Source organism: Pongo pygmaeus, chromosome X (assembly GCF_028885625.2).
Source record: "Pongo pygmaeus isolate AG05252 chromosome X, NHGRI_mPonPyg2-v2.0_pri, whole genome shotgun sequence".
In the NCBI taxonomy this organism is placed as follows: Eukaryota; Metazoa; Chordata; class Mammalia; order Primates; family Hominidae; genus Pongo; species Pongo pygmaeus.
The window spans coordinates 39148787-39437144 of NC_072396.2; the positions used below are offsets into that span (position 1 = coordinate 39148787).

At 39.3% G+C, this 288358-nt stretch overlaps 2 protein-coding genes and 1 non-coding gene across 3 annotated transcripts; all 3 read left to right on the top strand.

Annotated features, from left to right (window-relative positions):
* Positions 1-17910: 17910 nt before the first annotated feature.
* Positions 17911-144336, top strand: TSPAN7 (tetraspanin 7). The gene is made up of 8 exons (XM_054472915.2): positions 17911-18036; positions 121445-121633; positions 126701-126775; positions 129554-129649; positions 131035-131190; positions 136631-136714; positions 143019-143094; positions 143358-144336. The coding sequence occupies exons 1-7, from the start codon at positions 17956-17958 to the stop codon at positions 143085-143087; spliced, it is 750 nt and encodes a 249-aa protein (XP_054328890.1). The 5' UTR covers positions 17911-17955; the 3' UTR covers positions 143088-143094; positions 143358-144336.
* LOC129025527 (U7 small nuclear RNA) lies at positions 62274-62335 on the top strand. Its single transcript, XR_008497277.1, has one exon. It is a non-coding gene; the product is annotated as a U7 small nuclear RNA (small nuclear RNA).
* A 115267-nt stretch (positions 144337-259603) lies between the features above and the next one.
* Positions 259604-262259, top strand: MID1IP1 (MID1 interacting protein 1). Its single transcript, XM_054472523.2, has 2 exons — positions 259604-260224; positions 260496-262259. Exon 2 carries the CDS (start codon positions 260760-260762, stop codon positions 261309-261311), a length of 552 nt encoding a protein of 183 aa, XP_054328498.1. The 5' UTR covers positions 259604-260224; positions 260496-260759; the 3' UTR covers positions 261312-262259.
* Positions 262260-288358: the final 26099 nt, after the last annotated feature.

A 288358-nucleotide genomic window follows, 5' to 3' on the forward strand; every position in this document is an offset into this window, starting at 1 on the left:
AGCATTCATAACTATTGAATCTTTATCTGTTTGTATGGTTTATACTGGGGCTCTCCACCCCTGCCCCCCCGCCACTATTATGTCTCCACTTGGCCATTCCTGTTCAGAGCCTTTTACCTTTTATCTCTGACATAGCTTGGTTCAAGAGCTTAATTTTTTTAAGGTACCATGATCAAGTCAATTTATATCCTGAAGAAGGGATTATATGATGATTCAAATTTGGCATTGCTACACATAGAAGATATCTGTGTGATTTACTTACATTTACATATTGACTTTCATGATATCTAGCTTAAATCTTGACAGATGAAGGAACCCAGCAGCAGGCTTTGGGAAACATTTTTTCAATTAATAGTACTGTTTGTTATACTAAGGGGAAGATTGAACATATACATTTTATTATTTTACCTCAGTTTTGAGATGGTGTACATTGTTTTTTGCTTGTTTTATATTTATACTGCCAGTGTTTGAGAATAAATATTCATAATCCCTCCTTTTTTACACAAAAGTTACATATGCACTATATTATAACGGCATTTTTAGTTAATGATATATTTTAGAGTTTGTAGTATATCAGGACATAAAAAGCATCGTCAATCTTTTTATAGTTGCATAGCATGTTACTGTGTGGATGTATCATAATTTCTTTCTTTCTTTCTTTTTTTTTTTTTTGTTTTGAGACAAAGTCTCACTCTGTCACCCAGGCTGGAGTGCAGTGGCGCGATCTCGGCTCACTGCAACCTCTGCCTCCTGGGATCAAGTGATTCTCCTGCTCCTGCCTCAGCCTCCCGAGTAGCTGGGACTACAGGTGTGTGCCACCAAGCCTGGGTAATTTTTTTTTTTTTTCAGTAGTAGAGATGAGGTTTCACCATATTGGCCAGGCTGGTCTCGAACTCCTGACCTCGTGATCACCCGCCTCGGCCTCCCAAAGTGCTGGGGTTATAGGCGTGAGCCACCGCGCCTGGCCATGTATGGTAATTTCTTAGACAAATCCCCAATTGTTGGACCCTGGGTAGCTTCCAAACTTTCACTATTACTGAGAAAACCCAGCTACAACAAACAACCTTGCCTATACATTTCCTTATATATGTATGTGCATACACGTATGCACATATACCTATCCGGAGGTAGAATTCCTGAGTCCAAACTGTATGAGTAATTTTGATGAACATCGCCAAATTGCCTTTCACAGGAGATGTAGTATTTTCCACTGGAAACATATATGGGTGCTTGTTTCTTTACAGAGAGGGCCATAGTTTTTAATGAACTCAGTTTTTTTTTTTTTTAACTAAAAACAAAACCAAAACCAAAACCAAAAAACAAACAAAAAAACTCTCATTTTAGAGTCCCTTAGCCAGAATCAGGCTTTACTTTCTCTGTGTGGAGCCAAGTTCATTCTTTCAATTCACAGGCAGAGTAACTCATGGGCAAACAGGTTTGTTTCTAAAGATAGGTCTTAAGTTATTACATTTTGAAACATTTTTTTCTTTTGATTTCTGCTAAATTTCTATTTACATGATACATTTTCTTTTAACTAGTACTTCTTAAAAATTTGATATATTTGAACCATCAGGACAGAATGGTGGTAGCTGCACATGGAAAGATAGACTTATGTTCATACATACCATAAAATTTTTCCACTTCTTTACTCAAAAAATAAGGGTCCCTTGAGGCTAAAGATTATCACAGTTGACCTCACTGTCAGAAATATTACCAGTTTGTGAGATACAAAGAATTAATTACCCTTATACATTTATAATTTATCATTTTGTTTTATTACATAACTAAAAACTACTTAAAATATAAAATAACTCATTTAGGAACAAGTTTTTAGATAATTCATCCATAAAGAAAATTCATTTGATTTTTCAAAGAAAAAGAGGAAAACAAGATTGGTGATACCATTAACATATTTTGCTTTTAAATAACGACATGATGTTGGTCAAAAATTTATAATCTTTTAATATATAACCCCATATGACCACCAGAATTTGGGGTCTTCCTTAGGTGTAGTGTCATAACAATAACTACAATAACTCACATTTTTGTGGTACTTATGGTTTACAAAGTACTTCCGTGTACATGATAATAATTTCAGCTGTCATTAATTGTATATGACACACACTAGAAGATATTAATGTCTTTTCACCCAAAATGAGAGAAATAAAAATGCATTATTTACTTAAAGTCAAAAAGCCAGTAAGTGGTAAATCATAGAGACAGAATAGTGGTTGTCAGTGGACGTGGGAAGAGGGGAATGGGGAGTTATTGTTTCATGGGTACAGAGTTTCCGTTTTTGTTTTGTTTCGTTTTGTTTTTGAGATGGAGTCTCACTTTGTCACCCAGACGGGAGCGCAGTGGCACGATCTCAGCTCACTGCAACCTTCGCCTCCCAGGTTCAAGTGATTCTCCTGCCTCAGCCTCCTGAGTAGCTGGGATTACAGGCACGCGCCACCTTGCCCGGCTACTTTTTTTTTTTGTATTTTTAGTAGAGACAGGGTTTCACCATGTTGGTCAGGTTGGTCTTGAACTCCTGACCTCATGATCTGCCCCCCTCGGTCTCCCACAGTGCTGGGATTACAGGCGTGAGCCACCACACTCGGCCAGAGTTTGTTTTACAAGATAAGAGTTCTGGAGACGGATGTTGGTGATAGTTGTACAACAATATAAATGTACTTAACACCACTGAACTGTACAGTTAAAATGGTTAGGATAGTTTTATGTTACGTATATTTTACCACAAGAGAAAAAAAGCCAGTGAATGATGGAGCTTGAGTTTGATATCTGTCCAGCCTTTTCTTTCTACACAAAGCAGTTATTATCCCCATGTTACAGATGAAGGGACTAAGGCCTAGAGGGACTGAATTGACTTACGTCACATAACTATCAAGTGGCAGAGTTGGAGTTTAATATAATGTAAGTGATTTTACATGCAGAGCCTTAGCATAGGAAGTAAAAATAAAACCAAGGGATCAATTAACCACTAAGGACTGGGTAATCCTGGGTTAATCACTTCATCTGTTTGGTCCTCAGTTTACTCAGTTGTAAAATAAAGGGACTGATATAAATCAGAGGTTTTTTAAAGTCAATGTTTTTGACCATGACTAAAAGTAAGATATGTTTTATATTGACCAGTACACACACACACACACACACCACCACCACCACCATCACCACCATCACCACTGCCAGCATACCTTGTCCTAGGTTGGGTTTCCCAGATGTAGATCTTGAAATAGGGATTTGAGTACAATTTATTAAGGATATGCTCCCAGGAGAAACTGGTACTGGAATAGAAGAAATAGAGGAAAGAGGAGGTAAAGGGTAGAAATCAACCAAGTGTGAGATTTCAGGTGAAGTCCTGGCCTCAGCCTTATTCCACAGGGAGCCCTAGAGCATAAAATACTTCATAGAATTTGACCAGCCTTGAGGCAAGAGAGTTAGGCTTTCATACTTCATCACCAGTTAATCACTGGTTACAGGCTACCCCAATACTATGTAACATCCCAGGCACTGCAGCTCATGGTACCTGTGGTAGCCAGTCCCCCAAAGGTGGCCCTCAATGGTCACTAGCTCATGGTATTCACACCTTCGTGTAGTTCCCTCCTACACTACACCATTGTTAGTCTGTGTGACCAATAAAATACAGCAGAAATGGTGGTATGTTGGGAGGAGAAGGAGGAGGGGGGAAAAAAGAAAAATAAATAAACAAATAAATAAAAAGAAATGATGGTATGCCACTTCTGAGATTAAAATGTAAAAAGCTGTGGGATCCATCTTGGAGTCTCTTTTCCTTGGGTCACTGGCTCTGGGTGAAGCAAGGTCTCATTTTCTGAGTAGTCCAATGAAGAGGCCCATGACACGGACTCTCATGACAAGGAACTGAGGCTTCTAGCCAACAGCCAGCAAGGAACCAAGGCCTGCAACAATGACTTGAGTTTGAAGGCAGATTTTCCAACCTAAATCAAGCTTTGAGATGATTGTAGCTCCAGCTGACAGCTTGAGTGAAATCTTTTGAGAGACCCTGAGCCAGAACCACCCAGCTATGTTGCTCTCAGTTTTCTGACCCTCAGAAACCATGTGAGATAATAAATGCTTGGTGTTTTAAGTCACTAGGTTTTTGAAAAAATTGTTGTGCAGCAATAGATAAACAATATCATACACTGGGTTGATGTGGTTCCAATAGCTGAAGGGTAGTTCTCTGAAGAGCTTGAGGGGATATCATGTAGGAGAGTAGCACAAAGACGCTGGGGAATAGGCAGAAACAGTAGAAGAGACCTGAGTGACATAAGCAGAGCATCCATCATATCTGCTATTCCCCCCAAAGCAAACATTTCATGAAACAACACTTATTATATGTGATATACTCTGATATTTTTTATTCTTTTTATTAAATGATGAAAGAGAGCCCTCAAATTGATTTCATAATACACTAACAGATGTGACATCCAGTTGAAAACAGTGAACATAATCATCTTTAAGGCCCCTTATAGATCTAAACTGCTGTAATTAGGAGGTGGCACAGTTGTTATAATGATAACTAACATTTAATAAGCATTCACTATTCCAGAATTGTTCTAAGCACTTCACATAGACTGTCTTACGTGAAGACAATAAGGTAGGTACTATTACTATCCTCATTTTACAGATGTGAAAACTTGTAAATGGCAGAGGCCAGGAGGGAATCCAGGCAATCTGACTCCAGAACCTATTGTCAAGAGTGTAGGCTTCTATATTAGACTGTTTGGGTTCAAATTCTGATTCCAATGGTTGATCAATAAATGTTTTCAGTTATGATGATGATGTACCCAATTATTAGAAATTCACTGATGGGGATAATTCTCCCTATTGTCAAGAGTGCAGGCTCCTGTATCAGACTGTTCGGGTCTAAATCCTGATGCCAATGGTTGATCAATGTCTTTTCAGTTATGACGATGACATATTCAATGATTAGAAATTCACTAATGGGGATAATTCTCACAAAAGGAAGTTTAGGGCCAGGGTTATGTACATCAACATTGACTGAATTCAGCAGTTCAACACATTGATAATAAGTTCAATGTTCTGCTCCGCTTCAGCCACACTGACCCAGTCTTCACTTTAAATGCAGCCACTCATGCATTTCAATAAGAAGGGGCCCTGGCCTAGGTTACATAATTTCTGCATGCTTTAACAGCTAAAGTACACTTCACTGTAACCAAATAGGATAGAAGAAATTTCAACATATTCATTTTTATGTATTGGGTTCATTAAAGTGCACTCAAAGATAATTCTCTAACAAACAAACCTAACTAAAAATACACTAGTCACCATCATGTAGAAAGTATTCCTACTAAATTCAGTGAACATTAGTTAACCTTTGGATTTCAAAAATGGGATCAATAAACATGGTACAATTGACTAAAAGGGGTAAAAACTATTTGCAGAACCTGGACACCTGCAACTATCATCTTTTTGGTTAAATTCCTCTGAGCCAAGTCTCTATCAATTATATCTTTCCTTTCACAGGAATAAAGTATTTATCACAGGTATTAGAGTCAGTGTAAAAGCACAACATCTTTTTAATAAAAGATTCTCAGTAATCAAAAATTCATATACCTCCAGAATGAATTATTTAGAGCTGGACACATATAGGGGAAATGTGTCAGGAGGATGTTTCAGCAGCTGCTGTGTTGTAAGATGACATGGAAGCTTTAGAAAGAGGGCAGAAAGAAAAAAAGGTTTAAGTCCTACTTTAGATGCTATTGGATGATTATGGATTATAAGGAACAAGACTGGTTGCAACCTTGCTTGGAATACCGCTAGCAGGGGTAAGACAGTTTTCTCATGTTACCTATTTTTTGGAAAAAAAAATCATTTCTAATATGTTGCTAAAAAGGGATTTACAGAGGATGTCATATTTCTCAAACCAAATATCAATCTCGATGACCTAAAAATTAACAATTCAAAATAAAACTTTTTCTAATTATAAAAGAAGTCATGCTTTTACAGAACATTTAATAAATGTAGAAAATGTAAAGAAAAAACACAAAGTGATGAGATATTGGCTCACGAAGTAATAATTATTTATATGTATATATAGGTACACATCTCCAAATTGTGTGTGTGTGTGTGTGTGTGTGTGTGTGTGTGTGTGTGTGTGTGTATCTCCAACTTGGCATCACACTGTAAGTTCATTTTGCAATTTTACTTTTTACTTTTTAAATTTGTATTGACCATCCCCACTCCCTCCTCCCAACTACCTTTCCCAGCCTCTGGTAACCATCATTCTATTCTCTATCTCTGTGAGTTCAATTGTTTTAACTTTTAGCTCCCACAAATAAACGCAAAGTTTTTCTTTTTGTGTCTGGCTTATTTCACTTAACATAATGACCTCCAGTTCCATCCATGTTGTGGCAAATGACAGTATCTCATTCTTTTTTATGGCTGAATAGTACTCCATTGTGTATATGTGCCACATTTTCTTCATCCATTCGTCTGTTGATGGACACTTAGGTTGTTTCCAAATTTTGGCTATTGTGAATAGTGCTGCAATAACCATGGGAGTGCAGATATCTCCTTAGTATACTGATTTCCTTTCTTTTGGGTATATACCCAGCAGTGCAATTGCTGGATCATATAGTAGCTCTATTTTTAGTTTCTTGAGGAACCTCCAAACTGTTCTCCACAGTGGCTGTATTAATTTACATTCCCACCAATAGTGTACAAGGGTTCCCTTTCCTCCATATTCTTGCCAGCATTTGTTATTGCCTTCTTTTGGATAAAAGCCATTTAAACTTGGGTGAAATGATACCTTATTGTAGTTTTGATTTGCATTTCTCTGATGATCAATGATGTTGACTACTTTTTCATATACCTGTTTGCCATTTGTGTATCTTCTTTTGAGAAATATCTATTCAGGTCTTTCACCCATTTTTGATCAGATCATTATATTTTTTTCCTATAGTTGTTAGAGCTCCTTGTATATTCTGGCTATTAATTCCTTGGCAGATGGGTAGTTTAGAAATATTTTCTCTCATTCTGTGGGTTGTCTCTTCACTCCATTGATTGTATCCTTTGTTGTGCAGAAACTTTTAAACTCGATGTGATCCCATTTGTCCATTTTTGCTTTGGTGGCTTGTGCTTGTGAGGTATTACTCAAGAAATCTTTGCCCAATCCAGTGTCTTAGAGAGTTTCCCCAATGTCTTCTTTTAGTAGTTTCACAGTTCGAGGTCTCAGATGTGACTCTTTAATCCATTTTGATTTGATTTTTGTATATGGTGTGAGAGAGGGGTCTAGTTTCATTCTTCTGCATATGGATATCCAGTTTTCCCAGCACCAATTATTGAAGAGACTGTCCTTTCCCCAGTGTATGTTCTTGGGAACTTTGTTGAAAATTAGTTCACTGTAGATGTATGGATTTGCCTCTGGGTTCTCTATTTGGTTGCATTGGTCTATGTGTCTGTTTTTATGTCAGTACCATGCTGTTTTGTTTACTATAGTTCTATAGAATAATTTGAAGTCAGGTAATATGATTCCTCCAGTTTTATTCTTTTTGCTCAAGATAGCTTTGGCTATTCTAAGTCTTTTGTGATTCCATATAAATTTTAGGATTGTTTTTCTATCTCTGTGAATAATGTCATTGGTGCTTTCATTGTAATTTTATTTTATTTTTTTACTTTAAAAATATTGTGGGAATTTCCTTGTGTCAAATTATTCTGCTTCAATATTAATTTCATAGCTGTATAGAATTCCATTCTATGAACATAGTACTTGTAAGTCAGTTATCTAGTCAGGCAAGCAGAAACTACTCTAAAATGCAGAAAAGGACTCAATGTCTTCCGTTTTGTTTCTCAATTCATACAAAATCACATCCAGGCCATCACCAATCATTCTATATGACAAATGCTCTTTTTAACAACCTCACAATATCGCCCCTTACCACAAAATCTTCCTTCAGCTTAATGTCTCCCACTCTAGGTTCCCACGCCACCCCTAATCCTGCTCGAAGCAGCCCTGAGAAACATTGCCCATTATCTCTCCATACCACCCCACCAAAATTTTCACTGCCCCAACACTTCAACACTATTTTATGTTGTTTTTCTTATTAATATAAGAAGACAGGAATGTCAGGCATCTGAGCCCAAGCTAAGCGATCATATCTCCTGTGGCCTGCACGTATACATCCAGGTGGCCTGAAGTAACTGAAGAATCACAAAAGAAGTGAAAATGGCCTGTTCCTGCCTTAAGTGATGACATTACCTCGTGAAATTCCTTCTCCTGGCTCAGAAGCTCCCCCACTGAGCACCTTGTGACCCCTGCCCCTGCCTGCAAGAGAAAACCCCCTTTGACTGTAATTTTCCACTACCCACCCAAATCCTATAAAATGGCCCCACCCCTATCTCCTTTCGCTGACTCTTTTCGGACTCAGCCCACCTGCACCCAGGTGAAATAAACAGCCTTGTTGCTCACAAAAAAAAAAAAAAAAAAAGTAATTTGCTATGCGGTACAAAAAGTACTGAAAAAACACAAAGGACAAAGGTGTGTATCAGTTAGCTATTGCTGTGTGACAAACCACCTTAAACTTACTGGTTTTATTTTAAAAACAATTCTATGGTCAGCAATTTAGGCTGGGCTCATCTGGGTAGTTCTCTGGTCTCAGTTGAACTCCTTCCTGCTGGTTTTGGGTTGACTTTGCAGATTGTGGCTGGGCTCCCTTACATATTTGAGTTATCAGTGGAGACAAGAGGGCTGGCTAGACTCTGATACACATGGTTTCTCATTCTCTAGCAGGTTAATCTGGGATTATTCCCATGGCAATCATAGGGTTCCAAAAGAGTGAGGAGAAGATGGTGAGTCCCCTTGAGGCCTAAGCTTAGCACTATCACAACGTCATTTTCACTGTTTTCTATTGTTCAAAGTAAGGAATAAAGCCAGCCCAGATTCGGAGAGAGAAGAAATAAATTTTACTTTTTATGGGAAGAGCTGCAAAGTCACATTGAAAAAGGTCATGGAAAGGGAGAGAAAGAATTTTGGCTGGTTTTACAATTCATTAGTGTGTGTTACCTAGAGACCAGAAAGCTCTACTACTCCTGAGCTGGGACCCACAACCCATCACTTAATGCTGATCTGTGAGTGATGCTAACACTGCTGCTTTTGGAGGTGCTGCTCCCACTGAGTAGGAATACAGGATGCTATAGCTTTACTAATGCTGTTAAAACTGCCACAGATGTTTTGGAAAGACATGGCTGCCTATAGTCACTGTTGTTGCTGCTACTACTGCTGGAGGGACTTCCGGAGACAGAAAAAAAGAGGCTTCTTTTTCCCCTCACCTCATAGTCTCTCCACCAGTGCTTCCCGATGGCAAACCTAACAGGAGGCTAATTAGGAAAGGAATCTGAAAAATGTAGTTTGTGGGTTTCTAGCTCCCTGTGATACAGAGAGAACATTGAAAGTATAACTAGGAGCCAAGTGAAAAATTACTGCATAACAATATAATGTTTTAAACTGATCTCTTGTGTTGAGACACAACATAATCGTGGAAAGCAAAGCCATCAGTGGGATAGTTTCTGAATCCAGTGGACAATGATATTTAATTTCTAGGAGAGTTGTTTAAGAAGGTATATGTTCTCCTTCAGCTCAGCAAGAAAAAGGTAATACATAAAACAGAGCACCTCTAAATAACTCTGTTCTAGACATCCAAGAGCAGATTTGTGTTCATTATAAGGGGAAGAACACTGGAGCTCTGTGCATGTGGAGCAACAATTATATAGTTGACCTCAAAAATTGTTTTCTTTGCATCATATTCCCATTTGGTTGAGATCTGCAGATTATTCTTAAGTTATAATTTTTGTACCTTGAAATACACAAAAATTTTACTTGCATTGCCCTATCTAACAGTAGTCACAGAATAACTATAAGGTCCTGATAATAATTTTTCAAAATGTGTTTTTAGGGTTTAGCCTCTATACACAACATTTTAAAAATGTTTTAATTTTTATTATAAAAATAATTCTTGTAATAATTCTTGTATAAAATCAAGTGAGTGTCTGCAGAGGTAGAATTTCTTCTTAATACCATGCAGAGATGGTCATGTATGTTTATCCTGATTTTTTCCCATAAACACTCTAATGTATTTTGTGATTATAATCACTGAAGTAGGATATTATAATTCTCTTCTCTAAGTTAGAAGTTAAAAATTATGTATAATGTGTTTTGCCTTGTAGATCTTGGGTTTTAATACAGTTAAATGTATCTACTATTTTAAAACTGCATCATAGAATTCTATAGTATGGATATACTGAAATTTATTTTATCGTTTGTCTTCCCATGTAGAGTACAAACTCCCTTAGGACAAGGACCTTGTTTTTTTGGCTCACAGCTATATCCCCAGTGCTAAGAAAAGTGCCTGGCAAATAGTAGGTACTTAAAAAATTTGTAGAATGAACGAATATATGGCAAAACATTATTGATGAATATTTAGATATTTTCCATTTTCACTATTCCAATAATGAATTTTGCAATTAGTATTCTTGCAGATATATTTTATACATGTATTTATCTTTCTAGGGCAATTCATAGGGAAGGAATTACTGGGTCAAGGAACAAAAACAAAATTAAAGAACTCTAACCCCTCTCAAATTCGTCCCATGTTCAGGAAGTACCCAATGTGAAGGGAGGTGGCACTTATATTTACAAACCCAGTCTCCCTAGCCATCACTTGAGTGCTACCATTGTAAATCTCACGAATGTAGTCCTGTTACTAAGTGGCATTGGCTTTTTAATTTGTTCTGTTTTGGGGAAGTTGTCTGAGTCTCTTATGTTTCTACCTCATGTTCTGATCCATTCAACTGTCATTCTGTTGAAATGAGAACAGTACCTTTTGTCCCTACTATTTTTTGTTAAGCAAGCTATATTGGCTACAAAACTTTGTGCTCCCAATATCTTTATGAACTTTTTTTCTAATCTGGCTTTGTTAAAATCATCTCATTAACCCCCAAGGCTCAGGGTAAATCCCTATGGAGGAAAGGTAAGGGCTCGCATCATTCATTTTATGCCAATATTGGGCTATCCCCAGAACAGTTCTAACCCTCTGACACTAACCAAGACTCCCTGAACCAAGTTTTCAAAGCTCAGTTCTTTCCCATCTTCAGTCGAGTGACTTGCAAAAATACCCTTGACAGATCTAGTCTCAGTCCTGTAGATGTTTCTGAATCCCAGGGTAAAATGTCATTTGGGCTGCTCAGGTAGGGATCCTAGAAATACTCAGATATATTCATAAATATAGAAACAGATGAACAGGGGTATGTTCAAATTTCATATCAGCAAGTTTTCAAGATAGTTCAGGGTTTCCCCCCCCTTAAATCCTAAAACTTTAATATTTTAATCTTTGGGGTAGAAGGCTTCCTTTATAGAATATTCTTTTCTGATTACAAATGTAATATATGATCATTTAGAAATGTTCAGAAATAGAGGAAATATAAAATAGAGAAAATAAAATCACCTATAACCTCCTTCCCAGAGGCACCACTGTGAAAATTTTATACACATTTTCATCCAAACTCTTTTCTATATGCTTTTACATAGTTAAAGTCATATTGAATATACTTTTTTGTTGCTGTTTGCCCTTTTCTTAATAACAAAACTTTTCCTTTTTGACTACAAATGCTCTTCATATACCTACTTTCTAATAATTGTATATTAGCCCACTGTTTGGATATACCATATATTATCAGGATTGTGTGTTTTAAAAGCTGTCTTGCAAGTTTACTCAGAATAAAAAGTCAGTCATATTTTCTTTCATCACCCAGATCCACTCAGTCCTAAGTGCTGTCTATTCTATTTCCAAACGGTTTATCTGTCTCAGATGTTTTAATCCAAGCTGGAACATCTGGGAAGCTTTTAAAAAATACTGATTGTTGGGGTCCTGCCACAGACTGATTCAATCAGAATCCCTGAGGGTTAGAGCTCAGGCATTCACTTACCTAAAATCTCCCCAGTGGATTTTCATATAGCCAGAGTTGAGACGAAGTGGTCAGGCCAGCCCCTTCTCTCCAGCCCCACTGCCACATCCCTAGGTGGAGCCCTCCCTCAACTCCCAATTAGGTAAGTGCAATTACCTCCTAACTCTTTTCCTGTTTCTCGTCTCTTTCTTTGGCAACCTCTCATCCTTCATACTCCTTCCCAAGTTACTTTCCTAAAACACAGGTCAGATCACATAGCTCCCCTATTGAGAGACCTTCCACTGCTCCCTACTGCCTACACTAGTGAGTCTAATTTGGCCTGAGCAAGGCCTTCTACCACCACAGCCCAACCTATATTTCCGTATTTTTTCCTCCTCTAGGTCATTGTATTAGTTTGTTTTATTTTGCTGATAATAGAATACCTGACACTGAGTAATTTATAAAGAAAAGGAATTTATTTCTTACAGTTATGGAGGCCGAGAAGTCCAAGGTTGCAGGGCTGTATCTAATAAGGGCCTTCTTGCTGATGGGGACTCTGCAGAGTCCTGAGGCAGTGCAGGACATCACATGGGGAGGGGGCTGAGCATGCTAATGTGCTAGCTTAGGTCTCTCTTCCTTTTCTTATAAAGCCACCAGCTCCCCTCTCATTATAACTCATTAATCCATTAACCCATTAATTCATTAATCTATAAATGGAATTAATCCATTCATGACTGCAGAGCCCTCATGACCCAATCACCTCTTAGAGGCCACATTTCTCAATACTGCTACATTGGGGAATATGTTTCAGCATGATTTTGGTGGGGGCATTGAAACCACGGCAGTGTTCTAGTGTGCCTTGCCACTTTTCTTAGTGAGCTTTCTGCTTTTGTTCAAACTGCCTTTTTTCACACTGTTCCTAACCTGTAATGATCTCCTTCTCCAGTCCTCAAAGAACACCATCATCTTATTCATACTTCAAGGCCCATTTCTAATATCACATTCCTATTCAACCAGTCAACAATCATCTATTGAGGGACTACTGTGCACCATTCATTAGTTCAACAAGTTTTTGAGTTCTATTGTATCTAGGTGCTAAGGAGATAATAGTGAACAAAACAGACAGAAATACCTTTCCCCGTAGAACTTACATTTTAGTAGGAGACACAGGAAAGAAAAAAACACCTAAGCACATTTTCATAAATAAGAAAATGTTAGATAAGTGCTATGCAGAGAATTAGAACGTATAGTGACTGGGTGGCTATTTTTGTTTGAAATGGCCTCTCTGAGGAGGTGACATTTATACTGAGATCTGAATGACAGGAAGGAAGGGATCAATCATTCAAAGTTTAGGGGGCAAAGCATTCCAAAGAGAGGATCAGCCAATGTGAAGGCTCTGAGGTGGAATGAAGCCTACTTGTTTGAAGAACAGAAAGAAGGCCAGAGCAGCTGAAGCACAGATCCAAAGGGGGAGTCGTGGCAGAGAGAGTCAGAGCCAGCTTATATACGCTTTTGTTGTTGTTGTTGTTTTGTTTGTTTTGAGACAGAGTCTCACTCTGTCACCCAAGCTGGAGTGCAATGGTGTGATCTTGGCTCACTGCAACCTCTGCCTCCTGGGTTCAAGCAATTCTCCTGCCTCAGCTTCCTGAGTAGCTAGGATTATAGGCACATGCCCCCACACCCAGCTAATTTTTGTATTTTTAGTAGAGACAGGGTTTTGCCATGTTGGCCAGGTTCATCTTGAACTCCTGAGCTCAAGAAATCCACCCGCCTCAGCCTCCCAAAACGCTGGGATTACAGGCGTGAGCCACCACGCCTGGCCTCATATATGCTTTCTAAGTCAGGGCAAAGAGTTAAAATTTGATTCCAAGTGCAATGATGAGAAGCCACTAGATAATTTTAAGCCAAAGAGTGATATGAAATGGTTTGTGTTTGAACAAGATCACTCTGGTTGTTGTGTGAACAACAGATAGAGGGGGTGACAGTAGGAGCAGGGACCAGGTAGATGCTTTGGTAGCAGTCCAGTTTTCCTTCAACTACTTGCTGAATTTGAAGCAAATAAAAAGCAAACACTTCTCTTACTCTTAGGCAAAAGATTAAAATTCTTAATGTCACCTAAAAAGACCTGGATGGACTGGCCTCTCTCCAGCCTTCTCTATACCTTCTTTGCCTCCTGCTATTGAGCCTTGCTGACCTTCCTTCAGCTCCCCAACCTACATCATTCCTTCAGGCCACAGGACACTTGGACTTGCTGTGGTTACATATTATTTCTGTGTGTTATAAAATACACATAACATACAATTTACCACTTTACCTATTTTAAGATGTACAATTCAACATTAAGTACATTCCCACTGTTGCACAACCATCACCACTATCTAGCTCCAGGACTTCTTCGACACCACAAGAATAAACCCCATATCCATTAAGCAGTGACTCACCATTAGGGTTAGCCCTTGGCAACCACTAATCTGCCTATGGATTTGACTATTATGGACAGTTCATATAAATAAAATTATACATATGCATCCTTTTGCATCTGGCTTTCACTCAGCATAATGTTTCCAAGGTTCATCCAAGTTGTATCATGCATCAGTACTTCATCCCTTTTTATGGCTGAATAATATTCCATAGTGTAGATATGCCACGAAATAGATTTCATTAATCTACTTGTCACTGGACATTTATTTAGGTTGTTTTCATATTTTGGCTATTGTAAATGGTGCTACTGTGAGTTGCTTGGTGATATGGCAGCTGTGATTATATATTGATGCATTATAGATCAGTGAATCTTAGACATGTGATAGTTTCCTACAGCTGCTGTAACAAAGTACCACAAGCTGGGTGGCTTTAAAAAAAACAGAAATGTATTATTTCACAGTTCTAGAGGCTAGGAGTCTGACATCAAAGTGTCAGCAGGGCCATCCTCTCTCTGAGACTCTGGGTAGAATCCTTCCTTGCCTCCTTCTAGCTTCTGGAGGTGACCATCAATCCTTGGCAGTCTTTGGCTTGCAGCTGCATCACTCTGATCTCTACTTCTGTTGTCACAATGGCCTTCTCCCTGTGTGTCTTTTTGTTTTCATATGGCCCTCTCCCTGTGTCTCTTCTTTTAAAGATATGAGCCCTTAAAAGTGCTTGGATTAAGGGCCCCCACTACTCCAGTATGACCTTGTCTTAATTATATTTGCAACAACCCTATTTCCAAATAAGATCACATTCTGAGGTACTGGGGTTAGGACTTCAGCCACACCTAGCCTGGACTTCAATATATCTTTTTGGAGGACACAATTCAATCCATAATAGATGACAGACATTACTGTCCATCTGACTCCCCTGGAGATCTTGTTAACATGGGCTTGGAGCGGGGCTTGAGGTTCTGCATGTTCAAACAGCTCTTCCAGTGGATGTCAATGCTGCCAGCTCAGGGTTAGTGTGACTAATATGTTCTGGTTTGCGCAAGACCTTCCTGGTTTTAGCAATGAAAATCCTGAATGCAGGGAAACCCCCCAGTCCTGGGCAAACTAGGATGGCTTGTCACCCTATATATATGTCATGGGCCACAACTGGAGAGCAAGGATCTAGCTACAAGCTATGTTAATTTATCTACTAATTACATTACTGAATATTCATATTTATCTATATTTAAATGGTTTATTTTTGCTAGAACAGTCCAAGTTTTCAAGAATCTGGACCTAAGAGATATTCCAAAAATGCTCCAAACTGTGAGACGGTGAGTTAGCTTAAACTGATGGGTGTCTTCTGTGAATGTCATATATTAACTCACCAAATTATGATGCTTAGCAGTGTCACTGTTGGGCTGAATATTGAGATTTCTGACCCCTTTACAGAATAATAATACATGGCCAAGATCTTTTGATGCTAAGGATACCCACTGGGTTTGAAGTCTTCAGTATCCTTTCCTGCTGCTGCAGCAGTTGGAATCAGCCTGGAGTCTGTAAGAATGAAAGAGAAAGCTCCTCTCTGAAGTTGGGTTTAAGTTCATTGCAGTATGGGGCAATGCCCCTCAACTCTTGCTTGATATTCAGACCACCTGAAGAGCTTCTAAAAAGCGGAGCTTTCACCCCACACCAAATGACTCCGAATAGCTGGGATTGGGCACAGGCATTCATAATTGTTTTAAAACACCAGGTGACGCAAATGAGCACCCAGACATCGAGAATCAGTGTGCCAAGACCCCTTTATAACAGACACCTTGCTCAACCTGCCCCTTCTTTCACCTGCACCTATATTCCACCCTTGTATGCCCACATACCTTTTTGTTATGGTTGACAATTTCCTTAAACAGGTTCTCCTCTTCCTCATATTTGTGTCCTGTTTATACAGTTACCTTATTGACCTGAGACCACATATAACTGGATAGAGGTAATAATTACTCCTGTAACAACTGACCTTGGCAGGCTTTTCCCAAGCCTTATCGACTCTGTTTTTCACTCTTTCACAAATATGGATCCTTAATATCATTATCCACGATTGAGTTAAACTGTGATAGTGTTGCTGTTTTGACTAGTCTCTCAGCAATCAAGCTAAATCTCCCACTGAATCTGTGTGTTCCTCTACAAACAATATCTGGGTGGAATGTACATTTTTATTGTGATATAATTAATATGTCATAAAAGTCATCCTCTTAAAGTATACAACTCAGTGGTTTTTAGTAATTCACAGTATTGTGCAACCATCGTCACTATGTAATTCTAGAACATTCTCATTACTCTAAAAAGAAGCCGCTTACCCATTAAGAGTCACTTCTCATTCCTGCCTCTCACTCGCTGCAACCACTAATCTCTTTTCTGTCTCTATGGATTTGTCTATTTTGGATATTTCCTATACATGAATCATTCAATATGTGGTCTTTTGTGTCTGGCTTCTTTCACTTAGCATATTTTCAAGGTTCATCCACCTTGCAGCATTTATCAGTAGTACTTCATTCTTTTTTGTGGCCGAATAATTTTCCGTTGTATGGATGCACCGAATTTTGGTCATCCACTCATCAGCTGACGGATATTTGAGTTGTTTCCAATTTTTGGCTATTGTGAATAATGCCGCTATAAACATTCATGTATATGGTTTTGTGTGGGCATATATTTTCATTTCTCTTGGGTAAATACCCAGGAATGGAGTTGCTAGATCATATGCAAACTCTGTTCAACTTTTTGAGGAACTCCAAATTGGTTGTGAACATTATTTTTTGACCTCAGTGTGGCTTTCCTTTACAGGACGGAGGTGGACTGTACTTGTTAGCGTGCTGCAAATGATTCTCAGGCATATTAAACATTTTTCTGTTATCTGTTAAACATTGTATGTGCAGCAAGAATGACGCCTCATACAGACCTTTCTTGTCATTTCGTTTTATTATTTCAAAATGTGAGACAAATCTAAAAAATGGAGGAGCCTGCAGATACCTGCGGTGGCGAGGATTTGGGGTCTGTCTGAGCTCCGGGGTTCCTGCCCATCCCTCCAGCTGTATCTCTGGCCACCTGGCACAAACAAGCCCTGCTGGTTGCCAAGGACATGACTACGGGGTCATTTCCATGTGAGAAGGCCCTGGGGGGTGTCAAAATGCAGAAACGTGACTGATGGACAGGGGGGCACCCATAAACTTCCCATAGCCAGGTGCAGGCATACCTGCAAATGTAACGCCCAACTGTGTACAAAGCAGAAATCTAAATGCCAGGGCGGACTGGGAGAGGTTCCCGTGACCTCTGACCCGGCCACTAAATTCTCCCATTCCCTCCCCCCTGTCCTGCCGCGCCCCGCGTCGCCTCGCCTGGCCTCGCCTTTCTCCTCTGCTGGGGGTCTAAGCCTGCGCGGTATTGCGGACGCGGGCGGCGTTTCCCGCATGCGCAGTCACTGCCCGGCCCGGCTTTTTCAGTAGGAGCCCCGCGCGGTGCGCGCTCACGAGGCCTCTCGCGGCACGCGCCCCCGCCCCGCGCCGCCCCGCCCCGCCCCGCCTCTTCCCCCTCCCGCGCGCCCGCCCGCCGCCTGCCGCCGCCGCCGCCGCCGGAGCTCTGTAGTATGGCATCGAGGAGAATGGAGACCAAACCTGTGATAACCTGTCTCAAAACCCTCCTCATCATCTACTCCTTCGTCTTCTGGGTAAGTGCCCACGCCGGGCCGGTGGCCGAGTCGCTCTCCATCGGTCTGTATGATGATGCTCAGAGAAAAGAAGTGGGGAGGAAAACCCAAACCAAAAATCAAATCTCGGACCCCTCTTTAAGGAGACAGGCGCGGCGTGCTGGGTCGGGGATGCAGGATGGCAGGGTGCGGGTCGGGGCTGCTGGAACCCTAGACCTCGCTCCGCGCAGGCTGCAAGGGGCTGCGGAGTGTCGGTGACTGCAGGTTGTTGACCTTCCAAAAAAAATGTTAATGCATTAGTTTCTTTTATAATCTCCCGGGATAGGGTCAGCTCCTAGGGAAAGTTGCGGGTTTATTCGTCTGTTTTCCTCGCTGTACACCCTTCTCTCCCTTCCCCTACCAGCCTGTTCGCGGCTCCTCTTGGAGCTAACCTGTGGTCGGCTAGGAGAGGACTTGGGAGCGTGGGGTTTAATCTCAGTTTCCCAGTTATTCCCGACCCCACGGGGCTGCGGGAGGGAGGCACCAGAAGCACCATGCCTGCCTGGCTGGGCAAGGGCGACCGAAGTCTCCCAAGCGCACGATGGGGAGCAGGCGTTGTTACCGCGTGGAGGCGCACGAAAGGGAGAGGGTCTTACATAAGCCGGGGGCATCTTTGAGGTTTCTTGGTGACCCAAGAGATGAGTCTTTGGATTCCTTTCCCACCTCCCTGCATCCTTACACTCCCTATCTGGTGGTTCTGTCACTGCATGAGCACAATCCGCAGCGCCCTGGCAGAAGGTCCCCTCCACTTGGTGATAGAGATAGCGCCCCAACTCTACTCCCCATCTATCCAGTGCTGCCGCTGGTCCTTGAAGCTCAATGCAGAAGGGTGACGTCACCCCTCAGCCAGGGCCGCGGGGGGCTGCGTGGTGCACCTCGCGGAGGGATGCGCCTTTCTATGCGGGGGAGGGGGGAGGAGGAGGGGGAGGGGGAGGAGGAGGACGAGGAGGAGGAGGAGGAGGGGGAGGAGGGGGCTCCAGGCTTGTGCCTTACCTCATCCTGTTTGGCAAATCATGGCATCAGTGCAGGGCTGACACTGCAGTGATTCACTGAGAGAGGTGCGTGGTACTTAAAGACCATTCCCCGTTATTTCTCTTTTCGTGTAGATGACTCCGTCTTCCCTAGTTCCTTACTCCCATAATCAAGCTACAGCTACCCCGCAGGGGAATGAATATCGACCCTCTTCCCCCCTTGTCCCCCAAATCTGGGTCATTTTAGCTTCGACGGCAGTCATTTTGAAATCTGAGGCTCTGTAGGAAAAGCCAGTTCAACCTTTGGTTGTTTTCTTCTTGCACCCCCCACCCCCGCCACTCACCCACCACCACATATTAGCCCTAATTTTGCTTTGAAACTGGAGCACAGTGCTGTATGAGGTACCGAGAATCAACTAGATGGCAAACCGGACTGTTTGCAATGGTCAAGGAAGAAGCAGAGATTTATTGAGGATCAAAAATATTCCTAATGCACCCGGACATTTCCTTATCGCTGGCGTTGGTGGTTCTTCAAGTCGGGGAAGGTATGGACTCCCCAGACCACGCATACCAGGAGCTCTGCAATGAGCTAGGATAGATTAACTGGCATATTGCACAAGGCAAACACAGAAACGGACTTTATTTGGACTGACAACGACACAGGTTGAAATGTCTCAGTAGTGGAATTGTGAGCTATGCAGGGATCATATCATCTTATGCTCTGCCTGTAAAAAGCAATAACACATGCTGATTGCTGAAACTTCCCAGTAGCCATTCCTGGGAACTGGTTTAGCTTTTTATGTGTTTCCTTAAATCTCTTTTTGTTTGGCCCTTTATCATTTACTTGACTTCCTATTTGTTACTGGAGTAAATCATATGGGGGGTATTTTTAGCTTCCTTAAAAATAAGGTTTACAGTGCACATGAAGAAATATTGTTCTTTCAGAATCACTGCAAGCTGGTAAAGAAGGGGGTCTTCCAGGCTGAGGCTTTTCATATGAACACTTTAACTCTCCTTGCTTACATTCCACCCCTATGAATCTAATTACTTAATGCCCCCAATACATCTTAAACAATCACTGCATTTTATGTCCTCTGGAAGTTCCTTGATGCCTTCATTTTAATTTTTTCTACTTTCAAGATTTTCATAGTCTTAAATGTTTACCTGGAACATTTTCAGTAGTTTAAATACCAAAGCCAGTTCTGGCTTTGGTTGTTGTAATCATTTCATACTTACAACCAAAAGAATAAGATCTCTTCGAATGTGTGAGGATATTTTAAACAAGACGTTATTTTTAAGTAGCCTTATTGAGGCATGATTCACATGCCATAAAAGCCACCTATTTAAAGTATACGATTCAGTGAGTTTTAGTATAAGTAGCACATTTTTTTTGTATATAAGTGGTATATATTTCTGTATATTCATAGATATGTGCAACCATCACCCCAGTCAATTTTAGAACATTGCATCATTTCACAAGAAACCCATTTCTTTAGCTGTTATTCCGTTTACCCCCCAATTTCAACTTCCCACCCTCATGCCCACCCCCTGCCAGCCCTAAGCAACCACCACTTTCTGTCTCTAGAGATTTCCGTATTGCAGGCATTTCATATAAATGTAATCATACAATAGTTGCCCTTTTGTGACTGTTTTTTTCACTCAGCATAATTACTTCAAGGTTCATCCATGTTGTAGTGTATATCAGTACTTCATTCCTTTTTATGGTTGAATAATATTCCATTGGATGATTATAGCACATTTTGTTTATCCATTTGTCTGTTGGACATTTGAGTTGATTGGGTCATTTAGCTATCATGAATAATGGTGCTATAAACATTCATGTACAAATTTTTGTGTGAACATGTCTTCATTTCTATTGGGTATGTACCTGGGAGTTGAATTGCTAGGTCACATGGTAATTCTAAGTTTAATTGTTTGAAGAACTGCCAGCCTGTTTCACAAAGCAAAGCACTCGTTCCCTTTGACCATGAGGATTCCAATTTCTCCGCATCCTTGCCAACATTTGTTATTGCCTGACTTTTTTATTATAGCCTTAGTAGGTGTGAAGGTGGTATCTCATTGTGGTTCTGGTATGAATTTCCCTGATGTGTAATGATGCTGAGTGTCTTTTTTATGTGCTTGTTGGTCATTTATCTTTCTTGAAGAAATATTTATTCCTATCCTTTGACCATCTTAAGATGTGGGGTTTTTATATATATATATTAAGTAGTAAGAGCCTTTTATATATTCTGGGTACAAGTCCCTTATCAGATACATGATTTACAAGTGTTTTCTCTTATTTTGTGGGTTATCTTTAGATGGTGTCCTTTGAAGTACAAAAGTTTATTTTTATGAAGTCCAGCTTACCTATTTTTTTTCTTTTTTTGTTTATGCTTTTGGTGTCATATTTGAGAATCCTTTGCCAAAACCAAGGTCACAAATATTTACCTGTTAAATGTTTATTTAATTATTTCTCAGTTCAGTAAATGCAGTTGGTAAATCTTTCTTCAGCACTTAGAACTATGTCTGGCACATAGTAAGTACTCAAATATTTGTCAAAACTTCTGGGATTATGCTAGGTAGTTTACAAAAAGATGACCTTGGTGGTCTTGTTTGTTTGTTTGTTTGAGGCAGAGTCTCGCTGTGTTGCCCAGGCTGGAGTGCAGTGGCGCAATCTCGGCTCACTGCAACCTCCGCCTCCTGGGTTCACGCCATTCTCCTGCCTCAGCCTCCTGAGTAGCTGGGACTACAGGTGTGTGCCACCACACCCAGCTAATTTTTGTATTTTTAGTAGAGATGGGGTTTCACCATGTGGGCCAGGATGGTCTCAATCCCTTGACCTCGTGATCTGCCCGCCTCAGCCTCCCAAAGTGCTGGGATTACAGGCGTGAGCCACCACACCCGGCCGACCTTGGTGTTCTTTAAAGTGGAAGGTGGAGGAAAGATTAGACAGAATTATCTCCTTTGTGTTCGTGAGTTGTTTTAATAGGAATTTTTCCCTTTCTTTACCTTAATTTAGATTTAGAACTAGAAGGCATTTGAACTTAAAATGGTGGTAGAGCAGTAGCATCATAAAGGTTGACATACTTGAGCATATGTTAAGCCAGAAGTCTACACTTTTGAAAGAGAGATTATTGTTTTATCTGGCTTTCTCTTCTGTCTATAATCACACTCTCTCTCTGAGGTGTTTCTCTAAAGTGGTGGTTCTCAAAAGGGGGCAGTTTTGCCCTCCTCTCATATTTGGCAATGTCTGGAGACATTTTTGGCCATAGCTGGAGGGGAGGATGATACTGGCCTTTCATGGGTAGAGGCCACAGATGCTGCTAAACATCCTACAGTACACAAGACAACCTCTCACAACAAAGAATTGCCTTGCTCAAAATGTCAACACTGCCACCAACCTCTGCACTACTGGACTTACATAGCAGTAAGTCCTGTGAAGAAAAAATGGAGCGTTATGCAAAACTCTGTATATTTATTGGTGTTTGGAACCACCGTAGCAGAGCATGCGCAACACAATCACGTGAGAAGAAAAACATTCTCTATTGTGTACTATATAATTACTTGAAGGCAAAAGGTAGGTACCTCTTTATATAATTGTGTTCAAATGGATGGGATGATTTGTCTTTTGGTTAAATAATATCACCTGAATGCTGTGTAAACTGATCCTTCATTTCTCTTGATTTGTATGTTTTATTTTCAGGTTTATAGAAGAGGAGGGAAAAACACACTTAGGAGTAAGTTATCCTGTGCTTTAAAGACTAGCAAACAATGTCAGGCTCATAGTAGGTTTACTCACTAAATACTTATTTCCTTAATGAATGAATTAATTAATGAATAAATGAAATTTTATTGACTACTCTTGGGCTCAGTTATTTATTTCAACTCACCTCAATGGGGACTTTTTTTAAAACAATGTTATTTCTAGTCTACCTGTAGTTATTTAAATGTGTTCCTCCAATAAATGTGTGAAAAGATGGAATAGCAGATTTTACAAGAACTTGCTTATCCTAATGATAGTTCAATCATTATATTTTTGTGATCACTTAGTTTGTCAGACATTTTGGTTATTTAAATTTTTAATTAGAATTTGTTAAGCATGAATAAAAAAGATCTTGCCCTATATATATAACAAAATATCCTTTCTTCACAACCAATGTAACTGTTTCAAGATCAAGCAAAGAAATGTAATAAATATTTTGCTTACCAGGTGAATTTTTGTTTTATTTATACATTTTTAATGTATTTTAAATACTCATCTGAGTTCTAAGCTAAGATTTAAATCCACCATGTGTGAAGAGAAATTTCCCTTGCTTAATTCAAGTGTATATTGGGCCTGATTTCTTCCTTGATTATCTAAGGAGGTAATTAGCTTATCAATAGTGCTATCAAATTCTTCTATGGTAAAATATCAGCAATTTGTTTTTCATTTGAGAAACATCACTAATCTTTTTTGGAAAAATAATTTAAAACCATTTTTTTTTTTTTTTTTTTGTCCAGAAAGTTTAGGTACTTGAGATATAAATAGAGGGAAAAATCTTAAAGAGCAACTCCTAACATTTTAAAGAGTGTTTGAATTTGGGCACTGTATTAGTCTGTTCTTAAGCTGCTAATAAAGACATATCTGGGACTGTGTAATTTATAAAGGAAAGGGGTTTAATTGACTCACAGTTCCACATGGCTGGGGAGGCCCCAAAATCATGGCTGAAGGCGAATGAGCAGCAAAGTTACATCTTACACGGTGGTAGGGAGGCGAGCTTGTGCAGGGGAACTCCCATTTATAAAACCATCAGATCTTGTGAGACTTATTCACTATCACGAGAACAGCATGGGAAAAACCTACCTTCATGATTCAATTATCTCCCACTGGGTCCCTCCCACAACAAGTGGAAATTATGGGAGCTACAATTCAAAATGAGATTTGAGTGGGGACACAGCCAAACCGTATCAGGCACATACTTTAGTTTATAGTTATTCTTTTGCACATCAATACGATTCAATCATTCACTGAATGTCTATTACATGTCAGGTATTGAGTAGTCAATAGAATGTGTACCAACGTTTACTAGCTGCTGCTTTTGGCATTTTACCTGCATTTTAAAATAACACATGTATTCTATTTCTCAACTTTTCAGTTTTAGATGTTATGTACTGTCTTCCCACTACAGAAGATGAAGATTTAGCCCTCCTGCCCCTTTCTCCCATACTCTTATCTTCCATATATTGTAGTAGACCCTAATATATCATTTTATCGTTGTCATATTTTGGTTAGAGTGGTCGTCAGTGATTTCATTAACATGACTAGGTAAACCTAGTCACAGCTGAGCCATGTAGTGTGTATATTATGATTACTTGCATAGCTTTTTGTTTTCTCTGCAGTTAGGAATTGCCTTGTTTGGTCCTTTGCTTTTTAGTTGCCATGCTCACTCCTAATTTATCCCTGTACTTTCCCCAAGATCTGTTTCTTCACTCAGTCTGTTCAAACACTTCATGTGTCATATCAGATTCTTGTTCTTGGAGGCATTTCTCCCAAAGCTTTCTGATCTTTAATCTGGACTAGTATTTTCTGGGCCTTTGAAACAGTGGACATCAATATAGTCTCCCTTCACCATCATCCTGGTGAATCCTGTCTCCTTTTACGTTGGATCCTCGGTTTTTGAGATGTCATGTCTTTCTCTTCCTTGGTGTTTTTTGGTTTTTTTTTTTTCATTTTGGTAGAGCAAGTTTAATAATTTTCTGGAAAAAATGATGTATTGGGGTTAATTTTTTGAGCTCTTACAGGTATGAAAATCTTATTTTTCTCTTAATTTGATCGTTTGGCTTAGTGTAGAATTGTAGTTTGGAAATCATTTATCCTCAGAATTTTTCTGTCTCTCCCTATTCCAAGTCTTGTTCTTGTTGTTAGTGTTGAGAAATTAGATGTTATTCTGATTCTTCTTGAATCCTGCTTTTCTTCTCTGAAAGTTGTTATGATCTCTTGCTTGCTCTGAAATTTCACAACAATATGCTCTGGTATATGTCTATTTTTAACTATTTCCTGGGTACTCTTTCAATCTGGAAATTTTCTGTATACCTTTCAATCTGGTCCTTGAGTTTGGGGAAATTTTCTTTTGTTTTTTGTTTTCTTTACCTTCATTTTTTTCTGTCCTATTTGGATGTTGGACCTCCTAGACTAATCTTCTAATTTTCTCCCCTTCTATTTTCTACCTCTTTTTCTTTTTGTTCTATTTCTGGGAGATCACTTCCACTTTATCTTGCTGCTATTGCATTTTTCATTTGTTTCATATGTTAATTTCTAGAAGCTTCTTTTTGAGGTCTGAATGTTCTTTTTTTCTAGCATTCTCTTTTTGTTTCATGAGTGTAATATAGTTTTAATATCTCTCTGAAAATATTAGTAATTTTTTTGAGTTTGCTTCTTCCTGCATAGTTTCCTTCAGACTGTTCTGTTTTCTGGCATATTACAGGCTTACCTCAAATTTGTGGTCATGTTTTGCTCTCTTTTCTGTACATGTTTAAGAGGGGGCACTATGAAGCTGATTGGAAACTCTTAGCCTAAAGTACGTGTTTATCAATTGTAATTTGGGTGATTTGGCTGGGCAGTTGAGTTTTAGGACCAAGGTCAATATCTTTAGGTCTTTTCTTTTGGTCTCATCAGATATCCTACAGAAGAATCTTCTAATTGCTCTCTGAGTAAAGAAGGTGAGAATATAGAAGTCTCTATATACAGTATATAAACCTTTGCTTAAGCTCCTGTTTCCGGTGTAGAATCCATGTCCACTGTGCTTATATTAACCAGTTCAGAGACCATCTCTTTCACCCTCCAAAGAATAAATATCTGAACCTATAGTAGAATGAGTAGAAGCCAGAGACAGGAAGTTGGTGGCGGGGGTGGGGGTGAGGAATCGAATTGTTTTTCGAAAAACTCTTACTGGAACCTACTTATTTTAGCTCTCCTTTCCTCCCTACTTCCACGTGTGCGTGGAGCTGCTAACCCCTGAGTCTTTTGGGGATGTTTGGGTGCAAATATTTTATTTTGTGCTTCTCTCACAGCTGCCATAAGATTTGGCTTTTTCTCAGCTTTGAAGAGATCATTGTGGTTGTCTCCTCTCTTTGTTATTGTAGGTTAAAAACATTCTTTTAGTGTCATTTCAGTGGAGTTTTGGGAGATAGCCAAGGTAAATGGATGTGTTCAATCTGTCATCTTTAACTGGAAGTCCTTTATATCTTTATCTCTACATCAGATGGTACTAATTAAATACCCAGTTGACTGTGAGTGATTGAATAGAGCATCTAAAACAGCAATAGTCGGGCTATTCTAATAAATATTGGTACCCAGTTTTCAATTTTTAAAAAGCTTTTGGATTTCAAGGGAAGTGTTCTAAGTTGGAACAGGCTTACTAAGACACATCCTCTGTAAGGTCATCTGGTCATCAGCGACTGGACAAATGGAAATGAAGCTCTGAAGGTTGCTGCTGCTTTTTCTGCCCTTCTTATTTCTTCCCACCAGATGAAGTCCCATGTGTCTTCTGACCTAATTCAGACCTTGCTGGATTAATTTAGTGTTTATAGTGTGGTGTGTGTGTTGGGGAGAGGACCTTGATGTTAAACTGATTATTGCTTGGCTATTTTTCTTTTACTACAGTGATAACCCTTCATGGTTATTATGGGACTTGTACATTATAATCTGGAGTTTTTTCTTATTTTATCAACTTAATTTACCATATGCAATATACAGTTAGGATGTGTGAACTACCTTTTATAACATTTGGGGAACATTAAGTCTTTTTCACTTAGTCGTTGCTTAGAAATTAGCTGAATTTTGGTCTAAATAGAATGAAATACTCTTCTCCATTCTAATCACAACTAGAGTTCTTGATTTGACCCTATTGTGAGTTGCATTACTTATTCAGTGATTGTTCTTTATATACTGCTTTAAGTAAGCACCTCAGAAGGTGCTGAAAATTGAAAGTCATTGTGACTGTGTTTCTTTGTTTAAACATGTTAAACTCTTGACATAGATGACTAATGCACTGCTAAATCCATTTGAAACACACTTTAAAAATATATTCTTATGTCTTTTTCTCCTTTAGTTCCATTACAGCAGCTTCCAGTCTGAGTTACCTCCTCATTGCAAGCAGATTTTTGGAATGCTGCTCTTAAATTTCTTATTTTGGCTGTTACTCCCCTTGCCATGACAGAATGATTTTCATTCTTGGCTGAACATTTTTTTCATCTTACTGCAGAACCCCACTATTCATCAAGAAAAGGATGTAGAGGAAAAAGGAGAGGGTTTTCTTTGTTTTGTTTTTCCTTTTGGTTATTTGATCAGTTAAACAGTTAAAACAGCATTTTATTTATTTGTTTATTGCCTTTTAAAACATTTATTATTACTTTTATAGATTTAGGGAATACAAGTGCAGTTTTGTTACATATATATTGCATAGTGGTGAAGTCTGGGCTTTTAGTGTAAAGCATTTAAAATAGTTTAAACATCACATTTTGACTCTGGAAGATTTTCTTTGGTGCTTTCTGCAAGATATAGTGGGATTTTCGCATCATCATCTGTTTCTAGGAGAAATTCCAGGTGCCTTATACTAGAGGATGATGAGATGAGTCAGACACAGGTACTGGTGAACAGTCTAGATGAGTGATTCTCACCCTGTTTGCCCATAGAATTGCCTAAGGGGCCCTAAAGAAGATACTTAGACCCCATCCTAAGAGATTCTGATTCAGTTGGTCTGGATGGAGTGCCAGAATTGATATGCTAAAATATGCTCCCAGGTGGTTCAGCTGTGCAATTAGGATTGAGAAACATTGATCCAGGGAGAACTCAGTAGATAATAGCAGGCTTGGTTCACTTGAGCCTCCTGGATCTGCAGGTAGCTGCGGAGTATCTAACCTAGTACTGGCAATATTAATTTGGTCTTCGTTGCCTGAGAGTCTGGAACCAGGCCTGCAGTGTCTTTCAGTAAACCAAAATGGCCTTGCACTCTTACGAGACCATGCTAATCATTCCTGACTAAAGCAATGTGTATCAGAATCACCAAGGACATTTAAAAACACTGATTCTCAGTCCTATCTCATAGAGTTTAAGTTTTAATTGATATGAAGAGAAACCTGGGTGTGTGAGTTTAAAAAAAAAAATCCCAAGGTGATTCTGATTCCTGGGATGTGGCTCTATGGGGCTGTGATGCCATTTGATATAAATGAGTTCTTACCTCATGAATGCTTTCCTATGATATGATCTGTGGTACCATAAAGCTAAATTGAGGAGAGTATTCCACAAAACAAGATGTAGTCAATGTAGCATTTTTCTTACCCACTTAATTGGTCTTTGGCAAGGGTCTTCAAGTGAACTCTTGGAGTTTGGAGTAGTTTCCATTCCTTAGGGGGAATCTATTTTTTTTCACAGTTGTTCTGAGAAGTTAGGGAAAAGTCTTGGTTTGTCAAAGAGAGACCATAATCCAACATGTAAAACAAAACCCAGAATTCATTACTTACCAAAGTAAGAGACAGCTGTGTTAAGCATAGTCTGTGAGTGAAGCAGATTATTGATCTTTTTGGGAAACATAGTGGTGTTTTGGTTACAGAGGCATGAGTGGTTGAACTTGACTTTAGAAGCATGGCTATTTGAGTGAGACTACTGTTGATTGACTCTGAGAAGCATGTTCACTGCAGTGTGTCTGCTGCTGATTGGCTGACCTTGAATTGTGTGAAGCTCATTGTAATTGGCTTCCAGAAGTGTATTCCCTGAAGCAAGTTGAGTTGTCATTGATGATTAGTCTGAGGTGAATTGCCCTCAATCAAATAGGTTTAAAAGTTGGTGCTGGTGGTTACTAGTTACCATGGCTATTGAATAATCAATCTTTTTCTCACCAGTAATACAGAGACTTTTATTCTTACCTCAGACTGCTATTCTTCTTAGTGAAATGAAGTTGCTTCTGCACCTCAATTCCCATTCATTCTTCAAACATCATCATGATGATGTGTAGAACTCCTGGATCAGTTCATTGTTCTAATCACTCCATAAATACTAATTGATTGTTTATGATTTCCAGGGATTAGACTAGGACTTCACAAAGGTATACCCCTTTGGGGTTGAAAAGGAACCCAAAGCTTGATAAGACTGTGGAAAATGTTGCTAAACATCCCTTCTACATCCCCATCTCTATTTGGGTTAAAGTTCTGTTTCTGGTGAAGCTTTTGTGGACTTCTAGCTCCTCCAGATTTCTGTTTCATATTTTGAACTGTATCACTCACTTGATATTCTTTTAACCATTGCATTCTATTGCGGAGGATTTAAAATTAGACTTAATGTGAAGTCTCAGCTAGTACGTTTGCTGTGTGACCTTAGGCAAATCACTTATTCTCTCTGAGCCCCAGTTTCCTCTTTAGAATTGAGGATATCTATGATTACCCACCTCAGTCAAGTGTTGAGGGTCAAATAACATTCAAGTGCTTTATAAACTAAAGTGTGATACATATATATTTTGGCAACATTATTCCTTAGGGCATAAAGTGTTTCTTTCCTAGTTTCTTGTACATGAGAGGTACTGTATCAATACTTGTTAAATGAATAAATTGGTCAGAATATTCCCCATCCTGGAAATTAAGAATGATTCACTTTTAGGGTTTTATAGTTTGCTACCAAAGAGAGCTGAGTTAACAGAGTGGTTTGAACAGGAACCAAAAATAGGACTCACTGAGTTTGGTCCTGTCATTGGGATAAAGGTATTCCTATCTAGGATGAATAAATATAAGTCTGACACTTAGAGTCAAATGAGGAATTGGTGACTTCCATCATTCTTTTTAAAATAAGCTTTTCTTTTTGGAACAGCTTTAAGTTTACAGAAAAATTATAGAGATAGTGCATAGAGTTCCCATATATCATACCACCATTTTTCCCTATTACTAACAGCTTACATTAATGTGATACATTTGTTATAGTTAATCAATATTGATAAATTTTAATTATCAGAAGTCCATACTTCATTCCTATTTCATTCATTTTAACCTAATATCCTTTTTCTGTTACAGGCTACCCCATATTACATTTAGTAGTCATGTCTCCTTAGGCTCCCCTTGGCTGTGACAATTTCTCAGACTTTTCTTGTTTTTGACTGTTAACAGTTTTGAGGAGTACTGCTGATGCATTTTGTAGAATGTCCCTCAATTTGGATTTGCCTGATGTTTTTTTCATGATTAGAATGTAGTTATGTGCTCTGGGGAAGAAGACCACAGAGGTAAAGTGCTATTTCAATCATATCATGTTAAGGATACATACCACCAACATTATTTATCACTGTTGATATTGACTTTGATCACCGGGGTGAGATAATTTGTCAGGTTTCTCCACCGTAAAGTTGCTCTTTCCCCGCTTCTCATATGGTACTCTTTCAAAGAAAATCACAATGCACAGTCCACGCTTATGTGAAGAGTTATGTTCTACCTCCTTAAGGGTGGAGTATCTACCATTATCTTTATTAACAAAGATGATTTTCATTCAACAAATGTTAAAACCAACAGTAAGTATTTGTTTAAACAAGTGGTAAAATACTAAAATTATTTGAGCCAATCAGAAACTGGACAGAGATTCTTGTTTACCATTATTATTTATGACTTGGTTTATCTAGCAAATGCAGTAAGAAAAAATTAACATTGGAGAAAGAGATAAAATTATCTTTTTACAGATGTAGTTGTTGTAAACTAAATAACCCAAGAGATGTTAGGAAAAAACTACTAAGAGAATTTGATAAGATGGATGGATGTAAGAGAAATATACAACAATTAATTTCTTTTTATTATTTTAGCATAAGCCTTAGGAAAGAGAGGAAGGCATTTCATTCACAGCAGCAACAGAAATCATAATTACTTCAGAAAAAAGTTAATAAGAAAGGCAAGGCTCTTATATGAAGAACAATAAAATCCTATCTTGGGTCATAAAATGAGATCTGAACAGATTAAATGATACCAGATGTTCTTGGGTGGGGAAATTTAGTATCATAAAAATATCAGTTTTCTAAAAATGTTTTTAATTTTTATTTCCCAATAGAATACTGACAGGATTTGGGGGAGGGGGGAGGAGATGGTACTTGATAAAACTATATTGTTTACATAGAAGAATAAATACCTGAGAAATCAAGAGATATTTTGGGGAGGAAAAGGAAGTATATGCCTTATTATCAGAATATACTATTGTGGCAGATAGACTATAAAATGTCCCCCGTAATCTCACCTCCTGATATTCATGCCCTTGTTTAATCCACTCTGCTTGGGTGTGGGTAAGACCTGAGACTGTCATCTAATTAATAGAATATAATGAAGTGATCAAATGCATATGACTATGTGTGCATGATTTTATTACATAAGATTTTAAAGTCTATCTTGCTGAAAGACTCTGTTCCTTTCTGGCTTTGAAGAATCAAACTTTTATGTTATGAACTGCCCTGTAGAGAGGGCCACATGACAAGGAACTCAGGGCAATCTCTGGCTGACAGCTAGCAAGAAACTAAGGCCCTCTGTAACCAGCAAGCAACTGAATGCTGCCAATAGTCAAATGATCTGGGAAGCAGATTCTTCCCCATTTGTACCTCAGATGAGACTACAGCCCTGCCTGATGCTTTGATCGAAGCTTTGCAAGGCCCTGAAACAGAAGCCTCAGCTAAGCTATGCCCAGATTTTTGACCCACAGAAACTATGAGATAATAAATGTGTTTTGTTTTGAGCTTCTACATTTGTGGTAATATTGTTATGGAGCAATACAAAATTAATACAACTATATAATCAATTCAATATGATGTTTGCTTAGAAATACATAGGTTGGTGGAACAATGAAGAATCCAGAAATAAATTCTAGTGAATATGATTTAATAAATGAAAAGGAGCATTCATTTCAGTGACAGAAACTAGATTTAAACGATCCTGATACTATGGGATATCTATATGTGGGAAAATAAAATTGGAGCCCTCACTTAGATGATATGAAAACTTCCAATTAGTTTAAATGCTCAAATATAAAAATAAAATCCTGTGAGAAAATGTACATACCATATGTACAAATTAGGAGAGAGACTGCCTTATGTAAGCTGGAAATTTGGAAGCAATTAAATAAAAAATAAATGTGTTTGGTTATAAAATTTTTAAAAATTATGTGACAAAAGGTACAATAAAGTCAAACAGTTGTAGTGGGATAAAAAGCTTGTCAGACTATTAATTAATATACTGCTTCCTTCATTCAGAAAGCTTTGTTTAAAAAAAAGTCTGTTTACTTTCTGGTACAAACTTCTTCTCAATGTGGACTGACAACAGTTTGCTGACCAGACACTGGTTTGTCCACTAACCACACTTTGGGAATTATTGCTCTAGAGAAGTGGTAGGCAAACATTTTCTGTAAAGGGCCAGATAGCAAATATTTTATTTTATTTATATTGTGGGCCATATAGTCTCTGTTGCAACTAGTCACCTTTGCCATTGTAGTGTGAAAGCAGCATAGACAATATGTAAATGAATGAGTAAGGCTATAGTCCAATAAAACTTTATTTGCAGCCAGATTTGACCCATGGGCTACAATTTGCTGATTCCTGTTCTAGGGGATATAACTAGAAGGAAAGTCCGATCCTTACCCTCAAGAATTAAAATCTAAAGTTTAATATGGGCCTATGGGAGTGGGAATGAAGAAAGCCTCATGATTTTTATCTTGAAAGAGCTGGTAACGTACTGTCCAATAAATTAACCACCTGAGCACTTCAAATGTGGATAGTCCAAACTTGGGATGTCTCTACATGTAAAATAAATACCAGACTTTTAAGAGTTAGTATGAACACTGTAAAATATCTCATTTTTTACATTAATTGCATGTTGAAATGGTAATATTTTGGATATAGTGGTTTAAATATACTAGTAAGATTAATTTCACCAGTTTCTTTTTACTTTGAATGTGATTTTTGATTGAAGCTTTGTAATACCCTAATTTAAAGTTAGATATGTGGCGCTTGGATAGCAATGAACTGTAAGAGAGAGAGCTTGTGGGGCTGGGGAATTTGGAAAGGTCATGTGGACAGAGTTCACTTGGAGAATGACAGGATTTTGACAAGTGGTTCTTGGAGAGGATAATGAAGGCTATCAGCAGAATGGTTTCTGTGTCTAGGACAGGAATAAGTTTAGCTGTAATAAAAAGTGAGGCATGCAGCAAGTCTAGGTAAGTAGGCATAAGCCTTATTGTGGGTTGATTGCATGAGTTAGGGTTTTGGGCCTGCTTTGGCCAGTAGGTGAAGACTAGTCCATACTTTTGAGCAGGGAGTGGTAACTTTGGGAGCTACACTTTGCAGGCCTAATCTGGAAGTAGTAAGTTGGTTGGGTTGAAATAAGAAAAGCAAGAAGTGGTGAAACCAGGTTAACTAGGTAAGAATGAAGGTCTAATATAGGGTGACAATGGGAATGAAGAATGGAGGACAGGGGACAGCTACTTCATGATGTGGCAAGAATATTTGTGAGAGAGAACCCCAGTATTCTGTGCTTAAAGAGCATGGATGATGGTGATACTCTCATGAAAATGCAGACCTTAGAAAAAGCGGGTTTGAGACTAATATGATGTGTTCCATTTTGCATGTGTTTAGTTTGAGACAAAGGTAGATTTAAAAGATAGGCTGGTTCTCAGAAGCTTGTTTGACTATATTTTTCATTGATAGAGGTGACCCTAGGAAATTATTTATTTTTGACCATCTCTATACTTCCTGACCCTCCCCACCATCTGCCATGGTCACAGTTGATTGACCTGGAGAGCAGATCTGACCTTTAAATATTTGTTTGTTGGGTGTTCAGTGGAACTTGAGATAATCAGCCTTGTAAGATCTGAATGGAGAAGTTCTTTTTTAGGCATTCAAACTCAAGATATTCATGTCCTTTGTAGGGACATGGATGACGCTGGAAACCATCATTCTCAGCAAACTATTGCAAGGACAAAAAACCAAACACCGCATGTTCTCACTCATAGGTGGGAATTGAACAATGAGAACACATGGACACAGAAAGGGGAACATCACACACCGGGGACTGTTGTGGGGTGGGGGTGGGGGGAGGGATAGCATTAGGTGATATACCTAATGCTAAATGATGAGTTAATGGGTGCAGCACACCAACATGGCACATGTATACATATGTAACAAACCTGCATGTTGTGCACATGTACCCTAAAACTTAAAGTATAATAATTAAAAAAAAAAAAAAAAAGAGACGTGGTTGGTGTAGGGGCAGAAGGAGAAAGTGACCCAGAGAAGTAGCAGAGACATGTGAGTGGTGAACAGCTGGAGTTGGACCAGTGAACTCCTGGTCACTAGACTGTGTAGGCCCCTGGACAGCTCTACTGCAGCCCATGCTTTTCCCTTCTGGCCTGAAGAGTGGCTTTTCATAGTTGGGATGAGGCCTGGCTGAGTGGGTATGATTCCTAGCCGCCTCATTTCCTCCTCTCTTAAACCCCCTTGGCTAACCAAAATGGGTGATCAGGTAGATGTTTGAAGTGGCTAGAAAGGCAGGATTGGAATTAAAGGAGGGGGTTGGGGTGGAGATACAAAGTTGTGAAAGGCCATATGTTCATTTAAGAGGCATAAGATAGTAAATGGTATTCTTTTCAACTGCACAGTAAGCCCGGAGTTCTAAATGCAGTTAATGCTGAGTTGCTTGCTGATAATAGGTGTAATAGGTACAGCAAAGCATTTGGCCGGCAGCATTAATGGATGCCTATGATTCCAGTAAAGACTTGTCTAAGGGATAAAGGTTCTCCTACAGGGTAAGAGCAAGTTACTTATTAATCTCCTTAACAGCTGCTGCTGTATTTGGGAAGGGAGGCTGCAGGGTGTTTTAGTTTATATCCTTCAGAGATGTTTTGAGGACAAACAAGTAACTGCTTGGTATGTTGTGTTTTTCAAAAGATAGCCCTGGTATACAGAGGTGGTAGGTAGCCTGAGGGTTATGTAAATGACTTAGAACAGGCCGCTCTTTGAGTGGTGCCTCAATGAGCACTTTGGGGGGCTTTTTTCTCATTTAGATGACAAATGGAGGAAAGGTACACTTCTCCACATCACTGGAAATTCAGTCTTTTAAATTAAGATGTTAGAAGTGAACTCTGAGATATAGCATGCTAATAATTTTGAGACAAAAAAATACAGGAAAAGAAAGGTACATAGGTGAATATTGTACTAAAAACACTGTTCAAATGAGCTATCTACAAATTACATACATATGCATATGTGTATATATGTACACATGTATACATATACACATATGTATGGGTGTACATATGTGTATATGTATTATGTATACATGTGTATATGTGTATATGTACATGTACACATGTATACATATATACATGTATGGGTGTACATATGTGTATATGTATTATGTACATATATGTGTACATATGTGTATATGTATTATGTACACACATATATACATAAATATATGGCAAGCCATTTTTGTAAAGAAAACAATGCATGTAACAAATCCTGAGGGGGATCCACATCAAATGTTAATAGCTGTGGTTGGGTGATAAGACAATTAATAGACTACTCCTTTCTGTGTGCTTTTCTTCTCCAAGGTTTTTTCCTCCTTTTATATATAACATGAACTACTTTCGTAATGAAGAGAACCGTTAATTCTTTTTTAAAAAATCAGAATAACTCTGGACATTTTCTAGTATATAACTTTATGTCTCAAAGATAGCGTGCCTTTATTTTTTACCACATCATCTCATTTGTAATGTATTTTACGGATTTGATTAAATTAATGCAAGGCCGAGCATGGTGGCTCACACCTGTAATACCAGCACTTTGGGAGGCTGAGGCGGGCAGATCACATGAGGTCAGGAGTTTGAGACCAGCCTGGCCAACATGGTAAAACCCCGTCTCTACTAAAAAAAAATACAAAAATTAGCCAGGTGTGGTGGCATGCACCTGTAATCCCAGCTACTCAGGAGGCTGAGGTAGGAGAATCACTTGAACCTGAGAGGCAGAGGTTGCAGTGAGCCAAGATTGTGCCACTGCACTCCAGCCTGGGTGACAGAGCGAGACTGTGTCTCAAAAAAAAAATAATAATAATAATGCAAAGCAAAAATGCATTAACTTGGTTTTTAAGCCTTGTCTCTTCAAAATAAAGAATTTTATTTTGTTCCTATTAGGCATTTAAATTTTTTGGTGATGTATTTCAAATGTAATCCTAAAACAGAGAACGATATGATAATTTTCTGTGTATCTACTAACTAAATAGTGTATCTACTACTACACCTACTAGATAGTAGATTTTGGCATTATGCCTTATTTGCCTCAGGTATTCAGTTTTTAAAGAAAGATGAAAAATTTACAGTTGATGCCCCTACATCTCCTCCTCTCTGTCATAAATTCAGAGTTTATCAGTTGGGCTTATTTTTATACACATATTAACATTTACATATCTATAATTATTATACAGTATTTTCATATTTTAAAACTATAAATGAATCATGCCATGCATATTGTTTTGAAACTTGCATTTTTGCTCAACATTGTTTAATATGTTTCCATGTCGACAGACCTGGCTTTAGTTTAGAGGCTGGCAAACTTTGGCCTGTGAGCTAAATCTAGCCAGCCACCTCTTTTTGTAAATAAACTTTATGTATTGTCTATGGCTGCTTTTACACCAAAACAGCAGAGTTGAATAGCTACAACAGAGACTGTATGACCCAGAAAGCCTAAAATTTTACTATCTGGCCCTTTACAGAAGAAGTTTGCCAACCCCTAGTCTAGTTCATTCTTTGTGAGAGGGTCTCCAGTGTAGCCTATTGAACATTAAACAATTTGGCTTTTATACATTTTGTCCCCGTTTTCCATACTTAGCAAAAAAATAAAAATAAATTTAAGGCAGCTATGGGCTCTGTTCCTAGATGTTTTATTTAGTGGTTTTGGAGAGAGAAGATACTTTTATTCTTGATTTAGTTTTTCTCAAAGTGGATTATTATTGCTTGAAGAGAGAAAAGGGCTTTGTGGTCCACGTGGAGCAAAATGAGAGTTATGAATTTTTCTGTCAGCAACAAAGGAGTAACCACTGCATGCAGTTAACTGTCTTAGGTTATGGTGATGTTGTTACTACAATTAATAGCTACTACTATTATCATTGAGCATTTAATAAAGGTCAAGGATAGTACTAAGCACTCCACGTGCATTATCTTGTTTATTCCTTGTAACAATCTATTGAGGAAGTAATTACTCCTCATTTTGAGGGGAGGCAGCTGAGGTCCAGAGTGCGCCCCAAGGTCGTGTTTAAAGTGAGGTTTCAACTTGGACCTCTCCAGCCCCACTGAACCCAGTGCATGATTCCAGGAGTACAGTTCTCCGGGGTAAACCTTTGAAGAGATGGGTTAGAGGGTACTCTTTGAGAATCCCTGCTGCCTCAAGGGATAAATTCTCACTGACTCCAGACTTGGCTTCTAAAATCTGGCCAAGGCTTGATGCACAAGGGAGAAGCCTCTGTTTTCCACAAAGGTCAAAGTTTACAACTGTAGTGGGGATAGTTATCCCACATGGCTCCTTTGTAGAAAACTGAGGCCAGGTCCATCTTGTCACATTTTTTGCTATTGTCCCAGCTCAAAACTTCAGTTTCTCAAGGTTTACATATAGTGGATGCTGGAGATGGTCCAAGGGACCTTAATGTCAGGCCCAGTGCTCTTGCGAGCAACTGAGCAACTGCTCATTCACTTTCAAAGGTTTGAATCTTGTGCTAGTCTGTTCTCACACTGCTAATAAAGACATACCCGAGACTGGGTAATTTATGAAGAAAAAGATATTTAATGGACTCACGGTTCCACATGGCTGGGGAAGCCTCACAATCATGGCAGAAGGCAAAAGAGGAGAAAGACACATCTTACATGCGGCAGGCAAGAGACAGAGCATGTGTAGGAGAACTCCCTTTATAAAACCATCAGATCTTGTGAGACTTATTCACTATCACAAGAATAGCACGGGAAAGACCTGCCCCCATGATTCAATTACCTCCCACTGGGTCCCTCCCACGACAAGTGGGAATTATAGGAGCTGCAATTCAAGATTTGGGTGGGGACATGGCCAAACCATATCAAATCTATAAATATTTCTTCTCCCCTTTAGTTTATGGCTGCTGTGGGTAAGACATACGAAATCTTGAAGACTTTCATGGGGGTAGATAGTCTTTTCACTCTGTCATTTAAAACAAAATTACCTTGTGCCTAAAACACTCCAAATTGCTGGCTCAGACACCTGGGTATTATTTCTCCTGCTGCTGTGAAATATGGTAAGAATGTGAACTTGCCTTCTATGGCTATAAGCCCCCAACCACTTTGAACAAGACAGAAGCCAAGGCATTAAAAGCTGCTGGAGATGCAGGGTTTACTTTTGCTTTGCTTTAAAGAAACAAAGCTGAAAGCAATGGGAATCTTCAGGCATTTTCCTATGAGCTGACACTAGCTAGACATAGTAATCTGCACATGGACACACAGGTAAGGCTCATTGGCACATGGCCAAGTAAGTTTGTCAGCTGGGGTGATCTTGCCTCCTCTACCTGTACCTGCTTTCAGAAAATAATTTGACCAGTCATGTATACTGCCTATGAATGGTAACAGGAATTCCTGCCTGTATCAGGATAATTAGCTATATTACCTCTGGTGAGAATTTAAGGTATTAGCATTGGAGAAAGTCTCATTTTAAAAAAGAAATTCCTCCCAGGCTGTTAAAATTATATCCTATAGATAGACCTCTTTTTCTGCTTGTAAGACCAGCTACACGCCAACATCAATGACAATAATTTATCACATATTACAAATACAAAACTCAACACAAAATGTTTCTTAAGTGATATTAGTTAATGCACATGTATTCTACTTCTATTAATACCATCACACCAAACTGAGATACCATTCTCCTGTCCCAGATCTATCAGGTGGCAGAAGGAAGTGTTATAGACCCTGGGGTCTAACTTTAACAGACCTGGCTTAAATCGAGTGTTCATTTGTAACCATGTCAATATTTTTCCAACTCTGCTTTGGGGCCTCTGACCTCCCTTTGCACGAGGTCTCTATGACTGTAAAGGTTTGACTAATAAGGATTTTGGAGGATTTGTATTTTAAAAACAATCTATTTGTAAGATGGGGCATTGATGAGATAGACTGAGAAAACTGCATTCAGATTAAGTCTAAATTTAGCAGAATGTGTAAAGTTGTGTTACCTTTTGTGTGTAAAGTAACCCCCTACACCTGCTCCAGCAATTAAAGAATGGAGTTTGTCTTTCTTCTCTCACTACTGCCTCTCACAAATCTTTTCTTGCATCTATTGTATCCAGTTGCCTCAACTATAAATCCTAGGTTTTTTCTTTCAGCCTCATTCACATCCCATGAATCACCAAGCCGTGGTGAATTTAATTCTTAGATTAAATTAGTAGCTCTTGCATCCCTTTCCTTCTTTTCATCTCACCACTGTTTTTTCATTCACTTGGACCTTTACGGCAGTTTCCTGGTTTTCCTAACTCTAGCCTCATTTTATCCCATCCATTCTGTTGAAATAGTTATTCTAAAACAATCTCGTAAAGCCAGTGTGATAAAATTGGTAGTTTCATGTTATCTACAAGACTAAGTTCAAAATTCCATGCATGTGCTGATAAAAGACCCATTATGGTCCTCACTGTACTTCCTCCCCATTTTTTAGCTTTCATTCTGGTCGCCAGCTCTAGTTCCTCTGCTTAGCGAATCTCACTTGTCTTCAAGATTTCATTCAAATGTCACATTTTCTGGGAAGCCTTGCCTTTTGTGACACGCTCTCCCTGCCACTCTAGAGTCATTTTCTTTCCTTTACACCTTCTTTGAACTTTGCCCATCCATTATAGTACTCATGTTGTATCATAATCATTTGCTTACCTGTCAGCCTTCCTCAATTACTCATCGCACTTATTCAAGAAATATGCTAGGAATATTGAGTGCCTGTTCAAATCCAGGTGCTGAGATTTAATTGTGAACAAAATGAACAAGATGATCTGTCAGGAAGGGAGGAAAATAGGCAATAAACAAGAAAATAAATATGTTAACTTCAAGCATTGATAAGTGTTCCAAAGGAAAGAGTTCATGAGGTGCTGGTGTGGGAGCCTACTTGATAGAGTCATCACAGAAGGCCTCTCTGAGGAGGTGACATTTGAGCTGAGTACTGAAGGATAAGAAGGTCCATAATCTGCAATTCAGATGATGCAGAATTCAGTGTTTTTTGCTATTTGCTGACCATTGTTAACCTGATCGTTCTAGTTATTGATATCTGCTGAAGCACGTAACTTAGAAGTCAGTTTATGGTTTTGGTTTGCTGTCACTCTCCCTGCATTGACAACAATGCCAGATTTACTTTTCTAATCAATTATTTTAGCATGAAGAAACATAAACCTGATTTTTTTTTTTTTTTGAGATGGAGTCTTGCTCTGTCGCCCAGGCTGGAGTGCCGTGGCACAGTCTCAGCTCACTGCAAGCTCCACCTCCCGGGTTCATGCCATTCTCCTGCCTCAGCCTCCTGAGTAGCTGGGACTACAGGCGCCCACCACCATGCCCGGCTAATTTTTTGTATTTTTAGTAGAGATGGGGTTTCACCGTGTTAGCCAGGATGGTCTCGATTTCCTGACCTCATGATCCACCCGCCTCAGCCTCCCAAAGTGCTAGGATTACAGGCATGAGCCACAGTGCCTGGCAAACCTGATTTTTTTAAGGGAGATATATAAATAATGGAGTAGAAATGGAAAAGGACTGTTTTAGATAACATTCACATGGGCATTATTAAAAGATGGCCATGATTTAAAGCATTTCATTGTTGATACAATTGTGATTGGGATGAACTAATGAAATTAGGGTGGGCCATTCTGCCATTTCCTGAAACTTGCATGATCCTTTATTTCTCTCTTCTTTTTCCTTATATCTAAACTTGAAAATTTCTCCATTTATTTCTCTTATCCAAATTGATCTCTCAAATCATCTCAAACATGTGGAGTTCTGCTTTTCCTAGTTAATGTTATTCAGGTGTGGACTTGCATGTGTATAAATGGTTGTGTGTCTTTTTTGTGTTTGAAAGAGTCTTTATGTTGTGAGAGATGTATAAAACGCTGCAAAAATATTTATGTACAGTTTAGAGAATAATTTAATTAAAAATCACATACTCACATAGTTAATCTCCCAGGTTAAGAAAGAGAACATTGTCAGTACTCCCAGAAGCCACCTCAGTTCCCCTCTCCCTCTCTATCATGTTCTCCTCATTCCCCTCTTCCCTTTCCTGAGAAACTCCATACAAACTTATTTATCATCTCCTTGATTTTCTTTATAGTTGTACCACCTATGAATGAACTCTTAAGTAGCCAAATTCTTTTCTCTTTTTTGATGTATTTTTGAACATTATATAAATTGAATAATACTCTTTGTATTTTGTAACTTCTTTCACTTAATGTTGTTTGAGATCCATCCATGTTGCTGCTTGGAGGTATATTTATTCTTTTTCATTGCTGTAGAGTATTTAGTTATATGACTATACCATAAATTATCTTTTCCATTATTGGACATTTGGGTGGTCCTCAATTTGCTTTTATGAATAATGCTGCTATGAACACTCTTTTCTTTCCTGTTGAACGTGTGTGAAGATATAGATGCATCTTTAACTTAATATATAACTGTTAAACTGGTTTTTTAAATGGTTGTATATTGGTGATAATTCTAGTTGTCTGCATCTTCTTCAGCACTTCTTCTTATTAAAATTCTCAATATTTTTCCAATCTGGTAGATGTGCTTTCAATTTGCATTCTCTGGGTAATAATGAGGAAGTATATATTTTTGTTTGTTGCCCATTCTTATATCAGTTTCTGGGCCATATTTCATTTTCCCATAAGAGGCATCTTATTTTTCCCCTAAATTCTATAAGTTGAAAGATTTTTGATTAATAAATTACATTTTTAAGAAAATTTTTTATTTCTATAATTCTTGGAATTTTTATACAATATGTATAAAATATTTATACAGATAATAATTTTAATACAATACAAAATATGTAATTATTCAATAGATGTGATATAGTTTGGAGATTCTTCCCCTCCAAGCTTCGTGTTGAATATGATTCCTTGTGTTGGAGGTGGGACCTAGTGGGAGGTGTTTCGATCATGGAGGCAGATCCCTCATTAATGGCTTGGTGCCATTCTCCTGGTAATGAGTAAGTTCTTGCTCTGTTAGGTTCCTGAGAGTTCCTGCAAGAACTGGTGGAAAAACGCGTGGAATCTTTGTCCCCTCTCTCTTGCTCCCTCTTCTTGCTATGTGACATTGGGGCTCCCCACTGCCTTCCACCATGTGTGGAAGTGGCCTGAGTCCCTCACCAGAAGCAGATGCTGGTACCATGTGGTACCATGTACAGCCTGCTGAACCGTGAGCCAAATAAACCTCTTTATAAATCACAGAGTCTTAGGTATTCCTTTATAGCAATGCAATGCAAATGAATGAATACAGGTCACTCATGGTGTTCTGACTGAGCTTGTTTCTTTGCTTCTCTGAATCTTGCAGCTTATCACCACCAACTGGAATCTTGGCCTAGGCATTTTCTTTTAAGTCCTAAAAATGCCCAGTGAGCCTTCTTTACTACCTTCAAGTCCCCTCGTGGCTCAGAGACCTGGCATTGGACTAGATGGATTGCTCAGATTTCTTTCAACCATCATTTATGTGTCTGATAAAGTATTGTGTCTTTTGCTTCACCTCAGTTTGCAGAATTGGGAGTTTTGCAATATTTGATATCAGGAAGGCTTTGAATATTTTTCATCTAATTTCTTTTGGGGGTTATTTCCTTGGAATATATTCCCAAATATGGAATTATAAAACAATGTATTTCTTTTAACCTGGTATGTCATATGTTAGGAGATGAAAAGATTAAATGACCTATTTGCCCGGAGTCTGTCCCACACAGAGGCTTATTTAAACTGCATTTTGTTAGTTTAATTAGTAGGAATGAGTAGTATAGATTTTTCTTTTAATTTGACTAAATGTTGAACTCAGGGACTTGAATTTTTAAAAAGCCAATTTCTTGAAAAATCATTTATTGAAAGTCTAATGCATATTTTCATTAAGTCCTCAGAGTATATGATCAATTCTTTAATTCTTCTGTGTTCTACTGGAACAAATGACCAATTTATGAAGTTGTTGAGAGACTTGGTCAATGGCAATGATTTATGGCTACAAAACTTGAGACATGAGTATAATGATGACTCCTGGAAAAATGTACTTGAGATGTTTCCAGATTAGCATGTGCTCTTTAGCTATGGAGGAAGGCATTGATCATATTGATTACCTATATGTGAAAGTGTCCTAAATAACCCCTCAGCCATGAATATTCTTCATTTTTTCCCTCTCTGCCAGTTTGTTTCCTTTCACCACCAGCCTTAGCTGACTTTACATAATAGGTTTTGTAATAAGTGTCTAATGCAAAGGTTTTCAACTGGGGGTGGTTTTGCCCTTCCCCACAGGGGATATTTGACAATGTCTGGAAAGATCTTTGGATGTCACAACTGAAGAGGAAAGGTGCAACTGGCATCTAGTGGGTAAAAGCCAGGGATGTTGGTTAAGTATCCTACAATGCTCAGGATGGCCCTGCATGACAAAGAATTATGTGGCCCAAAATGTCAGTAGGGCTGAGACTGAGAAACCCTGTTTTAGTGGAAATAAGTTTTTATCTTTCCTTACATTTTCTCCCCATTCACTGTTATTTTCATGTTTTGTGAGTGAATTATCAGTTCACATTTATGTTCTGTGGAGCTCTAATATGATTGTTTAATCTGCTTTGTTGTGGAGATTCTATATATGTACATACATACACAATAAAATTTGCCAATTTTAAGTGTATAATTTGATGAGTGTTGACAAATGTGTACAGTTGTGTGACCACCATCATAACAGTGTTTGATATGTTTAAATTTCATGTCGTTTCCAATATGCATTCGTTAAATAATATTATATTCTAGGACAGAAGGAAACCTGAAGTAATTCAGGTACTGACAGGTAGCTTGTGACTGATAGGTAGAATATACATGGTAATTAATGAAGGATAACACCCTTGAACTGACTTCTGAATTTTACCATATTTTAATATTAATCTAAAGATTCTTAATTTTACCTGGACATGATTTGACCCCTAGATGATTGGCTGAGAGGAGTTTCTATATTGTGAAACAGGAAATCTATATTAACATCTCTCATAAAATACTGAGTTTTATGTCCACAAATTCCTAGATTCTCTTTGCATCTTCTAGGTCTTTTTTATTCCTACAGGTATAAAACAAGACTGAGTGTTTGAAGGGAAAAACAGAATATATACTTCTTTCCTAAAGGATAATTTCCAGAATGTTGGTTGCTTTGGTAGTTGAATTTAACCTTGGTAAGTAGTAGCAGTTGTCTGCAGTAAAGTGGATGGAAACCCTTGATTCCATTGCTGAACCACCTTCTTAGAGTGAGAGGTTTGTCTTGACCACTAATTGCTATAATTGGAACTTGAGAGATGGTTTGAGATGAGTCTTGAAATGATAAGTGCGTCTATCTGCTTGGCAGGTGTTTTCTCTCTTTCCTTTTAATTCCCTTTCCAAATCAAGGTGGTATTTATAGTCGAGGTTTCATAGGGAGTTTGCTAATGTGTCTCTAGGAGAAACACAGAAAAGCTAGATAGAAGGGTGGTCTAACTTGATTTATGTCCTCATCATTGTGGTGTAATGAGAATATACCAATTTTTGCCTGATGGCAAAAAATGAGGTAAGCATTGGAGCACTGAAACATTTAGAGGTATTTAACTACATCTTAATACTATAGGCTATGGCTCAGAATAACCATAGGAATCTTGCTGTTTTTGTTTGTGGGTTTATTTTAGGCAAACTATCAACAGTGCTGAAATGATACTCTGTGAAAAGGAAGAAAGAATGTACCCTCAAATTTAAAATGCTGTGTTTGCTGGTTTTCTTCTCTTAGCCTTATCCATCAATCAAGAGTTGTTGGAGAAAAGTCACGTTGAATAATTCTGCCAATTCCACTATGTAATCTTGGGATGAATTGTGTCGCTCTGCATGGTAACCTCAGTATTTCATAACTGAGGGTGAAAATGGTTTTTCAACTTGAGAAAAATCAGGACTCTTTTGGAACAATATTTCAAATTCCAATAAAAAACTATTTTTTGTTTGGATGTTCATCTTCTGTCCCTTCTTCCTTAGCCTCTTAGCCCAAGGTGCTATTTTTATGTACTGGCAGTCGAGTCCCAGAAGTGAGTGTCTTATCCTGAAGTGCTATTTTGAAATGGCCTTATTCTATTTTTTGAAAGAAATGACTAATAAAATGATCCTAGTTTATCATTGTAATGGACTAGAATATGAACAAAAACCTCAGGCATTTAAATTCCCGTTTGTCTCTACTCTTCTTCACTGCGTACTCTTCTACTGTTTACTTTCAGCATGCTTCTTGACGTGGAAGCCATTTTGCTAATGGATCTGTGGCTATTTCACCCCAGATCGCAGCCAGGTTAGCATTAGAAGGATGGATTGGATTTTCTGAGTTCAGAATTTCTATTTGGTATTGCTCAAGCCTTTAGTTGCTTAGCCACTTCAGGCCACAGTTTGGTGAAAGAACTTAAAGAGCAGTGCAAAACGTTCAAAACCTAGGGTGTGAGACAGATTTGGAATCTTGCTGTACCAGATTTGTGTCCTGATATTTATTCGATCAGAATTTTCTCGTGTCTTTAAAAATCCTTTAAAAATACCATTAAATGGCCATGTATTTTTTCATCCTGAGGTTCATTTATTTAGCAATTTCCCTACTGTTGCATATGTAGGTGTTTCCACTTTTTTACTAATATAAGATTATGATTAGTAGCACTTAAATCTTTGTCTTCACATTTTATTATGTGTTTAAATTAATCTCCTTGTGGTAGAATTAAGCATGAATATTTTTAAATATTGAAAATTTTTGCTAGAAGAGCTTTCTCAAAGGATGCTTACCAATATCCCCATTAATTGTATAAGAAAATGTCAATCACAACACACTCTTGCCATTGACAAAGATTTTTTAAAATTTGGAATATATAGATTTAAAGATGGTAAATGAGATATACTTTTATATTATAAGGTGAAACTTAAATATTTGTATTTTATGAATTTTCTGTTGTTTTGCTCTGCTTTTATATTATAAGGTGAAACTTAAATAATTTTTTGTATTTTATGAATTTTCTGTTCTTTTGCTCTTTTTCTACCTTCTGTTAGTGGTATTTGATTGTTTTATTAGAATGTTATACATTAAAGCTATCAATCCATTGTTTTTGTCACAGAAAACCAGATTTATCATTCCCCCCTTAATTTATGAGGTAGAAGCTAAATACATTATGCGTTTGATAAAACATTAATTCATATATAGCTATGATGCTATAGAGTAGGTTGACATTAATTTCCATTTACTTCTCTATAAAGACCTAACTGGTGATAATTCTAAGGTATTGTGACTACAAATTTCTGGTCTGATCTGGATTCTACTTTTCTCCAACATTCTTATGATGTAACCCCTTGCATTTCTGCAAAATAATATTTGGTCATAATGTATTATCCTTTTTATGTTGTTGGATTCGATTTGCTAAAAATTTTTTTTTGTGACAGGGTCTCATTCTGTTGCCCAGGCTGGAGTACAGTGGCATGATCATGGCTTACTGCAGCCCTGACCTCCTAGGCTCAGGCGGTCCTTCCACCTCAGCCTCCTGACTAGCTGGGAGTACAGGTGTGCACTACTATGCCTGGCTAATTTTTTATTTTTTGTAGAGATGGAGTCTCATTGTGTTGCCTAAACTGGTAATTTTGCTAAAATTTTAATTAGAATTTATGCATCAATTTTCATAGGAGTTGTTGGTGCATAGTTTTCTTATAATGTTGTTGCTTTTTGTAATAACAGAATGCTGGCCTCATAAACTGAATTGTTAAGTGTTCCTTTTTTTTCTGTTTTCTGGAAGTGATTACATAGAATTGGTACCAGTCTTCCTTAAATGTTTTGGAGATTTCACCAGTGAAGCCATCTGGGCCTGGAGTTTTCTTTGTGGGAAAGTTTTTAACTATGATTTCAACTTCTTTAGTAGATGTAGATCAATTCAGGTTGTCTGGGGTTTTTTGAGGGAGCTGTGGTAGTTTGTGTCTTTCAAGGAATTAGTCCATTTCATCTAGGTTATTAAATTTTTTCAGCTTTTGTATATCTGAAAAAATTTTTACCTTTGTTTTTGAAAGCTATCTTGCTAGTATAGATTCTAGGTTGATAGTTGTTTTCATTTTTGTATTTTGTATTAAATGTATTGGCATAACATTTTTAATAATATTCTTTGATTATGCTTTCAGTATCTGTAGAAGCTGTAGTGTTGTTACCTTTCTCAGTACTTACATTGGTAATTCATGTCTTCCCTCTGTTTTTTCAAATCAGTCCAACTAGAGATTCATCAAGTTTGATTTTCTCAATAAGCAAGTTTTTAATTTCATTAATTTTTCTTTCTTGTTCTTTCATTATCTTATTGTATTGATTTTAGCTCTGATCTCATTTTCTTCCTTCTACTTGCTTTGGAATCAGTTTTCTCTTGTTTTTCTGATTTCTGAAGGTAGAAGCTGAAGTCATTGATTGGAGACCTTTCTTCTTTTCCCATATAGCCATTCAATGCTATAAATTTTTCCCTAAGTACTGTTTTAGCTGCATCCCAAAATTTTTGATATGTTGTCTTTTCATTTTCCTTCAGTTCAAAATTATTTTTAATTTCTCTTTTGATGTTTTTCTTTAATCCATGGATGACTTGGAAGTGTATTATTTCATTTTCAAATGGAGATTTTTCCAGAGATCTTTCTTTTATTAATTTCTAAATTAATTTGTTTGTGGGAAGAGCATACTTTGTATGACTTGAATCCTTTACAGATTTGTTGGGTTTTGTTTATTAGCCAAGAATGTAGCCTATCTTGGCAGATATTCCATTTGTGCTAGAAAAGATTGTGTATTCTACTGTTGTTGGGTGGAATGTCATGTCAACATTGATAATGTTTAAGCCTTTCATATCCTTAACTAATTTTCTCAATACTTGTTCTATCAATAAAGAGAGTCTTTTTGAAATCTCCAATTATAATTGTGGATATGTCTGTTTCTCCTGACAGTTCTATAAGTTTTGCTTTATGTGTTTTGAAGCTGTTCTGAAGCATAATGTTTAAATGTTTAGGATTGTTAAGTCCTTGTGATAAATGGAGCCCTTTATCATTATGAAATAAGCTTCTTTATTCATGTTAATATTCTTTCCTCTGAAATATATTTTGTCTGATATTAACGTAACAACACAATCACTCCAGTTCTTTTTTGAATAGTGTTAGTATGTGTATTAATCTGTTCTCGCACTGCTATAAAGAACTACCTGAGACTGAGTAATTGATAAAGAAAAGAGGTTTAATTAGCTCATGGTTCCACAGGCTGCATAGGAAGCATGGCTGGCGGAGGCCTCAGGAAACTTACAAGCATGGTGGAAGGCAAAGGGGAAGCCAGCATGTTCTACATGGCTGGAGCAGGAGGAAGAGGGTGAAGGGGGAAGTGCTACACACTTTTAAACAACCAGATCTCATGAGAACTCACTATCATGAGAACAGCAAGGGGGAAATCCGCCTTATGATCCAGTCACCTCCTGTCAGGCCCCTCCCACAACACTGGAGATTACAATTCAACATGAGATTTGGGTGGGGACACAGAGCCAAACCATATCTCTTCCCACTCCAAATTTAAACCTATTTGTACCTTTATATGTAAAGTGTCTTTCTTGTAGCCAGCATGTAGTTGACACTTGCTTTTTAATTTAATCTGACAATCTCTGCCTTTTAATTGGGATGTTTAGTTCACTTACACTTAATATAATTGTTTATATTTTTAGGTTCAGATCTATTATCTTGCCATGTTTTCTATTTGTCCCATCTCTTCTTTATTTCCTTTATCTCCTTTATTTTTTATTTTTGTGATTCTATTTTATCTTACTTGTTAGCTTATTAGCTATAATTCTTTATTTTGTGCTTTTATTGGTTGCTTTATGGTTCATAGTATACATATTTAACTTATCAAAGTCTACCTTCAAGTGATAGTATACCACCTTGCTTATAGTCTATGAACCCTGTGATAGTATAAAATCCAGCTATTTCTCCATTCCTAGCCTTTTTTCTATTGTTTAATACATTTTATTTTAATTTATTTTTAATTTTTGTGGGTACATTGTAGGTGTATATACTTATGGGGTACCACCACACTCCATTGTCATTTTTGTGTAGTCAGTTATATTTTAGATATTTAAATAAGAAAAAATAATTTTATATTTTCCCGAGCAGTTATTTCAGTGCCCTTCATTCCTTTACATAGACCCATATTTATATCTAATATCATTTTCTTTCTTCTTGAACAACTTATTTTAACATATTTTATGATTCACTGGTAATTTTTTCAGCTTTTGTATATCTGAAAAAATCTTTACCTTTGTTTTTGAAAGCTATTTTTGCTAGTATAGATTCTAGGTTGATAGTTGTTTTTATTTTTGTATTTTAAAGATGTTTCTCCTAGATTTTTTTGCTTATATTGTTTCTAATGAGAAGTATGTCATCCTTATCTTTGTTCTTCCATATGTAACTTTTTTTCCCCTCTGGTGGTTTTTAATTTTTTTTCTTAATGATTTTTAGCAATTTTTAAATAATATATCTTGGTATAGTTCATGTTTTGCTTGGTTTTTGTTGAGCTTCTTGAATATGTGGGCTTATTGTTTGCATAAAATTTAGAAAATTATGACCATTAATTCTGTAAATATTTTTTCTATCCCACCCTTTTGTGGTTCCTTTTATGGAAGGACGGTATTTAGAAACTAGGGGCTGGGTGCTAGGTATGTTTGTTGCTACTGGAGTGTCATTGCTTCTTGGCCCTAGCAACAGATAGGAAATATACTTGAGTGTAATAACTGTGCAAACACATGTCTATAGTTATCTGCTATGGTTTAAAAGTTTGTCCCCTCCGAAACTCATGTTGAAATTTAATTGTCATTCAGTATTAAGAGGTGAGACCCTTAAGAGGTGATTAGGCTATGAGAGCTCTGCCCCCATGAATGGATTAATGCTGTTATTGCAAGAATGGGTTTGTTATTTCAAAAGTGGGTTTCTTACAAGAGGATGGGTGTTGCTTCCTTTTGGCTCTCTCTTGCCTTCTCTTTGCCCTTTGCCATGGGATGACACAGCAAGAAGGCCCTTGCCAGATTCCAGCACCTTGATCTTGGATTTCCCAGCCTCCAGAAATGTGAGAAAATAAGTTTATGTTTTTTATAAATTATACAGTCTCAGGTTTTCTGCTATAGCAGCACAAAATGAACTAAAACATTTTCTGAGTTTCTCTTTTTCTATCCATCTATTTATCTGTCAATCTATTCATTCATCTATAAAAACTATGAGTTCATACTGAAACCTCTGATTCTAATCTAATACCACATGGTTCATTATAGCCTTCTTTCTCTGATAGTGAGAAACCTGGTTTTCATTATCTACAATATATGTAAACATGTTTCTGTATTTCTTTAATCCTCGTAAACATGGAGTAGTTTCAGATTTGCTAACGTGTACCCTTGTAAGAAACACATTTACTAACTAGAGTAGTTCTGGGTACTGTTTTTTTGTTTGTTTGTTTTTTGTTTTTTTGTTTTTGTTTTTGTCTTAAAATACAGTAGCCAGTAGCCAGTCAAGATGCTGTTTTATACAGTTAATAAGGTTAGTTCTTTTCTTCCCCACTCTCTTCATTATGGTTACATTATTCACTTGTGATATAATTAGGTTCTTTGTTAGTGTTTATATTCCATTTTGTCCCCTTCCCCCAAACACACTGGGTGATTTTATTACTGACTTATATTTTCAGTACATTAAACATGACAATGCTTCTCAGAGTCAGGGCTATACAAAACAGTATACAGAGAAGTGTCATTTCCTTTTTATTCTTAGCACCCCTTCCCATCCCCCTGCTTTTTCATCCCTTTCTCTATTGCCTTAGATAACCAATATCTTTAGTTTCTGGTTTATTCTTAATGTATTTATTTTGCACAAATGAGAAGATACATGAGTGTTTTCATTCTTAAATGAAGGGTAGCATACTACAGATACTTTTTTGCACTTTGCTTTTTAAAAATGTTTACACATTCATAGAAATACAATAAAATTTGTTTTTATGCTAGTAAAAATTGTCTATATTCAAGGCAAACAATGCGATGATTTCATATCTGTGTCATTGTATAATGATTGCCATAGTCAAATTAATTAACATATCCATTATCGCTCAGAGTTACCATTTTGTGCATGCATGGAGGGGGTGGCGGTGAGGACACTTAAAGTCTGTATTTTGCCTTTTTTATTTCTAACAGTTTATCCTGCAAATCATTTCATATCAGTTCATAGAGATCTTCCTCCTCCTTTTTTTTTATAGCAGCTTGGTACTCCATCATGTAACTGTATCATAGTTTAGTTAACCATTCTCCTATTTATGGACATTTAGGTTGCTTCCAATATTTTGTAATTGCAAACTATTTTTAATGAATAATTTGTACATATGTATTTTTTTTATTGGGGGTGCTTTCTTAGTGCAGATTCCTAAAAGTAGGATTCCTGGGACAAATACTTCTTTTTGTCCCTCCATTTGCTTGAAGAATTTCTGATGTGTATCAGAAAATAGTAGCTTTTCTTTGCATTTCTTTTCTCCTATGGTTTTGAGCGAAGCAAAAACAAATTTGTACAGGAATATAGATGAGGACATTTTCCAATGTGTCTGTTGTTTCAAGTACACTCCTCCTAATATCTAACTTTTATCCCTTGAGCATTACATTTTAACTATCATCTCTGCTCTTTCTTTAATCATTTGTTTTCATATAACTCATTACATATGTTCTGAAATTCATAGCTTGAGCTAAGATGTGATATCCTCATTTGAAGTATAATTATCTGCATTTTGCCTTTTTGTTGTCAGATTTAAAAATACAACAAAAACAAGGTTACATTAGTGAGAAGCAGCCAAATGAAGACAGTTATTTTTTCTTCTTAATTGCAACTGGTACCATGTGTACTGAAATAAAATTGGTATAAGGAAAATAAAACAGCTATGAACAGTCCGCAAGTAGCATGGAAAATCAGACTTGCTCAAGTGGTGAAGAACCCTATGTTTGGTCTCAAATGGAACTTTGAATTGTTAAATTTAAATTATTAAACACAAACTATCAAGTTGGAATCAGTGGCCTGAAAGAATCAGTCTTGAGTGTCCCAGAGGCCTTTCTTACTTTCTGCCTTCTACAATTGTCTGTCCCTCTGCAGTAGTAGTGAACACAGTCTTCTTTTTATCTGGTTTGTGGTTATTTTTGTAGCTCTACAAATCTTTGTGGGAGACTAAAGTTCCTCTGAATTATATCTTAGAAATCAAATTTCCACTGGGGCATTTGCATCAAACTGCTCTTCTTGCTGGCTCTTTAGTGCCAGATTTCCTTCCAAAATGACAGGTTGTGTGATCTGTGCTTCTACTGCCCTTTATTTCACAAAGTCGTCTTTGATTTATTCTGTGTATCTGGGGGTAAGAGCATAGAGGCAATGAGAAGCAAATGCCTTTATCTGCAGATAACAGCTTCCCTTATCTGCATGTTAAAGTGGACAAGTGGTACTTTGCCCACTTGTGTGTCAGTTGCCTGCAAATGAAGCATTCTGTATCTTTCAGATGACTGTTTCTTTACTTCCTTAATGCTGCTAATGGTCAGTTGAGAGAAGAGAAAAATACTCCCAAACCTGAGATTCTATTTGGAAAGCAGTATTGAGATCCTAATTACTTTGTTTTATTTTCCATACAACACTAATAGACTTAGGCAGTAAAATCAATGGCATTGTCAATTCTAGACTGCTTCATATGTGGAACTGTTGATATTCTGAAAGTTTACTTACTTTTTAGTATCTAATATATAACCTTAAACTGAAGTGCTTTTTAAAATCTAAGTAATTATCATCTATTGGACGTAGGTCTATATTGAGGCTGATAAATTTCTTGGGGGAGCTTGTGATCTACACCCTTGCTACCCAAAGTCTGTGCAACATCAGCATCATCTGGGTGCTAGTTAGAAATGCAGAATCCTCAGGTCTCACCTCAGACCTTCTGAACCAGAAGTTACATTATTCACAAGTTCCCAGGGGATTCACGGGCACACTAAAGTTTGAGAAGCACTACCACAGAAGATGGAACATTTGTTTAGGAATCAGGTCATCTAGAATTCATTCCTGGTCTTTTTCATTCTTTTTTTCTGAAATAAGAACTTGCTTCTCAAATTTTCAAAGCTTTTGTCTTCTTATATTTAAAACCTGATTTAAAACTGAGCTTTTTCCAGGCTCATGGAAGATGAGCAAAGGGGTCATCTTGATATGAAGTCTGAGAGACACTTTTGAACTCATTCTGGAAAAGAACATAACTAAAAATTTGGCATTGTCACTGACTTTCTCTGTCCACCTACGAAAGTGCTTTTTGAGGCCTCGAGGTAGGACATGATCTCTTGGAAATATAGTCAATTCTCATAATTTGTGGATTCTATATTTGCAAATTTGCCAACTTGCTAGAATCTATTACTATTTGTAACCCCCAAATCGGTACTTCTGGTGCTTTTGCTGTCACTCACAGACATGCACAGAGAAGTGAAAAAATTTGAGTCACCTGACATGCACATTCCCTGTTAAAGTCAAACGAGGCAATACTCTACTTTCTTATTTCGGCTCTCATACTATAAACAAGTATTTTTTTTGTAATCTATTTAGTGCTGTGTTTTTCCTGATTTTTGTGCTTTATGTTGCTGATTTTCGTGTTTAAGGTGGTCTTTAACTATAGTGCTGAAGGGCTGTTCAGTGTTCCTAAGCACAAGAAGCCTGCGATGTGCCTTACAGAGAAAATTTGTGTATTAGATAAGCTTCCTTTGGGTATGCGTTAGAGCAGTGTTGGCTGTGAGTTAATGAACCAAAAATATATGTTAAATACAGTGTCTTTAAACAAACACACATAAAACAAGGTTATGTATTGATTAGGTAACAAAAATGTTGTGACCAGAGGCTTGTAGGAACTTACTCCTGTATTTCCCCTAGGAGCAATGGTTCAGTATTTGTTAATTCAGTCTTTGTGGTGACTTCATAAAACATAAGTGCTGTGAATATTGAGAATGAACTATATGTTTAAAACACAATTAGACTAAGATTTTAAGTGGGTATCACATTTTCTCTTCTGTGGATGATAACAAGATTGGCTTGTTATAAGAAATTTGGGGGTTGTATTCTGTGAGTATAATTTCAAATAATAATAACTGGTAATTTATGAAAACATACTTCAGTATTTGGAAGGTTTCTTGGGATGGAAACGATATTCCAGAGAGGCTTTTCTCTTCCTATGGGTAACTTTTTATTCTTTTAGGCATGGCACTTGAAACAATTGTACTGCAGTTACTTTTAGACCACCAATGTGTATGTTAAGCTCATTTTTTGTTGAGTCTGTGTCTTCTTTTTGGTCAACTTTGCTGCATGAATATCACAGAAATCTGTGTCCTCCTCTCCTGTATCCATGATCCATGCAGCTGCTTCAGTCCAGGTCCACATCATGTATTGCTTGGATCACAGACTAGTATTCTAACTGTTCTGTTTTGTAGTATAGTAAATCTGATCCTATCCCTCCTCTCTGTGAAATCTCTAAGTGGTTCCCTGGGATAAAGTTGCTTTGGGACAAAGTTCAAGATGCTCTAATTTTTAACTCTTGATTTTCTTACCACTATGCTTAGAGACCCCTGATCACTTGATAACTCTCCCACCTCTGTGCCTTTGCATAATGTCCCTCTGTTTAGTATACCCTTTTTTTCTTCTTCTTCTTCTACCAGGAAGTTGATTCCTGGGCTAAGACTCTGCAATTACCTCTTGTATTATTGTAGATTTTTAAAATTATTATTTCCCACCTCCATTAGGCAGTGAGAACTTTGAGGAAAAGGAATGGTTTTGTTCAGCTTGGTGTCACTAGTGCCTTATATCTTGTATAGGAGTTTCTGGTCATGAAATCACTGGAAATGTTGAATAAATTAGAATTTGGGGGTGAATCTAATTTGACTACTGTTATAACGAACTGACTTTGGATTGGCAGCCCTAATCTGCACTAGTTCTAATATCACTAATCTTTAAGAAAACCCAGTATAGAACCCATAATGAGCATTTAATTTTGGAAAATATGTAAAAAGAAAAGTGAGGAAATTAGTTATAAAGTACAATAAACACAGTAGCAACTTGTTATATATGGTCAATTGTTTTAAAACAAATGATGCTTCCTATAACATTTGTTTGATTAAGAAGTAACAAATGTAAAATCAATTAATGCAATGAAGTATTCATACGCTAAATTTTACTTTCTGCTTTCTCTGATTCATACAATGAGTAGTATACAGCAGTAGAAATGAATGAATTATTGCAATACACAGCACTGTGGATGAATCTTATTAAGTTAAAGTAAGTCACCCAGGATTGCATGACAGGAATATATCAAAGATCAACACAACACATGGTTCTTGATAGTGGCTATCCTGGGATGAGGGAGGCAGGGGAAGGAAATGGAGGTCACTACATAGTGAGATGTAAGTTATTATCCATGTTCTAGTCTCTGTTGGGTAGTGGGTTCATGTGTGTATGTGCATATTAATATAATAAGCACAAGAATGCCATGATGAGTCTTCATGAATCAAGGATTTTGATTAATAGGATTTATCTAATTCTCTTCACCCAAGTTCCACACTTATTTTAAAAAAATCTTATTTGGAAATTTTAGGGGAGCCTCCACCCCTTTATCCTCTCTTGAATGTGAATTAAGCACATATGTAAGGATTGTATATATTTTGTATGGGAAAGAAGGGGAACAAAATGACCAAATATAAAATGTAATATTAATGGTGAATTCAAAGATAATAGGCATTATGAAAATGAGAAAATAATGGGAACATCACACAAATAGCCAGCCTTTTTTGAGTCAACCAAGTACTGGGGATGTGGAGATGAATTGCAATCAGGTTTAATGGAGTCCCCCATTTTGCAGTGCTTGTATTAGCTTGCCCTACATTTTCTTGGCAGCAGGAAGCAAGCAAAGGGCATTATTCAAAGAAAAGCGACTGTGTGAGACTTGTGAGAAAAATATGCATCCTGTTTCTTCCATGTTGCATATCATAGAAAGAAAGCTTTGCCTTCCAATTTTGTGAGAAATACCCTTCATTTGAAAATGATTTTGTTTTACATTTCTCCCAATAGCATTCCCATGCTCAATTTCTTGTCAATCCTCTCTTTTCTGCTAGAATCCTTGAAATCTCTTTCTAGTAGCAGTTGGTGCAAGACAATGTGCATTTATTTTGGTGGCAGCATTTTCTAGTTTTCCTGCCAGAATGTCTGCCTTCACAATGAACTAGTTTTAAGGCACTTTAGATTTCAGCTGATTCCCAGTATCAGATGTGAACAGACAAAATTCTATCTGAGAAGAAAATCTCTTTTTAGGCAGAAACTTTAGTTACCCTCTTGGCAGAGTCCAGAGAGAGGAATCAAGGGTTGCTTGGATTCTCAAGTCATTTTAAAAACCATATCATGAGTATCTTCCTGTCTCCTTGGTGATATGTGACCGTTTTCCTCCTAGAAGAGCTGTTCCATATATTTTTAGTAACAGCAGGAGAGGATAGATATTTGGGTGAGCTGTGTACCCAGCTGGAAAGCCTAAACATACAAAGGGTCTTAAGTTTCCCTTGATCTTGTTTTTCTCCCCAACCCCCCACATTCTTTTTTTGTAAAGCACAGAAATGGAAGGCCCACTTGTGAAAAGCGTCTCACTTCGGGCTTACTGACTGCCATTCACTTCTTTGGCCCTTTGTTCTGTTTCTTCTATCAGCAAGGGAAGCACGTAAGCTCTGCCAGCTGTTTGTCACTTCCAGAGATATTATGCTGTTTCTGTCTCGTCTGTCCAGCCCAGCTAAGAGTGGAATCTTACAATTTGACAACCTATAAATAGGAGGGATGAGAGGGTATAATTTAGCAATGTTTTTTGTTTTCCAAGCCTCATTTCTCTTGCCTACATAGCTAGCAAGTGTCATAGACTTATTGCTTGATTGAATTTGGGTAGTTTCTAACAAAAAGTGATGTTCTTTTCTTCCAATAAGCAGGAAGGCTGCTTTATATTCTTTCTAATAGCAATGGGCGTTACATTAGCACCTCCCTTTCAAAATCACATACCTAGGGCTTTGAATGAACTGTGGCTTTAGAACAAGATTTTTTGAGAAGGTGGGAGTGGTGTTTTCATGAAATAGGTTAATTTGTCTGTTTAAGCCAGACTGTGACCTCATGAACACCATCATCCAAGGAATCAGCCAGCATTATATACACATTAGATTGAATTCTATAAATTTCCCTTCATATAGGGAAGTCCCTTGAGTAGACGTTTGGTCTTCCCTTCCCAAGTCTCTTTTGCAGAAGGTGTCCCTTCATGAATACCTCATGAATACCTCAGCACAGGGATCAATACTACAAGGTAGAGTAAAGAAGACCATGATATTCTGAAACAGGCATGGAAACTGGATGTGAAAATATGCAGTTGTTAATTAGTAAGCAGGGATACTTCCCTTTCTGGAAGTACATATCATATAGGGTATATCATACAGATAGGATGATATTATTTTGGGACTTAGATAATCACATAAAACTGCTCAAACAAGAGTCAAGGGAGTCATTTCTAAGAACACAATGGTAGAGACTGTAGTCCCTGCCATGGGGTAAGTATAGTTGTGGGAGAAGCCCCAGAATAGATACTCTACAGATGGATCTTAAAGGCTGTTTTACTAAAAGAATTTCCATTTAAAAACTTGTAAAATTTACATGAAATAAATATAAATGCAATCAGTAATTATGGAAATTGGCATAAACCATCTACCATTTAATTTATCCCCATTGACACAAATATTTATCCTCCATGTTTTTCCTCTAACCCAGCATAAAAATGTTTTATGTTTTTGTATGTGTTTTGAAAGATATACTGGCCACATAGCACTTCATTGAACTGAATTATAAGATACATCTACTGGTAAGGGAATGATTAGCTATTGTTGTATAAAAATCCATCCCCAAACTTAGCAGCTGAAGACAATAATTTATTTGTTCACAATTAGGCAAGTTGGTAGTATGGGCTAGACTCAACTGGGATGGCCCATCTCTGTTCCACATGGTGTCATCTAGGCCGACTCATGCATTTGGACCTTAGCTGGGGTGGCACACTACATTCTCTCCCATCTTCCAGGAGGCCAACCTAAGCTTTTCACATCATAGCAGATGAGTTCTCAGGAATAATGAACAAGCAGTCTTGATGCTTCTGTCTACATAACATTGGCCCATGTCTCACTGGCCAAAGCAAGTCACATCACCAAGCCCAGTGTCGTTGTGGGAGGGAAGACTACACAAGGGCTTAGATATGGGGAAGTGTGACTTACTGGGGTTGTTAATGTAGTCATCTCCCACAGTGGACCTTTTAGTTGCTAAATGCTTTTAATATAATGAAAGCAACACTACTAGTTGCTGTGATGAGGTATGAGAGCTGAGCATGAAGGAAAACCAAGTTTCTGCAGTAGTATGATGTATGTGCTTTCTGAATGAGAAATCACAGGGCAGTCTGACAAAGGGATTGCTATGATAAGTATTTTAAGTATAATACCTAATCACTTTTTGTATTCCTGGAAAAAGAATGCATCAAAGGCAATGAATAAATATAGACTAGTCTCCATAAAAATGAACTCTTATATGGCAAACAGCATGAATACACAAGGAAAACACAAGCTGGGAAAATTATTGATAATAGACAAAGGCATAGTATTCCTAACAATTAACAAGGAAGACAAATATGTCAATAGAAAAATTAACAAAGGTCATGAATGGAATATTTACAAAGAAGAAATATAAATATGCACATGGCTGCCAATAAACATCCAAGAAAACATCCAATTTAACCAGTAGTCAAAGAAAGGCAAACAAAAGTTTCTGACAAATCTCAATTCTTGATGTATTTTCTTTGCACTTACATAATATAAAAGCAGGGTAAGAGAATGGAGAGGTGGGCGGGAGGAGTTGCAATTTTAGAGAAAATGGGAAGGGAAGGTCTCTCAAAGGTGGTAACATTGAAGCGAGGCTTCAATGCAGTGAGAGCACAGGCCATGTGCTCCAGAAGTGTTCCAGGCTGAGGGAAGAGTAATGACAAGGTCCTTAGGTGGGACTAAGCAGTGAGAAAGCCAGCTAGTATGTGACTGCAACCCCTTGAGCTGAGTATTCGGGAATAAGTGGATATTCTGTACTACCAAACTATTCAGACAGACACATTCTGTGTGATAAGCAAAAAAGTGGATGTTACAACCCACAGAATGGGAAAAACTTTTGCAAATCATATATCTGAAAAGGGGCTTGTATCAACAATATATGAAGAATTCTTACAAGTCAATATTAAAAAGGCAAATAATTAAAAATGGGCAAAGAATCTAAATAGACATTTCTCTAAAGCAAGTGTACAAAAGGTCAATAAACAAATGAAAACGCATGATATTAACCATTAGGAAAATGCAAATCAAAACTACAATGAAATACCACTTAATGCTCACTAGAATGTCTATAATAAAAAAGAAGTGTTGGCAAGGATGTAGAAAAGTTGGAACCCTAATACATCGCTGGTGGGAATGTAAAATGCTGCAGACACTTTGGGAAATAGTCTGACATTTCCTTAAGTGGTTAAACATAGAGTTACCATGTGATCCAGTAATTTCACTCCTAAGTATATACCCAATAGAGTTGAAAACATATTTCCTTACAAACACTTGTGTATAAATGGGCATTTGGGCACATTATTCATAATAGCTCAAAAGTGGAAACAACCCAAATGTCCATCAACTGATAAATGGATAAATAAAATGTGATATATCCATACAATGGAATATTATTTGGAAATTAAAAGGGATGAAGTACTGATTCATGCTATATCATGGATGAGCCAGTCACAAAAGATCACATATTATATGATTCCATTTGTATAAAATGATCCAGAATAAGCAAATCTGTAGAGCCAGAAAGTAAATTAGTATTTGCCTAGAACTGGAGGATATGGGGTGATTTGGGAGCAACAGTTAAGGGATGTAGGGTTTCTTTAGTGTTACATAAAAAATAATGTCTTATGAATGTAATATTTTAAAAGGGATTAGAAATTAGACTAATTCCTTTGAAAAATATTACATTCTTAAGACATCGATATATTTTATGTAACATTGAGTGGAGACTAGAATTACAAAGAGGCAGGACCTAGCCCAACTTGGCGGGTGAAAGAGTTGGAAAATGTAAAAGATAATAAAGACAAGACGTCAGTTGACTTTGGTCTTGGTACCCAGACGAGCCACAGCTACAGCCTTCTTTAAGGTATTAGGTCAGAGTTTTCTAGGATAGTAGCTGATGCAGTAAGTGTGATCTTTTCGTCTTGGGATCCTGAATCCTAAGTCCATAATATTGGTGATTTACAACCTGGAAGTGATGAATGCAACACCAGACATCCACCCCCAACATTTCTTCATCACCAGAAACTACTGCTGTGATCCCCATACCTAATGGGGCCCCGTTTGTGAAGTTACACCTAAATTGGAGCTTGAACTTTTTTTCCAGAGGAAGTATTTTTAAATGATTAGATTTTTTATAATGCCAATTTTATTGTAAATCTATTTTGATTGGACATTTAAGACCACTTATAACGTTGTTTAGTGAAGAAATGTGTCCAGCTTTCAAACAAAGGATTTAGAAATGATCTTTTGGAAACGTAAATTATTTTGTGAGCTAGAACTCCCTACATTTCAGAGCTCTTCTCTGAGTCTTGGTGTGGATGTGGAGAAGGACAGCCTGAGAAAATAAGATAAGGGACTCCAGTTCTTCTTTTACATTAATATATAGTCAAGTTCCTATTCTAGCATTTGCTGCTCTGATTTTCTGGGAACTACTTTAGAAGTCTGCGCTTAGCTTGTTAGATATGATTTGCATGCAGTTGACACCCCAGAACTAGCATGTATGATGAATTTCATTAATCTAGTGATTTGTAAAAAGAGTTTGAATTAAACGCTCCTTCACACTTCAGAGACTGCCTTGGGCTGCTCTGTAATGGTTGCCACAGTTTCTCCAAGGGTAGTGATGTAAAAACGAAAAGACAACTAGAAATGAAAGATAATCCAGAGACCTGTGGGTACAGCATTGCAGATCTTGAAACAGAAAAATAGTGTAGCTTTATTTAGATGTCTCACTGCTTTTTTTTCCTCTCTCTCGTTTTGTGAAGACAAATGATACTCTCACTGTGCTTCAGCTTCTTACTCTATAATAGTAGTTTTCACTTAGGTGAGCCTCAAGCACCTGGAGAGCTAGTAAACATTGCAAGTACCCGGACCCCACACCCAGAGCTGCTGATTGAGTGGACTTGTGGTGGGACTGGAGAATCTGCAATTCTAACAAGCACCCAAGCAGTACTGCTGCTGCTAGACTAGTGAGCACACTTTTTGTAGCATTCATCTATAATATTTAGAAAGCCACTTTCAACTCTAATTTTCTATAATTCTGTGATTTCATATTCTGACATCTGAGGCATCTGTGTGAGACCAAAGGTGAGCACTGACGATTGAACTTGCCCAACCATTTTTAGGACTCACCTTCTTCCTGATCCTGCAGAAACCAAAACATGGCTATGTTTAGTGTCTGCAGAAAGACTGGTCTCGGGTCTAGTTTTAGCCTTGAGAAAAAAAAAAAAGGGGGTGGGAAAGAGAAGAACCAATTCTGAGTTAGAATTAAGATTACCAAATGAGTATTGAATGGCTTCAAAGCCATCTTTCTGTTTCCCGGGAACCCCCAAACCCTAGATTCCCTTGAATCTTTCCTGATTTAGCCTGGTCCCTGGTAGGGAAGGACCCCAGCCCTTAGGAAATATGGGAGAACTGGAGAAATAAAGCAAAGGGGAGGGCGGTGGCAGTGTGGTAAGAAATAAGTCGAAGTAAATTGGGGACACTTAAGCTTTCGGTTCCTTTAAACGTCTGTTTCCTTTGGGCAATTCACACTTCCAGAAGAGTTCTTGAGATGCTGTTTAAAGATAAAAAAAAGTAATGTTACAGCTCTTTTAGAATTTGTCTAGCAGGCTTTCTGGTTTTTACCAGAAAGCCCCCCCACCAAAAAATATATATTTTTTTTTTAAAGAAAAAAGGTGAGGTAACTGAACTGTTAGCATGTACCAAAGTTAGGGTCTTGAGAACCTAACGTTTTAAAACACTTGACTGCTGACTCCAGTCCAATATGGGTAGCCCTCACTTCAGAAGACAGTATTTGGTTTTAAAATGTTCAGTTCCACTGCCTTTGTTTTCTGGCCATTTCTTAGTGGATAAGAACTATGTGGTAACTTTCCTTGGTGCCATTACTGAACTTATTTTAGACAACTCTTGAGAAATATGGGAAAGTTGAAAAGTGGTCTGTTCCCCTTCTTTATTTTATATACATAGTATTATTTAATATATCTTTATTACATTTTATTTTTAAAATTGTAGCTATTTTATTCATTTTATTGTGCCAGCCATACATAATTGAATAATTAAAAATTACTGCCTGAAAGAAAATTTCCCGCAATCCCATTAATCAAAGATAACTTCCTTTAACATTTTGCTGTGCATCATTCCATACACTTTTTCAGTGATTAATATCCTTATTTTCCACAAAAATGGAGTACTGCTGTCCAAATAACTTAACCACCTTTTCCTGATAACATTATCGCAGATATTTTCCCATTTCACTCAATATTTTGCTATGCTACAGGACCCCATTGTATGAATATACCACCATCTAGGTAATCAGTGCTCTTTTTTTGCTATTAAGAAATGTTATGATGACCTTTCTTGCACGTGCATTTTTCACATGAGTGTCCATTACTTCCTAAGGATAAATCCCTGTGTTAGAGGATAAACACTGTAAATGCTTTTAATACGCATACCAAATTGCCCTGTAGAAATGAGCCTGTTTACACACTCTCTCAGCAGTGTCTGATGAGTAATCTGCATGTTTCAAAATGAGCTTACATTATTTTTAAGAAGCGATTTTGTGGCATTAGAGAATTTAAGTGTTGGTTTTTGAATGAAAGCATTAGCAAGCTGAATGTCTTTGAAGTGGTGTTGGGGAATATTATTTGGAGCTGTCTCTCTTCACACAACCTTTCTGCACCATTTTTGCACTGCCTTGATAATAAATCAGTTCTATTATTAGTGGAAGACAGAGAGACTCTGAAATGTTTACCATCAGGCTTCCTCTGTGTTTAGGAGCTACGTGTATGAAACTATTTTTCCTCAAATACTATTTTATATTTATCTGTGTAGTTGAAAAGCTTGTGCAGCCAAGTGTCTGTTCTCACATTTCAGGACTGCATTCAGTTTTGATCTCCTGTTTTAAATATTTTTTAAATCAATAAATTTCTGTGCATGGTGCTTGGCATGCAGCATATATACATATACATATGTATATGTGTATATATATGTGTGTGTGTGTATATATATATATGTATATAATTAAAGTAAGAAAAATCCAAGGACCTCTATCTCCTACAAGGCTACAGAGAACTCTTTGAAAAAAATATTCCTTTATCTTCTAGGTGAGACAGTTACATACTCATTTGAAAATAAAAAACTTGGAATTCTAAAGCCGTTCTTGCCAATTCCTGCAAATATAGTGCTCAGATTTCACACCAGGTTATTAGCAATGACATGGATGTCTGAAATGATGGAGAGAGGGTTGGACCCAGCAATAAAGAAATGTCGCTAGGTTATGTTAAATTTCCCTCTTGGACCTCAAAAATGCCCCTTTGGCCAGAGCTGGATAAATTTCCTATAAAAATAAGAGGTAGTACAAAAAATCTGAGAGATTTTTGTACTAAAAATGTTCGATTGGCATTCCAAAGAAAGTCGTATCTGATTCTGTATTATTTGGGGTTCTTGACAGAAACTGGCTTGACAGTTTATCCAACAAACATTACTAAGGCATGTTCTGTGTCATATCCATTGTTTTAAGCATTCTATAAATATCAACTAATTAAATACTCACCATTTTGTGATCTATGGGTACTCATATTAGCCCATTTCACAAATAAGGAAACTGAGGCACAGACCAGTTATATAAGTTGTCCAAGATCACTCAGCCAGTGAGTGGCAAAGCCAGCAGTCAAACCCAGGTAGCCTAACTCAAGATTCTGTGCTCTTAATTACTTAGCTATGCTGCATGGCATATGTAAACATACACACTGTTAAAGCAGTGATGGTTTTTAGGAAATGTTAGCTTATATTTTCGACAGGAGGAAACTAGTCACTATTATTCTCTAATAGACCATAGTTCTTACCTTTGACTGCGCATTAGAATCACCTGGGGAGCTCTCCAAACTCAACCCAGACCACATCCCTGACCTAGTAGATCATTCTTGGAAGGTGAGACCCAAGCACCAGTAGTTTTTAAAGCTCCCCAGGTGATTCCAGCGTGCAGCCACAGTTGAGAAGCTCTAATCTGGGAGAAGAGTCATTATTGATGGCCAATACTTTAGCAGAAACATCTGAGGAAAAAGAGTACTGTGGCCATGTCTTGATACACTTCACTGAGTCTTCTCAGAGGTGAGCCTATTCACAATGGAGCAATCTTCTTCAAGTGGAGGCAGTTTAAGTCTGAGAAAAATTATTCTTTCTGAAGGTGCTGTTTCCAGTGATATTTTAGAAAAGTCAAGGTATAAATCCATTGGTGTTAATGTAATGTAGCCAGCTGTTTCACTTTATTAGTCAGGTTAGTGGAATATAATGCTCTTACTCAAATCAGTGCCCAGTTGCTTTCGATTGTCTGCATCTGAATTGTGAGTTGAATTCCAAGAGAGGTAAGAGAAAATCGGTGGGTAGGGAAGGCAGGCCACATCTCAGCCAGATGGCTAAACAGCATGAGACTTGGGCTGCATCATCTTCAGTCCTCTGTGAATGCTGTAGAATGACTTCTTTCTTTCTTTGACTAGACACGGAAGGAAAATATTCAGCACATGAGAATTTGGAAAGAGTTTTTCTGTTGGAGCAGCTTAGTGAAATCGAATAGCAAGATGCCTTTCAAGAAAAGTGACTTTTAGTCATGGTGGTATGTGCATAGCATACATAGTGTTTAAGGAAATCAACCAAACATGGGTCGGTAGTTAACAATAAACATTTCTGCTGCTTCATCTGAATCATGCTGGGAAAGTGAACCTGTTGTCTGGGGTATTTATTTTGGAATTGCCAGTTTGTTCAAACAAGACTAAGTCACGTTGGGGAAATGGTGAGAACAATCTCTTTTGGCTATACACTTCAGTTTCTCTCAGAAGCCTGTCAGCTTGCAGGAATCCCCACTAGTTGAGGAGCATTAGGGCATTTCTCATGGCTGTATATGAAAGCTAATTACAGAGGGTCTTGTTTCTGTTTGTTCCTGCCATAAAGTGTCTTCTAGAATTGCTTTTCTGTGACTGCTGTCTTGGGCCATATTAAAAGATCGTGATGGTGGGAACAGATTCTGTCCACTGCTGTTATGGGGAACAACAGAGACAAATGGTATAGATTCTTGTACTCTTTGTAACATAATCTGTGACCCAAATCATCTTATAAATTGCAAAATGTATTGAATACAAAAGAATGTTTAGTAGATAGGTACAATATAAAGAATAATTTTAAAATACTAACGGGCCCACACCCCCAGTTTAAGAAATGGGAAAATAGCAGCTCCTTAAAGACCTTTCCTCTGTTCCCTTTCCCAGTTGCATAACCTCCAGAGATAACCACTACCCTGACTTGTCACTCATTTTCTTCCTTATCTTTTTAGCATCCACAGTTATGTATGTATTCCTAAACAATATATTGTATGGTTTTGAAAACCAAGCAGCAAGCACAAACCTAGCTGTGCAAGGAAAGAGAGGCATTGGTTTTGTTTGATGAAAGCCCACCAAGTCTCTGGGAGAAATCTGGCTTCTGCTTTCAGAGCTTATTGTGGGGAAGTTGGTGGGTAAGGCCATGAGTGAATCTGAGGAAAAATGGGGCTCCTGATAGGCAGGACATTTGACAACACTTAGTGTGGAACTGGTACTGAGCGCCCAGCACGAATGTGGTGGGGGCACAGGCTGCTCTGCGTTTCCTACTCTTCAGCTCTTTGATGCCTGCCTCCAGTTCTCAGAAGGCTGCCTTGGAGTGAAATGAGAGTCCTTTGCTGGTTCAGGCGGTGGAGAAGGACAGGAATCTCCTCAGCCCATGCCAGGAAAAGCAAAACAGAAGAAGCCTCATCCAGCTCACCCCATCATTGTTTTCAGGTTTAACGGCAGCAGGCGTCTTGTGATGAAAGTTCTCAGTGTGCCCCTCTCTTGAGTCACATTGCACCAGTCTGGACTGGTTGTCTTCTTTTAGTACACAGCTGTCATCCGGAGCTTCCCTTGGCCTCTCTCCTGAGTCAGAGCTTCTTTTCTTTTTATATCTTCTGTTTTGCTTGCTGGTTTTAGTGGAGCACTTCCAGTAACTTTGTGAGAAAGGGTACAAGGGAGGTAAGTTTTTCGAGGCCTTGCATACCTGAAAATGTCTATTCTACTATCATACTTGATGGGAGTTTGGGAGTAGAATTCAAAGCTCTAAAGGAAAATTAATACATTGATCTGTTGTCTTCTGTTTCTACTATTGCTGTAAAGAAGTATGAAGCCATTCTGATTCCTGACAGGATACTTAGGACCTGATTTCTTTTTCTCTCTGCAAGTTTATAAAGTCTTTTTGTCCCCAAGGATCTGAAATGTCACACTAATGGGCCATGACATGGGTTTGTTTTTATCCACTATGCTGGGCATTCTATGACATACTATGTGCCATTTCATTCTGACACCTCAGTTCTTCAGTTTTGGGAAATTATTTTTGAAACGTTTATTCTCCATTTTTCTTTTCATTCTGCAACTAACACTCAGGAGCTGGAATCTTCATAACAGTTATCTGGTTTTCTGTTTTCTCCTATTTTTCATCTCTTCGTATTTGCTCTAATTTTGGAGTAATATCTCTAACACTTCTCTTAATTTTGATTTCTCATAATAATTTTCAATTCCAAAAGTGTTTGTTTCAGTTCTTTAGTTTCCTGGGTTAAAAAAATTTTCTTATTTTATGGATGTAGTATCTTATGTCTCCAAGGATATCATTGATATATATTTGCTTAATTTTTCTCCTAGGTGTATAGTTTCTGTTCCCAGTGCTCTTTTGTTTGCTTATTTTGATCTGTCTTCCTTGGTAGAGGCTTTTCTCAGATGTCTGGTAATCCTTAGTTTCTTGGGAACTAGAAAGCTGCTGTGAAGCTAAGCAGGTTGGTGGAGCTTGTTGAATTTTTTTTCACTATAGAGTGATCTGGGTTGGGCATTTGTTGGGAAATACCTATGACAATATATCTTTAGGTCTTTCACCTTGGGTTATTAGATGCCCTAGAGAAGGCTTCAAGTCTCCTGCAGGAAGGGTAGGTCTAGTGCTTAGTCTGGGAGCTTCTTGGGGAAAGAGGAATTGAGGGCAGTCTCTCTGCATTCAGGGTTCAGTGTGTATTTGGTCACTTAATGACCCTATTTTCATTAGAATACTCATGACCTGACTATGCCTCCCGGGATAGGTACCCTATGTTTTACCCTCTTTAGGAAATAATCCTTTGGATATTTTCCTGGCTGGGGAAAGCGCAGTCCCTCTGTGGAATGGAAAGGGGAGCTAGACATAACAGCTTCTCAGATGCCTTCCTTTCCAGCCTCTGCATGTTTGAGACCCCCTTGTCCCCCAGTTTCAGAGGAGCCCTGTGCCCATTTTCAGCTTTGCTGACTGCTGGTTTGAGGTTTTGTTTTGTTTTGTTTTGTTTTTCATCTTTTTCCCTTGCCTGCTGAGTTGGTTACCACTCATCTGTCTGCTTTGGAGCTTCCAAAATGTTGTTCCTATTGTCCCATCTCCTGTTCTCCTGAGTTTGTCTTTTAAAAAACAATTCCTTTACGTGGTTTTTATGGGGTTTCAAGAGAGTGAAATTAGATGTATGTATTTCCACCGACTTAACCTGAAGGGTAGAACTGTTGTTTCTTTTTTACATTATTGAATCTAGTACATTTTTGACTATCCAAAGCCCAAGGCTTCTGACCATTTATGGAACACCTTTGTGCCAGGTACTGTTGTTGAGTTCTTTTCATGTGTAGAGATGCAAGTAGGAATGGATATTATCCTTAGTTTACAAAATACAAATTGAAACTCAGATTAAGCAGTGCATCCAAGGTCACTGCTAAAAAGTGGCAGTGCTGGGATCTGAATGCAGTCCAAGATTTGGGTTTTGAAACCCTGTGAAGGTTTTTACCAAGTCCAGTTCTTCCCGTACACCAGGGGCCGAGTTGAAATAATGCCTGTGAATCCTATTAAGATCTCTATGAGTTAACTGGACTTTGAAGGAGAAAACTATTCTGACATGTTTTGAGTTGTGTAACCTTGATTGGGCTTTTACAAAGTGAATGGGACACCCACAAAGTGTGAGAAGCACCTGCTTTCCCCAGCTGCAGGGACTCTCGCCTCCCTGCTAGCTTGGTGTGTGGCTGAAGGTCATTCATGGGCACTGTTGTGCTGTCTATCTGGAGAACAAAGCATGCATGGTTTTCTGGCACACCCAGTAGAATGTGTGTCTTATGGGTGATATTGTGCAGTAATGAAGGACTTATTTTCTATATGGCCACAAGGCTAGGTAACTCATTACCCATTCAGTGTCATGAGCACCAGCATCACATTTCCCTATTGAGAGTTTTGCTTTTTTTGCAACAGTATGAAGTCACTGATTTGCAAAATGAATACAGCCATAAATGGGAGCTGTAGAGTCTTTACAGATTTATTCTTTTTTTTTGTAAACCTTTGTCAAACCAAATTGTTCAGACCAAATTATGTCTCAAAAACTGTTTGTTTTCAGCACTAAGGAGCTGCCTATAGCCTTAAGTATGGACTGGGTGGATTTGAATATTAGAGTATTAGAAATATTGCTAAACAATGAAATCTTTTTTCCCCTCGAGTGTTGAGGGGTGTTATCATTCTTGTAACAAGTTTCAGCTTCAGTGAGCTTTCTAAGCATGGCTGCTTAGTTAAGTACAAGATTCTGTTTATATTCTTTTCCATAACTATAGCTAGCCCTTTTCCTATAAGAATGTAATATAAAATATTGACATATAGCTGAAAATAAGCTTTTTTTTTCCCAATGCAAAGTAATATCAGCCTGCCTCTGCCTATGAAACCTTGAAATGAGCTGGGGTTCCATTTTCATACAGTGTCTCACGCCAAATTATTTTTAGTTTCTTTAGAGAGAACCCTTTTCATTTAAAGGGATTGAAAGAGCACTGGACCAATTTCAGCTGCTTTAAAATGTACATTCGGGGTCTTTTAATGTCCTCTCCAGTTTTTTTTTTTTTAAAGAACATTACAAGGACACTCTGTAAACTGCATTACTGTATTGGTTTTCAAATTTAACTAGACCTTTTACCTAGAGAAGAAAATGTTGGGTAACATATCCCATGAGTATTTTATTTGAGAGGAATAAAATGCTTAAAGTATTAAAATATTTTATTTTTAACACTTTTTCATCATGGGGATATCATCTTTTCCATTCTTGCCTAAAGAGAAATATTTAGGTGTCTCATTGTAGAAAAATCTGCTATTCCAAAGCCAGATTTCGAATCCCATGAGAAATGTAGAAGACCTCGTGAAGGCAGACTTGTGATTTTGGGGTCACCATCACTCTAGACAACCTCACACAAGGGAGAATGACTGGAAAGAAAACTGGACTTCAGAGTCAGATCTAGGTTTCAATCCTGTCTCTACCTTGCATTCTTGGAAAAGTCATTTGACCTCTCTGGGCCTGTTTCTGCATCATTAAATGGGGATAATTTGCAGCTTGAGTAGCAATTGTAAGGTTTAGAGAGAATGTACATCAGAGGCCTACTGTGGCAACTGGTGTGTAATTGCGGGTTCTGATCATAGTCATAGCCCTAATTGACAGCGTTTAGTACTTGTTAGCTTCTGTTCTAAGAGTTTTATGTGTATTAACTCACCAAAGCCTCACAACAACTCTCTAAGACAGGTACTATATTAATATCTCCACTTTACAGATGAGAAAACTGAGGCACAGAGAGTCTGCCCATGGTTATACAGCTAGTAAGTGGTGGAACTGGGCTTTAAACCCACAAAGACTGGCTCCAGAGCCTCTCTCTCAATGGCTATACCTTAACCACTACGCAGGGGTGGCTGATAATTATGTTCTGAATCTGCAGGGCAGAGTTCCTGCCTCATTCATCTATGGCAGGGGTGTCCAAGGGCAAGAATACAGTCATGGATTCTTAGTTTCTGTTTTGGTTGGCCAGCAAAGCCCCTTCCTCATCCCTCTTTTCCGCTTATTACTAAAGACAGAAACTTAAAAACCATGGCTTCAGGCTGCTAAAAGCCTAAAAACAAAACAGAACAACAACAAAATAAGGTGAGTTGGACAAGCTTGATCTATGGAGTACCCATTGCTTGCTATAGGTGGTGGTAGATTCTCCATAAGTGCTTGCTGAATGGATGTATGAAGCACTTTCCATAGCTTGCTGAGGTGGGCTACTCTTGCTACACAAAGTGTATTTTTCCTCAGAGCCACTCTATGCAATTTCCCTGAGCCCCTATGAACCTCCTCTCACTTTTGAGTGCTGGTACCATACTCAGTGTCAGTATTTCCACTGAGCTTTCCATGGCATGGCCAGCCTGTCCACAATCACCTTGCAGTGACTCTAAAAGATTTGCTTGATAAATATCGACTTTGAAAGCTATTCCACTAAAGCAGGGGTTGGCAGAATTTTTCTTTAAAGGACCAGATAGTATTTTAGGTTTTGCAGGGCACAGGGTCTCTGTCACAACTACTCCACTGCGGCTCAAAAGCAGCCACAGTGTCCGTGGCTGTGTTCCAAGAAAACTTTATCTACAAAGAGCCTGGCTGGTTGCATTCAGCCCGAGAGTGCTGGTTTTCCCACTTTCTCGTGCTGAAGAATCATCTTTTTCAAGTAGAGATTCCTGGGCCTACCTCTGTTAAAAGATAATATTCAGAAAAGGCAAAATCATTACTTTCATACAGATAAGGATGAACATGTTTTAAAGATTTCATTTTACCCACATGAGGGAACCTGGCAGAAGTTATAAGCGGTTCAAAGGGAAAAAGTCAAAAAGCACAAATTTATATTGAGTAAAGGAATAGAATTGCAAATGGAAGCAAAACTGATTTTTTCCCCTAAAGGGGGAGGGAAGTCAGGCAAAACCAGACAATGACAGAGTTTTTAATATCTTCCAGTTGCCTGCAACTTATGAAGTTGCAAAATAGCTCAAACGCAGTGAGAGCTTAGAACCTGATAACCTAGAGGGATGTGCTCTATAGACAATACAGAGTTTTGCATTTTATGCATCCTGGAGAGACTAGTTTGGTAGGTGTCATGTTGTACTCAGAAATCTGCATTTTGAACAGACTCCCAAAGCATTGGTCAAGCAGGAAGACTTCATGCCACACTTTGAGCAACACTGGTTCATTATTTGTATGCTATTCTCTTTATTTAGAGTACTCCTTCTGCTCTGTGAGCCTCTCTTCTGATTTAGGGAAATCAGCCCTCATCTTGTGAGGCTTACCCATCCATTTGATCAGATGGGTGATAGTTTTCTTTGTTGTGGGGATTGGAAGGGACAGGGTAAGATTGACTACTGGGAAAAACAGCCTCATCTTACATTTTTACTATGTGTTTGTTCACGTCGGAGAGAAGGACAAACTGATGGAGACTTAAGCGATACGATGATTTAAAAATATTTTGGGTGGATTAAGGAAGGTGTTTGTAATGGAGGAAGAATGAACCTTGGAAGTTGTTGGTGCAGTGAACCTCAGGGAGGTGGAGGAAGGAAGATGGAGAGAATCAGGCCATCACTGGGAAGGACCGTAGGGTGGTACAGACTAGGAGAACAGGAAGCATGAATTCTAAATAATCAGGAGTACAGAGACTTCAATAAGCATGTTAGGGAAGTCAGAACTCATTAAGTTCACAATCCATTATACGTTTACTTTCTTACTGATCTTTAACTGTCATCCGCTGTTCATCTCCATCAAATGCTGTTCCTCTCTGGATAGAACAGCAGACCTGGCTTGTGCATTTCCGGAGGATGGGGAAGTTCAGAAAGCCCTCAGACTGTCAGCCAGCTGACTTCCTTTTTATTGGGCTTTTTCTCTGTGTGAATAAGCAAAGGAATCACAGACGGACAGATGGTTGGGTGGGTGTTCTTGATAGCGTGTATTTGGAAGTTACTGTCAAGTCAGGGTGCATGAGGCATAATTCCCCCTCTGATTTGCTTTCCAGTGGGAACTTTTGTGTCTGAGAGAGAGTGGGAGAGTAAGGAGGGTTCATTTCCCCACAGATCTTTTACTCAAACTGTCTGGCTTCTCAGACTATACCTCTAGTCGCTGAGCTACCTTGAGAGTGGTAGCATTTCATACTAGCTAGGAGAGTCTTCATGTTAATTCCTTTGCTCAGTGAGTTCAGCAGTTTACAGGTCAGACATTTTCCTTCATTTGATTCTCTGTGAGATGCTGTGTTAGGTCTAGGGGCCTCACTGGACAATGGGCACAGATCCTGGCTGTATGGGATTGGGAGTTGGTGGTCTCTCTGTGGGTGGTGGTAGGTGGGGAGGCATCTGGGTGGCACAGACTGTGGAACAAAGTAGTTGTGTTGTAGTGGAAGCTGGGTGGCTTTTCTTCTTGGCGGTGAAACTGTGTCTTTGAAGACATTGCACTTTGGCACCTGTGCCTTGCTAAGGATTTCATCCCTATTTTGTCTTTGTCCTGAGATTATATCTCAGGACCTGCCAATTTTGCTGGAAATGTCAAATTACCACGCACTGAAAAATCTCAGACAGCCAAGAAATGTACTATTTTTGCTAGCATCAAGAGCCTAAGTGATAAGAGTGTCCAGGTGGTGGCCACTGCTGCCCCTGGGATATCACAGGCCTCCTGCTTGACTGGGAGGCAGCAGCCATGCCAGCTGTTTGGGCCCCACTCACACCAGGGCCCCCATAGCATCGGAGTCTGCCCTACTATGGAATTTGGGATGCTGCCCTTGTTGCATTTGCTCTGCTTTGAGTACTTGGTGCTTCCTAAAAGAGCACAGCAAGTGTTCTTTGCGGGTGATATTGTTCATGCCCTCACCTTGTTTAGACTCCAAATGGTGCCTGAAATGGCGTAGGTTATCAGTGTTTATTAGCTAAGGCATGGCTCAGCCTTGAGTCCCTCTCAAGAGCTACAGGAAAGGCCTTTGCATTGTCTCTAAATGATCCTTTTCTGCTTATTTTAATCACAGAAGCCTTAAGGGGGCTGATAGTTGTATGAAGGGCAGGAGCTTGTTTAGCAGGCAGGACATATTGTCATTTTAGATTCATAACCCTTCATTCCTAAATTAGATTGAAAATCTGAGCAGCTCTGTGACATCTACAGTATTGACATTCTCGGTTTTGTGTTCATGGGTTGCCAACACAGAGCATACTCCGACAAAACTGTAAAATTGTATATAACTTAAGAATGAATTTTTATGATTGAAGGCTCTCCTGTATTGTACAAGTCATCTTATTTTGGGGTTGCAGATAGTAATAAATACAGATGTTTTATAAACTTACATTTGGAAGTTAAATAAAGAAAAATCACCAAGGAAGTATATGCTCCAAACCAAAAATGAAGCTACTCAGATTTTCCTAATTTAAACATAATGTATTTTCCCATTCTTTTCCCTGAGACAATGGCATCTATCCCTTGTGCTAGAGAAAGTAGTGTGATGTAGTTATTGTTATTTAGACCCATTTGGAAGTTCCTGAGGGACATGGAGAGGGTGGATGGACTTGTCTGCCTGTGTAGCAATGTGGAAGCCATGTTTTAGGAAAGAAGTGGTGGGACATGGAAGGAAAGCAGGTAGGAGAGTTGTGAATGGGGTAGGGTGACTTCTGCAAGTACACAGTTCTGACGTTCTTCTTGTCTTTCAGTTGCAACTCTAACTCTTCAGTGATGATAGGCCATCAGGAAAATCCTCTTCGTGGATGTTATAAACCCTAACTACCACCCTGTAAAGAATTCGCCTGCTCATGGGAGCAGATGGGATGGCCATACCTAACACTTGTCTCTTATTGTTGAGCAAAGCCCTGTCTTGGTCTTTAAATCATTTCCTGCGAGATAGGCTCTGAACATGTGGCATTTGAAAATCCCTTTCTTAGGGCCCTTGGTTTAGAAATTGCTTGCCTTTTCTGTTTGAGATTGGGAGCCAGGTTTATCTTAATTCATTCTGTGTCACAAATGAAACAGAGGACTTGTTACTGCAGACCTACAATTTTTATCTGGAGAAAAGGTATGAAAGGGATCAGAATCTTCCCTCCTCAACTCCAGCAGTGGCCTGATCTGGCCCCTAGAGACCTGACTACAAGGTGTGGACAGTTCCTCTGTTGTCTACTGTCCACCTTCAAGGGATCGAACCCAGTTCTGAAACCCACAACCTGTCAGAGCAGAGAAGAAACCCACCATCAGGCAAAAGGACTAGACATGGGGCAGGTGGAATCTAAGAATATCTTGGCACTACATTGGGTGAGGAATATAGAGTGTGGGGAGACTTCCGATTGGTCTCTGCCCCTTGGCACACTGAAATTCCTGACTCATGGAGGGCAGGACATGTGTTTTTCCTCACTCTGTTCCCAACATTTAGCACAATGCCTGGCACATAGTAGAAGCCCAGTAAATATGTACTTAAAGCCCGTTAGAATTAGCGATGCTTTCCCTTCTGAATAGATTGGGACAGCCTGTGGATCTTGAAAGGCATAAGCAACCAAGGGTGTTAGACTCTGTAGCTATTAATTACCAGACAAAATTATAGTCTTGTACTCTAAGAAGCAGCCATGTCTTGAGTGAGAAGGCTTAAGATATGAGGACTAGATATCAGCAAGGATACCATAGGTATGGAAAGACATTTTAATTTACCCTTAGAATACACAACTTTACTGATTTTTAAGGATGATCAGCCCATCATATAGCATTTTATTTTTTACTTTTAAAGACAATCCTGTTTCTTTTACCTTCACTTGACACAGGGGTTTGAGAAGTCCTGGGCAGGTATACCTGGTTATTTTGTCATTGGTAGTCTTTTTAACTTTTAGAAAATAATCCTGGTAAACTAAACCTGAGCCTCTGAATAAGATGTTGTCTGCCTTTGTAGCTATACGAGAAGAGTGGTAGACCACAGCTTTTGATGGGGATTTTTGAATAAAATAACTAAAACCAACAACACAGCAATAGCTCATCTGGGAAAAGGACAAAGAGTAAACTAGTAAAATGTAAGGCTGTAAGGAAAGGGGTGGAAGATCAGAGGAATTCTCATCAAAATATTGCAAATTATCCCCTGAACACAAACTGGTAACGGTGGTTTGCTTAAGGGAAGGAAATTCGGAGATTAGAGGTTCTGGGTGAAAGGCAGATTCTTTTTTTACCATATATTCCTTTGTATCTTTTAAATTTTGTATTACCTTCATTTGTGATCTTTCAGAAATAAATAAATAAAAATGCAGTAGCTTCCTGATCAGAAAGAGGGAATAATTGCTGTCACTTGCATTTCAGAAACATAGCATCCAAACTGATGTGATTATGGTGACCTGTCCCACTTAGTTTTGCTGATGTACTATAATTACTTTCTCTAGTGAGGCTGACTTCAGAAACAGATGCAGATGCAGAATTTTAATCCAGGGTATGCTGTATATAAGTAACTTTTGCATTTACAATCTACCATTTGGCTGTTTATGGCTAATAATCCACAAATATCTAAACTAATTTATAAAGGTAAAAACTACTGATTTAATGTAGTACTCTGCTTTTGTATCCCTGAAGTGAGTCAGAAAAATTTCAAGTTGCCACGCCTTGGCCAGACCCCACAGTATATTGGTTATTGGTCCTGAAGTTAGTTCTTTAAAATAACTTGAAATGTTTCATGCTTAGTTCTAGGATCTATGCTTTCTTTGATTTGACTGGGACTGAAAGGCTCAGAATAACTGAATATCCTTGGCTCTAAATAAGAAGCTGTAACTTTGGGCCAGGTGCAGTGGCTCATGCCTTTGGGAGGCCAAGGCAGGAAGGTAGCTTGAAGTCAGGAATTTGAGACAGTCTGGGCAACATAGCGAGACCCCCATCTCTATAAAAGCTTTTTAAAAGTAGCAGGGCATGGTGGCATGTGCCTGCAATCTCAGCTACTTGGATGGGTGAGTTGGGAGCATCGCTTGAGCCCAGGAGTTCTGAGCTGCAGTGAGCTTTGATTGCACCACTGTACTTAAGGCTGGGCCGCAGTGTGAGACCCTGTCTTTAAAGAAAAGAAAAAAGAAAAGAAAAGAAGCTGTAACTTTAGTTAGGATTCTGACTGGTATGTGATATCTTGCATTAGATCAGAATTGAGTCTTACTTGGGAAGGTGGAGAGATTGAGTGCCATGTTGGCAGTTTACCTTCAGTAGAATGTAAAGTAAGCCCATGGTGAGGCAGAGAAAAGCAGTCCTAGTTCCCATGCCTGTCTTTAATCTTGGTTTCTATAACTTGTTTAGTCCAGACTTGGTTCTTTCCCCTCTTTTTCTGATGTTGATCACACGCTAGTGTGATCTGCAAAATGATATACAAATATTAGTTGTGTGTATATTTCTCTTTGTTTGGGATAGCCTTGCCTACTGAGGAGAATAAGAAGCTGGGTTTCTCCTCATTTAAATAACAAGTAATATGGTATGGAAGATGGAACCAAAGATTTGAGGTCAGAAGACCTAACTTCTATGGCTTTTCTACAACCTAGATGGTAGGTCTTAAATCTTGATTGATTTGTAGTTTGTTGTTTTATCTGTACAGTTGAAGCCAACCCTTCTCACCTCACAGGGAAGTTGTGGAGATCCGAGGAGAGCCCATGTGAGGCAGCACTTTGTAAACTCTGAAGTGTGATCATTGTCAGTTTTATTTACTCCTATTTGTAAGCATTACTAGCAGACCCTTCGGTTTCTGAGAAATTTGGCTTTCTTTTTGAATGATGAGGCAAGCACTGAAGATAATGCCATGTGGTAAGATCAAAGACCTTCCTGGAACTCAGCTTCCATTCCTCCCAATAATCACGAAGAGGACTCAACTTCAATCACTGAGAAGTTGAAAGCTCACTGTGCATTCTGGGAGTTTCTCTTCACCTGGCTTCCAAAGCACCATCTTCTCTTGGCTATCCTTCTATCTCACTGGTTGCTCTTTCTCAGCCTCCTTTACAAGTTCTTATTCTCTCGCCAGTCCCTTAATGCAGAGTGGGTTCCAGGTGTCAGTCTGTGGATCTTTCCTCTATACTCGTTTGGTGACCTCATGCCATCTCATGACTTTATACATTATTAGGTTGGTGCAAAAGTGAGTGAGGTTTTTTTTTTCCATTAAAGTAATGGCAAGAACTTCACTCACTTTTGCACCAACCTAATAGCTCAATCCTGAAAACTCTCAGACTTTCTCCTGAAATCTGGACTTATATTTCATGGCATCTCTATATTGATATCCCAAACTCAATGTGTCCCCAAACTGAACAGATTTTTCTTCCCTCAAAACAAAACAAAAACTAGTTCTGCCCACAGCTGCACCCTTCCTTAAACCCCCACTTCTGTATTTCCTAAATTATGCTCTAGATACTTCTCCATGGACCCCACCCCCCACCCCCCAGTGCCTTTGGTAGAGTCACAAGGAGGAGAAATAAGTGTATCTCAGTGTTAGAACTGAAACACAACCCACATTGTCATCCACTGTGCTTATTTTAAGGATGAAGAAACAGACCCAAGGTCACACTTGGGATGCATGGATTCTTATTCTCTTGGCAAACAACTCTGAGAGCTTTTGAGTGTTTGTTTGTTTTGTTTTCATTTGTTTCAGATCCATACACTGTAGTCATTTATAAAGATGGATAGCCTAGGCTGGCTCCAGGCAAGAGGCACAACCAAATAATATATGAGTCATAATTTGCCTTTCAGCATTTCTGTTATATACCTAGTAAGCTATGGCCCCCCAACCAGCCATCAAAATGTTGTTATTTAAAGCTTCACATTGTAAAGCTGTATTATGCCTACCAGCTGGAGGAAATGTTGCTGCCAGATTGGTTCTGACCACACACATCTCTTGAGACCCTGAAAACCAGGTTCATGATGAAAGGTACTATGCAAGGACAATTATTGTATTTATTTTTAGATTGTTAAATTATTTATGTTAACAGTCGAGAGACTTCTCTGTTTTTTGACTAATGAATGTTGACTTCTCTAAGTAAGGTTAGTAGTGCTCAGTAACCTTACAGGTCACTGAAGAAATAGGTTTCAGTTATTAATGTTCTCTAAGCTAAGAAACATTGCCTAGAAATAGTAACTAGAGCCTGAAGATTTAAGTCAAGAAGAAACAATCAAGGCAGAATTGTCTTGCCCAATTATAAGTAGTGTATTTAATCTTTCTGTATCTTGCTCCCTTGAATTAGAAAGCAAAAATACAATATTGAATATTCATTCCTCTAAGGTGGTAGTTCTCAAACTTGGCTGTACGTTGGTATCACCTGGGTTTTAAGGAATATTCATGCCTGGGTTTCACACCCAGATAATCTAATTTAGTTGGTTTGGGGTGTGGCCCAGGAATCGAATTTTTTAAAGCTCCCCAGATGATTTTTAATATACAACTAAGGTTTGAGAGTTTCTACAATGAAGTCTTGAAAGCACTTTGCAGAGGTCTGTCCTAATTTTTTGTTTTCTGGAAGAGACCAGACACCCTTGGAATTTTCCATATCTTTTACTCATTTATGGAAGATATAAAGATGAAAAATAGTTCCCCCTTGCCTGTAAACAGTATACTTTTCCAGACCCCTGAGCACTAGCAACATGTATCTAGCCAGCTACCAAGGCATGGAGCAGATACATTTCCCACCTTGTTGAGCTTAGGAGATTCTTATTATTGTCTCCCTTAATCTGTCTAAATCCTAAGATCAGCTCACCAGCACCCACTGAGTAATTGCAGGCCTGAGATTTGAACCCTGGTCTTTCTGAATTTAAAACTCCTTTTCTTAACTACTGAGGCAAAGCCTAGTAGGATTCACCAAACCCCATTCCATCTTCTTCCTAGGCACACAGCTAGACTACCTTTTTCAGCCTCCGTCAGAGTTAGGTGTGGTCAGGTGGCTGGGTTCTAGTTGATAATGAAAGCAGAAGTAACGTATGCCACCTCCAAGCCTTGCCTCCCCAGGTGATCTTCCATTCTTTCCTCATCTGTCGGCTACAACTGAGGACCATCTTTGGATGGCTCCCTTCCAAGTACTCACAGTGCAATTCTATGTGAACAAGAAAAATATGTTAAGGGAGAGACTTGAGGGTTTATCTGTTTGAGCAGCTAGTCCTACTTGAAGATAACTACTGTGTATTAATGACCCAATGGAGAGGGGAAAATAATAAAGTAGAGATCCCAGGAGATGAGATCCAGAGCACAGGTGAAAGCATTAGTTTTGAACAGGACACATCTTTGATTTTGAGAATTGGGAAGGAGGATGAAGCAAGTGTGGATACATGAAAATTTTAGAGGTATGAGGCAATTTTCTTTCTGATAGCTTCAATTTTCTTTGTGATGTATAAGACATAAGTCATCTGTGGCAACTTCGTGGGACCAAGTAGGTAGTTTGAGGAGACGGTGTTTTGGAAAACATTATCTTATGGAGAGTGGAAAAGAGATCCAAAGGAGAAAATTGCAGACAGTGTCAGGAATCTGTTGAGGATGGGAATCACGTGAATTTGTCACTGCAAAGACTGTTTCTTGTTCACTGCTATTTCTTCAGTGCTTGGCATTGTGCCTGGGACAGGACAGGCTTTGAATAAACGATTGAAAAATAAATATAGTGGTACTAAAGAAGTGAGAGCTGGAAAAATGAGAGGGCTATGGTCAGAGAGTGGGATTTTAAATGTACTATTCTGGAGGTACTTTCAGGTTCTGACAAATTTTATGTTCTGGCTATGGAAGTAGGTAGCAGACATGGAATGAAGGTGAAGATCATTGCCATTGGGAATACTTCAGGACTGAGATGCTAAAGGCAAGAAGTCACCCTGGATGATAGGGCATGGAATAAAGTACAACCATCAACCAGCTGTTAATCTTTAAAAATATAAAAAGATTGGTACTTGACATTAATAGGAAGTGATAGAGTGTGGTATATGGTATAGCCAGATGGTCTGAGCATCAGGAGAGCAGGATGACTATTCGGGAGTGAAAGGGCAGTGATCCGGAAGTTGCACTGGGGCATGAGAAAGATGTTAACTGTGGCTCCTGGCAATGAGTGTGTTGGGTGTAGGAGAAAGGGCCACAGAAGACGCAGTACCCTCAGAGGAGATCTGGGTTCCAGAGAGGGCTGGGAAGTGAAAGGCACATTCAGAAGAGAGGAGTTTATTTCTCAACAAAATAACTGAGTAACAATGGGAAGACTTTGGGTAGGTGCGTAGGGGTGCTGTAGTGAGTACCAGTTATCCCTTGCCACATTAATGCTGCATAGCAACCATAAATCCTTGAGAGCATTCAATAATAACTTTATTTTGCATGTTTCTGGAGTCAGATTGGGTGGGGGGGGGCTACGTGGCTCTAATGGTCTTGGTTGAACTTACATGTCTGGGGGTTACCTAGCTGTCAGCTAATCTATACTGGCTTTGGCTGGGGTAATTTGGCTCTGCTTCGTGTGTATCTCATCTTTCTTCTGGGACCAATGGACTATCCTGGGTATGGCCTTATCATAGTAAAGACAGAGACAAGAATGAAAGCAAGCAGAATTGCTTAAGTGCTCTTCAAGCTTCTGCTCGAGTCGCATTTGCTAACGTCTAATTGGTCCAAGAAAGTCACATAGCTAAGTTTCAAAGTCATAAAATTATATAGCAAAGGGTAGGGACGTAAGAAGAGGTGCGGAATTGGGGCATTTTTTGCAATTTATCACACATTGGGAAAGTGGATAAAGAGAGAAATTGAAGAGACTATGGCTGGAAGAATTTGCGTTGAGGGATGAGCAAGGATGACTTGTAAGTTAAGCTGGTGTGGTGGTTGGCTGGCAGAAGCATTAGGTTCCAGTAGGCATCTCATGGATTGGCAGTGGGCACTCCGAGCCTCCTCAGAGGAAACTGATCCACTTACCCTCTTGGCCTTAGTTTCTGCATATGTAAATGGAGATGCTAACACTTTTCAGATTGTTAGGTCAGTGAGGTAATACTTTCGAAAGCATTTTGTAAAGAACTTAAAATATGGGGGTAGGTGTGAATGTGTGTACTAGTCCAACACCCTTTTCCAGCATAGATAAACTGCCAGGTAGCTAGTCCCCAGGCATGTGAGTAAGCCCAGTCAAGATCATGAGAGCCACAATGAGGAATGTAGGGGCCAGATTACCATGTAAAGTCTGTGTAGTTGTCTCAAACCCCTGCCAAAGCTAAAGTGACTCAAACCCTATGGTTTAAAAAAAAGTCTCTTAAAAATTATTTTATCTCTAGTATACTTTCAAACTGAGTGGTTTTTGCCCCTTGTAGGGGGATGGCACAGATATACATATGTATCTGGCATACAATGGCACAGAGTATGGACACTAAACTGGTAATAATGCATGCTTCCTCTAGAGGGTAGTGCCCTCCACCCAGCCCTTGCTAAGTCCTCTGGTGGCCACAGTAGGGCTCTATAGCTCTTTCTTTCAGATCACCTGCTGAGAGCCCTCTGGACTTGAATATGGAAAGCAAGTCTGCCTAACTTCAAGTGGCTTGCACTGGCTGTCTCTCTGAACTCCCTTGGATGAAGGTGAACTTCCCTACTGTCTAGAACAGGCTTTTCAGATGCAGAGTTCTAGATCCTATTGTCTTCTCCTGAGCAATGTCCAGAAATAGGAGTCCATTGGCATTAATGCCAAGTACTCTTTTTATACCCCCCTCCACAATGCCCGCTGTGGGGCATGGGAGCTGTGTTGGTAAGTGGACTCCCAGGAACATCCTGTAAGTCCCAAGCAAGTTATGCAAATGACTCCAGGAGTGATCCTGGTCACATCTATGAATGAGGACCTATTTATGAATGTGGCTTTGGAAAGGCTTTGGCAAATATTTGGCAATCCTGTTAAAAATAAAGAGAGAAAAAAACAACTCCAGTCCTCTTTTACTGGGCAGGGAAAGAGTCCTTACCTGTGCATAGTGGGCAGAGTATAGTACCCCTCTGTGGAGGCTTTCAAATGAATGTCATGCATTTTGACTTAAGTAGCACAATAAATATCTCTGCATGCAAGATTGTACTGTCTGCCTTATTCTTCTGTTTCATCTCAGGTCAATATTGGAGTTGAATGTCAAAGCTCCTTATTTTATATTCAGCTGTCAACTAGGTATTCTGATGGTTTTTAACACCTCTGACTTCTTGACCATTCCTTGGTGGATTTGGAAAACTGAGTTATTTATCAATTTATTTACTTGATTCTCATTTCACATTTACCAGGTATTTGTTTTTGGGGGATTTGATGACATCATCATTAAAAGGAATGCCATTCACTGGAGTATATTAAGGTTTGTGCAATGCAGGTGGCTTTGCATTTTTATAGCTATTTTTAATGGCCAGTAAGTTTTAGGCCTTGGATGGTCTTTGGGCCTGTCCTAAGTAACATAGATATAGTCAAGAACTATGTTGTGTATTTCAAATGCTTTTCTCCCTTGATATTTTTGTTTTCTTTTTAAAGAAAATCTATGGCAGTTTTGTTCAATAGAAACAATATGTGAGCCTTGTGAGTGATTTTAAATTATCTAGTACCCACATTAAAAAGTAAAAAGAAATAAGTAATATGCATGAAATGTTCTATATTCTTTATTTTTCATATTCTTTGCAATCTGATGTGGATTTCACACTTAGAGCACATCTCAGTTTGCACTAGCCACATTTCAAGTGCTCAGTAGCCACTGGCTAGTGCAATGAATCACACAGACCTGTAGCATTAAGACGGTGATGTGATACAATGTGGAGAATCTTCCACCACGGTTTGTGTGCTTTGTTGTTGTTGTAAGCAGCAGCATCTTGATTAAATTTGGGACAATACACTTGAATTACTTAAATTGCATCCCTAATTATCACACGGTTCACTTGATTACCCTTTAGCACCTTGTTGCTTTTTGAGTAGCACTGGAAGAAAACGTGTTGAGAACCACTATACTGTTTCTGAAAAAGCTTTAGAATAGCAAAGCTAAGCAGAAGTATTGAGCCTAGCTGCTCTGAGAGACAGTATTTATGTGGATGCCTACACACGATAAAAGACTCACCACTTTAGAGCACTCCTCTTAGGAAAAAGGGACAGGAGGTGTGATGCTTAGGGCCAAATATCTAAGAGCACTACAGCTTGTTCCACCTTAATGTTCCTCTGACCTGAGGGCCTCCAGTGCCCCTTAAGTATGGCTAACATTGCATGTATATGTAGGACTTACAGGCATTTGGCCTTCTCCTGGGCTTTTTAGAAAAAAAGTCTGGGGAAACTCAGACTTGTATCAATTTAAGTCTCTGCTCAATTTAGTATTTCCTGTTCTACAACGATAGAGTGCCTTTAGAATCTTGTCTATAGACTCTGGAAACCAGTCCATTCTCATTTAAAAGGTATTGACTTTTATTTTTTTCCTTTGGGCTCTAAAATTGGCCTGATTGTATAGTTACAGCCAGAATGAGCTTGGCTTCCAGTTTACAATCTTGTACTATGGAAGGTTTAGGATTCTTACGGTTATGCTTGAGAAGAATGAGATGTTTTCAAAATTTAGAATGTTGTTAAGGAGAAATGAACAAAAAGGGATAACTTAAATTTCCCCATTTTAATTTAGCTATTTTATGCCAAGTTTCAATCCAAAATGTCCAGATCAGTTTAGAAAATGATCGTGTCCTTCACGTAGTCTAAAAAGTGTTACCATGCCCTGTTAAGTTTATGATTTTGATTTATTGCCAAATGTGTAATTGTTTCTAGAAGAAAATATATAATGGATATATTGCTCTGTTCTGTAGCCATCTTTATATTCATGATTTTTGGAAATCAACAGCCCACATGCTTAAACACAGATATTTCCTAACAAATATTAATCTAAAAGGTTTTTTTAAGTTTGTTTCTACCTCTTATGGTAGGACTAAATTTACCTCCATCTAACCTCAAAGTTAGGCCTGATGGTGAGGACTATGTCACATTGGTATGTCCAGGTAAAGACTGTTTATGAGTATAGCAGTATCCTCAGTATAATGTAATTTTAAATCCACACATACAAATGGGGACCAAATACGTGTAATATGGTAGTTATGTATACATCTCTACTATTCTGATGTAATGATTATGTCATGTTCACGGTATACCTTTAGGCCATTTGGGGAGCCAGCATGTCTTTTTAAATCCCTCTTATTTTTTCTTTTAACCTTTAGAACTCTCTTTTTAATGTGATCTGGGATAGATCCAGATGATCTCTTTGTACTCCCAAGTTGCCTTGAGAAGACCCCAGTGATCAGCACCACAGTTGGTCAGAAATGCCCCATCTGTGATGACAAGTGAGCAGTGCTCATTTCTACCTCTGCGCTATGTGAGAACAGAAATACAGCACCAAGGACTAGATAAATCTTGAATACTAACCTTTTTGTCTGTGCTGTCCATTTATACATTTCTTTGAGTCAAAGAGGGATGGGTATATTTTTCCCCTTTAAATTGGATAGCAAATGATCAGTGGGCTAGAATTCTTTATTATTCATAGATATAATAATTTTAAAAATACAAATGGCTTTTATTTTCTTAATTTTTGAAAACTCCAAACATGAAAGTAAATATTTACCATCTGAGTCTTTAAACATTGTTTATAAATGTTTTAGAGGATGTGGAGAAATAGGAACACTTTTACACTGTTAGTGGGACTGTAAACTAGTTCAACCCTTGTGGAAGTCAGTGTGGCGATTCCTCAGGGATCTAGAAAAATTCCATTCGACCCAGCCATCCCATTACTGGGTATATACCCAAAGGACTATAAATCATGCTGCTATAAAGACACATGCACACGTATGTTTATTGCGGCATTATTCACAATAGCAAAGACTTGGAACCAACCCAAATGTCCAACAATGATAGACTGGATTAAGAAAATGTGGCACATATACACCATGGAATACTATGCAGCCATAAAAAATGATGAGTTCATGTCCTTTGTAGGGACATGGATGAAATTGGAAATCATCATTCTCAGTAAACTATCGCAAGAACAAAAAACCAAACACCGCATATTCTCACTCATAGGTGGGAATTGAACAATGAGAACACATGGACACAGGAAGGGGAACATCACACTTCGGGGACTGTTGTGGGGTGGGGGGAGGGGGGAGGGATAGCATTGGGAGATATACCTAATGCTAGATGACGAGTTAGTGGGTGCAGCGCACCAGCATGGCACATGTATACATATGTAACTTACCTGCACATTGCGCACATGTACCATAAAACCTAAAGTATAATAATAATAAAATAAAATTTAAAAAAATAAATACATAAATAAAAAATAATAAAAAAAAATGTTTTAATTCTGGCATTTTAATAGTGGTGGTCTCAGTGCGTTTTATGGCAGGAAGTTTGAGAAAAATGTAAAGAACTGGTGAGGATTGGGGTGGATATGTTTTTGAATTGCCACAGTTCTTTTGAGAATTTCAGTGCCCCATCAATTTGCATAGACACCATTTGAATAAACATGGCCTCTGCCAACAAATTCACTGAAAATAATTTTCTTTTTTAAAAAAAGGAAAGAGAAAAATCCAGCGAACAGTTTGCAAACTTGAGAAATGCAGCCTTCGGTATAAAACAAAGGTGTGCTCAGAGAGAACAAAAAGAGGAGTTGTCTTTTATATAGAAAGTTCCCACTCTGATCCTCTTATGCAAATTAGGGATGCAAACTTGCTTACTTCTGATTGGTTGATGCAGGCCACAGACTATTGGTTAATTCAGACAATGTAAACAGGAACAGACAGCTATGGAAGTCCCAGAGTTAAGTGAGTTTAGGGGTTTTCTGGGAATGCACGTGTATGATGTGCCTCTATTTTGGATTTAGGTTGTTAGCCACTCAGGATCCATCTTGAAGGATTGGCTCTTTCAGGATTCACATTTCGTTCCTTGTTTTGATGTTTTTCCAGAATCCCAGGTTTAAATGGAGTAATTGCTACACTTTCAAGACATCTGTCTGTTGCTTTCCTAATTTGAGGGATGTGGATTAAAGAAACAGCAGTTGCTTCTTGCTATATGATCCATCGTACCTTATGCAAAGTTAAACATACCTAAACTCTTGGCTTTCATATTGTGACCATACCCCACTAGGACAATGCTTTCAATAGGTGTAAAACTTCCAAAGGCTTTTTCAGCTCTGGCACATCTTTGATATATCTTTTGCAATTTTTTTTTAAGTCTAATGACTGTGTTAAACTATGGAGAAGACACATCATTTAGAGAACATTCTCTAGTGGATTGGTTCTAAAATTAGACTTGTCTTTTTTTTTTTTTTTAAACTTTGGATATGGATATTTATTTTATTTATTTTTCTTTATTATTATTATTATTATACTTTAGGCTCTATGGTACATGTGCGCAACGTGCAGGTAAGTCACATATGTATACATGTGCCATGCTGGTGCGCTGCACCCACCAACTCGTCATCTAGCATTAGGTATATCTCCCAATGCTATCCCTCCCCCCTCCCCTCACCCCACAACAGTCCCCGAAGTGTGATGTTCCCCTTTCTGTGTCCATGTGTTCTCATTGTTCAATTCCCACCTATGAGTGAGAATATGCGGTGTTTGGTTTTTTGTTCTTGCGATAGTTTACTGAGAATGATGATTTCCAATTTCATCCATGTCCCTAAATTGGCGTAAACTCTCGCCTTCTAATTGTGCTAATGCCATTAAGATTTCAACAGCACAGCATCCTGAAGTTGCTGCAGACAATTGATCTGTGTTTTCTACCAGTAGCAGTGATGACGCTAATTGGTAAAATTCTGGACAATATTATAGGATTCTGAACTAGTATATTATTCGTTTAGTTTGCATAAAACTCTCCTTCTACACTCAAATGCTCCAAAATCAGTGGCTTTTTACCCTTTATACAAAATTTTATTTCTAAGCAACACTGTTATAGGATATTCTAAAAAATTGAATCACTAAAATGCTAAGTTTGAGCTGGGGGCATAGAGAATCGTGTTAACAAGAACCACCAGAGTTAATTTCAACTACTAATTCTGTTGAGCTACTTTCACTTTACAAGTTCACTTCTGTTTGCCTGCCAGCAGCCAGAAAGGAAGATTTGAAATGGTTGTCCTTATGACATCGAATTAATCTTGGAAAAAGTTGAAATCTGGTTCAATTTCATAATTTAATGTTTTAACATTCATTGACTTTCATTTGCCACCATTACACTGTCAGGAAGATGTCTCTACCAAGTGTTACACATGTGTATATCTACAAAATGGCTGTTACCAGGAGGGAACACTATAAGGCTTCAGTATTACTTGTTGTCATCACTGTTAGTGAGATTTTTTTGCTTCAGTACTCAAGAATACAAACCAGATCATTAACTGATAGAGAGGAAGAAAGAATCTGTAGGAGGATAAATTGGAGGAGGATATTTAACCATACAATGATAGAAGACCAGAGGTCATCTGGTTCAGTTCATGAACTACAGAAGTCTCTTCTGCCATTTCCTGGATCAAGGAGCATCCAAGCTCCAGAGATGGGGAGCATATGACCTCACCCAGTAGTCTGAGGCAGTGTGTGCCATAGGTTTACTTACTGGGAATTTTTCTTAAGTATGTCTTGTTGAAACTTCTTTTTGGTCTTGGTTTTGTTTTAGGTAACAAAGCAGAATAAATTTATTTGTACTTGCATGTGATAGATTTTTAGGATATTTAAAGATATCCATAATACTTTTGTGATGCTGGAGCCAACTCAATTTATACTATTTGTCAGAGAGAAGATTTATTTTAGTTTTTCTATTAAGGAGCTGATTCTCCTAATTGATTTAGCCGTCAAGTAGTTATTGAGCACATACTTTGATTAAGGCCTTACAAAGTTAAGTAACGCCTAAATTTGGCCTTAAGGGAGCTTGTCCAATAATAGAAGCTATATACACAAATGATGGTTACAAACTGGACCAATACTGTTATACAGATAATGATATAAAGACATCCTTAATTGATTATTTTAGCAAAATAAATATTAGGTTTAAAAATTTTATGTTAACTATTTAGTATATTTATAACACTGAGTGTGATAGTAATATAGCTACTTCTCCAAGTAAATCTAACTAGTTAACTTAACTATGAGCATTTTCTTCAACATACACATGACAAAGCAAGCACTTATTTTGACCTTCCATCTTTTTTTGTAGAATTTGAAATTTTGATACTTTATTCATGTCAACATGGACTTCTTATTGGGTTTCATAGCTAACTGAGCATTTCTTATTTATAGATTAGTGTCATTTGGTTTCTTAAATATTTTTCTGTTTACATTTGCAAGTCCTTTGTCAATTTGAATAAAGTAGACCATAAAAGGAATAATATTTTAATACCTATAGATTATATTGCTGTTTGTCTAAGAAAATGTTTAAGCGACCTCTTATACTGTGTTCTCAGATGATATTCACTAATTTGTTTATTCTTGCTAAAATTTTCTTTAAGATTTTGTTAACTACAGCCCTCAAATTTATACATGAGATGATTGCTAGATGCCTGTCAGAACTATTTCATTCATATTAGTAAAAGATTGATGTAAGATAGCACTGTTATTCTAGTTCATGGTGGCTGGTGCTTGAAAGGATGTAAATAAAAATTTTTAGGACCAGTCATTGTCACTTTTAATTCGAATCGGAATAATTAAATTGGAATTAATTTAAATATGTATACAGATGGTCTTGATGCAAAGAAATAACTGACAAGAAAGTCCTTGAAGTTGGGTGCCTGATAGGAAAGACTACTGAGGTATTCGAAGATTTGGGGGAGAGGAGAAGTCAAAATGGAACACATCCTTAAGAATCTAAAATCTCCAGTAGACCTGCATAAGGCTTTAAAAGGTAAACACCATCAAGTACTTATTCCTGTATCATTCCACAACTCATGCATATATGTGAATAATTGCAGAATTTTGTAAAATGTTTGTCCATATCCTCTTAGAGATCTGTCCTGCAGCTAATTTAAAACTGAACCATGTTCCTCGTTTCTGGGACTTGGCACTTGCCTCATTCCCCTATTAGGACTGTGACCTTCCTGGTCTGTGTTTCACCCCACAGATCTCCATCCAGTTGTTTTGGCTAGGCCCCTGATTCTACCTCATCTGTCTCTGAGATGGGCTGAGTTTTATAAGTGGGCTGGAGAAAACCACCGTGGTAGCAGCAGACCAATTTCTACATCTACTTAGGGCCTTTATTCCCAGCATCCAGATTTTCTTTTCCTTCTCGCTCCTTTTCCTTCATGAGGGACCTCACATTTATTGATACAACTCTCTGCAGCCTCCAGGGGTCCTCATAAAACTTCTTTCCAGCCTCTCAGGGGTATGAGAAAATTGAGACTCAAGAGGTGCAAGGATGAGCACTTGAACCTCAGCCAGATGATGTTTCTGAACTACTGCTGCTCATGTGCATAACCTGATAAGAAGCCATGGTCAGGAGGGATCCAGGAAGTGAGCCCCTCCCCCAAGCACAAGCATGAGGACATTTATCTAGGGCAAAGGCCACAAGGGGAGAAGGATGTGGCCCCTGGGTCGGGGTGGGAGAACAAGCATAGCCCTGGTTCTGACTCCATGGTGAACTTCCAGGCAGTGAACTTGAATACCTGCTGCCTGGACTCTTGCTATCTCTTCAGATTATCCTTCCTCTCTCTTTAATCTGCCTTATACAGATGTGTACTTGGGAATGCTTCTATGACTTATAACTTCCTTCCATGAAAATAAATTATACCTTTACTTGGAACCCTGAAGGTTGGAAGAGAAAGGAGCTAATTAGTTCAGTCAATTAAGTCAATTTTAAGTTAATTTTAAATGAAACACACCCCTAGATCTAGTTTGAATTTTTTACCTTGGTTGCAAGGATTTTCTAGTTGAGGCCAAGATGCCCTCAAAGGTAGAAAAATACTATGAAAAGTTTCACAAACATTTTGTACCAGCATCTTGTGCTCACTACAGATCAGAAAAGATGTTCCTGATGATCTATGCTTTTCTGTTAGAATAATAATGGACTGGTAAGAAATTCACTTCTCTGTAACTGCAAGGACATGGGTACAAAAAAATAGTTTAAAAGAATGAATAAGATCTAATATTTGATAACACAACCGAGTGACTATAGCCAATAATAATTTAATTGTACATTTAAAAATAACTGAAAAAATAACTGGATTGTTTGTAACATGAAGGATAAATGCTTGAGGTGATGGATAACTTCATTTACCCTGACATGATTGTCACACATTGTATACCTGTATCAAAATATCTCATGTACCCCACAAATATATATACCTGCTATGTACCCACAAAAATTAAAATTAAAAAATTTAATAAAATAAAAAAAAAGAAAAATACTATGAAATACCTCTTCTGTTAGGCTTTGGCAAGACTTTTGGGGGCAGAGGTGGTGTCATAAAGGGATCTTCTATACTATTTCCATTTCCTGAGGAAGATGATGTAGGTCTCTGGTTACATTTCTTAAGAAACTCACACCATTTCCCATCTTGGTTGATGAAAATTAATGCTGTTTTGTTCTTAGAAACATCCTTGCCAGAAAGAGAGGAAAAGTAAATTCTGGAATAATCTAAAATGATGGTGATGACACTTAATGTCTATTGAACACTTACTATATGCCCCACGCTATGTGTTAACCTCATTCAGTCCTTAGTATAACCTTGTGAAAAAGGTATGAATATTATCTTCATTTGTAGATAAGGAAATTGAAGCAGAAATAACTTGTCCCAAATTCTACAGCAATAAATTGCAGAGTAGGACTCAAACACAACTCTGTCTCACCCCAAAGCCCATTTTCTAAAACACTGTTACCACTAGCTATGTGGGCCCTTCCAGTTGAGGTAGGCCATGGTTCTGAGTGGCCCTGTGCTGTGCAGGCCTTTATGAGTAGTACCCCATGAAGTTCATCACAGACTTCCCATTTCTGGCAAAGGATTCGATTATTCATTTGCAGGAGAAACTTTTAAAAGTCCTTCTTTGTAGCCCCATTAATTTTATGCATTTGCTAATTAGGGTTTTTTTTTTGTTTTGTTATTTATTTATTTATTTTGCAAAACGTAAGGGGGCTATACCCCAGAATCAGGCCACGTTTGAGTGCAATAAACCTCTCACTGTTGATCAGAACAGCTAAGTATACCTGCCCTGTCCACTGTTTAACAAGTCAACCTACTTAACAGCAGGACAGAAGCCGTTTTCTTTTATTGTTTTCTTTTCCCTTGCTCCTACAAAATTCTTTCATAACTATCACCCTGACTTTGAGTTAATAACCGTTACTCATTCTCTTCTCGTAAAGAAACATTTAAAATTGCAAGTTACTTTCTGTTCAAACAGTTGTCCCTGTTCAAAATCAAATTTCTTGCACTTAGGATCAGTGAGACTGCTAAGCAAATCCCCAAGATAAGTTTTGGATGAGAATGAACTCAAAGATCAGAGCATCATGGAAAATGGTGGAACTCCAGCCCCAAGGCTATCATATTGAGCAGAAGTGAAAGATGACACCAACAGTAGAGGACAGTGCTGAGGCACCTGGTGGGAGGCAGGCCCACAGAGGCCAAGACCGTATACCCTGTGACAGAATCAGCATGAGGGGTAGGGCAGGGATTTCTTTCTTTCTTTTTTCTTTTTTTCTTTTTTTTTTTAGTCAGACAGAGTCTCACTCTGTCACCCAGGCTGGAGTGCAATGGCGTGATCTTGGCTCACTGCAACCTCCACCTCCCGGGTTCAAGCAGTTCTCCTGCCTCAGCCTCCAGAGTAGCTGGGATTACAGGCATCTGCCACCACTCCCAGCTGATTTTTGTATTTTTAATACAAAAAGGAGGTCTCGAACTCCTGACCTCAGGTGATCCGCCAGCCTTGGGCTCCCAAAGTGCTGGGATTATAGGCGTGAGCCACCACACCTGGCCGGATTTCTTTTTGTCCATAATTTCTCTAATAAAACTATAGTCCTGTTGAAGAAACATCACAGGACAAATAGCCAAGATGTTACAAAGCACATGACTATGTAAGAAATAACCCCTTCATAATTGAGGCTCATTGTTACATCCTTTCTGGGAGGTGTTTCCTTAGCTAGCAACCCTGGAAGTTCCTGTGTCCTGGTTAGGATTTCAGCTTACTGCTGCTTTTGGTGTCTTGCAAATTGGCCTTTGGGTATTCTAGTGGGCAGATTTCCTTCCTGTAAAATTCCAAAAATACTGTTTTTAATTCATATGACCTGTATGTTCCCATGAATACAGTTATTCTGATGTTGCTTTAACCTTGTGCACCATGGCAAATATTTGCTTCCTCTAAAACTCCCTCCCAAGTTTGCTTCCGTTTTACATGCTCAAGGCCAGTCTATTCTAAAAGAGATATATAATCTTGTGTCCTTGCTCCTAGACTTAGAAATGTCATGGCTATCATTGCTTCAGTTCAACCCCAGATCCCTTGGGTGGCCCAGCTCAGCAGAGCTTGTTTTCCTTCATGTGCTGCTTAGTTATTGTTGAGGCTGCTGAACTCACTTTTTCCTTCCCAGTGCCTCTTGAAACACAGCCATCTTTCCCCACAGGAGAGTAAGCCCCTGCTGATAGGAATCTTCCCATGTGCCACATGCACACGGCAGTTTGCCAATGTGGATGGCTGCCAACGGTTTTCTCCTAGTTGCAAGTTTATTTTCCCTGGATGGCAGTGCTGTGCCACACGGGTGGTCCGTGACACACTAGGCTCCCCATTGATAGAAGCTTCTCTGTGGAAAAGTGCCTCTGGTGTACTTGGGGTTCCCACAGACATATGTGACAGTTGAATAAGTGAAAAAATGTTTTCATATTTTAGTGATTTTTGGCTTATTCTGCAGCAGAAGGCTGTGTCAATATTAGTGTACACTATAGGCCCCTCAAGAGGTAACAGATTGCTCCAGCCCCAGGGGGGCTTCACTGGCTGTTACATCAGACCTGGAGCCACCAGAGAGCCCTCTATAGGCAGACACCCATGATTGGCCTGTTAATGAAAGTGTTAAGGATTCCACACTATGTACCCCTACTTTGTAGGGCATGGCATGGGTCCCTGGCTAACTCTGCAAAGCAGGGAGAATGAGCACCTTTATACAACTGCACGTTAGGGAGCTATACCTCTCTCCCTGCTAACTTCCCACTTCTGGTAAAATGCTACAATCTTTAATCTTCTGCCCGTTTTTAAAAAATTGAAATTGTATTGACTTACCTCCTTCACCCTATGTGACTTTCTCTCTCCAAAATCACAGGGCAGGCCCCCTATGGTACAATCCGAGTGCTACCTATAAAAAGATTTTTCATACTGTGGGTTACAAAGATCATCTTAGTGAGTCATGATCAACATTTTAAAATATTGAATACAATGGAGTAGAAAATAGAATACATGCTCATAGTGAGGGTAAGTATTGTTTTGAGAAAGCCATGTTTAAGCTGTATATGTGTACGTATATGGATATTCAGCATAAATCTGATTTTTTTATGTAGATCGTAGTCAAGTCTGGAAGCCCCTGATTGTAGAGCCCTATCTTCTACCTTAGTCTCAAAGTACCTGCCATTCCCATCAGCTTGCCTTTAAAGTTGGGCCAGCTCCTGCTCTGCAAAGTCTCAATTGTGTGGAACCTTCCTTAATTATATGGGCCTTGGGCCCTCCAGGTCTTAAATCATTAAAGACAGATTAAATTACGGCCACACTGCATGTTCTAAGGCGAGGGGTGTACTCATGGGCTTCAGATTTTTTTGAATTAAGACAAATTGGTCTTCTATTAATTCTTGGTTAATAAGAAAATTCAATTTAGCCTAGTATGATGCTCTGTAAGCATTTTGGATATTCAAGGCTTTTCTCTGGAATGCAGGGGTTTAAGACATACAGCAAGCAGGGACTTTGCTGGGGAAAGACTTTAAGTGTCTTTTCTTTTCATGCTTTAATAGGTAGAAAGAAGCCTCCTAGTGTACATGGAGACATATATTTAGCTATCTTTACGACACCCTTTGCCTCTGACCGATTATATGGATAAGGAATTGTTTTAGCAAGCTCTCCCCAGCCACATCTAGAAAGTCTCCTCAAAGGCATATTTATTTAGTCTTTAGAAGGGACTTCTCGTGTGATAATGAGATAAGAATAGCAGCAGCTCTGGGTTATTGGGCATTTAGTGTTAGTCACAGACCTAAGTGATTTACTTCACATTATTTCACCTGATCCTTGTAACAGCCCCCCCTGAGGTGTCTGTTGTCATCCCCCTTTTACAGAGAAAAAAAAAAATAAACTGGGTACTAAGGAAGTTATGTAACTTGTCCAAGGTCACATACCTGTGAGTGGTGGAGAAGGGATTCCACTGAGTGTAGCACACAAGTCCAGCACTCACATGCCATGTGAGATGGCCACTTTACATCGTCTGATTTGGTTCTTATATTTTCCCTTCTGCCTGGAATATTCTCTCTTGTTCATCCCCAGCCATCAGAATCCATTCTATCTCATAGGCCCTAGTTTGAATCCCACCTTTTGTGAAATCTTTTTTTGCTTTTCCTGGTGAGAAGTGATTTCCTGCTCTCTGTACTCTTGTGGCACATGGTTGTCTCTCTCTTGGCACATCACATTCTGCCACATACTGGGTTATTGTTAGATGTAAATATGACCTGTTCTTGGGTTGCGGTTCTTATGGGATGGTTCTATTGCTTCATCTTTGGTTTGGGTGAGAATGTATGCACTGTCTTCATCAGTGGGGTCTGCTTTGGCAACTTCAAGTTCAGGCTTAGTCTTTCCCTCATCTCTGAGCAATGATTCATGTCCTAAAGGGATGAGAGTATTTTTTTCTCACTTTCATTGTAATTGCCACATTTCATATGAGGACCACTTATTTTCTAATTGTGAGTCTATTTACCAGAATTCTTCTAGATTTTTCTAGATTCTTCTTTCTGGATTCTTCTAGAAAACTCAGCCATGAATGGGATAGGATTTTAAAAAATATATACCCAAGTAAAAATGGACAGTTTTGTACTACAATGGATCTGTCCCATATTTTACTGTCATGTGCCTTCATGGGTTTTGAAATGGAACAAGGAGGATGCCAGGAGAAGCAGAAGTAGGTTTAAAACATGATGGTGTGAAAACTGAATTTTCATTGCATTTTAGAAGCCTGAAGGTAATTGAAATTTAGTTTTTCAGGATTGAATGTTTAGGGTGCCTTTCTTGTAGGGGAAGGGAAACTACCATTTCTTTAGCCCCTTCTCTGTGCTGGTCTCCACATTTAACATGTTTCTACTTCTCCTGGCTTCTTCCTCACCCCCTTTCAAAACTCATAAATAGCATAATAGCGAAATATGAGAACAAAAGGGCAACTCCCAAGATTGCATCTTATTGTGTTTACAGATATGGAAACTGAGGCTCAGTGAGATTGTACTCAAATCAGCTAGGTACTTATTACCTATCTGATAAAGCCTGAAATGGAACCCAGGCTGACTTTACCCCAAAGCTGTTTGTCCACAGCATTTACTGTTCAAGGAGAAGCCAGGAAATTTTCTGTTTGTGATGAGAGAGAGACTTTCAGTGGACATCTCCTCAACAAGCAAGCCCTTCCTTCCCTTGCCAAAGCTGACTTGATTAAATCACATATTCTTTAAGAAGAGTCACTATTTTATTGCCTTTTAAAGGTATTTTCTCTCTTAAAATGCTAACATTTAACTACAGAATATGCATTTAAAATGAAATTGTAAGAAGTCTGGCATTTACTGTGTGGGAAGGAAAGATTGGAGAAAGATCTATCTCATGCTTCTCAAATCACATTAAGTAGGAGACATCTTCCTATGAGCTGAGGCTGATTCTGCTTTGGAGGTTGAATAACAGTGGTTAGCAGTACATTTCTTGAGCACTTGTATGTTTCAGGCACAATACTAAGCACTTTAGCTATATTTCATTTAATACCCACTATACCTCTGTGAGATTGGTTATCCTCATTTACATGAGGTAAGGGAGACTTTGCCCAAGGTCATCTGTTAGGTACTCATGGGAGCTGGGTTTTGTGCCTGGTCAGATGAAAAGCCAAAGCCTGTGCTCAGTCTTTCTGCTAGAGGATTTGTGTGTAGAATCTTCGCCTCCCAGTGGGAGGTCTCAAGTATGTTTGCAGCATGATTAATGCCCAGAGTGCAGCCCCCTCTCTAAGAATTTCTACTGTCTGCAGTTCTGAAGAGAGGCTTTGAACTTTCACAAGTGAAGGTTTTCTCTTCCAGGTGTGTGTTTGTTGTTGAAGAACAAAGAAAACTGTGTGATACTAGTAATGCAAGTTCCCTTGGGAAGGCATGTATGTTGTTCTTAACTTGCTGAACCTATTATTGCTTATCTTTACCTTCAGGGTGGCGTTGACAGAGTTAACTATGACGAAAGGAGTCCAAACCCCTCTCTGAAGGAAGTAGCTGTCCTCTGACCATCTCTACCCAATAGCGGGGCTCTCTCTGTGATGCCCTTCTCTGGTGTACCCTAAAACTGAAATCTATAGAAAAGAACTATGTGCATCTTTCCTCCTCCTTCCTTTCACTCTCCCCTCTTAATTCACCTTCTAATCCTTTCTTTAAATTTTGTTCATGTACTCCTTCAAACTCTCACAAACAATAAGGTCTGAATTTTGTTTGATGGTATGTAATTTTCACGGTGCTTTCCCATTTTGTCCCCATGGTGCAGACATTATCTTCATTTTGCAGATTGGAGGTTGAGGCTCGGAGGTCTTAGCCAAGATCACAGCAAAGGTAGGATGAAAGAGAGAGTAAATAGGTACCAGAAAAGGAAAGAAGAAATGCTTTTCTCCTGGAATTTCCTCCTTCTAGTCTTTTGAGAAGTCCTCTTACCATTTTTTCTCAGGCCTTATGAAGCCTTTCTCCAATAGCTGATGCCTCATGCTGCTACTGCCTCTTCATTTTCATTACAAAGTATAAAATCATTATTTCACTTAGGTACAAAGAGCTCTCCTCCTTTTACAGTAGATACTTGTCATGTTTCTCCTGAAAGCCATTAACAATTTCTGTTTTTCTGTTTCCGGCATGCTCTGGGGTGTGCGTTTGTGTTGCCAGAGTGAATGTGCAGCTTCTCTTCAACCCTGTCTGCAGTGGTTCCCAGAGATTAAAGGGAGCACACCTTGAGGTTATTTGTATGATTAAATTGAGCAGGTGTGGCTAGGTCATTTAAAAATTGGACTTAGGATTCAGGGTGACTGTGACTAATTGAAAAACTCAACAAAATGATGTTGAATAAGGACAAGTGGACAATACCATCATGAGAGGAAAAAAGCCACCCAATCTCCCAGTGGGTATTTATAGGACAATTATGCTTTGCTCATTATTGTGCTGAGTACTGAGGTTGACTCAGAAAAAGCTGAGAGATTGTCTCTGCTCTCCAAGAGTTTAAAATCTAGTTGGAGAGCAAAGACCTAAACACACGAAACAAATAAGGAAGGAGTAAATGGCTATAAACAGTGGCCTTTGTAATCTATGGTGCTCAGAGAAATAGACTTAAATGCAGCAAAATTCAGAGGATGAAAGATTCAATAAGAAACAACCTCTGACCAAACCAAGGCTCCTGCTACTGAGAAGATGCACATGTAAATGATTATGATAGAGTGTAATCACATAATACAAACGGCTACAAGAGTAAGCAGCTGGAGGGCAGTGGTTAAAAGCATAGACTGCAGTGATGCTGCTTGGGTTCAAATCCTGTCCCTGACATTTCCTGATCATGTAATCTTGGGCAGTTTATTTAACCACTCTTACCTCCATTTCCTCATCTGTAAAATGGGGAGTAATAATCCTACCTCCCATGAGGTAGAGAAAGGGGAGAGAACCTCTGCTGGGGAAGAATGGGATGGAGAGTGGGGAAACTTGCACAATGGGTCCTTAGCAAAGTTTCTTAAATGTCCAGGCAGATGATGAGGAAAGACACAAAATTACATGATAGGTTGGTAAGGGGGCTGCAGCTTGTTGGGTATTGTTGCAGCATCAGATTTGAGTATAAGGGATTTAAATCCTGGGAGAAGATATAACCCGCATTGGGCTATAAAGGATGGGTAAAACATTAGTAGTTGAGGAGGAGGGCTTTTCAGTATGAACAAAGGTATAGAGTTGGGCTGTTTGTTCAAATAAATATAAAAGAGGATGTGTAAATAAAGCAAAAAGAGCCACAAGGGGAGGAATGTGTCTGCAATGTGGTTGATAGCTAAGACTCAGCAGAAAGTACTTAATACTGAAACATCAAATTGAGATTTAGCCTATATTAAACTAAAATCTCCCCAATTTTACTAAGAAAAGCAAAACTGTTAGAATGGAAGCTGGGTGTGACAGGAAAAAGATCAGTTCCAAAGGGACTAAGTATAGGTTAAGGAGTGAAATTTTAAAAAATTTAAACCAGGGCCGGGCACGGTGGCTCATGCCTGTAATCCCAGCACTTTGGGAGGCTAAGGCAGGTGGATCATGAGGTCAGGAGATCAAGACCATCCTGGCTAACACAATGAAACCCCGTCTCTACTAAAAAAAAAAAAAAAAATTAGCCGGGCGTGGTGGCGGGTGCCTGTAGTCCCAGCTACTCAGGAGGCTGAGGCAGGAGAATGGCATGAACCCAGGAGGCGGAACTTGCAGTGAGCCAAGATCGTGCCACTGCACTCCAGCCTGGGAGACAGAGCGCGACTCCATCTCAAAAAATAAAATAAAATAATAAAATAAAATAAAAATAAACCAGTTTTTGCTTTGGTGGTAATGAATGAGAGATAATGGGAAGGAGGGGCAGAAAGGGTGGTATCTTGCCTGTAAAAGACCAACAAGGTAAATCTCTGGGGTTTGTAGAATCCTGACAATGCCCTGTGCTTCTCTCACTCTGACACTATGAATGTTGCTTTCAGTGCAGGACAGATGGCTCCAGTGGGTATAATAAAATTAATGGGGCCCAAACTCCCTCTTCTTCTCAAACTGTGCTGACCTCAGTAAACTATGCACAGGAGAGAGGTTTTGTTTCAGTAGGGTGATGTATAGGCTAAAATTATTCTGAGTCACCTGTTTGGAGGAACATTTTACTGAGAAGTGCTGATGCTTCTGACCTTGAGCTTAAGGAATAGCAGCACTGTTGTTCTGGTGACATTCTATGATGTTAAATCTTTATTTCAACCTTGTGTGACCAGACAGTTTACTGGGAATGAGGAGAAAGCACACTAGTATCAAAATAAATCTTCATATAGTCTATCATAGCTTGTTTTTTCAGATAATGAGTGTCCCTTTCGATTTATATCTTTTGCGTTTCCTTAATGAATTTTGATTTTCCGAATAAATTAAGTATTGTCACTATATACAGTCCTGATAAGGCTGACCTTGTTTCCCAGAGACTCTTTTACACTGCCCTCAACCCCCGTCTGTAATAGAAGTTGTTTAGAGGCCTTTAAAGGTGACGTTTTGAAGCAATCTGTAGGGATGAATAAATGACGTGGATTCTAGTCCTGGCTCTGCCTCCAACTCACTGTGTGATCTTAGGCAAATATTTTGCCTCTCCAAGCCTCAATCTTCTCATTTGTAAAATTGTGAGGGTTGGACTAGAGATGTTATTGATGAAGATGGTAGCTAACATTGATTGAATGCTTCTGATGTACGAGGTGTTATTCCAAGTACTTTATAAATATCAATTTGTTTAATCCTCCCATCAGCCTTGTCAGGCAGGTACTTGATCATCATTGACTCCCTGTTACAGATGAGGGAATGCACACACACAGGTCACTTGCCAAAGGTCTCCCGGCTGGTAAGTGGTATAGAAGAGGATTATTCTAACCCAGGAAGACAACCCCTAAGCCTGCTCTCATGGCCACTGTGGCCTCCTGCCCCTCACTGTCTTGCTGCTGACAGTGATGTCTAATGTGGTATCCAGTGAGGGTTTAGAGAATGTCATGACATCCGTATTTGCAGTGAAGTCACCCCACCCATCTGCACTCATACACCAACACCAGTTTGATCCTACTCAGGCTGCTCATTGCTACTGTGATGTGTGGCATCACTTCAGTTGGCTGGAGTGGGGAGGGGGGCAGCCTTGGAGCCCTTGCTAATTCCCAGGAGCTTCTAATTCTGCTGCTCTGTGAGCCCATTGCTTCCTGGCTGGGTCTGTCCACCTTGACAGGGTCCCCACAGTAATCCTATGACAGACCTGCAAACAAAGGAGTTGACAAATTTTATGCCTCTTCCAAGAGCTCAATTTAAAACAGCTGCTATTGCTGATTTGCAAATGAATGACAAAGCTGTGCACCTGTAGTCTCAGCTACTTGGAAGTCTGAGATGGGAAGATGGCAAGTTCAAGCCCAGCCTGGGCAAAATAGCAAGACCCCCGTCTCCAAATTAATTAAATTTGTATTCAAGGGATGATTTGAAGGTTTGAAGGGAAAAAAAAGAAAACGAATGACAGCGAATGACAGCAAACTTTCTCTTGAACAGCGAGCATGGGAGGGGCTGTGCAGAAAGTAAGGAGATGACTATTTTCTAGCTGCAAAACAACGCTTATTTTTCCCAAGAGCCAGAGCAAACCTCTGGATTTATAACTGTCTAGAAGCTTAACAGAATGAAAGATTCTCTCAGGAGGCAATTCAGAACATAAAAGGATTCTGGACAGTACAGATCATTGGTAGCATGCATGGCTGTGGAAACACTTGGAAGCACTCAATAATAACATAAATAATAATAAAAATAACAATGTGAAAACCACTGCTTTTGTTTGACATTTCCTGTTTACCAGACCTGAATGCCTGGTTAGTATATTAGAGAAATTATGTGTTTAAACCTTTCATCAGCACATCAGTTTACATATGAAGAACCTGAAAGTATAGGGTTGTTTTTTGGATGCCTGCACAATTTATGTTTAAGTTAAGGTACTTCTTGTCAATTACCTGGCAGTGAATTACTGACCTGGTAAATTCCAGACTTATTGGTCAAACAGACTTAAAACTCTGGTTTTTAAACTAGTAATAGTTGGTGTACTTTCTATAAAAAAACAAACAAACCTGTAAATACATTAAAACTTTGGAAAAAGTAATCTGGCAAAAAGTATAGATCCAATACCATAGAGCTTTTCTATAATATCTTTTGTATTACATGTTCATAAAAGAAAGAAAAGGCTGCAGGATTTTGTGGCAGACAGGATGTGGCTATGGCTTCGGTTAGTAAATTTTGTTGCAGGGTTGGCTCCTACAAATATTAATGTGCGTAGCTGTGGGATTTTGTGAAGGTAATGTTTGTTTTTACTCTTTCCCTGAAGTGGCTGTGGAATAGAATAGAAATATTAGGAGCAGTGAATGCACGTAAAACAGGGGTTCTTAGCAGGGGCATGTCAGAAACCAAAGGAGGGAGGTGTATGTAGTTGGAGAAAGTGCATTCGCAATTACCATTGCTTGGAAGAACTTGTGAAATGCCAGATAATCTTAAAGGAGGGCATCAGCTATTCTATGCTTACCAAAAGTTGAGAAGCTCTAATTACTTCCTTGTTCAAGTGAATGATGATGTGTAATTTACATGCTGTAATTATATGCATTCATGTGGAGTGGAATGTCCCCAAATTTCAAAAATTGCATTAAGGTGGTAGAATTTAGGGATAATATTTATTTTAAAATTCTGCCTTTAAGAACGAGAATGTGCAAGCACAGGTGCAATTATGTACTTCATTGCTTTTACCTGTACTTCTGGGACGTTTGTGTCTTCATATTGCCAGAGACTGGTGGCCACGGGAAAACAGGTTGTCTCAGTTCACGGTCCCTCACTGAGGTCAGAGCTTAAATTTCCCAGTGTTCCACTTAGGAAGAACAGTGCTAATGTGTATCTTTTAAGATAACTCAGCCTGAAAGCAATCTGACTTTCAGTGAGAATGAGGGATACACTAGGGGAGAAAATAGGCATCAAAGTTTGGAGAGGGCTGTGCTGCCTATAGATTTTCTTCTAATTACATTCACCCAGAAATGCATACTTTAAAAAAATTATGCTCACTACTCTTTTAACACAGAAGCTTCTACTGGTTGGTTTTGCTAGTTAAAATCCTTTAGTTAAACTCTGTAAATTTGTTCCCCCACTTGGATTAAAGGGATAGAACACATGCAGTTAATACATAAACCCTCATGGTACATTTGTCCTGAGTTTTACTGAAATATCTTTTTACTGAAATATTTTTAGTAGAGATGGGGTTTTACCATGTTGGCCAGGCTGGTCTTGAACTCCTGACCTCAGGTCATCCGCCTGCCTCGGCCTCCCAAAGTCCTGAGATTACAGGCAGAAGCCACCATGCCCAGCCTTGTCTGTGATACAAAATTTTGTGTCACAGAATTCTATTTTTAACACTGTTACTTTCTAGAAGGTACCAAACATACTGATAAAATAAGCATTTATTGAGTGTGTACTATATTTAGAACACCATATTGGGTGCTCCTGGAAATGTAAAACACAATGATTTGGTCCCTAACCTCAATTGTTTGCATGTTATTAAGAGGACAAGATGGACATTTGTGAAGTTTCAAGACAAATTGAAACTGTAATCTGCAAAGCAACATAATTGTGGAAGCATTGATTGAATAGGCTTTCTTTTAGCCCTTTGATGTTTAGTCTTTATTCTCATGGTTTGATTATAGAAGAGTCCAAGATGCTGAATGTTAGTCACAGATTGATTGAGTCCTGTGGTTCCGGCAGATGGTCAACCCTGGTTGCTATACGTTTGGATAATGTTAATAAATTCAGTGTTCAGAGGAGCTTACAGTGTAGAGAACCAGGTTGAGCACAAGTCAGATACACAAAATACAATGAACTATACCAAGTAACCAAGAAAACTAACTTATAAAAGTTCCTGGCATGGTGTAGTCAAAATGACTTGGCCTATGATTAAGGACATTGGGTTTTTCCTTTGTCTTGGTCCCTAACAGACTGTGGGACATGGGGCAATACTTAACTTTCTCTGAGCCTGCATTCTTATCTTGAAATGGGTATGCTGATTATGTGAGCCTCATGGGATTATTATGAATACTAAATGGAATTTTATGAATGAATATACTTTACAAACTGTAAAGCAGCTTACAAATGTTAAAGGATATTTTAATTTCACTTGTTGCATAAAATTCAAGAGCCATTTTTCTTCCTCCTGCTGTCTCTAATGATTATATAATAACATTTTTTCACTTATTCTTTTTATGCTTGTGTTTTGAGGTTCTCCCTCACAATACACTTCAATCAAAATAAAGATTATTTGCATCACTACATGTGTCCCCTCCTATTATTCCTGACCCCTTCATGGACAGTCACTGTTAGGATTTCTATCGCTGTAGCTTAGTTGAGCCATTTACATGTATTTATTACTTAGAGTTGGGGTCTTGCTCTGTTGCCCAGGCTGGAGTGCCATGGCACAATTATGGCTCACTGTAGCCTCAAACTCCTGGCTCAAGTGATTCTCCTGCCTCACCCTTGGAGTAGCTAGGACTACAGGTGTGGGCCACCATGCCTGGCTAACTTTTTAAATTTTTGTCATAGTGACAGGGTCTTGCTATGTTGCCCAGGCTGGTCTCAAACTCCTGGCCTTAAGCAATCGTCCCACCTCAACCTCCCAAAGTGCTGGGATTACAGGCAGGAGTCACCAAGCCCAGCCAGGCATCTGCATTTTAACTTTAGCCAGGCATGGTGGCATAAGCCTGTAATCCCAGCTACTCTGGAGGCTGAGGCAGGAGAATCACTTGAGCCCGGGAGGTGGAGGTTGCAGTAAGCTGAGATCACACCATTGTACTCCAGCCTGGGCAGCAAGAGCAAAACTCTGTCTCAAAAAAAAAAAAAAAAAAAAGAAGTAACAGATGCCAATATTATGTTATTCCTGTTAGGTAAGGAGGGTCCCTGGTGTAATCCCAAATGTGCTTGCTTTTTTATTTACTATATTATTTACTTTTTAAACATTTATTTTTATTATACCCTCTAGCATTTTGGAAGGCACTTATTTTATATATGCTTGGTCCTTAGGCCCTTTCTTCACCCCAAATGAGTATGTTAACAGATTGTGACACAGTGTGACACCTCTTCTTATGCTGTATTGTCCACACTGACACATTTCTCATGACCGCCAAGCCCTCATTCTTGCATGGGAAGAGTCCCTGCTGCAGTAATGTTAGCCACTTGCTGAGCTCACAAGTCAGAAGGGAGGTGGTGGTTCAAGAGGTGTGGTGAGAGGCTCAGTGATGGTGAAAGGTTATCCGAAGGATCCTGCCAATGCCATTGGATCATTTAAGAAAGACCTACTTTGAATGGTTCATAGAGTATGGTGAGTTTGGCAACAAGCCAGTTCCTTCAAGATAGTGTCTTCATTTATTTGAAGTCACTTGGCATGTAGCCTTATGTGGTCAAGGACCTAAGCCACACTTTTGGGAGGAGCTGAGGGAAGGGTCTGGCCTCCTGAGAGTTGCCAGTATTGCACCCTCCTTGTAGGCCCCCTGGTTAGCCAACCAGGGCTTCTGTTCTCTCGCTGGTACAGGCTGCTTGTGGCTACCTTAGTTGGGTTTCCCCAGGGTCTGTTCAGGGCAAAGAGTTGTGCTGTTAATAGGTCTATCACCACAGTTTTCTGATGCTATACAGGATGCAGTGTTTAAAGTCAGGCTGAACACATAGGCTGCTTCACAGTCCCTATCCTTTATTTCAGGAGGAAAGGGATAGCCAAGTCTCGCAGTGACAGGCATGTTAATCAGTGGGTCGCCCGTCTCACAGCCTTTTCTGACCATCTGTTCTCCTAGCACTTGCTGATAAGGTGGGGCATTGGGACATGGCCTTGCCCTCATCACAGCTGATGGCTTCCGAGAGGTCACCTGACCTGAGACAGGCCCCTCAGATTCTCTCTTCCATGAATTTGAAATTTGTGTTCAAGGCTGCTCATCAGTCTCTGTTGGATGTTTGAATTGGGAATGCTCTAATGTGAGGCTTTTGGACAGAGAGAGCCAGTGTGCATAGATAGAGAAGAATGCAGCTGATGTGCAAGAGAAGTACATCCCAGAGCCCTGGCTATAGGGAAGGGTAGCTCCTTTGGCTTCCTGTCCCAGGAAGTGCCAGCGGCTTGTGCTTCCCCACAGGATGCCCATGGACCTCAGGAAGCCCCTTGCTCAAGGTGGCTTATATCATCTCTTGCTAGTAGCCACATGATTTGTGGTTAAGATACTTTACGTGTGAATAATGCGAGGCAAAATGAGTTGAGAGAACGGTTTAGTAAAAATAATATCAATTGATCTAAGAGGTCAGAATATAGCCATGGTGCCTGCTGGTCCGTTCTGCCAGCAAGCCAGTGCAGTCCTTGGTCACGGTCACTCACAGTGTATGCCAGGGCTTCAGACAGCCCTTGGCTGTGAGTGAAGACATATGGTAAGAGCCAGGGGCTTTCCTGTGCCCAGGAAAGCATGTCCTTGGCCATAACTTGTGTGGAGCACAGGTGGGACTCAACCATTCTGGCCCTTCGATGCAGCTTTAAAGAGTGGTCACTGGGCCAGTCACTTTCAGCTGACACTGTCAAAGGGGAAGGATTTCTGCTTCTTGCTGAGAAGCCTTAGCTTTCTAAAATAAGTTGTTTTGGTGACTCTTGGGGAAGGAAGAGGCTTACATCACTGGTCTCTTTGAGTTGAGGGGCCTGATTACCAGGTTATACTTTTCTGGACTTCTCATTTGTCTAAGACCACAACAGTCATATTTGTTTCTAAGCACAACATGGAAGGAATGCAACAGCTTCTGATGCTGTTTCCAAACTTGACTATTGCATCTCTCTAGCATTTTTTACATGTCAGGATCCCTGCCCAACCTCTCCCATCTCATGCCCTCTTAGCAACCTCACAAACCAAAGAAAAGTGCCCTGTTAATGTTTCCTCGATGAGAGCTATTTGCAATCAAAGCACTCTTTCTGATCATATTTCATTATCAGAAATGTGATTATATATATATATATATATATGGTTAATAACAATCCCATGAGGGATTCATCTCTTTTTCAGGGAGCAGATGACTGAGGATGCAGATAAGGTATACCCAGAGTCTTAGAATACAAGGTAAAAATGTCAGTAATGGCCGGACGCGGTGGCTCACGTCTGTAATCCCAGCACTTTGGGAGGCCGAGGTGGGTGGATCAGGAAGTCAGGAGATCGAGACCAGCCTGGCCAACACGGTGAAACTCCGTCTCTACTAAAAATACAAAAAATTAGCTGGGCGTGGTGGCGGACGCCTATAATCCCAGCTACTCAGGAGGCTGAGGCAGGAGAATGGCATGAACCCGGGAGCCGAAGCTTGCAGTGAGCTGAGATCATGCCACTGCACTCCAGCCTGGGCGACAGAGCGAGACTCCATCCCCCGCCCCCCAAAAAAAAGTCAGTCATAAGAGGTATGTGGAAAATCTTAAGCACATTCAGAAGAGGATGAAATGATTATTGTCTTTGAGTGTCAGGAAAGGCCTCTTGGTGGAAAGGACATCTTCGCTGTGCTTTGAAAGGCAGGTAGGACCTGGCTGGGCAGCGATGGGGTAGGAGGGCTGAGCAGGTAGAGCCCTGCATGTATCCTGCAGGAGCAAGCTTGATGGTTGTGTCGCCTCAGGGTCCAAAGTGGAGTTGTATTTGCCCCCATAGCCATGTAATGAGCTATGTAATTTTCTATAGGAAAAGATCTCTGGTGCAATATACCATTACTAATAGCACCTTATTAGACACTTCCTCTTTTTAATTCCAATATACGTCAGGTTTTTGACAGAATCCTTGTCTATATGTGAAAAGTATGAAGGTTGCAACTATAGCTTTTGTAAATTTATCTTTAACCAGCTTCACTGATTCTTAAAGTCATCCAGGATTTCTGACTCTAAGCGATGTAGAGTGTATTTGCTTATGGAAAATAGAAGAATTAAAATAATAAGGCAAATACTCCTTCCAGTGCCATATCCTCTTTTAAAGAACACAGCTCATTTTCATTGCAGCCCCGTTACACTGAACGGGCTTTTCTCTTGCTCTTAATGTGACAAAATTATATGACCTATCGCTTCCTTTGAAGATCAAAGGAAATGAAACTCCAGATCTGGGAAAATGGCTTCCCCAATTCCTGTGCTGTTAAAGCTCCTATTCATCCATCTATGAAAGTCCAGGGAGATAATTGGCTAGCACAAGGCTTCTGGGACAATAGTCAGAATGAGAACAGGTTTTGAGAAACAGTGTAACTTAGGCCTTCCTGCTGGATTCCCAGTCATAGGACTTCTGTCCCATGATTGCATCCAGAGTCTCTATGGGGCTGCCCAGAAAGCTGTTTACCTTCTGTTGTAACACCTCCCAAGGCAACCCACTCCATTTTGGGCAGTGCCTATTATTAGAAAGTTCTTCCTTGTAATGAGCCAAAAATCTGTTTCCCTATAACTTTCCCTAATACTAGCTTAAATATAGATTTTTGAGGACTGGCCTAGAAACAAGCCACCAGATATAACACGGTTTCTGAAAGAAAATACATTTTGAGTTTCAAACAAGTAATGTAAAAATAATCCGGAACACAGCCCAGTTCATAAAATGGAGTATGCCCAATAAGGAGCACAGGAGGCCCGTCCAAGGAAAGGAGAAGGGAAAAGGCCAGCGCCCCCAGGGTCAGTCTGTAGAGTCGGTTTCTTCCCACTCTGCCTTTACCCATGTTTCCTGGCTATTGACAATTAGAAACTACCCAAGAAACCTCGCTGTGGAAATTGGTTCAGGGTACTGGTTTCCTCACAGCTCACTCGTAGGAAGCCCTTAGGCAGTATAAAGAAAACCAGGCTTCTCTTTAGCGTTCACCTACCTAGAGGAGAGGGTCAGTGACTGGGTAATACTGAACAGAGGAACTCAGCCCTCGGCCTTGACTGCTGTTACGTACACTGCTGCAAGAGGCAGAATATCATAATGGCCAGGAAAACTGCCTTCGAGTTGGGCAGAAATTGATTGGACTCTGGGCTATACCACTTATTCACTTTGTGACTTTGAGCACATTGCTGAAAGTCAACAACTGAAAGCCTCAGGTTTTCATCTGCAAAACAGAGATTAAGAATAAATGTGATGGAGCGTATAAGGAGCATGGTACTGCTCAATAAATGTCATTTATCACACACATACATGGTTAACTGTGTTTCCAGACTGTGCCCTTCGTTTGTGAACAGCCAATCAAATCCCCCTCCCAGGCTGTGGGGTGAGCAGATACGATGCGGTTGCATCTGGTGACTCAGCCCATCGCTTTTGGTTAGAGCTGCTTTGAAAGGCAATTCCACAGTTTCAGAGTGGGTTCTCCTCATATATGTTGCACCTGTGGCCTCTTGTTTCTCTTCTCAGGGTCAAAACCAGAGTACTTAAGTTTCTTAAGCTTTCGTTCTAGAATGTGCTTGGTGGAAAACCAATACTCAAGACACTACAGTTTTCCATATGTTTGTCAAGCTTTGTTGATTCTTCAGATCAGTCCTCCCATAGGTTTGTTCCTGGTGCTTATGATATTGAACATTTCTGGTTCACCTCGACATATACATGAAGATATTTATTTCCCATCCTGGCTTTTAAAGTATCAAACTGTAGCTTGGAGTGGAACATGCTTTCATTTCTATAGATTTACCTGCTTGAAGGAGGGGAATAATGCATAGCCTTTTATTATTTTTTTATTATACTTTAAGTTCTAGGGTACATGTGCACAACGTGCAGGTTTGTTACATATGTATACATGTGCTATGTTGGTGTGCTGCACCCATTAACTCGTCATTTACATTAGGTATATCTCCTAATGCTAATGGATAGCCTTTTAAAATAAATGAATTATTGGCCATGCCGATAGATCTTATTTATTTTTAATTATGGCAGCCAAATTCTCAGGGTTGATTCAAGGACAAATCAGTGCCAGGATGGACGATGCTGGCTTATGAACTCTTCTTGTGGAAGAGTTAAGAGTAAAGGGTTGAGGAGAAAGAACCTTCTACAGACAGGCTAAAGAGGACATTAAAGGAAAGCAGTAGTGGAGGGTCAGGGCTTTGAGTAACTGTTCTGCCATTTAGTGGCGATGACCTTGGGCACGTTTCATAGGGTTATTAAGAGGATTGAGCCAGATAAAGCATTAAAGCACTTAGCATAGTGCAGGGCACATAGATAGTAAGCACCTCAGTTGTACATTTTTTAAGAGAGAGGGAAATCTTACGTAAATGCTGTTCATTGTCTTGGCTCCTCACCATCAGCTACAGACCTCATAGAGTTATAGGATATTAGAGCTTCAAATTACTTTTCTATTAGTGGTGATGGATTAGAAGGAACTATTCCCATGCTTTCTCATTTAGTCCCCCTTGTGGCCAAAAGCAGACATTTATGAAGCATTGTGCTGGATTAGAAGCAATTGGCCAAAGAATAGGTTTTTATCTGAGTGCAACTGCCAGGGCCTTACAGTAGTCAGGCTCACCATTTAGCCTCCTTGATGCAGTGCTAGTGACAATAGACTTTATGCCTCCAAAGCTCATACTTACTTACCTGCCTGCTGTCTTGTATTTGGTCAGTTAGCAAATATTTAACTAAGCCCCTCCTATGAGTGGGCATTTGTCTTGGCCCTGGGGATACACCCATGAATAGGACAAAAGTCCTGCCCTCACAGAACTTAACATTCATTTTGGTAGACAGACAAAGTGAGTAAGGTAAATAGTATACAAAGGTGATAGGTGCAGCGGTGAAAGATAAAGCAGGAGCCCTGTAGGGGAGTGGAATTCTGGTTTCAAATAGGGTCATCAGGGAAGGGCTCATGGAGGAACAGAGACTTGAAATGAGAGATCTTGGAATTCCAGGCAGAAGGAAGAGCAAGTGTGAAATCTCTGGGGCAAGAGCATGCCAAGAGTGTTGAGGGTGAGCACAGAGGCCTGTGAGGCTGCAGCAGAGTGAACCAGTGAGGGCTGCAGGTCAAGTAGGACCTTGCAGGCCAGGGTAAGAACATTGACTTTCTCTCTGAGAGATGAAATGTTGTGGGAGGATTTTGAGCAAAGTCATGATATTATTGGACTTAGGTTTCAGCAGGATCATCTCAACTGCTGTGTTGAATAGAGAATGGAGGCAAGGGTGGATGCAAGGGGAGATGGAGGCTTGGCCTAGGGTGGTAGTGGTAGAAGTGGTGAAGTGTCCTCTTTGTGCTTTTCCAAAATGTCTGATTTTTTTGGGGGGGGTGGCAAAAACATATTACTATTACCTTAAAGTTATTTTTTTCATAGTACTCTGTCAGCATTAGACATCTGAATTTTCCCTGTACATTGCATTTAGTAGCAGTACCACATATATATACGCAGTGTGGACATATGAGTGTTGAAAGGAAAGCTAACTAAGTCACTAATACAAGTTTTAAATTTTTTTTTCCTTAAGTCACCTCAGGAGAAAGTTAGGATCATTGAAAGGAGAATCCTACCTTACTATTTACATGATAATCTTGCTCTTGAACACTGCATACATGCTTTCTTTTCCAGGTTTTTCCACATTTAATAGTAGGTCCTCTTCTAACATTATGTCTTATTGGCTCCAGTTTCACCTGAAAGGAGGCATGAATTCTTCAAACCACCCCACCTCATCACACCCCATCGATGCATAGCCACATAAAGCTTGGGAATTCAGTGACTTTTTTGCCATCTGAGTTGTAGCTTCTTCCTGGGTATATTTATTAGGACTATGGTTTTGGTTTCAGTATTTTGAAGATGATAATCCTATATATAAATTATGCAAAGAAGATTCTCCCTTTTGAAAATAATGGAACTCCAGGAAAGCCAAATATGTTCAACATAATTATGAGAAAGAAGTGTGCCACGTCAGATTGGCATTTATGGAAAAATTGTTACGATTCGTTTTTCCAGATTCATTCCCATCCAAAATTCACGAGGACACAGCCACTAAAAGGGAGCTGAATTTGAAGAAGAGCTCGTCACTAAGATTCATTCTGTATTTATTGAGCTGATTCTGTTTGATGGATATTAGGACAGAATATTTGAACAGCATATTGTCTTGGAAAATCAGGTACGAGGTATGGCTGAGGCTTCGGTGGATATAAAGGAGGAAAGGATTTATTCCTTCCCCACATGACTCTTAAAATCTTGATGTATTAATACGATTAATACAGGGCAGAACAAATGTGTAGTCAGTAGAAACATTCTGTCAACACACATTAATATATGGCTCTTGTTTATAAGCTTATTCTGACATGATCTTTTTTAAAAGTATCTTATTAGTATGGAATTTGATCCATCTTTTCACAGCGCTGGTTACCTGAGGAATGGAAGCAAGGGAAGGGGTTTCTTGCCGTAACTCTTCCTTCAGTGGTGATTGGCTATCTGCTAATGGCGCTACGACTGTTAGTGCTCCTGGCACTCACATGGCCTCAGTGTGTATTCAACTGTGCCAAAAGATAAAGGAAGTGGGGCATAGAGGGAATCCCCCAAACAGAAGTAAGCTTCTGTCACTTTAGCCACTACAGCTGGTGCTGATTTCTAAGTACATAAATCTCCTGGTAAGTGGCTTTGCTGGCCCCAATTCCTAATAGGCATTTACCTATATGATGTCTATTTATATATCTGGGTCATCATGAAACCAGAGGTATGAGCTATATTCATATAGTCTTAACTTCTGATTTGCTTGCTTCTTCCTTTCACATGCTCTTGGACTCTCAAAGTTGAAATAAGACCTTCACTATTAGTATAGATCAAAAACTTAAGTCCTGTTTTCAACATTTGCTAGGAGAACTCAACAATGCTTATAAAGAAAAAGTAATGCCAAGAGGCTCAGAATAAGCTACCCTTAACATTCTTCTCTGATGTAATAGAACATTTCTCAATGTACGGATATATGTGCAGTTAAATTCTTTCTTTTCTTTTTGCTTCTGGGCCTTTTTGGGGAATTTAGTTTTTAAGGGAGAAGAAACCTAAAGTCTGTAAGCTTTTAGGGTAATATAAAAGAAATGAGAAACCAATTCAATAGGGCTGCCCATTTTTTCTCTTTTCCCAGTGTGATATACAGAGTACCTAATAACATGTTCAGGAATTTTCTGTGACTCTATTTGTTGAATAATGGAATTAAGTATAAGGTAGAGCTGTGTGGGCCTCATTTGAAGGAGTTTAGTTATTCAAGTAGTAAAAGGCTCTCTTAACAAGGTGGCATTTATTATTATTTTAGCAGCTGTATAGCCCTGATTTTCTGTGACAGGCCAATTTCAAAGATCTCTACTGTGTTCAGATTCTGTTTTTAATTCTGAAAATACTGTCACCATATGGGTCAATTTTTACCACTTCATGGGCCCACAGGACATTAGAGAGTATTCAGTCTCTAGCCAGCCACCTCCTTGAGCCACCCTCCAGCTAAACTCCCCAGGATGAGTACAGAGCCCAGCAGGTGCAGTCCCTTGGTGAACGCTGTTGACCAGTCTTTGGCATCCGAGCTAACAGTGGAATTTGATATTTGCCCCTCTGAGGACCACTGGACAATTCAAAGAAACAAATAACTCTAGCACTGGAAGGGCCCTGGGGCTAGTCCTGCCACTTTGTAGATGATGAACTAAGACACAGATATGCAACATGACTGGTGTAAGCTAGTGGTTGCAACTTAGAGAAGGAAGTATTGTTTGCTGGACTTACAGCATGCCTGGAGCCATTTCCTATGAAATGATTAGTTGTTTCACTACACATATGAAGAGACTGTAATAGACCCACAGTCAAAGCTAGAATTTCTGACTTTTCATAGTGCTGTTCAAAGCCATTTTCGTATTTTCAAAAGCATCTGTGATTTGTTAGACCTTGTTAGACAATCTGCATTTTAGATTCTGGCTATCTGATCCCTGATAAAATCCGAATAGAAGCTAGAGTTTGTGACAAATCACTCTAGCTTCATGACCTAGCTCCTGAAACTTGAAGTCTATGAATTGGATCTAGGATGTAATAATATTAAAATACAAAATGTAATCTCAGTGGGCTGTAATGGGTGCAAAAATAAAAAGAGTACCCTGTCTGGTCATTAGTATACGCAGGATCAATGAATTGTGCTGCGTGTTTTGTTTCCCATAAGTCTTTTTTTAAAAAAATAAGATCTTGCTCTGTCACCCAGGCTGGAGTGTGGTGGTACAATCTTAGCTCACTGCAGCCTCAACCTCCTGGGCTCAGGTGATCCTCCCATCTCAGCCTCCCAAATAGCTGGAACTACAGGCATGTGCCGCCACACCTGGCTAATTTTTGTATTTTTTTTTTTGTAGAGATGGGGTCTCGCTATGTTGCCCAGGCTGGTCTTGAACTCCTGGCCTCAAGTGATCCTCCCACCTTGGCCTCCCAAAACGCTGGGATTATAGGCACAAGCCACTGTGCTTGGCTTTGTTTCCAATAAATCTTTAAAGGATAAAATGTCTCTTTCTTCCATGTCCTACTTCTCATATTGGCAGCCACCTTTATAGACTTGTCCACTCTGTTTTGTGTCTCTTTGCTGTCCCCTGTCTTCCAGCATTGTCCTCTCATGTTCTAGTGACAGTCTTCCTCAAGCCTTAGTCCTTGAACTTCCCACCATCTTCTGCTTCTGTTTCCCAAGATTCATTGTTCCCTCTTAGCTGTCACTTTTGGCCTCAGCCCTCACGTGCAGCTCTGACTTACTCCTAAATTCAAGCCCCACATTCACAACTGCCTTCTGAACATGTTGCCTCTGTGACCTTTGGTCACCCCAAACCCAATAGAAAACAGAGCCTGGACCAGACAGTCTCTGGATTTCTTATTGGTTCTCAGATTCAATTTTAACAAGTCAGCACTTAAGATTATCTCACTCCTCTCCCGCTTCTTAACTTCCCTGTCTCTTTTTAATGATACCACCAACCTGTCAGCCATATAACATGTATTATCTTCCACATACACACACACTCACACCCACAGACGTACACATGTATACATGTACACAAGAGACAAAAATGGAGTAAAAAGGGTGAATTGGCCAAAATACTTGCCTAGAGAGAGTTCAGAGCACATGTCTTGATAACAGTGGGATCTTCTTATAAAAAGTAAAGCTTTTGTTATGCTAGTGAGCTTATAAATTTTTGCGTGTCTGTGTAAAACTACAAACGCGTGTCCTGCTGGGCATTCTTCCTACCCTTTCTTACCCAGGAGCCTCTTGGCACCTGAGAAAGCTGACAGAACAGTGGGCTTCAGGTCCAGAAATGAGCCAACTTTCCTACTCCTGCTGCTGGTGGTTTATCAGGTACAGGGAGAATCTTAGAAACTCTCTTTTGTTTGCTTAAAGGCACAGCTATAAATATATTTCAGCGTGACTGAGTGTGTCAAGTTTGAGATTCTGATTTGTTGTATCAGAATGTTAGAGCTGGGAGGGAAGCACTGGCAATCAGGTTTCTCTACCTCCTGATTTTATTGAAGAGTGAACTGAGGCCCAGAAACATCAGGTGATCTGCCCAAAGTTACACAGCTCGTTAATGACAAAACTACGACTGAAGCCCTGGTCTTCTAAACCCCAGCCAAGAGCTCTAACATTTTTAATTCTAATTTTTTTTTGAGATGGAGGTCTTGCTATGTTGCCCAGTCTGGCCTCGAACTCCTGGACTCAAGTGATCCTCCTGTCTCAGTCTCCTGAGCAGCTGGGATTACAGGTATGAGCCACCACACTCAGCTAACATTCTTTTTTTCTTTTTCTTTTTCTTTTTTTTTTTTTTTGTGACAGAGTAAAGCTCTGTCACCCAGGCTGGAATACAGTGGCATGATCTTGGCTCACTGCAACCTCTGCCCTGTGGGTTCAAGCGATTCTCCCACCTCAGCCTCCCAAGTAGCTGGGATTACAGGCATGCACCACCACACCCAGCTAATTTTTGTATTTTTAGTAGAGATGGGGTTTCACCATGTTGGCCAGGCTGGTCTCAAACTCCTGGCCTCAAGTGATCCGCCTCTGCCTTCCAAAGTGCTAGGATTACAGACATGGGTCACCACGTCTGGCTCCAGCTAACGTTCTTTTAAATATATTGAGTCCCTTTCTGCCAGTCATCTGGAATGGGTTCTCAAGCCCAGTGAGGAATCCCAATAAATTCTGGTTCTTAGTCTATTTTAAAAACACTAAGTATACATACAATTTGTAATAAAATTTTAAGTTGTAAATATAATGGATGCACACTGTTGCTTCTTAAAATAAGACCATAACATTATACAAGCTGCTGGTTTCTTTGCTTTTCTGGTTACTTTCTCCACCTCTACCTAATCAGGTCCCAACATTGTGCAAAGACTTCTCCTCCTCTTTGTCCCCTTGGCACACACACTCACATAAGAATCAGCTAAGAGAATAGTTTGTCAGGTACTTTTCCTCTTAAAACCTAACATCTGAGGAATGTGGATTTTAATTATTGATGATGTGTGCGGAGTTTCAGTGTCATGCATTTTCTTCTGAGTTACAGAATCCTCTGGGGGATATTTCACAATACCTTTGTGTGTAGTTGCTATGAAGGAATTAACCTGTAAACCTCTGGGATGATTGAATTGTGGGTCAACTAAAATGCAATCTAGCTAAGACTTCTGCCTACGATCTCACCTGTGTGTTTCTTTTTGTTGGTTTTTAGATGCAGTGCTTTCTATTCCATATGGCTATTTAGTAAGCAGTCTCTTTTTCATAGCTTGTACCTCTGCGATTCAATTTTTGTTGTCTTTTTTTCTTCAATTGAATGATATAGTAAATATGAACTTGTGCCGTCATTAGAATAATGTGCATATATTCACATAGAAGGTGGGGCTTATGAACCTTGTATTAAGGATTTAGTGAGAGGAAATAAGGACTTTGCCCTCTCAGACCTGGCACAGCAGCTGCAGCAGTTTCATCATAAGGTCTGTGGTCTGCACGCATAAAACAGAGTGGGCTCAAGTAAAATGCCTCTGGACAGGTGAGAAAGATGGAAGCCCTCTATTTCTGGCACCTCTCTGAAGATCAGGGTGCTACACGATCCACAGAGAGACTTATCAGCATTAGCCAGGTTGACCTGGCAAGAGCAAGGGGAATTGTTTATGTTGGCTACTTGCTCCCCTAATGGCCATTTTAGGATGAAAATAAACCTTAGTAAGTCTGTTTCAGAGCATTTTGGATACCCCCTTGGCATATTGCCAAACCTATCTGTAAGTTTTCTTTGAGTATAATTTTAAAGTAATATGTATCATCACACAGAAGCCTTTTCAGTTCTGATCTAACTTTTCTGATGCCATGATTATAGCTTTACTCTGTCTCATCACCAAGCCTAAATTAATAGTAGCTAGTGGTACTTTGCTACCCATAAAATTTGAGCTGTGTTGTAAGCACACAGAAAATGAGATGCCAGGAATAAGCAAGAAAGGGAGAGCCTCAGCCTGGTTACTTCTGATGGAAGACTGGGCCTGCCATCCTGGCTTGTGGTTGATTTTGGAGCATATAAGGTGGTGCTGGTCCTTCACCAGGCCAGTCATGTTGTTTATCTATGGTCTCCTATCTCTCTCCTCCCCGAACCACAGTGTTGGCTACTTGCTGAGCAATTCTTCTGAGAAAAAAGCAAAACCTCCATGAGAAAGGTAACATATGCTGATGACTGATTTAGGGATTTGAGGTCTCTGAGGAGCTCAGACACACAATTGCTTTGGTGAACTCCAAACTTACTCATTGCACCTCACAGCAGGAGAGAGATGTTTAAAAAAAAAAAAAGTCCCTTAATTTTCAATTTGAAAGTCATGGTTGAGACATGACTTTCCTGTGGGTGCTTACAAAAGTACATGTGTGGAGTGAATGTGTGTTGACAGGAGCCAAGAAAAAATTTATACATATGATAGTGGCTTTTGTCTTGGGCTTATCTTTGTATGGTTTTTATCCTTAGTGAGAAACATTTTTATAGTAAGAAGAATGTGATAAAATGCCAGTTAGAGTGTTTTATGGATCTTTAGCCCTTTGCTTGTAGGTGTGTTTTTTCCTTCAACTACCTGGCAATTTCTTCTAACACCCACCTCACGTCCACCACCAACCACTACTACCACCAAATAAGGTCTTAGTCACCTAAGGGTATGCCGCAGCCTAACCATTGTCTCCCTTGTCTGTTTAATATTTTCTTCTTTGTCTTTAGCCTTGTTATTTCCCCAGATTACTGGCCCTTTCTGGTCCAGAGTGGCATTCTCACCATTTCTGATAGTTCTTCACAGAGGTTCAGAGGGTATAGCAAATAGATGGCTAACATGAAACTTCTTTTCCTTTCTTAACTCTACAATTGGTTGGTTATTCATTCGTTAAATGGACAGGTACAGAACATTGACTGTGTGCAAGGTACACAGCTCCCGCCCTCAAGAGGTTGTGCTCCTGGATATGCACAGGAGGATGGGTAGGGTACAGAAGGACCATGGTATACTGCAGAGTGACTTTGAGGAGGCTGAGAGGAGTGAGTACAGTGTGTACCATAAGAATTTAGGATATAGAGTGATAGGATGGATAGGTAAGAAGATAGGATGGATAGAATTCTAGATAAGAGGATCATCATGAACAAAGGTTGGGAACTGCCCAGAGAATAGCTGTTTTCCTGGAACCATATAGAGTGGAGTTCAAGCTTCTGAACAGAGCTGGTTCATCAGGAGTGTTTGAGTATGACAATAGCAGTATCGGAGAAGGCCTTCCTCTTCGGTTTATTCTTAGATTCCTAGCACATGAGTGCTGGAAGGGGCATGTCTAACCCAGTTTCCACGTTATTGAGAGGAACATGAGTCCCTCTAAAGCTTAACCTTGACTTGGTCAAGGTTAGGATGTTGGATGTTTTCTCTCCCATGCAATATGGTGTTCATAGTATTGTGTTTGTTTGCACCCACTGGCGAACTTATAAAGACCACCGAGGTCTTTATAAGGAGTCTTTTTCCGAGAAGTCATTATACAAAAAAGAAACACACATGTTTATAGCAGCACGATTCGCAATTGCAAAAATATAGAACCAGTCCAAATGCCCATCAATCAATGAGTAGATAAAGAAAATGTGGTGTATATACAGACACACACACACACACACACACACACACACACACACACCATGGAATGCTACTAAGCCATAAAAAGGAATGAAGTAATGGCATTCGCAGCAACCTGGATGGAATTGGAGACCATTATTCTAAGTGAAGTAACTCAGGAATGGAAAACCAAACATCGTATGTTCTCACTCATAAGTGGGAGCTAATCTGTGAGAATGCAAAAAGCATAGGAATGATACAATGCACTTTGGGGACTGGGGAGAAAGGATGGGAGCAGGATGAGTGACAAAAGAATACACATTGGGTACAGTGTACACTGCTCAGGTGATGGGTGCACCAAAATCTCAGAAATCACCACTAAAGAATTTATTCATGTAACCAAACACCACTTGTTCCCCAAAAACCTATTGAAATTAAAGTCTTTTTCTGAAAATGGAGTATTTGTGTAATTTACATTTTATGACCATTTTAACAAACTGGTATAGGTTTTGCACTTACGTGAGGAGAGGCTTCATATACAAAGCAATGATTGCATTAGGATAAATTATGTTATGAAAGAAAAGGCATTAAAATGATCTAGGTACTGTTTGCCTTAAAATCAGGATTTGTGTTAACTTTGACATACTGCATGTAAGATTTGTTCTGGTAGTAACTGAACTTCATGAAATCACTGATCACAGAAATATAAGTTATCAGACTCATACTTGATTAGCGGTATACATTTTCATTAAAACAATCACATTCCAATAAGGACCAGCAAAAGCAGTTCACAGAATGCAGCTGCTCACTTTGTATTTGAAGTGTTCCTGTATCTTTTGGAGCAATACCATGAAGTCTCAAGTTTCCGAATGAGGCATATATTCGGCCAAAACAATGACTAGCTTAACTGAATTTTTGCTTTTATTCAATACATTTACATTGAGATGTTTACAGCTTAGGCTGATAATGCTACAGTGGAAAGTATGGGGGAAATTTCTCTTTGGTCCCATTTTAAATCACCTCGCAGTATTTACCGGATGTAGAAGTTGTGTAAGTATGAGGTATCTGATAAGCTCTGTTTTATAAAATACAGGTTCTAAGACCCAGATAAATGAAAAATATATATTTTTTCTCAATGGAATAGTAAGCATTTACTCTGTGCCTGGCACTGTAATGTGCTAGGCATTAGTAAAAGATGGCACAGGCACTGTCCTTTTCTACATAGTGTCCATTGCATTTTTACCCCTAATGACTTGACAGTTGATTCTTAAAATTTGATTTTAGCAGGTAAAAGGCATTTTATGTTTCCCTGTTGGGGAGTATGGTAGAAGAGGCTGCTCAAGGAAAGTACTTTTTTAAACAACCACCGGGTGTCAGCAGAGGACTTAGAACTCTTGGCAACATCTGTGTTTGGTTTTCTTGGATTTCTTAATTCGCTAGGCCATCTCCTTTGGAATTTTTCAAAGGCAGTCAGCCTCCACGGGACCACTTTCTCCCAAATATTAGTGTCAAACACTTTCACCGCAACACTGCATCACGATTGTTTATCTTTGCCTAATAAAAGTAGCGCTAGTTCCTCAATCTTTTTCTGATTTAAAACCTTTAATTCTGTCTTTCATGGTGAGGGTTCTACAAAGTAGACAGGCTGCCGGGGTGGGGAAGTGTCACCAAACTCTAGTTGTTTTTACTGACCTCTCCCTCTCCCCCCATACAGGTAGAGCTCACCCTTACCTTATGCAGTGAAAAGTACAGGGACCGTTCTTGGTCCTGCACAAACACAAAAAAATCTGATAATGGAGCTTGATGGTTCCAAATTACAGAAAGTATTTTCAGAGTATAAAGGAGAGAGGTCTAAGCATCTTCACTGGCCCAGCCATTTGGTTCATGGTATAGCATATATTTGGTGGTGGTCACAGATATTAGGAACTGTGTACTGATTGACAAGGGAAACCTTGGCAAGGTGGGTATTGATTTGTATCATGCCAATTCTCTCCAGTTTTCTCACCTTGACTCCTCACTTGAGTGAGCAAACTAGATAGGGATCCAAGGCATTTGGTATGAGACCTTAGGCTCTACGGTGGGGCCAAACTGGAGATGGTCTTTCTTGGACACCCAGGTTTCTTTCAAGCTTCATGCGGTATCAGAAGTGGTAGCAGTTACAAGGCTGTCAGTTTGAGTTGCTAAGCTATTGGTGACCTGAAAGACCAGCTTGGGAGATGGTTAGAGACATAAAGCAACCCCAGTAGCTTTAGCAGCTAAAGCTGCCAGGGCGTGTGGCCTGCAGGGGGTGGGGTGTTAGGCATAGCATGCACCCTGGAATCTATCCCATAAAGTAAAGGCCTGATTGATGCAGGGTTCTAGTTTAGACATGCTATAGGGATTTCCTTTGGACTGATCAGTGGGATTTGGCAAATCGCATTACAGCTAATTCCAGAAACTATGCAGATTCTTCTGTTGTTTTATATTGAATAAAATATTAAGACAGCACATCAATAGGGATTCAAAAATATTTGGAATATTTTGTTTTTGTGGAAATTTCTGCAATAATAGTCAAAGGGAATCACTGTGTTCCTGAAAACATTGTGCAGGATGTCCATAAAATATACTGTGTACACACATGCCATCAAAGAGGGCAGCTGTCATTCTTCATGGGGTTATACCCAGCTTGGTGTCAGGCAGCAGCTGGGGGAAGGCTCTCAGACCTGTCGTATGATGTGCTTTGTAAACTGCTTTTTAAAAAAGAAGTTCTTTATTGTTGGCTTGACTTCTAATTAACACAATAAATGCATATGGGATTGTGCAAGGGGCACATTTATTGGGGGGAAAAAACAAAATGTCTTTATGATGATTTTAGTTAACACTCTCTGACATTTCTCGTTGCTCAGGGAATCCTACAGCAAGTACCGTCTTATTCACATGGAAACTTGAGTCTTCAAATTTGGCCACATTGCTCTGTGCTGATTCTCACCTCTCTTGGCAATAGCTTCACACTCTCCTCTCCCTCTTTCAGATCACTGGGGTGATCCTGCTGGCTGTTGGAGTCTGGGGCAAACTTACTCTGGGCACCTATATCTCCCTTATTGCCGAGAACTCCACAAATGCTCCCTATGTGCTCATCGGAACTGGCACCACTATTGTTGTCTTTGGCCTGTTTGGATGCTTTGCTACATGTCGTGGTAGCCCATGGATGCTGAAACTGGTGAGTATGTCACAACATAATACTGATTTCTCAACTATATTTTTGTAAAAATATAAATTACATGGAGGTGAAGTGGTTCGTCTTGAGGTCACAGACAAGACCTTAACAATTTCAGTCCAGACTCTTTCCTAATCCATCCTTTAATCCCCTAGAGGTAAAAACAACCCCAAACACAGCCTGGCACACTAAATCTAGTCCCAGTCCCTCCGGGTAGATGATGACAAAGCAGTGGCCAGTGATTGCAGTAGTCCATTTGTATCCTCATGACAAGATGCCCTATTTCTTTCCTTTTTTTTTTTTTTTTTTTTTTTCCTTTTGAGACGGAATCTCGCTCTGTTGCCCAGGCTGGAGTTCAGTGGTGCAATCTCTGCTCACTGCAAGCTCTGCCCCCTGGGTTCATGCCATTCTCCTGCCTCAGCCTCCCAAGTAGCTGGGACTACAGGCGCCCGCCACCACACCCGGCTAATTTTTTTGTATTTTTAGTAGAGACGGGGTTTCACCATGTTGGCCAGGATGTTCTTGATCTCCTGACCTCGTGATCTGCCTGCCTCGGCCTCCCAAAGTGCTGGGATTACAGGCTTGAGCCATCGCACCCAGCCTCGTCCTGTTTCAGTTTTGAACTATGTCTTAGAAGTCTCCTTAAGCATGTGATATGCAGCTTTGGTGGGCAAGGCAGCATCCTGAACATAAGCAGACTTTCACCTCCAAGTTCCTATTGGAGAAATACTTTCCACCTCCTTGAGCCTGGCCATGCATGGATGCTTGTGTGTGGTCTTCTCTGAACCTGTACTCCCTGTCTCAGTGCTATGAGAGTTCCGCTAAGCCAGAGCCTGCCACCCAGAGGACTTAAGCAGTGTCAAGTGTTGGCTACCAAGACCAGTGCAGGGTGCATACTCTCATGGGACAGATAAAGCAGTGATGCTTCCCAGATGATAAGGGCAGACTATTGAAAGGCTATTACTGTGATTTTTAACTTTTAGGTACAGCAGTTAACTAATTCTCTACTCACTGTTCATGTTCTTCACTGATGGGGATTAATGGTAAAGGATTTTATAGATAAAAATTAGCAAGGACCTCTCATCAAAATAAAATTTTGTTTAAAAATATTTATTTCAGGCATCTTACTCCATGAAGGGAGAAGCAAAGATTCCATCAGGGCCATGTTGCCTGTCCCTGTGTAGCCCTAGGTTGTAGTAACATTTAGTACCATCTAGTGATATATGTGGGTGTAAGAGTGGTTCATTCCAAAGGAACCATCTTCCCAACTGGCACTGGGCAGTCAGTCTCTGTTGTCAACCTCATAGAAGTGGTGCTTGACTTCGCCACTTTCTATCCTGCAGACCATACAGGAGGCTGATGCCTCAGCCACCACTGATTCTTCAGGTTGATGGGCAAGCCATAATGAGGCCCATCCTGAGGCACTTCTGCTGCTGTCACCTGGCACTCTGTTCTAACACCCTGAGTCTACCTTCTAGTACTTCTCATAAACACTAGGGTTTATTTTGGTCTAGTGCCGTGGTCCTCAACTCCAGGTACATGATTAAATCACCTGGGAAGCCATTTGCAAAAACTTTTGCCAGCATCCCACCGCTAGCTGGTTGAAGTAGACTCCTCAGTGGTGGTGAGGCCCTGGCGTCTTATTTTCTAAAAAGCTCTCCAGAGGATTCAATCTTGTAGCCAGTATTGAGAACCTTTTGTTTAGCACAATGAGTAGCAAGGGGAGAATTAACTTCAAAAGCAGAGAAAAGAAAAAATTCTAAAAAACCATCCATTCAAACAAGAAGGGAAGTGATGTGGTGTTGAGACCTGACTGATTCCAACTAACTGTGTAAAGTCTTTAGTGGCAAGGATGTAACCTCCTTGGACCTTTGTCTCCAATTGTAACAAAATAGAATTGGACTAAATCACCAAAGTTTCTCCCGGCCCAAATACTATGACTGGAGAGGAGTGGGAGAGGTGATATTTTTATGTTCTAATTCTAAATTTGCTTGTGGGGCAGAAGTATCCCATAGCTGAGTATAATGTCATAAAATAGGATATGTGTATAAACAATGGGATAGTTAGTTCTGGCCTCTTCTGGAGGTGGCTTCATACCACACTACCATTTTCTTCTCCTAACACAAGTTCGCTGGCAGGTGAGCATTTTGGGAAGTAGAGAAGTTTTTTGGTTTGGGGCTTAATTTGGGTCTTTAAAAATATCTTTTAGATCAAATTTTAGATTCTACATATGTGTAAGATCAGGCAGTTATTAGTCTTTTCTTTCCCTGACTTATTTCACTTAATCCTCTAGATTCATTCACGTTGTCGCAAGTGACAGGATTTCATTCTTGTTTATGGCCAAATAGTATTCCATTGTGTATAGACACATTGTGTCCAGTGTGTATGGACACTTAGGTTGGCTATTGTCAATAGTGCTGCAATATGCATGGGGGCACAGCTATCTCCTCAACATACTGATTTCATTTCCTTTGGGTATATACCCCACAGTAGGATTGCTGGATCATATGGTAGTTATACTTTTAATTTTTCGAGGAACCTCTACTCTGTTATCCATAGTGGTTGTACTAATTTGCATTCCAATCAGCAGTGTATAAGAGTTCCCCCTTTTCCACATCCTCATCAGCATTTATTATTTTTTTGTCTAGAGACAGGGGAGGAGGGAGGAGCAGAGGTTGGCCAATGGGTGCAAAGTCACAGCTAGATAGGAGGAATTATCTGGTGTTTTATTGCATAGTAGGGTGACTATAGTTAATGTATTATATATTTAGCAATAGCTAGAAGAGAGGATTTAGAATGTTCCCACCACAAAGAAATATTTTAGGTAATGGATATGCTAACTACTCTGATTTGATCATTACACAGAGTATGCATGTATCAAAACATCATACTGTACCCCATAAATATGTACAATTATTATATGTTATTTAAAAACAAAATTTTTAAAACATGATTTAGTCCTTTTATGTGATAGAGGCTATACTGGGTGTGCATGACATTTTCTTTTCCTCCTCACTACCACCATGCAGCGTAGGTTATATTTTCATGTAATGTGATAGGAACCTGGGGGTTTAGATAACCCACCCAAATTCACACAGCTAATGTATGGAAGGCTGGGATTTGAAGCCTTGTATGTTTCCTTCCAAAGCTAGGACTATTTCAACTCCAATGTTTACATTTGGGAAAAAAGCTCTAACCCCTACCGACCTGTATTTAGTACAAGCTTTTCCCAATAGGCTTTTGGCAAACGCCTTCTGTAGGTAAAACGGCCACTCTCTGAAAGCTCCTAGAGGCAGGAAACTTGCCAGACACAGAAAACTGCTGATTCGGCTGATGAGAGCGGAAGTCACTTGATTAACTATCAGTCTAGAATTTTGCAGTCCTTATATAACCTCATTAATTGCAAAACAACTGAAAATAACTATGTCTACTTTATGGAAGCCCAGAGAGGCTGCCTCTTTTCTAAGACGTAGTTCATAACGAGATAGGATTCAAACCTAGGAGGACTTCTGACTACAGAGATAAATGCCCTTTCTTCCACCTGCCTGCTAACAGTTATTTTCCCACCCAACTTTCTGGAAGAGTCTAGGCTTATCCCATCAGCAAAATGGGAGAGTCTCACATCAAATTCTGCTTTGAATTGCATTTTGTATGAAGTTAGGAAAGAAGTCATGTACATGGGGCATTCTCATAACTACATGTTTAGTATTTGAGTGGCTGTGCTTTCTAGAGAATTTTGTTAATATTTAGAAAGAAATTGATATTTTAAGCCAACATTTCCTTTTTCGATATATGTGCCACTAGATGAGAAAAAAAATTTATGACTCAGCATACATATGTTTACTTTATGAGACGTGTGTATACTTTACAGGTAAGTAATGTGGCCACATGCAATCTATCCAAATTCCACAGCATCGTTTAGGGCCATTGCAAATGTTCAAAACCATTATATTTCATTTTGAGATAAGAAGCAGATTGTAAGACATGTGCCTTGTAGGTAAGGAATCAATTCTTGTTTTTATCTGCCTTTCAAAGTTATCCTTAATGTTTCGTAAATACCATGTACTACCCTTGAATTTAGACGTGCTTGCATGTGCATGCAGATGCAAAAAACTTGAGAAGTATCAGCAGCATGAGATGAAAAGCACTGAAGACATTAGATGCTTGCAAATGTCAGTAGTAGTATAGCGTATTTACTTTTTGAAAGGCTGTAAACTACATGCAGCATCCCGAACAAGAAAGACAGGCAACTCCACAGGAAAGCTGCAGTGGCTACTGTGTCCGGTGATGACCACCAATTTGAAGAGGAACATCATCTTGCACACGTTTGGCTTCTTGGGCCCAGATGGGAGGGATGCAATTCCAAATGAAGCAGTTTTGTAACTGTTTCATCTCAGATGTGGTTGAGACTACTGGAGGCATTTGCCCAGGCAGCAGGTTCTCATCCTGGCCGTGTTCACACACATGATGGGCTAGCGTTAGAGAAAAGACATTGGGCTGGTTCTTATTTCTTCTGAAAGCAGCACCAATGCCAGTGAGTGGAAGTTAGAAGTAGGCAGACATGTGGCCAAAGGGAAAGGAAGTCTTTCCAACAATTGGAACAGTTTCAAAATGGAATGGGCCGCAGGGAATTGGCTTGCAGACCGTCGTGAGGAAGGTGGTAAAAAAGGACCCCCAGACAGGGCAGAATGTGTCCTGTGACCTTCAGAGCAGTTTGTTTTTTTTTCTAGCTCAAAGATTCTAGTGTAACAAATAGTGGATACCTTAGTTGTGAAAGTTCCTTCCAGATTTCTCCAGGTGAGCCAAGCTGATAGGCACAATGCCAGTCTCTCAATGAATTCTCCCCAGCCTGTGTACTCCAAAATGCATAGGCATATTAAACACACATTCCTAGATTGAGGCTTCTCTAAATTTACATTTAGAGAAGAATGTTTTCTATTTTTTTCTAAACTTTGTCTAGGGAGTGTGAGGACTTGTCTAATTCCCGCTGATTGAAAGTAACCTACCCTGAAGAAGCCCTCTTCTTAATCCTGATGTATCTGACTTTGTCTTTGTGTGCTTAATTTTCAGTATGCCATGTTTCTGTCCCTGGTGTTCCTGGCTGAGCTCGTAGCTGGCATTTCAGGGTTCGTGTTTCGTCATGAGGTGAGTATATACAAAATGCAGAACTCAGTTAAGGGGTGTTTGGGAGGAGGATTCTTGAAACCTCTTGAAATATGTAAAGGGTGCATATAGGCTAGCTGGTTTCCTCAGTGGTGTTGTTGTTTTCCAAAGATCATGTCATATGACCTGAAATCTTCATGAAATTCTAAATGTGGGAATTCCACCAAGCTTGAAACCTTCATTGTTGATCTTCACTGTTTCTCTGTGTAGCCATTGCATAAAATGATTCTCTCCCCTGTTATAAAGCAGTGACCTTCAATATGGATTACATACTCCTTAAAAATAGCTGCTTCAGGCTGGGCATGGTGGCTCATATCTGCAATACCAGAGCTTTGCAAGGCCTGGGGCAGGAGGATCTCTTGAGGCCAGAAGTTCAAGAGCAGCCTGGGCAACATAGTGAGAACCCCATCTCTAAAAAATAAAAAAATAAATTAGGTGGGTGAGGTGGCTTGCATCTATAGTCCCAGCTACTTAGGAGGCTGAGGAGGGAGGATCACTTGAGCTTGGGAGGTCGAGGCTGCAGTAAGCTAATATCACACCGTTGTACTCCAGCCTGGGCAAGAGAATGAGATCCTGTCTCTATTTTTTGTTTTTAAAAATAGCTGCTTCAGTAAGGCACAAGTGTATATCTGTATAACAAGATTTCTAAGACTATAAAGGCAAGCCAAACTAATTGTCTTGCTGCCTCAAAATTTTATCATTGACTCCACAAATAATAGTAAAGCCAGAAGTAGATACACATGTGTTAAAAAGAAAAAGAAAAAACAAGATACAGGTGGAAAACAGAGAGAGTGTTACTGTGGGTCTCGAAAGTCTGGCATCATCTGTTCCCAGGCTCTTTTTTTTTTTTTAATTTTTTTAAAAAGTTTTTCATTAACCCGTCTTGCTGCACACTTAAAGATCCCACTATTGTGCTTGGCCAAGTTCAGTTCCCCCTGAGCTTGCCTGTATGCTCTCTGCTCCCCTACTACCTTGTTTTTCCCCTTTACCAAAGACAGTATCCCAGATGCCAAAGCTGACTTCCAGAACCCGGTTTGTATGGGTGCTGCATTTGGAATTAGAACCCCATTCATAGTCTCTAGTGAAGTGAGACCTGATGAAGTTTCGGCCTCAACAGCCCTAATAAGTGCCCCTCGTGCATGTATGAACACCAGGAGCAGCCTGGCTTGTTCCTACCTGAGCCTCTTGTTTGTTGCTGGGAGTGCGCTCTGTGGAGGGGTTTTTCTCTTAATGGTGCTTGCTGCCTAGGGCCTGGAAATCCTCATGTACCTAATCTCTTTTGCCTGAAACCCTGAGGGCTGTTGTGGGAGGAAGGTACAATGCTACTCTGACCACCAGCGCTGGTCTTGAGTCTGGCTAGTCAAACTCACATGATGACAATAGGTCTCAGTGCCATTTAACAAAAGCAGAAAGATATAACAAAGGAAGCACAGCTTGCCTGCTAGGCAGTAGTGGGCTTGTTTCTCCACCATGAGTCCTCAAAATAGTCTAGTGCCTACTCTGTGTATAGTCCCCCATCCTAAGAGACAGCTTAAGTGTAGCAAAATGAGATGACACAGCTGGGTGTGGTAGCCACCTTAGCTTAGAAGCTGCATGTAACTGGTGTCTCTATCTCTTGTAGTTGTCCCATGGACATAGTTTACAGCATTTTAGCAAAGAATATGCCTAGTTAGGAGAGTCACCATACTTAGCCCTAAGCTTCCCACCAAGTAGTTATTGTCATTTGCTGTCCTCCCAATCTGGAGGCATTTTACCAATTGGGGGTCAGTTTTATCACAAACTCAGTGGCCTGGTAACACATTCGACATTCCACCTTCATCAGGTTTCCAGGGAAACAGAGCTTGAAAGTTATCCCATAGTCAAATATGGTAACAGAAAAGGTTTTGTTAACCCTTTTTTTTTTTTTTTTTTTTTTTTTGAGACAGAGCCTTGCTCTGTTGCCAAGGCTGGAGCGCTGTGGCACAATCTGTGCTCACTGCAACCTCTGCCTCCTGGGTTCAAGCGATTCTCCTGACTCAGCCACCCAAGTAACTGGGATTACTGGCGCCTGCCACCGTGCCTGACAAATTTTTTTTTTTTTTTGTATTTTTAGTAGAGACGGGGTTTTGCCATCTTGGCCAGGCTGGTCTTGAACTCCTGACCTCAAGTTATCTGCCCATGTCGGCCTCCCAAATTGCTGGGATTACAGGCGTGAGCCACTGCACCCAGCCGACATTTTTAAGTTCTTGTCCTTTTTCCTCTTTTTTTTTTTTAATTTGCCTCAATAAAGACAGGTAAGTGAAAGTTGATTTTGCCTCACTCCTATGGTAAAACGGGGATCAGTTTTTGACCAAAACATCAGTCATCCTGTCCACCCAAGTGGTTTGTCTTTTATGAGCCTCCTGTGTAAGGGCAGAGAAAGTTACAGAAAGATGGGCATTAATCAATTCAAAGAAAATAAGTAGAAAGCTCATGCCTGAGGTTTGGCAGCTCACCATCACAGCCCTTTCAGAAATGGACAGGCCCCTCCAGTAGGTCATTCAGCAGGTCAGGCTTTCTCTGGATTGAGGCTGAGGGGAACAATTTTTTAAATTCCGAAGCTTAAAAACCCTCTGGTGAATTTTCTGAGCTTTTCCATCTCAGAAAATGGGGCATTGCCTCCCTGGCCTACATTTATACAGAGATTTTCAGAAGAGGCTCTGTTAGGGTAGAAGTTGGTAAGACTGGGAGTCAGTTTGGGCTGTGGTGGACTGCAATTACATCCCTCCTTGTCTTCCATAGATCAAGGACACCTTCCTGAGGACTTACACGGACGCTATGCAGACTTACGATGGCAAGGATGATAGGAGCCGGGCAGTGGACCATGTGCAGCGCAGCGTAAGTTTCAGAGGAGATGGGGGTGTGAACTAACTATGAGGTCTAGGCTTAGACTTATGGGCTGCCTGTAGGTTGGCCCAGTAGTTGCTATTCGTTCCCATTCTTCAACTCTTAGTCCAGTTCCATTGCCAAGAGTTGACACCCAGTCCTTGTCCAGGCTCCAGTATTCAGGTAATTAGTGTCAAGGAGGACCACTCCCTTGAGTGTGTCTTGTATCAGTAAGGGTTGCAAGTATGCCAAGGACAGCTCATTTGCTCTTCAGATCTGAACCCTTGGGAAGGAGTTAGGCAGTGAGTGTATGACAACCTTGCTTAGAGTTGGCTCCCGGAGGCTGGCTTTCTGGAATCGATGTCTTCAGGCTGGGTGGAGAGCTCAGGTGAGCTGCATTCACTGGCTGGGGCAGTGGAGTGGGCATAGAGTGGACCTAGAAGAAACTGAGGATCTGTTAGGTATGTGAAGGGGGTAAGCTGCCTGATGCTTTGCGGAGGATATGGGGGAAACAGAAGAGAGATTTCCTGTCTGGGTGGCAAGTGCTGGCACTCAAGCGTAACTGCCCATCAGGAATCACTAAGGAGGCTTTTGCTTTGGTTTTTCTTGGTTTTGTTTACTTCAGAAGCAGTCTTTTTTCTAATTTATTTTGATAAAAGTTCCAACATATACAGAAAAGTCTCAGGAATACTACAAGGAACTGTATACTCAGATTTACCAATTAATTATATTTTTGCCCCATTTGCTTTAATATTCTCTATATTGGGGTTGGCAAACTTCTTCTGTAAAGGATCAAATAGTAAATATTTTAGGCTTTGAGGGCCATACACTCTGTCACAACTACTCATCTCTGCCACTGTAGCACAAAAGCAGCCACAGACAGTATGTGAACACATAGTTGTGGCTGTGTCCCAGTAAAACTTTATTTACAAAAACAGGTAGCTCCTGGGCTATAGATTACCAACTTTGGCTCTCCCTTTCTGTATGTGCATCTTTTTTTCTAAGAACTATTTATTTACTTATTAGTAGATATCCCAGTGGAGGGTTTTTGAAACCATATTTGCCTCAATTCACCAATCAGTAGTCCTGATTTAGTGGATGAATACGTCTATATCAATAGGTGATTGTGAGTTGGACACAGACGCACTGCTTTGCTTTGTGGAAGTGATAAGAAAGCCAATGTGATATATAATCTAGGACTTCCTTCTCGGAGATCAAACAAGCATCAATATGGGTATAATTGTTCTTGGAGCTTCCATTCATCTTGACTCACCAAAGCTGCACATGTTGTCTTAGGGCTTTGGCCTGTGTTTCTCTTGTAAAAGTTACAAGGCAGTGATTGAGGAGACCACATTTGATCTGCCATTTTTTGATTCTTTTCCTTTCCCTGTTAATAGCTGAGCTGCTGTGGCGTGCAGAACTACACCAACTGGAGCACCAGCCCCTACTTCCTGGAGCATGGCATCCCCCCCAGCTGCTGCATGAACGAAACTGATTGTAATCCCCAGGATCTACACAATCTGACTGTGGCCGCCACCAAAGTTAACCAGAAGGTACCTGCTTTCTCCCGGCCCAGATGGGACCAGTGGTGAATGTTTGGGAGGGCTTTTTTGTTTCTGTGAAATTATGACAAATAGATTTGAAATAGTAGTCAAGGGAAAGAGAATCTTACTTTGCGGTTCCTTGATTGCCTGGGAGAGGCACTTGAGGCTGCTCACTTCTAAAAGAGAAAGCTGTGACTCAGATCAGCCTTGTCTTTCTCTCCCACAGCAAGGATCTACCAGGCATAGTTAGGAAGGTTTAGAAAGCAGTTCCTGTTAACCCTGATGCTTATGTCAGACAGCGAGTGTTGGCTTTCTTCTTTTGGGGTGTCCATCTTCTGCTTAATATACCATCTAAACATGAAATTGTTTGCAGCTGGCTGTCAGTCTTTGGCAGCAAGAGGGGAGTAGACTTGACAGACAGCATCTGCTTCTGCTAGGAGGGTGGCCTTTATTTTAGGGAGTTTACTGCCATAGGAAAAGAAATCAGTAACTCCGATTCAACTCACTGTCAACCTCCCAACTCCCAAAGAAATTAGAGAGGGGAAAAAAGAGGACTAAACGAAATATAAAAGTTAGTACATAGTGAAAATGAGGGAAATGAAGTTTTAGTAGTCAGAGAAGAGGAAAATCAATTCTGCATTCCACTTTACAGAGAATACGATGAAGACATGATATAATTGCATGTGAAGATTATCTACATTCTTAAATGTTTAGAGACATACCATATATAAAATATATTTTGGTAAACAAAAGGGAGGAAAAAACCTACTATTGTGTTTACTTCCTGTTATTCAGTCAAGGGGTAAATCTTTTCTTGCTAAGGTAAAATTCTGTTCGTATGATACCTTCAAAATTCTATGTGATCTGGACCAGCTACTGAATAATTCAGAGAAAAAAGATAGTTCAGTAAGATTCAGTACTGACAGCTTCTTGTCTAAGTTAAAAGGACATCTGTTTCTATTTGAATTTTCTTATGAACCCAAACATTGAGGCTTCCTTCATCTCTTATTAGTTAATAAGGTAACTTCTGGCTTCTTCATGGACATCCCCACTGAGTACCCATATGTGTCATTATGCTTCTATTTTATGAAGTGCTAAGCATACCTGGCATGTGGTAGACACTCCAATTTATGGAAGGCAAGAAGTGCTCTATGGCAGTGAGATATTTGATATAACAGAGCTTCAGAAGGTTGTTCATGAAAGCAGTACCCAAGTCTTTTTTTTCCCCCATTCAAGCTTCCTCTTCTTTTGTGAAAATTGAGGATCCAGAAGTCAGGAGCACAGAGTCTAGTGTCAGGCTCCAGTAGAAATTCTGACTGAGCCACTTGTTGGTTATGTGATCTCGGTCAAGTTACTTAACTTTGTCAGTCTTGCTTTTCTTGTCTGTAAAATGGGGATAATAATAGTACATGCTCCTTGTGCTTGATTTGAAGATTTAATGAGATAAAGTGTCAGAAGCATAGTGCCTGGCACAGATTATGACACAGATGTGATACATGTTAACTGTAATACAAATGATGATGGTGAAATTTGTCTTCTATATTGCATGGAGTCTTTTATTAAAAATGATGCAGCAGTTTCTTATAGGGAGGATCTTTTGTTAGTATGTAAAAACAAGTTTGGAGACGTATCTTATAGTGCATCTATAATCCTTACAATTATTTTCAGAAAGAGAGATGGGGTCACATTTTTTCATTTCATTGATAAACCTACATATTGACCTCACTTTCCACCTTCCCACTATAATCCAACTTTATATTTTCCTGGCCACCTCAAATACTTAGAAGATCTGCTTAACTTCTCTCTTACTTACCTTATAGCCTCCAACCTGGCTCCCTCAGAGGAGAAAAAGTGAATGAAAACTAAAATTTGTCTACCAAGTTTCCTTAGACATTCTTATTTAATGCCCACCTGAACTTATGAGACAAATTACTTTTCCTGACTCAATGTCAGACACCTAATCTATACAAGGTAGAAGATTGGAATGGGGTAATAGTAGATGCTCATAAATGTTACCCCTCCTCCCAGTGACTCCTTCCCCTAGGAAGCTTAACTACTGCCACATTCTAGTTATATGGAATCCTATGATTTAGAACAAGTGGATCATCCCTGTAGATCCTGTGGTGTCTTGGACCCTGTACTTACTCTGATAGCACAGAAAGGTGATTCTTGGCTCTTACCAGGAAGCTTGAGAAACCTGTCTTGTACAGATAACTGGGAGAGAACAGGAGGAAAGTATGAACAGTTAAATAGGATATTTATTGTTTGGATTTGGGGACAGGTTTTATTTTGATTTTACTAGCAGGATGATGAAATGTCTGCACGTTCAGTTGGCTAATAGCGTTGGCTGAAATCCTACTTCATAGGAATTCTTTGACAGTTCATAAGGGCAAGAGGAACATAGTTACTCTGCTTGGCAGCTACAGAGATACCTCTTCCCATAACCTGTCTGGAACTAGCTTTCTACTTCTAGTAGTTAAAGTCGGTCACTTGCAGATGTTTTCCATTGGTGACTATTGATTTAGACATGCTGAGAGGGCGAGCAAATGAACTGTTCTGAGTGTTTCCTAGGATACTTAGCAGGTCTGTGTAGATTTATCTCACACCTGACAACCGACTTTCATATTAGGAAATTGAGAGAGATTGTTGTGAGTAGATAAGATCATAGTTTGGGGGAAAATTTAAGGTTGAATGCAAACATGGCCTGTGGTTGTAGTATTAAATCAGCTCTTGCAGTATGCGGATCTGTGCTGAGACATGGAAAATGAACTTTGGGGTTCATGCAGTAAATAACAGAAAAATCCAGAGATGGAAAACATTTATTTTGACATTGGTCTCTTATTGTTTAAAAACAAAAAAAACTAAGTCACTTATATCTTCTCATTTTAATTAATCCTATTACTGATATAATTCATTAACTTGCTTTCTTATTTGGAGTAAAAAATAATGAGAAAACATTTCTTATAGAAGAGTGCTTCTCACCTTTTAATGGGCATGTGAAGCGTCTGGAGATCTGGTTAAAATTCATTAAAAATATGTCAAAAGGAATAACCCATGGATTTGGCACATTCTGATTCAGTAGGTCTGGGGTGGAGCCTCCAATTCTGCATTTCTAACAAGCTCCTAGGTGAAGAAATACTGCTCATTCAAGATCCATACATTGAGGAGCAAGGTTTAGAGAGAACTATTTCGGCTCAGTTGTACTAATGCCAGGCAGCTATTTCCTTTTTCTGGTTTCTTCTACTGGTTGGAGTGGCCTTACCAAAAATAATGTGACCAAGTCTAAAATCTTCTAGAATGGAGTAGAAATCGTACTTTAGAAAATATATTCAGCTTAAGTGTAGAATTGAAGTGCCCAGAAAAAAATCTATGCCAAACTATTTTGCAGAATAAGAAAATATCTCATTTTGCTTCTCTCTGGGTTGTATTATCAGGACTGTGTTTCCAAATTTTGAGCTTACATAACACTGGTGCTGATCTGGACCTCATTCTTTAGCCCCATCATCACTGCAGGGAGAAGATATAGTAATGATGGCCAGCCTGGCAAACTGCTGTCTTAGCTGCTACCTTTTGGGAAAGTGTTAGAATATCCACATCTCTTCTCATTTTGTCTTCTTTCTAACCCAAATTCTTCTGTCTTCTACTACCTTCTGAAAAATAGTGTGAGGCTGGGCACGGTGGCTCATGCCTGTAATCCCAGCACTTTGGGAAGCCGAAGTGGGCGGATCACCTGAGGTTAGGAGTTTTGAGACCAACCTGGCCAACATGGTGAAACCCCATCTATACTAAAAATACAAAAATTAGCCAGGCATGGTGGCACACACCTGTAATCCCAACTACTCGGGAGGCTGAGGCAGGAGAATTGCTTGATCCCTGGAGGCAGAGGTTGCAGTGAGCTGAGATCATGCCACTGTACTACAGCCTGGGTGACAGAGTAAGACTGTCTCAAAACAAAACAAAACAAAACAAAAAAAAAAAAGAAAAGAAAAGAAAAAATGAAAAAAAATTGTGTGCTATATAGTCTCACTAGTAAAAGTGAAATCAGTAAGTTTCTACTATGGGGAATCAAATTTCAAAACTCCCCATGAGTGATAATGTATTTCCGTTCCCACTCCTACCCTGGCCTTCAAATTTGCGTCAGATAACTAAGGAGTATAGTTTGTCAATTGCATTGAAAACATGTGTCACACAAAGGGAACAACACACACTGAGGCCTATAGGAGGGTAGAGGGTGGGAGGAGGAAGAAGATCAGGAAAAACAACTATGGGTACTAGCCTTAATACTTGGGTGACAAAGTTATCTGTACAACAAACCCCCACAACACAAGTTTACCTACATAACAAACTTGCACATGTACCCCTGAACTTAAATAACAAAAGAAAACATGTCTCAAAGCACTACTGGTAAGTTAATGCACCATTTTTTTTCCCTGCACGCAGACTACAAATGTATATAGATACCACTTAATAGAAGACACAGCATTGGCAGAATATTTTACAAGCTATAAGAAATGTTAAATTGTTAAATTGGAACTTAAAAAGGGGAAACATGGTTGGGTTTTTTTTGTTGTTCTTCAAATGTTATTAAAACTTAGTGTGCCATTCTTGATAAAGAACCAGCTTTAATCTGTTTATTAAATTAATGTCTTTATTTTTCACAGACTTTATACATTTTAGTTGAAGCCCTTTTCCAGAAAACTGGAAAAAGACCATGTCTTCCTAGCTGAATAAGTCAGTTCAGGTCTCTAGGTTGATTTGGCCAGTTTCAAATAAATGTACTTACAAATTCTCTCTCTCTCTCTCTCTCTCTCTCTCTCTCTCTCTCTCTCTGGAAAAGATGACCCTAGAACATAGGTTTTCCCTATTTAAAAAATCCTAATGGTCTCATTAGGAAGAACCCTAAAACTCCATAAAGTTGGCAGATATTCAAACACTTCCCTCTAGCCAGATGATTTTGGTTTGTTTATTCAAGATTTCGTCATTCATTGTCAAAATGCTAGTAACTATGTTTATGATCCTGAGATTTCCTGTTCAAGGATGCGGAATGTCTTTTCAAGTCTACTTCTTTGTCTCTATAGTGTTTGCTTCATAGATCTTACAGATTTCTTGCTAAATTTAATCCTACTACAGAAACATTTGTCAATGAAATTGTGTCTGGGATTGGCTTTAAATGGGATGGGAGTTGGGGAGGTTCCAATGAAGCAAGATTGACCAAATGTTAATTTGTGATGTTAGGGGAAGGGTCATGTGTCTCTGTATTTTTGTGTATGTTTGAAACCTTTTCTTATTGTTTTAAGTTTGAAAAGAATGCTAATAAATCTCTAGAGTGAGTTGCAATTGTATTTGCTGAATTAAGGTTGACGTTAATGTTGGGAGTGTTTCGAGTACACATAGCCCAGCTTGGCCTGAGTGAAAACATGTCTCCAAGACAGTGTCTTTCTCTTTCCAGGGTTGTTATGATCTGGTAACTAGTTTCATGGAGACTAACATGGGAATCATCGCTGGAGTGGCGTTTGGAATCGCATTCTCCCAGGTAGCCTACATAATTGTGCAGAACCTGGTCTAACCTTTCCTCTGCCTTCCTCCCTGGCCTCCAGATTCTCTGCCTGCCTTCCTGTGCTTTGCGAAAAGCTGATAGATGAGGTCAAAGCTCCTTGCTCATTAGTCCTCAGGTGATCTGTTTATTGATTTTTCTTTTTCAACTCAAATGAAGTTTTGTCATCAAGGGAATATCAACTACAGTTAAACTGATGACTAGCTCCAGAAAAACAACTGGCTACTTCTGTAGGTCAAATGGAGGTTAACTGAATAACGTGCTGGCATAATTGGACCATAAACAATTCAAAACATCAAATGGGTGATCTGGATTTGGGGGAAGCTTTTTTCCTGATTGACCTGACCCTTTTTTGCTCTCTCTTAGTTCCTATGTATTACGGATAAGATCTCTCCCTTTAAAGAAAGCCTAAATTTAGCAAACTTCAACTTGTGATCATTATTTTAATCTCTAAGTTTGGCTATTCGTAACAGGTTTGACTATTCTTATGCGGTTTCTTAAGAGGAAATCAAATTTTGTGTATTAAATTTTATATCCCTTTATCTGTACCTACCCTCAAAAAAACAATGGGAGAAGTACTATGCCAATTAAGTAAACCACACACACTGGAGGATAGAATAAGATTAAGCTAAATCTAAAATGTAGCCCACGTCCACCAGGCAGGGCATGGTCCCACGGGCTTCTGATCTCTCAGACAAATGATACATCCTTGCTGTAATGTTGCTTTGGGTAGAAGAATCAACATGTATAGTTAACAAGCAAGAGCAAACTTTGTTTATGTTTAACTCAGACTTTGTTCAGACCAACAGATCGTTTTTCAAACAAAGCTCGATTAATGTTGTCTGAGTAATGTCTCCACAGCTCTCATTTTTTTTTATTTTTTTATTTCTTTTTATTTAGGACCTGGTGTCTACAACAAACCACAACTCTAATTTCTACATAGGCTATCTCAGACTCTAATTACTTTTTCCCTACCCATCTGTATCTCTGGCCCTCCTGCTTAGCAATGCAGATGCACCTTAATTTTATTCCAGTTTGTTCCTAAAACTTCCTAATTGAAATGTGGAATATACAGAAAGGTGCATAAATTATGTTTACAGCTTAATAAGTTACCACAAAATGAACATAGCTGTGTAACCCTCGCTAAGATTAAGGAATAGAACTTTAGCCTGATGGTTTTTTACTAGACAGCCTTAGAGAAGTAGAAGAGCTTTTCTTCCTAAGCAGTTACAAAACCTGTGAGACATTTTATCTCACAAGAGCATGTGGGCTCAGCCAACACAAGTGTGTTTCTTGTTGCAATTTCAAAACTATCATTTACCATGCTTTGTTATTTTTTGTTTTTGTTTTGCAGCTCATGAAGTGAATTAAACCCTAAACACTCCAACACATAGACAAACCAGAGTGGGGTCACAAACAATGCAAATTAACTCAGTCTCCAGAGACATTTCAAAAGTAATTCCTACTCCGAAATTTCTTCTAGTTGCTGTAATATTTCAATAATAATACTCAGCAACATCACTGTAATGACTGAGGGACATTTTAGAGGATCCCCAAACCCTGGTGACTGATGCAAATGTGCAAGATGCACTTGACAGCCTTGAACATCCTGTTTACTTAACACATGTATGTGTAGCATCATATTGTTAACATCAAAAGGGCAGTCTTGTGTTTGGCATTTGAGGAGACCTGTCCCATTGGAGGAAAAAAAATATTGCTGAAGTCTCCCCTAACAGCTATCCTAGAACCATAAAGGGACATTATGCTGATACTGTACATTAGGAGAAGAGAGCCTCAAAGAACCTGGAATCTCATGAATGAAACACCTTATCATCCAAGAATATTCCCATGTGGCCATGAGCATGAGTGTGTGTGTGGTATTAGGAGGATCCTATTTTCATTAATGAGATGAATCAAATCAAATGGATCCTTCTCCAAGTAATGAACCTGATTAATACCTCTCTTCCACTCTTCTCTCACACATCCCAATGAAGAAATGTATGATTAGACAAATAATTATCTGGCCTGATTAATCTCTCTGTGCTACCTTAAAGAAATCTGTGATTTGTGAATTGTTGAATATGCACTGTGACCCTCTAGGCCAGTAAGAGAGGGGCTTTGGCCTTAAGGAACCCCAACTCTGAAACTCTCTGCAGTGAGTTTAGATCTCATCAAGGTACCACATAGTTGTTGGGGTGATAAAACACAAAGCCCAGTGGCATCATACCACGGTGCCCGTACTGCTCACCCGTGTGGCCAGGCAGGTCCAGCAGGGCAGAGACTTGAGACCTGCTCCCAGGTTCAGGCAGGGAGAGGAATGGCTATGGCTGGCATTTGCCAGCCAGATGCACCAGGAACTGCAGCTATTTATGGTGCCATCAGCCTCAGGGGTCCTGAAAGCTGAAGTTGGCTTCCAGATGTCCATAGATCCAGGGCATCCCTGGGACAATGGTGGCCACTTACCAGATGCCTGTTCACAAAGAACCAGCCCTACTGATTCTGGTCAGTGACCTGGAAGCAGACCTTTGGCTACATGTGTTCAGAAATTTTAGAGCCAATGTCATAGTAAAATTTAGCAAATGTTGGCTGATATTGATGAACCAGTTGTGTTGGCCTATGCCTTAGCCTTCCTATAATAAAGAAGGCTCTACTAAGTAGAGGCCACAGAGAGGACAAAGTGGGTAGGAAAGAACAGAGCTCGCTCGCTCTCTCCCTCCCTCCCACTTTTGCTCTCCTGCCCTCGACCTTTTTCTTGCCCTTTGCTTTGCTTGCTCTTGTGACCTCCATGCTATCATCTTTTGGAAGAAACTGGCCATGCACATCTATTGTCTCAAAGATTAAAGGTGGTATAAAGTATTAGGAAAACTAAGCTGGGTGTAGCCTTTTAATAGACTGGGCAAGAACTTTGTCCCCTGTTAGCTAACTTAGCTAATTGAAAGCTCTTGAGTGCTGTTTTTGAACAGCAGCAGGGTTGTGTCAAGCATTAAACACTTCTCTCTACAAACTTCTCTTACCTTTGCCCTCTCAAGGTAAACCTCATTTGTCTGAACTTGATGGGCACGGTCTGCTGCCCTATAAATTTATAGCAGAAGGTTGAGTGTGTTTAGTAGGGTACCTCTTCGCTGCATCTTTGGCAACTGCTCTTTCACTCGGGGGCTTGTGGGGAGAGTGAGAGATGGAGCATGCACGCACATCACCCCTGTCCTATCCCCACCCCCAAAATGGCCTGGAAGACAAGAGCCATGGGATGTCTGGGCATGGACATGTTTATTGTTCAATTTGTGACATTGTGTATATGTACATATGCATGTGTGTCTGTGGTGGGGTGGTGGGGTGTCCTCTGGGCTTCTGTATTTAGTACTTCTGTGTCTAAAGTAAATAGACCCAGGGCTTTGCTAGACTTGGAACCTGTTAGGCTGCATTAATTCCCCATATCATGTAATATTATAGTCCTGAGTAAAGACAGTAGAGCTGTTTTCCAGAAGGGGAGGGTTGAGTGACTTGCTTGAAGTTGGGCAGCTACTATAGATCCAGGATTATAATTCTGACCTCTTCACCTGGCTTGCTGTATTAACTTTTAAGGCCAGAGATCACCCTTGTTCCTGCCTCTGATAGCACCTGAAGGGAATTCATTTTGTGCTTTTATAACAAAAAGACTTCAGTCTGTGAAATTCAAAAGGAAAAGGTACTCAGAAAACACAGACTCTATTACTACCCATCCATTTTCTAACCCTCACCCTCCTGTCTGGCCTCCTCCAGGGTCTAAATGCTGCTAAGGTGATTCATTATGTGCTGGTCATTCTTTTCTTTTGGGGGGCCCTTTAGAAGACCTGTTTACCTTTTCTATGTAGAGGGCAGGACAGAGCTGGGGCAATTCTTAGATAGGACAAGAGGGTACAACTTTAAGCTCTGAGAATTACCTGTGTAGCTTGGGGTGTATTCTTTAACCTCTCATAACCCTCAGTTTTCTTATCTGGAAAACTGAGATTGTAATATTGCACAGGTTGTGGTACATATTCAGTACAGGCTGGGTACAGTGGCTCATGCCTGTAATCCCAGCACTTTGGGAGGCTGAGGCAGGCAGATCACTTGAGCCCAGGAGTTCAAGACCAGCCTGGTCAACATGGCAAAACCCCATCTCTACTAAAAATACAAAAATTAGCTGAATGTGGTGGCGCGCAACTGTAATCCCAGCTACTCAGGAGGCTGAGGCAGGAGAATCACTTCAACCTGGGAGGTGGAGGTTTTAGTGAGCCGAGATTGCACCACTGCACTCCAGCCTGGATATTCAATATAGTCAGCCCTCCGTATCTGCAGGTTCTGTATCCATGGATTCAACCAACTATGGATTGAAAATAACAATACAACAAAAAACTAATGCAAATAAAAGCAATATAATATAGCAACTATTTACACAGCATTTACATTGTATTAGGTATTATGAGTAATCTTGAGATGACTTAAAGTATAAAGGAGGATGTGCATAGGTTATATGCAAATATTACACCATTTTGTATCAAGGACTTGAGCATCCTAGGATTTTGCTATCCTTGGGAAGTCCTGGAACCAATCTCCACCAGATACTAAGGAATGACTGTAATCTGTTCTACCTGAATGTGTTATGTACCTCTGACACTTATTTGATTTTTGACATTATCAAGTGTGTTCTGGTGTTTGTTGGTTCTGGAAAATGGAAGTTCTAATAAAAAAAGACAAGCTATGAGGTTCAAGGTCATTACACTCATATTTTAGTATCTCGTTTGGCAGAATATTCTAAAGGTTACAGCCATGGTATCTTCAGCCACTTGGCAGTAAGTGCATGAGACTATGTATTTTATGGCACCAAATGATGTTGGCCAGAGCCTTGGTAGGAGATAGGATGAGTCCAATAAGATGATGATGCTTCCTTACCTGAAAGCGGTTATAGTTTGCATATTTCACAGCACAATTTTAATTTGAAAAAGGAAGATAAGAAATGAGAACTGAAACCTGCATGGATAGGTTAAGAGCCAGAAGAATGGAGTTCAGGTGTTGCCCTGACCAACAGTGGGACCTGAAGTGGAATCAGGTGTTTCACCTATAAGATAAGGGTGACTAGGTGGACTGGATGAGCAGTTCCCTGCCCTGGAAGACTTGTTAAAACACCAGTTACTGGGCCCCACCCCCCAGCATATCTGATTCAGCAGGTCTGGGGCGAGATCTGAGAATGTGCATTTCTAAAAAGGTCCCAGGCGATCGTGATGCTCTTGGTCCTGGGGTCACACTTCTAGTGAAACAGGTTATTCCCACCTCTGATCCAGTAAAACATTCCCAGTTATCTAAGGAGGAGGGACTACATTGGCCAAGAGAAAGCAGCCTGTAGACTCAAGTGCACAACTGGGCTCCTCTCTAAAGAATGCTGATCCTCCAGATTCATGAGTGGAAATTTTCTAATGAACAGAACAAGATGTGCTTAAGGGTGTCTTGAGAGTATCACAATCATCTTTATTAGATTCACTTGTGCCACAGTTCAGCTCAAGGCACAAAGACAAGTGGAGGACTAGAATCTTCTGAGGAGGTGGAGGTACTACATCACTGGTTGTCCTGAGGCCCCTAAAAAAACTGGGAGGTGGGCCCTGGGTGTAGATGAGCCCACTTAGGCCTAAGATATCTACATGGCCGAGAGACGGAATATAAAGCCCCACTTTCCCCTAGCCCCTCCTACCTTTTCATAAGCCGTGGCTTTCTTACCTCACTGGTGAATGTGCCTGGTCAAGAATAGTGTCTCTATTTTTGCCTCAAGGAAAGAACTATTATTTTGTCAGCTGGGTATGGCTGAGATATCATAGTATGCTGAGAAATCTTCCAAATGCGTGTGCTATAGATTTGAATTAAATTTTAGCCTTCTAGTTAATATATCACTAAATTCTGTGTTCCTTAATTTTTTTATTACTCTCATAACATGAACAAATTTTAATACTCCTGAAGTGTCAAAAGTTGTTCTTAAATGGCCAGAGTGAGCTACAGCTGGAACATGATGGCCAGTTTGAGAACTTCCAGTTGGCTCTGCAGTTAGACTCCCAACAGCTGAGATCCCATGGTTGAAATCTGGTTTTATCTTTTGCTCTAGTGCCCTTTCCCCATTTACATACAGAAACACTTGGTTGTTAAAAAATTATGTCTAGGGATACACATATATCAAAAATCACATACCCCATAAATATATAAAATTATTAATTAAAAATTAAAAGGGTGTGGCTTGGTGACTTGAGATTCTCGTTTTCGTTTTTCTCCCTGGCAACAGTTAATTGGCATGCTGCTGGCCTGCTGTCTGTCCCGGTTCATCACGGCCAATCAGTATGAGATGGTGTAAGGAGAAGGTAGGTGACAGTGGGAGTATTTAATTTTGAGGAGTCCCCTTTGGGACACTTACTACCCTTCAAATGTGCAGGAGTACTCCCTGGCCATTGAGCTACCTGATCTTGGGGGCACTTGTCCATGTTCAGAAATCTCATTTCCGTGGTTCTGGGAAGGAGGTATAATTGGTTCTTTTGTGGAAAATGTGGAAATGCTTTTTTCAGCTTGTTATCTTTCAAGTCCTTATCACTGGTGAATCACTCACATGTTCTCATTTCTCTCTTAGTCTTTCAAGACCGACGGAATAAGAGACCTGTTTTAAAAAGGAAATGCAGCAATCTTTGAAAGACTTCCAAAGAATGTTAGAGCACAGTACATAATACACCTGCCCTGCTCCCTCTATCCCTTACCCCAACGTGCAACTGACACTCCCACCCAGTCTCTGCTCCACCTTTCAGCCCACGTCACGTGTAGTGTCCATTTTGTGAAGCGCTGTTGTGCCACAGAGTGTAGCCAGGTCCCCCTGCAGCTAGTCCTAGTGAACCTCACCCCGAGGCCCTGCATGGGCCAGCCCCTCCATCTGTACTTGGTCCAACTGCAACTCATCATCGGTGACTGGTTATCACACCATCGCTGGCCCCTTTGGGCCCTGCATGTAGTGTGGGAGGCTCCTGTTAGCTCCTCACTGTGGTAAATGCCACACACCTTTAAGTAGATAAGCAGACGATAGTTATCTGTTCTTTTGACTTAATCTCATTTGGTTTGATTTTCCCTCTACTAAGGCTTTCCTACCTTCTTCAGGCTGCCTAAGACATGTAAAGAAACACATTGATAATTGTCCATGAGGAGAAAAAAAGCATGTGTCATGCATGAAGGAAACTGAGCTTGAGGTGGCCTCCTTGCTTGTTACATACCTGGGTATGTGTAGGCAGTTTAGTGCATCTTTGCCTCTCAGTTGAAATCTGTATAACCCTGTAACAAAGCTGTGTTGTTGCTTCTTGTGAAGGCCATGATATTTTGGTTTTCCCCAATTAATTGCTATTGTGTTATTTTACTACTTCTCTCTGTATTTTTTTCTTGCATTGACATTATAGACATTGAGGACCTCATCCAAACAATTTAAAAATGAGTGTGAAGGGGGAACAAGTCAAAATATTTTTAAAAGATCTTCAAAAATAATGCCTCTGTCTAGCATGCCAACAAGAATGCATTGATATTGTGAACATTTGTGATATATGTATTAATAAATAGAGCAATTACAAGCAGCTGTGTTCTGGTTCTGTTCTTTGGTTCTTATGAAAGTTTTAAAACACATTTCTAGTCCATCTTGCTCTTCAGGACATTGCAGGCAGGTGGACCATCTCACACACTGACACACCTCTCCATGTGTGCTCCCACCCCACCAAAATAGCATCAGCAGCAGAGAAGCTAAAGGGTTAGATTTTTTAAATTATTATTATGGACAATTCAGAAACTTTGACCATTTATCATGAACAGAATACGTTGTTGTCTGCGGAAATAGAGCCTTCATATCATTTCAGGCCTCTGTAAATCCTTGGGCCTGAAATCTGTGAAATAAATACAAAGATTTCAGCTGAGTTTTTCAAGTCTGGATTTCATTTTTTAAAAAAGGAAATGAGCCTCTGTTCTTTCCTTCATCGCTTCTAATGAGCATGAATTCTCCCCTTTCCTCTTTCTTTTCTTCGTTGGATTGAATAAACACAATCTAGAGAAGAGATTACATCCTACGATTCAGCCATCCCAATGTCCCAGTTTGTACTGAAGTATGGAATGCTTACACTTGATTTAAAGAGCATTTTACCAATAGGTGCAGTATATTATTTGCAATCCATTTCTTCTTGATGAGTCATCCAAAAAACAAAAACCTAGTAAAAGCATAAATTGATCTGTTACCAAAATGAGTGGATCTAAAAGGCTCCCTCTTCTCTATAGCACAGACTGTAATTAGAATGGAGATGACTTTCTAACTGTATGCATTTATTAGCCTGATCTCTGCATAGAGTAAACCCTACTACAACGTTGACAAAGGACACTGCTTAAACCTTTAGTAGTACCCTCTTCAAAAGGTCAGCATTTTTAGTGAATTAAGGAGAGCTCTTCTATGGAAACATATGTAGCTCAAAATTTTTTCACATTTCTGTTTGTAATTTCTATTTCATTATATATCGAAATGAGGCTTTTCTGTAAAATCCTAAATAGAGCCCAACCCATGGTTTATCTTTTTGCAAACTATGTGCTTATTGGTATACTTTGGTAAGTAAGAAATCTATATACTTTCTAAATTAAATTCAGATCTCAGAATAACATACTTTTAATGTGAAACATTTGGACCAAGGTTGATTTTACTTTAAAACTATCAAGTGTTCATGTTTCAACTCTGAATGACTTGTGTGTAATGTCCTTTCCTCTTTCAAAGGAAACTTAAAAGACACAAATTGAAATACTTTCTTGTTTTCTTTTATTATCTTCCCCGGCCCTTTTTTTGAAATATAACATTTACTTATGGTAAAAAACACAAAATGTGAAGTGTACAACTTGAACTTGCACATGTGTACAAACCAGTGTAAACAACTGCCCAGATTATATACAGAGTATTTCAGCACCCTCGAAGGTTCCCTGGTGTCCCTTTTCAGTCAGTAACCGCAGCCCTCTCACATGCCCTCGACCCTGCCCAGGAGTACCACTAATCTGAATTATATTCCCATAGATTAGTTTTGTCTCTTCTTCAACTTCATATAAATAGAATCACACAGTGTGGACTGTTTCGTGTACCTTCTTTCACTCAACATTGTGTCTGCAAGAGTTAGTTACATGGTGCATGTAAACATAGTCTTGTCTTCATTGTGGTATAGGATTACATTATACAAATATAGCACAGTTTACCCATTCTTCTGGACATTTGGGTTGTTTTTTAGGTTTGGGCTACTATGATAGAGCTGCAATGAGCATTATGGTATATGCTTTTTGGTGGACATAAATAAACATGTAAGATTGCTTGGAAATAAGGTATGTTTAGCTTTAGAAAGTACTACCTAACATTTTCCTAAAGTAGTTATACTAATTTGTACTCCCATCAGCAATGTAAAAAAGGTCTAATTGTTCCACATCCTCACCAACACTTGCTATTCTCAGTCTGTTTTATTTTAGCCATTCTATAGATGTATAGTGCTATCTAGATTTAATTTGCCTCACACTTTCACTTTTTCATTGACATTGACTATTTCATTGTATTCTGTTCATGATAAATGGTTAAAGTTTCTGAAGTGTCCCTAACAATAATTTTAAACATCTAACCCTTTGGCTTCCCTGCTGCCTGATGTTATTTTGGTGGGGTGGGAGCACACATGGAGATTTGATTTCTTCTTTTGTAAGATGTTCAAGTATCTTGTGTATTTTAAAATCAGTTGTCTTTATTGATTTGTAGGAATTCTTTCTATATTCTGGACACAAGTCCTTTCTTGGATGTATGTATTGCAAATCTTTTCTCCCAGCCTGGGACTTGCCTTTTCAAGAAAAGTGAGTTCTGGATTAACAATATGTCTGGTTAGAGGTAGAAGCAATGACACAAATAATTCAAAATATTAAAAGTCCTTTCTTCCTAGCAAGAGCAATGTTTGATTCCACAATGCCTCCACTATTTGTTGGTTGACTTTAGAAGGAGCTTTGCCTTTTATTTGTGTTGTGCTTATGCTAATGTAATTAGTTTACATTTTCTACAAATATAAAGATTTGCAGCTGGGAGGAGGAAATAATTAAAACGTGTCATTTGAAAATGTCAGGAGCCAGGCCCCGTGTCTCATGCCTGTAATCCGAGCTACTCAGAAGGCTAAGGCAGGAGGAACACTTGGGCCCAGGAGTTTGAGGCTGCAGTGAGCAATGATCGTGCCACTGTACTCCAGCCTGGGCAACAGAGCAAGATCCTGTCTCTAAAAAAATAAATAAATAAAATGAAATAAAATATTGGGGCATCCCCTAGCAATCAGACTCAGAAAAAAAAATATTGGGGGACAGGCTAAGGAATTTAGGTTTAAAGTAACAAAATACACAAAACAAAGGTTTTCTTGTTTGCACACATTTAATTGTCAATGTTAAAAGCCTTTGAACAAAACTTAGGTAATAGATTTTTGAGATTATAAATCATAGCCCAGCCCAGAGATTGTTGAGGTTTGCCCTGAGCTTTTTCTTTGTTAAAACTCCCCAGTTGATTGGAATGTCCAGGCAGAGTGGGAAACTCTATACTATAATCTGGCTTCAGCTTATGTTTTTCACCTTGTGCTCCATGTCTATCCCATTTACTTGAGATTGTTTTATCCCATGCTTTCATTCTCCCTGTTTGGCATGCCTTCTCCCAAGGCTTCCCATCTTCAAATACCATCTTATCTGTGATGTTCTTTTGATAACTGCAGTCCTAGCCTACTGTGGCAACTGTCTTCTGTGCCCCACATTTTAAATCAAGTATTAATATTTTTCAGAATGTTGTCCATTTTTCCTGCTTTCAAGTTTATAAAGTTGTTACAGTAATGTCTTATTTTTGAAATTTTAATGACACCTACTTTTGTTCCCTTTTTCATTCCTAGCATTATTTCTTTCTTTCCTTTTTTCCATTCATGAAAATTTGTCTATTTTATGTATTTTAACGAACCAGCCTTTCGGTTTCATCCTTTCTATTGTTTGGTTTTTATTTCATTAATATCTGTTCTTCCTTCTGTTTTCTTTGGGTTTCCTTGGATTTTCTCTTTTGTCATTTCTTAGCTCATTAATATTTTTAACCATCTTTTCTAATAATTTCATGAAAGGCTGTACATTCTCGTCTAAGTACTACTTTAACTGCATTTCAGTTTTAATTTGAAATTTTTGTTGTCTTTCAGTTCTAGACATCTTGCAGTTTCCATTAGAATTTATGCATTGAACCATACATTGGGAATTTTTTTTAAAAGTTTCCAAACATGGATTTTAGGGCTTTTTTGTTCAAAAAACTTGGTTTGTATAATAAAGATTCTTCATTTGTTGAGACTTGCTTTGTGCCTGGGTATGTGGGCAGTGTTTGTTCTGTGTGTACTTGAAAGCATGTATCTTCTCTAATTGTTGGGTGCAGGATTAGGACAAGCCTGTGAATATATTCAAATGGTACATTTTATGAATATTAGTAAAATCATCTGTTCTTATGAATATTTTATCTGTTTATCAGTTTTTAAGAATGATGCATTAAAATCCCCCACTATGACTGTAGATTGTGTCAGTTTTTGCTTTATGTATTTTTAAGCTTTATTGTTAGGGACATGCAAGTTTAAGATTATGTCTCACAGATGAATCATTTCCTTTGTCATTATGGACTTTCTTTTCCCTCAATTATGATTTTTTTCTTTAACATTCATTTTGTCTGATATTATAGTTATAATTATTTTTTCTTTTGATGAATATTTGCCAAGAGTATTATTCTATATCTCTCTGGTTTCAGTCTGTAATATTTTTGAGCTAGACATGTCTGTTTCACAACACATAACTGCATTATGTTTTCTTATTCAGTCCAATCTGAGAAAGCTTTAACAATTAAGTGTTATTACTGATGTTTTAGTTTTATTTCTACCATATTATTTTTTCTGTCTACTATTCATTTCTTTCCTATTTTGCTTCTTTTCTGTCTTCTCTTGAATCAGATATTTTTATATTTCTTCTTTGGAAATTATAGATTATATTTTTATTGTTTTAGAGGTTAATGTTAATCTCTTAACATGAATATTTGCATGTAAAATTAATCAGAATAAGGATTCTTGAGAAAGATAGGGGTCTTTCTCCAAAATAGCAAAAAGACCTTGGATTGTTTTAATTCTAGTCACCACTCACTTAACTTCTATATTTTTGTTGCCTGACATTTTATTTCTACCATCTCCCCAAATGAATATTAACTATTAGTGGCTTTACAGTTTATTTAGACTTACCTAAATGTGTACGATTTTGTTTTTTCCCCATTGCTTCTTGCCTCTTAATCCTTCTGGGTTCAGAGATCTATATGTGGTAAATAATCTCAATTTGCACCAGTAAAGTATCATCAAAAGATAAAATTATAACAAGTTAAGTTTAAAGATCTTCATTGGCTTTATTTGTGATTCCAGAATTGGGCAACACTTCATTCCATGAAACAGAATCAGTGTTTTAATGAGATGAGCAGAAGGAGTTGGCTTTATCTGAAGAAAGCAGAAGCAAAGAACAAAGAGCATAGTAGTCCTTTCAAAGCTACTTTTCTTGTAAAGCAGGACAAGGAAACAGGGCAATAGAAAAATAATAGTTAACATCAGGTTACTTCGGGACACTTTTTTGTGTAAGAATTAAAGCAGAGGGAACTTCATTATCAAGCCTATTGAAGATTATAAACTGGCCTGCTAGGGAAATTAGCTGTTTCTCTTTGCAATGTCAGAAAACAACTTAGTTTAGGTTTAGTAGTGACTTTAGGATAGGTGACTTCATTTGGATTTTTAGTCTGGTCTGTTGGGGCCTAGAACAGAAGCTTGGTCCAAAACGATGGCCTCCTATAAATTTCATTTAGCAGTGTATATTTATTTCCTAAACATATTTTTAATCCACTATTAGAGGTTTTGCCTAATGTATCTAGGTCCATTTATTTCCAGTTTGCCATGTTGCCAGGATGTATATTATTTGCAGTGTATTATATGCTGCCTTCTAGTTCTCTAATTATTTTACATGTAAGTAATTTTATTCACAGTTGATTAGGATCTTTTAATAGTGTTCTTGAGGGCAAGGATGATGTCAATACTGTCTTTGTATTCCCCCAGTGACTGGCACAGAACTAAGCACTTTCCGGGTTCTCAAATTACTTTATGAGTAACGAATGAATGAACTCCAAGTCCTTAAACTGTGTGCCAGAGCTTATGCGGTCTTATATGAATATATTTTCTTAGGTTATTTCAGTTGTTCCTTACGTCCTATTTGCAGTTATATCTCTAGAATTCTGTGGCATTCCTTTTTTGCCTCGTGTCTTCTTTTCTACCAGTTAATGCATCACTATTTTTGTCTCATAGGTATGTCATAATTTTTCCCAATGCCCTCAAAATAACTATGTGTCTTGAGTAGAACTGGTATGATCCAGCCTTGATTCTCACGTAGACTTATAGTCAGAATCCCCAGAATTATGTTCCTTGGAGGAGGAAAAATGGTTGTCTTTGTTTCCTAATAGAACCTAAAGCATGTAACAATATGTTAATAAACACTAAAAGGATCTAAGAACAGATAAATGAACTCCTCCTGGCCCTGTTAGCTCTCTGCAACAAACAGTACTGGATGATATATATGCACAGAACTTTTGACCTAGTGTGTGGCATTTCCAGGGAGTGATATAATTTAATTTAAAAAATGATTGTTTGAAGACCTGTTGGATTTAGACCATGAGACGTGAAGAAGAATAAGAAAATGCTTTCAAGCAGTGTTGATTAATTTCCATATATATAGCAGATCTTGTAATCTAGTAGTCTACTATAATAATTCAGGTTTGTACAGTTGATTGTGAAAGGCCAATGTGATATCTATGACTATAACTGTCTTATCTATTGCTTTATAACACATAACCCCATCACTTAGCAGTTTAGAAAAGCAAACATTTATTATCACAGGTTTCTGTGCGTCAGGAATCCAAGTGTGGCTTAGCTCGATGCCCCTGGCTTTCATGTTCTCTTGTGAGGTTATAGTCAAGCTATTGGTTGGGGCTGTAGTCTCCTGTGAAGGCTCAACTTGGGGGAAAGGAATCAGCTTCTGAACTCATTCAGTTGACTGTTGAAAGGCCTTGGTCCCTTTCCACATGAGCCTCTCCACAAGACTGCCTCAGCACCTGGTAGTTGATGTGTCCCAAAATGAGCAATCAAAGAGAGAGTGTTCAGGACAGAAGTGACTATTTTATAACCTAACACGCTACCACTTCTGTAATAGTCTATTTGTTAGAAGTCAATGAGTTAAACTAGGACACAGGAGGATGACAAAAGGGTGTGAATATTAAGAAGCTGGGACCACTGGTGGCTGTCTTGCAGGCAGCCTGCCACAACTATACTTGATTCACTTCCCTTTGGGATTTATTGAGTGACTCTCACAGTTAACAAAGAATAGCAACTAAACTAAGGAAGGGAACCATTTTACAAGTTAATACTCTACTCTCTTTGATATTGATGTTTTTCATTTGTTTGTTTGTTTGTTTGTTTTTTGAGACAGAGTCTTGCTCTGTCACCCAGGCTAGAGTGTAGGGGCATGATCTTGGCTCACTGCAACCTCCAGCTCCCGGGTTCAAGTGATTTTCCTGCCTCAGCCTCCCGAGTAGCTGGGATTACAGGCGCTCACCACCACGCCCAGCTAATTTTTGTATTTTTAGTAGCGGCAGGGTTTCACCATCTTGGCCAAGCTGGTCTCGAACTCCTGACCTCGTGATCCACCCGCTTTGGCCTCCCAAAGTGCCGGGATTACAGGCGTGAGCCACCGCGCCTGGCCAATGTTTTTCATTTCTTTCATGACCAGCCAAGACTTTTTTGGCATCACCTCCTCAAATATTTCTCTTTAGGGGGTAGTTCTTTTTTTTATTATTTGTTTTTGTTTGTTTGTTTGTTTTCTTTTTTATGAAGGTGGAAGTTCTGATAGTCAACAAAATCAAACTCTGAAATTTTTCAGAATGTCAAAGCTATTTTCCATTATCTTGGGAGATTTTCTAATTTCTGGATATCGACTTCTTGTGAAAAAATAGTTATCTCAATTCTGTATTACCACACATCTCTTGGTAAAATTGCTCTGAAAAAAAATCATTAAAAATAACTTGGTATTTGATTTTACCCATTCTTCCATTACCTTTATTTACTTCATGAGGATTCTTTTAAGTTATGGTTGATACTGTTAAGGAAATGGAGTGGTAGGATTGTTTTATTTGTAATTGCTTTGGTAGCCAAAATATTACATTTTTAAGCAGACACTGATAAACTGATAAATGACTGTGTCCAACATACCCTCCAGAATAGTAAGGGTCTAGAAATTAGGATACAGTTGAAGAAATTTGTGATAATCTGGTTGTACAGGTTTGTATATATGGCGGTGGGGCATATCAGGGAGGTACAGCAAAGCGCAGGAAACCATTTTCTTTAAAGATTGAGTACCTGAGGCTCAAACCCAGTCTGTCTTCTCTATGCTCTCCTCCTGGACAATTTCATCCATCTGTGTTGCTTCAATTACCATGTTGATGGTAGTGACTTCTATCTTCAAATATCTAGCTCACACTCTTCTTTGGAGCTAGAAGTGTGTACAGTTCAGCTACCAATAACCATAGGGCTGAAAGTAGGATCGAAACCTAGAGTGGTGGTAATGGTGAGACCAACTTGGACTCAAATGGAGGGAAGGTCCAAATCAGTCTGGTTTGGATTAAAAGAAATGGGAATGTTGATGGCTGGTGTGGTACTTCAGTTCTTCTTGGATTAAAAGAAATGGGAATGTTGATGGCTGATGTGGTACTTCAGTTCTTCTTGGCTTAAAAGAATTTAAACAAGAGACACACAGCAAAGGAGGTATGGCATGGAGTAATTTATTGCTAAAGAAAAAGAATATTGTGAAAGTTAGGTGCAGAATAAACAGTACACCCTGAGAGAGGGAATTCAGGGCAGGCTGTTCATTAGGATGAGACAGCAAAGACTGGCACTAGGGAGATTCCCTTTATGGAGTCTTCCATAATTATTCATAAGGAGTTGGAAAGAGGTGTTACTAGTTAGTATGTTCTGGGTGGTCTTCTGGGTGCACGTGAGCAGTACCTGTACATGCTTGTTCATATATTGCATGTCTCATTAGCATCTTAAATCTCCACCCCAAGGGTGTGTTTTTTACTATTATAATGAGCAAAGGGTCAGTTTGAGGACAGATAAAATCAAAATGTGCATGTTGTCTAGAAGGGAAAGTCCCTACTGAAGATAGCTTTGCTTGAATGAACTCAATTACAATGCAAATGTTGCAGCTTATTGTGTTGTCTGGTCACAATGGTTGCTGCAGTTGCTTAGTCAAGAGAACATGGTCATTGACTACCTATCCTGCCTTGGGAATTTTTGGTGATGTTTCTTTGAGCAATTGTTCCATAGATATTTATCAAACACCTACTATGTATTAGGCACTATTCTGAGTGTGGGGCTACAGTGGTGACAAGACAGAGAAGGTACTTGCCATCATGGGACTTACATTTTCATAGAAACAGGCAGATAATGTGTGAATGAATAAAGTTAGTGATGGGCCTTAGAATGAAAATGAGTGACACTGGTGATGTTACTTTAACAGCTTAACTTTGAACTATGTGTTTGAATGAGTTCATAAACCTGAGCAGTCAGGCTCTGACATCTCACTTCAGTTAATTTAAAGATGGGCTGAAGTCAGATTTATATATACCTCAGGCTTTGGGTGGGGCACTGTGGCCACAGGAGACTGCGTGGATACCAGCCATTTATGGTTATGCAAACAAGGCTAAAAACCTCTTGCAAATTAGGACCCTAACAAAACTTTTCAGAAATTCAATTAATCACTAATTATAGATATTCCCTGCCAAGGGAGAGTTAACATCAGGCAGAAGGGCATAACAGTGTTCATGGTATGTACATTAACAAGGAACATACATGCTGTAATCATGGTCGAGTTAGCTTTGTGGACCAGCTCTGGCACTTCACTATTGGAAGCACCCCAGTTCTACCTGTTGTGTATATGAGGCTTTGTTGTCAGGTTGGATTTGAAGAAAGGATTTCATAGTGTCAATCTTAAATAATGAATTCAGAAGATATAATTAAGTATAGCGTTTATTCGAGCTCAGAGTTAGAGGATGGCCACCTAGACCACAGCTTTAAATTGCTGTGAATGTATACTCTAATTAGCAACAGTTACAAGTGTTTTTGTTTGTTTGAGACAAGATCTCCCTCTGTCACCCAGGCTGGAGTGCAGTGGCACCATCAGGGGTCACTGTAGCCTCGACCTCCTGGGCTCAAGTGATCCTCCCACCTCAGCTCATGCCTCCTCCCCCAGTAGCTGGGACCACAGGCATGTGCCACCACGCCCGGCTAATTTTCTTGAATTTTAGTACAGACAAGGTCTCACTATATTGTCCAGGCTGGTCTCGAACTTCTAGGCTCAAGGGATCCTCCCACCTTGGCCTCCCAAAGTGCTGGGATTACAGGCAAGAGCCACCATGCTCGGCCTACAAGTGGATTTTTAAGGAAAAAAAAGAGGCAGGTTCCTAAATTGCTTACCAATAATTTACATTAAAATAACATAAATTATAGGTTGACTATACATTGTTCTTTGTATCACAAATTCGAGGAGCATAAGGATAATGAAGGAGGTAGGTAGACAGTTACAAATGACTTTAAACCAGTGTTCCCTAGCATGGTTGTGGGGTGTGGGATGACTGATGTCCCATACTAACATCTCTGTGAGCCTGCTAAACTTTGCACATACTCAGACTGCTTGAGCTACTTTTCTTTTTTCAAAAGCTTTAAGAAAAAAGTTGGAAAATCACTGAGTTAGATTATGACACTAATGAGAGGAATCAGAGCTGCACAAAATGTAGTCTGAATCAGCAGTGTGGGCACCACCCGGGAGCTTGTTATAACTGCAGAATCTCAACCCAGAGATTCTGTCCCACCCAGCATCTGAATCTGCATTTTAACAAGTCCTCCTGGGGATTCGTAGTCACAAAAATTTGAGAAGTACTGGTTTAGGATTTAGGCCACTGGTTTCCAAACTTAGCTGTACTTTGGAATCACCTGGGAGTTGGGGAATAGGCTGGGCGTTGGGATTTTTAAAGGCTCCCCAGAGGATTCTGATGTGCAGCCAAGGTTGAAAACACTGATTTAGGCCACAGCCTGAGCCCTAATATTATTGTTGTCCTAAAAATATGGGCTGTTTTGCCATTTGAGAACCAGGTTTATAGTATAAGTCAATCAGCTAGGACCCTATACCACTAGGGAAAGGTGACAGCAGCCCACGCAACATCCTCCTTGCGTATGAAAGCTAGTACATAGTGAATGGAGAATGGTTATTCTGGTAAGTGGGTGGGGCAAGTGTCAAGGGCATTGAGAATTCCTTTCCAGCAGATGGTATCACTTATCAACTGGTTTAGGACAGCAATGAGATCTCATTTATATGCAGCAATTTTCCCCTTCACCAGGGATTAACTCCATAGAAACACTCAGACTAGCCTGCCTGCTACTCACCCTGTTCAATTTAAATTTATTTTATGTAATTGTATGCAATAATTTATCTGTGAAATTCCTCTAGGGGAGGAAGCAACATGGATAGCTCAAACTGCTGAAGGCAGTAAATAGAATGGCCTCATGCATTCATTAAGATAAAGCAAACAGCAGGGGATTGTTGGGGAAAAGGAGAGGTGACTGAATACTCAAAAGAGGACACCTTTGGGGGAACCCCCCACCATCTTCTTCCACTCCTCTCTCTCCCAGAAATGTGGTTCAGAAAACCCAATCTGCACAGTTCAATTTTTTTTTAATGAAAACTAAATTATGGAAATAGGCAAGTATAGACTTCACTTTTAAAATTGCAATGTTGGCCAGGCATGGTGGCTCATACCTGTAGTCCCAGCACTTTGGGAGGCCCAGGCAGGCGGATCACTTGAGCCCAGGAGTTCGAGAACAGCCCAGGCAACATGGCAAGATCCCGTCTCTACAAAAAATACAAAAAAAAAAAAAAAAAAAAAAAAAAAGTGCTGTGCATGGTGGTGCACACCTGTAACCACAACAACTCGGGAGGTGGGAGGATCACTTAATCAGGGGAGGGCGAAGCTGCAGTGAGCTGTGATGGTGCCACTGCACTCCAGCTTGGCTGACAGAGTGAGATCCTGTATCAAATAAATAAAATAAAAATTGCAATGTTAAGTTCTCCATGGTCCCAAAGTCACTTTAACTGAGACACAAAGAGAATTGAGCTAGGAGAAAGTATGTGTGAAGTTCTATCTTCTTGCTCAAAAAGCTGGCTGCAGTGAGATTTTAGTATGATTCATGCATGCATGGCTATAATAATAACAAGCAAGAAATCAAAGCTGGCACCCTGAGAGGGTAGGTATTATTTTTATTTCTTAGATGAAGGGACTAAAACTTCCTGGAGTTGTGATCTTTGAAATTCAGTGTCCGTGACAGCTGAAAATGCCAAAATATGCTTAAATTATAGAGCTGCAGTAAATTCGATTTCACACGAATTAACTATGAAAATACCATTGCTGGACATTTGGGTTGGTTCCAAGTCTTTGCTATTGTGAATAATGCCGCAATAAACATACGTGTGCATGTGTCTTTATAGCAGCATTATTTATAGTCCTTTGGGTATATACCCAGTAATGGGATGGCTGGGTCAAATGGAATTTCTAGTTCTAGATCCCTGAGGAATCGCCACACTGACTTCCACAATGGTTGAACTAGTTTACAGTCCCACCAACAGTGTAAAAGTGTTCCTATTTCTCCACATCCTCTCCAGCACCTGTTGTTTCCTGACTTTTTAATGATTGCCATTCTAACTGGTGTGAGATGGTATCTCATTGTGGTTTTGATTTGCATTTCTCTGATGGCCAATGATAGACTGGATTAAGAAAATGTGGCACATATACACCATGGAATACTATGCAGCCATAAAAAATGATGAGTTCATGTCCTTTGTAGGGACATGGATGAAATTGGAAATCATCATTCTCAGTAAACTATCGCAAGAACAAAAAACCAAACACCGCATATTCTCACTCATAGGTGGGAATTGAACAATGAGAACACATGGACACAGGAAGGGGAACATCACACTTCGGGGACTGTTGTGGGGTGGGGGGTGGGGGGAGGGGGGAGGGATAGCATTGGGAGATATACCTAATGCTAGATGACGAGTTAGTGGGTGCAGCGCACCAGCATGGCACATGTATACATATGTAACTAACCTGCACATTGCGCACATGTACCATAGAGCCTAAAGTATAATAATAATAATAATAATAATAATAAAAGAAAAAAAAAAAAGAAAGAAAATACCATTGCTTGTCGACCACTGCGTATGTGATCAATGGGCAAGTGTAGAGTGGTCAATTCACTTGTAAATAAGTTATTACAACTGAGAAATATAAATAAAATCCTAAGCCCCCCAACTGATTGAATGGACTCCCTCTTGGCCAAGGGGACCTCAGAGTAACCTTGAAAACTGAGCTCTTGGTCCTGACAGGATGGGAGGTCAGACACACCTTGTAATATCTCTTCCTTTGCTAACCACCATTAGCCTTTCTTTCCTAAAGGCTAAACAGAAACCAGCCTTTTTGAAAGACTCCACCACTGGTATGGACCAACCACCTGCCACTGCCCCTCCCTTTTGGCACAACAACCGACCATCATTCCTTCCTGATAAGAGACCACCAACCACGGCTCTGGCCAGTCTACAGAGAATGCAGCAGTGAGGGTTTTCATGTCCTCTGCTTCACTTTTTAACATCAGAGGGCTGAAAACTGCACCACTGGATCATGCTAACACTGCCATTTTTGAACATGGGTCCCATAGAAGGGCATGAAGCTCAATTGCGCATGCTCATGTTTCCCCTTTCATAAGTATTCATGACTCCTCCTATAGCTTATTGAATATGTACATTTGACCACCTCGCTCAGCCAGAATTCCCGTCTTATTCTCCCCTCCCTCAAAGTATCTGCTTCTGGCTTCTGGTTGGAGGCTGTGCTTCCCAGCCTGTCAAAATGGCCACCCTGCAGGCTGCAACCTTTTATGAAAAATAAAGCTCTCCTTTACAAATTTATGAACCTCATCATTCCTCAGTTGACACAAGTGATTCTAAATCCACCCAGTTCCTTTGAAATAATAGCATTTCATTTCAAAAGAGACTCTACTAGTTGGCTATGGTTATGTTTAAAAGAAAGAGAGACCTGCCTTTCTCTGTGGAGGTATGTGCTGGTCTTACAATCAAGATGCAGGAAATTTAAAACCTGGCTGTTTGTCACAAAATAACCCTTAATCAAATTGTTTTGAATTAAGAATTTTAATCTTCCCAGCAACCTTTATTCTTATTTAACTCCTTCTAAACTAATCTGTACACCGTAATATTCTTGTTATACAAGAAATGGTGAACTGGTTTGAAGATTTTCCAATTTTTAAAAATCTTCCTGATTCTAGTGTCTTCATACTTTCACTGTTATAAGGAAAATGTGCTCTCATAGGAATGAAATGGGGTAGGAGGAGGGGAGAGAATAACACCATTGCTTTTGTATCAACTAAAAGATTCAGATATCAATAGAGTTTGTTACAATACCCCCCAAATAATTTTATGTTAATGACATAGATCTTTGGAAGTAATCATTATTAATCTTCCAAATGTTCACTTCTTAATTCTGAATGCAAGAATTGAGAAGATTTTTTTTGTGAGGGCAGGGGAAATGCTTTGGAGGTGGAGGAACTGACCACAAAGGTAGGTTTAAGGCTAGGCCATCTCCAGCTTGGTTCAAATTTTAACTTTAAAAATAAATTGTAAGCAATTTTTGAAACCTTTAAAACAAAGGTGGCTTAATGTAACCATTTTCCTGGGATGGATTATGTTGAATAAATATAGAGGAAATATAAAGCCAAAGGAGTAGGTAGCAGTGCCAATGGAAAATCTACCAAAACTGAAGTCACATGGCTCTGAAATCATAAGACAATGAGAGAATATGATTTTTTTAAGTTGCCTTTACATAGTACCTTCTTGGATCACATGTTCCAGGCCACCAGTAGCTTTTCCTAGTGAGCCTTAGATAAGTAAAGTTCCTGCTAGCAGCCTTAAAGATGTGCTTGTGCCATTAGGACATATGAGAGACAATATTCCAGGGGCCAGGGCATTTCTCTGAACTGACAATCAGTTGTGCCTAGTTTCTAGGTCACAAGTGAAACATGATGATGAAGTCTGAGCTGTTAGCCCAAAGGCTAGTAGTAGTGATTTATTTCTACTTCAACATCAACACTATCTTATTGTAGTTATCTATGTAGACTCCTAAAAATGAGGTTCTAAAGAAAACTATACTTCAACAAAGAAAGCCCAAGGGTGACACACCACATTTATTCCAAACCTATTCATGGCCCACCTCCTAACTTCAAACCAGCAGCCTAGCAGAGACTAACCCCAAAACAGTTTTATAAGAAAAGAGAAAGGATCATTAATAACTTCCCAGGCAGGGATTGGACAATGAGGATATATGTCCTCTTTCCCAGAGAGTTCTATGAGATTTGGGGAAGCTATTATTTAAAGTTCAAAAAACTACTATTAAGATTCATCTAGATAGGCAAGAAGGTGAGACTCAGTTACATCTGTTGTCCTTCAGGCAAACAACTTGCTGCTTTTTCATATGACAGTAAAGTTATTATGAAAGTTACTGGCTATAACAGGAATAATTATCCTAATTCAGTACTATCTTCCGCCTAGTGCCTGATGAATAAAGGCATCACACAAAGTGAAATGGACCCAGCAACTATAGAACCAGCCCCTGGGTGTTTCATATCTTCAACTAGAAAAACAATCGTAACGATGTGGCCGAAGTTCCTTAAGTCCCACTACCTACCTTGACAAGTTGCTGTCTCTTTAGAGAGAAAACAATTACTTTGATGGTTTCTTCCTTTTTGCCCAATTTGTTGCTTAATAATTACTTCTGCTGAAGGAAATCAAATATTCCATTTTTCATTTTTTTCCCTGAGGGCAAGTCTGCTTTTTCCCCTGCCATGCTCTCAGGATTCCCTGCTATCATCAACCCCACTAAGGGGAAAGACAACCAGGGCTCCATTCAAAAGCCTCCAAGGGAGCTATGGGGCATGTGCAAGAGTTCCTCTGCTGCCAGCTATCCTAATTCTTGATGGCTTTGCAGGAGAAGTTACTCTCTTTGGGGAAGAAGAAGAGAAGGTCAGGAATGGTATCCTCTGTTTGGTGGTAGCTAGAGTAACACCTTGGGAATTAGAAGGGCAATTGGATATGTAAAATTAATCATCAACAATGTTACAATATAGGTATTAAGAGCCTTCAGATATAGTTCATAATATGGTATTCCTAGGCATATAGTTCAGAACACTGAGTGCATATCTTCACCAAAAGACTCCTACAAAAATATCGACAACAGCTTTATTCACAATAGTCCAAAACCAGAATCAACTCAAGTGTCTGTCAACAGGACAATGGATAAGCTATGGTATATTCACAGAATAAAATACTACTTAGCAATCAAAGAAAACAAATGTGTTTCACACAATAATGTGGATGAATCTCTTAAAATGTTGAGTGAAAGAGTATGAAAAAGAGTAGACATTATTATATTATTCCATTAATATGAAATTCAAGGACAGATAAAACTAATCAATAGTCATAGAAGTTACAGTAGTAATTACAAGGGGCAGGTATTGACTTGGAAGGAGCATGAGTAAGCTTTCTGGAAGGCTTCCTGGAATCCCCTTTGTCTTAACCTGGGTGATGGTTACACAGATGTGTAAGTAGTAAAAATTCATCAAACTGAACTAACATTTGTACACTTTGTGTATTTTAAATCTCAATAAAACTTGAAGGGTGTGAGGTGATATTATCAATAATTTAATAACAATTGTTGTCAAGGATGTGGAGAAAAGGAAACCCTTGTACCCTGTTGGTGGGAATGTAAAGTAGTACAGCCATTATGGAAAACAGCATGGAGTTTCCTCGAAAAACTATAAATAGAACTACCACATGATCCAGAAGTTTCACTTCTGGGTATATACTCAAAGGAAATGAAATAAGTATGTTAAAGAGATCTCTATACTCTCATGCTCATTGCAGCATGATTCACAATAGCCAAGATATGGAAACAACCTGATTGTCCCTCAACAGATGAATGGATAAAGAAAATGTAGTGTGTATGTGTGTATATATGTATATACACACAATGGACTTTTAAGCCTTAAAAAATAATCTTAATATTTGTGACAATATGAATGGACTAAGTGCAGTAAGCCATACACCAAAAGACCACTACTGATTGCATGATCTTACTTTCTGTGGAATGTGAAGAAGGCAAACTCATAGAAATAAAGCATGGGGCTGGGCCCAGTGGCTCACGCCTGTAATCCCAGCTCTTTGGGAAGCTGAAGTGGGTGGATCGCTTGAGCTCAGGAGTTTGAAACCAGCCTGGGTAACACAGTGAAACCTCGTCTCTACCAAAAATACAAAAACTTAGCCAGTGCACAGTGGTCCCAGCTACTTGGGAGGCTGAGGAGGAAGGATCACTTGAACTCAGGGGGTGTAGGTTGCAGTGAGCCAAGATTGTGCCACTGCACTCCAGCCTGGGCAACATAGTGAGACCCCATCTCAAAAAAAAAAAAAAAAAGCATGGAATGCCAGTAGTTGACAGGTTGGGAAAATGGGGCGATCTGGGTAAAAGGGTACAAACTTTCACTTTATGAGTAAGTTCTGGAGACCTAATGTACAGCATGGTGAATATAGTTAATAAGAATATATTGAGGCAGGGCTGTGACCCATGCCTGTAATCCCAGCACTTTGGGAGGCCAAGGCGGGAGGATCATTTGAGCCCCAAGAGTTTGAGACCAGCCTGGGCAACACAAGGAGACCCTGTCTCTACAAAATAATAATAATGTATTGTGTACTTGAAATTTGCTAAGACAGTAGATCTTATTGTTCTGAGTATACACACACAAAATGGTAACTATGTGAAGTGATTGATAGATATCTTCAGTAGATTAATTGTGGTAATCATTTCACAGTGTATGTCTATATCAAAAGATCATGTTCTATACCTTAAATATATGCAACTTTTATTTGTCAAGTATAGCTCATTAATCTAGGATGATAAAAGGAAGAGTGAAAAGAAAGCCTCTTTAGAACTTCTAGTTTCCAAAGTAAATGCCTGTGGGATATTACAAACTCATTTTTCATCAATGACTAATTTTCTAGACTGCTTTGGTATCAAGAAGTGCCTCATTCTTCCATCCTTGGATTAGAAATACCGATCCCAGTCCCCAGTGTTTAAATTGCTCACAAGCAAGAAGTAGGGTGACATTAAGAAGGAGGATGAATTAAACATCAATCAGCAAAAATGGTGTTTCAGAAATGCCCCATGAGTGTGAATGTTACCACTGAATTAATATGGTCATATCTGTGAGCAGGGCTGTGGTGCCATATAGTGGAAACACTCTCAAGATGTGAGTCCAGAAACCTAAGTGTCAGCTTAGATCTCAGAACTTCCTGGGAAACTTGTGTGAGTCTCTTAACAGCTGTACACTTCTATTTCCTCATTTACAAAATGGTGAGGGTGGGACGAGATATTTCTAAATACCCACAAAACCACTTTGACATAGCTGAATAATTTCTAAATATCCACAAAACCACTTTGACATAGCTGAATAATTGGTCAGTCAATGGCCACCCAAATCTTTTGAGGATTCTTCAGAGTTAAGACAATTGAGAACCAAGCCAGGCCTCCCCAGTTAGGCACAATCCCACTGGTGAAGACCCAGCCTCCAGCCCCTTCCCTACCAACATCTACACAGTGTCTCTGGGATCACACACACGCACACACACACACATGCCATTGTGGGCAGAATTTGTGGAAGATCACCTTTCTACAGCAAAAATTATCTTCTAGATTTGAATTTTTGCCTTTTTCCATGAGTCACTGTGATGGGAGACTTGTGAAATTTTGAAAGCATTAATTAAAATGCAGACTATATTACTTATAAATTCACAGAATTAAGAATAACAGCAGCAAAAATAAAATAGAACAACTTCATATTGAAACAAGTCTTCTACCAGTGAAGGATTAACTGGAAAGAAATTATTTCAGTTTTGAAATAGGTATATATAAGGGACTATCAATTCCAGCTAATTTAGAGTACAAGAGGCCAGATTTACCCTCCTGCCTGAAACAACCAAATACCAGGAAAAATATATGAAACAACAGTTTTCAAGACACTAGAACCAGTCAAAGAAGAACAGTGATCCCTGAGAGAGAGAGAACAAAGGAGAAGAGCACTGTGTGTGCCCCAGCTTACTGCCTTGAGAGAGTTTCAAAGTTAAGATGTAGGAAGAAGAAACCCCCTGAGCCAGAATCTCTGAGAATAGACAGAGCTGAGAATCCTAGCAGACTCAAGCAGCTGGAGCAGGAGTGTCCAATCTTTTGGCTTCCCTGGGCAACATTGGAAGAAGAATAATTGTCTTGGGCCGCACTTAAAATACAGTAACACTAATAATAGCTGATGAGCTAAAAAAAAATCGCAAAAAAATTCTCATAATGTTTTAAGAAAGTTTACAAATTTGTATTGGGCCACATTCAAAGCCATCCTGAACCACATGCAGCCTGTGAGCCGCGGGTTGGTAAAGCTTGAGCTAGAGTTTGCAGGACAGAATACTGGAGAGGAGAGAGCTGGGCAAAGAGAGAACTCTAGAAATCTACAGAGCGACCCAATTGAATATTAAGTAGAGATCAGTGCATATATGTGGAAAAACTACCAAGGGCTGGGGAAATTATTACCCAGAGGATTAGAGGGAACAGTACTTGGGGCTCAAACAGGTCCAGGAATAGTGCCCCTTCCCACCAGCCAGACTAGAAAAACTCATAATTCACAAAGCATTGAGTAGAGAGTACTCAAAGGCTTTTGCCTCAGTAGTGGGTAATAATTAGCTGTAGAATAAACATGGCTCTGTTCCCCTTAACAAATCTTGAAAGACATGGGCCAGGCGTAGTGGCTTACAATGTTAATCCCAGCAACTTGGGAGGCTGAGGTGGGAGGATCACTTGAGGCCAGGTGTTTGAGACCAGCCTGTGCAAGATAGTGAGACCCCATCTTTAAAAAAATTAAAAACAGTTAGCTAGACATGGTGGCACATGCCTGTACTTCCAGCTACTCAGGCGGCTGAGGTGGGAGGATCACTTAAGTCTGGGAGTTTGAGACTGCAGTGAGCCATGAATGTGCCATTGTACTCCAGCCTGGGCAATAGAGCAAGATTCTAACTCAAAAAAAAAAGGAAAGAAAAACAAAGAAGAAAGAAAGACTTGAAAAGATGAGATTGTTTTGAAGTAGCTGAGCTGTATCTCAGAACAAAGCTTAAGAATATTTACAGGAATACACAAATATCTAGGACCCAACAAGGTAAAATTCAAAATGCCTGGCACTCAATAAAAATTTACCAATATGCAAAGAAGTGTGAAAATAAACCCATAATGAGGAAAAAAGCAATCAATGAAAAATAACTCAGAACTAAAATACAAGTTAGACTTAGCAGATAATGACATTAAAATAATTACTATATTTGAAGAAATATGGCCAGAATTGCCCTCTTTTTATTTTTAGAAGCAGGGGTCTCACTATCCTTCCCAGGCTGGAGTGCAGTGGCTATTCACAGGTGCCATCATGGCACACTGCAGCCCCAAATTGCTAGGTTCGAGTGATCCTCCTGACTCAGCCTCCAGAGTAGCTGGAACTACAGGTGCATACCACTGAGCCTGGCCAGAGTTGCCCAAATTTGATAAAAATTGTGAACCTACAGATCCAAGAAGCTCAACAAACCCCACGTACAAGAAAAATGAAGAAAATTACATTAAGGCACATCGTAAACAAATTGCCCAAAACCAGTGATAAAGAGGAAATCTTTAAAGCCACCAGAGGACAAATAGGTTATGTACAGAAAAACAAAGATAAGGATGACAACTGACTTCTCTTTGAGAAAAAAGTGTGAGAAGAGAGTGGAACAATATTTTTTAAAGTACTGAAAGGAAAAAAACCTCATCCTGGAATTCTATACTCAGCAAAAATATCTTTTAAGGCAAAGGTGAAATAAAGACTTTTTCAGACATAAAGTTGAAAGAATTAATCGCCAGCAAATTCACACTGTAAAATATATTAAGAGAGGTCCTTTAAGCAGACAGAAAAATGACACTAAATGAAAATATATGTCTACACGAAGGAATGAAGAGTGCCAAAATGATAACTACTTGGGTAAATAAAATATTTTCTATTATTTAAATACCTTTAAAAGATAATTATTTAAACAAAAATAATAGCAATGTAGTGTAAGTTTTATAATATATGTAAGAATAAAATGTATAACAGCAATAGCACACAGACTGGGAGGGGAGAAATGGAAGTATACTTTTATAAGGTTCTTTTACTATATGAGAAGTGGTATAATATCACCTGAAGATAGACTGTGATTAGTTAGGATGTATACTAAAAATTCTAAACCAACAAATAAAATAAAAAAGTTATGATAAATGGGATAAATAGAATTTTTAAAATATTCAATCAAAAGAAGTTAGACAAAAGGAAAAAAGAGAATAAAGCACAAAAGAACACATGTAACAAGATGATAAACTTAAACCTAAGCTGGGCATAGTGGCATACATGCATGGTCCCAGCTACTCAGGAGGCTGAGGCAGGCAGATTTCTTGAGCCCATGAGTTCAGGGCTATAGTATGCTACAATCACACCTGTGAATAGCCACTGTACTCCAACCTGGGCAACATAGTGAGACCTCATTTCCAATAAAAACAAATATGAACCAAACCGTGTCAATAATCACATTAAATATAAATGATCTAAATACCCCAATTAATAAGTAGAGATTGTCATATTGGATAAAAAGCAAGAGTCAACTAATATGTTGTCTATAAAAACACACTTTAACTATAAAGACACAAATAAGTTAAAAGTAAAATAAATGGAAAAGTTATTCCATACTAACACTAATAGAAAGCTGGAGTGGCTATATCACTATTAGACAAATTAGATTACAGAGCAAAGAATATTACCAGGGTTAGATAAGATCATTTCATAATGATAAAGGGATCAGTTCACCAGGAAGAAATAACTATCTTGAAAGTTTATACAACTAATAAATAAATAAAGTAAAAAATGATAGAGGTACAAGGAGAGATCAACAAATCTACAATTATAGAGACTTCAATGTCCCTCTCTCAACAATATATAAATAAATTTTTAAAAATCAGCAAGAATATAATAGACTTAAACAACGAAATCAACCAACTTGACCCAAGTGACATTTTTGGCACATTCCACCCAGCGACAGCAAAATATACATTTTTTATTTTTTTGAGACAGGGTGTCACTTTGTTCCCCAGGCTGGAGTGCAGTGGTGTGATCATTGCTCACTGCAGCCTCAACCTTCCCAGGCTCAGGTGGTCCTCCCACTTCAGCCTCCCAAGTAGCTGGGACGACAGGCATGCAACACCATGCCCAGCTAATTTTTGTTTTTTTTTTTTTTTGTAGAGATGGGGTTTTTCCATGTTGCTCTGGCTGGTCTCAAATTCCTGGGCTCAAGTGATCTGACTGACTCGGACTCCCAAAATGTTGGGATTATAGGCGTTAGCCACCGGGCCTGGCCACATTTTTTTTTTCAAGTGCACATAGAACATTTACCAAGATAGACCATATTATGGGTCACAGAAAAAGTCTCGGTAAAGTTAAAATGATTCAAACTCATACACAGTATATTCTCTGATCTCAATGGAATTAAAGTAGGAATTGATAACAAAAAGATCTCTGGAAACTCCCCAAATATTTCAAAACTAAACATACTTATTAAAAGCTCATGATTGAAAGAAGAAATCCAAAGGCAATTAGAAAGCATTTTGAATTTAACAAAATTAAAAGATGACATATTAAAATTTATGAGATTCCACAAAATCAACACTTAGGAGGAAATCTATAGCACTAAATGCCTATATTAGAAAATAATCAAATCTTAATCCCTAGCCAATGATAGCAATTTCCACCTGAAGGAACTAGAAAGAGGAAATTACACTCAAAATAAGCAGAAGAAAGGAAATAATAAAGATCAGATAGACAATCAATGAAGCAGAAAAATAGAAAACAGTAAACAAATCAGTTTAATCAATAGTTCATTCTTGAAGAATGAAATTGATAAATCTATAGTCAGAATGATCAGAAGAAAAATGAGACACAACTTACTGATATATCAGAAATGAGCAAAATGACATCAGTACAAATTCTGCAGATATTGAAAGGTTAACAATGAAATGTTTAGAACTATTTCATTATTAGTATTAGTATTTTGAGACAAAGCCTCGCTCTGTCACTCAGGCTGGAGTGCAGTGGCATGATCTGGGCTCACTGCAACATCTGCCTCCCTGATTCAAGTGATTCTTCTGCCTCAGCCTCCCAGGTAGCTGGGATTACAGGCGTGCACCACTACGCCTGGCTAATTTTTGTATTTTTAGTAGAGACAGGGTTTCACCATATTGGCCAGACTAATTTTGACCTACTTTATGTCAGTAGATCTGACAATTTAGATGGCTGAAAATTTCTTGAAGAACAGAAAGTAGTAAAGTTCACTCAAGAAGATAAATTTAATGTACACAGCCCTTTTATAGAAATCAAAACTGTAGTTTAAAATCATCCCACAAAGAAAATCCAGGTCCAGATGACTTCACTGGTAAATTTTACCAAACAGTTAAGAAAGAAATAATACCAATTCCACACAAATTATTTCAGAAAACTGAGAAAGAGGGGATAATTCTCTCTTTATGAGGATAATTCTTTCTTAAAGAGGGGATAATTCTAATTCTTTATGAGGAAAGCATTACTCCAACACCAAAACCTGAAAAAGACATTAAAGAAAACTACAGAACAATATCCCTCATAAACATGAGTAGAAAAATTGTAAACAAAATTTTAGCAAATTGAATCCAACAATATGTAAAAACAATAATACACTATGACAAAGAGTCAGCATTTATTTATCCCAGAAATCAGCACTTCTCTCCTACCTTTTACTGGAAGTTCTAGGCAGGACAATCAGATAAGAAAAAGAAATAGAAGGCAACTAGATTGGAAAGAAAGTAATAAAAGTCTTTATTCAAAGAAAATATAATCTTCTATGAAAGAAATATAATGCAATCTCAAAAACTTAAAAACAAGTGAATTAGCAATGAATATTCAGAAGTTGAAATTCTTAAAATACCATTCACAGTGCATTGAAAATATTAAATACTTGGTGATAAATTTGACAAAGGTATACGAGAGCTATATATTGAAAACTAAAAAATATTGCTAAGAGAAATTAGAGAAAACCCAAATAAATGAAGAGATATATCTTGTTAATTGTTCATAAGACTCAAAATTAAAAAGATGTCACTTCCTCTGAATTGATAAATTCAATACAATGCCAATCAAAATCCTGGCAGCCTTTTTTTTTTTTTTTTTTTTTTTTAAGAAACGAACATGCTCACCCCAAAATTCACATGGAAATGCAAAAGGACTTAGAATAGCCAAAATAACTCTGAAAAAGAAACCATCATCCTCAGCTAACTAACACAGGAACAGAAAACCAAACACTGCATGTTCTCACTCATAAGTGGGAGATGAACAATGAGAACACATGGACAAGGGAGGGGAACATCACACACCAGGGCCTGTTGTGGGGTGGGGGGTAAGGCAAGGGAGAGCATTAGGGCAAACACCTAATGCATGTGGGGCTTAAAATATAGATGATGGGTTGATAGGTGCAGCAAACCACCATGGCACATGTATACTTATGTAACAAACCTGCACATTCAGCACATGTATCCCAAAACTTAAAGTAAAATAAAATTAAAAAAAAAAAGAGTAACAAAATGGAAAGGCTAACACTACTGGATTTCAAGAATTAAATAAAACATCAGTAGTCAAAAGAGTGTGGTATTGGAGTCAGATCAGCAAAGAGATCAATGGAGAATAGAAGTCCAGAAATAGATTCACACACATACGGACAACTGATTTTTCACAAAGTTTCAAAAGCAACAGAGTGGATAAAAATAGCCTTTTCATCAAATCGTGCTGGAACATTTGGATATTCACATGCAAAAAAAATGAATTTATAGCCACACCTTGCATAGAAAAATGAATATGAATCACAGAACTAATGTCAAACCTAAAACTATAAAACTTCTAGGAAAAAAAAGGAGAAAATATTCACCTTTGGTTTCACAAAGATTTTTTAGATAAGACACTAATAAGAGAATAAAAAGACAAGCTACAGACTGGAAGAAAATGTTTACAAAGCATGAATCTGATAAATAATTTTTGTCTCTCTAATATATTAAAAAATCTCAAAACTTAATAAGAAAACAGTGCAGTAAAAATGGGAAAAATAGATGAACAGACATTTCACCAAAGAAGATACACAGATGGGAAGTAATTAAATAAAAACACACTTAATATCATTAGTCACTAGGGAAATGAACTTTAATGTTCATTTCCCTAGTGACTAATGATATTAAGTGTGTTTTTATTTAATAACATATCACTACTCACCTATTGGAATGCCTAAAATTAAAGTGATTTTACCATACTAGGTGTTGATTTACCACAACAACTGGAAAGGTCCTACACTGCAGGCTGGAATGTGAAATGATCCAACTACTTAGGAAAACATTTTGGCAATTTCTTAAAATGTTGAAGAAAAACCTACATATGATCTAGCCATTCCACTCCTAGGTAGCTAAGCGAAATAAAAACATGGTCCATACAAAAATTTGTACACAACTGTTCGTGGCAGCTTTATTTGTAATAGCCAAAAATTGTAAACAACACAAATGTCTGTTAACAGGTGAATAGATAAACAAATGCTAGTATATTTATAGAATGGATAGTAAGAAATGAACTAATGATATGCATAAGAACATGGATAAATCCCAAAATGCTGGCTGAAAGAAACCAGACAAAAGAGTATGTACTGTGTGATTCCATCAAAATAAAATTATGGAAAGTACAAACTCCTCCACAGTGACAGAAATCATATCAGTGGTTGCCTGGGGGCAGGTCTAGGATAGGGAGGGGCAAAAAGGCATGAGAAATATTTGGAGTGGGGCTGATAGATATGTTTATGATCACGATTGTGGTGATGATTTCATGTGTGTACACACGTCAAAACTTATCAAATTATACACTTTAAATGGGTGCACTTTAATTTATGTCAAATATGTGTGTCAAGACCCAGCAATTTCACTCAGGTATACATATAGTCAAGAGAAATGAAACCATCTGTTCATGGAAAAGCTTGTACTCAGAGGTTTACAGCAGCATTACTCGTAATAGCCCAAAAGCAGAAACAACCCAAATGTCTATTTACTGATGAATTGATAAATAAAAGTTGGTATGTCCATACAATGAAATACAGATGATCCTGATTTATGATGTTTTGACATAAATTTTTTTGAATTTATGATGGTGTGAAAGCCATACACATTCAGTACAAAGTGTACTTCAAGTGCCCATACAAGCATTCTATGTTTCACTTTCAGTACGGTATTCAAAAAATTACATGAGACATTCAACATTTTATTATAAAATAGGCTTCATGTTAGATGATTTTGCTCAATTGTAGGCTAATATAAGTGTTCTGAGCATGCTTAAGAACAGCTAGGCTGAGCTATATTTGGTAGGTTAGGTCCATTAAATGCAGTTTTTTTTTATACTTGAAGTTCTAGGGTACATGTGCACAACGTGCAGGTTTGTTACATATGTATATATGTGCCATGTTGGTGTGCTGCACCCATTAACTCGTCATTTACATTAGGTATATCTCCTAATGCTATCCCTCCCCCATCCCCCCACCCCACGACAGGCCCCCGTGTGTGGTGTTCCCCTTCCTGTGTCCAAGTGTTCTCATTGTTCAGTTCCTACCTATGAGTGAGAACATGTGCTGTTTGGTTTTTTTGTCCTTGCGATAGTTTGCTGAGAATGATGGTTTCCAGCTTCATCCATGTCCCTACAAAGGACATGAACTCATCCTTTTTTATGGCTGCATAGTATTCCATGGTGTATATGTGCCACATTTTCTTCATCCAGTCTATCATTTATGGACATTTGGGTTGGTTCCAAGTCTTTGCTATTGTGAATAGTGCCGCAATAAACATACGTGTGCATGTGTCTTTATAGCAGCACGATTTATAATCCTTTGGGTATACACCCAGTAATGGGATTGCTGGGTCAAATGGTATTTCTAGTTCTAGATCCTTGAGGAATGGCCACACTGTCTTCCACAATGGTTGAACTAGTATACAGTCCCACCAACAGTGTAAAAGTGTTCCTATTTCTCCACATCCTCTCCAGCACCTGTTGTTATCCTGACTTTTTAATGATGGCCATTTTAACTGTGTGAGATGGTATCTCATTGTGGTTTTGATTTGCATTTCTCTGATGGCCAGTGATGATGAGCATTTTTTCATGTGTCTGTTGGCTGCATAGATGTCTTCTTTTGAGAAGTGTCTGTTCATATCCTTTGCCCACTTTTTGATGGGGTTGTTTTCTTTTCTTGTAAATTTGTTTGTTTTGTTTTGTTTTTTGAGATGGAGTCTCACTCCATCGCCCAGGCTGGAGTGCAGTGGTACTGCAACCTCTGCCTCCTGGATTCAAGCAACTCTTTTGCCTCAGCCTTCTGAGTAGCTGGGATAACAGGCACATACCACCATGTCTGGCTAATTTTCCTATTTTTAGTAGAGATGGGTTTCACCATGTCCAGGCTTACCTCGAACTCCTGACCTCAAATGATCCACCCACCTTGGCCTCCCAAAGTGCTGGGATTACAGGCGTGAGCCACAGCACCCAGCCAAATGCAGTTTTAACTTATGATATTTGCAATGTACAATGGGTTTGTCAGCACATAATCCCATCATAAGTCGAGGCACGTCTGTATTATTGGGCCGTAAAGAAGAATGTAGTACAGGTATATGCTACAACATGGATGAACTTCAAAAACATTAAGCTAAATAAAAGAAACCAGTCAGAAAAGGACAAATATTATACAATTCCATTTATATAAGCTATAAATAATATTTATAGAGAAAGAAAGTAGATTAGTGGTTACCTAGGGCTGGGGGTGGATAGATGTTGTGGAGAAATGGAGAATGATTGCTAAAGGGTACAGGGTTTCTTTTTAGGGTGATGAAAATGGTCTACAATTGATTGTGGTGATAGTTGCACAACTCTGTGAATATAAGTGTACACTTTAAATGGTTGAATTCTATGGTAAGCGGAGTACATCTCAGTAAAGCTGTTATAAAAATATGTATGTCGATTATGAATTGTTAATTATTTTTAAAAGGTATACTTTGTGTTACCGAATTCTTCTGAGTCTTACCCTAAGGGTGGTTGTTTTTAAAAAAGTGAATAAAATCCTTGTACAGGTTAGTAAGTATTCTATCTCCATTGCACTGTGTCATATTTTCTTAAGTTTATTCAGGTTGTAACAATATATGAAGGATGTTTGAATTCCTTGAATTCTTAGCACACCTGCTTGCCTCCGAATAGTCATTTCTGTATATGTAAATATTTTTAAAAATTGTTTCTACAAGCAGTTGTGTGCTTTTTCTGGCTATGTGATAGCAAGTGCAAATCAGCAAAGGAAGGGAGTATCTTTGTTTTAAAACTTTTCATCAAGGCAAAAGACATACAGAAAGTACTTATATAACAAGCACGTTTTGGATGGATTTTCACAAAATAAATGCACTAATATCACTAGCACCCACATCAAGATACAGACCATTCCCAGCATCCCAGAAACTCCCTCACCTTTAGTAAAATATGTCTTTTAAAAAATATTGTAGTAAAAACCACATAGCATTTTACCACCTTAACCATTGTTAAGTATACTGTTCAGTAGTGTTAAGTATATTCACATAGTTGTGAAAAAGAGCTTGAGAACTTTTTCATTCTGCAAACCTGAAACTCTATACCCATTAAACAACTCTCCATTCTTCTTTCACCCCAATCCCCTGGTAACCAGCATCCTACTTTCTGTTTTTATGATGTTGACTACTTTAGATATCTCATACAAATATAGTTATACAGTAATTGTCTTCTATGGCTGGCTTATTTTACTTGGCTTAATGTCCCCCAGGTTCACCCATGCCATCACAAATTGCAGAATTTCCTTCTTTTTCAAGGCTGAAAAATATCCCATTATATGTATATACGACATTTTGTTTCTCCACGGACATTTGGGTTGCTTCTACCTCTTGGCTATTGTGAATAATGTTGTTATGAATATGAGTGTGCAAATCTGAGAATGTCTTTTAATACTAAGAATAGCTAACACTGTTGGCATTAATGTTTGGAACTGTTCTAAAGATTTTGTATACATTATTATCTCATTTAATTTTCACAATGATATGAATTGGGGAGTGCTCTTGTTATCTCCGTTTTACAGATTACTAAGCTGAAAAACAAGGAGGTTAAGCAACTTTCCAGAAGGTCACACCAGTGAAGTTGGAATTCTCAATGAATCAGTAGACTGGCAACAGGGCTATGCTGTTAACCACTGTGCTATACTGCCCCTTCTTTATTTTCTATAACGAGGCTACAAAGTGTCTCCTATGAAGCATTGCCCATGTGTGCACTCATAAAATGTTCAGGTCACCCAATTACAGCTCTGTTTAATTAAAAACATGAGCATTCCCTCATGGAGCCCCACATTTCTTTCAATTTTGACTCATTTACAAACTGCAACATCATAAAGCATATTTATTAAGCACCTGACCTTCTAAAGTTCCTTTTCTTGTTCTGGCCAAGCATTTCAGAAAAGCTGTACATTGGAATGAAGAAATCAAAATTAGCTTCAGTACTCAATTCTATAAATTAGTACAGACTTAAGGGGGGAGGGGAGTAATTAGCCCTCTTGCCCTGAAAATTAATGGGTCCTTTTCATTATACCCCTAAGGGGTATTTTACCCAATAACATTCCATTTCAGATTAATATAAAATGAAGACTATGTTATTTGAGAATGCTGGCTACATAACGATTACAAACCACAAATCTCACAAAGATTAGCCGAGAAGGAAGATCAAGCAGAACAACGAATTAGTAATAATTCTAGACGGGATGAAGGTAATAAAATCAATGTGTCAATCATTCTACCAGAATCAAGAAGACACAATATGTTTTGAAGGCATGGCCAGGCTTGTGTAAAATAAGAGTTGATGTAGTTCTGTATAGGTTAAACTAGGCTTTCAGGAGTGGGTAGTTACTGGGTAGTTACAAAAGAAATTAAATATACTCCATAAATTTCAATTTTAAGATGCTAGGGTCTATACAAAAAGACACTCTCTTTTCTACATTTCTAGGGAAAATCCTCTTCCCTTTCCTGAACAAAAAGGCCAAAAATGGCTCAAAACATCACAGATTGAGTGTCAGCTACTCCAGATGAACCACTAGGGGGCAGATGCAGACAGAAACTGACCAACAGGTTACCAGAGAACCCATTCACACTCAGTGACTTGAGATAGACTGCTGATAATTGCTTCCTATATGTCAAGTTGAACTTATATTTATCTTATTTCCTTACTAAGAACCAGAAACCAAAATAAAGCTGCCCATTTTTCTCTTTTGTCTTTATTATGATGCTTAAGTAACAATTTGTAAGGAATACTGACCCAGGGGCCGTGATAGCAGCTACGTGAACGCAAGGGCAATACAGTTTTATTTCTATTTCTCTCCAACTCCAGTTTTACAGTCCTTTACATCTTGACAGGCACTGGGTGCATTCTGGCTTACTCTTGTGGTTCCCCTCATCACTGGATGACTTGTGGTCTGATTCCAGAAGCAATATCCCCAAACAAATCTGACTTTATAAGGCAGCCCATTGCCACACACATTTAACCTACACCACAGTCATTTCATAATAGGCAAGAGTTCACTCCTCCCACTACATAATGCTGTGTTGAAGCTTAGCCAGGAAAAGTTACAAAAGATAGAAAAACTAAGTGTCAGACCTATGCAGTAAATCGTGTAATTCCTGCCAATTTCTGAAACCTTCATCCTACATTAGCCCACGAAGAAATAACTTTCTATAAGGTGGTCAAAGCTGGATTGTGAAGTATTCCCAATCTCATCCGTATATCACTGCAATTGTTGTCTATATGCTGAGGAATAAAAATTGATGGTTTTTAATTCAGCAAACTGGACACTTAATATGTGCCAGACTAAAGATGTAAAAAATATAAGCCCTGTCCTCATGGAGCTTGCAATCAAGTAGAAAGCCAGATATAGAAAAGAAGGAATATCATAAATAAATAGAATATTATGTTTTATGTAAAATCAGTGATTTGGACAGGGCGTTGCTTAGCTGGAAGTAGGGGAGGGAGATGAGAGGGATCAGATATCAGATAATGCTTTGCTTCCTGAGGAAGGGGACCCTGAGTTCAGTGTTAAAGAGTGAATTGAGATGGCCAGGTAAGGCTGGGTGTGGTGGCTTACGCCTGTAATCCCAGCAGTTTGATGTTACGGGCGGGTCTTTGTTCTTATAGCTCTCCAGATGGTGGTGGGCCACTCCCAAGATGGTGGTGGCCGCTCCCAAGGTGGCAGCAAGCCTTTTGTTCTCTGACCTGGGGTTCTTGGCCTCACGGATTCCAAGGAATGGAACCTTGGGCCATGCAGTGAGTGTTATAGCTCTATTCGAAGCTGTGGGTCATGGAAGAGAACCGTGGAACCTAGTGACTACTGTTCAGCTCGATTAGGACGAACCCAGGCACTTAGCCATGCAGGAACAATGGCAAGCCTTTAGCCCAATCGGGAGCAGCAATGAGCGCGTCACTGGATCAGAAGCGCAGCATGTACCCTGCTGGATCTGGAGGGTTGGAAGTCAATGGTGTGTCTGCAATGGCGGTGAACAGCAGTGGTGGACGGTGAGTAAAAGCTCAGCTCGAGCGCGAAGAAACATGGGCCAGAAGAGTGTGCAGTTGCAAGATTTAATAGAGTGAAAACAGAGCTCCCATACAATGGGAGGGGACCCAAAGGGGGTTGCCCACTCCCAGCTCGAATGCTTGGGGTTTATATCCCAATCATTATCCCTCCCCCTGTACTCTCAGATGATAGATGATTTGATTATTTCTTTACCTGCTGCTTTTGGCCTAATTGGTATTTTAGTGAGCCCTCTTTACTACCTGATTGGTCAGGTGTGAGCTGAGTTACAAGCCCCGTGTTTAAAGGTGGGTGCGGTCACCTTCCCCAGCTAGGCTTAGGAATTCTTAGTTGGCCAAGGAAATCCAGCTAGTCCTGTCTCTCATTGGGAGGCTGAGGCGGGGGGATCACGAGGTCAGGAGTTCGAGACCAGCCTGGCCAACATGGTGAAACCCCGTCTCTACTAAAAAAAAAAAAAAAAAAATTAGCCGGGCGTTGTGGCAGGCACCTGTAATCCCAGCTACTTAGGAGGCTGAGGCAGGAGAATCGCTTGAAACAAGAAGGCAGAGGTTGCAGGGAGCTGAGATTGCACCACTGCACTCCAGCCTGGGCAACAAGAGTGAAACTCCATCTCGGAAAAAAAAAAGAGATGGCCAGGTAAAGAGAAGATGGAAGAGCATTAGAGCCAAGGCAGACATTTGTAGTAAGAGGCAAGGCAAGAATAAGATGGGTGTTACGGTGGTGGTGGGGTGGGTAGATACCACAGAAGTTCTATGTTGTTGCTGTGTTCACTGGGAGTTGTGAGAGACAAAGCAGGAATAGACAAGGACAGAGCTCTATGGGCCTTATACACCAGGTGGAGGGTCAGGGACTGCAACGTTTAGTCAACAAAGAGCTGGGAGCTGTTTTGAGTAGAGGAAATTGATAGCTCTGGGAAGGATTTGAGGGGCATGAGATTAAGATCAGAGAGACTAGTTAGGAAGTGGTACAATTATCCAGAAATGAGGCAAGCCTGAGCTAAGGCACTGATACTTGGGGTCAAAATGGGTGACATCTTGGGATTCAGATTGGCAGGGCTTGGTCATTGGTTGGATATGTGGATGGGGTGAGGGTGAAAGAGTAATGAGGAATGACTCAGATTTCTAGTTTGGATGGCTGGAAGGGTGGTGGGGCCACCATTGGAGATGGTGAACTCAGGAACAGGAGCAGAATTAGGGGACAGCAATGAGTTGGATTTTGGGTAATTTGAGAGTTTGAGGTATTTCAGAGATATCTAGGTGCCGATATCTGGCAGGCATGTAAATATCAGCCAGGTGGACCTAAAAGTATGGCTCCAGAGATCATTTACGCTGCAATTTTTTTTTTTTTTTCTTTGAGATGGAGTCTCGCTCTGTCACCCAGGCTGGAGTGCAATGGCATGATCTCGGCTCATAGCAACCTCTGCTTCCTGGGTTCAAGTGATTCTTCTGACTCAGCCTCCCGAGTAGCTGGGATTATAGACACCCACCACCACACCCGGCTAATTTTTGTATTTGCAGTAGAGATGGGGTTTCACGATATTGGCCTAGGCTGCAATCTTAAGTCACCAGAAGCAGAAAGGATGGGGTGGATGAAATTTTTCCAGAGAATGAGTAGAGCAAGGACAAGAAGAAACCCTCGGAGAACCCCAGCATTGAAGGGATAGGTGGAAGATGTGGGTCACCAGGCTGGAGCAGAGAAGGAACAGTCAGAAGCAGACATCTTGTGGCAGAAAGTTCCAAGAAGAACCTCAGATGATAGGTTAAAAGTGTCCAAACATCCTACTCATGTCATTATCATTTAGTAAATATTTGAGTATTTAGTACTATGAAAGTCATTATAGGAGGAGAGGGGATCCTAAGAAATCTACCACAAGACCCTTGATCTCAAGAGTCCTCTAATCTAGTGGGAGAAACAAACCACTCTCATAAAAGAGGTCAAATGAAAGCCCAGAGAAGAGCCAAACAGCTGGGGAGGGTGAGATCTGGAGGACTCTGTGGGAATAAGGGAGCCAAGAAGATTTTAAAGAGAAGCAGAAGTTGGCTGACCTTGAGGGCCAAATGGGCCATAGGTGGAGGATGCACCAACAGAGGAGAACATGATACAAAGGCCAAGAGGAGGACAATGTAGTATTTACTGTGGATGGGACAGCCACTTCACATTAGAGGATCGAGACGGATCCTACTGGAGAGGTAGCTCAAACCCAGGTGTTTAAAGGCATGCGTGCCTGCCTTGGGGAATTCAGATGCTGCATAAGGGGAAATGGAAAGTTCAGAAAAAGGACTATCTTTATCAGCAAACCGTGACCACGTGTGTATCCTCCAAAGAGGAGTAAGAAGAAATGTTCCTGCCCTTCAGAGACAAATCAAAGGAGCATTTCAGAGAAATTAATACAACAGTGGTGTATCTTTTATTATGTATTTTTGAAATAGTCTGACAAATTCAGTTTTTGTTTCATTTTCAGACGATATAATTTATCTGCTCTCTTTGTTGCCAAATTTCCTGGTTACTGTTATTTTCTGCTTAACCCTCAAACTTCAACAACAACAAAATATAATAAGACCCTATCTCAGTGAGACTTAGCCCATAAGAGTTTATAAACTTCATACTTTAATAGTAGCTTTTCTAATTCACAGTGCCTCAGAGAAACCTATGCCTGGATTCTTCAGAAATCACTAAAACATGAGCACATTAGCCAAGTGGATGATAAACTGTAATATCAATTTGATACTTTAAAGCAAAAGAACTTTCTAAAATGCGATTGTATCCCACTCCTATTTAAAATCCCGAAGACTTACAATTCAATAAAAGAAAGGCTAACAAGTTAATGGAAAAATGGGCAAAGGGCATAAAGAGGCATTTCAAAGAAAAAGAATTGCGTATGGCAATAAGCACATGAAAAATGTTTCCTTTCACTCTTATACTTCACTAACATTTAAAGAAATGCATATAAAAAAGCCAGGTTGCTGCTTTCACATCTGAAAATGTTTGCTATCATCCATTGTTGGTAAGGGTGTAGGGACTCTTATCCAATGTTAATGGGAGTGTAAATTGGTGTGTCTTCCAGGAGGGAAATTCAGTACTCACTTCCATATTGTAAATGCATACACTCCTTGACCCAGCAATTTTACTCCTAGAAATTTCTCCTACAAATATTCTTGCTCAAGTGCTTCAAGATGTGTGTAAAAGGATATCCACTGCCATATTTTTTCTGTAGATTTTTCTTTTTCCTTTTTTAAAAAAAAAAAATCTGGCTCATCCAGTAAGAGGGGGCTGAGTAGAGTCACTGTGGTGGCTGCATACGCTGGTCAATGGGAAGTCGCAAACAAAATCTTGTAGATTGAGGTGTGCTGGTGTGGCCTTGTCCATGATCTACATCCCTACAGACCCTCTACATCCTCTTTTAAAGACTCTTATTTGTTCCTGAAAACCTTGCCACTATGCGAAGAGCTGTTTCCTGAAAAATTGCCTACATTAGTCTTACTGGAAAAAATTGTGTTGTGCTCTAACCCAACCCAAATACCCCAAAATGTTTTGCAGACAGAAAAAAAAATCAATTTGAACTATGAAAACAAATTTGTGTAAGTAATAAACACCAATTTGCAAGCACGTACAAAATGAAGGTCCACTGTTCTTGCCCAAAAAGAAGAGACTTGACAGTGGATGGTGGCAGTGGAGTGGCATGCAAAGAAGTCGTTCCTTGGAAGGGGAATTTGGCGTCTGTGTGTTTTCTTCATCATGATATGGACTCATGATTATCCTGTGCTGAAACTCTTCTTAAAAAGAAAGTTAGCTGGCCAGGCAAGGTGGCTCATGCCTGTAATCCCAGGACTTTGGGAGGCCGAGGTGGGCGGATCACTTGAGGTCAGGAGTTCGATACTAGCCTGGCCACTATGGTGAAACCCTGTCTCTACTAAAAATACAAAAATTAGCCTGGTGTGGTGGCACGTGTCTGTAATCTCAGGTACTTGGGAGGCTGAGGCAGGAGAATTGCTTGAACCTGGGAGGTGGAGGTTGTAGTGAGCCAAGATCACGCCACTGCACTTCAGCCTGGGTGACAGAGTGAGACTCCGTCTCAATAAATAAATAAATAAATAAATAAATAAATAAATAAATAAATAAAAATAAAGTTAGCTATGTGGTGACCCATGCCTGTAATCCCAGCTACTTGGGAGGCTAAGGTGGGAGGATCACTTGAGCCCAGGAATTTGAGACCGGCCTGGGCAACATAGTGAGACCCCTGACTCTAATATAATAATAATAATAAAGTTATAGCATAGAAAAACATTTTTGGGGCAGAGTAAAGGCTAAACATGGAGTGTTTTGATCATGTTGAAATAACACATATGAACCACAGACTGAAAATATGTGGGAGATGCACCACTTCACCCCTCTCACTTGGTCTGTGTATGCAAAGCAAAACATTTTGGCTTAACCCATGCATTGTGCACAGTTCTAATTAGTTCCTTATGAGAATCTCTGACTAGAAACCATTATTCAAGTAAACTGGTGAATGTGTCTTTGCCTGAAACCATAATGTAAAAATTCCACTTATTACAATGCATTTATTTAGTATGTTTTGTGGAAGAAACAGTACGCCAATTTTTTTAAAAAAGTTATCCCACACGCCAGGCGCGATGGCTCATGCCTGTAATCCCAGCACTTTGGGAGGCCGAGGCGGGTGGATCACCTGAGGTTGGGAGTTTGAGACCAGCCTGACCAACATGGAGAAACCCCATCACTACTAAAAATACCAAATTATCCAGGCACGTGGCACATGCCTGTAATCCCAGCTACTCGGGAGGCTGAGGCAGGAAAATCACTTGAACCCGGGAGGTGGAGGTTGTGGTGAGCCAAGATCGCGCCATTGCACTTCAGCCTGGGCAACAAGAGTGAAACTCCGTCTCAAAAAAAAAAAAAGTTATCCCCCAAATGGTGCAACTTTTCAAAAGCAGTTATAGCAAAGCAAAGATTAGTAATTAAGTGAAAAAAGAGGCAAGTTGCAGAACAACATAGCGCAATCTCCTTTTTAAAATGGCACATATACACCATGGAATACTATGCAGCCATAAAAAAGGATGAGTTCATGTCCTTTGTAGGGACATGGATGAAGCTGGAAACCATCATTCTCAGCAAACTATCGCAAGGACAAAAAACCAAACAGCACATGTTCTCACTCATAGGTGGGAATTGAACAATGAGAACACATGGACACAGGAAGGGAAACATCACACACTGGGGACCGTTGTGGGGTGGGGGGAGGGGGAGGGATAGCATTAGGAGATATACCTAATGCTAAATGACGAGTTAATGGGTGCAGCACACCAACATGGCACATGTATACATATGTAACAAAGCTGCACATTGTGCACATGTACCCCAAAACTTAAAGTATAATAATAATAAAAAATAAAGTAAAACATCTTAAAAAAAATGACATACACCCATAATACGTGTTTCTGGAAAGAAAATCCTGAAAAGACGTCTAAGAAATAGTAACAGTGTTTTTTTTGGGAGGAGAGGGGGGCAAGAAAGACATGTGTGCTGTTTAAATTTTTACCACGTGAAAGTAAGATTTTTATAATACAAAACAGGCTGAATGAAGAATACTTTGGGGATCAGTGATTTTGTAGACTAGAGAAAAGGGTTAGAGTTAGTGTTCAGGTGTTAACATAGAGAACACTGCAGGATCTGTCTGTCCACATAGGCACTACCCACAGCCCGGAGTGCCTCATTACAGCCCCACCAAACTACTTGCTGTTCCCAAAATGCACTATGCAACCCTGAACCTCTGTGCCTTTGTGCTGTTTCCTTTCTCTGGAATGCCCTCTCTAAACTCATCTATCAGGAAACTTCTCATCCTTTAAGATCTAGTTCAAGTGGACCTTCCTATGGGATGTCCTTCCTGACTTCTCCAGACCCTAGTCCCTCCCCAGGCAGATGGGCTTTTTCTGGGATGGATACTTGCGGCTCAGCTTATGTGCTGTGAATGGCTCCTCTTGGGCCATGCCTAGCTGCTTGGGCTACCATTTTCCAGCCTGAGAAAGGAGTAGCTGAAGGTAGGGTAGGAGAGCATGTAATACCTGCCCCAGTCTGGGTGCAGGGTTTACTCACAAATATCATGGCATCTCTCCCCACTTTCGTCTATCAGAGCCAACAGCTGCTTTCTGTACCTCTTCCCTTAATGCTGTTGGACCAGAAGCCAAAGCCTTAGCTCTTATTGGCTTAGTCCATGCTAGGATTTGGGAAGATGTGTCTCTGACTACTTTGGGCTCACCTACTTGATTTTACTGAATGACATAAGTTAATTCTTCAGAGCATGCTTCTTCTGGGTTATGTTGGCCAATGCAGAGTTGGCCTTAGGGTCACAAGAAAACTCTTCATTTAAACTTAGTGAGACAGCCAGGTGGAAGGGGGTCCCTGGAGAAACTCCAACCAGCCTGCCCAATGAGGTGGAGCCTTGGGAAGTTCACGATGTTTGCAGCAGGGAGGAGCCTGGAGCCTAAACTTTCGTGGCCGTGGGATGGACAATCACCCCATCTTTAGCTGAACTAAGGAAAAGTCCTGCAACATTTTTGGCGTGCAATGTGGGGCCTCAAGAAGCAGTGAATGAAATAGGGACTCAAAACCTCTCACTGTAGCTTCTAAGCCTTTTCATCCTGGGACTTCTGAGGGTGGGGAAAACACGCCCCCACCCCCATTACTCCTGGGTCTTTTCATGACCTTTTCCTTCCTTTTTCAGGACCCACCGGTGAGCAGCAGCTCCCCGCCGCTCCCCACTCCCTGCCGGGGCTGGGATGCCTGGCCCAAGGATCCGTGTACAGCCACTGGCTGTTTCCCAGCCACAAGCCACGGTAGCCTTCCCCTTCCCCAGCCAAAGGGTTTTACTCCACTGGACAGTAATTAAGCTTAATCTTTTCTCTCTGATGAAGGAACCAGTTGCATAAGAATAAGAGGTTCTTCCCCAGGCATTTAAAAATTTTTTATTTCCTCTTCTCCACTCTGTCAGCAGTTAAGGTTTAAAGTTTATTTTTTTCCCCTTTACTAGGCCAGACCCCCCAACTATCACTGTTTATACTTCCTGTAAAGGTTTAATTGTGGAAAACGATTTGTGGGGCTAGTCTTGGGTTGTGGCCAGTCTGATGTCCTTTGCACGTGTGCATGGTTTGTGCCACAAGCCTCCATCTTGTTTTACATCCTGGGGGCATGGCCTGTAACCGTTTGGCAAGGCTTTGTTTAGCAATCCTGCCTTAGGGAATACGTTTCTTTCTGAATTGATGTCTGCATGTTTTCCTAGCTCTGTCTTTTAAAGGGCCCCACCCAATGACTGGGTTTTCTTCTGCATGTCTGTGTGTGTACTGTGTGCAATGTCTGTCCAAAAAAGCTCTAATTAATTTGGCCTAAAGAAAGACAAGTGCTTGAATCAAATATTTTTTAAAGGGAATGTAAAAATCTGTGGTACCTTTCAGTTCACGTGACTTTAATCTTTAAGAAATGGAAACAGCCTTCAAGCTTATTGGTAAAATGCAGGTCAGATGCAAGGTTTGCTAAATGTTTTAAGGTTACAAACTGCTTGTGGGGTTTTGAGAACTATTTGACTTGCTGGCTTCACAATTGGTAAGGCCTGGGAACATGTGGAACTAACCAGGCTCTTACCTAAGAAGGCAAACCTTGGCTGCAGTTAGCACACAATTAAAGCAACTTACCAAGTTTTACCTTAAAGTTAAAAATTGCTAGGAGTTACGATTATAACATGTAATTGAAACTACTGAAAATAAATTTACATGCAAGGGGTATAAGAATAGTAAAATGTGTTTTTATGTAAAAGGTTATAAGAAGGCATGGAAATGTAAACTTTTTTTTTTTTTTTTTTTGAGACGGAGTCTCACTCTGTCGCCCAGGCTGGAGTGCAGTGGTGCGATCTCGGCTCACTGCAACCTCCACCTCCCAGGTTCAAGCAATTCTCCTGTCTCAGCCTCCCAAGTAGCTGGGATTACAGGCATGTGCCACCATGCCCAGCTAATTTTTGTATTTTTAGTAGAGATGGGGTTTCACCAGGTTGGTCAGGCTGGTCTTGAACTTCTGACCTCATGATCTGCCCGCCTCAGCCTCCCAAAGTGCTGGGATTACAGGTGTGAGCCACCACGCCCAGCCCGGAAATGTAAACTTTTGCCTAGGGTTAAACGATTCTTTTGAGTTAGATAGGGAAAGCTGAAGGTTCAAACAAGTGGTGGAAAAGTGGAAATCAATCTTGCAGAAGAGATTCTCTGTGTGAATGTATTAACTAAATTCAAAAGGGTTATGAAAGGTTTTTGCTTCTTTAAAATGCTGAGTCATCATTTTGGGAAAATAACTAGTTTATGGTAACCTGGAACTCTATTTCATAATATGAAGTGCTTTAAATGTATTTAAAAGGCTTCCCAAAATCAAACTTAAGTTTTTAAAATTGTCTTTCCTGACACCTGGCTTTTCAAATATTTCAGAGGGCCCCTGAAACATCCAGAAAAAAGAAGTAAACAGGATTATGTGACATGTGTAGGTACATGGGATTGCCAAAATGATCTTCAGTCTTCTTCAGATTATACTTTTGTGAATAATACTAATATATGTTCCAAAATTGTATGGGATTTCTAAAATTCTAATGTCTGAATATATGCTATCAATCATAATTAAGGTTGCTATGTTAAGTTATTGTAAACCACGGAGATAACCAAACTTCTTTGTCAATTGTGTTTCTAACTGTAACCACCCTGGATATTTTGCTGTTCACAGACAATTGTCCTGTTTTCTTTCTTTTCAAAAGATGGTTTATAATAAGCTATAGAACTGTGACAGATGCTCTCAAATACAGGCTTCTGATAACTTTGGAAATTGTAACATTGGAATAAAGGAAAACGCACAGGACTCATGAAGAGCTGAAATGTTCACGAATATCAAGCAAAACAAAAGTTAACTAAATGGACTGAACTCAGAAAGCTGAAGCAAACTTTTTGACTTTTGGTTGTAATATTGCTGATCCTTGTTTGGTTTTTCATAGTCAAAGAAACTTATTTAAAACTATTTACAGCCTTTAATAATTGAGTAAGGTATACTCCTATGAACAAAATTTGGAGCATGTTTGTTTCTCTCTGCTTGGTTCCTCTAGAATTTGGAAACTCTCTGTGAGTATTCTTAACTTATGGCAATATAGTTGTTTGCATCAGTGCACTAAGAATTCATTTTTCTTTTGCAACAGGACACAATTGGAGAAAATGGGTATTTTACCAAGGCTTTGACTGGAAGGATATGCTTCCCTTTAAGGAGTCAAGCTCGACTTGGAGAGCCATTAAAAGCCCCGTGGGGAAACTGGCCTCATACCCCTGCCTACACAGTCCCTGGACAGGGTTCCTGACCCGTGGTCAGTAAAGAATGTTACTTTCTAACAGGTCTAGGAGCTCCAAGTTTATCTTGGGACCTTAAGAGGAGAGGATCACCCAACTCACAGGTATTTGAGGATACAAACCCATGGTTGGGCTTGGCTTTAAAAGGTCCTATCTGAGATTCCTTGTGGAACAGAATTCCATCAAAGCCAATCCAAAAGGCATATGTAGAAATAATTATTCTTGCTGTACTTTATGCAAATAATCAGGCCAAATATAAAACTAAAGTCTATTTTGCAAACCACTCAGTCCTATGATGATTTGTTTTTTAACAAACATGAGGAGTAGAGAGAGATAAATCATGTTTCAAAACTTATATTTGTCATTAAATTCTAAACTCACTAGTTGTTTTTAAGTTTTTGCTTACATTTTAGACTAACCCTGCTTGTTCCTGTGAACCAACCAGTAATTTCTGGCTGCAGTTCAGAAAGAACAAAAAGGATGGCTAATGTAGAAATCTGGATCAATATTCTAGTTCTGAGCAATTATCATGCCAATCCTGCCAGGTGATGGGAATAAGTAGGATGCCCATCACCCGGAAGTTTCCTTTTGGGAAAGTAAGACCAAAAAAGAGCTAACCAAAGACAAACACAATGTGCCCAAATCCTAGCAAGCATAACTACAGCCACCAGTTATCTGGGTTTGTCACAAAACATCCTTTCCCCTCCCTCTTTGGAGGAGGACTCAGTTCCACCGTTTTAACTTAGCATTCGGCTTATGATAAGGTATCTATGCAACCCCCCGAGACACATTTTTGTCCAAAACTGAATTCCAAGTTTCGCCTCAAAGCCCTAGGAAGGAAAACTGGATCTGAGGGATCCAGAGGCAAATGACAACAGAGGTTAAAAGGCACAGCGCAGGTGAGCGTGGCTGATTCCTGCTTATTAAGCCAAGCCCAAGCTTTCTGTTTCATGGATAAAGGCCACGTTAATATCCATGGCATAAATGAGTTCTAGGGAACTCCAAGGCTACTGACGGTAGATGGGAAAGAGACATAATTGAGAGCAGATAATTCCTATTCTTTAGCCCCCCCGCTGCCCCGCTTCATTGGTGCAAGCCACTTTGGCACTTATGGCAGGACCTGCCAAGGAAGCTGGGACTCGGGGATGCAAGGATGAAAGATGGAAAGAGGACACTCTTCCCTTTCTTCCTCATGTACCATGAGTATCTGCTAGGAAGAGAAGGGAACCAGGGATGCCTGCTCTCCTTTTTGTAGATGGGTAGTCACTCATCTTCAGTCTGTACCCCTTTCAAATGCATCCTGAACCCCTGGGAGTCCTTTAAAAGTTGCCCTCTCTTTTTCCTTTCTTCTCCTTGGTCCTCTCTTCACTGATAGGTAATTGTGTCTCTGTACTATGGGACACTCCCCTCAGATGCATCCTCCAAACTGAAAAGAGTTAATTTTCCAAACCTTAAACTGGTTGGCTTAGGATTGGACTCGGGGGAGGGGAACCCAGAAGCCCAACATGCCAGCAAAAGGGTAACGTTTATTACCAGTCGGGCTTTTGACCTCCCTCTCCCTGTGTAAACTGGTGAAAGCCCTCTGGATTTTTGAGCTGTCTTTACCCCTCCCCTTGTTTCATTTTGATACATGTTTTCTAATAACCCAGTTTGTCTGTTCTTGCCTTCAGGCCATCAGACTCCAAACAGTCAAGCAACCAAAGCCTCTGACAATGGCCCCTTCTGCAGGGAACCCTTAGGCCTCTGCTGGAGATCTGACTGCCGCTTCCCCAAAACAGCGCCCCTGTCAGCCGGAAGCAGTTAAGATTGGTCTTCATCCTTCTCCTTAATCTAATGGCAGTTAGATGTACTTCTTTAGGTGGGGGATGAGACAACCAGGTGGGAGGGGGTCCCTAGAGAAACTCCAACCAGCCTGCCCACTGACATGGAGACTCGGGAAGTTCACAGGGACTTTGTGGAACCCGGGATTCGAAGGGCCTGGTGGGAAGCGCTCTAGCATAGGGACTCTGGCCTTGCAAGAGTCCCTGTTTCCCACTTTTTCCCCCTATTCACCCAATAAAACCCTGCTTTACTCACCCTCTAAACCATCTGCAAGCCTAAATTTTCATGGCCGTGGACAGACAAGGACCCCATCTTTAGCTGAACTAAGGAAAAGTCCTGCAACATTAGAAAGTTCATTCAGAGTCAGTTTCAATTTTTTTTAATAAGAGAAGAAAAATTATCTAGAATGAAGTTCCTATAACATATGTAGAAGTCTGTTTTGTTCTTTGTGTCCTTACACCCAAGATTAAATGATCACAAAGAGAACTACAAGACATATTCACTAGAAAGATAAGCTAGAGAAGTTAGCGAAGTTCTGAAAAAGAAAAACAATGTGAGGACACCAGCCCTACCAAAAATTCAAATCTGCAGTGATGTATGTCTCAGCAATTGGAAAAGTGGGTGAATAAAGAATGAGGCCAATGAGAGAAAATAGAAAGTCCAAAAATTGAACCAGGTACATGATGTTACTACATGACAAAAATAGCATCTCTAAGTTTACTCTAAAATAGGAATTAGAATGAAGAGCTTGTAGTAATGTGGTAGAAGCTAATAATAAGCAAACAAACACACTCAGTGAAGAGGTGTACTATATTTCGTCAGTTCTAAGATGCACATTTATTCACACATTGACGTCTGTGAATTTGGGATTTAATATCTCGGAACTCAATGGTACCTCGCAATCTCGCAATTGTTTGTCACTTCTGTATCTAAATAGGCCTAAAAGAACTCTGTCAGTGTATATAAAATAAAAAGTTAAGTGATGAAAAAAATAGCATCTCTAATCAGTAGGCTCATAAGGACTTTGGATTACTGGGTTGTGATCTGAAAAACAAAAGTTGGATCCATACCTCAATATATCTCATATGACTGTATGCTAGAACAAGCTTTAAATGATTCATAGATTTAAATGTAAAAATAACAAGAAGAAAAAAAAAGAAACCATAAAAGGATTTCAAGAAATATGAGTGAATAAACCAAGAATATAGATGAGTCACAAAAGAACTAATATAAATGGCTTCTAAAACCTGTAAAAATATGCCTAATCTCAGTTATTATTATAGAAATACAAATGAAAATTAAATCACATTGAGGTATTATTTCTCACCTCTAAGACTGACAAAAATCTAAACGTGTAACAACACATTCTATTGATGAGGTTATGAGCAACAAGTATCAGATATTACAGGTGGAAATGCAAATTGACACTATCAGAATTACAAATGTGTTTACCTTTTGAACTCATTCTACAGATGCACCTGCACATATAAGAAGTGATACATGTTTATAATTATTCACTGAAGTACTGTTTGTAATAGCAAAAAACTGGGCACAACCCAACTGTCCATTAATAGCGAACTGGTTAAATAAACTTTGCCACATCCACACAATGGAATACCATGTGGCTATTGAAATAGAACAGACACTCTACTCTATGCACTGATATGGAAAAACACTGGAACACAGAAACTAGTATGATTGGTTACCTAAAGGGAGCAGTAGAGAAAGGGGTGGATGGGGAAGGTGGTAGAGGGAATTATGCCTTAATATATGTCTGTCTGTATCACTTTAATGTTCTACTATTGTGAATGCATTTCCTTTTCAAAAAATATAAATAAAAATTTTAAATATATATTACAGAAATCTAAATTGAATGTATTTCATTGTATTAACAAGACAAGCCTGTTAACAAACTTTGCCTCCTTATTAGGATCTATTGTGATCCTTTGCTTGTTGTGATAATCCTGTCATATGTCATATTAAAATGTAATTGTTAAAAGGAGAAGTCCAGAGAATGCTAATTACACCTATTAGGTCCATAGATTAGAAGAAAGATATACGTAGATAACAGTTACAACATATATTTCCATCAGTTATTCATTGAGAATTCATATGATGGAGGATGTTTGGGTATTTTGTGGGTATACAAAAATGTGACCCTTGGCTTCAGGAAAATGATATTTTATCGTCAAAAAGAGATTTGACACATCAGCTCCTAGTGGGAACTTACAGCAGGTTTCCTCACTAAGATTAAGTCATTAAACATCATGATTGTCAGAGAAACATATCTTGGAATCTTGTTCAGCCTATGTGGCCTGGAGGATGATTTTATCTCCACTGTACCAACCCCAAAAGGTTTTACCATGGTGCTGGATCAGAGGAATGTCATGATTCAAGCTTTCCTTTTCACAACTCCATCAACATGTTTTTCTTCATCTCCAGCATTGGGGCTTGCTCTGTCCTCTCTCTACCTTTCTGCCAGCACAGCTCTCTCTTCCCCTTCTTTTCGATGCTGTTCAGTCACCTAGAAAGACGTGCAGTGGCATTCACAGTCAATGATTGGCATCAGATTTTCCTCATTATTCTGCCATAGAGTCAGCATTGAAATTGATGGGAAACCAAGTGCAATCACATGAAATTGATTGCCATTTGGGTCCTATTGATTATCCTGCCAAATCTAAGACAAGAAGAATAGCTATGCTGGATGGCAAAAAGGCAGTGACTACACATATTTCAGTTGTCATTTAGGGTTGGCTGAAATGGCATCTGCCCATTGATCTAGACCAGAAAATATGAAGGAGTTGCCCTTACAAAAAAGCATGCCAGTGGGGGGAAAACATTCATTCTTGGCCACTAATGGTGACCTCTTAAACTTACCTTCTATTTAATTAGGAATTCACTAATTCTCCCTTTTCTAACCTACAAAACTGAGAACTGAGGACTTCTGGGACTGTGGTGGACTGAGTTACTATAAATAATCCTCCTACTGCAAACACACAGAGATGCTGGATGAAATACATCACCGACAACTTTTAAATATATAGTTTAGTTCAAATAAAGGAAGGGGAATCCCTGCAAGTACAAAAATAAGAGGAAATCAAAAGCAAAGCCCCATGGGTTTGGGATGGGGGTAGGGTGCAGTGTCAGGCCCAGATGAAGATCTTCATGGCCAGGCGTTAGGATTAAAGGTCCATATAGGAGCAGAAGACATGGCCTTGCATCCATAAATAATGAGTTGGAACTTATTTCATTTTACAAAGCAAGGACTCCAGTAAAGCTGCCTCCTCAATGAAGGTGGACTAGAAAAACTCTACTGATTGGCCCAAGAATTTAACAAGGGAGGTTATCATCGCCCAAAACTCTAAACGGATTTTTTTAAAAAAGTTTCCTGGAAGAAAATGAACCCCGAGGTATGTGCCACAAGTGGGTATGGAATATAAATTTTTACTGCCCATACAGTATGAAAGTCTAAAAAATTAAAATAAAAACTGGTGTTAGACCAACAAAATCTCTGAGCCATCTGGCTGAGAGAAATAGAAAAACAATTTTGGAGGAATCCTACAATACAGGGTAGAGGGGATGTCAGAGATGTTTTAAAAACATTGGCCAAAATATTTTTTATATTCCACTGAGAGTTGGGGTCTATGTTCCTTCTACTTAAAACCAGGCTGGCTCCTACTAGGACCCTGAAAGAGGCAAGAAAAAATAAAAAACAAAAATAAAGATAAATAAATCCAAGCAAGCTTGTGACTGCTTTGACAAACAGAACACAGCAGAAGTGATGCTACCTAATTTCTGAGGCTAAGCTTTAAGAAGTCTTGAACCTACCATCTTGTCTGCTGAAAAAAAAAAGAAATTCACCATCAGAAGACTGCCATGCTGGAGAGTCCACATGTAGGTGTTCCCACCTACAGTGTCAGATGAGCACTTGGCTCACAGCTAGAATCAGTTTCCAGCCCTGTGAGTGAACCATCTTGGACGTGTAACCCAGTCAATCCTTCAGTTGACTATAGGCCCCGCTGGCATCTGACTGCAACAGCATGAAAGAATCCAAGCAAGAACTGCCTAGTCAAGCCTTCCCTGAATTTCTGACCCACAAATGTGAGCAACATAAAATAGTTATTTTAAGCCTCTATGTTTTGGGAGAATTTGTAGAAACAGACAAACAGAACAAAGGGGAAGAAAAAGTCTCTGCTCATTAACACAAATTATAAACATGAAAAGAAATGTCCCACAATGAAGGAAAAGTCCACAGAAATAGAAAGATATTGAGAACTGGCAACAATGTAACCATCTGAAGGATACTATACGTCAGGTATGTTAAAAATGATTAAAGAAGTTTGACAACACACTCTGCTAATGAGAGTGTGGTGAATCCGGCACTTTCATGCATTGTTAGTGGGAGCACAAGTTTCTAACTCCTAACAAAATGTTACCTATGGAGAACAATTGGGTTATATCTATCAAAATTATAAATGCAGGTACCCTTTGCCCAGCAATCACCCTCTGTGACTCTATTCCACGGATACACCTGAGCACACATAAAATAACAACAAACACATGCACAAGTTATTTACTGCAGTATTATCTGTAAGAGCAAATGGCTGGAAACAACCCATGTATCTAGCAATAGGATACTGGTTAAACTATGGTATGGCCACACAATGGAATACTATGTCATTGCAAAAAATGAATGAGGTCATGACTTTATGTGCAAAAAGTAAGACACAATACCGTCTATATAATATATAATACTACTTTAAGGTAAGAAAGAGAAAAATCAGGCTGGGCATGGTGGCTTATGCCTGTAATCCCAGCATTTTGGGAGGCTGAGGTGGGCAGATCGCTTGAGGCCAGGAGTGGGAGACCAACTGGGTCAACATGGTGAAACCCCGTCTCTACTGAAAATAAAAAATTAGCCAAGCATGATGGTGAAGGCCTGTAATCCCAGCTGATCGGGAGGCTGAGGCATGAGAATTGCTTGAGCCTGGGAGGCAGAGGCTGCAGTGAGTTGAGATCATGCCACTGCACTCCAGGCTGGGTGACAGAGTGAGACTCCATCTCAAAAAAAAAAAAAAAAAAGGAAAAATCAGAATATAAATTCAAAAATCCTTATATTTGCACAAAGAAACACTAGGAGGGTACACAGGAAACTAATAAAGGAAGTTACTGCAGGGAGGAATATGTCATTTTGATTTTTAAGCTACATGAATAAAATGAGACATTTTAAAAATGATAAAAGAAGGAGTAAAAACTACAATAAAAGGAAAAGACTATGAAAAAAGAGAAATATTTGAAAAGGGAATATGAAAAATAGAGTCGTTAGAATGAAAAATTGAATTAGTAGATTAGACACAGCTGAGAACCAACCTAAGAAAATTACTTATAATTCAGCAAAGAGAAATGAATAGATAGAAAATACGTCAAAGACATTAGGAAACATGAAGGTGAGAACTGAAAGGTCCAGCATACATCTAATAAGAGTTCCAAAAGGTGAAATTAGAGAAAATGAGGTAGAGACAATATTTGAAGAAATAATGAATGCGAAATTTCCATAACTGAAGAAAGATGTTAATCATCTGTTTCAAAAATAGGAAATTAAAAAAAATCCTAATACAGAAACATCACAGTGAAATTGAAAAATACCGAAAACATATAGAAAATTGTAATCAGAGAAGGAAGACCAAGGAACAAAAATTAGACTCAAAACAGACTTAGTGGCTGCAGCAGCAATAGTGCCAGAATGCAATTGAATATTATCTTTGTTAACCTCAATTCTATTCTCAGCTAGATTTGCATTCAATATTGAGACAAAACAGACATTCTTAGACAAAGAATGACAGCACTGACCACTCATAGAACTTTGCTGGAAAAAAAAAAAAACTTTAAAGGCTACACTTCAATAACAAGGGTACTGAACCCAGAAGGAAGAAGTGGAATACAAGAGTCAATGTGAGCTAGGTCATTGCTCAACGTGGAGTTAAAATCTAAATACACATTAACTATAAAAACAACAGCAAAGGTGATGAGTAATAGGATGTTAAAAACAGGGGACAACTAAATACTGGGCAACAAAAACATGGAAGGTGGGAGGATCGTGCTTGGAGTTTGTGCTCCAAGGTCTTATCTTGTTCAAGAGTAAGGTGGAGATACTAACTTTCCATGTCAAGCATGTATGTTCAGCATTTAAGAATCAGCACTAGCCGGGCGCGGTGGCTCACGCCTGTAATCCCAGCACTTTGGGAGGCCGAGGCGGGCGGATCACGAGGTCAGGAGATCGAGACCATCCTGGTTAACACGATGAAACCCCGTCTCTACTAAAAATACAAAAAAATTAGCCGGGCGTGGTGGCGGGCACCTGTAGTTCCAGCTACTCGGGAGGAATGGAATCATAACTTCTAAACCAGAAAAGAAAGAAAGAGGAAGCAGTAAAAAAAAAATAGGAGCAATTCAAGAAAACAAGAAAAGGTATGATAAAAGGAAATGCAAAATAAAATGTTAGAAATAAATGAAAATATATTAGGAACCACAATAATACATGTGAATTAAAATCAAAAGTTATAAAATAGTTTCTTACTTTAGATTTTTTTTAATCCAGAAAAACTCCTTAAACATAATGACACAAAAATATTGAAAGTAAAGGGATGAAGAAGAAAGATATACAAACCAAAGAATAACAAAATAGTCAGATATGGCAATATTTATGTTAAACAAAATATACTTCAAAACAAAAAGAATTATTTGATATTAAGTTGTTCACTACACAGTTATAAAAAGGAAAATATAACAGTCATGAATTAACTTGCATTTAATAATAGATTTTCAATATATATAAAGCAAAAATCAATAATATTGCATAGAAAAATTAAAAACTGTACAATTAGTGGGGAGTTTTAACACATCTCTTTCAGAAATATATAGACTAAGAGGGTAAAATCCTAATAAGGATATAGAGGATTCATACAATACAATTAATAAGTTTTACTTAATGGTCATGCATATGTCTGAGTCCAGCAATTTGCAAATAGATATTTTTCTTAAGAACACCTAAGAATACATACAAAACTTGACTATATACTTGATCATAAATACGTCTCATCAATGTCAAATATCTCACTACTAAGTAAAATTACTACATACGAATAATTGTACTACTCTACATCATGTGTCATTTGACTTATTTAAATATGTTTATGTGTGTGTGTGTGCCCACACCACAGGCACATATCTGGAGGGATGGAGGGAGAGTAGGGGTTTTCTAAAAAGAAAATAGATTTGATGTAAATTCTTTGGAAAGATTATTTCTCCAACAGCTTTCTTTCTTTTTAGAAACAGGGTCTCATTCTGTCGTCCAGGCTGGAGTGCAGTGGCATGATCATAGCTCACTGCAGCCTTGAACTCCTGGGCTCAGGCAATCCTCCCACCTCAGCCTCCAGAGTAGTTGGAACTACAGGTGTGAGCCATCATGCCGACTTGTTTCGCAATTTCTTGAATTATTGCAACCTACGATTTCATCATCTACGTGTTGCTATTTTCATTGCATTATTGAGCTGTCAATCAGAAGAGTGGTGTTTAATTGACAACAACATTTGTTCTAAACATCTATGAATGAAGCATTTCAGTTTGACCTCTATATGAGGTTTTGGTGGCAAGAATGAAATGTAGGGTAATAGATGAAAGAAGAGATCTTAAAAATATCTTGGTTTCTTTCTTGTCAACCTATTTAAACATTCTTATTAGCTTTGTAGTCCTACAAGAAAATAGCTGAAATATGGAGAAACTCATTGCTTTATTAAACATTCCTGTGATCTTATTCCTGCGAACTTCACAGCATAAGAGAAACTGTATCACCGAATGATGGCAAATAATGAATTGAATCTGACTTCTTTATTACAGGCTGAGGTGCCCCACTTATGTTTTTGTTTTTGTTCCTTTTTACATCAAGCACAGTACAAAATTCTATGGCTCTCAAGCCTATAATTACTGCCTTGCATATATGACGAGATTAAGAATTAGGCTTGTCTTTTTGACAAAGTTTCAGTTGTTAGATTTTCCAAACAGTATTCTAATCATAGATCACTGAGGCATGGGATGAAAGATCTTGTCTATGTGATAGAAAGCGAAAGACTTAGTTTCCAAGTCCATCCCGTAACTGCAGAAACTTTGTGGACACTCACCCAACTTCAGTATATCAATGTAAATCTTATAGCATCTGTTGGGACTTCCAAACTTATTATATTGGGCTGAGTTCAGAGTATATCAAGAAGAATGCAAAACCATAAATGCACATAAAATTCATGTATAGAAAAATTGGCTGATCTGATATTTTTATTTCATAAATACCTATTAAACCATCTAGGTAGATAGAGAAATTTAATCATAATCAGTTAAAATAACGATTATAGGATATAATGGGTGAAATATTTGGGTTAAAATAATGACTGTGAATTGCAAGATCTTAACGTCATTTCTGAATCATCAAAAAGGATGTGTTCAATGCCCTTCAATGTTGATTATATTGTGTTGTATCATCAATCTTGGAAAAATTATTGATCCTTGCATGGGATGAAAAGAGCAGAATATAAATGACAATGTTTTTTAACTGCCTACTATGTGCTGGCACTGGACTAATGCCTTTGCAGGAGTTATCAAATCCTCGAGATAGTCTAGTGCAGTAGGGTATAATTGTCCTTGTTAAGCAGACATGAGACAGACTGAGTGATGCTTTCTCATTTCCAGGGTTACCTAGCTGGTGGATGACATCTCAGCATCAGACTCTAGGTGTTTCTTATTCCAAAGTTTATGTTCTTCCCGCCACGTGTTGCCACTATATGCTCTACAAGCTGTATACTTTGAATTAATTGTTTAATTCACAAGAAGGTACATTTTTGAACCAGAAACGTATCCACTTTGCAAAAGAAAGCCAATATGGTCGCATCATTTAAGTCTCTGAAGCAGCTCTGTTTTCCTGTATTTTGAAGGATGCATAACCAGTTGTATCAATTTCGTGTAGCAAACCATCACAAGAAAAACAAATATTATGTTTAATTTGCAAAATTGAGTTCTACAACTTCATTTATTCACTTGTTTGTTCTCTTCTTTAACAAGCATTTATTAAATGTTTATTATGTGCCCAGTATCACATTAGATATTAGAGAAGATAAAAAGCAATAGAATACCATAGAAAAGCTCATAATCCAGCTGGAGAAAAGCAATGTACAAATATACAATTAAAAGCAAAACAACTGTAGAATGATTCTAAAATAAAATGTAGACAAATATAAGACAGTATGTTTCGAGCTTCAGAATTCAAAGAAAGGTAAATGTCACTATAAAGTATCATTAATGAGGCAAGGCTTAGCTGATGAATAGAATTGTAAAGACTTAAAAAAGAGTGTGATTTGGTTCAGCTAGGAGGGATACTTGGCTTTAGAAAATAGCAGAAACAAAACAGAGTATGGGACTGAGTCCTCTCTGATCTCCTAATCTGACTTAGGCTTTCCTCTTCTGCTCCCTCTTTGAGCACTCGTCACATTTTTCTGAGAATTTATGAAGCTACCTGCCTAGTTCCTGTAAGCAAGGGCTCTGTCCCTTCATTTAAACATCTCTGGCACATGGGAGTTTCACATATAGGTGGTGAATGAATGAATGAATAAATGACAGATGACCTTTGGTTGAGAAAGGACTTTGGTGGGTGGTCCATGATTAGAATCATAGACTTCCCCAGCTCTATTCAGCCTAAATAAATAGTGCTGCATATATTGAGTAAAAATTATATATGACTGGCTCATTTTATTTACAATATAAATGAATTATTTCAACAACAATGGTGTGTCTTTTGCTAGGTGTTGATTGGGCAAATCTTGTCTGCTTTAGTTGTTCCAAATTAAAACATTATTTTACCATTTCATGCTTAAATGAGACCACATGTGCCCTGCCAATTAGAATTATATCACGTCTCTTCCTATTTTATATTTCAGTAGCTTGGATGATATGTGCCTGGGTAAGACTGTTACAGAAAGCAGTCTTTGAAAATCTGGTGAATCATTCCACCTTGTTTACATATATGAAAACATCATGTTGTACTACATAAATGTATACATTTATGATTTGTCAATTAAAAATAATATTAGATTTTTTAAAAAAGAAAATATGATGCAGTAACTAGTTAATGATTAATGATTCTGTAGTAAGGGCATCAAATCCAAAAATTATTTTTTCCACATCATTTATTATTTTTTTTCCAACTTTTATTTTAGGTTCCAGGGTCCATGTGCAGGTTTGTTACATGGGTATTTATAAATTGCATGTTGCTGGGGTTTGATGTGCAGATTATTTTATCACCCAGGTAATGAGCAAAGTACCCAATAGGTAGTCTTTTCTTTTCTCCTCTCCTCTCCTCTCCTCTCCTCTTTCTTTTTCTTTCTTTCTTTCTTTTCTTTCTTTCTTTCTTTTTCTTTCTTTCTTTGTTTCTTCTTTCTTTCTTTTCTCTCCCTCCCTCCCTCCCTCCCTTCCTTCCTTCCTTCCCTCCTTCCTTCCTTCCTTCCTTCCCTCCTTCCTTCCTTCCTTCCTTCCCTCCTTCCTTCCTTCCTTCCTTCCCTCCCTCCCTCCCTCTCTCTCTCTCTTTCTTCTTTTCTTTTCTTTTCTTTCTTTTTCTTAGAGGCAGTCCCACTTTGTCACCCAGGCTGAAGTGCAGTCTCGGCTCACTACAACCTCTGCCTCCTAGGCTCAAGTGATCCCCCTACCTCAGCCTCCCAAGTAGCTGGAACCACAGATGCACACTACCATACCTGGCTAATTTTTTGTGTTTTTGGTAGAGACAGAGTTTCACCATTTTGCTCAGGCTGTTCTCAAACTCTTGAGGTCAAGTGGTCCACCCCCCTCGGCCTCCCAAAGTGCATGATTACAGGCGTGAGCCACCATGCCTGGCCCCCAGTAGGTAGTTTTTTTATCCTGACCCTCCTGCCACTCTCCACTCTTGAGTAGACCTTGGTGTCTATTCTTCCCTTCTTTGTGTCTACGTGTATTCAATGTTTTGCTCCCACTTATAAGACAGAACATGCACTACTTGGTTTTCTGTTCCTGTGTTAATTTGCTAAGGATAATAGCCTCCAGCTCCATCCATGTTGCTGCAAAGGATATAATTTTATTCTTTTTTATGGTTACATAGTATCCCATGGTGTATATGTACCACATTTTCTTTATCCAATCTGCCATTGATGGGCATTTAGGTTGATGTTATGTCTTTGCTATTGTGAATAGTGCTGCAAATAACATACATATGCACGTGTTTTTATGGTAAAACAATTTCTATTCCTTTGGGTATATACCCAGTAATGGGATTGCTAGGTTGAATGGCAGTTCCATTTTAAGTTCTTTGAGAAATCTCCAAACTGCTTTCCACAGTGGCTGGACCAATTTACATTCCCACCAGCAGTGTATAAGCATTCCTTTTCTCCACAACCTTGCTAGCATCTGTTATTTTTTCACTTTTTAATAATAGCCATTCTGACTTGTGTGAGATGGTCTCTCATTGTGGTTTTTATTTGCATTTCTCTAATGACTAGTGATGTTGAGCATTTTTTCATATGTCTATTGGCCATGCGCATGTCTTCTTTCAAGAAGTGTCTGATCATGTCCTTTGCCCATTTTTAAATGGGGTTGTTTGTTTTTTGCTTGTCAATTTGTTTAAGTTCCTTATAGATTCTGGATATTTGACTTTTGTCAAATGCATAGTTTGCAAATATTTTCTCCCGTTCTGTAGGTTGTCTGTTTACCCTGTTGATATTTTCTTTTGCTGTGTAGAAGCTCTTTAGTTTAATTAGGTCCCACTTGTCAATTTTGTTTTTGCTTTTATTGCAAAATTTTGGCATTTTGGTCATGAAATCTTTGCCAGGGCCTGTGTCGAGAATGGTATTTCCTAGGCTTTCTTCTAGGGTTTTTATAGTTTCATGTCTTATATTTAAGATTTTAATGCATCTTCAGTTTATTTTTGTATAAGGTGAAAGAAAGGAGTTGAATTTCAACCTTCTGCCTATGGCTAGCCAGTTATCCCAGCATCATTTATTGAATAGGGAGTTCTTTCCCCATTGCTTATAATTGTGAACTTTGTCAAAGATCAGCTGTTTGTAGGTCTGCAACTTTATTTCTGGTTCTCTAGCCTGTTCTATTGCTCTATATGTCTCCCTTTGTATCAGTTAATTTTTTGTTACTGTAGCCTTGTAGTATAGTTTGAAGTCAGGTAATGTGATGCCTCTGGCTTTGTTCCTTTTGCTTCGGATTGCTTTGGCTACTCAGACTCTTTTTTGGTTTCATACGAATTGTAGAATTTTTTCTAATTCTGTGAAAGATGTCATTGGTAGTTTGATAGGAATACATTGAGTCTGGAAATTGCTTTGAGCAGTATGGCCATTTTAACTATATTGATTCTTCCTATCCATGAGCATGGAATAAAAAACCTACCATCCAGAAAGTGCCATAGAACATATGGATTCACAGCTAACTTCTATAAGATGTATAAAGAAGAGCTGGTACCAGTCCTACTGAAACTATTCCAAAAATTGAGTAGAGGCTCCTCCCTAACTCATCCTATGAGGCCGGCATTGTTCCAATACCAAAACCTGGTAGAGACACGACAAAAAAAGAAAACTTCATGCCAATATCCCTGATGAACATAGATGCAAAAGTCTTCAACAAAAGCCTAATCCTGTAGCACATCAAAAGGCCAACCTACCACAGTTAAGTAGGCTTTATCCCTGGGATGCAAGGTTGGCTCAACATACGCAAATCAATAAATGTGGTTAATCACATAAACAGAACTAAAGACAGAAACCACATGATTATCTCAATAGATGCAGAAAATGCTTTCAATAAAATTTAACATCACTTCACATTAAAAACCCTCAACAAACTAAGCACTGAAGGAACATACCTCAAAATAATAAGAGCCATCTGTGAAAAACCCACAGCCAGCATCATACTGAATGGGCAAAAGACGGAAGCATTCTCCTTGAGAACCGGAATAAGACAAGGATGCCCACTTTCACCACTCCTATTCAACATAATAGTAGAAGTCCTTACCAGAGCAATCAGGCAAAAGAAAGAAGTAAAGGGCATCCAAGTAGAAAGAGGGAAAGTCAAACAATCTCTCTTCAGAGATGATATGATTCTGTATCTAGAAAATGCCATAGTCTCCGCCCAAAGGCTCCACCTTCATGACCTCATTACCTCCCATAGGCCCCACCACCTAATACTATCACACTGGGGGTTAGGATTTCAACATAGGAGTTTGGGGGAGACACAAACATTCTGTCCACAACAGTAGCTCTTGTTTGCTTACTTCCTACTCAAGGTCCCTGTCCTTAAAACCCACCTCATTTAAACATGAACCACAGAAAAAGATTGTGATCAAACCCCTTACAAAAATATAACAAGTAAAAAGAGGGAATGAAGCAAATAACATATCAGCAGATAATGAAGACACTGAAGAGAAAAATACAACCAAAAGACAAATGAAACCTATTATGTAATATTACAAAATGAAGTTCAAAGAAAATAAGAAAACTATAAAGGTATGAAAGAGCAGCATATATTTGGAGATTTCTCAAAGAACTTAGAACAGACCTACCATTCGACCCAGCAATCCCATTACTAGGTATGTACCCCCCCAAAAATAAATTATTCTATCAAAAAGATACACGCATTCATATGTTCATTGCTGCACTACTCACAATGGCATAGACGTGAAATTAACCCAGATGCCCATCAACTGTGGATTGGATAAGGAAAATGTGGTACATATACACCAAGGAATACTATTCAGCCATAAAAAAGAATTAAATCATGTCCTTTGCAGCAACATGGATGCAGCCAGAGGCCATTATCCTAAGCAACCTAATGCAGGGACAGAAAACCAAATACTGCATGTTCTCACTTATAAGTGAGAGCTAAGCATTGAGTACACATGGACATAAATACAGGAACAATAGACACCATGGACTACTAGCGAGGGAGGCAGTTAAAAAAACTACCTATCAGGTACTATGCTTACTACCAGGGTGATGGAATCCTTACTCCAAACCTTAGCATTATGCAATATTCCCATGTAACAAATCTGTACATGTACTCCCTGTATCTAAAATAAAAGTTGAAATTTAAAACAATGAAAAGAAAGAGCAGCACAGACCAGAAATGAAAAAGTTCTGAAATGCTATAACTAACCAACAAGAGTGTGTGAAAAGAGCTTTCAGGGTTGGGTGTGGCGGCTCACACCTGTAATCCCAGCACTTTGGGAGGCCAAGGAGGGAGGATCACCTGAGCCCAGGAGTTTGAGACCAGCCAGGGCAACATAGTGAAACCCCATCTTCCAAAAAATAAAAAAACAATTAGGCAGGGCTGGTGGTGTGCACCTGTAGTCCCAGCTACTTGGAAGGCTGAGGCAGGAGGATTGCTTGAGCCCAGGATTTTGAGGCTCCTTTGAGCCATGATCACACTACTGCACTCTAGCCTGAGGAACAGAGTAAGTCCTTGTATCACACAAAAAAAGAAATTTTATGTCTTAAAACAGAGTCAGTGTATTAGTCAGGGTTCCCTAGAGGGACAGAACTAATAGGATATATATATATATATTAGAGTGAGCTGAAAGTGATATATATAATACATATATATCAAGGTGAGTTTATTATTATTATTATTATTATTTTGAGATGGAGTCTTGCTCTGTCGCCCAGGCTGGAGTGCAGTGGTGCGATCTGTGCTCACAGCAAGCTCCACCTCCCAGGTTCGCACCATTCTCCTACCTCAGCCTACCGAGTAGCTGGGACTACAGGCGCCCGCCACCACGCCCAGTTAATTTTTGTATTTTTAGTAGAGACGGGGTTTCATCGTGTTAGCCAGGATGGTCTCGATCTCCTCACCTCGTGATCCGCCCGCCTCGGCCTCCCAAAGTGCTGGGATTACAGGCATGAGCCACCGCGCCCGGCCGGGAGTTTATTATTAACTTATACAATCACAAGGTCCCACAGTAGGCTGTCTGCAAGCTTGAGGAGCAAGGAAATCCAGTCCTAGTCTCAAAACTGAAGAACTTGGAGTCTGATGTTTGCGGGGAGGAAGCATCCAGCACGGGAGAAAGATGTAAGCTAGGAGGCTATGACAGGGGTGGCTGGGGAAAGAGGCTGAGTGGTGTCCACAGAACGAGTCGTCTTATCACCTTGATTATTAAACTCCTCCTCTGCTGAGGTCACCCGCTGGTGAGCACTCACATGGGATACAAATATCTTCACAGTTTTTGACCACTCAGAGAGGTCCATCCACATACCTCTTCCCCAGATTTCTTCGTCACCAATTTTCCTATCATGCTTCTTTCAATTCCCTGACAACCAGCCAAACCATTGGCTACAGCCCATTAATCAGTATATAATCGCACATCTGGCCATTTCTCCTTCCAAGCAAAGTCCACAACCATGTGCATTTCTCAAATTTCTGCCCACTGGGAAGATTTCCTTTTAAAGGGATGTCCTAGAAAGGGCTATAGTGCTATTGCTGTCCACTTTTGGGTGGTGCCTGCATATCGTGCAGAACCATCTGTGAACCAGGCCCTAGTCTTCTCTTCCTCTGTCAACTGATCATAGGGAACTCCGCATGAAGCCATCGGTGCAGGCTGGGGGAGAGAAGGCAGAGTGGCAGGAGTGGAGACCATGGGCATTTGAGCCACTTCGTCATGTAACTTACTTGTGCTTTCAGGACCTGCTTGAGCCCAATCACTTATATACCACTTCCATTTGATGAAGGAATGCTGCTGTGCATGACCCACTTTGTGGCTAGATGGGTCAGAAAGCACCCAGTTCATGATAGGCAGTTCAGGTCGCATGGTGACTTGATGACCCATAGTCAAACGTTCAGTTTCCATCAAAGCCCAGTAACAGGCCAAGAGCTGTCTCTCAAAAGGAGAGTAGTTATTTGTAGAAGATGGCAGGGCCTTGCTCCAAAATCCTAGCGACCTCCGCTGTGATTCACCTATGGGAGCCTGCCAAAGGCTCCAAACAGCATCCCTATCTGCCACTGACACCTCAAGAACCATTGGATCTACTGGGTCATATGGCCCAAGTGGCAGAGCAGCTTGCACAGCAGCCTGGACCTGTTGCAGAGCCTTCTCCTGTTCTGGACCCCACTCAAAACTGGTAGCCTTTCAGCTCACTTGATAAATGGACTGGAGTAACACAGCAAACAAAGAAAAAATCATTTCAGAAACAAAGACTCAGAGTAACACAAGAATGAATATAAACCATGTAAAGTACAGTAAGGGAAAGAGAAGATAGGAAAAAATGAAACAAACAGAAATAAAATTCCTCTGTGAAAAAGCAAATTTCATCATCTCTATCCTCTTGAATCTTGCTTGACGACAAAACCCACAATGTTTATTTTTCTGTTATTTGTTGAAGTTTGATTAATTTTACTCAAAGAGGTTATAGTTAATTAATTTTTTAAATATCCAGTTTCCAATAGATATTCCTGAAACCAATTTTGCATCCATATCCTTCTCATTTGATAATTTGAAAACATTAACAAAAACATTTTTAATCTGGTTTTCAAAGGGAACTTCTGTGCATTATTGTTTGTGACAGTGGCTTTGTTACAGCAAGTGAAACATCTGGAGAGACTTGATTACTTGTCGACAGAAACTTCAATGCAATACATAGGTGAATGATAATGTATTCCCCTTGGGTTCAAATGAATAAGCCCAGCCGATGGGGTCAACCTAAACTAATATTCTGGAGCACCACAGTATTTGAACCCTTTTATTCTGAGACATTCCTTGTGGTGAGTCTGTATCTGCAGCCATTTTGGGTACTACCTAACTTGAAAGAAGAATTAAGACCTTTTCGCTATGGCTTCTACACTAAGTATCAGATGTGGCCCACTCACTCTCATTCTTAGGTTAATTCTCTGCTAGAAACAAAGAAAACTGAAGTTTCAATAATCCAGACTGTTTGAACCCATGTTAATAGCATTTTTCAGTCCTTCTTTTCAATACAGAGTTTCAGTTCCCTTGGTTGTTAGAGTTAGTTGGATAGTTAGTTGGATAGCTGTTATTTGCCAAGGAACAGCTTTAGGGCTGCAGAGATCAATAGATGAACAACTAGCTTCTAAGACCACAGAAGATAATTCATTGACCATTCTAACTTTATTGCAGCTTAATTAGGTAAATAGTGTAATGTCTGTGAGTGCCTAACGAAGTGCTAGACATGTGCTAAGAATACAATAAAAATTGGATCTAAGTGTGGCAGACACTACTGGTTATACTCACAAAGGCTATTTCCTCCTCCTTTCTTGATGGCAGAGAACCTCTCTTCCCAGAGATGGAAAATACCAACTTCTCACCTAACAGGCTCTCTTGCAGCTAAGGCATGGACATGTGACCCAATTCTGGCCAATGAGAACTGAGGAGGGGAGCTCCTGGGAAGACTTCTTCCCCAATAAGAAATCCCTCACGGGTGCAGACATCTCTTTTCTTCAGTTGGGCATTGTGTTTTCATTCAATGCCTAAACCCATGGCAGCCATTTTGCAACCATGAAGGGACAAGCCTAGGTAGCCATAAATACCCTGAGGCGATCAAGTCAGAAAGATGGAAGAAGCCTGGGTACTTAGTGCCAGTGTGGAACCACCAAACCAACTCCGACACCACCGCTGGATATCTTGGTATATTAAAAATGAGAAGTATCCTTAATGATGAAATTATTTTAGTTGGGTATTTAGATACATGCAGCCAAAAGCATTAAAACCAGTACACTAAAAGAGTGCTCTCATTTTCAAATATCTCAATAAAACTCAAAATCAGTTTGCCCTTAATGTATCCCACAAAATGTGGAACAATAAGCTGCCACTGGGGAAGTGGGTCCTCACCAAACCCTGAGTCCATTTCCATATTCACCACTGCTTGTCCTCAAATCTTCCACATCCACAAAATGAAGATGGTTTTTGTTTTTCAACTCATTAAGAATTTATGATAACTGGTGACCTAATTGATTTGTGGTCCCCAAATTAAAAAGACTAGAAAAGATTTTTTTAAATGGTGGTTTTCCATGTAAGCTCTGCCCAGGCTTTGCTGTAATTTATGAATGTGCTAACAGACTAAAGGACAAAGTGATACATATCACCAGCAGAGTTCTGAGAGCCTGCATAATGTACATTACTCCCCATCATCACATAAGTAATAACCATCAAACCCACTGGTGAGCAATGAGTGACTCCCTTGCTTCTGAGCTTGTACCCTGCATAGTACCTGAGCCTGGTGCCCAATAACCTTTGAAGATGACATCCCAAAGAAATCAGAGGCCCAAACAAGAGCAGAACAAACCAGCACAGTGCCTCAAAGAATCCAGCCCAGATTTAAAAGCAATGAACAATTACAGGATATCTGATTAATATTTAATGAAGATGTAAATGATGAGAATCAATACTGAATTGTTGGTGAAATCTATTCCAGCAAGAGAAAGCAGCAGTGGTCTGTAGAAGGAGGGGGAACTGTCTTTCTTATTAGCCATTGTTCTTTACCTTCTCCCCAGCTCTAGCTGAGGCCTGGGCTCAGATTCCCCAAACAGCTGACAATTGCAGCGAGAGTGAAATCAATCTTATAATCCTCCTAGCCATTTTATTCCTAATTTCCCTCTTTGTATGGCCTTTTTCTCTTTCAGACTGCACTCAGACACAAACTCCACATAGGTTTTCTGACATCAGACTTGCCTATTGCCAACATTCTGTCTGTCCCTCTGTCAGCTGGGTGTCTGCACTGATGAGAGAGGCATGATGACTCCAAGGCAATTCATCACCTCTGCGATGTGGGGAGAGCCGCTGAGCTCACTTGTGTCAGAAGAAGCTGCCAATTCCTCAGTCAGAGCTTGGGGGCGCATCTGAAGGTGCTGGTCCATGAAATAACACAGGAGAAAGGGAGAAGCCGCCAGAAGTAGTGGAGAGAGAATCGAGGGCTACAGGGTGTAAGTGAAGAATGATGGCTGACTGTTCAGGACACTCAGCCTTTAAGGGGCCAAAAGATGCCAGGGGCCTGTCTTTATTTCTCGGCCTACTCTTGGCCCCCCACCCAGAAGAGGCAATAACAATGTTGAGGGCTGGGAGCAAAAGAAGAAGAAGAAAAAAAAGAGCTTTCTAGGAAAACATCTTCCCCAGCAAACAGCCCTTCATCCCAACCAAGGTAGGAATTGAAAGATGCGAAATCAAGCCCAAAGGCTTCTTTTCTGTTTTCCCAGTTGGTCTAGAAAAGAGCAGCTTATTTGTCCAACTGGCGGAGAAGGATGCATCGACTTTCCTGGAGCACCAGTCTACAGAGAACAGCAGCCTGTGGGAACTGATTCCTCACGTTGGGGGCTTAAGTCCATTCCCAGAGCAGCCAGGCCATCGGCATAAGCAGCATGAAGCCCGCCAGTCAAGCTGCCCAAGTCCCAGAGGGTTGGGCTTTGCCTTCTATCATGATGATCACGTCCTCCCCTTGCACATCCCTCTGACCTCTCCTCAGCCTGCTGTAGCCTCAGAGAGACTGCATAGGGGAATCCCAAGGATGGCTGCTCACACACCTTCTCTCCCTGCTCCAGAATGCTCACCTCAGAGTGGGATGGTGAGAAGAGCTGCTCAGTCACTCTGTCATCACCTTTCAGAGCTGTTGCTTTGCTATCTGGTAGCTCAGCGGGTGCTTTCCTGTCTTAGTCTATTTTATTTGCGAAGACTGATTCAAGGATCTACAGAACTCTCAGTCCCACACTAATTTTTTTCTTTCTCTAAACAGACTTGTGAAGGCTCAAGTGAGGCTACATGTCATCAAAGATGAAATGTTTTGCCTTGCTATGTTAGAAACAGAAACCACTCTAGGTATTTCTTACAGACTGGGGATACTACCAGAAGCTTGTTGCATAGGTCCTAGAAGAGTGAGAAGTGAAACAGGGACCCATAAGGCAACACAAAGATTTGCCACAGCAAGAAGTTGCTACCACCCTTAGGACTGGGGCAACGTGGGAGGCAGTGGTGTTACCAGAGATCAGAAGTTAGGGCCATAGGGCAGAAGCCAGAGATGTAGTGAAGGCTGCCAGGTGGGTGCTGGGACTGTGGGAAGTAGAGCTACCAGATGGGGATTGTACTTGTCTATTGCTGCAAAACAAATGATCCCCAAACTTAACCACTGTAAACAACAAACTTACTACCTTACAGTTTCTATGGGTAAGGAATCTGGGAGTAGCTTAGCTGTTGGTTCTGGCTCAGGGCCTCTCATGAAGCTGTAATCAAGGTGTCAGTGGGGCTGCAGTTATCTTAAGGTTCAACTAAGGGAGGGTCTGCTTTCAGGCTCACTCACATGGATGCTGGCCTGCCTCAAGCCTTTGTTGGCTATTGGTTGAAGACATAAGTTCCTTGTTGTGTGGCCTTCTCCACAGGGCTAAACTAGACCAGTATGACAGCTTTCTTCCTCTAGAGCATGAAATCGAGAGAGAGAGAGCAAGAGAGAGAGAGAGCATGTGAGAAAGGAAGAGCAAGATGGAAGTAACAGTTGTTTTGTAATCTAATCTTGGAAGTGATATCCCAGTACTTCAGCTATATTGTTAGGAGAAAGCTACTAGGTCCAGCCTGAACAACAGGCATGGATACTAGGAGGCCAGGATCACAGGAGGCTGGATACATAGAAGTGGAGGCAGCTTCAGGTTTTGGGGGGCCTGAAGCTTACACTATCTGGGGAACCCTTTTTAAGAAAAATAATGAAAATTACAGATACAAAATTACACACAGGTCTATCGACCGGTGAATGTTTAAACAAAATGAGGACTATTCAGACAATAAAACATTATTCATCAATATAAAGGAATGAAGCATCAGTATATGCTACAATGTGGATGAACCTCAAATACATTCGGCACAGTGAAGAAAACCAGTCACAAAAGACCACGTTCACTTACATGAAGTGTCGAGAATAGGCAAATCCACAGAGACAGAAAGTAGATTAGTGGTTCCCGGGGCCTGGGGTTGGGAGCCAGGATTGACTGAAAACAGACACGAGAGAACTTTTGGGGGTGATGGAAATGTTCTAAAATGGGATTGTGGTGATGGTGATGCAACTCGATAAATTTACTAAAAACCATTGAACCACATCCACTTACAATGGATGAATTTTATGGTATGTAAATTATATTTCAATAAAGCTATTAAAAAATGATACACACAGGGCATTGGAAGAGGTCTGCGCAAGTGAGAGGCCCTGGAGCTTCAGCTTCATTAACTTTTCAGGAAATTTTTCTCTTTGGAGGAGACACAGCTATTGCAGAGATGCTGCCTGAGGCAGTGAGAGGGTGGGGAGATCACCTGGCTTCTTCCTTCTTTTCTCCCTCCAGTCTTCTGCCTGTGTTTTCTATTGGCTCAACCTTCCAGGAAGCCAGGAAAATGGAGTGCCTTGTGATACAGAGTGGAGGATACAAAATGTGGGAATAGACCTGAGAGTAGAGGTGAATGACAGGCTCATGGACCAAACCCTGCAGTGATAGCTCCACACCCACATGCTAAGACAGCTTGGAATAACTCTACCTTTTGGTGTGAGAGATGTCTTGAGAAGAACTCCAGATGAGGCCTGTGTTGAATGGAGACCTAATCTGTTGATTATTTGTCATCAAACATTATAGGATGCTGGATTTGTCAGTTAGCTTGTCACTCATTGGTCACCTGAAGGCTCAAAATCATTTAGTCATACATATGTATGAATGAAGGGATGGAGAGCAGGCTTTGAGTGGGTAAGACGTGAGGGATGTTGAAATGACTCATGAAAGAAGAATATATTGAAAATGTTAAATATTCAATATTGAATGTATTGTCTTGGCTGCTTTTCTCACTTAACTCTTAGAAACAATGGGCACTAAAGGCAAGGCAATGGGCACAGCTGGCTCAGGGTACAGGCAAGAAGAGGACACATTTTTCTGTGAAGAAATTACAAACAACGCTAAAACCAACCACAAATTGGTCTCTTTTTTCTTGTTAGCATGTCTAAGCAATTCTAAACAATGTCAATGATAAAATACTCCTCCTTCACCTCCAAAATATCTTTTTGGATTAAGTTCTACAATTGCAGAGTTTTAAAGAACATATGTAAGTTTCAAATTGGCATATTTTCATGACTTACCCTTTTAATAAAGTGTTTTCTGCATGGACAATAATGCGAGAACCCCCAGTCATATAGCAGGCTGCTGACCTACGTGGACTCAGCCACAATCCATTTGATTCTAGAGTAAGTTCATGTTGGTTCAGAATCACTTGAACTCACTTCAGATGCAATTTGCCTCTCCATTTGCTGTGGTGCTTACATATTCCTACATTTAAACGGTAGCTTTGAAATCACAATGAGAGGACCGTGGCTGAAAAAAAAAAAGAACTTGAGATGCTTCAATCTGTCATTCAGTGTGCACATCACTCGCGGAATCTTGTGGTGTTCAATGAATTGGACATGTTTCTTCATGTGGGTTCCCCCTCCTTAAAATACATTACTATAAATAAAAATATTAATTCAGTTTATTTTTCCTTTTTGGTACTGTAATATTTATTTTTGGTTTGCTTTTTTCCTAGTGTGAAAGTTTAATAAAAAATATTTTCACTATCTGTGTTTCTCTGGGACTGTTACAATTATTACTTTCATTTCATGATTGTTACTGAAAATGATTTTGTTACATGAGGAAGGGAGTGTTAAAAATAATCTACTCTGGATGTCAAATATGCTAGGTATGCTACTGCTTATAATAAAAATAAATCTGTCTCCACAAATAAGGAAACTGAGGCTCAAAGATGTTAAGAAAATTGCTTAAAATTACACAAGTAGTAAGTTATAGACCAGCCATTCTAACAAAGATTGTACAGTCAATATACAGCACGTAGGCTTAATACATAGGAGCTCATTTAATACTAACAGCTATATGAATGAAGAACATCCCCATTTTGCAAGTGAGGGAATTGAAGTACAGAGAGGCTAAATGACTTGCCCAAGTTCCCACAGCTAGTACTATGGCAGAACAAGGATTTGAACACTGGTAGAATGCTCCGGATACTACCTGTGTAATCTTCACACTGGGCTTCCTCATCAACCAAGGTCCACTTTGAAGGCCGTGCTCAGCTCTCATGTCAGCTGCAGCTGAGCAACTTAGACCTACTTGCAGCTGCTCTGTCCTCTTCCACCATCCTCTCCCATGTTTAAGGATATCACCCAGCAGATGCATGTGGGGGATTTCCAAGAGCAAAAATTGCAATATGCTCTGAATTCAGTTCAGCTTGGTTGTTTTCCAAAGACTTTGAGAAGGGAAGAATGGAAAAGAAGACTGGCTTTTTCGAAATAGGATCCATGGCATTCTAAGATATATTTAACTCCTATAGACATCTTTGCGCGCTTTAATAAAGTCTGAAGAAAACTGCTTATTGGTGCCACCACAGGTAATACTGACCCACAACACTAGATGGCAAAGTGGTGCTACGTTACTGTGTTGTGATCTGAAAAAGCCTGGTGTAAGTCTTCCAAAAAAATCCAAATCTACTGGGCTTTTTTTTTTTTCTTTTTCATTTCTAAATTTATTTTAGGAAAACAAAGTTCTATGTGAAGTTAACAACTTACTTTAAAAAAATCATTGTTTAGAAATGCCCTATTTTGAATTGTCCAAGTCTTTCAGCCTCTGTCAAGTAGGTAAATATATGTCTTCTTGCCTAATGACCATCTGGTCAAAAGCTACTACCTAATTGATCAGATAAAAAAGGGAGGATAACGGAAGATAATAGAGATAGTATGAAATGTACTTTCAAAAGCTGCATGTTAACATAAATGTGACAAATGTATATGGTGCAGATGTCATCTGGCATGGCCTCTTCTGTTTAAATAAACTTAGAAGCAAATAACAAATTGGACACACCACTGTTCATTTCATTCATTCAAAAATAAGTGGCTTTTATGTACAAGGCAATCATAAGCAGCACATAACACAAAGAGTTCTACTCTGGCATTTAAGAAATCTGTGTTCTAGATGGGGACGAAAGACAAATGCACCAATACTGTTAACATTCAGTGCCTGAATCATTCTTTCTCCAGAGCCTCGTGGTGAGAGCTGCTGATTTCCCCCTCCTTTCTTCCTCGCAAGCCTTGGGACCACCCAAGATCCTGACCAGGGCAGACAGTATATCAACATATTAAGACTGGGCTCCATGCAGCAAGAGCTCAGGGCTGGCTTTGTATTGCTTTCTGAATTGTCTTGGCAACTCAAATCTAGCATATTGTCTGTGTTATCAGAGGTGCCGAATAACTGTTAGCAAGAGACAGGAATCAGTGTGCGTAGCCACCAAAGAAGAGAATTTGTCTAGGATGTTTTCTAGAACTTTGCCACTGGCAATGAAGAGAGGGTGGATATTATTGGCATAAAGTATCATCAGCAAAGGCACAGAGGCAGAGAACTCTGTTCTGGCTGGGGAAGCCTGCCATGGTTAGAGCAGTGATCCTTAAAGGGTGAGAGTGTTGCTCTCCCCAGCAGTATCAGCATCTCCAGAAACTTGTTAGAAATGCAAATTTTAGGCTTTGCCTCAGACCTAGAAAATGAAAAAGTACTGGGGGAAGGGACCTGGCCATCTCTGTGTTAACAAGCCCTCTATGTGATTCTGATACAAGCCCAAGGTCAGAACCACTGGGTTAGGGTATAGGCCCTGCCAGGGAGGGTTGATAAACAAGGTGAAGTACACAGGTGTTAGACATTGAAGGGTCTTGTGCTAAGGCGATTTTTTTTTTTTTTTTTTTTTTTTTTTTACTGTTTGTTTTATCTTGTAGGCAATATGGAAGCCATTGAGAGTCTCTAAGCAGGAAAGTGACCAAAACAGGTCTTCACTTCAAAACAGTTGCTCTGGTGATGGCATCGAGGAGGATGTGGAAGGAGGGAAGATATCCTCCTTCTGGGCAATTCTAGCTTCTCTTCTCTCTTCACCTCAAAGCTCTGCCCTTGGATCTCTTCTCTTCTCTTTCTATAGCCTTATCTTCTGGTGACCTCACCCACTCTTCTGGTGTTAGCCACTCCCCTCCGCAGTTGATTTCCAAACCTCTTCTACCTCTATAATCTTTCTTTTGCCAAGTGGACTGACTGGCTCAACTTCCTGGATGTCCAGCTGTCATTTTACCCAAAACACAGCCAAATATTAACTCATCATCCACAAACTAGAGTTTCCCCTCCTGGTTTCTTGACTTCTGTTAATGCCTTGACTGTCTACGTTGCCATTTAGGCTATAACTGCTGGTGGGATCACCCCCAAATCTTCTTCAAGCACCAGACTCAATTAACCACTTCCTATTCACCATCCCAGGAGTCCTAGGCACATTCTTTTATCCCAACATATTGACATGTTGTCAGTGTTTGAGGGTAAACATCTTAAGGGAGAAAATGAGCTTCATTTATATTTGCATCACATTGGCATCCATCAGAGATAGGGTAGACAATGGATGTTTAAAGGAGTAAATTCTTCCCCTTAAAGTTGAGGGAGAAAAACACATCAGAGAAGAGTAGAGAGATGCCTGCAATGCCAGTGGACACAGGGCTGCAAACCCCATCGATGCCATAGATGGTCCCTGGCAAACCCTTAAAGCCAGGTGGAGATTGGTTATGAGGAAGTAGAATTAGGTTACAAGGAATTATCAGAGATAATAGGTATTGAAGCAGAGGAAAAAGGTATGGATTAAGCTTTCTAGAAGCCTGGGGAAGATAGGAAGGGAGATGGACTAGTATTTCATACAGGGAAGGTAAAGGAAATATTTGGGGGGGGATATTTTGGGGGTATTATTTGTTCTTAAAGATAGAGGAAACGTGAATATGCAATTCAAGAAAAAGAAAAAAATCAGCAGAGTGAGAATGACTTAGGATGACAGGGAAGGGTCCAGGGAGAGCTCAAGCAACACAAAGAGGCAGAAGTAGATGAGATCATGGACACAGAAGAAGGGGCTGGCCTAGGAGTAGGAGATTTGGCTAACAGACATTAGCAGGTGTGCTGCATTTGTAGTTTGTGAGCTTGTCTTCTCTGATATCAGTGAGGAGAAGGTGGATAAAGATCCAGAGATATTGAGGCTGTGAGGATGAAAAGTCAGCAAGTTCACGTGGATGCCTGTGTTGGTGAAGACAGACAAATGAAGGCAGGAAGAAGTTGGTGGCCTTGGGGAGAGTGGAAAATGTTTAGAACAAACATCTAGAATTTGATAGACAATGAGCAACAGGCCCCAAACACAAGCTTGCAAGCCTTTTGATTTTTTTTTTTTTTTTTTTTTTGCCTGCCTCCAAAATATTCCAGCTGAGAGATGGAGAGGCTGGGCTACCCATATCCCACACCCAGCAGTCATTGATTATTTCCTCTGCCCCCAGGGGTCAACACTCTCTCATGGGCCAAGCACAGGGGATTCCAACAGCCTGACGACAATCCCCTCATAAAGATGTAGGTACTGATCATTGGAAATGAAGCTGAGGTGCATGGAAATGTTTTATGGATCGGTTAGGTTATGGGCCGAGCACCAGTGGCATGTGCTACACAGTCATTGTGCTTCCTGGCTTGACTTTGTAAGTGGTATTGAAAAGGTTCCATGGGATCTGGGATTTTCCTTTGGATAACTGGAAGAAACAATGGAGCAGAAGCATCTGGAGAGGCCTGGAATGACACTTCTCAGTCTACCATAGCAGTTTCCAAGCTTTGCCCACACTGGTCCCACTGCCTGTCTGACCTTTGCTCCTTCCCCTGCCTGTTGAAAGCCTTCCCATATTCAAGCCCCAGGTCAAAAGTCACTTTCTCTCTGAAATCTTCCTTGACCACCACCTTCACCCTTCCCTAAGCACAACTGTTCCCCAAAATAAGAACATTTATGTAGCGCTTTGCAGTTTAAAAGCAATTGCACATACCTTTTTTATATATATACATTATGTTAATTAGCCCCCCTCTCTCCTCTGCAGTTCTTTGGCATTCTGTTCATTACAGGAATGCAATGTTTATTGATTTATATTTTAAGAAAAAAAAACCCTAGATCTTCATTTTGTCTACCAGACAGTGAATTTATTAAAAGCCAGAGTCGCATCCAACCCACCTTTGTATCCCATATCTCTAGTACAGCACTGAGTCCATATTAGAAATGTAAAGGCATAAATTGAATTAAATGAATGAATCTTTATTTAAAATATATGCTTACAACAAGCCGCAGTCTTCAAGACCCAGTTCGATGACAATTTGTTCTTATCCCCCACTAGTAGTATCTTTTCCAGATTAAATAAACATAGTTCCTTCTACATTCAATCCAGAAAAATATTTTCGTTCTTTAGGATTCAAAGTGACTTTGTTCGGACTTCTCAAAATTATTCATGTATCTTTAAAGCTAGGGATTCAGAAATGGCCCTGGTGAATTCTGAACTATCAATACTTCTAGGTACATCAATACTTCCTGGTGAATAATTGTGAACCAATTATTCTTGGTTTGGCAAAGGTTTGGGGTGGGTTTTGGATTGATTTTATTTCTCTTTAGTAAAATATATTAATAGGTACAACAAGGTTCTTGCCCCTAAATTCAGTTAGCATTATTCTTCACTGTTAAATAGTGAAGGCTTCTGTCTTGAATGGCATAGTAGAAGACCACCTTTTTTCTTAGGATCAGCCAGAGTAAATTATAAATAGGCAATTTACTTTTAAGTACATGCCAGTGTTTTTGATGTGTAGCCAGCTCAGAATCCTCTGCTTAACCCACAGCATCCACATGGGAAAGAAAACAGAATAACCTCCTCAAGTCTAGAAATATGTGGCCAGGTTGCCCTAATCCAAACTTCACCTACAGTTTCCTTCAATTTGTGGGACTCCCAGCAAGAAGAATGTGGTAGGAACCATGTTTTAGCACTGTGAATACCACTTCACTGATGGCTGCTGATATGGTTTGGCTCTGTCCCCACCCAAATCTCATCTTGAATTGCAGTTCCCATAATCCCTACATGTTGTGGGAGGAAACCAGTGGGAGGTAATTGAGTCATGAGGGTGGTTACCTCCCATGCTGTTCTCTTGATAGTGAGTGAGTTCTCACGAGATTTGATGGTTTTATAAGGGGTTTTTCCCCCTTTGCTCAGCACTTCTCCTTCCTGCAGCCATGTGAAGAAGGATGTGTTTGCTTTTCCTTCCGCCATGATTGTAAGTTCCCTGAGGCCTCCACAGCCATATTGAACTATGAGTCAATTAAACCTCTTTCCTTTATAAATTACCCAGCCTCGGGTATGTCTTTATTAGCAGCATGAGAACAAACTAATACAGTGGCCATGTTCTGAAAGCCATTTCCAGCTCTCCTTCTCACTGTTGAAATCTGCTGGGAAATAGAAATTGTGGTGAAAGGGTGCAGTGTTTCCTAAACTGAGCTACACATGAGGATAACTGTATGTATTAAAAATATGGATTTCCTGGACCTCACTCCCCTCAGATACTGATTCAGTTGACCTGAGGTTGGACCAGAGAATATATACATTGATTATCCATTTAAAGTTTTTTCATATATATATGAAATATATATTTCATGGTGTGTGTGTATATATATATATATAAAAAATATGTATATATGTAAGTGTGACTAAGTTACAAGTCAAGTAACACTATGTCAATCAAGCCCCCTCTCCTCCATTTGATATTTGACCACCTAACACACACACACACACACTATGAAATATATGTATCATATATACAATATATCATATATCACCATGATATATATATGTGTGTGTGTGTATATATATGTGTGTGTGTGTGTGTGTGTGTGTGTGTGTGTAGATATAAGACTGTCTAAGATTGGACTCTCTCAGAAGCAGACCCTGAGGTGGGAATGTGAGAGCATGCAGTTTATTTGGGCGGTAATGCTGGGAAGCACTGATAGGGGAGTGAGGAAGGGGAGAAAGACAATAAAGCATTCACTCAAGATTTTCACCTCAGGATACAGGTAAGATGGGATATTTGTCAGCTTCCATTGTTGACTCTCCGGCATTTCCAAGTTGACAAACAAGTGAACTAAGGGGGCTCTGGCAACCAGAGAAAGTCCAAAGACAAAGAGTTGCAGCTGTGTTCAGTTGAAGGCCATCTGGTTGGCTTGCACAGAGATCGTGAATGTCCAGTTGGGGCACTAACAGTGTCCGCTACAACAAGCATCCCTGATGTTTTGGATGTAACCAAGGCTCAAAGTAGACCAGATTTGAGAAATCTCACTAGCATTTTATGCAAAAACCCAATAGTTTTATTTGCTTTTTTTTTGATGATCTTGCTGATCAAACTCCCTCTTCTCAACAACCATCAACAAAGATAACAACCCTGCCTTTTACATTGAAATGGATTTCAATTCACTCTGAAATTTAAGCTACAACATTTATTACCAAACAACTTGTGTGAGCAATGCATAGCTGACTTGAAATGGCTTGGATTAGAAAAAAAGAAAAAAGCACAGTGTCTTATCATTTGCAAGAGAGGAAGAAGAGAAGAATCATAGTTCATAGTGAGGTGTCTAAATTGTTTCAGTAGTTATGAAATGAAGAACATTGATATTTTCTGTGCATCAAGACTGCTTGAGATCCTTTCCAGCTGCAGCATTGGGACCTTAATAAACGAGCCATATTATGTTTATACTTTACTGTTTAAGTAATGCTATTTCACTCTGTGTAAAGCCACTTAAAACACCAGTGGAAACACATGCATGGACCATGAAACAACTTTAAATGGATAATCAATTTTTATCACATATTGAGGGTTAGACTGGTATATCTGAGTGAATTATGAAAGCCTGTATGTGCTCTGGCTAGGAGTGTTTGCATACCTGATCTTTGTCTTTGTTACAAAACCAATCTGTTGTGAGGTAGTTGGGAGTTTCCAAAATCTAACACTGAAAAACTCTTTTCTTTATGAAAGAATTTTTCAGAACTTTAAATACACAGGTGTATTTTAGATGTAAAAAACTTAATTCCTTTGTATGACAATACAAGGGATGTGATCAACACCCAAGACATCAAGAAGGTATGACCAGGATGAACATGAACTTACTGATGAAAGTCTAGAATGCACAGTCTACCCTAAAACTTACGGGGTATGGTTTTGGAAGAAACATGAAGAAATTGTCTATGCAGTAACTAGTAAACACATGGAACTCATTATACTCACTAAGCTGGGCAGGATGAGAAGGTAAATGTGGTCAAGGCAAATTTAGATAAATTCATTGATAACAGAATCATAACTGTTCACTGAGGGGAAATTAGGCAGGTTCAGGTTACATCCCTAGCCTCTGAGGATGATGTCATGGATACAAATTGTGACATTCTTAGAAAGCATTGGTATCACCTTCAGAGATAGCACAAGGTTGGTGGACCACACAGCTGACAAACTGTGACATTTATATTCACTAGAGGATGTTGAAAATGTCATAAAACCTGAGTGCCTTTAATCACCAAAAAGTCATCAGTTCTTTGATCTCCCTACTTCCTTGAAACACTTGCCCCTGCTTTTCTGGTCCCAAAGCTGAATGAGGTGAAGAATGTGCCCTGCCACCATTACCCTCCACTACACATCCCACAAAGTACACACCAGCTGTGACTAAGACTTCCTAAAGCACCTTCCAAATCAATATTACCCTCTGTTGGTAAGTAAGGATCCAGAATTATAAGGCAATAGGCCAATCTTAACTCTTTAATAAAGTGGTTCATGCCTCATCCAAATATTCATTAATTCAGCACATTCAACCATGTTCTAAGCACTAAGCTAGATTCAAGACAGAAACTCCTGCCACTGGGTGCGGTGGTTCACGCCTGTAATCCCAGCACTTCGGGAGGCCAAGGTGGGCAGATCACGAGGTCAGAAGATCGAGACCATCCTGGCTAACACGGTGAAACCCCGTCTCTACTAAAAATACAAAAAATTAGCTGGGCGTCTTGGCGGGCGCCTGTAGTCCCAGCTACTTGGGAGGCTGAGGCAGGAGAATGGCGTGAACCCGGGAGGCGGAGCTTGCAGTGAGCCGAGATAGCGCCACTGCACTCCAGCCTGGGCGACAGAGCGAGACTCTGTCTCCAAAAAAAAAAAAAAAAAAGAAACTTCTGCCAACATATTCTAATCATCAGTTGGTTTCACTTTTAAAACCCAGCATTATGTGCAGTGTGACTAAGTGACAAGTCAAGTAACACTATGTCAGTCAAGCCCCGTCTCTTCCATTTGATATTTGACCACCTAACACACTCATATACTCAGGCACAACCACAGGGGATACACATATTCCTTAAATCTGAATCTTCATATCATGACAGGTTTATATCAAGAGTTCTGATGCTATAAAATATGATATTGCACATGGGACAATTTTAACCTATATTAATTGATTCCATTAAGTCTTGGATTTTTTTAAACCAGTCTGTGTGCTGAAATGAATAAACACATGTATTAATGTAAAATACTGTTACACGAGAAAGAACATTCTGGTTTTGTTTTGCGTCATCATTCATACAGATCCTTTCTAACCTATGTTATTTTTCAAGGTGTTCATAACTCTCTGAGAATTTATTTCTATTACTTGTGCCCCCTTATGGCTTTCAGGTGAAGTAGAAGAAGGAGGAGGAGAAAGAGGAGGAAGGGGAGGGTAAGAAGAAATTTGAAGAGATTGAATTGGGAGGCCGAGGCAGGTGGATCACCTGAGGTCAGGAGTTCGAGACCAGCCTGGCCAACATGGTGAAACCCCGTCCCTACTAAAATAAAAAAATTAGCCGGGCATGGTGGCGGGCACCTGTAATCCCAGCTACTCTGGAGGCTGAGGCAGGAGAATTGTTTGAACCCGGGAGGTGGAGGTTGCAGTGAGCCAAGACTGCGCCACTGCACTCCAGCCTGGGCAACAGAGGGAGACTCCGTCTCAAAAAAAAAAAAAAAAAAATAGAGAGATTGAATTTATCATCAACGACGAAATGACTTGTGCATAACAAATCAACAAATGTCTTAGGCAGAAACTCCATTTTCAATGATAAACATATCAAGCTCATTTAAGAAGTTAATGATGAAAGCATTTATTTAATTCATATTAAATTCATTACAAATACATTATAGGTTTTGGTTTAGGAGAAAAATAATTAGAAACTTTCCACTTAAAAAAGTTGCTACTAGATGCTGGAATCTGGGATACATTATAAAACTCCTGGTTAAATCAAGAAATACTTTGAGGACAAAAATAATGCATGAAAAGTGTTTTAAAAATTAAAATTAAGATAGCTCCTTCCTGCTCAGTAAATGTCATAGCAAAGGAGCAAAATTATATTTCACTTACTTTCAGTAAAACCTGGAACACCTGCCTTTGATGCAAAATTGGCATAGAATATAAAAAACATGCAAAGAAATGAAAAAAATGTGAAAATATAAAAATGATTGGCTGTAAAGTATAACTTTCTAAAGGTTTTTATATTCCTGCATCAGATTCTTAAACTCTAGCTGAATTGACTAAGATATCTCAAAAGTAAATAACGGCAAATAAATAAATTCATTCATTTGTTTAAAAGCACTTTTAAGTACCTAAATATCTTATGTATTAAGTAGTTTATGAGAGTAGTTGAAGGAAGGTAACGAAAGAAGTTACAAAGTATTTTTAAGTTGTAATTAAATTGGGAAGCAAAACATACAAAACAATCAGAAAATTATAAAATAATACATTAATAAGGAAAAAATAAAATTATAACACAATTTGTATACATAAATGCAGAAAGAACATAGATAAAAGTGTCTGTTTCAGTTTAGAAAAATAATTTATGTACCACAGTAACTAGTCAAATAAAAAATGTATTACATATCAATATACTCTAAATGCACACAAACATAGACACACACACATAATTAGACATTTCTATTACTTCCAGATTATAGTGGTAATCAGGTATTTTTCTAGTTTATATTGTATCCACTGTAGCTTTTATTTTTTTAATTCTCTAGTTCGAGTTCGATAGTAATGTTGAGTAGTAATCCATAAATCGTGACTGGGCATGGTAGCTTTTGCCTGTAGTCCTAGCTACTTGGAAGGCTGAGGCGGGAGGATAACTTAAGCCCAGAAGTTTGAGGCTGCAGTGAGCTATGATCACGCCACTGCACTCCAATCTGGGCAACAGAGCAAGACCCTGTCTCAAATAAACAAACAAAAACCCAAACAAATAGTAAATTAAGAGAAAATAGCAAATAATCTTCCTAATGGTGAAATCCCCATATATCCTTGAAATGAACTTTGGCTCTGTCTAATTCATATAAAATTCCTTACGTATGTGTTTCTAATTATTCTACATTAGGTAAAATATGCAATATTGCTATGTTCTACCCAAATATTCTTCTTCCTCATGTATCTAAATCCCAACACACCTATAATACTCGTTTGATGAATAATATTTCAGTGCACTAGGTAATACATATGTTTTTTATTTGCCACAAAGAACTGTGTTTCCTCAACTGATTTATGTACCACCTGGACAAAATTATTTTTATTATGGTTTATTTCATTTTCTTCAGCATCCAAAACTGAAAAATACTTGTAAACTGCCAATGACACAATGACAATGGTAAAAAAAATAATAAAAATAAAAAAGAAGAGTCTTGGAATTCAAAAGCAAAACTCCACATTTCTTCAGAGAAACCCAAAGAAAAATGTAGCTGCAACACTTTTAAACTAGTAAATTCAAAGTAAAACCAAACAGCAGCCCGGCTAATTTATGAATGTCCTTATGGATACAAATAGCTAACCAACTTACAAATAACTTTGTAGGTTGCCTTAAGAGTCTTTTCTAGGCAGGGCACAGTGGGCCACGACTGTAATCCCAGGACTTTGGGAGGCCAAGGCAGGTGGATTGCTTGAGCCCAGGAGTTCCAGACCAGCCTGGGCAACATAGTGAAACTCCATCTCTACTAAAAATACAAAAAATTAGCCAGGCCTGGTGGGCCACACCTGTAATCCCAGCTACTTGGTTAGCTGAGGCACGAGAATTGCTTGAACCCGGGAGGTGGAGGTTGCAGTCAGCGGAGATCACGCCACTGCACTCCAGCCTGGGTGACAAGAGTGAGATTCTCTAATGCCCAGTTTTATTCCCTTCTCTGACCAATCCATAGACTTTGTGGAGGGGAGGGTGAGGTGCTCTTAATTATACCAAATAACATACACATTTGTAAATTGTGGATTTACAAAGTAATTTGCAAAGCAATTACACATTATGCCCACCCCTATGCACACATACACTCATATACATGCTCACAGAGTCATGGCTCTATGTGTGATCTGTATAAACACTCACATGCAGACAGAATGTCTCCATGTGCATTATGAATTACCTACTAGCTTCTAGAGCAGGGGTGTCCAATCTTTTGGTTTCCCTGGGCCACACTGGAAGAAGAAAAATTGTCTTGGACCACACATAAAATACACTAATACTAATGACAGCTGATGAGAAAAAAAAAGTCACAAAAACATCTCATAATGTTGTAAGATAATTTACAAATTTATGTTGGGCCACATTCAAAGCCATCCTGGGCCGCATGTGGCCTGTGGGCCGCAGGTAGAAAAATCTTGTTCTAGAGCCTTCCAGATATATTTCACAAAGCTGATTTGGAACCAGCAGTATAGAGTAACTTGTATAATCTAGTTGGGAGCTGCAAGCTAGTTCCCAGAATTGCGTAGCCTAACCCACATAACAGCAAGTAAACTCTGCTGGATGGGTTGAGTTATTTCTCAGCATCCCCATAACAAACAGTGACTTTTTTCCTGTGGACAAGCCAAACAGAAAATTCTCATTTCTCTACCGAAGAATGAATTTATTTTACATTTATTGAGAACTCACTGTGCTCAAAGCTGTGTTGCTTATGAATAAAGAGGACACACACACACACACACACACACACACACACACACACATTACAAGACCAAGGTGAATATAGTAGCTGCTATCAGGAAGGTCCAAATGGAAATGAGAATGCAGAGGCAGGAGATATTACCTTTGACCAAGGAGTTCAAGGGTGATTTCATGAAGGAAGTCTTGGTTTGGCTATTCCTTAAAAGATAGGTGTGAATTCAATGGGTGGGAATGGGGTTAGAGAAGCAAGTGGGCACAGAAGTGGAAAAAGTAAAAAAGTCACTGAAGAGTACAATATGATCTGAGCTTGGTGTCATGATAGAGAGATGATGAAGCCAGACAAGACAGTAGCTGGGAGCAGACAAAGGGAGCTCCAATTAATACAGTGAAGAATTGGGTGGGCAATAAAGATCCATAAGAAGGTTTTCATTATTTGTTTTTAAACTGTTTTTTATTGTGAAATATACCACAAATTCAGGGAAGTATATAAATCAAAAGTGTTTAGCTAAAGAAATTGCATCAAACAAACACACAGGTCGAGAAATAGAACATTGCTAGCACCTCAGGGGCCCCCTCTTCAGGTGTTCTTCTAATCACTTCATCACTCCCTCAAAGGTAACCACTAATCTGACTTTTACGATAATGACGTCTTCACTTTTCTTTATAGTTTTACCACCTAGGCATGCATTCCTCAAACATAGTTTAATTTTGCTGGTTTTGCAAACTTTGTGTAAGTGCAATTATGTAGTATGTATTATTTTGCATCTGGTTTCTTACATTCAGTGTTGTATTTGTGAGCTTCATCCGTGACGTTGTGGGAGCTGTAGTTCTTTTTATTTATTTATTTTTTTGCTGTAGGGCAAGTTTGTTCAACCCGCAGCCCATGGGCCACATATGGCCCAGGATGGCTTTTAATGTAGCCCAACACAAATTCGTAAACTTTCTTAAAACATTATGAGATTTTTTTGAGATTTTCTTTTAGCTCATCAGCTATTGTTAGTATATTTTATGTGTGGCCCAAGACAATCCTTCTTCTTCCAATGTGGCCAAGGGAAGCCAAAAGATTGGACATCCCTGCTGTAGAGTATTCCTTTTTGTGAATATACCACATTGATCCATTCTACTGTTGGCAGATATTGGGATTGTTTCTAGTTTGGGGCCACCATGAATAGTATTGCCTTCTTGTGCCTGGCTCTTGATGCATGTATTGTCTCCTGATGAGAAGAGTGCTGCACTTTAGGCCAATCAGCGTCACAGTAACACGTAAAGATAGAGTAGCCTACAGAGAGACTTGTGACCAGGAAACTCCTTTGGAGATCAGGAAACTAGGTAGGCATCCCCTAACTAGTCTTGAGGGTCCAACTTGGATTGTTGCCTCAGTTGGCAAAACTCACTAGGCTGAAAGTCTTCAGTTTTTAATATTCAAATCAAAGTAGGAGTAGTTTCTCTGGATTTTTTTTTTCTTTTAGCATTTAGCAGGAGCAAGGAGTTGGTCCATGATTAACTCCATCACTGGTCTATTTATGACCTACTTTAATTTTTCATTCTGTTTATTTGATTAGTTTGAATACTGTAATAAGCAACTGCAAATCCACAGCCCCAAACAAAAGACAGGACCTTGGTAATGACCACAGCTAACTGTATGTTTCCCTCATCATTCCATCTTCTGGCCTCTCTCTACCTCTTGCAGAGGTATTTTTGAACATTACATAAAACCCTCAAAAAGGACTATTGACCCCAAGTAAGTATGCATTTGTGCTAGGCAAGTAGAAAAGAATATTGATTTCATTCTCTTTATGTCCTATTACTTCCAGGGAGGCAGACAAATGATAAAACGATAAGTTGTGTGAATCATGTGAACACACATTCTTCTGGGACAAAGCAATTGCAGAGTCTTTACGGTTTTTTCATATGTAACTACTCATTCCCTTTAGAAGGATTTCTAGCAAAACTATAGCTTATGCAACAACAGACTTCAAGATGATCCAGGCTATCTGAGAAACCTATTCCTTGATGATAAAATCGAATGGCAACACGAAGTTTAAATGCCTCTTTAGTATGTTTTGCTACCAAAATTGCTTAGTTTTCAATTTAACCATGCAGTTAATCCTTTGGTGGACTGAGTAATGCCAGGACAGAGTGTAAAGGAATTGGAACATCATGAGTTTGAGAAAAGGACAATAAATCCAATATTGCAAAATTACAGTAGATGGTGCTAGATGGGTGCAAAAGACTCCAACAGCCATCTGGGCCACCTTCAAGATTTCTCCTGAGCTTAGCAGTTTAGAAAATGTGCAATTTAGATTTATCAATTCTGGAGAAGCACTCAGATAAAACAGTTGAATTAGTGAGATCAATGAATGCAGAACCCTATAATTAGACAATGTTAAGGTTTTTATGGAAATTAACAATGAAGACAACTTTAAAGCCGAGGTCAAATCGTTGATCTTTCTGGGGTGTTGGTGCCAATGTTAAATTATTAAAAGAATGATTTTCCATTCATTTAAATAATGTCATCTGTAAAGTTAATTTTTAAACTAATTTGCTCTTGGTATTAGTTATTTATCATTTATACAGTATTTGTACACTTTGTAGGTTAGCTTTGAGATTTAAATGTCCTATATAATGTATGCAAAGTGATTTACAAAGCATTACCTAGTATAAATTATTCTACACATGTGAAGTATTATTATTTTTATTATTATTACCTAAAGTGCTTATTAAATATTTGTATTCATTACTTTTTTACAGCCACTTTGTCCTGGATATTCTTCTTATTATTCTTTTAGCTTTTCAGGTGAAACAGCTGAGACATAAGATAATGAAGTGAATAATTTCAAACATGTATATATTCCCCTTGCAGCCACAGTACAAAATGACTTTCAATCAATGAACCAGAGATCAGGCAAGCACCCGTCCTTAATGAGAGGGTTATCTAGGGTTAACCCTAGATACAATGAAAATTAACAATGAGAGCGATTCCAAATCATCTCACTGTTGTGTCTCTATAACAGATGCTTCCCTCCCATGATCTGCTGAGCACTCGGTGGATGCATTGGTCCTTGGCTTCCTTGGAGGAAGGAGTAACATGACAGCACTAACCACACTCAGGATGTGACTTATCAGAATCTGTCAGTGACTGCAGGAAAATGTTGGATCTGGCATTAAGTAACCCTTTTTCTCTCCCCAGAGCCACATTCAGTTGAGGTTCATGTGTCGGACAGGGCGTGGAAGAAATTCCTTTTCTGAAAGGTAACCCCTATTGTCCAGCATCTGATATGTCCAGCCTAAAATATTCTCTTAAGTGCATATTAGCAAATCCTTGGAACTCCAAAGGCTTTTTCAGAGGCTGAAAGGTCAGATGTTTAAGTGAATTCTCTGTATTTATGAATCATTATGGCCTATTGATTGAATGTGTGAGACGTAGTTCTAATGTCTGTCTGCCTTACGTAAAAAGTTCTATGGACAGGGATATTATCCACAATGAGGGGGTTTTAATGGTGTTTTGATTTTTACAGGACCTAGCACCTAAATCGTTAAATAAATATAATTAATCTTACTATTTGTATTTAAAAATAATAGTCAAGTGAATATTTCTTTTATTTATTTTCCAATACGTGTTTAGTATTTATCGTCCCCAGAAAAATGTGCCTCGTCCTTGCAGTGATCGATAGTCACAATAGTTATGGTGGATATGTCTTCTCCAATCACACTGACAGTATATGCAGAAACTAATATGCAATAGGTCTGTCCAGTAAGTATGAGAGGAAAACTCTATCTATATTTTTACTTTGATTATTTATTTATTTTGAGACAGAGTCTTACTCTGTCACCCAGGCTGGAGTGCAATGGTGCGATCTCAACTCACTTCAACCTCTGCCTCCCGGGTTCAAGTAATTCTCCTGCCTCAGCCTCCCGAGTAGCTGGGATTACAGGCTCCCGCCACCACGCCCGGCCAATTTTTGTATTTTTAGTAGAGATGAAGTTTCACCATGTTGACTAGGCTGGTCTCAAACTCCCGACCTCAAGCAATCCACCCACCTCGGCCTCCCATTGTGCTGGGATTACAGGCTTGAGCCACTGCGCCTGGCCTAAAAATCTATATTTTCTAATGTCATAGAAGCTATTGCTGTAGTTGCCCAGCATCCGACTTTCAAATGTTAATAATTAGGCTGTGGGCCAGGCCTATTGCTCAGCAGCTAATGCACTGTGCATGCTACCGCGCAGGAGACCTCGGTCTGGCGCTAGCCGGAAGCTCTCCTATCTTCCAGCAGGAGCGAGGAGCACTGTGGAGGTGACACTGGGCGCCTTAGAGGAGAGAGCTGCGTGATGTATCACCGCTCACCAGCTCTTGCCGGAGACCTGTTTAGAGTGAGATTACAGTCTCAGCAGAGTCTCTCATTTCTCCTGGTCACGGGGTTACAGAGCACTTTACAACTTGTGCTACAGGAAGGCAGGGAGGGATTTAAATGAGAGACTGGAAGAGACCCTCCATAAACCTCAGCCAGAGCAGCCCTGACTCACAGTAAGTTTCTGCTTCCGCTGGCTTAGAGATAGCCAGATCAATGTTTTTAGAAAAATGTAAGCTTTAAACATGGAATAGAATATGAATTGACCATATTTCATCTGATCACAAATTTATCAGACAACTTGGAAAGCCTCTGAAATTGTGGCACTAAAATGGTTCTTTCTCAGAATTGGGGTATCTTTACTATTTATCTCTATGGAGCACCTACTAACACTAATGGGAGAACAACCCTAATAAGGTCAACAAAAATGTTCTTGTAATAGTGTTCGTTAACAGTGCTGCTAGATGACTGCTTAAAATCGTTTCTGCTATAGTCTCTCCCATAGATGAAATCATTTGCTTCATTTTTAACCGTTGCTTGGAATTCTATGCTTTCCAAATCTTCATCTGTGTTCCTTACCTTTAAGATGTGACCTAACAATTTTAATTCTCAATTTCTGGGGCCAGGTTCAGTGCTTTTTGAACACTAATCTGCCAAAACATGAGATAATATTCCTTTCTTGAAATTGCCAGGTTCCTAACTTCATCACTTTGTTTTTTCTCCTCTCCTTTGCCTCCCACATACAATTTACCACAAAGCCAAGCTGTTTAGTTTTTTTTCTCCATAATATCTCCAATATGTATTTGTTAATCTCATAAATATTTATGAAGTACTAGGAACAATGCTACAAATGGGAGTTCTGTGCTACGGCTACGCATGGGCTCTATTTATTTTCGTGGTCATCACCTTGGACCATGTCCCTGGTTGACTAAAGATGGCCTCAAATTCTTTGACAGTTCTCTCATTGAGAAATTTTATACATTTAATGAGATTATAAACCTTTTAAGGTATAGGCTCTATGATCTATACATGAATTGAATATATGACCCAGCACAGCTAACATTTGTTAGCCCATCAAAAATATTCATGTCAATTAGAACTTGACACAATGGTGTCAGTGTTGATGTGATACCTGGGAGTCTTCCCAAAAGTTTGAAAAGGCTTTTATCTCTAGAATCAGAAACTTTATTTATTTATTTATTGAGACAGGGTCTCACTTTGTTGCCCAGGGTTGGTGTGCAGTGGTGGGATCTCAGCTCACTGCAGCCTTAAATTCCTGGTCTCAAATGATCTTCCCACCTTAGCCCCCTGAGTAGCTGGGACTACAGGCACCTGCTACTATGCCCAGCTAGTTTTTTGTATTTTTTGTGGAGACGAAATTTCACCATGTTGCTCAGGCTGGTCGCGAACTCCTGAGCTCAAGTGATTCTCTTGCCTCAGCCTCCCAAAGTGCTGGTATCACAGGCATGAGCCACTGTGCCAGGCAGAGAATCAGAAACTTTGTATTGAATTGTCTAAATTTCCCTTGAAATAGCTTATTACAACTTTTCCTTACAACGGTTTATAAAAATTGTGATTTTTTTCCTATAACAGAAAGAAGTAAATATTTCCAAAGATTTTCTAGTATATTTTAACAGATCAGATCTGTACACCTGGTAGAGACCCCATAAATAGTTTGAATCTGCCATGTAAATTTCATTGGGCAGTGATAATTCATGTCCTTAGATTTATTTTTTTAGCTTTATTGGGGTATAATTGCTATACCAAAAATACATACGTGTAATATATGCATCTATGCATCTTGAGTTTGGTCATGTCCTTAAATTTAAATGCTGATTTTAAGTTATCAATAAAACACTTAAAGTCTACAAGTGCTTTGCAGTCATTCTGGATGGAATCTAACTAGCTTAATTTGAAATTTAGCGTAGCTGACAAAAAGCTATTAAGAGTAAAGTTGATGTGTCAAAGCAGGGTAAGTTTAAAACTACATAAATACGCTGCACAAACAAAAATAACCACCTTCCATTGTTCAGAGAATTCCTATTTCTTCAGTAATTGCTTTAGGCCTTCACCCACCACTTAGTTGAGTAAAACAAAGCAAGTAAAAGGATGAGTGACATTCATTTTTTTTTGACATGGGGTCTCACTCTGTCACCCAGGCTGGAGTGTAGTGGGGTGATCTCAGCTCACTGCAACCTCTGTCTCCTGGGCTCAAACGATCCTCCCACCTCAGCTCCCTGAGTAGCTGGAACCACAGGTACACACCACCATGCCTGGCTAAGTTTTTGTATTTTTGATAGAGATGGGGGTTTCACCATGTTGCCCAGGCTGTTCTCAAACTCCTGAGCTCAAGCGATCTACCCATCTTGACCTCCCAAAGTGCTGGGATTACAGGCGTGAGCCACCGTGCCCGCCCGACATTCATTTGTTTCTCAAAGCCATAAGCAATGTTGGCCCTGGTTATTATGTGTGCTTTATTTTTACAGACATTTAATAAAAACAAACAATTCAAGGAATATACTTTGATCACTTTACCATGTAAAAGCTCTGTGCAGAAAATGTTTTTCCGTGATCTACTGGGGTGGAGGGGGGAGAAATATACATAAATAACCAGAAAATACTGCAAGATGTAAGTTGCAAAAATGAAATATAAAAATACAAGCATGATGCTTTAGGAAGACCAGGGTGGAAGAGACTAATTTTACTTAGGGGAAGGTGTGGATGGGGACAGGACTCAGAAAAGGAGTCCTGAAGGAAATTACTTTTCTTCTAGGCATTGAGGAATAATTTCAATCAACATGGAGGGCAGAGATGGAAGGGGAGGGACTGAAAGGAAGAATAATTCTGGTTGAGGGAACTGCATGAGCGATATACAGGGTAAATTTGAGGAATGGAGAAGGCAGCTTCCACTGTGGCTGCCACACAAAATACAAGGTGGATGGGGGAGAAAAAAAATGTGAAAAGGCAGATTGGGATGGACTTTAAAAGACCTTCTAAGGCATTTGGATTTTGCAAGTGATAGAAAGCCAGCGTTTTTTGAGCAGGAGAGTGACACTGCTACCAAATTTATTTTTTATTAAATTAGGTGTCAATAAAAGTATTTGAAATAACCCAAATGTTCAATACAGAAGATTGGTTGGAAATAGAATAGTATATTCCCATAATGGAATATTATGCCACCATAAAAAAGAACAAAGGTGATTTCTATACATAAATGCATCTCCAGGATATGCCATTAAGAAAAAAGATACAACGTAACATATTTAGCATGCTGTCTTATATTTAAGAAAGGGAGAAAATACTAATAAATACATACAGGCACACATTTTGCTTGTATTTGCCAAAAATGAAAAAAATCACTTAAGGACAAATGAAGAACTAATGAAAATATTTACCTATAGAGGAGAGGGGGAAAGCAGGGTGAAGGGCATAGAAATTGAAGTGAAATTTTTCTAAACATAACTCGTTATATTACTTTGACTGGAAATATAGATCCATTTTCTATAATTAAAAATAATTTAAACAGGAAAAATTTGGTGGCAAATATAGCAAGGAGACTGGAAGCAAGGATGATGCTTAGAAGGCCATTGCAAACAAGTTCAGTCAAGGAATGAGAAGTTTTCTGAACTACATTACTGGTGGAAGGTGGTGGAGGAGAGGTGGAAACACTGGTGGTGGCAAAGTTATCGCTTCTAAATGCTGCTTGTCCAGGTCTATTGGAAGTGTCTGCCTGATTAAGGAGAATTCATGCAATTTTAGAGTTCACCCACAGGACAGCAGAAAGTAGTGGATGAGCCCCTACAGTTGTATGAAGTAAGTAGTCTGGGAAGTTAAACTCACATTTTATTAAATATTGATGAATCCTTACTTGCCCAGCGCACACTAACCAGGAGTGTGGACAGACAGGGGTGTGGGTAAAAATTGCTTGGATAATGGAAAGAGCTTTGGCACTGAGCTCCCTAAACCTCACAGAGTTGCTAAAACCTCAAAGTTCATTCACTTCCCCCAGAATGACTCAGAGCCACTCAATTAGGTAGCAAATCAAACTTATCTCCTCTCCTTAGCTACTTAAGTTTTCCTGCTGCCACTACAGGTGCTGTCACTGGCTATGCCGTCGTCCTTACCTTGTCCACCTAGAGTGTTCATCACGAGCTGTTTTTGCCCACTTATCCCCTAGTCACTGCCCACTTTGATACCACTGCTCCTAAGGCCACTAAAGCTGCCTCATTGGGTGACCTTGCTCTGATTTCTCCAACTTCTCTTGGTGCGGAAGTTTCCTGAGAAGGACATATCTGAGAAGCATCCACCAGAACTGTACTCATACCACCCAACTGATCTGGGCCTTCTGGAGAGGCAAAGGGCCTGCTCTAACCTGAGCAGTGGAGGAGATTTTGTCTTCTTTACACTGAGGAGTTTTAATCCTAGAGCCAATGTTATTTAATTCCAGTTGTGATCACTTCTATGAAGGCTATTTTGAGGACTTGTCACAGGCAAGTGTGTGTGCCTTAAACGGGGTGTTGCGTTGTTTTCGTTCTTTGTACCATGATTCTCCATACTTACATATAAGTTATAATTATTTTTTTGCCATCTATTCAATACTTAATCAATGTTTTAAAAATACTCAATTGACACTTCAGGAGAGTTTTTAAGTCTTATTCATGTGGGTTCAGGTTCAGCTCTAGCACTTAGCAGCTGTGTGATTTTGGGCAAGTTACTTAACCTCCCTAAGCCTTGATTTTCTTATCTGTGAAATGGGAATGTCAAAACATTTACCTCATGGATGATTGTGAGGATTAAATGAGAAAATGCATGTAAACTGCTTATCCCAGTAGTACTGTGTACAGAGTAAGTGCTTATTAATGTTCACTATAACTTAAAATATGATGATGGGAAATGATAGCATGGGAAAATACTCACGATTTGACATATGTATACATTATGTAATGATTACCACAGTCAGATTAACACATCCATCACCACCCATGCTGTACATTAGATCCCCTGAACTTGTCATCTTATAGATTGTACCCTGTGACTAACATGTCCCCATTCCCCCAACCTCTTACTCTGGTAACCACCATTCTACTCTTTGCCTCTGTGTGTTTGACTTCTTTAGAGTCCACATGTAAGTTGAGACCATGCAGTATTTGTCTTTCTATGTCTGATTATTTTACTTATCATAATGTCCTCCAGGTTCATCCATGTTGTTGCAAATGTCAGGATTTCATTCTTTTTTATGGCTGAATAATATAAATATGATATATAAATATGAATATATGCTATATATATACACAATGGAATATCTATACACATACACATATATCAATCACATTTTCTTTATTCATTTGTCAATGGACACTTAGGTTGTTTCCATATATTGACTATCATGAATAATGCTGCAATGAACACGGGGGTGCAGATGCCTGTTTGAGATACCAATTTCATCTCCTTTGGGTATATACCCAGAAGTGGGATTACTAGATTGTATGGTAGTTCCATGTTTAAATTTTTGAAGAACCAGCATACTTTTTTCCATAATGGCTGTATTAATTTACATTCCTACCAATAGTATGCTAGGGTTTCCTTTTCTCCACATTCTCACCAATATTTGTTATGTCTTGTCTTTTTTGGTATCCTAACAGCATGAGCTGATATACCACTTTGGTTTTGATTTGCATTTCCCTAATCATTAGTGATGTTGCACACCTTTACATATATATATGTGTAGGTCATTTGTGTGTTTTCTTTGGAAAAAATGTCTATTCAGGTTCTTAGCCCATTTGTGAATAGAGTTTTTTGTCTTTTTGCTATTGAATTATCCTTTTATGATAAAAAGTCTCAACAAATTAGGCACAGAAGGAATGTGCCTCAACATAATAAAGGCAATATATGACAAACCCACAGCTAACATCATACTCAGTGGTGAAAAGCTGAAAGCTTTTCTTCTAAGATTAGAGATGATACAAGGGTGCTCACTTTCACTACTACTATCCAACATAGTACCGGAAGTCCTAGCCAGAGAAGCTAGGCTAAATAAATAAATGGCATTCAAATTTGAAAGGAAGAAATAAAATTGTCTGTTTGCAGATGACATGATCTTATATATAGAAAACCCTAAAGACTCAGTTAAAAAACTATTAGAACTAATAAATTCAATAAAGTTGCCAGATACAACATACAGAAATCAGCTGTGTTTCTATACACTAACAATGAACTATCCAAAAAAGAAATTAAGAAAAATGATCCCTTTATAATAATATCAAAAAGAATAAAATACTTAGGAATAAATTTAATCAAGGAGGCAAAAGATCTGTATGCTGAAAACTATACAGCACTGATGAAGGAAATTATAGAAGACACAAATAAATGGAAACATATCTCATGTTCATGAATTGAAAGAATTAATATTGATAAATTTTCTCACTACCCAAAATGATCTTTGAAAATACAGATTCAATGCAATCCGTATCAAAATTAAAATGGCATTTTTCATAGAAATAGTAAAAACAATTCTAATATTTGTATGGAATCCCAAAAGACCTAGAGTAGCCAAAACACTCTTTGGAAAGAAGAACAAAACTGGAGATATTGCATTCTCTAATTTCAAACTATATTACAAAACTCTAGTAATCAAAAGAGTATGGTTCTGGTATAAGAGCAGACACATAGATCAATGGGGCAGAATAGAGAGACCAGAAATAAACCCACATATAAAATAAGCTTTAACAAGGGTGGCAAGGATTGACATTGGAGAAAGGAAAGTCTCTTCAATAGTGTTGGGGAAACTGGATATTCACATGCAAAAGAATAAAACTGGACCCTTGTCTGATATGATATACAAAAATTAACTTGAATTGGATTAAAGTTGTCAATGTAAAATCTGAAACTGTAAAACTCCTTGAAGAAGACAGGAAAAAAGCTCCTTGACATTGATTGGCAAGCACTGGCAAGTATTTCTTGGCTATGAAACCAAAAGTGCTGGCAACAAAAGCAAAAATAAACAGTGGGACCACAACAAATTAAAAAGCTTTTGCACAGCAAAGAAAACAATCAACAGAGTGAAGAGATCACCTATGTAATGGGAGAAAATATCTGCAAACCATATGTATGATAAGGTGCTAATATCCAAAATATTTGGGAAACTCATGCAACTCAATAGTAAAAAAAAAATGGGTGATTTTTATTTCTCTTTTTATACTGATATATATTTTCCAAGTCTCCACCAGTGTATATAGTTACTTTCGTGATTTGAAAAGGAACAATAAATGTTATCTTAAAGAATAAAAGAAGGTGAGAAAGAATGAAGCATCTAGATTTGGCAAGTGAGAAGCAAGATGAGACTGGAGAGCTAAATAAAGCCAGATCATGTAGAGCATTGGAAGCTACCTTAGGGCTTTGAGATTGGATCTTTGAATAGCCATGAAAGCCCAGTCAAAGGATTTGACCTTGGATGGAGCAGGGCCAAGTCTGGATTTCTAAAAACTCACACTAGATTCAGGGTTTCCACAAAAGATGGTGAAGTAAAGGAATTTTTGTTACACTCTTTTGCTCCAACACCATAGATTTGAACAAAGGAAAATTCCATCCACAATAAAACTAAGAAATGAATACTACTACCCAAATAGTGATGAATATTTGCTAAGTATAGTGAAACTTGGACAAAGTGATGGGTTAACGCTGGGGGCTAACAAATAGCTTTCCAGATCTAAAGGAAACTGTAAATATCTATGCACATAAGTAAAGGCATGCCTTTAGATATAAAGTTGTAGGTGGGGTATGGGAGTGAGTGGGCCATGGTGAAATAGGGATTATCACTGTGCAGACCTTTTCCACCCTGAAGAAGTACAGGGGAATCAATGTTGAAGAAAAGACACCATGGATATGCCATTTTTGTTTTCTCCAGCCCAGATAAACTTCCTCTAGATGAGACAGGGATGACAACAGCTTGCCATTAAAACTGCTGTTTACCAGAGTCAGAGAGCAAAGAAAAACAAAATGAAACAAGACAAAAAACCCGTAAGTCCATGAAAGAAAAAAGTTCAGTAAGCTCAAAAGTTGAGCCAATAGATCTTCCAGGTGAATGATGCCCTCCCCTTAAGGGATGTGCCAAGAGCTGATGAAGATGTGTATCACTCCCACGGAAGAGACCTAGATTTGGGCATAGAATTTTCTAAGCCATCATACCGGATTTAAAACCCAAGGCTACCACGGGATGCTCCCTTTTCTCTTCCTCGGTGTTACTTTTGTTTGTTTGTATTAAGTAAAATTTACCCGTAATAAAAGGTAGAAATCTTGTGTACAGTTCAATAAATTATGGCAAATGTATACACCTCTGTAACCACTATCCCAATCAAGAACATAATAGAATATTTCTATCACCCAAGAAAGCCTTTTTGTGTGCCCTTGCAGTCAATCTCTAACTTCCCTTTTCTGCTTTCCTGCTATAGGCAATCTCTGTTCTGATTTCTATCCCCATCAAATAGTTTTGTCTTTTTTGAACTTCATATCAACATAATCATAGAGTATACACTTTTTCCTGTTTGGCTTCTTTTGCTCAACGTAATGTCTCTGAGAGTCTATATATATGCAATTCATTGCTTTTTATTGCTGACTGGTATTCCATTGTGTGAATATACCACAGTTTATTTATCCAGACTTCTGTTAATAGACGTTTGGTTGGTCTCCAGTTTTTGGTAAATATGAGTAAAAGTGCTGTGAACATTCTTTTACAATTCCTTTTGTGGACATAAGTTTCCGTTTCTCTTGAGTAAATTGAAGTGGAGTTAATGGTTATAGTATAGGTTTATAGTTTACTTTCTGAGAAACTGACAGTTTTTTGAAGTGGTTGTACCATTTCACACTCCCACATCAATGCAGAATTTCAGTTACTCCCCATCCTTGCCAAACTTTAGTGTTATTAGACTTAAATTTTGGCCATTTTAGTGGGTGTGACGTGGTACCATATTGTGGTTTTAATTTGCATTTCTCTGATAACTGATGAAGTTGAACACCTTTTCATGTGCTTGTTGGTCACATATTTTCTTTCATGAAGTGTCTTTTTATTCATTTGTTCATTCATTTATTTACTTTAAATTGACGGATAAAATTTTATGCCTTTACTTTGTACAACATATTGTTTTGAAGTATATATGCATTGTGGAATGACTAAATATAGCAAATTAACATATGCATTACCTCACATAGTTTTCATTTGTATGGTGAGAACACTTTACATCCATTCTCCTAGCATTTTTCAAAAATACAATATATTGCTAACTACAGTCACCAGGTTGTAAAATAGATCTCTTGAACTTATCCCTCCTATTCAACCAAATTTTATGTCCTTTGACCAACATTTCCCCAACCCCCTGTCAACCACCCCAGCCCCTGGTAACCATGATTCTTTTCAAGTCTTTTATGCATTTTTAAATTGGAATTTTTGTCATTTTATTATTGAAAGCATTCTTTAAGAATTCTGGATACAAGTCTCTTGTGAGACATATGTGTCGTGGATATTTTCTCCCAGTTTTATAGCTGTTTATGGTGAGAAGGAAAGTTCATTTCCAGTTACTCTGTCATGGCGGGAATCAGAGATCCTCCTCACATTATTTATGTAGTGACTCTCTCCAGAACTTCTACCCTTTAAAGATGGGCAAAATGAAGAAAGGGCCCTGCATGGCTTGTATAGAGATATTAGCACCATCACCCCACGTGCCACCTGCAAAAAGAGAAAAAGAGAAGAAAATAAACATGTCAAAAGAAGAATGTACATCAGAAGAATCATCCTTGGAAACAAGCAAATGTCAGGAACTATAGGCCAGCACTGTTACACAACAAAACTTTCTGCAATGATGGAAGTGTTCAACTTCTAAGTTGTTCAGCTTAGTAACTACCAACCACATATGGCTACTGAGCACTTGAGATGTGACCAGTGCAACTAAGGAACTGAAATTTTAATTGTATTTAATTTTAATTAATTTAAATGTATCAATTTTAATTAATTCAATTTGGGTTAGTGGCTACCAACTGGATAGTGCCGCTCTGTACTCTCATTTTATACTGTCACATGGACTCCTTGGGGGATCAAAAAGGAGACATTCAGAAAATCAAGTCAGAGAGGGGAGACTTGCTTTTTCCCGAGCATCAGAACATACCAAAAAGCCACTTTTATCAAATCAATATGATATTGACATAAGAAAAGACAAAGTAATCAGTGGAAAAGAGTAGAGAATCAAGAATTATATCCCAGTATATATGAGAAATTAATAAGTGACAAATGTCATAGTTCAAACCCATTTTGGGGAAAAGTAAGAATTTGTTAAAATAACTGGTATATTGCAATTGGATGTCCATCTTGAAAAACATAAAAATGGACTCCATCTTCCATGAAATAAAATATTAATTTTAGAAGATATAAAAAGGCAAATGTAAAATTAAACAACTAGAATCTTTAGAGAAAATTAGGAGACTATGTACAATATAGGGTCAGGGGAACCCTCTTAACCGAGGTTAAAAACACAGAAGCTATAAAGGAAAAGATAGGCATATTTGGCTGTACATGTGCAAAAATGTACGTAGGTTGTAAGGACACTTGTTGATGGTGGAGGTGGATTACTCTATTCTGTCTGGGACAGGGACCTCAGTGGTGGGGCCTTTAGAATGGGGCTTTCCACTGAGGGGCTAGTAGATTCCATGACCATTTTTTCCCTTTTGAAATGGTCTATACTATGCCATTCTCACTAAGTGATGCATGACTTAACAATGTTAAGTCATGCATCACTTAACAATGAGAATACATTCGGAGAAATGCAGTTTTAGGCAATTTCGTCATTGTGCAAATATCATGGAGTGTACTTGACCAAACCTAGATGGTATAGCCTACTACACACCTAGGCTATATGCTGTAGCCTGTTGCTCCTAAGCTGCAAACCTCTACAGCATGTTACTGTACTGAATACTGTAGGCAGTTGTAACCCAATGGTAAGCATTTATGTATCTAAGCATAGAAAAGGTATAGTAAATATATGGTATAAAAGATTTAAAAAATGGTACACCTGTATAGGGCGCTTACCATGAATAGAGCTTGCAGGACTGGAAGTTGCTCTGAGTGAGTGGTGAGTCAATGTGAAGGCCTAGGACATTACTGGACACTACCGTAGAGTTTATAAATCCTGTCCACTTAGGCCACACTAAATTTATTTTTTAAATATTTCTTTCTTCAATAATAAGTTAACATTAGGCCGGGCACGATAGCTCACACCTGTAATTCCAGCACTTCGGGAGGCTGAGGTGGGCGGATCACCTGAGGTCAGGAGTTCGAGACCAGCCTAACCAACACGGAGAAACCCTGTTTCTACTAAAAATACAAAATTAGCTGGGTGTGGTTGCGCATGCCTGTAATCCCTGCTGCTCGGGAGATTGAGGCAGGAGAATCGCTTGAACCCAGGAGCCAGAGGTTGCGGTGAGCCGAGATCACGCGGTTGGACTCCAGCCTGGGCAACAAGAGTGAAACTCTGTCTCAAAAAATAAATAAATAAATAAAAAATAAGTTAACATTAGCTTACTGTAACTTTTTTACCTTATAAACATTTTAATTTTTTAACTTTTGGACTATTTTATAATAACCCAGCTTAAAACACAAACACACTGTATGGCTGTACAAAAATATTTTCTCTCTTTATATCCTTATTCTGTGTTTCTATTTTAAAATTATTTTTTTCTACTTTTAAAACTTTTTCATTAAAAATGAAGACACCCGCACATACATTAGCCTAGGCGTACACAGGGTCAGGACCATGAATATCACTGTCTTCCGCTTCTACATCTTGTCCCACTGTAAGGTCTTCAGGGGCAATAACATGCATGGAGCTGTTATCTCCTATGATAACAATGCCTTCTTTTGGAATACCTCCTGAAGGACCTGCCTGAGGCTGTTTTATGGTTAACATTTTTTTTTTAATCAGTAAAAGGAATACACTCTAAAATAACAATAAAAAGTATAGTGCAGTAAAAACTGTACTAACCAGTAACATAGTTGTGAATTATCTTTATCAAGTATTAGGTACTGTACATAATTGTATGTGCTAGACTTTTATATGACTGGCAGTGCAGTACGTTTGTTTATACCAGCATCACCACAAACATGGTGCTATGACGTTATGATGGCTATGAAGTCACTAGGCAATAGGATTTTTTTAGCTCCATTATAATTTTGAGACCATCATCGTATATGTGGTTCTTTGTTGACTGAAACATTGTTATGCAGCACATGACTGTATTTTAGAAGCAGGTAACTTGTTTTCTAGTTTCACAGGTCCATAGATAAAGAGGAATTTTGCCCCAGGATAGGCCATACCAATTCTTACACCTGATTTAGATAATGAGATTTAGAGCTTTTTGAGATTTTGAAGCTTTTGAGTTGATGAAATTTTGGATTTAGAGTTAATGCTGGAATGGGGTAAGACTTTGGGGGAGGTATTCTGCATGTAGAATGAATGCAGATTTTTTTGAGGGGATGAACAGAGGACAGACTGTAGTGGCTTGAATAGTGTTCCTGAAAAATTGATCTACCCAGAACCGCAGACTATTACCTTATTTGGGAAACAGCACCTTTGCAGTTGTAATTTGTTAAGTTAAGATGATGTCATAATGGATTAAGGTGGGCCCTAAATGGAATAACTGGTGTCCTTATAAGAAGTCCATATGAAGACACACAGGGAAGGGGCTGGGCACGGTGGCTCAAGCCTGTTAATCCCAGCACTTTGGGAGGCTGAGGCGGGCGGATCATTTGAAATCAGACCAGCCTCGACAACAAAGTGAGATCCTATCTCTACAAAAACATAAAAAAATTAACCAGGTGTGGTGGCACACATCTATGGTCCCAGCTATTAAGGAGCCTGAGACAGGAGGATCACTTGAACCCAGGAGGCTGAGGCAGCAGTGAGCTGTGATCGTGCCACTGCACTCCAGACTGGGCATCAGAATGAGACTGTTTCAAGCAACAACAACAATAACAACAAAGACACACAGAGAAGGCCATGAGACGATGGAGGCAGAGACTGGAATGATGTATCTAGAAATTGAGGAAACCATGCATTGTCAGCAACTACCAGAAGCTAGGAAAGAGGCATGAGATAGATTCTCTATCAGAGCCTCCCGAAAAAACGAACCTTACTGACACCTTGATTTCATACCTCTGGCCTTTAGAACTGTGAGACAGTACGTTACTGCTGTTTTAAAACACCAAGTTTGTAATAATTTGTTACAATGGTTCAGCTTCTCTTTTAGTCCTAGTTAACCCAAAAGTAGGGTTTCTTCTGTTAGATGACAATTGTTGGGGCCTCATTCACATGACCTTTACCTGTGACTTCTCAGTTCTTTCTTTCCTTTTTCCATTTTGTGGAGGTATAATTGAAACATCCTATTTTAGTTCTCTTTTTGCATGCACTGAGAATTTGGAGGAAGCTCCAGGCAGTGTCAAGAGATGACCCTCCCTTTCCCACTCAACCTCCTAATGATTACATTGGCTAAGCTGCAGTACTGGTATTTTTAGAACTATTTAATTCAATAAATAATTAAACAGTAACAACAGCCACAGACAAAACTTTTACATGACAAAGGATACCATAAACAAATTCATTAAACAAAGACCTGGAAAAATACACCTGGAAGGCAACCACAGGTTTAATACCAATAATATACAAAGAGCTATTACAACTTGACAAGAAAATTAAAAACAACTCAGTAAAAAACTGAGAAAAGGATATACACAGACTAGTAACAGACTTGCAAATTCAAATGTCCAATTATATGAAAAGATGCTCAAATCTGTGAGTAGAGAAATGAAAAGTGAAAAAGCAATGTAATATTACTTTATATACAACAGAGTAGCAAAGATTAATAAGAAAAATGCCATCTCTCCTGGGCAGCAATGTAGGAAAGAGTATCATAAATTGCTGAGAAAAATGAAGCATTGCAGCCTTATCTGAAAAGCATCCTGGTCATTTCTGTTAAAATTAACAATATACACACTTTTTGGCCCAGGAAATCTATTCCTGGGAAATTACCTTAAAGAGATAAAAGTCCCTGTATGTAAGGATATTCAAGAATCTTTTTCCTGTACTGTTCGAAGTGGCAAAAAAAAAAAAAAAAAAAGAATGCCCATCCAGAGAAAAATGGCTAAATAATTATAGTAAATTCATAAGATGGAATAACATGCAGTCATTTAACAATTGAATTAGAGATAAATAAGATGACTTAGAAGTATTTCCATAAGGTGTTGTTGAGAAAAGCAAGATGCAAACAAATAACATAATAGGATCTTATTTCTGTAAAGCAAACATTGATCAGATGAAAGCATATGTGTTTGTTTAGTATATCTCTCCATGAGACAGATTGAATTAATGCCCTAATTTTGTACCACTTCCTGTATTCATGCCCTTGCAATGTAACGTCACAGTTTCTTCCATCAAAAGATGAAATACAGTTCCCCACCCATTGATTATGACTTTAGCCAATAGGATGTTAGCTGTCACATAAACAGACACTTTAAAAAGTGTTTATGTAATTGGAGTTGCCTGCTTGCACTTCCTCTATCTCCATGAGGTAGGAAAATCTAGGTCTAGCCCACTGATCCAAGGAGGAGGATGAGAGAGAAGTGAAGCCACACTATGTTACCCCTGACAGATCCTACCTAGAGCAGAGGGCCCAGTCGATCCTGAAATGCATGAGGAAGCTCAGCCAACAGTAACCAAATTCCAATCTCATGATTTATGAACTATAATAATAAGTAATAGCAATATTTGGGGGTAGTTCATTATGCAGAATAACTAACTGATACTGTGTATGTGTGTGTGTTTATCTGCTTATGCACATACTGTCTGTATAGGATTAGATGTTTGTGCACAAAACTGAAAAGATACACAGTAGGTTAGTCTGGATTATGGGGTGGTATGATGTAGGTTGGAGTGGGAAGACAGGAATAAAGCAAAAAATTAAACATAAATAAACACATAAATAAAAGAAGCACTCTAAAATAAAAATGCATGTATGCCAGCCCATTTATGTATGTTTAAAATTTCACACTGTACAGTTTGTTGAACAGCACCCCAGCTCTCCCCCCTGAAAAAAATATATCCAGAATCTCAGAATGTGAACTTATTTGGAATAAGGGTCTTTGCAGATGTAATTAAGGTAAGAATCTAGAGATGAGATTATCCTGGATTAGAGTAAGGCCTTAAATCCAATGACCGGCATCCTTATAAGTGACAGAAAAGGACAAGGAACAGAGAGAAACAAAGGGGAAGGTCATGTAAAGCCAGAAGCAGTGATTAGAGTGATGCATATACGAGCCAAGGAAAGCTAAGGGTTGCTGGCAGCCACCAGAAGCCAGGAGTGAAATACAGAACGGAATCTCCCTCAGAGCCTCCAGAAGACACCAACACTGAAACCTTGATTTTGGATTTCTGGCCTCCAGAACAATGAGATAATATAATTCTTTTGTTTCAAACCAACAAGTTTATGGTACTTTGTTATGGCATCCCTAGGGAACGAATATGTACTGTGTACGTAGTGTCCATCAGTCAAGATGGTGTTCAGCTGTATCAGAAAACTGACTACTGGCTTAAATAAATAGAGACTCATTTTTCTCATGTAACAAGAAGTATGCAGATAGACAGTTCATGGCTGGTACAGCAGCTTGTACATATAATCTACACCCAGGTTTCTTACAGATTCATGCTTTATTATTAATATGTGCTGCTATCTTTCTTATATGATAAATGGATGCTGTACCTGAGGTATCTAGCTGCTTTTCTGACAGTAAAAAAAGAAGAACAAATATTATAGAAGAAGGCAGAAGACACATACCAGTGTTGACTGTCCTTTTATATAAAGTTTTTCCAGAGGGCCACAGAGAAATTTTTTCTTTCGTGTCATTGGCCAGACCTGACCTCTCCTAGTTGCAAGGGGGCAGGCACAAAATGTGATCATATTCAGGAGATATTTTGAAATTCGAGCCACTGTGATTTCAGTATGATGGGTTAGATATTGAATCAGAAGAGATATAAAGGAGCCAAAATGAGCAAGCGGAAAAATGTAGCTTTCCGCAATTAAGAGGAAATGTACAATTACAAACAAATTACACGGAAAGGTTGTTTTAAAGGAGGAACAGGAAAATGCCTCAGTGATGAGATAGTAAGTGATGATAAGATGAGGAGAAAGAGCTATAAGATGTGCTGGCAGAACTCAGGAAATATGGACAAAAACAAAACAATTATTAAAAATAAAAACCGTATTTGTAATGTAAACTATGGACTTTGGGTGATAATGATGTGTCAGTGTAGGTTCATCAATAGTAACAAACGCACCACTCTGGTGTAGGATGTTGACATTCCGGTAGGCTATGCATGTGTGGGGTTATGGGGTATATGGGAAATCTTTGTACATTTCACTCCATTGTGCTGTGAACTTAAAACTGCTTTTTAAAATATATTTTTTTAGCCAAGTGTGGGGACTCACACCTGTAATCTTTGACACCTTGGGAGGCCGACGTGGTTAGATCGCTTGAGTCCAGGAGTTTGAAACTAGCCTGGGCAGCATGATGAAACCCCATCTCTACAAAAAATACAAAAAAATTAGCCAGGCGTGGTGGCACCTGTCTGTAGTCCCAGCTACTCTGGAGGCTGAGGTGGAAGGATCATCTGAGCCCAGGGAGGTTGAGGCTGCAGTGAGCCGTGATCATGCCACTGCATTCCAGCCTAGGCGACAGAGTAAGACACCATCTCAAAAAAATAAATAAAATAAAATAAAGTAAATTATTTTCTTAAAATCAAGCATACAGAAAAACATGGAAAATAATAAAACAAACAACCCATGTACCCACAACCCAGTTTTATCAAATGTTGTCATATTGGTCATGATTTTTTAAAAAATCTTTTTAAAAATAAAGCATTTCAGATTGTTGAAAAAATACAGTGCCTTTGAAAGACAAAAAGTTGAAAAGATACTACTAAGATCAAAAGCATATAATGCAGAAACAGGTTTAAAATTATGCGATATGACTTGGAAAAGGACAAATAAATGAAAGTAAATAGGAAAAAAAAGAAACAGCTATGGAAGAGGGACAAAAGAATGCAAATAAACTCCAGAAAAAAAGAACGGGAAGCCTAACTAAGAAAAAAATATTCAATGACAAAATTTTAAAATACTTTCTGGAAATGAAGGTAGACATGAATCTGTGGATTGAAAGAGTACACCAAATTCAAGGAAAAAGTTGATTTAGCCTGGTAAATAGACAAATACTGGAGAAGTTGCTGAACTTCAATGAATACATTGAATCTTATGGGCATCCATAAAACAAAACCAGAATAAATCAGGTGGACTTCACACTTCTCCACAGCATTATTCACACTTAGAAAACAGTAGAGCAATGTGTTCAGATTTCAGTGGTGAAAAAATGAGCTGGTAATATTATAGTAAATCTAGCTGTTGTCCAGATATTAAAAAAAAATCAGAAAGCTATTTTTAAAGTGTAATAATTTGGAGACTACTGCATCCACAAGCTCTTCTTGGGAAAAGAAAAAATCACCTGATGACAAAATCCAGCCAACCAAGAGATGAACCAAAGTAAAAGACCCAAAGAATGTCAGAGCTGGTGGCCGAGTGCAGTGGCTCACACCTGTAATCTCAGCGCTTTGGGAGGCTGGGGCGGGTGGATCACCTGAGGTCAGGAGTTCGAGACCAAATTGGCCACCATGGCGAAACCCTGTCTCTACCAAAATTAGAAAAATTAGCTGGGCATGGTGGAACACACCTGTAGTCCCAGCTTACTAGGGAGACTGAGGCAGGAGAATCGCTTGAACCCAGGAGGTGGAGGTTGCAATGAGCCGAGATCATGCCACTGAACTCCAGCCTGGGTGACAGAGCAAGACTCCATCTAAAATAATAATAATAATAATAATAATAATAATAGAATGTAGGAGCTGGTAAAATCCAATTACTACAAAAACAGTTTGATATACAGAGATTTAAATTAAAAGAATGATCAAAAACCTATCAGGCAAGTGGAAGCAAAGTGAAAAATAAGGCACCAAAATTAATATCTGATAAGGTCGAATTTTTAAAAATACATTAAAATGGCAAAAAGAATCAATTTTCAATGGTAAAAGATACAATTCAAGTAGAGACTTAACACATTTATGCATCAAATAACATATAATCAAAATACATACATTAAAAGCCAAAAGGAACTACCATGAGAACTTGATAATGTGCTCAAAAGTGGGAAATTTGGACTTACTCTGCAGTAAGACACATCAAGTATACCACCAACTTCCCATCTACTACTATCATCAAAATCTAAGTAAGTATGTAATAAAGGATTTACCTCACGTAATTAGGAGAATCAATTGAATAGATAAATATATATTGAACTCTGTTGCTATGGACTGAATGTTTGTGTCTCCTCCAAATTCATATGTTGAAATCTTAATCTCCGAAGTGATAGTATTTGGAGATGGGACCTTTGGAATTCAATTAGATCATGAAGATGAAGCTCTCATGATGGATTAGTGCCTGTATAAGAAGAGAAAGAGAAAGCTTCCTTTTTTTTTTTCTCTCTCTGCTCTCTACAGGATGAGGATATAGCAAGAAGATGGTCATCTGCAAACCAGGAGGAGGATCCTCACCAGAACCCAACCCTGCTGGTGCCTTGACCTTGAACTTCTCAGCCTCCATAACAGTGAGAAATAAATTTCTGTTGTTTAAGCAATTCAGTTTATAATAATTTGCTATAGCAGCCTCAACTAACTAAGTCATCTATACTCTGAAAACAGAATACCTCTTCTTTTTTATGTATCCATAAAGCAAAACAAATAAACAAACAAACAATAACTTTAATTCCAAGACATCATCCACAATAAGATACACTAATGAACCAACAGGAGATGTAGGGGGAAAAAAACCTAACAGTTGTCAACTTTCTTTTAATAGAGGGTGTGAAATATATTACCATTTTAGAATGATTTAAATAAAACGTATTCATTAAATTTAAGATGCCATAAGATTGCAAGGCCTAACATTATCTTATGTTGCACTAAGAAAGTAAAAATGCTGCCAATTACAACTGTAAAATGTCATTAATTATAGATAAGGTGCCACATTTCAGAGACATTCATGTGTCTTAGAATCAATAAAATAGGCAGTAAAATAAGGTATGTATTAGAATTGATACTATAAGGCATAAACAAAGATAATGTTAATAAATTCCTAAAGGTAAAAATCATGCAGATTATATTTGCTGACCACAAAATAATGAAATCTAAGTTAAGAACAAACATAGAAACTAAAATAACTTAACTATATAGAACTTGTAAAACTATCTCTAAAACAATTCTTGGGCCAAAGATACTAAAGTCAGAAATAGAGTTTATCTAAAGAAAAATAATTAAAACAACTAAAGCAACAATCAAAGAAAAAATCACACCCTTAAACACTTTTATGACTTAAACAGGAAAGATGAAAACAAATGAATTGAATAATCAACCTAAGAAGCTAAAAATAGAGCAGTGAAAACCAGCAAGGAAAGCCGAAGGAAAAAAAATCATAAGATAAATGAAAACTAAATTAGAAAAAATGGCAAGTTCATAAATAAATTCAAGAACGGTTGTGTTTTTTCAGAAGGAAAACGAAAAATCAGATCGACTAAACAAGAAAAAAGAAAGAATATGAGAACAAATACAAAAATCTACATATGAGATTAGGATTATCATCATAGAAACAGAGAAACTTGAAAGAGCTAGATGAAAATATTTGGCACATCTCTGTGGATGAAGTGGTTAATTTTCTAGGAAGATAAAAAGTATTAAAATTGTCCGGGCGCGCTGGCTCACACCTGTAGTCCCAGCACTTTGGGAGGCAGAGGTGGGTGGATCACCTGAGGTCGGGAATTCGAGACCAGCCTGACCAGCATGGATAAACCCCATCTCTACTAAAAATTCAAAATTAGCCAGGCGTGGAGGCGCTTGCCTGTAATCCCAGCTACTTGGGAGACTGAGGCAGGAGAATTGCTTGAACCTGGGAGGCAAAAGGTTGCGGTGAGTCGAGATCGTGCCATCGCACTCCAGCCTGGGTAACAAGAGCGAAACTCCATCTTGACTTCAGAAGAGATTTTAAAAAACTGAACGGACTAATAACCAAAGTTGTGTTATTAAGTGTTTTTTCAAGTAAATAGAAACCACTTCAGTATTTCAATAGGAAGGTTTTAACATGGGGAATTGATTATATAGGCTTTGGAGGGGTGAAAGAACACAAAGGAGAAATTGAGGTAATGCAGAGATATTTGTTGTAAAAAGCAGCTACCACCCCTACGTAGGGTTGGAGAAACAAGAAGGAAGAGGCTGTTATTACCAAAATCTAAGAGCTCAGAGAAGAGGCCCTGGGAAGTTGACGCTCAGACTTGTGAAGAAGGACCCTGCCCAGCTGCTGCTATTGTCTCTGTGCTCAGAACTGGGACTCAGACTTCTGAGTCTGCTGCCAGGTCTTAGGGGATACCGTGAGGCTGTTTCTTAGAGAACCAAAGAAGCTGCAGGTTGAAACCACCTGCTGCTGCTGGAGTGAACTGCCAGTGCTAACAGGAATAGCAGAAAACGTAAAGAAAGTCCATCTTCTCTCTGCTCACATTCCAATTTCTCTCTAGTTCCTCCTGTTACCAGGACTTAACCAGGGGCTGGCTGGCAAAGGAGTCTGGAAAATGTAGTTTGCAAAATTCCAGCTCCAACATTTTTTTACTCTTGGGAAGTTTAAGTTTTAATGTATTGGCAGATTCTATTATCTACATGTATGTGTGTGAATGTATATATATTTAGGATTTTTACATCAATATTCATTACTGTAAGGGGGCTATAGTGGTGTTTTAAGCATCTCTGTGAGGTTTATGTATCAGTGTCATATTGGTTTGAGAAACAGAATCCACCAATACATGGAAAAAATAATATTCAACAACCAAACAATGTTTAATCTAGAAATTTAAGAATGGTTTAATATTAGGTAGTCTATTAATAAAATTGGCCACACAAACTGGTCAAAAGGGAAAAACTGTAAAATCGTCTCAATAGCAGCTATCAAGTCATTTGACTAAAATCATTCCTGATTTTCAAACCTGTTATTATGTTATAGAACATATCTGCTTATCAGCATCAAATTACACTTAATGCAGAAACACATCATTCATTCCTCCTACCGAAATTTACTAAGTGTCTAGTGTATCAGGCCTTATACTATTAATAGATGTTGGGTATATAGCAATTAATAAAACAGACAAGGTGCTTATCTTCGTATATTCTAGTTGGGGAAAGACAATAAACAAATAGGCAAATTAATAATCACTGACTATGCTAAATTCTATGCAGGCTATCAACAGGGTAACGGAGTATGGAGTCACGCCGATGGAGATTCGTCTTAGATAGTATGATTAGGGAAGACCCCTCTGAATTGAGACCTAAAGGACAAGAATGAGTTGCCCACAAACAAAACAAGAAGAGGATACCAGACAAAGGCAAGGGGGTTGAAGGTGACAGTTTTGAGATGGGTTTGGACTTGATGACTAACTGGATATGAAAAATGGAGACAGAAGTGTCAAGGATGGCTTCCAAGTTTCTGGCATGAGGAACTGGCTGGATAGTGGTGCTATTTCATGAGAAAAGCAGCAATGAAGGAGAGTAGGTTTGTCAGGGTGAAAGTATTGTTTTGGATGTGTTGAGTCTGAATGTTTGAGAGGCATCAATGTGGAGAAGTGTGCGGTGAGGGAGGGGGTTGGGGTGGGTGGTGGGTGGAGAAACAGAATAGATAGACCAGAGGCTAAGAAGAAGGATTTTGGCTAGAGACACATATTTTGAGTCAACCATATATGGACAGTATCTGATACCATGGATGGATGATATTGCCCAGAGCAAAAGTAAAAACTGAGAAGAGGACAGGGTCTAAGAGTTTTTAGAATCCTTAGGACCTCCAACATTTAAAGATTGGGTAGAAAAGGATAAATTAACAATGGAGACTGAGAAAGAGAAAAAGGAGGAAAACTAGAAGGGCATAGGGACATGGACGCTAAGGAAATGGCACATTTCAATAGAGATAAGGTTAATAGTGTCAAATGCTGGCAATGTCAAGTATGATGAGAATCGAAAGGTGGATTTGCAACATGGACAGTGGTTAGTAACATCAGCAGGAGCAATTTCTATGCAGCAATGGCACTGGAAGCCAGAATGGGGTGGGTTAAAGAATGAACAGAAGGTGGACAGAGATTGTGGACAACGCTGGGAGAAGGCAGGCTATGAAGGGGAAGAGGGAGATGATGAAGCTGGCAAGGAAACCAGGGATATTTATTGTTGGTGGTGGATTTTTTATAATAAAAACCCTTTTTGGTCCATTGAATGCTATGGAAACTAGAATTTAGGGTAGCACCTTAAAAATACTATGATTCAGATGCTATATCTGAACGCCTAGGCAGTGTCTATACTTGATGTCTAATAAATATCTCAAAATTAACATGCTTAAAAGTGAATTCTGGATCTTCTCACACAAACATGCTATGCTATCTGTCTTTCCCAGCTCAGTGTTAACTATTTTTTGGTTGCTTGGGTAAAAAACTTACTTCATTGAATCCCTTTTTTTCACATCTAAATAAAATGCCAGAAAATTGTACTGGCCCAACTTTTGAAATATGCAGGGAACACAACCACTTCTCACTGATGCTACCTTTGGCTAAGCCACTTCCATCTCTCCTGGATTATTGCAGTGGCCTCCAAGCTACTCATCGATCTCCTATCCTTACTCCTCTAAAGTCCATTCTCAACTCGGATAATAACACAGGTCCCCTTTTAAAATGTAAAGGAAATCATATCATGCTTTTGCTTGAAATATTTCAATGGTGCCATCTCCCCCAGTAAAACCCCAAGTCTTTGAATAGCTTACAAGTTCCTATGTGATCTGACCTCATCACCTAACACTCTCCCCCTCACTCTGTTCTGGCCCCAGAGCATGCCTCTGCCTCAGGAGCTTTGCAGTGGCTATTCCCGCTGCCTGGCCTGCTCTTTCCCCAGATAATCTGCATGGCTCATGTTCTTGCCTCCAATTTATAAATTCTTTCCAAATGACTTGTTCTTCAAATGCCACTTTTATCAGCCTATATAGTCTGAGAGATTTAGGCTACAAGTGTTACAAATGTTGAGATTATGTATAATTAGAAATTTGTGGATTATTTAAGAATGTGTGCTGCCATATAAAGTTTCCAAGAGGCTACAGTGAGGGCTTCATAAAGAAAGGGAAAGGAAGAAAGGAAGAAAGAAAGACAAAGGAAGCAAGGCAGGCAAGCAGGAAGGAAGGAAGGGAGGGAGAGAGGAAGAAAGAGAAAGAAAGAAAAGAAGGAAGGAAGGAAAGAAGGAAGGAAGGAAGGAAGGGAGGGAGGGAGGGAGGGAGGAAGGAAGGCAAGACAGACAAAGGAAGGAAAGCAGGCTGTACCTCATGTATCCCCAAGTGGAAAAGTGAAAGTAGAAAAGATTCAAGGTCCCAATCATGGTTCCACACTACAAAAGATAGATGAGCTGCAAAAATATATAGATATTTATTTTCAATCACGGTTCTCATAAACAGCATCATGATGCATATTAATACAATATACATTAAAAATGTATCCCAGCCAGCCAACATATTAATATTTACTGCTTACCATGCACCTGATATTCTACAAGAAGCACACCTCATCTTTAATTTTTCCATAAACTCTGCAAGGTGAAGACACTGAGGCTTACAGAGTACATGTCTTCTCTGAGCTCACAAGTTAGGAAGTGGCAGAGAGGTAATTTACATGGGGGTGGAGGGTATGGGGGATGGGTCTGACTCCAGACATTTTGCTTTTCTAATTACACTACATGGGCTGCCACCCCATCCTCTCAAATAAATAGAATGTCTGTTAGAGATGATTTACTTCTACCTAATTTTGATATTTTAACACAAATCTACTCAGATGTTTTATGGCCTTTATATGAATGCAGTCATAATTCTAGAATTAGCCAGTTACTTTGGTGGGTTCGTTTATTAATTTTTTTGTTAATTTATTATATTGCCTTAGACAGTATCTTGTAGGTGAACTTGACCTCCTTGTACATCTTGCTTTTTTGAGTAGATTACAGAGGATTCCAAAATAATTAGGGGCTTGGGAGTGCATTATCTTCCCATTCCTCCCATTTCAACTTTTGGCCTTTTTGATGGGGAAAGAGAGGGGAGAAGCAAGGAAAACTGTTTCAGGAAGGTAGGTTGAAGGTCATTCTAGAAGGAAGGCAAATAAATACATTGTGCTTGAATAAATAAAAAATAGAATTTTGAATGAACGTGACATTAGATAGTAAAAACCCAAGCCCTCTATTTTTCTGTCATGGAGAAATTACACAAATGGTACACAGAAGTGTGAAGCACTTGAACCAATTGTCTGAACACATTAAAATTATGGTCCCTACAGTAGGTAAAAAACAACATTTATAAAAGCAGCTGAACTGACCATTTTTAATGGCATCCAATTTGCTTCAACCTGGATATAACAGGCAAGAACAACATTTATAAAAGCAGCTGAACTGACCATTTTTAATGGCATCTAATTTGCTTCAACCTGGATATAACAAAGCTGAATGTGCTGTCTGAAACTAATTTAATTTTTTAATTTAATATTTCATAAACTCCCAAGAATCATCAATTTGGAATATTCTGTATTCTTCCTCCAATGATTTAGATAATCTCCTTCTAGTTGGGGAGACTAAATGAGAGTGATGTGTTTTAATACCTGGCTATGCTGCTCTTTTTCTCTTTTATTTATCAGACTTTCTTTTTCTGCTTCATATGATCTGCAGGAATAGACTTTTTGTTAAGTAAATCATGGTTGTTCTTTCTAAAACCCAAGATCTAATTACTATGTGAATCACCTCAGCATTCGTATTTACATTTACTAATAGTTTAGATCAAGATTGGAAAGATATTTGAGTCTCTTCTATAGAAACTAATGAGGTCATTTTGATAGACACCATGTAGCCTCAAATAAACACTTATGACAAATATTACTGACTGAACCCTATGCCACAAACAAGCACCTTATACTTCCGGCCAAGGTAATCATCCACTTTGCGCAAAATAAAATTATACAAGACACCCTCTGCCTTAGAGATGGAAAATATATGTTTCCTTGTTTAATATATTTTCTAGAAAGAAAGTGATAGTTATAATAAAGTTCAAGGTGTCTATTAATGGCATACCCATAAATTTATTTCCAAATTTCTATTAATTGTGAAACCATTTAGGAAACAAGGAAATTAATCATGTGCTGTAGTTGAATTTTGGACTGCCCGGGATTAATGCTGATCTAAAGTCCAATCTTTGCAGGCCAAATTGTTAAAGCTAATCTTTGTACAGTAGTGTGGTTAAAAGAATATACACTATAGATAAGCAAGTATACCTCTGACAAGACTTAGAGTATAGATGAGGGCACAGGGAGACTCCTACAACTCCACTAACATGATTTTTTCTACCTTTAGTAAAGAGCTACTACAGATTTCATAGAAAGTAGAGTAGATATTTTCAATAATCAGCTATAGACCATAACAGCAAAGGTGAATAGCCATCTATATATGTGCTATGCAAATATACTTTTAGAAACAGTATTTAGGGGGGTTACAGAAAACCATTGTTTTAATAGAATTTCCTCTCCAAGACTAAAGCTTGGAAGCTCCCAACACTGGATTTCTTAAACTGCAGTTGACAGGAGCAGAGAGCGAAAACAATGGTTTCTGCCCCAAGGGTCCAAAATTTGGGGAACTTACTACTTTCCTATTCCTATTTTAGTTGGGTTCACAAATGTTTTTATGCAAAAATTACTGAGAGCATTTAATTCCAAACCAGGTCACTGCCTCAGACTGTTGACTCTCTCACCCCATCTCTTCACACCCCCTAGAATTTTATGTGAATGGAATTTCAAGAAATTTATTTAAGTATAAGATATATGCAAAAAAGTTCAAACTTAAGTGTCAGCTCAACAATTTTTCACAAGATGAGCACACCTGTGTAACTAGAGCCTTGCACCCAGATGAAGAAAAAGAACATTATCATACCTACTACTTTAAATGAAATGTTAAAATTAATTTTACTTGAAATTACCCTGAAAGAAATACTGAACTTTAGAAAACAGACTCTTTGCTATGGAATGTATTAGTTCCTAAAAGATCTCTTTAAATTGAGAAAAAATATTTTGTAAAGTTTTAAGATGTTTGTGTCTTTAGTTTTTAAATGGCACAATTTGGTCTTAGGCATCATTGATTGACCTGCTGCAATGAAAGTTGGTTAGCTCTGCTATTTTTCATTCCCCCATCTTCCAATTTTGTTGCTTGCATTATTTTTTCATCCTCAGGGTTTAAAATATTTACATTATATTCTGCAACCAGTATCCACGCTGTTTTACCTTACTTCTGCATTTAAATTGATTCAAACTCACTATGAATCTCTTCATCAGGGTTTCTCCATTCCTGGATTACTCATTTCAATTAATTTTTTGTTGTTGTTGGCAGGCTTCTACCAGTAAGTTTCTCAAGAAAAACCCTGAGTTCATGTTTGAGAATGTCTGCTTATTGTTTTTCACTTGAGTAATATAATACTTTTGAATCATACATTCTTTTCTTCCAGCTCCATTGTCTCCTGTAGTGGAATGTTTTTGTAAAGCTGGTTGGATTCTCTCCTCCCCTGCGACCACCATCTTTTTGGTGACTTCTTTTCCTGCTTGGACACTTGAAGGCTTTTTTTCTTCTTCTTTGAAGTTGAAAAATACAACTAGCTTGTTTTTCAACTGTTCTGCATAATTTTATCTGGTATATAGTGTGCTTATTAAATCTGCAGATGAATGCATCTTGTCAAGGAAAATTTTCTATATTACAACTGAATTTCTTCTATTTCACTTGTTGAGGTCTCTTTGGAAACATCAGTTAAGCTTATAGTGTGTGTGTATGTGTGTGTGTGTGTGTGTGTGTGTGTGTGTGTGTGTGTGTGTGTGTGTGTGTGTGTGTGTGTGTGTGTGTGTGTGTGTGTGTGTTTTGAGACGGGGTCTCACTCTGTTGCCCAGGCTGGAGTGCAGTGGCATGATCTTGGCTCACTGCAACTTCCGCCTCCTGGGTTCAAGTGATTCTCCTGCCTTGCCTCCCAAGTAGCTGGGATTACAGGCATGCACAGCCATGCCCAGCTAAATTTTTTTGTATTTTTAGTAGAGATGGGGTTTCACTATGTTGGCCAGGCTGGTCTCAAACTCCTGACCTCAAGTGATCTACCCACCTCAGCCTCCCAAAGTGCTGGGAATACAGGCGTGAGCCACTGTGCCTGGCCTATATTATGTTGTCTTTGTCTTCTCTATCCAACATTTCCTCTCTATTTTCTTTCACTCTTTTGTGTCTTTTCATTGGGATTACCTGAACCTTTTGCCCTATGCCAGTAATTGAACTTTCTGGCATGCCTGTTTTGTTCCTTGTTTGGAATTACATTTATTGACTCTCTAGTGATGTGTTTGGTTCAAATTTTGTTTCTTTTGCTCTGCAATATCCTTTTTCAAATCTTCCTAATTGTTTATTATTTTTCTATTCTTATCAAGGTCTTCTATAGCTGGAAGGACTTGTAGGTTGTATTTGCTTCTAGACTTACATCTTTTGTGTACTAACTCTGTCCAGACTGTCTAATATGATGTAGGTGAATTCGCCTTGACTTCATTGTACCTTGTCTAGGTCTAGTTTTTTTTATTATTAAGGTTGGAGGAGTAAATTATGGAAGACTTGGGCGTGTAACTATTGAACCTGTCCATTGGACAATGTATTTATGACACTGTAGCTTCAACAAAATGAAGCTACAACCCATATGTATATGTATATATATGGATTTGTAATTAGGACTTGAACATATGAAATATTGATAATTATGTGTTTTCTCCCTATGTTAACTTGGTGTTATAATTTGTAAACTTTGAATCTAATTTCAGAATTTAAACTAACCAAGCTGACACACTTTAACAGGATAGAGTGAAGAAAGAACATTCTCATTGTTCCTTCTATGCTGATGGTACAAGAAAGTCCTGGAATCCTAAGGATCTAGGAAAAATCAACTTGAGAAGTTTCTATGTGGTAAGAAAAACTATGATGTGTCTTGCCCTTTTCTCATCTACCATACTGAAATTGAATGTACAGTTCTGTATACGGTTCAGAGTTCTTAAAGATGTAGAAATGATGAGAACATAACAAAAGGTATTCTTTAGTATTCTCAACTTTCCCTGTGCTCTACTTCTTCCAAATGCAAGGCTAAAGATGCTTTAAAAAATGAGATTGTGACAAAATGCTAACTACGACATATTCAGACATTCCAAAACCTGAAAGTGGTTCTGAAGCCAGCAGATTCACCACTTACTGTTCTTATGTTATGGCATTTTTCTGTCTACCTTCTCTCAACTAAATCTTCATGATGGTTTTTCCTGTAAGGACAATTACAATGAGATACACTCCCTTCCCCATCTTAACTCAGAATATTATGATGCTATTTCTGCATTTTTGTATCATGTGATGGTGGTTTCTTTGTAGTATATGACAAAAATGCCCTTCTTCTTGACTCCACAGGAAGAAAACTGGCTATTAGCTTGGGACTTCAGCAAGGCACTTAGCAAGGTCTCTCATAATATCCTGTGGTCAAGAAGAAAAATATAGGCTGGATGACTGTACAATTAACATGATTCATAGCCGGCTAGAACAACATATGCCAAAAGGTGCCAATTAATGGACTGATATCAAACTGAAGGAGCTCTCCAGATGTTCTACAGCAATTTGCCTCTTGCCCAGTGGTGCCTGGTACCTATTATCAATAACTTGGATAAATATATAGAATAGTTATCAAATATATGGGTAAGATCCAAGTGCATTACAGCACAGAATCAGGACCCAAAATAATAAAACAGGCTGAACTAATGGGCCAAATCTAATGAGATAAAGTTTCAGTAGGATAATATAAAGTTCTGTACTTTGGTCCAAAAAATCCCCACTACTCAAGTATAGGGTACACAAAATTTTGTTATATAGATGGCAGCATATAGATGTAGCTGTTAAAATAAGTCCATTAAATGTTAGGCAGCATTATAGGCAGTAGCTATCTATTGAGTAGTAGAAAGAACATTGGATTTGGCATTAGAAAACTGGGTCAAATCCCAGTTCTGACAGTTTGGTCCTTAAACTCTTTGATCCTTGCTTTCTTCTCAGGGTGGTTGTGAAGTTAAAATGAGTTAACATGTCTTTTGAGTTAACGAGTCTAATTTCCAAGCACTTGTGCTCAATAAATATGACCTAGAAAAATTACCATTCACAATAATATAAGTGGCTGTGCCACTCCATTTTGTCCTAGAAAAGATGGTACTTGGAATGAGAGGCGCCACACTCAAAAGCAAACCAGAGCTACCTCTAAAGATAGTGACTAGGATGGATGAGCGACTCAAAAAAGAACATGAAGAATGGCTACAGGAACTGGGCATAACTGACTTGAAGAATAGTAGACTTAAGGAGACCATATCTACCTTGAAACATCTGATGGTGTGCTTCATGGCCTTCTGAAGAGCTCCAAAAGATAGAATAACACTGGTGAACGGAAAATACAAGAATGTGGGCAAGGGCGACCACTTGGTGGGGATGTTGTGAGCGATTTCAGCACAAGTGGATGGTTGGACTACATGACCTTTAACACGAGAGTCTGACTGTCATATTTCTAGGACATTTTTCATGAAATGGATCCTTCTAAGTCTGTCTCAAAATAATCCAGGATCTCTGCTATCTTGGGTTGGGCTGGCTTCTTGCCTTAAAATATCATCTTTCTTCCAGTTCTAGGCCAGATCTCTTCTTTATCCAGTCTGACTTTCTTGCACCAGTTTACTCTTGCTGACTACTTTGTTTAGGAATTTCTGGTCACTTTTAAAATGTCATTCCCCCCCCCCCCACCCAAACTATCCAAGGGACACAGTACAAGGGATAATTTATGGACATTTTTGGGGAGATGAGCCAGCAAAGCATGCTTTCCAGGTTGCTTAATTAAAAGAGTGGGAATTAAGAACCAGAATTTAAGAATTCTGGCGGGGCGCTGGTGGTTTACGCCTGTAATCCCAGCACTTTGGGAGGCCGAGGCGGGCGGATCAAAAGGTCAAGAGATCGAGACTATCCTGGCCAACGTGGTGAAACCCCGTCTCTACTAAAAATATAAAAATTAGCTGGGCGTGGTGGTGCGCGCCTGTAGTCCAAGCTACTTGAGAGGCTGAGGCAGGAGAATCACTTGAACCCGGGAGGCGGAGGTTGAAGTGAGCCGAGATTGCGCCACTGCACTCCAGCCTGGCGACAGTGCGAGACTCCGTCTTAAAAAAAAAAAAAAAACAGAGATCCAGAATTCCAGAATTGGAACTGTGAACCAAGAAGTGGGGGTGGGTACCTCAGACAAGGCTTTTACCGGAAATTTAACATATAGGATAGAAAGCAGAGACCAAAGGCCTCTTGCTTTGAGGCTGTTGGCGTGCTACAAGGACTCAAAAGTTATTTGTTCAACGGATGACTTCTGTTTTCTGGAGGCAAACTGAATCCCGGGCAGGTGGCTCAGCACCTCCAGCCTGTTCCAGATCGGGACAGGGAAGGTGCCTGGGGCAATCAGTGAGGTTTCTAGCCTTCCTTAGGCCTGGGCCAGCCCGCTCCCCTCCCATGTGACCCCAGGCAACCATTTTAATTTTTTTACAGCCAAGCGTAGTGGGGAACTGGCTGCGCGCCGGTTGCCAGGGACGCGGCAGCCAGCTTGGCGGGGCTGGGGTGAAAGAGGACGCTGCGTGGGGGAGGGCTCCTCGGCTTCTGACTGGCGGGAGCATCAGGACTCATTTGCATAATATTTTCTGACGGCTTCTGATTGGCTGAAGCCAGAGGGGAGGTGGTGGGGTGATTCCAAGGGCCCAGAGCTCTGGCCCGCGGACCTTTTCCTTCTGGAGTTACCCTGGCGGGTGTGAGTCGTTGCGGGGTCTGGGGGAGCTGGGAGGCCCGGTTTGGGAAGTTTTGCAGGCAGGTGCATGAGCCATCTTTCTCTGAAAGTGTAAGAAATGTGCAAGAATAGTGGCCAGAGTCAAGAAACTGGGGGATGAAGGGTTATCTCGAGACTAGACGGAAGGAAACGTATCAGGGGAGGGGTGGAGGCTAGAAGGAAGGAGTTAGGTAGGGGCCCTCTCCCAAGCTGGCATTTTTGCTGGGTGGAATCCTTTTGCTAGATCCCTTGGATTTCCGTTTTCCGTGTGTTATCACACTGTTGGAACTGGGAAGAAGAGAAAAAGAGGCAAGATTTTGGCATTTAGTAACTTAAGTCTGAATACCGAGTTTTCATCCGGGTGCATACGTACTTAAAATACCAAATGGGTCCAGGAAGGGGGACAAAGCACGCTTTAATTTATGAGAAGATCAGCTACTAGAAACTGTATATCTGTTTTTCACGAGTTTTCTTCTTGCAGTGCTCTTTCAATCTCATTGGACATATTTTATATTATTTTCCTGCTAAAGCACTGGGGGTTGGGTGGAAGGATCTGTGGCTCATCATAGCCAATTTCCACACTTTTAAGGTTTCTGACTCTTCACATAAACACCTCTCACTATGATGAGGTCTTGTATCAAGTACAATTAATCTTTGTACTTTACAATTTACATAGTGATTTTTATTTACATTATCTTATTTAAACTTAATCAAAGTCCTTGGCACGGCCCATGGAACAAGCTCCATTTTTTTGATAAAGAAACTGAGGCTAGAAAAGTTTCTATGTGTGCAGAGAGGGAAGGTGAAATTATTTTAATGCTTCAAAGTTATATAATGCTTCCTCCCTCCCTGTATTTTTCTTTCCATTGATCTTTCTTCAAAACCCTGATAGGTCTATCCCAGTTTTGCAAGTAAGAAAACATGGGCTGTGATCTAGAGCTAATAAGTTTTGGGGTAGTGGGTCCTCAGACTTAGGTCTGTCTCCAAGGGTCACTGACTTTGTTTTGTTTTGTTTTGTTTTTTGTCAACAGATTAGTCCTTGTGGCACCAAGTCAGAATTTCATTCAAAAGACAATTAGGAAGATAGTTTTCTATGGAAAATATTTAAGTGTAGGTCTTAATGTGAAAGAAAGAGGGAGAGAAAGAAACCCCTTTATTATGTTCTCCCTTCCTTAGGTATTTTTTGTCCTGTGGGAAAAAACTGTACTAGGGACAGAGACCTCTGTTAAGTTTTAGAGAAAAAAGATCTTTTTTTTTTTTTAGACAGTCTTGCTCTGTCGCCCAGGCTGGAGTGCAGTGGCACGATCTTGGCTCACTGCAACTCCACCTCCTGGGTTCAAGCAATTCTCCTGCCTCATCCTCCCGGGTAGCTGGGATTACAGGCGCTCGCCACCACGCCCGGCTAATTTTTGTATTTTTAGTAGAGACCGGGTTTCACCATGTTGGCCAGGCTAGTCTGGAACCCCTGACTTCGTGATCCACCCGCCTCGGCCTCCCAAAGTGCTGGGATTACAGGCGTGAGCCACCGTTCCAGGCCGAGAAAAGGGATTTAAAATGAGAAGCTTGAATCTTATTGAACGTAATTGTAGGACTGTCAGAGAGGACTGGTGGATGAGGAATATGGCAAGGGACATGAGATGGGAAAAATTAAATAGGCTGTGGTTTGGAAGTCTCAAAGTGAAATTCAAGGTGCAAGGCTCTTAAAAGTTAAATCCAGCGATTCGGTACATAGCTTAGGCCCTATTAAATGACCCAGTGCTTTAAGAACTATCTTTTGAAAGGAACACTTCACACAAGCACCCTCAAAAATAATTAGACACCTCCCTATTTCTCTGTTAAATGGTGAAAGACACCCAAGACTAGACCTAACTACTGTCACCCTCTCTTGGCCTCTTGGCAGCCAAAAGGCCACATGGCCCAGGCTCTCCAGCATCAGTGTGTAGCCGACTTGGACAAAAATTGACTTCTCCCCATTGCCACTTGCAGATCTCTTGAAAGAATCAGCAGATCTGATAGTGTGCCCCTCTTCATCCCCGGCAACCACTGTTAAAGGAAAGATTGGGAAAGATCCCGCCCCCCGGGAGGGAGGCAAAAGCCTCTGACGCTCCCCTCCCCCCACAGCTGACCAAGGCCAGGGCCACTGCGGGAGCACCGCGCGTCCACGTGCACCCAGCATGCCCGGTCACCCTTCTTACGTAAGAGTCCCAGGATGGAGTTGTACCTGCTGCCGGCCCCTCTTCCCCGACGGCTAAAAATAAAACCGGGTTCTTGTTTCCCGTCCGCGGCCACTCCAGATTCGGGGTTGAGGGGCTCACTCTGCAACCAAGGCACGTGCATTCCGGTCATCCCACGCGGGGAGCGCGCGCAAGGCCCGCCCAGCCTCCACAGGCCAGCCCCACCCTCCAGTCGGTCGGGACGCCGAAGCCTTTTTGACCCTCGCTGTGCCCGGCCCTCCTCAACTGGCCTGCCCAGGGCTTGGTGCTGGCGGGGTCCAGCTGCTCTAATCCCTCCTCTGCTCTGCCCTGCCCTGCCCTGCCCTGGCCTGCCCCGGCGCCCTCCCTCAGCCCGGGTATCAGGCGAGAGGCGGAGCTGGCCCGGCGCGCCCCGCCCCCGCTGTAGAAAGGGCCGGGCGAGTGTTACTCGCGGTCATCCCGGCCCGGGCCTTTTATCTCGGTGCTGCCGGGGGAGGCGGGAGGAGGAGACACCAGGGGTGGCCCTGAGCGCCGGCGACACCTTTCCTGGACTATAAATTGAGCACCTGGGATGGGTAGGGGGCCAACGCAGTCACCGCCGCCCGCAGTCACAGTCCAGCCACTGACCGCAGCAGCGCCCTTGCGTAGCAGCCGCTTGCAGCTAGAACACTGAATTGCCAACGAGCAGGAGAGTCTCAAGGCGCAAGAGGAGGTGGGTGCCCCCGCCCCATCGCTGCCCCAGCCAGCTTGGTTGCTTGAACTCAGGCTTTTCGGAGGGAGAAGTTGTGGTGGTGGTGGGGGGACACCCTTCTCCCCGCGGCCGTAGGTGGGCGAGGAGGTGGGACTGCCCAGCCGCGGGAGCCACCCAGGCGCCGTCCCGGACGAGCTGTAGCCAGAGAAGGGGGTGCGCGCGGGCAAGGGCCCCAGGCCCCCTAGCCGGGTGAATAATCTAATCTGTTCTTTCGTCCGCGTGTATCAAACAGGCCAGGGCTCGACCCACAGAGCACCCTCAGCCATCGCGAGTTTCCGGGCGCCAAAGCCAGGAGAAGCCGCCCATCCCGCAGGGCCGGTCCGCCAGCGAGACGAGAGTTGGCGAGGGCGGAGGAGTGCCGGGAATCCCGCCACACCGGCTATAGCCAGGCCCCCAGCGCGGGCCTTGGAGAACGCGTGAAGGCGGGCATCCCCTTGACCCGGCCGACCATCCCCGTGCCCCTGCGTCCCTGCGCTCCAACGTCCGCGCGGCCACCATGATGCAAATCTGCGACACCTACAACCAGAAGCACTCGCTCTTTAACGCCATGAATCGCTTCATCGGCGCCGTGAACAACATGGACCAGACGGTGATGGTGCCCAGCTTGCTGCGCGACGTGCCCCTGGCTGACCCCGGATTAGACAACGATGTTGGCGTGGAGGTAGGCGGCAGTGGCGGCTGCCTGGAGGAGCGCACGCCCCCAGTCCCCGACTCGGGAAGCGCCAATGGCAGCTTTTTCGCGCCCTCTCGGGACATGTACAGCCACTACGTGCTGCTCAAGTCCATCCGCAACGACATCGAGTGGGGGGTCCTGCACCAGCCGCCTCCACCGGCTGGGAGCGAGGAGAGCAGTGCCTGGAAGTCCAAGGACATCCTGGTGGACCTGGGCCACTTGGAGGGTGCGGACGCCGGCGAAGAAGACCTGGAGCAGCAGTTCCACTACCACCTGCGCGGGCTGCACACTGTGCTCTCGAAACTCACGCGCAAAGCCAACATTCTCACTAACAGATACAAGCAGGAGATCGGCTTCGGCAATTGGGGCCACTGAGGCGTGGCGCCCGCGGCCGCCCAGCACCTTCTTCGACCCATCTCACTCTCTCTCATTCCTCAAAGCTTTTTTTTTTTTCCTGGCTGGGGGGCGGGAAGGGCAGACTGCAAATTGGGGGGCTGCGTACGTGCAGGAGGTGCGGTGGGGCTGCGTGGAGGAGGGGGCCTCGTGTGAGAGAGGAGAAAATGGTGGCCGGAGATGGGAGGGCCCAAGGAACCTCCTGGGAGGGGGCCTGCATTCTATGTTGATGGGAATGGGACTGGGCTGACGCCCTGCATTCAGCCTGTGCCTTTCCTGGGGTTTCTTTTCTGTTCTTTTCGGAGGAGAAGGGCCCGAGAAGGGGCCATACCAGGGCGCGGCGCTGGGTTGCCACACTTGGGAAAGCAGCCCGGAGCTGGGTGCTGGGGAAGGCGGGGCGCGTAGCCTCCCGCCGCCCTGCGGTTGGGCCGGTGGAGGCCCAGGCGTTGCTAGGATTGCATCAGTTTTCCTGTTTGCACTATTTCTTTTTGTAACATTGGCCCTGTGTGAAGTATTTCGAATCTCCTCCTTGCTCTGAAACTTCAGCGATTCCATTGTGATAAGCGCACAAACAGCACTGTCTGTCGGTAATCGGTACTACTTTATTAATGATTTTCTGTTACACTGTATAGTAGTCCTGTGGCACCCCCACCCCATCCCTTTCGTGCCACTCCCGTCCCCACCCCCACCCCAGTGTGTATAAGCTGGCATTTCGCCACCTTGTACGAAGCTTGCCACTCAGTGAAAATAATAACATTATTATGAGAAAGTGGACTTAACCGAAATGGAACCAACTGACATTCTATCGTGTTGTACATAGAATGATGAAGGGTTCCACTGTTGTTGTATGTCTTAAATTTATTTAAAACTTTTTTTAATCCAGATGTAGACTATATTCTAAAAAATAAAAAAGCAAATGTGTCAACTAAATTGGACAAGCGTCTGGTCCTCATTAATCTGCCAGTGAATGGTTTCGTCGTTAAATAAAAATCAATTTAATTGATTTACTAGCAAAAGTAAATTTTGTGTTCTCTCTGGTATTTCATGGTGGTGGATATTCATCTGTGCAAGTATTTAGCTTGGTTTGGGAACTAGGTACTGACAAAATTTACTTCCAAACTTTATTTCTAATTCAGTACCAAGATAAGACCATGCATCTCAACAAAAAGTTCAGAAATATTTAAAATATTTGGGAAGGTACATATATTGTATCTTTCAACCAATTTGGCTAACTTATTGGAGTGCGTAATTAACATTTTGAATTTTTTAAGAAGCTCAAGCACAAGCTAAAGTGTTTTGAGGCATAAAAACGAGGCTTAAATTTCACTTGGTTACTGAGAAGTGAAAATTAGAAGGGAAGACCAGCTAATCCTAGTGCACACACCTTACAGGTTTTTATGTTTATCTGAGTAGATATTTAAATGCATTATAACATGATCGATAACTTCTTTAACTAGTTCCAAAAAGGGCTAAGCTTTGTTGAGCGGCGTCCAGTAATGCTTCCAGTTTTTCAGTGAGCCAGTCTGCAATTGTGGACAGCAGTTCTGATCAAGGCTGCTGTGGAGCCCTTGGGAATGCTTAGATGCCATTATGATGCTCTACTGGGATGGTGGGAAAGGTAAAAGAATATGCTCTGCATATTCTTTATTTCATTATTTGTTTTGGGGGATGAATGTCAGATCAACTTGTTGAAGTCATGAGGCGTTCTCTAAGCTCGTAGGGCTTGAATTTAAAATACATATAAGTTTGCGGTCTTAAAAAACAAGCAAAATGTTTTGTGGTGCTGGTGGGCAGGGGCAGCTCAAGTCTATCAGCTTTTAGCGGCAGTGAAAAAAAATGTGGAAGTGTCAAGATGGATGCTTGCCAGTTGCCAGAGAAAGTTAATCTTTAATTTATATAAAGATAAGCTAGGCAGCACCAAAAGTAAGGCATACAGCCCCTTGTCTTGTGTCCCCTTTAAAATATCAAAGTGCAAGCAAAAAATAAAGGAAATTGAAAAAAAGAAAAAAGCTGCATGGTAGAAACACAAAGACTTTCAAAGACTTTGGAGCCAGAAACTGTGCAAATCCTCTTGCTACTAATTGTGTGCATTTAACTCCATGCCTGTTGCCACATTAGTAATCAGGCATAAAAATAACTACACTGCTTCATGGAGTTGCAGTGAGAATTAAATGAGATTATATATAAAGTGTTTGAGGCTTAAAATTTTCTTTAGGCACTGCTGAAATGCTTTACAAGTTTCTCTCTTTTTTGATGTTTACAGTGATTACATTTATCTAAGCAACTTTCATACATGTTCAGTTTTAACATATTGACTATGTTCTGACAAATATGCTTAAAAAAAGCAATAACATAGAGTTAATGCAGAGTCCTAAGGATAGTCTAGTAGCCACTAAGTTTTTCTTAAGTCGTCACTTTAGATGCTGTTATTTCTAGCACAAGTAAGCAGAGTCTTTCACATGCTTACACACTGGAGTCTTTGGTTGCTACCATTATCAGCTGGCTTGCAAACCAGAAGCCAACCATTTTAGGAATGCTTTAAATGAACAACTTGCAAACCCCAGGGATGAAAAAACCCTAAGAATGCCCAATTATGAGCATTTGCAACCATCACAACTGTGGCTGAAGACTATGCCCTTCTGAAATGAGATCTTAAAGCAGTATAGTTTGAAACAAAAGGTTTTAGCAAAAAAAATGACATATGCACAATTTCTCCACCACTTTGTGTGAGTCAACCATTTAGTTAACTTTTCCACTTGAAAAAATGCAATAGAAAACCGGACACCATGTTTCACTATCTCAGTTAATATTCACAATTACAGTGGCTACAACTCGGAAACGGCATCACCAATGCTGCCCAGAGTCACTTTATATTGAAATTAAGTTCTTTACACCAATTAAATGGTTGTTTACAACCACTGACTGGTGTACACAGGAAATAAAATTTCTAGATTTGGGGAGGAAACAAATGCTGCTCCAATCATCTCCTCTGCTGCTTCTGTTCCTCAATTCATGCTTAAAAACCTTTCATGTTACTGTTGGTTTTGTCCGTTTGCTTGCCTGTGGGGGTTTGGGCCTGCTGACCTGCACATTTCTCTCTTAAACTAAATGTTTCATGTCTCCATTTCTGCCCCCACCCTACATTCTTCGTGAATATATGAGGCTTAGGACAATATGTCCATTTTAAGGAAAAGCATAATTTTAATTATATACATGAAGCAACAAGTAAATTATTTCCTTTCTCAAAGCCATGAAGGAGAACTTGACTTAAAACCAAAAAATAAATAAATAAATAAATAAAAATTAAAAAATCGCAGTTTGGGCAAGTGATAGCAAGAACTTTGGGGACATTCATTGAAAGTTGTTTTCAGAATATTATTGCAGTATATATAATACAGAAAAGTACATGTACATAGCAAAACTAAACTCTAAAGAGTTATCAATTATTTACTTTATTTTTGAAAATATTTCTTCATGTAAGAGACTTTTTATATATAAACAGTGATTCTGACCTAGGAGTAATGATGCTCGCTGTTAAAGAGCATTGGGATATTTATGAACCAATAAGATTTCTGGGCCCAGTAAGTACTATTCCACTAGTGGTAACTACTATTTTATTCCAGATTAGTTTGTGAAACAAAATTAGGACAAATTCCCAAAAGATTCACCAGTTAAAACTTCTCAAGCTATTGAAAATTTTGCTTAACCTCTGAGGTAAACAATAAGTGACTTCATATTTTCAGAAGGTCTTTCCTGAGGAATCTCAAAGTCACTTATAGATTTTACGAGTTGAATAGAGTTGAATTTTAAGAATCGAATACAATGTGTGGCATACCCCTCAGAGAGCTCTCAGAGATAGTGTTGCTCTATGACAGTGCCCATCTCCATGGCAGTTTATGACTAAAGGGAAGGCACAGATAGATGAACTGGGCAAAAAGGAACAGCTTAGCTTGCAGTTGATTATCCTCCAGATATTTACATTTGATAAGAATGTAAGAATTTTTTACATCAAAATCTTGTACCAAAGCTTCTGAGAAAGCCTGGTTTTGCCCCTAAACACAGCTTTCTGCTTTGTTCACATGGGGATTTTCATGTTTTACATTTATACAATGTTTCTTAGTGGTCTGGCCTAATTTACTCTTTCTGTGAACCTGAAAACAGTTTGTTAGAGAGCATGCCATAATTACTCTTTTGACCAATTTGAAAACTAGCCTGCTGTTGACAATTTTTTTTGTTTTTAAATGAAGGTTATTGGCATTTGCATATGCCTCATCATTTCCCCTTATTTTTAGTTACTGAGCAAAAATCATTTGAAAAATAGTGCCTCTCCTCTCTCCCTTTCTCTCTCTTTGTCTCTCTCCCTCCCCCGGTCCCTTCCTCCCTCTGTTCTGCATTGCCAGTGGTTCTCAGATGTTTGCAAATTGGACACAGTTCTGGTGGATTCAGAGCTCAAATCTCAAACAATGTACCTTTTTCCCCAAAGTTATTTATCTTTTGATGGTACATCTAGTACATTTTTACCAATCATTGCATCTTTCTTTGATTTATTTTGAAGAGTTGTGGATACAATAATGACAGAAGAAATGTTTTCTTTTAAAGTTTTGGAGATAATGTTTTGCTTCCAACTAATAAAAAAACTTGATTGCAAGTTTTTGAAAACTCTAAAGATGTAGCATATTGGATTTGTTTCTTAAAATTAATTACTAGTCTTTTTAAAGTTGAAAAGTTTATGTAGCTTCTAATCAAGGCTAAATTGCTTTAATTACTAAGATAATTTAAACTTAAAATTTTTTCTATTTTCTTTTAAGGCCAGGCATAGTCTTTTTTTTTTTTTTTAAATAACTCAAGGAAATGTAAAGATTGTTCTTGAGTCACTTCGAACACTTTCACTAGGCCTCTAGCTAGTTTACTTGGAGCTGTGTAGAACTTTCCGATAGGTGGTGGACATGATGGTAATGTATTACCAACAACTGTTTTTGTCTCTGAAAACTAGTATTATCTTTTGACTCATGCAAATCTCATGCCCAGGACTCTCCACTATACAAGACCCCAACTCTGACTGTCGTAAGGCCTTGCCACTCTCCATGGGGCAGAGAATCCTCAGAGCCAAAGGAATGTCCAGAACTGTGTCCCTACTTCTAGACCACACTCTGGGCACTTGGATACCGAGAGTTCCCTGTCCAAATGGCTCTGATCCCATTCCAGGGATTTCATAGGCATCTGTCCTTGGTGTATTCTCCAGTGGTAGATGAGCTGCTGACGTGTGCACCCCTAGGCCTGGGGCTTGGTAGGGAGCTGTGGATGGAGCTTGGACATGCAGACTGGGCTGTCCATATTTGTGCATACAAGGCCTTTTGTGGTGCAGAATTGATCTTGGGTAGGAAGATAAGGAGATGGAGCAGAGGCTGGAGATTCCTGTTTTGTTCTCTTGCCCTGTCTCCCTGAGTTTCAGGACAAACAAAGGGGTTGAAGATTGCAGAAAGGAAACAAGAGCAGCTCAAGCTTTAAGGTCTTTTTTGGTTTCAACAAATGAGGATTCCATGCTTTTTCTCCGTATTTCCCACAAACCTCAGGAGTCACCTTGCTCCACTGAAGAATCGTATTTAATTAATAAAATGTTGATTGAGGAAAATAAAACCCACATCTGTACACATAACTCTTCCCGCTGCTATTCAGTGCTTGAATAGTGGTGATTGCAGCAAAGGTAGTTATTCCGGACTCAGATACATCTTCCCTACAACCATGAGGATTTCACCTCCCCAAATAATCTTTCATCTTTTTTGTTTTTTTCTTGATTGAGTTAGCTGTTTTCTTTTTAGTGTTAAAAGTCTTGGTCAAGTTAAAGCAGAAAATGGATAGTTGTGCATCTGTCTAAAGAAATCCCCTAAAACCACGACTATCTTATCAATCCTTCCTGTTTTGGCATTCTGTACTTTAAAGAGAAACATTTTTTTGTGTGACTTCCAGTGCTTTTTGTTATATTTTATTACTTCTTTGTCTATTCTTTCAGAATGCTTTGCCTAGCAGTTTTCAAAACATATCTGCCAAGGTGCCCAATTTGAATAATCCCAAACTGGTAAGAATTTGGATTGTAGAATATCCTCATCACCTAGTTAAGAACAGGATTGCACATGAGAACTTTCTGACCTTGGGCTGTCTGGAGAACACTTTCTCCACCATGGTTACATGCACAGTAGATAATAAGACTAGGAAATCACTAGCAAAACATAGAAACGAATTCTTTATTTTACCTAGCACAATAAACAATGTTGGAGGTGGGGCATTTTCTAAAATCTATTTTACTTTTCAATATCAGTATTACTGGTGTTGATATGTGCACTTTTATCAATGAGCATTCAGTTGAAACTGGACATGATTCATTTGATGTTGTCAAAAATAGAAACTAACTTTGTGGGGTTGTTTTTTTTTTCTCCTTTTGAATACCACACTGCTGAGGTAAAGAATGTTGTAGCTTGTGGGCGAGCTCAATAGGGCCAATTAAAACCTGACTACTCTTCCACCATGTTGAAATACCTGACAGAACTTGCTGCGGCCTTGTTTCTCCCTTCTTAGATACCTAATTGAGGAGATTTCCTGTTTGGTAGTCAAGGAAAGATGAAAACGAAAGTACCACGTTGCTGCTTCTGACCAAGGTATTTAAAATTGTCCAGTTGCTCACAATGCAATATTAATTTTAACTCTGCTTTAAAAAATGAAATGTAGACATTGTGAAAGAATACATACATGTTCTATAGTAGCCAAAGTATGTGTAGAATGCAAGGAGTGTGGTTAGCGTAGTTTAGTCATTCAAAAGAAGGTGTAGTATTTTATAACATCTAATTGACATTGCAGCTTATAACTCACAGATGCTTTGAGGATATAATTTTGTTTCTGTTGTGATAAGTACTTGTTGATAATTTCTTCATAGCTTAAATGTCTTGGGGGAAGTGCCTATTTAGATGGTTAAGTCTTGTGTTGGGGTCTGGGAGGAATCTTAGGAACCAGCAGCCCTTTTCTTCTAGTGAGTTTGGGAGCAGAAAAAAATGCCTGCTCCCTGCAGCCATATTGGCTCCATGTGGAAAAAGGGAGGCACCAAGACAAGCCTAACATAGTCTTTCCAAATTTTCCAGATGTGGTTCTCCACTCCCCCATCCTGGGTCAGTGTGAGTAACAGGAGTGATGGAGAAAGGCAAAATATGTTTCAGGACATTCCTGGCCATTGGAAACCTGAAGAGTGGGGAGAAATTGTTCTCTTCTGATAGCCAGCTGTGATACCTTTTTCTCTGACTTGAAAGGCAACAAATATTAAGTAGAAGCATATGAAATTGCCATTTTTGTTGATCAACCAACATGGTCATTTTGTTGGTCAACCAAAATGGTTGAATGCTCCCTGATTTCAGCAGTTAGATACCCCTCTTGTGGGTGTGCTATAGTATTTTCCCATCACTTTATGAAACTATTTTTCACTAACTCAGAGTTGGCCTGATGTTGAGGTAGAAGGGGTAGGGGACAAAAGAAGATAGGGGGTGGGGCGGGGAGGATATTATATAAAGGAGACAAATAGAATGGAAGAAAGAGGAGGATATACAGATAAAGCGAGGGAATGAAAAGGTGGCAGAGAGTCTGTGGCAAATTGTATTTTCTAAAACTGGATGCAAAGTTATTTCCAACCCTACGTGTACTTCTACAATCTTGCCACCTTCCTTCAAGAGGTAGAATCTCTGTCTCCACCAATCAAATTTAGGTGGAGCTTTGTGGGCTGCCTTGACAAAATGAATGTGGCTGTCACTTCCAAGGCCAGGCTATAAAAGGTGGTATATCGTCCACTTGTATGAGATATGTGACTCAATATTGAGATGCTGGCTCTTGGAACCCAGCTACCATGCTGGAGGAAGCCCAAGCCACATAGAGAGGCCACCTGTAGGTGTTCCAGCTGACAGCACCACTGAGTTCCCAGCCAACAGGCACCGTCAACTGCTAAACATGTGAGGATGCCTTCAAATGATTCTAGCCCCCAGCTTTCAAGCCACCCCAGTTGATGCCAAGTAGAACAGAGACAAGCTGTCCCCGTTGAGCCCTGCCCAAATTTCAGACTTATGTGCAAAATATTTTTATTCTTTAAACCACTGAGTGGTTTGTTACACAGCAATGGATAACTGGAACAGAGACATTTTTTCCAAATTTCAGGAGAGTGTAGAACTAAATGGAAACAATTGAAAGTAGAATGTAATCTATGGAGCAGGATCTGTTCTATCTCATTTACCTGAGTAGCCACTTATAATAAACCTGGAACCTTTGGAAACATTTATCTGATGGCTGGCATTGAGAACAGAAGGATTTGAAGTGATGGATGATGAGAGAGGTGCTCAAAGTAACATTTTACAATGCTGTGAAAACTCAGCATGGTAGGCAGAATAATGGCCCCCCACAGATGTCCATATTCCATTCACTGGAACCTGTGAGTATGTTACCTTGCATGGCAAGGGATAATTGAGGTTGCAGATGTGATTAAGGTTGTTAATCTCCTGACCTTCTGATAGGGAGATCATCCTGGATTATGGCCTTGTATGGGTCCTTGATGGACCCAATGTAATCACAAAGTCCTTTAAAAGATGGAAGTAGGAGGCAGAAGAGTCAAAATCAGAAGGATGTAGCATGACAATGACTCCATTTACCACTTCTGGCTGTGAAGATGGAAGAAGGGGCCATAAGCCAAGAAATGTAGGCTGCCTCTAGAAGCTGGAAAAGGCAAGAAAACATTCTCCTCAAAGCCTTGAGAAGGCATACAGCCTTGCCAACACCTTGAGTTTAGCCCAGTGAGACCCATTCTAGACTTCTGACCTCCAGAACTGTTAGATAATAATCTTGTGTTGTTTTAAGCCACCATGTTAGTGAGAATTTCCTGCAGAAGCAATAGGAAACTTATTTTAGTTTCCTATTGGTATCTAGCATATGGCCAGAAAACAAAAAGGTTATATATTCTTGGCACCTAATCCATTTGTTGCCTTTTGGATGGTTAAAATAGAATTTCTAGCACAACAACCTGTTGAAACAGTACTAAAAGGTCCTTTTTGTCTTGTTTTGTGAAGGAAACTTCATTTTTCTTTTAAGCTCTAATCTTGGTGACAGTGGCTCTGCATAAAAGGGTACTACTTATGGTGCTGTCATTGTATTACTAAAAACCTTGCTTCAAAAATAGCAGCACTATTTATTATGTATTTGTGATTAAGATCTTAGACCCAACTTCTCTTTCTTCATGCACCATTCTTACTTCTTTCCTTTCAAAACATTTTGTGATTCTTTTGTGCAGCATTTATTTCTGTAGCCTCCATTTCATTATTATTTTTGTTTTTTATTGCCATATAATTGCACATAATAAATGCACAGATATTACATATATAGTTTGTTAAGTTTCGATAAATGCATACAGCCATGACTAACACCTCAATCAAAGTACAGAACATAACCTTCACTTTAAAAAACTTACTGCATCTCTTTCTCCCTTTCTTTCTTTTCTTTCTTTCTTTCTTTCTCTCTCTCTCTTTCTCTCTCTTTCTTTCTTTCTTTCTTTCGTCTCTCTCTCTCTTTCTTTTTCCTTCTTCTTTTCTTTTTTTTTCTTTTTTCCCGAGATGGAGTCTCACTCTGTTGCCCAGGCTGGAGTGCAATGGCACAATCTCGGCTCACTGCAACCTCCTCCTCCCGGGTTCAAGCAATTCTCCTGCCTCAGCCTCCCGAGTAGCTGGGATTGCAGGCATGCACCACCACACCCAGCTAATTTTTGTATTTTTAGTAGAGATGGGGTTTCACCATGTTGGCCAGGCTGGTCTTGAACTCCTGACCACATGATCTGCCCGCCTCGGCCTCCCAAAGTGCTGGGATTACAGGCATGAGCCACGCGCCTGGCCTTTTTTTTTCTTTTTCCTTTTTTTTTTTTTTTTTTTTTGAGACAGAGTCTTGCTCTGTCACCCAGGCTGGAGTACAGTGGCGTTACCTCAGCTCACTGCAACCTCCGCCTCCCAGGTTCAAGTGATTCTCCTGCCTCAGCTCCCTAACTAGCTGGGATTAGAGGTGCCTGCCACCACACCCTGCTAAGTTTTTGTATTTTTAGTAGAGACAGGGTTTCACCATGTTGGCCAGGCTGGTCTCAAACTCCTGACCTCAGTCAGGGTGATCCACCTGCCTCGGCCTCCCAAAGCACTAGGATTTCAGGTATGAGCCACTGCACCCAACCCCCGCATGTTCCTTTCTGATCAATCATCCTCCTCACCCCATCTCCCACACAACCACTGTTCTGATTTTTATCCTCATATAATTAGTTTTGGCGGTTCTTGAACTTCATATTAAGAGAGTCGTACAGTATGTTCTCTTTGATGTCTTGCTTCTTTCACTCAACATAATATTTTTGAGATCTACCCATGTTCTTGCATAAGTCAGTAGATCATTCCTTTTTATTGCTGAGTAGTTTTCCATTTTACAAACGTCCATGACTTGTTTATTCATTCTTTTGTTGATGGACATTGAAGTTGTTTTCATTTTATTTTTTTTAGCTATCATGTACAAAGCTGTAAATAATATTCTAGTGCAAGCCTTTCTTTTTTGTTTTTGATAAATGCATAGAAGTGAGATTGCTAGTTCAAAAGATAGGTATATATTTAACTTTATAAGAAACTTCTTTAAATGAAAAACCTTACACAAATTAAATTTAGCAGAGTTTAATTGAGCAGAGAATGATTTGTGAATCAGGCAGCCCCTGAACCAGAAAGGGTTCATTCAGAGAGACTGGTGCGCTGCCGAGTGGTTGAAGATTTGTGGACAGAAAAAGGAAAGTGATGTTCAGAAAATGGAAGTGAGGTACAGAAACAGCTGGATTGGTTACAGCTTGGTGTTTGCCTTATTTGAACACAGTTTGAACAGTTGACCACCTCTGACTGGCCAAAACTCGGTGATTGGCAGGAGAGTAGGTTGCAGTCAGTTTACATATCCAGTTAGGTTACAGTTCACTATGTAAAATCTTTAGCCTGAACTTAAAATGTGTCAGGAAGCAGCTTTAGGCTAAACTTTTTTAACACTGCCGAGGAGTTTTCCACAGCTGTTATAACATTTACCCTCTCACCAGCAATGTTTGAAAGACGCAGTTGTGCAGCCCTTTTGTTGATTAGTGGCTCCTCACCATTGATTCCTTACCATTGGGACCTAGTACTCCTGGCTCTCATTGAATGGTGATGAGTTAGTCTGGAATGCAGCATAAAAGCTTTTCAAAGGAGGGAAGCATATTAGATATTGTCTCAGTGAACATAAGGATCATAAGAGAAGTGGTGTTTGCTAGTTGTCAATTAAATATGAGGGCCAGGGAAGGGAAAAAAAAGAAATCCTTGAGGAAGGAGCTTCTTTTCTTTCACCTGATTTGTTCTTTAAGGCTTTATAAGACACTGCAACTAATTTCTGGATTGTTCTGACTGGTTATTTCATCTGTAGATTTTCCAGGCCTTTCTTTCTCCTCTTTTTTCTACCTTCATTTACTTCACTGCTTGTTAGTATATACACTGATGAAAACTCACACTAAAAGCTTTAGATTCTTGTTGATAACACTCATAAAGACTTGTAAAGACCATAAACTCAAACTGAAAGCAATCATTCCTGAACTAGGCCCTGCAGGCGTTGGGAAGGAGGCTAAAGGAACTGGACTGGCTCCCATCCCCCTCCCCTCCCCACTGTGATTCTGGGAGGCAGAGTAAACAGGAAGTAGGGTATGAGGGGGAGGAGTAGGTGGGAGAGACACTCCAGAACTGTCTGCACATGCTCAAGGCAAACTCAGAAGGAACAAAGTTTTAAAACAAAGGCCCAATCCCTCCCTCCCTCCCTTCCCTCTTTCCTTCCTTCCCTCCTCAGTCTGTTAAGGTGCAGCGGAATCAAATGCAAGAACTCAGATGTGGTTCCAGGAATTTGCAAGCTCACTGCAAAGATGGAGTGTAGACAAACAATTTAGCAATACCATGAGAGAGATAATGGAGTTATGCTGGGCTCTGGGAACATGCAGGAGGAAGCTTGCACTGTCAAAAAGTCTTCACAGAAGTGGTACTTCATTCAGCAAATATTTATTTAGCAACTACTTACTATATGCCAGGCACTGGGCTATGTGCTGGCAATAATAGTGAACATTACACAGTCTGTACCTTAAAATACTTATTGTCCAGAAGAGGTTACAAACAAGCAAAGAGGTAGTTACAATGCAGCCTAATAACTGCTATGATGGCTGGGTGCTGGATACTCAGGAGGGGCCCCAAATGAGGACTAGGGTTTGAGGAACCATCTCTTGGCAAGTAACCTCTGTGCTGAGATCTGGGGGAACAGTGCGGATTAACTAGGTGACAATGAGGTTGGAATGGATTCTCTGGGGCTATGTCTAAGAGCCTGGGAGCAGCGATGGGCAGAGGGTGAGAGAGGAAGGCAATACATGAGCAGAAGCAACATTATGAAGAGGGCTTAAAAATGTGTGAAAGACCTGCTTCCTGATAGTATGTGCTGAGAAGGACACATCACTTCCGCCAAACATGCATAACTTAAATTTAATCATGAGGAAACATCAGGCAGATCCAAATTGAGAGGAATTCTACAAAATATCTGATCTATTCTCTTCCAGAATGTCAAGATCATGAAAGGTAAAGACAGAGGAACTGTTCTAGGAGAAACAGACACTTAAAGAGATAAGAAAATGGAATGCAGTATGTAACACTGGATTAGATCTTGGACCAGAAACATCAACATCTATATGTATATTTACACCTCTTTTGCCATAAAAGACACAATTTGCTTAATTGAAAAATATGAGTAAAGTCTGTATTAAATAATTTTATTGTAGCAATGCTAATTTTCTGATTTTGATCATTGTACTGCAATTGTGAAAGTTATTTTTCTCATTTAGAGGAAGATATACACTGAAGTATTTATGGGTACAGGGCATTGTGTTTGCAATTTATTCTCAAATGATTCAGAAAGAAAGCAATGAGAGGGAGAGAAGTAAAATTAGATATTTGGGTGAAGGGTATATGGAAAGTTTTTGGCACCGTTCCTGCAACTTTTCTGTAAGCCAGAAATTATTTCAAAACAAAAAGTTTTAACAAACTGTGCTCAGGGCTTTATTCAAGGACAATAGGAAGTGGTGGGCCATTGGAGGGAGCTGTGCTTAGAAAGATGTCTCATGCTGCAAGGTTCAATCCAGGGAAGACTCATCACCAATTTGAAGGCTCTTATAATAATGCAGGTGAGAAATGATGCTGACCTCAAACAAAGTGGTGGCTGTGGACAAAGAAGTGAATAAATAAATGAGATAGTTAGGAAGTAGAAATCAAAGCACATGATGGGACTTTATGGAGATTTTAGAGAGAGAAGAGTCAAGGGTGGCCTTTGGGATTCTTCCTGAGTGACTGAGTATGTCTATGTCGAATGTGTGAGATAGGACTAAACAAAAGAGTAGATTTTAGAGGGAAGGATGGTTTTAGTTTTAGACATTATCCCGAAGCTAGCTCTGGCTGCAGCCTTTCCTATCTAAGTTGATGACAACCCCATCCTTCCAGTTGCTCAGGCTTAAAACTTTGGAGACACCCTTGATTCCTCTGTTTCTCACAATCCACGTTCAATTTGTCAGGAAATTTTGTTGGCTCTGCCTGCAGAAAATATCAAACATCTGACACTTCTCACCACCTCCACTGATACTATGCTAGTTCAAACCACCATGATATTTCACCTGATCTCTTTGCATCTATGCTTTTCCTCTACAGTGGCCAGATGGATGTCACTATTTTAGAAGTGATATGTCACTCCTCTGATCCAAACCCTGCACTGATGCCTCATATCTTTCAGTGTAAACGCCTTCCAGACCCTTCGCAGAATGGCTTCAGTAGTGCTCTGATCTTATCTCACACTCTTCCTCTTGTTTCCTCTGTTTCAGCCACATTGATGCCTCATGCTCCAGCCCTTGAGCCCTTGCTCTTGCTGCTCTCTTTTCTGGAACATTCTTTTCCCAGATATCAAAATAACAGAAAACCCCAAAATAGCAAATACTTAAACAAGATATAATCATTTCTCACTCTTGGATAAAGAAAATGTGAAGTTAAATTATCTGGGAATGCTATTGTGGCCCTGTGGTGTGCCATCCGGCCCTCGGCTCAGAAATTTATGCTTCCCTAGCCTCAGTACCTCTTCTTAAGGATATTTCATGGCACAAGATAGATGCTGGAGCTCAGGATATTACGTCTATGTTTCAAGCTGCCAGCAGAACAGGTAGAAAACAGAGACAGAGGAGTACTAAGTAGTCGCTTTCAATTGAGACAGTTCCATCATAAGCAGCAACTTACAACTGATAATTTAAAGGCCTTTGGAAGGAATTTGGCTTTTACATTGAGAAACTGTATTTAGTTGCTATGAAGGCTGGGACATGCAGTTGTTTAAACAGGTGGCAACAAGCCCTGATAAAAGTTAAAGTGTGTTACTAAGGAGAAAGAGGAGAATGGATTTTGGCATAGGTAGCTAGTAGTGTTTGCCATAGATCTTTTGTTTTTCATTTTGATGGTCTCACCATTCCCCTATCCCCTGACAGCATGACCACAGGGTCTGGTTCCATGTGGCCCATTTTCACTGTGGGAAATGGGTGGTGGGTAGCCTGGGTTTTGAGCCACACTGGTGAGGTAGTAGGAAGAAACGACAGGCTAGGGTAGAGGATGTGGGAAGCCTGGACATGTAGGAAATGGGAGGAGAAATAAATGCAGGAATCAGGGCTCTGCTCTTTGATTAATTAAAGCTAAACTGAAGTTTGAATCTTGCTCTTGATGTTTATGCTTGTTTCTTTTTCCTCTGTAACCATAAACAGTCAGGGTGGCCTCTTGGTGATTTAGCATGACAAGACCTAGTTGTTCTGCTGGGCCTGGGTGTGGAATCTGTCCATGTTCAGAGTTTCTAATATTTTTCATTCTATTTTCATTTTCATTGCAGGGAAGGACATTGATAATGCTTTCTAGCCATGTGTGCAGTTTTGCTGCAAAGAGGTAAAAAGGACTTACAATTACAGTATATTTCAATAATATGTTTTCTGAGGCATAAACTTTTGTGGGACAGAAATATGTACTAAATTTATTTATTTTAATAAACTAGCAGAACTAAAGGATTGCAGGAATTAAAACAAATAAAACCCAAGAGATCATTTCCTAGAATTTGGCATGTCTATAAATAACTTTTAAAAACAAGGCAAAATATACATATTACAATATATCTCATAGAAAAGACTTTAGGGATATCCAACATTCTCCAACCACTGGTCATCTCTGCCTGAGTGACAGGAGGACTCTTATTTTTTGTTGTCTCCTTTTAAAATTATTGATTTGTATAATTTTTAAATGTACATAAAGCCCCACCCTTAAACCCAAGGCAGGCCAAATAGCTAAGGGATGATGAATATTACTCAATGAGGAGGCAGCTAACACGTGAATGCTTTTGTGGGACACAAGCCATGCAGCCTGTGGCACTGCAGTGGTGGCACATGTGTTGGAGGTAGGGGGAGCCCCTACTTATCCCAACTCTTGAGTTACCAAGAAACTCTGTTCTAACTTGGTACAAACCAACTTTGGGGGAAGTGTGGTATGGTCAAATAGTTTCCTATTCTATTGTAGGGGTAATGGCTAAGCAGAGGCCTCTGTGTTTTTCCAATAAAAAACCCAGGGCACAATAATCAGATTGTTGCCAACCCAAATAATTAGTTCTAACATTTCCAACTTACCTATTTTGAGAAAGACTGGAGGAAGAATAGAGATCTTTAAGGTGACGAACACTTGGAAATGAAGATTCTTCTAAACCTCTAAGGCAACAGTAATATGGACACCTGGCAAAACATTTAAATGTATGTTAAGTATTTAGCAAAATAGGAAGGTAAAGGATGGGGATTAAATACTGAACCGTGGAGAAATGGAGACAGAGAAGATGAGATAGCACGATTGGTGTAGAAGGCAGCTCTCATGATGGCAATGAGACTGTGAGGAGCACAGCATAGCTGGGTAGGATGAGCCTGCTGTTCAGGAAAGGGAGGGACTCTATGCACATGGTCAGAGCCACGGTCTATGAGACTAGAGGAAGGGAGAGTCTATTTCAACATGTTTTCGTCTGGAAGATGCCTCTCAGAAAGGTAGAAATAAAGGTCTTGATGTCTGGGTTTTTTTTGTCTGTTTTTTGTTTTTTGTTTTTTTTTTTTTTTTTTTGTAAGATCAAACACATTCCTACCTCAGCAAGCTAATTCCTTTCCCAAAGATGTGTTTGTAGTTCTGTGGAAATAGCCTAATTCTGTGATATAATGCCTGGTAGGAATTCTAGCCTTTTCTCTATAAAGGTCAGTTTCTCACTAGCAGTTCTTTTCTCATGGAAACGGAGATCTGATGATTATTCCAAGAGAAAATAATTGTCTACATTTGTTGATTTAAGCATTTTGCCAAAAGAAACCATTTCTTCTCTCAATTGAGAAAATGGTCTCATTTAAAAAATCATTATTTAATATGGTAGAAATTTTCATTTCAAGATGAGACTATGATTCTGTGCATTCATAGGCAACATGTCTTGATAGGTCATGACAACATGAGCATCCGTGTTAAATAAGAAAGAAGCCCTTTGATTGGACATTATTTCTTAACTCAGTTAATAATGTTACCTCAGCCAGGTGTGGTGGCTCACACCTGTAATCCCAGCACTTTGGGAGGCTGAGGTGGGTGGATCATGAGGTCAGGAGATCAAGACCATCCCGGCTAACACAGTGAAACTCTGTCTTTACTAAAAATACAAAAAATTAGCCGGGTGTGGTGGTGGGTGCCTGTAGTCCCAGCTACTCGGGAGGCTGAGGCAGGAGAATGGCGTGAACCCAGGAGGCAGAGCTTGCAGTGAGCAGAGATCATGCCACTGCACTCCAGCCTAGGCGACAGTGTGAGACGCTGTCTAAAAAAATAAATAAATAAAATAAATAAAATTAAAATAAATAAATAAATAAATAAATAATGTTACCTCTATGTTAATAGTAGGACAATTTATTTATTTAGGCTGTTTTAACAATATAACTATCTTTACTCATTCTGGGCATCATGGTTTTTAAAATATGGTTTATTCAGATATGTTTGCAGATATTATATCTTTATTCAACTTGAAAGAACAGTGTCTTTTGTTTTTTAATCATGAAAGTTAAAATTTACAAAAATAATCCACTGTGTTACTTGACTCTGATATTTTAATCACCTAAGTCAAAGAAGTCAAGGTTGCTCTCTCATGGCAAATATAAATTGCAGATGACCTTACTGTTTATTTCCATCTGTTCATAGGATAGATTAGAGGTTTTACAAAATCTTCAAACTAAGAGAGTTACTGAGGTGCATACTATTAGGGTAACATGAAAAACGTCCCCACTCATAGGTTTTCCCCCGGTTGAAAAGCAGATGAGTTTATGACTTTAAAACAATCACCCGAATAAGGGATGTATCTCACAGAGGGATATTGTGTGGGAAGAAATGTGTCAAATACTGAGAAACCAGATATAAAAAGAGTAATGTGATACATGGAGAAGAGGTAAATATGTTAATCTTGACTATATGAAAATGAATGACCTAAAAGATGACCTATTTATCCCTTAGGAAGAGGATCGATGTGCTTTGCTAGAAGGAAGCTTGCTCCAACAATAGTTGTATCCCTTCTCAGCTTTTTATGATGGTTTCACACTAATGTGGCATATATTTCCTGGAAATATTTCCTTCTTCCCAAAGCAATTAAAAATCTAGGCTCACTTTTAAAAGTCTCCTATGAGAATTAACTTGCATATGATACGTAACAACTTAGTAAACATTAAAGTGTCATAATGATGTTGAACCTTACAACAGGGGTACATAAGTCTACCTGAAGATAAAGATGTAAAAGGGAATGCTAAATATTCATCAGATTGTAACTAAAATCATAATAATAAGACATATTGGTATTATAGTTCTTATAAGTTAAGTAGTAATTCTGTGTAAGAAAATAATTTAAGAAGTGCTTCTAATCTAATATTCCCCCTCCCCAGGATTACTTGGAAGTAAGTTAAAAACCCTGATGAAAAAGTTGTTTATATAAATGTATGTAGTATATTATTTATGTGTGTATTGAAAGCCAGACAATGAAATTCATAAAAGATTAGAGCTAAAATGAACCTTAGGGATCACCTAGTATATTTTCCATCAACTAATTTGTGACAAAGGCAAGACTAGAATTTAGGTCTCTCAACTTACAGATCTTTGTTTCTTTCATTAAATTGAATTCTTTGTTGTCCCCATTTAAATTATTTAATTTGCTCAAAAAATTAATAATTTTACCATATTATTTTACAATTTTATCCTTGGAGATGAATTTCTAAAATTTTGGGGATATTAGTTACTGGTTTCTATGGGAAGGGATCATTTCATAATGTGTATAATAAAAAATTTTTAAGGCTAAAAAATAGGTTTGTTTACTTCACACATGGGCTAGGAATGCTTACTAGCAAGATAAATCTCTACTTTTTACATTGAAAAGATCTTATTTTTATTTTATGAGTTTTGTAAACTTTTTCTTCCTTGTTGGTGATTTTGAGCCCCTATATAAATCAAAAATTAAACTCTCAAATCTATTGTAAGAGCATAAACATTCAAAGTTTTGGTACTACAACTTTAAGGAAAATCTAAAGTCCTTTCTTTGTCGTTGTCTCATTCAGATCATAATAAATATTTCATTCCCAATTTAATGGATTTGGCTTGGAGGTGCCTTACATAGCCATATTGTAATGTTCGGGTTTGGTTTGTTTTAAAAATTTATAGCAGTTCCAAGCAGAAGTTAGATCTGTTCTCACAACTGCCAATACCGCAGGCCATTTTCTATAAACATCTTCTCAAAAAGAAATCAAACACACACTACCCAAAGAACCAGAGACACAGCTGTTTCTGGTTCTGATCTTAAGAGACATCAACTTTTGCTTGGCACAGTGCAAGTGAGAAGGGAATTGATGAAGTCTGATCACCTATTCCAAGAAGTTCTGCCTGGGGATGGAAAGAATGGAAGAGGATGTCTCTGACATCACCTTCTTATTTAATTCAAAACTTATTTCCTAGCTGAGATGAGAAAGTAGAAGTAGTGAGAGAATCCATATAGTCCAAATAAGATAAAATGCCATTTATTTTGTCTTTCTTTTTTTAAAAAATATAACCCCTTTGAGTTAAATGTATACTTGCCATATGACCCAGCAATTCCATTTGTAGGTGTTCATCCAAGAGAACTAAAAACATATATCCACATAAAGACTTCTACACAGTTTTCATTTTATTCCTAAAATCCCTAAACTGGAACCAATCTAAATGCCCATTAGTATAGTATAGCCATACGATGGAATACTATTCAATAAAAAAGGAACAAACTACTGATACATATCACAATATGGATGACTTCCAATACTATGCTGAGCAAAAGAAGTCAGAGATAAAAGAGGAAATAAAGCAAGATTTTATTTCTATGAAGTTCAAGAACAGATGAAACTACTCTCTGGAAGAACACATAAAAATAGTAGTTTTCAAGGACAGGTAGTAGGGAAATTGATTGAAAAGAAGCACAAGAAACTTTTGGGTTACTGCTGTGTCTTAATTTGGAGTAGTGGTCATGTGAGTGTGTATCAGGGATTTCTCAATCTTAGCACTACTGACATTTTGGTCCGGATAATTTCTTCTTGAGGAGGGCTGTCCTATGTATTATTGGATATTAAGCAGTGTCTCCAGCCTCTACCCCTTTTCTATTGTGACAACCAAAAATTTCTTCAGAAATTGTCCCCTGGGTGGCAAAATTACTTCCAGTCAAGAACTACTATTGTAGTTCCTCAATCCCCATCAAAGTGTACACTTAGGATAGGTGCGCTCATTTTACTGTATGTAAATTATACCTCAATAAAGTAAATAAAAATAAGCCCTTTTGGGGAAGGACTTATTTGGGCAAGAGTAACTTTATAGTGGAGAAATCTAACAAACACCTTCGCAGCCAGGTGATCAAGGTCAGCATCAATAGTGATCAGTCATGTTGACAGTGTGTAACTTTGATGTGATGATGAGAAGAGAATGACACTTTATCTCTGTCGTCTTCCTTACAAAAATACATAACCACAGTCTAATCATGAGAAAAACATCAGACAAATCCCAATAGAGGGGCATTTTACAAAATACACGATTAATACTCCTCAAAACTGTCAAGGCCATCAAAAACAAGGGAAGTCTATAAAACTGTCACAGCCAAGAGAAGCCTGAGGAGACATGATCACTAAATGTAATGTGGTACTCTGGATGGGGTCTTAGGACAGGAAAAGGATAGTAGGCAAGGAAACTAAGGAAACCTGAACAAAGTATGGACTTAGGTTAAAAATAATATGTTGGTCAGACATGGTGGCTCACTTCTAGAATCACATCACTTTGTTTATTATTATTATTATTATTATTTTACTTTAAGTTCTAGGGTACATGTTCACAACGTGCAGGTTTGTTACATAGGTATACATGTGGCATGTTGGTTTGCTGCACCCATCAACTTGTCATTTACATTAGGTATTTCTCCTAATGCAATCCTTCCCCCAGCCCCCCACCCCCCGACAGGCCCCGGTGTGTGATGTTCCCCGCCCTGTGTCCATGTGTTCTCATTGTTCAACTCCTACCTATGAGTGAGAACATGTGTTTGGTTTTCAATCCTTGTGATAGTTTGCTTAGAATGATGGTTTCCGGCTTCATCCACGTCCCTGCAAAGGACATGAATTCATCCTTTTTTATGGCTGCATAGTATTTCATGGTATATATGTGCCACATTTTCTTAATCCAGTCTATCACTGATGGACGTTTGGGTTGGTTCCAAGTCTTTGCTATTGTGGATAGTGCCGCAATAAACATACGTGTGCATGTGTATGTATAGTAGCATGATTTATAATCCTTTGGGTATATACTCAATAATGGGATTGCTGGGTCAAATGGTATTTCTAGTTCTAGATCCTTGAGGAATGGCCATACTGTCTTCCACAACAGTTGAACTAATTTACACTCCCACTCACAGGGTAAAAGTGTTCCTATTTCTCCACATCCTCTCCAGCATCTGTTGTTTCCTGACTTTTTAATGATGGCCATTCTAACTGGTGTGAGATGGTATCTCATTGTGGTTTTGATTTGCATTTCTCTGATGACCAGTGATGATGAACATTTTTTCATATGTCTGTTGGCTGCATAAATGTCTTCTTTTGAGAAGTGTCTGTTCATATTGTTTGCCCACTTTTTGATGGGGTTGTTTGTTTTTTATTTCTTGTAAATTTGTTTAAGTTCTTTGTAGATTCTGGGTATTAGCCCTTTGTCAGATGGGTAGATTGCAAAGATTTTATCCCATTCTGTAGGTTGCCTGTTTACTCTGATGATAGTTAGTTTCTTTTGCTGGGCAGAAGCTCTTTAATTTAATTAGATCCAATTTGTCTATTTTGGCTTTTGTTGCCATTGCTTTTGGTGTTTTAGTCATGAAGTCTTTGCCCATGCCTATGTCCTGAATGGTATTGCCTAGGTTTTCTTCTAAGGTTTTTATAGTGTTAGATCTTACATTTAAGTCTTTAATCCATCTTGAGTTGATTTTTGTATACAGTGTAAGGAAGGGATCCAGTTTCAGCTTTCTTCATATGGCTAGCCAGTTTTCCCAGCACCATTTATTAAATAGGGAATCCTTTCCCCATTGCTTGTTTTTGTCAGGTTTGTCAAAGATCAGATGGTTGTAGATGTGTGGTGTTATTTCTGAGGCCCCCGTTCTGTTCCATTGGTCTATATATCTGTTTTGGTACCAGTACCATGCTGTTTTGGTTACTGTAGCCTTGTAGTATTGTTTGAAGTCAGGTAGTGTGATGCCTCCAGCTTTGTTCTTTTTGCTTAGGATTGTCTTGGCTGTGTGGGCTCCTTTTTGGTTCCATATGAACTTTAAAGTAGCTTTTTCCAATTTGAATCACAGCACTTTGAAAAGCTGAAGTGGGAGGATCACTTGAGCCCAGGTGTTGGAGACCAGCCTGGGCAACATAGTGAGACCCCCATCTCTACAAAAAATTAAAAAGGAATAATGTATCAATATTGGTCCTTAAATCCCAGCCAATGTACCACACTAATGTAAGATGTTAATAGGAGAAACTGTGTGTGGAATATATGGGAACACTGTACTTTCTATGCAATTTATCTGTAAATCTAAAATTATTCCTTTTTATTGAATCAAATTAAATCCTACTCAGCCCTAACATGACCAGAGCAGGTTTTAAGATCATTTATGAGATCAAAGGACTAGGTGTAGATGACAATGACTTAATAAAATGCTGTTTTCATGTTTGTGGTTTGCAGTATTATGAACAAAAAAAACAACAAACTTACCAAAAAGCACAATCTGTAGATTTCAAAATGCTATGTAAGCTCAGTGTCAATTCTAAAAGGGTTTGTTTATATAAAAAATTTCATGTTAAAAATTAAGCCCCTTGATAGGTCATTGGATGGGAAGAAAGAAAAAAAATTAAAAAAAGCCCTTTTAGAATTGACATTGAGTTTATGTAGCATTTAGAAATCTACAGACTTGTATGAACAACTACATGCCAACAAATTAGAAATCTAGAAGAAATTGTTAAATTCCTTAAGACATACAACCTTCCAAGATTGAATCATAGAGAAGTAGAAAACTTGAACAGTCTTCAATGAAATAAAGGCCATATATGACAAACCCACAGCTAATGTCACACTGAATGTGGAAAAGCTGAAAGCCTTTCCTCTAAGATCTGGAACTAGACAAGGATGCCCACTCTCACCATTTCTATTTAACATTGTGCTGGAAGTTCTAGCTAGAGCAGTTAGGCAAGAGAAAGAAATCAAAGTCATCTAAATTGGAAAGGAAGAAGCCGAATTGTCCTTCTTTGCAGATGACATGATATTATATAGAGAAAATCCTAAAAGCTCCACCAAAACACTAATAGGACTAATATTTGAATTCAGTAAAGTTGCAGGATAGAAAATTAACATATAAAAATCAGTAGTGTTTCTATAAGCCAACAGTGAACTATCTGAAAAAGAAATTTTAAAAAAGTCCTATTTGCAATATGTACAAAAAAACCTTAGGAATAATTTTAACCAAGGAAGTGAAAGTTCTCTCCAATGAAAACTATAAATCATTAATGAAAGAAATTCAAGAAAACACAAATAAATGAAAAAAAATCCTATGTTTATGGATTGCAAGTATTAATATCATTAAAATGTCCATACAATCCAAAGCAATATACAGATTCAGTGAAATTCCTATCAAAATACCAATGACATTCTTTATAAAAATAAAAGAAATCCTAAAATTTGTGTGGAACCACATAAGACCCTGAACAGCCAAAGCAATCGTGAGCAAAAAGAACAAGGTTGTAGGCATCTTATTACTTAACTTCAAATTATACTATAAAGCTATAATAACCAAAACACTGTGGTCCTGGCACAAAAACAGACACTGACCGGTGGAATAGAATAGAGAACCCAGAAATATTCATGCACCTACAGCTAACTGAATTTTGACAAAAACACCAAAAACACACATTGGGGAAATGACAGTCTTTTTCAATAAATGGTTCTGGGAAAACATGCTGAAGAATGAAACTAGACCCCTATCTCTTACCATATACAAAAAAATCAACTAAAAATGCATAAAGGCTTAAATGTAAAACCTAAAGTTATGAAACTACTAGAAGAAAACATATGGGAGTCTGGGTGTAGTGACTCACGCCTGTAATCCCAGCACTGTGGGAAGTCGAGGCGAGTGGATTGCTTGAGCCCAGGAGTTCAAGACCAGCCTGGACAACATGGAGAAACCCCATCTCTACTAAAAATACAAAAACTAGCCAGGCATGGTGATGGGTGCCTGCAATCCCAGCTACTTGGGAGGGTGAGGCATGAGAATCACTTAAACTCAGGAGGTGGAGGTTGCAGTGAGCTGAGATTGTGCCACTGCACTCCAGCCTGGGTGACAGAGCAAGACTTTATCTCAAAGAAAAAAAAATAGATAACACATGGGAAACAATTCATGACATTGATCTAGGTGGGATTTTTTTTGGATAGAACCTGAAATGCACAGGCAACAGAAAGCAAGAATAGACAAATGAGTTTACATCAAACTAAAAAGCTTCTACACTGGAAAGGAAACAATCAATGAGTGAAGACAATCTGCAGAATAGGAGAAAATATTTGCAAACTATGCATCTTGACAAGGGGTTAATGTCCAAATATATAAGGAACTCAAATAACTCAATAGCAAAAAAACAAATATCCGGTTTAAAAATGGGGAAAAGACCTGCTCAAAAGAAGACACAAATGGCCAACAGGTGTGTGAAAAAACGCTCAATATCACTAATCAACAGGGAAATGCACATCAAAACCACAATGAGATATTACTTCTCCAGTTAGAATGTATATTATCAAACAGACAAAATAATAACAAATGCTGGAGAGGACGTGTAGAAAGGGGAACTCTTACACACTGTTGATGGGAATGTAAATTAGTAGAGACATTATGGAAAACAGTGTGGAGTTTCAAAAAAAATAAAAATAGAGCTACCGCCGGGCACGGTGGCTCACGCCTGTAATCCCAGCACTTTGGGAGGCTGAGGCAGGCGGATTACCTGAGGTCAGGAGTTCAAGACCAGCCTGGCCAACATGGTGAAACCTCGTCTCTACTAAAACTACAATAATTAGCCAGGCATGGTGGTGGGCACCAGTAATCCCAGCTACTTGGGAGGCTGAGGCAGGAGAATAGCTTGAACCCAGGAGGCGGAGGTTGCAGTGAGCTGAGATCGCACCACTGCACTCCAGCCTGGGTGACAGAGTGACACTCTGTCTCAAAAAAGAAAAAAATAAATACAATAAGATAAAAATAGAAATATAACTACCATATGATCCAGAAATATCGCTACTGGGTACATATCCAAAATATGTAAAATCAGTATGTTGAAGATATAACCGTGCTCCCTTGTTTATTGCAGAACTATTCACAATAGCCAAAATATGGAACCAATCTAAGTTTATATCAATGGATGAATGGATAAAAATATATGGTACATATACACAATGTAGTAATATTCAGCCATGAAAAATAAGATCCTGCCATTTGTGACAACATGGGCAAACCCAGAGGGCATTATTTTAAGTGAAATAAGCCAAGCACAGAAGGACAACTATAGCATGATCTCACTCATATGTGGAAGCTAAAAAAGTTGAAGTCATAGAAGTAGAGTAGAATAGTGGTTACCAGAGGCTGGCGAGAATAAAGGAGAAGCTGTGAAGGGGAAAGGCTGCTCAACAGGTACAAAATTACAGTTAGATAGGAGGAATAAGTTCTGGTACTCTATTGCACAGCAGGGTGACCACAGTTAACTATAAAGTATTGTATATTTTCAAAAAGCCAGAAGAAAGGATTTGGGGCATTTTGTTTGTTTTTTAATTGACAAATTAGAAGAATCATTCAGAAGTACATTTATTTTATTATTATTATTTTTGAGACAAAGTCTTACTCTGTCACACAGGCTGGAGTGCAGTGGCGTGATCTGGGCTCACTGCAACCTGCGCCTCCCAGGCTAATGCAATTCTTGTGCCTCAGCCTCCTGAGTAGCTGGGACTACAGGCATGTGCCACTGCATCGAGCTAATTTTTGTATTTTTTTTTTTTGTAAGTAGAGGTGGGGTTTCATCATGTTGGCCAAGCTGGTCTTGAACTCCTTGCCTCAAGTGATCTGCCCGCCTTGGCCTCCCAAAATGCTGGGATTGCAAGCATGAGCCACCCTGCCCAACTGTAGAAGAAAGAATCTTGAATGTTTTCACCCCAAAGAAATGATAGATGTTTGAGGTGATGGATATGCTAACGACCCTGATTTGATCATTACATATGTATCAAAACATAACACTCTACCTCATAAATATTACAATTATTATGTGTCAATTAAAAACAAAATAAAACTAAAAAGAAAAAACAAAAAGAAAAATCTACAGTTTTTTTGCTGTTTTTTTGGTTTTGTCTTTGTTTTTAATACTGCTAACCACAAACATGACAAAGGTTTTTATTAAGCCATTGCCATTTGCTGCTACACCTTTGATCTAATAAATGACCTTAAAACCTGGTTTATATATGTTAGGGTCGAGTAAGATTTAAAGCAATTCAATAAAAATTTATTGAGCACTTACTATATGCTAGGCACCAAACTAGTTATTAGGAACGTGAAGATGGATGAGATCTGGTCCCCTGGCCCCTGCTTCCCGGGAACTCAGAGTCTTAAAGGAGGGCATTATCTAGTGTAATGGTAAATTATTTATTACAGGAGTATCAAGGTGAAAAATATTGTTGTGTAATGAGAGAGACTTTTTGTCTCCCCCAAAACAGATTGCAGTGATTCTGGCCTAGAAAGAGTGCAAGCTTGGATTACGGGGGCCAAGGACTATTCTGAAAAAGAGAGAAATACAGGTCAATGGGAAGGAAGAATCTTTCTTCAACCTGCTCCCATTGGTCTCGTTGCTCTTTCCATGTTGGCTTGTGGGAGCAGTTCAGGGAGTTTTGTGAACCACAACACTTGCTTCCTGTATTAACAGCCAAAGAACAATTGTATTCTGCCAGGTAGGCTTTCCTGCCCTATTGACCTCTGAGTCTTACTGTGGCCAACACTTACGCTTACATCTGGACAGAGCTGTGGAAGGTTTAACCAGATGGGCAAATCACAGAAACTCCCTGTATCTCCATTTTCTTATCTACAAAGAAAGGAAAACCTAAAACCTCATAAGATAGTTGGGGTAAACAAAAACTCCTTATAAATGGTTAGGTGTTTGGCAGACATTGGTCATTTTTACTATCCAGGCCTCTTTCTTGACCTGAGATTTACATGGAGCCTTTTATCCTGTGCTTCTTTGCAGTTTTAGAAAGTTACCTACCATAAGGGAGTTGGTATGGCATGGTGATTAA

Bases quoted from the DNA above. Each gene is read 5' to 3' on its own strand.
- MID1IP1 (XM_054472523.2), top strand. From the start codon at position 260,760: ATGATGCAAATCTGCGACACCTACAACCAGAAGCACTCGCTCTTTAAC.
- TSPAN7 (XM_054472915.2), top strand. From the start codon at position 17,956: ATGGCATCGAGGAGAATGGAGACCAAACCTGTGATAACCTGTCTCAAA. The intron at 121,634-126,700 runs GTGAGTATGTCA...CTTAATTTTCAG, and splicing joins GCCCATGGATGCTGAAACTG to TATGCCATGTTTCTGTCCCT. The intron at 126,776-129,553 runs GTGAGTATATAC...TGTCTTCCATAG, and splicing joins GGTTCGTGTTTCGTCATGAG to ATCAAGGACACCTTCCTGAG.